Source organism: Dendropsophus ebraccatus, chromosome 6, assembly GCF_027789765.1.
Source record: "Dendropsophus ebraccatus isolate aDenEbr1 chromosome 6, aDenEbr1.pat, whole genome shotgun sequence".
Classification (NCBI taxonomy): Eukaryota; Metazoa; Chordata; class Amphibia; order Anura; family Hylidae; genus Dendropsophus; species Dendropsophus ebraccatus.
Window position 1 is genome coordinate 66,704,080 of NC_091459.1, and position 268,961 is coordinate 66,973,040.

Here is a 268,961-nt window from a genome sequence, read left to right on the forward strand (position 1 = left end):
TTTCTTCCCAGAATTCTCAGTGGAGCAGCAATGGTCTGTAAGTCTCCACACGTCCTTAAGGAGAGTAACTACCCCTTTGACCCACATCGATAGACCTCTAACTAGCCAGCCAACACCCTGCTCTGCACTGATGAGGGGCAAAAACCCCGAAATAGGCCCTAGTGTTGTCGGGGGATGAAGTGAGTCTGGCATACAGGGTTTGGTAGAATTTCTGCAAGAGAGAGACGATTTTTCGGGGTGGTTATGTGTTGTGCCCTTAGTGTCCTGTAATGCACTAATTTTCTGTGAAGAAAAGGGGCCCTTAGCAAACCTAGATATAATGTGCCCTGCTTTATTGCCATGTCTGAAAAGAAGTGCATCAAAATAAGATCTGTTAAGCGCCTCTTTCCTTTCCATCCACTGTTCATAATTGGTTCGCGCCTGTTGCCACTCTTTCCTACTCTGATTGGATGGGGCTGCAAGAAAATCAGTGTATGCTTGCCTACGTGAGAGGCTAAATTTGGTTATGTTAGCTGTAAGTTTCTTCTGAAGGGAGTATTTATATGCCATAATTCGCAGAGTTATTTGCAGAGTACTCCAGCCACCATCCCCCCATCGATTCTGGACCAAGAATCATGGGGAGCAGAATAAAAGGTATATTCCTGTGAGTCTAGGTGCAGATGTCTACACGTGTCATACAGTCTCACATTCTGAGTCAGTAGTTCTAACGTAGTAGGTCGATGAGGTGGCGGGGGCAAATCTGACCTTTTGCATGACCTGTCCTCCGCAACAGACATCACCTCATTGAAGTCTCCTGACACCAATTTGTTGGGGGTAGAGTCAGCTAAGAGTCTAGAGGCAAGCATGGTGAAGAAAGCAGTGTTATTCCCATTAGGGCTATATACATTACTAGAAAATGTACCCGGCGCTGCCCGGGTATAAAGTGTCAGTGTGTTAATTAGATTTGTTCTAAGGTGCCCAGGAGGCCAAGCTAAAGGTATTGTTTCATCTGAGTTAATCAGTGGAATTAGTGTATACCTGTAGTGCATAGTTGGAGGGGTTCTGTATACCCACAATGTATAGTTTTTAGGGGTCTCGCATATCTGTAGTGCATAGTTGGGGGGCTGTATACCTATAGTGTATAGTTGAGGGAGGTCCTGTATACCTGCAGTGTACAGTTGGTGAAGGTCCTGTATACCTGTACTGTATAGTTCGGGGGTCCTGTATACCTGTAGTATATAGTTGGTGCTGTATACCTGTAATGTATAGTTGGTGGAGGTCTTGTATACCTGTAGTTTATAGTTGGAGGGTCCTGGATACCTGTAGTGTATAATTGGTGGAGGTCTTGTATACCTGTAGCATATAGTTCGGGGGTCCTGTATACCTGTAGTAAATAGTTTGAGGGTCCTGTATAACTATAGTATAGAGTTGGTGGAGGTCCTGTATACCTGTAGTGTATAGTTTGGGGTCCTATATACCTGTAGTATATAGTTGGTGGAGTTCCTGTATACCTGTAGTGTATAGTTTTGGGGTCCTGTATACCTGTAGTGTATAGTTTGGGGTCCTGTATACCTGTAGTATATAGTTGGTGGAGGTCCTGTATACCTGAAGTATATAGTTTTGGGGTCCTGTATACCTGTGCTGTAAAGTTTGGGGTCCTGTATACCTGTAGTATATAGTTTTGTGGAGGTCCCGTGCACTTGTAGTGTATAGCTTTGGGGTCCTGTATACCTGTAGTGTCCTGTATACCTGCAGGGTTGTATTTACCCGTATGGAAGTGTTATTCAGTCACAGTGTGTCGGTATTGGTCATGTCTGGTATGGGGGTGTTATCCAGTCACAGTATGGCGGTATTGGTCAGGTCTGGTGTGGCGGTGTTATCCAGTCACGGTATGGTGGTATTGGTCAGGTCTGGTATTGCAGTGTTATCCAGTCACAGTATGGCAGTATTGGTCAGGTCTGATATGATGGTGTTATCCAGTCACAGTATGGTGGTATTGGTCAGGACTGGTGTGGCGGTGTTACCCAGTCACAGTTTGCCGGTATTGGTCAGGTCTGGTATGGCAGTGTTATCCAGTCACAGTATGGCGGTATTGGTCAGGTCCGGTATGACAGTGTTATCCAGTCACAGTATGGCGGTATTGGTCAGGTCTGGTATGGCAGTGTTATCCAGTCACAGTATGGCGGAATTGGTCAGGTCTGGTGTGGCAGTGTTATCCAGTCAGAGTACGGCGGTATTGGTCAGGTCTGGTGTGGCAGTGTTATCCAGTCACAGTATGGCGGTATTGGTCAGGTCTGGTGTGGCGGTGTTACCCAGTCACAGTATGGCGGTATTGGTCAGGTCTGGTATGGAGGTGTTATCCAGTCACAGTATGGCGGTATTGGTCAGGTCTGGTATGGAGGTGTTATCCAGTCACAGTATGGCGGTATTGGTCAGGTCTGGTATGACAGTGTTATCCAGCACAGTATGGCGGTATTGGTCAGGTCTGGTATGGCAGTGTTATCCAGTCACAGTATGGCGGTATTGGTCAGGTCTGGTATGACAGTGTTATCCAGCACAGTATGGCGGTATTGGTCAGGTCTCGTGTAGCAGTGTTACCCAGTCACAGTTTGGTATACCTGTTGTGCCCTGTATATACATGTACTGTATGGATGGGGTAGGGGGTTCTGTATATACATGTACTGTATGGATGGAGTAGGGGGCCCTGTATATACATGTACTGTTTAGATGGAGTAGGAGGTCCTGTATACATGTACTGTATAGATGGAGTAGGGGGTCCTGTATATACATGTACTGTATAGATGGAGTAGGGGGTCCTGTATATACATGTACTGTATAGATGGAGTAGAGGGCCCTGTATACATGTACTGTATAGATGGAGTAGGGGGTCCTATATATACATGTACTGTATAGATGGAGTAGGGGGCCCTGTATATATATGTACTGTATAGATGGAGTAGGAGGTCCTGTATATACATGTACTGTATAGATGGAGTAGGGGGCCCTGTATATACATGTACTGTATAGATGGAGTAGGGGGTCTACCAGTTATTACTGTGGATGTTGTGAGGCAGCTTCCCTAGCAACCATTGCTCCCTGTGAAAATGAAAGCAGTAATCCTATTGGTTGCTAAGGCTCCAACTGCTGTGTCTGCTGCAACTAATTATATCACCTGTGTTTGCAGTGAGGAGATTTTCCCATTCATCTCTATGGGGAGCTTCTCTTTCCCCTCCCCCTCCCCTCCTGTACATCTGGCGGGGACGGGACCTTCGCAATAACCTTCCCGGGCACCCAATGTATCTGTGTGCCAAATTTGGGGTCAAACGGTTCAGGCGTTTGGAAGTCTATAGAGGACAGACAGACAGACAGAAGGACAGACAGACAGACAGACTTTGATTTTTATGATATAGACTAGAAAATGTACCCGGCGCTGCCCGGGTATAAAGTGTCAGTGTGTTAATTAGATTTGTTCTAAGGTGCCTAGGAGGCCAAGCTAAAGGTATTGTTTCATCTGAGTTAATCAGTGGAATTAGTGTATACCTGTAGTGCATAGTTGGAGGGGTTCTGTATACCCACAATGTATAGTTTTTAGGGGTCTCGCATACCTATAGTGCATAGTTGGGGGGGGGGGTCCTGTATACCTGTAGTGTGTATTTGGGGGGGGCTGTATACCTGTAGTGTATAGTTGAGGGAGGTCCTGTATACCTGCAGTGTACAGTTGGTGAAGGTCCTGTATACCTGTACTGTATAGTTCGTGGGTCCTGTATACCTGTAGTATATAGTTGGTGCTGTATACCTGTAATGTATAGTTGGTGGAGGTCTTGTATACCTGTAGTTTATAGTTTGAGGGTCCTGGATACCTGTAGTGTATAATTGGTGGAGGTCTTGTATACCTGTAGTATATAGTTCGGGGGTCCTGTATACCTGTAGTAAATAGTTTGAGGGTCCTGTATAACTATAGTAAAGAGTTGGTGGAGGTCCTGTATACCTGTAGTGTATAGTTTGGGGTCCTATATACCTGTAGTATATAGCTGGTGGAGTTCCTGTATACCTGTAGTATATTTGGGGTCCTGTATACTTGTAGTATAGAGTTGGTGAAGGTGCTGTATACCTGTATTATAGAGTTGGTGTAGGTCCTGTAAACCTGTAGTGTATAGTTTTGAGGTCCTGTATACCTGTAGTTTATAGTTTGGGGTCCTATATACCTGTAGTATATAGTTGGTGGAGTTCCTGTATACCTGTAGTGCATAGTTTTGAGGTCCTGTATACCTGTAGTGTATAGTTTGGGATCCTGTATACCTGTAGTATATAGTTGGTGGAGTTCCTGTGCACCTGTAGTGTATAGTTTTGGGGTCCTGTATACCTGTAGTGTCCTGTATATTTGCAGGGTTGTATTTACCCGTATGGCAGTGTTATTTAGTCACAGTGTGTCGGTATTGGTCATGTCTGGTATGGCGGTGTTATCCAGTCACAGTATGGCGGTATTGGTCAGGTCTGGTATAGCGGTGTTATCCAGTCACAGTATGGCAGTATTGGTCAGGTCTGATATGATGGTGTTATCCAGTCACAGTATGGCGGTATTGGTCAGGTCTGGTATGACAGTGTTATCCAGCACAGTATGGCGGTATTGGTCAGGACTGGTATGGCAGTGTTATCCAGTCACAGTATGGCGGTATTGGTCAGGTCTGGTATGACAGTGTTATCCAGCACAGTATGGCGGTATTGGTCAGGACTGGTATGGCGGTGTTATCCAGTCACAGTATGGCGGTATTGGTCAGGTCTGGTATGACAGTGTTATCCAGCACAGTATAGCGGTATTGGTCAGGTCTGGTGTGGCGGTGTTATCCATTCACAGTATGGCGGTATTGGTCAGGTCTGGTGTGGCAGTGTTATCCAGTCACAGTATGGCGGTATTGGTCAGGTCTGGTGTGGCGGTGTTACCAAGTCACAGTATGGCGGTATTGGTCAGGTCTGGTATGGAGGTGTTATCCAGTCACAGTATGGCGGTATTGGTCAGGTCTGGAGGTGTTATCCAGTCACAGTATGGCGGTATTGGTCAGGTCTGGTGTGGCAGTGTTACCCAGTCACAGTATGGCGGTATTGGTCAGGTCTGGTATGGCGGTGTTATCCAGTCACAGTATGGCGGTATTGGTCAGGTGTGGTGTGGCGGTGTTATCCAGTCACAGTATGGCGGTATTGGTCAGGTCTGGTGTGGCAATGTTACCCAGTAAGTTTGGTATACCTGTTGTGCCCTTTATATATATATGTACTGTATAGATGGAGTAGGGGGCCCTGTATATACATGTACTGTATAGATGGAGTAGGGGGCCCTGTATATACATGTACTGTATAGATGGAGTAGGGGGCCCTGTATATACATGTACTGTATGGATGGAGTAGGGGGTCCTGTATATACATGTACTGTATAGATGGAGTAGTGGGTCCTGTATATACATGTACTGTATAGATGGAGTAGGGGGTCTACCAGTTATTACTGTGGATGTTGTGAGGCAGCTTCCCTAGCAATCATTGCTCCCTGTGAAAATGAAAGCAGTAATCCTATTGGTTGCTAAGGCTCCAACTGCCGTGTCTGCTGCAGCTAATTATATCACCTGTGTTTGCAGTGAGGAGATTTTCCCATTCATCTCTATGGGGCGCCGCTCTTTCCCCTCCCCCTCCCCTCCTGTACATCTGGCGGGGACGGGACCTTCGCAATAACCTTCCTGGGCACCCAATGTATCTGTGTGCCAAATTTGGGGTCAAACGGTTCAGGCGTTTGGAAGTCTATAGAGGACAGACAGACAGAAGGACAGACAGACAGACTTTGATTTTTATGATATAGATATATCATAACATCATCTGACTGTAATTTCACATGTAGGGAGCATAGGCAACCCACATCATCATGGTCAGAACCCAGCACTTCGCCCCGGAAAGCTCTGCTAATCAGGATCATTACTTCTCGTTCTACTGCAGGTGATCCGTATACCTCCTTTACCCAGAAATCTTCCTCTCCTAGATGGGTCTCCTGCAGTAGAACTATATCAGGTTTTAGCTTTTTCAGGTGTCTGAGGATCATGACCCTTTTTTGGGGAGACCGGAGCCCCTTTATATTCCATGAAATCAGGCACAACATTGGCACCAGTCAATAAATATCTGAGACCTGTAGGAACTTCAAGAGAGCCTCCTGCTTGCGAGCATCCCTATCCTCCCTCCCCCCAATCACACCCAACTCCCAACAGAAATAACTTGACAGGCTGCTCCGACGGCTGTGCCACAAGCACAGCGGTCAGAGAGCATCGTCCACTGACTTCACTTTTTTCCATGCCGTGAGGCATCGTTTTGCACATTTCACAAATTTCAAGCTCACAGCCGCTGCCCACCATGCTCGTCAGCCAACACAGAAAATGGAGCGTGGTATATAGTACCTATGCATAACTATATAGAAACTCAGGGGAAGAAATTAAACGATTAACCAGGAACTCAGGCATTCAGTGCCATATAATGCTGTTCATGTGACTCTAACTTGAGAAAAACAGGGGATCAGGGTGGTAGAGAGGATCTCCTGCGTCGCTATTCTTTAGGGGGGCAGAACTTGGAATCTCCTGGAGAAACCGAGTCTCCGACCGCGGCACAGTTTCTAGGCGAGAGTGACTTGCGACGACTGGAACGTCCCATCCCTTCATTTGGCAAAGGGTCATCAAAAAGTTGTAAGTCCTCCCTCGGAGTGTTGCTGGGTGCAGCAGGGCAAATTTGATCCTTTCTTTTGTACAGGGCAGAGCAAACAGGGGAAAACAATTTATGTTGTCTGGTAGTTTCAGCAGAGTAATCCACAAAGATGAGTAGCTTGATGTTCTCATACAGTATGCCTTCACGTTGGCGGCAAAATGCTCAGAGGATTTCTGCCTTGTCTGAATAATCTAAGTACTTGACAATGACCTGGCGAGGTCGTGAACTTGGCTGGAGAGCCGGGTGGGAGACCCCCTGGTCAGGGCTTCTCCAATCTGGGCCGAGTCTGTTCGCCCGCTCAACTTTGAAGTCATGTGGCAGGCCCAGGAGAGAAGGTATGGTGCTTTCACATAGCGACAGTAAATCTTGTTGGGCCACAGTTTCCAGGACCCCTATAACCCGCAGGTTGTTCCGCCGTGAGCGGTCTTCAAGGTCCTGAATCTTTTGCCATAGCTTGCGGTTTTCCGCTATCAGATCTCTAGAGGTAGGAACCAGAGAGTCCATACCTTCCTCTAGCTGCAGGATGCGGGTCTCCGCCTCCTCCAGGCGGTCGCCATGTTGTGTGACTTCAGCCTGCAGTTGTTTCAAGGCGGCATTCACCGGGCAGTGAGCGTGGACTGGATTGTTGGTGAGAGGCATTTGGCCACCGCAACGGCCAGGCGTTCATAGTCTATGTTCAGGGGATCTTCCCCGTCAGAGGCGTTGCTACCTGAACGGGCCAGGGAGCCGTCTCTGGGCTCTGTAGCTAGAAGCCTATCCGCCATCTTGGCACTCTGCGTCCTCTCCTTCACGGACTTCCACAGTGGCTTGCCGCGCTTTTTAGGGCCCATCGCCTGCACGAAGCGGTCCATATAGCTTCCCTGAGGCATCGTTGAAGCAATTCACTGAGCTATAAGCTGTTGTGCGGGTATGAGGCGACTTAACAGATGCAGCGGGCACGGAGCTGTGTCTCCGCGCATCTTCACCAATTGGCGCCGAAACCGGAAGTCCTTACTCACTTTTAATGGTTCTCTGTGTCCTCACTGCCATGCTCTGACGTCAATAATCTGCGGAGGAGCGGGACTGGTTTCCGGGGGCCCGCTGATCACATCCCCGGCAACCAGCCAGCTGTGTTATCTTTTTTTTTGTGTAGCCACGGCCAGGGCCTCACCACTCCCAGTCGATCGGCATCAGGTGTACCCTTGATGGTGACTGACAGCTGGCCTAGCCAGTTAGCTGCCAGCACCTAGGTTCCACTATAAATTTCTAGCCCCTGGCCTCACTCCAATTTTTGGGAGGCTCACTTGCTTCCTCACTCACTTTTAACCCTTTGAGGACCAGGCCCAAAATGACCCAGTGGACCGCGCAAATTTTGATCTTAGTGTTTCCATTTTTCCCTCCTCCCCTTCTAAGAGCTCTAGCACTTTCAGTTTTTTATCTACAAGGCCATGTAAGGGCTTATTTGTTACAGGAATAGTTGTACTTTGTAATGGCGTCATTCATTTTACCATAACATGTATGATGGAATTCCAAATATATTATTTATGAAGATATAAATTGGTGAAATCGCAAAAAAGAATGCATTATGGTAATGTTTGGGGGGTTCCTGTGTCTACGTAATGCACTATATGGTAAAAGTGACATGATACCATTATTCTATAGGTCAGCCCGAACACAACCACATGCAGGTTTACACAGATTCTCTAATTTTATATATTTTTTATAGTGCTTGAAAAGCACTATATTGTAATCCGTATTCTTCTTCTTCTTCTTCTTCCAGCCATTTTTCTGCGCGTAATACAGCCCGAACCGCTTTGTGCACACACTCCGTTCAAACTGCGTTTCGAAGCCCTCGGCGGTGTGTGGTGTGCTATCTATTTTTCGTTTTGATCGGATTTGTCGTTTTTAAGAAATTTACGTTAAACGACCCCAAATTTCCCATAGAAAATAATGGCCCATTGCAAATAATGGCCACACTCTAACCGCTGACAGCCAATCACAGCACATATGCAAATAGCTGAAATATAGCAGCCAATAGGAACTCTAAGGTCTCGTCATGCAATGTATCACACCATCCACAGTCACATGTCCACTATTGGCCAATAGAAGATGTAATATATGGAAGGTCCTTAACGATTTTGTCTCCCCGACATGAGTAAGATTGTCATGGTAACCGAGCAATGATCTTTACCATTATAAGTACTCAGATCGCTCTTAAAGGGACCCAGGTCACCCTTAAAGGAACGCAAGTCGCTCTTAAAGGGACCCAAGTCTCTCTTAAAGGGACGGGAGCCATGTCGCTCTTAAAGGGACCCAAGTTGCTCTTAAAGGGACGGGAGCCATGTCGCTCTTAAAGGGACCCAAGTCGTTCTTAAAGGTACCCAAGTAGCTGTTAAAGTGGCGGGACCCAAGTCGCTCTTAAAGGGACGAGACCCAAGTCGCTCTTAAAGGGTCCTATGTAGCTCTTAACCTCTTAAGGACATAGGACGTACCGGTACGTCCTATGTCCTCACTTGCACTTCAAAGCGGGGCCGCGCGGCGGCCCCGCTTTGAAGTGCCGCGATCCCGGGTGCCGCGTGTAGCCCGGGACCGCCGCTATTAGCGGGCACGGTCTGATCGCCGTGCCCGCTAATTAGCTAATCGGAGGCAGCTGTCAAAGTTGACAGCTGCCTCCGATTACCGGAGGCAACGTTTCCCTGGTGTCTAGTGGGGGAGATCGCTCCTCCGGGACCTTGTCCCGGAGGAGCGATCTCCGTTACTGATGCCGGCCGGGGACGCGTCCAAGATGGCGCCGTCCTCGGCTCGGCACTCGTTCGTTTTCGGCTGCAGCAGCCGAAAGCAAACGAGTGCCGATCTCATGGATCTCTGCAGCATATCTATGCTGCAGAGATCTCAATGAGAGATCACAGTGTATATACTAGAAGTCCCCCATGGGGGCTTCTAGTATATGTGTAAAAAAAAAAAAAAAAAGTGTTGTTAATAGTAAAAAGCCCCCTCCCCTAATAAAAGTCTGAATCACCCCCCTTTTCCCAGGTTTTAAATAAAAGTAAACAAATAAATAAATAAATAAACATGTTTGCTATCGCCGCGTGCGTAATCGCCCGAACTATTAATTAATCACATTCCTGATCTCGTACGGTAAACGGCGTCAGCGCAAAAAAATCCCAAAGTGCAAAATTGCGCATTTTTGGTCGCATCAAATCCAGAAAAAATGTAATAAAAAGCGATCAAAAAGACGTATATGTGCAATCAAGGTACCGATAGAAAGATCAAATCATGGCGCAAAAAATGACACCTCGCACAGCCCCATAGACCAAAGGATAAAAGCGCTATAAGCCTGGGAATGGAGCGATTTTAAGGAACGTATATTGGTTAACAACGGTTTGAATTTTTTACAGGCCATCAGATACAATATAAGTTATACATGTTATATATCGTTTTAATCGTAACGACTTGAGGAACATGCATAACAAGTCAGTTTTACCCCAGGGTGAATGGCGTAAAAACACATTTCCCCCAAATAAAAGAAATGCGTTTTTTTTTTCAATTTCACCACACTTCGAATTTTTTTCTGGTTTCGCAGTGTACTTTATGCAAAAATTCAGCCTGTAATTGCAAAGTACAATTAGTGACGCAAAAAATAAGGGGTCATGTGGGTTTCTAGGTGGAAAAAATGCAAGTGCTATGACCTTTTAAACACAAGGAGGAAAAACCGAAAACGTAAAAACGAAAATGGGCCATGTCCTTAAAGGGTTAAAGGGATCCAAGTCGCTCTTAAAGGGACGGGACCCAAGTTGCTCTTAAACGGACGGGACACTCCAAAAGGTATGGGACCCATGTCGCTCTTAAAGAGACCCATGTCGCTAGAGCGACCTGGGTCCCTTTAAGAGCGGCCCGGGTCCCTTTTAAGAGCGACCTGGGTCCTTTTAAGAGCGAAATATATCCCTTCAAGAGCGACCAAGGTCCCTTTAAGAGCGGCCCGGGTCCCTTTTAAGAGCGACCTGGGTCCTTTTAAGAGTGAAATATGTCCCTTCAAGAGCGACCAAGGTCCTTTTAAGAGCGAAATTGGTCCCTTTAAGAGCAACCTGGGTCCCTTCTAGAGCAAAATATGTCCCTTTAAGAGCGACCTGGGTCACTTTAAGAGCAAAATATGTTCCTTTAAGAGCGACCTGGGTCCCTTTAAGAGCGAAATATGTCCCTTTAGGAGCGAAATATGTCCCTTTAAGAGCGACCTGGGTCCCTTTAAGAGCGAAATGTCGCTTTAAGAGCAAAATGGGTCCCTTTAAGAGCGATCTGGGTCCCTTTAAGAGCAAAATGGGTCCCTTTAAGAGCGAAATGGGTCCCTTTAAGAACGAAATGGGTCCCTTCAACAGCGACCTGGGTCCCTTTAAGAGCAAAATGGGTCCCTTTAAGAGCGACCTGGGTCCCTTTAAGAGTGACCTGGGTCCCTTTAAGAGCGACCTGGGTCCGTTTAAGAACAAAATGGGTCCCTTTAAGAGCGATCTGGGTCCCTTTAAGAGCCAAATGGGTCCCTTTAAGAGCGACCTGGGTCCGTTTAAGAGCAAAATATGTCCCTTTAAGAGTGAAATATGTCCCTTTAAGAGCAAAATGGGTCCTTTTAAGAGCAACCTGGGTCCCTTTAAGAGTGAAATGGGTCCCTTTAAGCGCGAAATGGGTCCCTTTAAGAGCGAAATGGGTCCCTTTAAGAGCGACCTGGGTCCCTTTAAGAGCATAATATGTCCCTTTAAGAGCGAAATATGTCCCTTTAAGAGCAAAATATGTCCCTTTAAGAGCAAAATGGGTCCCTTTAAGAGCGACCTGGGTCCCTTTAAGAGCGAAATTGGTCCCTTTAAGCGTGAAAATGGTCCCTTTAAGAGCGAAATGGGTCCCTTTAAGAGCAAAATGGGTCCCTTTAAGCGCGAAATGGGTCCCTTTAAGAGCGAAATGGGTCCCTTTAAGAGCGACCTGGGTCCCTTTAAGAGCATAATATGTCCCTTTAAGAGCGAAATATGTCCCTTTAAGAGCAAAATATGTCCCTTTAAGAGCAAAATGGGTCCTTTTAAGAGCAACCTGGGTCCCTTTAAGAGTGAAATGGGTCCCTTTAAGAGCAAAATGGGTCCCTTTAAGAGCGATCTGGGTCCCTTTAAGAGCAAAATGGGTCCCTTTAAGAGCGAAATGGGTCCCTTTAAGAACGAAATGGGTCCCTTCAACAGCGACCTGGGTCCCTTTAAGAGCAAAATATGTCCCTTTAAGAGCAAAATTTGTCCCTTTAAGAGCAAAATTGGTCCCTTTAAGAGCGACCTGGGTCCCTTTAAGAGCAAAATGGGTCCCTTTAAGAGCGACCTGGGTCCCTTTAAGAGTGACCTGGGTCCCTTTAAGAGCGACCTGGGTCCGTTTAAGAGCAAAATGGGTCCCTTTAAGAGCGATCTGGGTCCCTTTAAGAGCCAAATGGGTCCCTTTAAGAGCAAAATGGGTCCCTTTAAGAGCGACCTGGGTCCGTTTAAGAGCAAAATATGTCCCTTTAAGAGTGAAATATGTCCCTTTAAGAGCAAAATGGGTCCTTTTAAGAGCAACCTGGGTCCCTTTAAGAGTGAAATGGGTCCCTTTAAGCGCGAAATGGGTCCCTTTAAGAGCGAAATGGGTCCCTTTAAGAGCGACCTGGGTCCCTTTAAGAGCATAATATGTCCCTTTAAGAGCGAAATATGTCCCTTTAAGAGCAAAATATGTCCCTTTAAGAGCAAAATGGGTCCCTTTAAGAGCGACCTGGGTCCCTTTAAGAGCGAAATTGGTCCCTTTAAGCGTGAAAATGGTCCCTTTAAGAGCGAAATGGGTCCCTTTAAGAGCAAAATGGGTCCCTTTAAGAGTGACCTGGGTCCCTTTAAGAGCAAAATATGTCCCTTTAAGAGCGAAATATGTCCCTTTAAGAGCAAAATATGTCCCTTTAAGAGCAAAATATGTCCCTTTAAGAGCAAAATGGGTCCTTTTAAGAGCGACCTGGGTCCCTTTAACCCCTTAAGGACAGAGCCTGAAATGGCCTTAATGACAGAGACAAATTTTATGAATATGACCTTAGTCATTAATAACTTCGGGATGCTTTTACCTATCCGGCTGATTCTGAGACTGTTTTCTTGTGACATATTGTACTTTACATTTCTGGTAAATTGGAGTCGATACTCATAACAAATCTTTATGAAAAAAACCCAAATAATGTGAAAAAATTTGAAAAAAAATGCATTTTTCCAACTTTGAAACTTTTTTGCGTATACAGAAAGTGGTTATACCACATAAATTATATATTAAATAGCATTAGCAACATGTCTACTTTATGTTGGCGGCATTTATTAAACGATCTTTCATTTTTTTTAGACAATAGGGAGCTTAAAACATTAGCAGCAAATTTCCAAATTTTCAGTAAAATTTCAAAATCAGATATTTTTAGGGACCTGTTCAGGTTTAAAGTGTATTTGAGGGGCCTGTATGTTAGAAAGCCCCACAAAGCACCCCATTTCAGAAACTGCACCCCCCAAACTCTGCAAAAGCATATCCAGAAAGTGTTTTAACCCTTTAGGGGAGTCACAGAAATTAAAGCTAAGTGTGTAAGGAATTTGAAAATTTTAATTTTCTGTGCAGAGATTTTATTGTAATCCAATATTTTTCATAATTATAAACCTATTACCAGAGAAATGCACCCCAATAATTATTGTCCAGTTTCTGCAGTTTATAGAAATACCCCATATGTGACCCTATTGCGCTATTTGACGCAACCACAAGCCTCAGATATAAGGAGCGCCTAGTGATTTTTAACGCCTCCGTTATATTTGGTCATTTTTGACTGTACCACTTCAGGTTGGCAGAGGCTCTGGGGTGCCAAAACCTAAAAAACACCCCTAAAGGGACACCATTTAGAAAACTACACCCCTCAAGGAATGTAACAAGGGGTGCGGTGAGCATCTGGACCCCATAGGTGCTTCACAGATTTTCCGAACAATATGGCGTGAAAAAAGAAAAATTTATTTTTTACACTAAAACGTTGTTCTAGCCTTCAATTTTTCATTTTCTTAAAGGGATAAGAGGCAAAAAAAGACACAAAATGTGTAGCGCAGTTTCTCCCGAGTACGGAAATACCCCACATGTGGCGATAAAGTGCCAAGGGGGCGCAGGACGAGCCTCCAAAGGGAAGGAGCGCCAATTGGCTTTTGGAAGCTGAATTTCACTGAAAAGGATTTCAAGGGCCATGTCGCATTTACAGAGCCCTCGTGCTGCCAAGACACTGGAAACCCCCCACAAGTGACCCCATTCTGGAAACTACACCCCTCAAGGAATCTAACAAGGGGGGCAATGAGCATATGGACCCCACTGGTGACGGGCACAAATGTGGAACAATGTGACGTAAAAGTAAAAAATTTCATTTTTTCACTTTCATGGCACAAATGTGCCCGTCATCAAGGGGTCCATATCCTCACTGCACCCCTTGTTAGATTCCTTGAGGGGTGCAGTTTCCAGAATGGGGTCACTTGTGGGGGGTTTCCAGTGTTTTGGCAGCACGAGGGCTCTGTAAATGCGACATGGCGTTCATCATCCATTCTAGCCAAATCCAACCTCCAAAATCCAAATGGCGCTCCTTCCCTTGGGAGGCTTGCCCTGCGCCCACATGGCGCTTTATGTCCACATGTGGGGTATTTACGGACTCGGGGGAAATTGCTCTACACATTTTGTTTTTTTTTCCTCTTTTAACCCCTTGTGAAAATGATAAATTCAAGGCTAAACCAACATTATAGTGTAAAAAATGTAATATTTCATTTTCACGCCACATTGTTCCACATTTGTGCCCGTCACCAGTGGGGTCCATATGCTCACTACACCCCTTGTTACATTCCATGAGGGGTGCAGTTTCCATAATGGGGTCACTTGTGGGGGGTTTCAACTGTCTTGGCAACACAGGGGCCTTTTGAATGCAACATGGCCCCTCGAAATCCATTCCATCCAAATCCAGCCTTCAAAAACCAAATGGCGCTCCTTCCCTTTGGAGGCTTACCCTGCACCGAATGGCGCTTTATGTACACATGTGGGGTATTTCCGTACTCAGGGGAAATTGCGCTACACATTAAATGTTTTTTTTTATCTTTTAACCCCTTGTGAAAATGAAAAAATCATGACAAGATTAATGATTTAGAGTAAAAATTTTACAAAAATTACACTAAATGTTGGTCTAGCCTTGATTTTTTTCCATTTCCACAAGAGGTTAAAAAAGAAAATGAACACAAAACGTGTAGGGTAGTTTCCCCTGAGTACGAAAATACCCCACATGTGGACATAATGTGCCATATGGGCACAGGGCAAGTCACCAAAGGGACAGAGCGCCATTTAGAGGCTGGAATGGAGGATAGAGGCCATGTCGCAATTACAAAGCTCCTGTGCTGCCAGGACAGTAGAAACCCCCGACAAGTGACTCCATTCTGGGAACTACACCCCATAAGGAATCTAACAAGGGGTGCAGTGAGGATATGGACCCCACTGGTGACGGGCACTTACGTAGAACATGTGCCGAGAAAATAAAAAATACAATTTTTTTCATTTTCACGTCCCAAATGTGGCCGTCACTTGGGGGCTATATCCCCGCTGCCCCCCTTGTTAGATTCCTTGTCGGGTGTAGTTTCCAGAATGGGGTCACTTGTGGGGGGTTTCTACTGTCCTGGCCGCACAGAGGCTTTGTAATTGCATCATGGCATCCTCTAATGGGAATGGTGGCCATACCTACTTAGCTGGGGAAAAGGGACAATTCTAATTTATTTGGGGGTATTAGGCCAATTATTAGTTTATAAGGTTGGAAATGACAGGTGTCCATCAAATTCAACCTGTGTTGATCCAGAGGAAGGCAAAAACCCCTCGTGAGGCAGACGACAGTAGCCTCATCACTGGGAAAAATTCCTTCCCGACTCCATAATGGCGATCAGAATAATCCCCGGATCAACGTGACCCCTGAAATAGGAATAAGGGACAGAATTTAGATAATGTAGAACCCCAATGACGTGTGGTGCGCCTTGAAGCGATCCAGTATGCAGAGGCCGGGGGGATCAGGACAGGTGTCACACTGGTAAATGGTGTCCTTCCTGATCCCCCTGTTACTCCACACTCTGCACTTCTTCTGGGGTCTCCCGTTCTCCAGTGTGGGGGACGTCACCTGGAAAATGTTGTCCTGGTGTGATACGGGGTCCTTCATATCCAGAAGCGCTGGGTCAGCTCCATGGCTGCTAAATATTAGGGCTCTATTACTACTTCTGATATTTTCGGATCGTGCCGCAAGCTACAGTAGCTCGGGCAGCGAGGGACCGGAAGAGGGGGTGCTGGTATAAAGGTTATCCCCGTACAGGTGGTAACCTTTATCCAGCAGTGGGAAGATCAGTTCCCGGACGATATTCCCACTTGTTCCAAGGATGGGGGGGGGGAGGGGGCATCTGGGGGCATCTGGGGCTGGATTCGGGTGTCCCTTCCTACATACACTCTAAGGGTACGTGCACACTGCGGAATCGCGACAGATAACCCTTCGTGCATTCCGCAGCTGGCACCCGCCGGCTGACTGATGCAGGCGCACGTCTCCGTCCGTGTCATAGACTCCATTCTATGCACGGGCAGATTCCGCTCTCCGTCCAACGTGTTCATTCTTTGGACGGACGATGGAATCCGCCCATGCATAACATGGAGTCTATGACACGGGTGGAGACATGCGCCCGCATCAGTCCGCCGGCGGGTGCCAGCTGCGGAATGCACAAAGAGTTATCCTTTGCCATTCCGCAGTGTGCACGTACCCTAAATCTGTAAGTGTACCCTGAGGTACTGTCACAGAGTTTGTAGAATTTCACGCCATACCGTCATCTCTTATTGGGACGGTACTGGCGGAAAAGACGTGTCTGGGAGGCAGTGTACGCTACGCTACCCCCAGACACGTCACAGGATGATGAGGAGGATGAGGATGAATGGAGGAAAGAAGGATCCCCCCCATTCATCCTCACTGGCTGTTTCGGTGTCGGAGGCAATAATAACGTATCCCTCTGACGCCGAAAACACCCTGGGGGCCATCTTTATACGGGGACTAGTATATGGGGTATGTAGTGGTGTAGTGTCAAACTTTATTCAATGTAGTGTGGTGTAATGTAGTGTTTTTTTACGTGTTTTTTTACAGTAAGTATAAAAAAAAAACCCTACGCCAACAAAGGAGTTGCTGATAAATGCCGCACTTATAAGCAGACCGTGGCAGTAGAATATAGAAAAAAAAACCTACGCCAAAAAGGAGGAGTTGCTGATTAGCAGCGCACTTTCGTGCGATGCTGATCAACACTCAGCGGCGATAGGGTGCGGAAAATAGAAAAAAAAAAATTTGAAAAAAAAAACAAAAAACTTTTTCTACATTCTGAACATCCCTGTAGCTGCTGATAAGTGTATTACACATATCAGCCGCTAGAGGGCAGCAGAGCGCAAAATACGGAAAAAGCCGACGCTGGAGCCGAAAATAGCCGAGAGAAGCCAAACGTGACGTCACGGAGGAAGCCGAAGACCCGAACGAAGACGAGGACGCCGCGAACCCGGAAGACGCCGATCAGGAGCCCGGGACAGGTGAGTAATGTACAAATACCTGCTCTGGACCCCTCGGCTACCTAGCTGAGGGGTCCAGGGCAGGTATTTACTATTTGTGGAACTCTGATCGCCGTGCCACCAGCCCGATCGCCGTGAACGGTGACCACCATTACTTTTTACAGTAATGGCGGTCGGTGCCGTCCTCGGACAGCACCGACCGCCTTTTTTTTCCGGGTCATCGGGTCACCGATGACCCGGAAAGGTTCCGATCGCCGCTATTGGCTGATCTGAATTGATCAGCCTATAGCGGCGATCGTAAGCACGGGGGGTGTTAACCACCCCCCGTGCCGTGAAGCTAAGATGGCCTGCTATGATTTATAGCAGGCCATCTTCCCCGACCGCTGTGTGTGAACACACAGCGATCGGGGAAACATCGGGCGTACCTATACGCCCGTTTGCGTTAAAGCCCACGCTGCGGGGGCGTATGGGTACGCCCGATGTCGTTAAGGGGTTAAGAGCGAAATGGGTCCCTTTAAGCGTGAAATTGGTCCCTTTAAGAGCAACCTGGGTCCCTTTAAGAGCGACCTGGGTCACTTTAAGAGCGAAATATGTCCCTTTAAGAGCAAAATGGGTCCTTTTAAGAGCGACCTGGGTCCCTTTAAGAGTGAAATGGGTCCCTTTAAGCGCGAAATGGGTCCCTTTAAGAGCGAAATGGGTCCCTTTAAGAGCGACCTGGGCCCCTTTAAGAGCAAAATATGTCCCTTTAAGAGCGAAATATGTCCCTTTAAGAGCAAAATATGTCCCTTTAAGAGCAAAATGGGTCCCTTTAAGAGCGACCTGGGTGCCTTTAAGAGTGAAATTGGTCCCTTTAAGAGCAACCTGGGTCCCTTTAAGAGCAAAATGGGTCCCTTTAAGAGCGACCTGGGTCCCTTTAAGAGCAAAATGGGTCCCTTTAAGAGCGAAATGGATCCCTTTAAGAGCAAAATGGGTCCCTTTAAGAGCGACCTGGGTCCCTTTAAGAGCAAAATATGTCCCTATAAGAGCGAAATATGTCCCTTTAAGAGCAAAATATGTCCCTTTAAGAGCAAAATGGGTCCCTTTAAGAGCGACCTAGGTCCCTTTAAGAGTGAAATTGGTCCCTTTAAGCGTGAAATTGGTCCCTTTAAGAGTGAAATTGGTCACTTTAAGAGCGACCTGGGTCCCTTTAAGAGCAAAATGGGTCCCTTTAAGAGCGACCTGGGTCCCTTTAAGAGCAATCTGGGTCCCTTTAAGAGCAATCTGGGTCCCTTTAAGAGCGATCTGGGTCCCTTTAAGAGCGAAATGGGTCCCTTTAAGAGCAAAATGGGTCCCTTTAAGAGCGACCTGGGTCCCTTTAAGAGCGAAATATGTCCCTTTAAGAGCAAAATATGTCCCTTTAAGAGCGAAATATGTCCCTTTAAGAGCAATCTGGGTCCCTTTAAGAGCGACCTGGGTCCCTTTAAGAGCGAAATTGGTCCCTTTAAGCGTGACATTGGTCCCTTTAAGAGGGAAATTGGTCCCTTTAAGAGCGACCTGGGTCCCTTTAAGAGCGAAATATGTCCCTTTAAGAGCAAGATATGTCCTTTTAAGAGCGACCTGGGTCCCTTTAAGAGCGAAATTGGTCCCGTTAAGAGCGAAATTGGTCCCTTTAAGCGTGAAATTGGTCCATTTAAGAGCGACCTGGGTCCCTTTAAGAGCAAAATATTTCCCTTTAAGAGCGAAATATGTCCCTTTAAGAGCAACCTGGGTCCCTTTAAGAGCGAAATATGTCGCTTTAAGAGCGAAATGGGTCCTTTTAAGAGCGACCTGGGTCTCTTTAATAGCGACCTGGGTCCCTTTAAGAGCGATCTGGGTCCCTTTAAGAGCGAAATATGTCCCTTTTAAGAGCAAAATGGGTCCTTTTAAGAGCGACCTGGGTCCCTTTAAGAGCGACCTGGGTCCCTTTAAGAGCGAAATATGTCCCTTTTACAGCGAAATATGTCCCTTTAAGAGCAAAATGGGTCCTTTTAAGAGCGAACTGGGTCCCTTTAAGAGTGAAATGGGTCCCTTTAAGCGTGAATTTGGTCCCTTTAGGAGCGATCTGGGTCCCTTTAAGAGCGAAATGGGTCCCTTTAAGTGCAAGGGGGGCCCTTTAAGAGCGACCTGGGGCCCTTTTAGAGTGAAATTGGTCCCTTTAAGAGTGATCTGGGTCCCTTTAAGAGTGAAATGGGTTCCATTAAGAGAGACCTGGGTCCCTTTAAGAGCGACCTGGGTACCTTTAAGAGCGACCTGGGACCCTTTAAGAGTGACCTAGGTACCTTTAAGAGCGACCTGGGTCCCTTTAAGAGCTACCTGGGTTCCGTTAAGAGTGACCTAGGTCCCTTCAAGAGCGAAGGGACCCACGTCGCTCTTAAAGTGACCCAGGTCGCTCCTAAAGGGACCCATGTCGCTCTTAAAGGGACGGGAGCCAAGTTGCTCTTAAAGGGATGGGACCCAAGTCGCTCTTAAAGTGACGGCACCCAGGATTAAAGTTAAATGGAAGTCACTGGTAAAGGGGCGCTCTTTTCAAGCACTATGTATTTTCCTGGAAATGCAAATCTAGTTTTAAATGAAATCCTTTTTTTTGGCAATTAATTATAAATAAAATGGGCCTATTGTGACGCTTATAACGGTTTTATTTTTTCACCTATGGGGCTGTTTGGGGTGTCATTTTTTCCGCCATGATCTCTAGTTTTTATTAATACCATATTTGTAAAGATCAGACGTTTTGATCACTTTTTATTAATTTTTTTTTATATATAATGTAACATAAAATCGGTAATCCGCGCACTTTTTTCCCTCTTTTCGTGTACGCCATTTACCGTTCGCAATGACGCTTGTTATATTTTAATAGATTGGACAATTACGCACGCTACGGTATATTATATGTTTATTTGTTTATTTTTATATGTTTTATTTATATTATGGGAAAGGGGGGTGATTTCAACTTTTATTGGGGGAGCGGTTTTGGGGTTTTGTGTTAGTGTTTTTAACTTTTTTTTTTTACATATTTGAAGTCCCTTTGGGGGACTTTTACATCCAGTACTTGGATTTGTACACTGATGATTGCTATGCCATAGGCATAGCATTGATCAGTGTTATCGGCGATCTGCTCATTGAGCCTGCCTGTGCAGGCTTAGTGCAGCAGATCGCCGATCGGACCGCACGGAGGCAGGTAAGAGACCTCCGGCAGTTCGTTTTATCAATCTGAACCCCTGCAGTCACACTGCGGGGGTCCCGATCGGTAAGTGACAGGGTACTCCCCCTGTCACTTACACTTAAACGCCGCAGTTGCGCCGCAGCGTTTAAGGAGTTAATGACACGCGGCAGCGCGATCGCTGCAGAGTGTCATTGCCGGTGAGGTCCCGGCTGCTGATTGCAGCAGGCTCCCACCTGCTATGAAGCGCGCTCCGCTCCGGAGCACGCTTCATAGCGGGAGAAACACCCAGGGCGTACAGTTACGCCCTAGGTCATCTGGGGACAGACTTCCATGGCGTAACTATACGCCCTGGGTCGTCTAAGGGTTAATGGTTCTCTGTGTCCTCACTGCCATGCTGTGCCTGGTTTAATTTTTGGGAGGCTCACTGGCTACCGATTCTACCTTGGTCACTCTTTCCTCACCGCCATGCTGTGTCAGGCTAAATTTTGGGGTGGTTCATATGATACCTCTGTTTTAATGGTTCCCTGTGATCTCACCGCCATGCTGTGTCAGGCTATGTTTTTGGGTGGTTCATATGCCTACCTCTGTTTTAACCAGGCTGTTGACAAGAATTCGGCATAATGGTGCCATTAGGCAGCCTCAGAGGCATCCATACATGCTGCCCCTGCTGTTTGCTGTCCATTTCCGTTGTGTTTCCATCATTTTCTGAGGTTGACAGGTTTTCACACGACCTTCCCTCTACCGAACTTGGGTCCCCTGCAAAAATGCCCCTTCAATGGGGTTTGTTACTCGAAACTAGCACTTGAGTATTGGGAGATATTTGTCTCAAGTAACGAGCACCCAAGCATTTTAGTACTCGCTCATCACTAGTTATTATAAAATGTTGATAAAAATATTTTGAACCATATTTGACATGTTACAAGGACATGTCAAAAGTTATGCTGAGACCTGTACCGATGAAGAGAATGAGCGGTGTGCAGTGCTCGGCACTTCCCTGCTGTCAATCATCTCTGTCTAGGCAGCACCATAGAGTTAATGGGACTACTCTAGACTCATTCTCCTGATCAGTGGTGATCTCAGCAATGAGTCACTGACTAATTACATTTTTGACATGTTCCTGTGACATATATATTGTCATATAAGTCCATCAGCACCATAGGAGAATGTCCAATATTCCATGTTAGCGTAAAAAGGATGCACGCCAACAATCCCAAATGTAGGCTAAGATCAACTTACAGCTATGAGAGAGTTCAACATCATCCAAAAGTAGTATCAAATCTTAAAACTTTATTGCATGTTCAAAGTACATGCAAAGTTTCAACGTAAGCAAAGTTTCGAAACAACCCGCCCACTTGGTATGAATTGTGTTTCTCCTGACCAAACTGCAGAGCGTGTAGGACTGCATAACTGGAGGCACACAAAATAATAAGTTCACTTTCAACAGTAGTACAAGGGAAAGTAAGAAACTTTGTACTATAGCATCTTATTAGGGGAAATTGTTATACACTGCCTATAATAGTCAAAAGTAATCAAAATTGTATAATAATCCAAATAATCTTTTCTTTTAAACGTAAATAAGATTTTTTGCTGGACCACATTGTGGCATTTGGCAGCTTTTCAGCCATTTTTATTTAGGTAAGAATAATTGTTAGGGGTTTACTGATCTTAAAATGTACATGCTATAAAGCAGGAAAGATACATACATGCATATCATTTACTTATATGACACAACTTATTTAAACAGCTTACTTAATGTAATTTCTGTGGTTTGTCGTCGTAGATATATACATTTTTATAAAATATGTGTATTATTGGTTGATAAATTACATGAAGCTTGAAAATAACTTGTGTCCTGCTTATACATTGACTACAAACACTTTATTGAGTGAGTTACGAAATTGCTGCTTCATGTATGAATGACTGTGATGACTTCAGACATTTTTCCCTGGTGTTTTCCATCTGCCAGCCCCTCTTTGCCCTTTAGTCAAACATTCCTGGATGTGGAACCTAGCCAGCAGGGATCAGGCGTGATCACCAAACACCTTTTCATATGAGTACATGCCTGCAATATAACAGTCTCTTTCTTGGAAGCAACTTGAAGAGGAGTCTGGAGTTCAAGGAGAAATGATCTGGAAAAGTTTATTTTTCATCTTTTACTTCCAGACAAGTGAGTGTTTTCTTGAGAAATATGTTCTATTATTAGTATTATTGTTATTATTATTATTACATTTTATGCATTTAAAGATATATAAAAAAAAAAAAAAACACGACAAACCCTGGGAATAGGTGACTGATGTAAGCAGTCTTCATGTTACATTTGTTACGTGAAGACTCTTGAGCACAAGATAGATGCTCTTTCACCTGAAAAAGTTAATCTATTTGCATTATAATAGGAGATCAGATAAGTTATTCAAAATGCTGAGTAACCATTTTTATATAGCATTTCCTATATTGTATTACCCATGAACCTGGTCCCTTTGTCTTTGTCTTTATATTAAAATGTCATACATTTGCCTATTCTTTAATGTAAACTAGATGAATGACGAGCATAGAATATTCAAATAAAAGCAATCCACGAAATATTTTTATACTACCTTATTGATGGTATACTTTACTTCTTGTGCCAAAAACCAGCACCCACTGTTAATGTATTTGGTTTCTTATGATGACTTTTATCAACATCATATTTTTTGTAGACCCTTTTTAAAAGTGTCAAATAAAGTTTAAAAAGTGACACACATGTATTCTACTTTTATTTATTATTATAACTTATGTAAATTTTTTTGTCAATTTTTTTTTCCTATTGGGATTATCTTTATCTATAATTTTCAGGTTTTTTACCACATTATTTGTGGATAGTATACTCATATAGTATACTCAGATTGTATGCTGTACAACAGCTTGTTGCCTGTTCTATACAGGCAGTCTGTATAGAACAGGTAGTTCTAGGGCAAGTTATTATTAAAATGCTCATATTACAGAACTATTATTTATCCAATCATCAACATATATCTTTAAAAGTAACTCCAAAGATGAAGCCTGGCCAACATAAAAAATACGCTGCAGGCAGCGGCTACAGGAACATACCCGAGTCACTGCTCCCAGACCCCCACCAGCCTCCTGGATCTCCCTCTCAAGCAATGTCACAACCCAGCTCAGGATACCGCTGCAGTCATTGACTGGCTAAGAGGGCCTTTCCCATTTGGTCATGACAACAATGAAGCTCATGAGAAACTGGAGCATGGCGCCTTTCAATCTACCATAAAATGAATGACAAAACCCCAAAATAGTATTTATGGGGGGAAATTGGGAAAGAAAGTACAATTCCGTAAATTTTATAACAGTATTCTTTAGGTCACTCTGAATAATTAAAAAAAAAAAAATAGGTGTGATTAAAATGGCCTTGTTGTGACTCCTGTAATGATTTAATTTTTTCACCTATGGGGCTGTATGGGGTGTCATTTTTTGTGCCATGATCTCTAGCTTTTATTAGTGCCATATTTGTGTAGATCGGATGTATTGATCACTTCTTTTTTTTTTTTTTTTTTTTTATATATAAAATGTAATAAAAAAAAAACAGCAATCCTGGCCTTTTTTTAGTGCTTTTTGTTCACGCAGTTCACCCTGCGGGAACAATATTGTTTTATTTTAATAGATCGGACAACTGCGCATGTTATGGTAACTAATTATTTATTTCTTTTAAATGTTTTATTTATAAAATGGGAAAAGGGGGTTATTTAAACTTATTGGGGGAGGGGCTATGGCATGTTTTTTTTTTTTTACATTGGCATGAAGCACTAGGGGCAGGCCCGTCGGTCCCCAGTGTAACGATCTTTCCTCCCCTCTGTGACGTGGCTCCATTACATTGTTCATGTAAAAGACACAAAACAATGTACCTAGTTGTACATTTGCTTCAAGTGCAGATTATCTGCTTAGTAAATATATGATAAACAATCAAATGCATTAATGCAGGAAGTATGGGAACCCTTATATTTATTATTTAATTGTCAGATCTACTGCCATCATGCCACAGAGGTAGAGAAGCTGAGCAGATTGATATAGTTGTTTGTCAGACTCAGTATATTGTAACATATTGATTGACATTTCAGCTTTTTCTGTGTTTAAGAATCTAGTTTGTGCTGCCACAGTTATTAACAGCTGTAGCTGTAGTACAAAGGGATACATTAAATGGTGTACAGCCATCCAGGACACTTATGCATATCCACAGAAAACTACAGAATCCAGCAAGTTATGCAATTTTGCAGAACTTCTATTGGCTTTATTAGTAGTTGTGCAAACGGCATAACTCGCAGGGGTACGCAATCAAGTCAATGGAAATTAATTATGGCCTATCCAGATAGGTATATCCTTTTATGTTGTGTACAATGTTGTAGAATACAGCTGTCACTCATGAGTTAAAAATGAGTCACCAGTGCAACTAGGCAGTAGGGAAAGCAAATCGTATGCTGGTCTGTATAGCTAGAGGTATAACCAGTAGGAAAAGGGAAAATATGATCCTGCTGTATAGAGGTCTAGTGAGACCCCAAATGGAATACTGTGTCCAAATCTGGAGAACTCAAAAAGTAAAAAGATTAAATAAAATAGAACAGGGTCATAGACAGGGCAGACTTAAGGATCATGAAAGACTTAAATCGGGTAAATGTTTTAAAGAATAAATGTGCAAAATATATGGGCCAAATGTATTAAGAGGTTAGTGTCTCTTAAAGGAAAACTCTTAGGGCCCTATTACACCAACAGATATCCATTCCTGACTTTGGCTTAAAAAAATCTGTCAGATAATCTGTGCGATATCTGTTGGTGTAATAGGGCCCTTAAAGTATTGAAAGTATCTAACCTGCTGATATGTCTCTATAGCACAGGGGGTGCTGAGGATAGAGATAAGTTTCTTTCCCATTTTTGGGAACTTTGTAGTTAAATTAATATGGTAATAAGGCAGTTTGGTGCATTGGGGGAGGGACTACCATCCTCAGTGCATCAATCTGCTCCAGCCAGCCCGCCCCTTTTAATGAATATTGGGGCGGCACTTAAAACTACAGAGTGCTGGTCTGTAATAACACAGCCTGTTATTCCCATTTAGCAGGAATAAACTGCATCCAGACTCCTCTGGCAGGTGGCAAGAAACACCAGGCATAGACTGTACATTAGGAATCTGTCCTGTTATGTAATTACATAATATTTCCCTTATTCCTCCCTGTAAACAGTGTACGCAATAGTTTTCTATTCAAGAAGCAATAGTTGTTACTGTGAGCCACTCTAAACCTTTATAGAAAAACTAATCTCACACCAGGCTTATAGCGCAGGCAGCGCAGGCTTGAGGTTTGTTTCCAAGAATGAAAAGATTTACCCGTAAGACTATACATCCTTCTATTACTGACATTTGTATAAAAACATGATGCAAATCATGATGCACATATTTGTTCTTTAAAAGGCTGTGTTTAGACATTTACATTTGGAAAGTATTCCAAACACTAGCCGAAACCACGTCCCAATTTCTTATCCAATAGGCGAATTATGTTGCTGATAAGACCAGCAACATTGTGTGGCTATTGGTTTAGAAAAGGGATTGGGGGGGGGGGGTTCTGTCGTGTTAGGAAAGTATTACAAACACTAGCCGAAACCACATCCCAATTACTTATCCAATAGCAGAATTATGTTGCTGATAAGACCAGCAACATTGTGTATTGTGTGGCTATTGGTTTAGAAATTGGGGGGGGGGGGGGGGTTCTGTTGTGTTAGGAAAGTATTCTGACTGCACATGTAGAAACACAGCTTAAAGGGGTTGTCTCACGGTGGACAGCCATTTATTTTAAATATGGGTATATAATAATTGACCCCTGCAGGGTCATCAGAGTGTGAACCATTCCATGTTAGCAGCTCTAGCTCTAGTTCTAATGTTATCAAAGAACAACCTGTATTTTTTCAATAAAATCCTGAACTTAAAGGGGTTGTGCCATGATTCAAAGTTGGTAAAAATCAGGTGTGTGTGTAAAGGAATACAAATATGCTTTTTTTTATTAAAATAACTCACATCACTATACTGTTTTTCTTTCCAATTGATCTAATCACCTTCTGGTTTCCTCTCTAAACTATAAAGGCCCTATTACACCCATACATATTTTACAGCAACCTTTCAAGTTCGCTTCTCCCCTGTTCTGCGCTCGCCGCAGACAGCGAGAAGGAAGCAGCAGGAGGGGCCATCTAAACAATTTAAGAATTGTTCAGGCGGTCTGTTGCTGTCTGCTGCTGTCGCTCCTATTACACAGAGTCAGTGGCGTAGCTACTATGAAGGCAGGGAAGGCGACTGCTATGGGGCCCCTGCATGAAGGGGGCCCGAGGAAGCCTGCCCTGCCTTCATGGTAGGTACCCCGCTCCCCCAGGGGTCCAGAGAGGAAAAGGGACCCCCACTGCACTGTTCAGCCCCCTCACTGTAGTGCCGGGTGAGCGGGCTAAACAGAGGAGCAGGACCTGCCAGACGGCACAGGAGAGGGATTAAGGACCTTTGGGTCACATGACCCAAAGGTCCTCAATACCTATGTGAAGAGCAGCCCGGACTACAGGAGGAGGAGGGGGAAGCCTGGGAGCTGTAAGTGCTGTGTATATGTGTCAGTGTGTGTATATATGTATCTGTGGGTATATGTATATGTCAGTGTGTGTATATATGTATCTGTGGGTATATGTCAGTGAGTGTATATATGTATCTGTGGGTATATATGTATATGTCAGTGAGTGTATATATGTATCTGTGGGTATATGTATATGTCAGTGAGTGTATATATGTATCTGTGGGTATATATGTATATGTCAGTGAGTGTATTTATATGTATCTGTGGGTATATGTATATGTCAGTGTGTGTATATATGTATCTGTGGGTATATGTATATGTCAGTGTGTGTATGTATCTGTGGGTATATGTATATGTCAGTGTGTGTATATATGTATCTGTATATATGTATATGTCAGTATGTGTATGTATCTGTGGCTATATATATGTGTTTGTGTATGTCAGCAATGTCTGTAGCACTGGTGTATATGTGTGTGTTTGTGTATGTCAGCAATGTCTGTAGCACTGGTGTATATGTGTGTGTTTGTGTATGTCAGCAATGTCTGTAGCACTGGTGTATATGTCTGTGTTTGTGTATGTCAGCAATGTCTGTAGCACTGGTGTATATGTGTGTGTTTGCTCCCAAAGATGTTCTGCAGCAGCTTCTATTAATGTTGGGCTCTAATAAAAGAACCCACCACTAATATCTGCTGCATTTTCTTTTATTTCTGCTTGAGTATTTCGTATTACACTGAGATGATTTCCCTGTGTACAGTCTACTCATGGTGTATACATCAGCACTAATGTAATCACATTACAGCGTATATATGTGTGTATGTCAGTGGCGTATCTGTATATATGTTAATGGTGCCTCTGTGTGTGTATATGTGCGTCAATGTCTGTGTTTGGCGGGGGGGGGGGGGGGGGGGGGGGCGTACAGGATTTATGGGGCCCCATACAGTTTTTTGCTATGGGGCCCCATGAATCCTAGCTACGCCCCTGCACGGAGTGATGTGTAATTGCTTACCTTTCAACATGTTGAAAGACCACGATGATCGAACATCGTGCATCTTGGCTGATTGTTGCCTCTCAACTTGTGTTGTTATACTAAATGATTATCATCCTGAACGGTCGGTAACCAGCAGAAGTGAGGTCGATAATCGTTCAGTGTAATAGGGCCTTAAAGGGGTTATCCAGCACTACAAAAACATGGCCACTTTTCCCCCTATTCTAGTCTCCAGTTCAGATGTGGTTTGCAATTAAGCTCCATTTACTTCAATGTAACTGAGTTTCAAAACCCCACCCAAACTGGAGACAACAGTAGGGGGGAAGTGGACATGTTTTTGTAGCGCTGGATAACCCCTTTAACCATGCTGTTGCCATTCACATACGTTCCCACAATCCACCTTGCTTGCAGGCCATGTGGACACCAACTGCCAGTACTTCCTGGAGATTGCAGTTGAACTTAGATGTTAGAGGAGAGATGTTGTGGGTATATTGGATTTTGATTCCTGATACTTTTGTTCTCAGGGAGCTAAGCTGCCACTAGAGGCATCTGACAGTAGCTTTCTCCCCTCTTTCCATTTAAATTACCTGCAAGCTCAGCTTGGCTGGTCGTGCATGTGTATGCGGGGATATGGAGCCGTAAGCCCAATAAGTATTTAGCTTATATCTAGCTGAAATGTATAGCCTGCTTAAGAGTTTTCGAATCACCATGTCATTAACTATTCTAAGTTTATGGTCATTTCATCATGTGGGAAGTCAATAAAAACTGCTGATTGAGTATGGAGGCACAAAGTTCTTGGTTTGTCCATCATTCTTGCCATGTTAATTTACAGCACCTTCAGATAGATAGTGTTTTAACAGGTTTAGCAATGATTAACAGCAACAGCCACCATACAAGTATGTGTTACCTAATTATTAACAATGGTTGTCCGATCTCAGCAGCCTTTACCCATATGTATAATTCAGATATAATATATAGAGAGGAGGTTCCCTTTTATTTGTCACAGCAGAGAGTCCCTGTAAAGAGTGTCTCTTATTTTGGAGGACCCAAAGGTGGCATGTGTCATTACATTTCATTACATTTCCCCTGTAGCTGCCAGAGGTTACACAAGACAGGCCAATGATGATCAGACAATGGCCAATTTCATCTTGAGTCGGTGATCCCTCAATGGTGCAACCATATTTATAAGGATTGATCACGTACAATAGGATACTCACTGATCCTAACATGCAAGAAAATATCAGTTCATTATATATATACAGTATATCACAGTTATGTTCTTTATCTTTAGACTATACTTTGTATCACGTTTCTTTTCTTTTTTATATAAATGATCAATTCATTCTTTATGTGCTAAGGATTTCATGAAATGTCCACATGGCTATTAATCAGTAAAATTTTGGAATGAAAAATGCAAACAAAAGATGAATCTATGACTGAAAACAATGCAGAAAAGGGTTAGACAAGGAATCAAGATTAGGTATCAGCAGGTTTATGTTTCTAGTGACCTGTTTGATTCCTAGAGAACCTAATGAAAGCTGAATGCAGATTGTTGCCATGGTTACAACGCCACCTTCCTTTGAGATATTTGTGATGCATGAGATCTAGCCTTCCCCAACCTGCATAGAAATTCTCCTTTAGGGTACAAACCCACTTGACGTTTTTGCTGCGTGAATCAGTCTTAAAAATAAGCAGGCAAAACGCAGGTTGGCTTTATACAATTGTTCTGCGTTAAAATACGCAATTGCGTATTTTTGAAGCGTGAAGCTTGTTGTTAGCAAAGCATCAGTTGTTAACAACCTGTGCGAAAAACGCATGTAGCTTCATGCTTCAAAAATACGCAATTGCGTATTTTAACACAGAACAATTGTATAAAGCCAACCTGCGTTTTGCCTGCTTATTTTTAAGACTGATTCACGCAGCAAATACGTCAAGTGGGTTTGTACCCTTATGGTGCGTTCACACCTACAGGATCTGCAGCTGATTTTCTGCAGCAGATTTCAGTTAAATAACTGAACACAGCATCAAATCTGATGCTGTGTTCAGTTATTTAACTGAAATCTGCTGCAGAAAATCAGCTGCAGATCTGTAGGTGTGAACGCACCCTTAGGGTACAAACCCACTTGGCGGGTCTGCAGCGAGTCTCCATGCTGCGTTTTTGCAGCGAGACTTGCTGCAGATCCCGGCCCTATACTTTTAATGGCAGACAAACACGCAGCAGGGATGTACATTGTCTGCAGCCCACCCCATTAACCCCCCGGCCGCCGGAGCTGATACTTCACCTGATCCCGGCTCCGGCGGTTCCCGATGTCTTCAGCAAGCCGGAGCGGGGACCAGGTGAAGTATATGCTCCAGCCAGCCGCCCGCAGCCCCGGCCGCCCGATCGCCCCCCCGCAGCCCCGATCGCACACACGACCCCCCGCAGCCCCAATCGCACACACGCCCCCCCGCAGCCCCGATCGCACACACGCCCCCCGCAGCCCCGGCCGCTCGATCGGGGGGGCGTGCGATCGGTGCTGCGGGGGGGGGGGCGTGCGATCGGGCGGCCGGGGCTGCGGGTGGGCGATCGAGCGGCCGGGGCTGCGGGGGAGCGATCGGGCGGCCGGGGCTGCGGGGGGGCGATCGGGCGGACGGGGCTGCGGGGGGGGGGGGGGGCGATCGAGCGGCCGGGGCTGCGGGGGAGCGATCGGGCGGCCGGGGCTGCGGGGGAGCGATCGGGCGGCCGGGGCGGCGGGGGGGTGGGGGCGATAGGGCGGCCGGGGCTGCGGGCGGCTGGCTGGAGCATATACTTCACCTGGTCCCCGCTCCGGCTTGCTGAAGACATCGGGAACCGCCGGAGCCGGGATCAGGTGAAGTATCAGCTCCGGTGGCCGGGGGGTTAATGGGGTGGGCTGCAGACAAACTCGCAGCAGGGATGTACATCCCTGCTGCGTGTTTGTCTGCCATTAAAAGTATAGGGCCGGGATCTGCAGCGAGTCTCGCTGCAAAAACGCAGCATGGAGACTCGCTGCAGATCCGGCAAGTGGGTTTGTAACCTAAGGGTACAAACACACACGGCTTATACGCTGCGTATTTACTGCTGCGATACGCAGCAGATACGCAGCAGATTAGATCTAAATAACTGAACACAGCATCAAATCTGCTGCGTATCTGCTGTGTGTGTTTGTACCCTTACAGAGGAATGTCTTATAGCCCAGTGTAGAAAATAACTGTGTTTCAAGCATATTTCATGACCAAACCCACACTTGGGGATATACAATATTTTAAGTTCCAAGTTAAGCAGGAGAACTGGTAGCAAAGGAGAGGCAATCATTAAGTGTATGTAGTGCTGTGAGACATGGATCTGCCCAGGTTATAAGTACTTCTGGATGTTCTGCATGGTGCAGTGCACTTTGTACATGTAGCTGATAGTGTTCTCAGTGTAATGCAACTTTCCCTAACAAAGTTCTTGTTCAAAGTCCAAAAGTTGCCAATTAGTACTTAACAGCTGTGATTGCAATTAGCTACTCTCATGCTGCGTTTACATTTAACAATTATCGTGCGAATTTGCGCGATAATCGTACGTGTAAACGCAGCAAACGATCAAACGACGAGCGAGAAATCGTTCATTTTGATCTTTGAACTTGTTCTTAAATCGTCGTTGATCGTCCGCAAAAAAATCGCAGATCGTTCCGTGTGAACAGTCATTTGCTGATTTAACCAATGTGTGAGATAGGCTTAAGCGATCGCAAAATGATCGTAAAACAAATTTTCCGTACGATATATCGTTCCGTGTAAACGCTGATCGTTATGAAAAAAAATCGTTACTCTGACATCGTTAATCGTACGATCAGGCCAATTATCATTTCGTGTAAACGCAGCATCATACCTCTAAATGATGTTCATGTGCACATGATGTGAGCAAAATGTGCAGAAACATGTTAACCTTTAAAAAAAAAACAACTAAATGTTATTAAAATTGCTCTATGACCATTCTTATAAAGCATTTATTTTTTGGTCTATGGGGCTGTGCGGTGTCATTTTTTGCACCATGATCTGTACTTTCTATCGGCACGTTGCTTGCGTATATGCATCTTTTTGATTCCTTTTTCTGGATTTGATGTGAAAAATCAGCAATTTTGCACTTTGGCGGGTTTTTACGATTACACTGTTTACTGTGTGAGATCAGGAATGCCTTCATTTAACCCTTAGAGCAGTGCTTCTCAAACTTTTTCTACGGGAGCCTCACCCAACAGACCAAGAGGGTGTTTGGGCCTCACCATCTGTGGTGAAAGTCATTTTGAAAGCTGAAAATTCTAGGGCTACCTTTCACCCATCCCACAAGCACTAGGTACTAATAAATTAAGTACAAAATAAATTAATAATGTTGCTAAAATGGAGATTTTTGCAATCTGCAAAAGGACTGTGCAGATCATAGTTACTTTGTGCAAACTGCCTCCCCATCTGGGCCTCACCAGCAACTAGGGGGCGCCTCACTGGTGAGGCCCGCCTCACAGTTTGAGAAGCACTGCCTTAGTGCAGTGCTTCCCAACCTTTTCCACCTCGGGGCACACCTCGGGAAAAAAAATTTCCTCGGGGCACCCCTACTAAATAATGTTATACAAAATAAGAAAACCGTCATACAGTGACTCACAGGTGACGTCTTCTTTGATCTGAGGAGTCACTTTCCCTTTTCCTCGCCATTCCCAATGATGATTTCTTCCAGCTACTTTTCATCTCTTCAGAACCTGCGAGACAAACAATTTAGGCTCCGCACATTTCTAGCAACTTCCTATCCTTTCTCCCTGCTGTCAGCTCCCAAAGTAACTGCGCTGTTTGGTGTTATGTGCAGTAAAGCGAGTAGGAATGTGGGATGCCCCTTGTATGTAGGATCCCCTGCTGTGATGAACTAATAATGCCCCAGAGGTGCCCCCTATGAACTAATAATGCCCCCAGAGGTGCCCCCTATGAACTAATAATGCCCCCAGAGGTGCCCCCTATGAATTAATTATGCCCCCAGAGGTGCCCCCATGAACTAATAATGCCCCCAGAGGTGCCCCCATGAACTAATAATGCCCCCAGAGGTGCCCCCATGAGCTAATAATGCCCCCAGATGTGCCCCCATGAACTAATAATGCCCCCAGATGTGCCCCCATGAACTAATAATGCCCCAGAGGTGCCTCCATGAACTAATAATGCCCCCAGAGGTGCCCCATGAACTATAATGCCCCCAGAGGTGCTCCCATGAACTAATAATGCCCCCAGAGGTGCCCCCATGAACTAATAATGCCCCCAGAGGTGCCCCCATATACTAATAATGCCCCAGCGGTGGCCTCCATATACTAATAATGCCCCCAGAGGTGCCCCCATGAGCTAATAATGCCCCCAGAGGTGCCCCCATGAACTAATAATGCCCCCAGAGGTGCCCCCATATACTAATAATGCCTCCAGAGGTGCCCCCATGAACTAATAATGCCCCCAGAGATGCCCCCATATACTAATAATGCCCCCAGAGGTGCCCCCATATACTAATAATGCCCCCAGAGGTGCCCCCATATACGAATAATGCCCCCAGAGTTGCTTCCATATACTAATAATGCCCCCAGAGGTGCCCCCATGAACTAATTATTCCCCCAGAGGTGCCCCCATATACTAATAATGCCCCCAGAGGTACCCCCATATACTAATAATGCCCCCAGAGGTGCCCCCATATACTAATAATGCCCCCAGAGGTGCCCCCATGAGCTAATAATGCCCCCAGAGGTGCCCCCATGAGCTAATAATACCCCCAGAGGTGCCCCATGAACTAATAATGCCCCCAGAGGTGCCCCCATGAACTAATAATGCCCCCACAGGTGCCCCCATGAACTAATAATGCCCCCAGAGATGCCCCCATATACTAATAATGCCCTCAGAGGAGCCCCCATATGCTAATAATGCCCCCAGAGGTGCTCACCATATACTAATAATGCCCCCAGAGGTGCCCCCCATGAACTAATAATGCCCCCTGCTCTGCCCCTTAAATAAAAAAAAACCATCCTACTCACCTAATCCGCGCTGTGTGGCTGCAGGAAGCAGCTCTTCTCCTCTTCGGGCTACATCTTGCGAGCCGCGGGGACGGGACTTCCGGCAGGCGTGATGACGTCACATCATCACGCCTGCCGGAGAGGTCACATCCCGGCCTCCCATAGGCTGCTGGCATGAAGTGCCGGCGGCCTATGGGAGTGAATATAGGAGCAGGACGCTGACACTTCCTGCTCCTATATTCTGCTTACTTTAATGTTCCGGCCGCTCATAGTGCGGGCGGAACATGAAAGTGATCCGTGCATCCCGAGAAGCTGCGCGGCCGCAGCTTCTCGGGATGCTTAAAGAGACAGCACACATTTCCCACCGGGATCCCGCGGCACCCCTGGCTGGTTCTCCCGGCACACCAGTGTGCCGCGGCACCCCGGTTGGGAAACGCTGCCTTAGAGGACTGGGCCAATTTAAATTTTTGTTTTTTTCTTGTGCTTAAAAGGCCATAGCACTTGCATTTTTTCACCTACAAACCCACATGAGCCCTTATTTTTTTGTGCCACTAATTTTACTTTGCAATGACAGGCAAAATTTTTTCATAAAGGACACTGCAAAACCAGAAAAAAATTCAATGTGTGGTGAAATAGAAAAAAAAAAACGCATTTCTTTTATTTGTTTTTTTTTTTGTTTTGTTTTTACGCCTCTCGCCCTGGGGTAAAACTGACTTGTTTTATATATATATATATATATATATATATATATATATATATATGTTCCTCATGTCGTTACGATTACAACGATATGTAACATGTATAACTTTTATTGTATCTGATGGCCTGTAAAAAATTCAAACCATTGTTAACAAATATATGTTCCTTAAAATCGCTCCATTCCCATACTTATAGCGCTTTTATCCTTTTGTCTATCGGGCTATGTTAGGTGTCATTTTTTGCGCCATGATGTGTTCTTTCTATCGGTACATTGATTGCACATATGTGAATTTTTGATCACTTTTTATTACAATTTTTCTGGATTTGATGCAACCAAAAATGCGCAATTTCCATTTTTTTTACGCTTATGCCATTTACCGTGCAAGATCAGGACTATGATAAATTAATAGTTCGGGCAATTACGTATGCGGCAATAACAAACATATTTATTTATTTATTATTATTTATAACATGGGAAAAGGGGGGTGATTCAAACTTTTATTAGGGGAGGGGGCTTTTTATTAATGGAAACACTTTTTTTTTACTTTTACTTTTATACTAGAAGCCCCCCTGGGGGACTTCTAGTATAAGCACTCTGATCTCTCATTGAGCTGAGCCCGGCAGGAGTAGGATGTGTGGATCGCTCCTTCAGGACAACGTCCCGGAGGTGCGATCCACCCCACTAGACACCGGGGAAGTGCTGCATTCAAGTAATCAGATGCAGCTGTAAACTTTGACAGCTGCATCCGATTACTTTATTAGCGGGCACGGCGATCGGACCGTACCCACTAATAGCCGTGGTCCCGGGCTGCATGCCGCACCTGGGACCGCGGTGGTTCAGAGCGCGGCCACTACGCTGCCCCTGCTCTGAACGCACGTCGGCGGCCCTGGCCGTACAGGTACGTCGAGGGTTGCCTGGGTTAATAGTTTGGGCGATTACACACTGACTGTCTACACATGCGTCATTCTCTTTTGGAGGAAAGAGTGGTTTGGTTAATACAAGATATTAATAGAAGGGTGTGGGCTCAACCTTAAAGGAGAAGTTTTTATTTTTTTTAAAGTTTTTTAATTTTAATTTAAGTATTGTCTTGCCCTCCAAAAGTTATACAAATTACCAATATACACTTATTAAGGAAAATGCTTATAAAGTGCTTTTTTTCCCCTGCACTTACTACTGCACCAAGGCTTCACTTCCTGAATAAAATGGTGATGTCACAACCCGACTCCCAGAGCTGTGCGGGCTGTGGCTGCTGGAGAGGATGATGGCAGGGGGACACTGAGGGACACAGGGCACTGGAGGGACACTGAGCATCCCTCTGCCATCATCCTCTCCAGCAGCCACAGCCCGCATAGCTCTGGGAGTCGGGTCATGACATTACCATGTTATCCAGGAAGAGAAGCCTTGATGCAGTAGCAACTACAGGGAAAAAAGCACTTTATAAGCATTTCCTTTAATAAGTGTATATTGGAGATTTGTATAACTTTTGGGGGGGCAATACAATACTTTAATAAAAATTTTCACCGGACTTCTCCTTTAAGTCCTGGATGTGGATCAGATTAGGTGTATTAAAACCCTTTCAGGACCAAGGCAAATTTTATGAATATGACCTGTGTCACTTTAATTATCAATAACTTGGGAATGCTTTTACCAATCCTTCTGATTCCAAGATTGTTTTTTTGTTACATATTCTACTTTATGTTAGTGGTAAATTTGAGTTGATAGCTTTAGAATTTTTTTGTGAATAACTCCAAAATGTTGGTAAAAATGTAAAAAAAAAGCGCATTCTCTACATTTGAAAGTCTCTGCCAATAAGGAAAATAGTAATACTACATTCATTATTTATTAATTCATATCTATAACATGTCTACTTTATTTTAAAAGCATTTGGTGAACATGCTTTTACTTATTTGGGATGTTAGAGGCCGTAAATGTTTAGTAGCAATTTTCAAAATGTTCGTGAAAATTTCAAACTCAGAAATTCTTTAGGCACCAGCTCAGTTTTGGAGTATATTTTAGAGGCCTGTATACTAAAACCCCCCACAATTCAACCCATTTTGAAATCTTCACTCTTTCAAGTATTTAAATTTACATTCATTCAGTTATTTAACCCTTTCTGCATTTTACAGGAATAATTGCAAAGTAAGAGTGAAAAGTTAACATTTGCATTTTCTTTCCAGAGATTCCAATGTAATCCTATGTGTTTTTTACAAAACCAATTACCGTTACTGATCCACCAAAGCCAGCAATCGCCGATGCTGGACCCGATGTGGCAGTTACACTAAACTGTCAGCTATCAGCTGAAAGTTTAGTTGCAGCTTCCGGTCACTGTTTGTCTAAACAGTGAGCATCTGAAGCAGGTCAGTAAATTTACTGACTTTTGCTTGAAAGGGTTAAAAGTGAGATTTTTGTGCACTAACTGGTTTTGCACCTTAATAACCGATAAATTAAAGGAGAACTCCAGGCAAAAACTATTTTTTAATATGTTATTACAAAAGCAAATATAGACCAATTCCTAAACAGGACGACACCAACTTGTCGATATGCCTGGAAGTTTCAGCAGGGAGGGGCAGTATATGTAGAAGTATAGAAGTAGAAGTCTATGTATAAGTCTATGTAGAACATATGCATAATATATGCATATTTAGCAAAATATATGCATATTTTGCGTGGAGTTCTCCTTAACCCCTAGACGACCCAGGACTTAGAGTTATGTCATGGAAGTCTGTCCCCAGACGACCCTGGACGTAACTCTACGTCCTGGGTGTTTCTCCCGCTATGAAGCGTGCTCCGGAGCGGAGCGCGCTTCATAGGAGGTGGGGGCCGGCTGCAGTGAGCAGCCGGGACCTCACCGGTAATGACACGCTGCAGCGATCGCGCTGCCGCGTGTCATTAACCCCTTAAACGACCGCGGCGTTTAAGTGTAAGTGACAGGGGGAGTCCCCTGTCACTTACCGATCGGGACCCCCGCAGTGTGACTGCGGGGGTCCCGATCGTTGAAACGGACCGCCGGAGGTCTCTCACCTGCCTCCGTGCGGTCCGATCGGCGATCTGCTACACTGAGCCTGCACAGGCAGGCTCAATGAGCAGATCGCCGATAACACTGATCAATGCTATGCCTATGGCATAGCAATAATCAGTGTAGAAATCAAACTAGTGTATGTAAAAGTCCCCCAAAGGGACTTCAAATGTGTAAAAAAAAAAAAAAAAAAGTTCAAGACACTATTACAGTACCCCAAAACCCCTCCCCCAATAAAAGTTGAAATAACCCCCCTTTCCCATTATATAAATAAAACATATAAAAATAAATAAATAGATAAACATATAATATACCGTAGCGTGCGTAATTGTCCGATCTATTAAAATATAACAAGCGTCATTGTGATCGGTGAACGGCGTACACGAAAATAGGGGAAAAAGAGCTTGGATTACCGATTTTATGTTACATTATATATAAAAAAAAAATCAATAAAAAGTGATCAAAACGGCCGATCTTCACAAATATGGTATTAATAAAAACTAGAGATCATGGCGGAAAAAATGACACCCCATACAGCCCCATAGGTGAAAAAATAAAACTGTTATAAGTGTCACAATAGGCCCATTTTATTAATATTTAGTTGCCAAAAAAAAGGATTTCATAAAAAAATATATAAATAACATTAGAAAATCTGTGTAACCTGCATATGGTTGTGTTCGGACTGACCTATAGAGTAATAGTATCATGTTACTTTTACCATATAGTGCATTACGTAGACACAGGAACCCCCCAAACAATACCATATTGCATTCTTTTTTACGATTTCACCTATTTATATCTTCATAAATAATATATTTGGGTGTTTCATCATACATGTTATGGTAAAATGAAAGACACCAATACAAAGTACAACTATTCCTGTAACAAATAAGCCATTACATGGCTTGTAGATAGAAAACTGAGAGTGCTAGAGCTCTTAGAAGGGGAGGAGGGAAAAACAAAAACACTAAGATCAAAATTTGCGCGGTCCTCAAAGGGTTAATGTAAAGAAAGTAGTGGTAGACTCTAGAAAAATTGGAAAATTAAAAAATAATAGTTAAAAACAACAATGATGCAAAAATGACACCTTCATACATACAAATATTAAATGAAAGAGACAAAGAAAAACTATATAAAAAATATTATACAAGATAATATCCCCTGTGGTATACATAAAGTTTGTTATATAATCATATATTTACAGTGTTATTTAGTTAAGTTATTTAACTTATTTAGAATAGCTCAACATGTTTCATGTTTTCATGTAGTTTCTGTTTGTAGCGTTTTTTGTTTTTTTTATGTTGCTGCTGTTGTTTTTTTTGTAGAGAGGTTACTCAGTGTTAGTCCATTATGAAAAGATTTCGGTGGCTACTTGAATGATTTGTTATATTATCCATTAGGTGCATAGTTGTTACTTGTAGTCTGTTAGTAAATGGCAGATGCTTTGGCAACAAATCAAATGTATGGTGGATACCTCCTTTTACCACTCCTGTAGCTCCTTGGGATTGGCTTGGTCACTCGGAACTGGCTTAGTTGCACTCTGGAGCCGGCAGGGATCCCCACATCTTGAGGCCGCATGTTAATCTCTCACTGAACCAGGAAAAGTAGGAACGCCCGTGTGCAAGAACCTACATATGATCACTGCACACCATCAGAGAGAGAGAGCGGTGGAGCTACAGGAGTGGTGAGAGGTGGTATCCACCATACATTTGATTTGTTGCCAAAGCATCTGCCATTTACTAAGACTACAAGTAACATCTATGCACCTAACGGAATATGTAACAAAACATTCAAGTAGCCACCAAAATCTTTACATAATGGACTAACACTGAGCAACCTCTCAACAAAAAATGCAGCAACATAGAAAAGCACTACAAACATCAGAAGCATGAAAAACATATTGGGGGAGATTTATCAAACTGGTGTAAAGTATAATTGTCTTAGTTGCCCCTAGCAACCAATCAGATTCCACTTTTCATTTCTCACAATGTCTTTAAAAAATGAAAGGTGGAATCTGATTGGTTGTTAGGGGCAACTAAGACAATTCTTAAACCAGAATCTTTCTTAAACCAGTTGATTTGAAAGAAAAATATTTTCACTGGATAACCCGTTTAAATATTTTTTGGCAGTCCAATAGTAATTGGATGGACTGACAAGTACATACTTAGGCTATGTTCACACTACGTAAAAGTGGCAACAACGGGCGTACTTTTTTAGCGCGGTGGAACAATGCCTTACTTTCCGCTCCGACCGGGATCCCATACAGGGCCGCAAATAACTGACATGTCAGTTTTCTGCGGCCGGAATTAAGTGAATTCCGTCCGCAGAAAGATCTGTCAGTTCAAACAGTGAAGCGAGCAGCTCCGGCCGCTCGCTTCACTGTGTGCTATGGGAAGCTCTGATGCGGGCGCACGCTGATGCACCCGCATCAGAGCTCTGCAGCCGGAAAGATCATCCGGCCAGTACTTAAGTACCGGCCCAGATGATCCGGCCAGAGACCGGCCGTTCCGTGACCTTGCCGGGGTCACGGAATGGCCGGTCTCATGCGACGTGTGAACATAGCCTTAAAGGAAATGTGTGATTGAAAATGACATGTTGTTTAGCTTAAGATTTATGTTAAACATTTTTTTAAAAAAATTGTGATTTTTCTAGTTTTCCATTTTACTGTCTTTATTATAAGATAATGTGTGCTCCAAAAATAAATGCAATCTGTTTTTTTTTTTCATGAAACAATGGTGTGCTGTCTACTTAGTGCTTTATAATCTTCAGCTGGAATCCCTCTCCCAAATCTGTCATCAACAAACCATTACACTAGTTGTGTCATGAAATACCTCTGATCTGACTGAGTCCTTTAATATAATGTAATGTATGTACATCTATTAGTCTGTTGTCTGTAAACTATATCCCTTTGTTGAATTAATACATGGAAAAAAAACTGTATAGAAGCACTGAAGATTTTTTTTTCTTCTTACTAAATTTTATCTAGAGAGTAAACAATCTGTAGACAAATTAAAATTCATTTTGCTGTTGACTGCCAGAATAATACAAGAATTATAAATGTGCTACTGGTATGTAATAATATTCAGGCTGGAGATATTCTGGGATATAGTGGAGGATAGAAAGGACTTGATAAAGAGCATCTAGACTGCATTACAGGGGGGTATGGATTGGGGGATTTGTTGCAACAATTGGTTTGAAATCTATATAATAAAAATGAAAGTCTGTCTGTCTGTCCTTCTGTCTGTCTGTCCTCTATAGACTTCCAAATGCCTGAACCGTTAGACCCCAAATTTGGCACACAGATACATTGGAGGGGAGGGGGAGGGGAAAGAGAGGAGCCCCATAGAGATGAATGGGAAAATCTCCTCACTGCAAACACAGGTGATATAATTAGCTGCAGCAGACACGGCAGTTGGAGCCTTAGCAACCAATAGGATTACTGCTTTCATCTTAACAGGGAGCAATGGTTGCTAGGGCAGCTGCCTCACAACATCCACAGTAATAACTGGTAGACCCCCTACTCTATCTATACAGTATATGTATACAGGGCCCCCTACTCCATCTATACAGTACATGTATATACAGAGCCCCCTACTCCATCTATACAGTACATGTATATACAGGGCACTACAGGTATACCAAACTGTGACTGGGTAACACTGCCACACCAGACCTGACCAATACCGCAATACTGTGACTGGATAACACTGTCATACCAGACCTGACCAATACCGCCATACTGTGACTGGATAACACTGCCACACCACACCTGACCAATACCGCCATATTGTGACTGGATAACACTGTCATACCAGACCTGACCAATACCGCCATACTGTGACTGGATAACACTGCCATACCAGACCTGACCAATAGCGCAATACTGTGACTGGATAACACTGTCATACCAGACCTGACCAATACCGCCATACTGTGCTGGATAACACCGCTATACCACACCTGACCAATACCGCCATACTGTGACTGGATAACACTGTCATATCAGACCTGACCAATACCGCCATACTGTGAATGGATAACACCGCCACACCAGACCTGACCAATACCGCTATACTGTGCTGGATAACACTGTCATACCAGACCTGACCAATACCGCCATACTGTGACTGGATAACACTGCCATACCAGACCTGACCAATACCGCCATACTGTGCAGGATAACACTGTCATACCAGACCTAACCAATACCGCCATAATGTGACTGGATAACACTGCCATACCAGACCTGACCAATACCGTCAAACTGTGACTGGGTAACACCGCCACACCAGACCTGACCAATACCGCCATACTGTCACTGGATAACACCATCATATCAGACCTGACCAATACTGCCATACTGTGACTGGATAACACAGCTATACCAGACCTGACCAATACCACCATACCGTGACTGGATAACACTGCCACACCAGACCTGACCAATACCGCCATACTGTGACTGGATAACACTGCCACACCAGACCTGACCAATACCGCCATACTGTGACTGGATAACACCTCCATACCAGACATGACCAATGCCGACACACTGTGACTGAATAACACTGCCATACGGGTAAATACAACCCTGCAGGTATACAGAACACTACAGGTATACAGGACCCCAAAACTATACACTACAGGTGCACGGGACCTCCACAAAATTATATACTACAGGTATACAGGACCCCAAACATTACACTACAGGTATAAAGGACCCCAAAACTATACACTACAGGTATACAGGACCTCCACCAACTATATACTTCAGGTATACAGGGCCTCCACCAACTATATACTACGGGTATACAGGACCCCAAACTATACTTTACAGGTATACAGGACCCCAAAACTATACACTACAGGTATACAGGAACTCCACCAACTATATACTACAGGTATACAGGACCTACACCAACTCTATAATACAGGTATACAGCACCTTCACCAACTCTATACTACAAGTATACAGGACCCCAAAGCTATATACTACCGGTATACAGGAACTCCACCAGCTATATACTACAGGTATATAGGACCCCAAACTATACACTACAGTTATACAGGACCCCCGAACTATATACTACAGGTATAGAAGACCTCCACCAATTATACACTACAGGTATCCAGGACCCTCAAACTATAAACTACAGGTATACAAGACCTCCACCAACTATACATTACAGGTATACAGCACCAACTATATACTACAGGTATACAGGACCCCCGAACTATACAGTACAGGTATACAGGATCTTCACCAACTGTACACTGCAGGTATACAGGACCTCCCTCAACTATACACTACAGGTATACAGCCCCCCCCCCCCAACTACACACTACAGGTATACAGGACCCCTCAACTATACACTATAGGTATATAGCCCCCCCAACTATGCACTACAGATATGCGAGACCCCTAAAAACTATACATTGTGGGTATACAGAACCCCTCTAACTATGCACTACAGGTATACACTAATTCCACTGATTAACTCAGATGAAACAATACCTTTAGCTTGGCCTCCTGGGCACCTTAGAACAAATCTAATTAACACACTGACACTTTATACCCAGGCAGCGCCGGGTACATTTTCTAGTCTATATCATAAAAATGAAAGTCTGTCTGTCTGTCCGTCTGTCCCGTATAGACTTCCAAACGCCTGAACCGTTTGACCCCAAATTTGGCACACAGATACATCGGGTGCCCGGGAAGGTTATAGCGAAGGTCCCGTCCCCGCAAGATGTACAGGAGGGGAGGGGGAGGGGGAAGAGTGCCCCATAGAGATGAATGGGAAAATCTCCACACTGCACACACAGGTGATATAATTAGCTGCAGCTGCCCAGAGGAAACGGCAGTTGGAGCCTTAGCAACCAATAGGATTAATGCTTTCATTTTCACAGGAAGCTGTGGTTGCTAGAGCAGCTGCCTCACAACATCCACATCCACATCTACAGTAAGGCTGCCTTCACACCTACCGGATCCGCAGCGGATTTCACGCTGCGAATTCACAGCGAAATCTGCTGCGGATCCAGTGTTATTCAACCCTATGACCCTATTGACATCCCGCTGTAAGTATGTAAATTAATCCCCTAGGCAGCCGGAGCGTAACTTACACTGACAGAGGCCGCCATCATCCCGCCCGCACAGACCGCTGTTAGATCGTGCACGCTCGCCTCCAGTGTGTTCAGCGCTGTGCTTCTGCTGCCGGGCACATCTCTCTCCTCACGGCTCTGGACGCTGCACACATCGCTCCAGCTTGCTTCGGTGGGGACATAAAGAGCCGTGAGGAGAGAGCTGTGCCCGAACACACTGGAGGGGAGCCTGCATGATCTAACAGCGGTCTGTGCGGGCGGGATGATGGGTGCCTCTGTCAGTGTAAGTTACGCTCCGGCCACCGAGGAGGTTAATCTACATACTCGCAGTGGGATGTCAATGTCACTGCAAGTATGTAGTATCATAGGGTATAATGACACTGGATTTGCAGCGGATTTTGCTGCGAATTCGCAGCGTGAAATCCGCTGCGGATCCAGTAGGTGTGAAGGCACCCTAACAGTGTACAGCGTATATACAGTGTATACAGTAAGGGGCTTACCTGCCGGGTGATGGTGTTGGGGAATGTATACAGTAAGGGGGTGTTAGGGAATGTATACAGCATGGGGGGCTACCTGAAGTGGGGAGTGTATACAGTATGGGGGATACCTGCAGGGGGGAGTGTATACAGTATGGGGGCAACCTGCGGGGGTGGAGTGTATACAGTATGAGGGCTACGTGCAGGGGGGATGTATACAGTATGAGGGCTACCTGCAAGGGGAGGTGGGGTGGAGTGTATACCGTATAGGGACTACCTGCAAGGGGGGGAGGTGTATAGAGTATGGGGGGCTACCTGCAAGGGGTGTGTATACAGTATGGGGGTAACCGGCAAGGGGGGGTGTATAGAGTATGGGGGCTACCTGCAAGTGGGGGAAGCATATAGAGTATGGGGGCTACCCGCAGGGGTGGGGGGTGCATACAGTATGGGGGCTACCTGTGGAGTGGAGTGTATACAGTATGGGGGCAACCTGCAAGAAGGGGGGCAGTGTAAAGAGTATGGGGGCTACCTACGGGGGTGGGGGGGTAAAGTGTATAGAGTATAGGGACTATCTGCAAGGGGGGTGTATAGAGTATAGGGGCTACCTGCAAGTGGGGGGAGTGTATAGAGTATAGGGGCTACCTGCAGGGGTGGGGGTGTATACAGTATGGTGGCTACCTGCGGGGGAGTGTATACAATATGGGGGCTACGTGCAGGGAGGGAGTGTATACAGTATAGGAGCACCTGCAAGGGGGGGGAGTGTATACAGTACGGGGCTACCTGCAAAGGGGGGGGGAGTGTATACAGTATTAGAAACTTTGAAACCTCGTCTGTGTTGTCCTCACCAAGGATGAAAGGTAGTGCCTAAGAGGGCCAGATTTTGATGATGCAAAATTGTATATGCACTTATTTTTATAAGCTGTAGGTTTTCTGCACACACACACACACACACACACACTGAAGTCGCGAGGGGAGGACCCCAAACTACACACTACAGGTATACAGGACCCCAGAACTATACACTACAGGTCTACAGGACCTCCACCAACTATATACTACAGGTATATAGGACCTCCACTAACACTGTCAATGTTGTATATAACCAGGCTCAGCATAACACTACCAATGATGTACATAACCAGGCTGTATATAACACTGCTAATGTTGTATATAACCAGGCTGTATATAACTGCCAATGTTGTATATAACCAGGCTCAGTATAACACTGTTAATGTTGTATACCAGGCTGTATACTGTATAACACTGCCAATGTTGCATATAACCAGGCTCAGTATAACACTGTTAATGTTGTATACCAGGCTGTGTATAACACTGCCAATGTTGCATATAACCCGGCTGTATATAACACTGAAAATGTTGTATATAACCAGGGTCTCTATATAAAACTGCCAATGTTGTATATAACCAGGCTCTGTATACAGTCTGATCACATGACATCTCAGTTTGGCTATTAGGTATTTAGGATGTTTAATGTTTTTAGTTTATTTCTAACCTACAATTTACATAAACAGTGCAGAACTGTAGGGGTATATAGCGTATAAAGGGATATATAGGGCTCCTGGCGATTTCCCCTTAAACAAAAAAAACAAGGGTATAGATTGGCCTCCTGGACGACCTTGGAACAAATCTAATTAACACACTGACACTTTATACCCGGGCAGTGCCGGGTACATTTTCTAGTGTTTCTAAATTAACACTCAACTTTTTCTGTGGATTTTATGTAGTTTTCCCACCTAGCTTTAACGAAAAATATTGATGGACAATACAAATTTAATAAGTGGAATAGTTTTAATAAAAATAAATGAAAATATGTCAGTTTGTCATAAACTAATAAAATTTGAGGAAATGGAAGTGAATCTGACTCCATGCACAATGCTTTTTTTCTTCAGTTTTTTGTCTGAATGAAATCCGATGGTGTACAGTGTCTGAGGGGGAAAAGAAAAAATGCAATGTAATGAAAGAGAATTTTGCTGAAGCGAAAATTGTTCCTTCTTTGTCCTGTGTTGAAGGAACTTCACCATTGAACTGTATCAAAATTGTGCAGGTGAGTGGATGTCGCGTCTACAAAGAGTCAATTAATATACATGAAAATAGTCAGGTACATTACACATTGAGGCATTTAAAGGGGGTTACCTATGTCATCAAATTGATGTTAAAATATTTTCCTGGACAAAATAATATATATATTTTTTTTTTTACTTAGGTTATTACCTTTCTGTTAATTTACCTTATACTGTTTGGGAGATATGACTGCCAGCTGAGTTTAATAGTGTGCCTGGTGTTTTTCTTACATACCATCTGTGCAGCACTTTAGTAGCACAGGCCATGCATGATCATTGTCCTCTGGCTATTACAATATAGGGGACGGCAGAGACCTGACAACACTAATAACTTGTGGGTCCAGCCAGCTCCGGGCAGGCACTCAAGCCCTAGCAGTCTCAATATCAGACATGTTGCTGCTTAGCCTGTCTCAGAGCTATTACAATTTCTTCTCTCTGAGTCTATGTTATCGGCAGTATCGACCGGGAGCCGTACTTTACACTGTGAGCACAGCCTATATTGTACAAAATAGACCTGTCAAAACAACAGTCATAGTGTATATTGGGTGTTTACACTATGGCCGTTGTTCCATACACTTTAATGTGATCGATAGCTGTCAATAAACAACGGCCATTGTTGCAACCTACAACAACGGCCGTTGTTTAATGCTAAAATACAGTGTGTGAACGTGGCCTTAGGCTATGTTTACACTATCTAAAAACAACAGCTATTTTTGATGGCCTCATGCAATGCTCTAACACAGTATTTTTGCTCAGTATTTTGGAACCAAAACCAGGAGTGAATTGAAAACACAGAAAGGCTATGTTCACACATTGGTAAAATTGAGTGGATTGCCACCATTTGATGGCAAATAATGGCTTTTATTTCAAAACAACGGCTGTTGTTTTGGGAAACCCTGTCATTAGGATGGGAGTCTGGGCTCTTGTACAGTAAGGATGTGAGTCTGGGCTTGTGTACAGTAGACAGAGTTGTGCTATGCACTGCTATTTAGTGTATAGTGGAGGAAGGTGAGCCGCTATACAATGTCCAACCACTTAATCCCTTACACTGTGTGGCCTGGTCATTCTGCATTTGACCCCTGGAGTGTAATACCAAGGGCCGGTGTGTGTGTGTGGGGGGGGGTACAAACTGGGTAGTATATACACAATTGTGTGTGTCTAGGTTATATGTCATGGGTTTAGTGCTTGAGAACCGTAATAACACCCATGGCACGCCACTCCACGGCATGAGTGTGAAGGTGTTTCTGGTACAATATTTCAGCATATGGGGAGCTTCACTTCGCTTCATTTTGCCTAGGGCCACACTTTGCCTAAAATCGTCCCTGGCCTTAAAGGGGTTATCCAGCGCTACAAAAACATGGCCACTTTCCCCATATTGTTGTCTCCAGTTTGGGTGGGGTTTTGAAGCTCCCTTCCATTGAAGTAAATGGAGCTTAATTGCAAACTGCACCTGAACTGGAGACAAAAGTAGGGGGAAAAGTGGCCATGTTTTTGTAGCGCTGGATAACCCCTTTAACATTCCCCCACCCCACCACCACCGCTCAGCTACTACACAAGGACTATGCTGTGTAAATAAATGTAAATACATACTAACCACTGTAACAAGTCCACAGAAAACATACATTTATATTACGATTTGCTCATATGTGAGAAGCCATAATCATATTTGACTGTTTACTAAATTCATTTTGTGGCCGTTCACCAAAAATTATTAGGGGTTGGAAGGGTACATAGGCGGATTATAATGAGGGCACTGGGCTACTGCCCAGGGTCCAGGTTTTAGGGGGGCCATTGGCCCTTCACTCAGCCAGTCACTCTTGTTACCGGAGGAAGCTTTACACCTCCGGCCACAAGAGGCTGCTCCCTCCCCCAGAATACCTGTGACGTGTTAGCAGAGCAGGGAGAGGAAGGGGAAGAAGAGGAGGCGTTCAGCTGGCCCGAGAGCAAGGTTAGTATGTATGGTTTTTTTTTTCTATCTGCTTTGCAAGGTGATTGGGACTGAGGTGGGGGAGGCTTACTGCATGGGTGAAACTACTTATAGAAGGAGAGAGATATATACATGACAGGGATTGCCTAAAGGGAAGGGGAGATTTCCTACAGGGGGCATCACAGAGGGATTAGCTACAGAGGGGTCATTGCCTACAGGGGGTTCATTGCCTACAGTGAGCATCACCTATTTGGGGGGGGGGGGGGGGCTGCATTGCTTACAGGAAAGGGAGCTTGCTACAGAGGCATTGCCCACAGTGGGGCTATACTGTAGATAGATAGATAGATAGAGAGAGAGATACAGTGGTTTGCAATAAATTAGAATATCAACCCCAAATTTTTTTCCAGTAATTCAATTCAAAAAGTGTCCTCATATATTCTATTACATACAGAGTGAATTCTATTACATACAGAGTGAACTTTTTTAAGCGTTTATTTCTGTTAAAGTTAATGATTACGGATTACAGCCAAGAAAAACCCAAAAGTCAGTATTTCAGAAAATTAGAATATTATATAAGGGGGGGCGTGGCCTGACTGTTGGAGAGAGCAGACGCATGTAAGCTCAGCTCTGTGAGGCGATCGCTGCCGACATCATCCTGAGCTGATCCTGAGCCCTCAAACCAGCTGCAAACTTATCATATAGTGACCCCAGCTGCTGACCGCACGATGAGCCCTAACAGAGCGCAGCAAGCCGCCGCAGAACGGCTAGCGGAGTTCACCCGCCACGAGGGCCAAGATGGCGCCCGCACCTCCTCACAGCAACACCAGCAGAGAGGGGAATCTAGCAGGACGACACCCGAGCCTTAGCCAGACTCAGAGGAAGACCCCGAACCCACGTTGAAGGAGGTATCGGATCAGCTCACCTCGGTCCTGGCAGCAATAGCGGCAAGTACCACTTCCCTGACCGGGAAAATTGAAGAAGTCAAAATTGACGTGGGCCTCATCAGACAGGACATGCAAGTCCTGAGGGAGCGTGTGCGACATATGGAGGACAGGGTGTCTGGTCTAGAGGATCGGGTACAACCGATACCGGAGGCGATAGTCTCGCTGGAAAAACAAGCTGAGAATTGGCGCCAGAAAGCCGACGATCTGGAAAATCGCCTTAGGCGAAATAATCTACGCATTCTGGGCCTACCATTGCGCTTTCACTGCGCAATGGCTTACAGATCTCCTGCCTGATGTTACCTTCTCGGCGGCGTTCGCTGGGGAACAAGCCCACCGTGTTCCAGCTAGACCACCGGCCCATGGGGCCCCTCTGCGACCGTTTTTGGCAAGACTACTTAACAGCACCGATAGGGATCTAGTCCTACGCCATGCCAGACGTCTGCCCGAAATCAAGTATAATGGTGCCCCGATATCGATCTTTCCCGATTTTGCAGCTGAATTGCAAAAGCGACGTGCCACCTACATCTCTGTGAAGAGACGGCTGAAGGAGTTACACATTCCGTATTCTATGGCGTATCCAGCACGCCTCCGGGTGGTAGATGGGGATAGAGCACTATTCTTTGGGACTCCACGAGAAGCGTAGGAATGGCTATACCGCCAGAATAGGCGCTCTCCCCGACCCTGAGGCCATCCGGAGGCACGGCTACACCGCACGAGTCGCCGTGTGTGATTTACGAACACATAACTCTGTTGCTGGGTGGTAATGTATGCCTAGAGTGTCTATTATGTTGCTACAGAGAGGTTCTGAATGTTTTACTTCTTCCTAGGAGTCATGTTACGCATTTTTTTGAGCTATCATATATTGTTGTGTTCAATTTCGCTTATATCTAATGAAGCTCTCTATGTGTTCAATTGCTGCTGTTCTCTTTGGATCCAGCAGGGGGCAACATAGTTGGTCTACTTTTACTTTCTGTTTCCACCAACATTGTATTGCTGCCTACATAGATCTTAATGGTATATACCCATGTGTTAGAGGGTCTCTTTCTTGGTGGCCTAAGCACTCATAGAAATGGGCAGCCGGGTAGGGGGGGATGCTTGACATTGGTTATGTATGTTGCAGCGGGAGTCTTCCCCCGTACCATAACTTTGGCTACTTCTGTATGTGCAGAAGAGAGTCATTTCTCTCTTTTCCTTTCACTGTTTCAAGTTACCTTTGTTACGCCGCCACGGTTGGGCGGTTTGGTTATTCAGCACGGGTACAAGAGGACACCACCTACTTTTTCCACGTGGGTCTATATGCTAGTGAACACGAACCGACATGTATACTCAGCACGACAGTGGGTTGGAGGTATGGCTACTGCACATTATTACGAATATAATGAATAATGGCTTCTATCACAATATTGTCGTGGAACATAAGAGGCCTGGGCACCCCTAGGAAAAGGGTAATGGTATTCTCACAAATACGTAGATCTAACCCCCACATAATATGCCTGCAGGAAACGCACCTCACCTCAGACACTTCCCACAGATTGAAGAGACAATGGGTGCAATGGGCTGAACACTCCTGTCATACGTCGTACTCCAGAGGTGTATCTATCCTAGTGAATAAATCCCTGAAGTGGGACCCTGTAGCAGTGAGAAGAGACAAGGAGGGCCGATATATTTTTGTCTTTGCGTACATTGATGGTACCCCGTATGTTATCCTGGGGATACACAACCCGCCCCCGGCATCCATGTATGTATTGCACCAAGCGGCTATCTTTGCTGCCACATACCCCCAAGCCAGAACACTGTGCATTGGTGACTTAAATATGACCATTAACCCACTCCTAGATAAGCATACTCCGACTCCCCCACCGGCAAACACACAAACCTCTCCACTAGGTTCACTGCTGTTAGAACTTGGGTGGGTAGATATTTACAGACACTATCACCCGGCGGGGATAGATAGAATAGATCATGCTATAGGCAACCCTCCCATGGTATCCGTTGTCAGCGGCATAACTTACCTACACTCAGCCCTTGTCCTGCACATTAGATCTTCCTTGTCTCTTAGACGCAGAAACCATAGAATCCACCCCTTCTGGCTTTCCTTGATAGGACCACATGACAGGATTCCGGACCAACTGTCCCAGTTTGCCCAAGCGAATGACCCCCACGCAGATAAAAAGTTACTATGGGAAACATTTAAGGCATACTTTAGGGGCTGTGTACAATCCACAATATCGTACCTGAAAAGGGAGTCTACTCGGATAGAGATAGAGCTAGCCACACTGTGCACCCAGTTGGAATCCCAGTATATACGGGAACCTACGGACTCCCACAAGCAAGCTTGGTTAGCCGCAGGTCGCCAATATATGTTACACCTGAAGGAAAAAGCTAACAGGAAACTATTCTTCACCAAACAAACTTTCTTTGAGTTGGGCAACCAATCTAGCAAGTTGCTGGCCCACCTCATCCACCAAAATTCAGCTTCACCAGCAATCCTACGGATTCGCGACCCTATGGGTGTAGTGCACACATCAGATCAAGATATAGCGACACATTTCACTAATTTCTACATGGATCTATATGCCTCCAGAGTAAATTATAGCCCGCAAGAACTAAGTAGTTATTTGCAAGACATTTCCTTCCCCCAATTATCTTTAGACAGTAGAGCAAGTCTGGACGCTGCTTTTACTGAGGAGGAATTTAGAGATGCGGTGTCAGATATAAAATAGGGAAGGCATCCGGTCCTGACGGAATCCCGATAGAGGCCTTTAAAACATACTTGGACCAGGTATCCCCACTTATGATGGAAATGTTTAAGTATGCGTTTGAAATTGGTAGCCTACCCGAGTCCATGAATGACGCAACCATTATAGTCTTATTGAAACCAGACAAAGATCCCCTGGAGTGTGGTTCTTATAGGCCCATATCCTTGTTAAACTTTGACTATAAAATTTTAACAAAGATGCTGGCAAATAGATTAAATAGCTATATTACAGAAATCATTCATAGTGACCAATCAGGATTCATTCCCGGCCGATCCACCTCTGATAATATTAGAAGGGTGCAGGCAGTTGTACAGGTGGGGGGGCTGCGAAGGGGGAGGAGTGGGCCTTGGCCTCGCTAGACGCGGCCAAGGCTTTCGACTCTGTGGAATGGAACTACTTGCTAGAAGTCCTCCGTAGGTTCGGGTTCGGTCCAAACTTTATTAAATGGGTATCCATCATATATCAATCACCTAAAGCCCGGATAATGGTAAATGGCATTTTCTCCGATTATTTCCCATTGTCTCGGGGCACAAGGCAGGGCTGCCCTCTGTCGCCCTTACTATTTGCTCTGGCTCTGGAACCCATGGCTCTCAAGCTCAGGCGTCACCCACTGTATAGGGGAGTAGTGGTTGGAGATAGAGAGGACAGAGTAGGCTTATATGCAGACGACACTATCCTCTTCATGTCATCACCTAGAGAGACTCTGCCGCTGGCCATTTCACTTATCAATACCTTCGGCAGATTCTCTGGCCTACACATCAACTGGTCAAAATCGGTTTTCATGCCCCTGTGTCCAGCAGGTTGGTCAGATAATGAACAGGGTTTGCCGGTGGTGGACTGTTTTAAATACTTGGGGATAGTGATATGCAGACGTTATTCACAGGACTTGCAGAGGAATGTTCTACCCTTACTGGATCATGTGAAACAGAAATTTAAAATCTGGGCGACTCTGCCTTTGGCAGTCCCTGGTCGTATAAATCTAATTAAAATGGTAATCCTACCTAAATTTCTCTACATTCTGGAGCATTCCTCTGCACCAGTCCCCATGAGTTTTTTTCGGCAACTCCACTCACTATTCCCTTCTTTTGTTTGGGGGGCATCCAGATCCAAGCTTAGTCTACAGACGTTACAAAGACCCAAACAGTATGGAGGTATGTCCCTTCCGGATGTGTACCTGTATTATCTAGCAGGCCAGGTGCGTTACCTTAGTAAATGGGTAGAAGCTGGAATTCTCCCGAATAGAGAACACCATTTGGCACATTTTCTGGATCTGAAACATCTATGGCCTGTCCTTGAGGGAGGTCTTATCAGACTGGCTAAACTGTTACCATTGCATAAGCTAGCCCACCAGGTCTGGGAAGCTATCAGAAAACTGACACAATATAGTGACACAATGTTGGAGACCCCTATTTGGTACCACCCCCGTCTTTCCCACTTCTCTGAAAACCTAGAACCGCGGTTCTTGAAAGGGAAAGGGGTATGTAAACTAGGGGATGTGTGTGATACCCGAGCATTCTTCTCATTCCAGCAATTCCAAGACAAATATGACCTTCCTAGGGGCTCTATGTTCCGTTACCTGCAACTTAGACATGCCTTCCATGCCCAGTTCCCAGGCCCTCACATGCCCTTCTCCAATTACCCATTGATAGGTGTGTTTAAGTCCCAGGGACCTAGAGGTTTAATCTCGGCACTATACTCATTCCTGATACAAACGAGAATAGAACTAAACCCTGTACAGGCAGAAAATAAATGGAAACAATGTATAAGTGATCTGGATGACGAGGAGTGGTCTGATGCTCTGTCCTCTCACCTCTATATATCACCGGCCGTTAATAATAAGTTAATTCAGTTATTTATCCTACATCAAAGCTACTTGACACCAGTTCGGATGTTTAGGATGGGTAGATACCCCTCAACAGAATGCCACAGATGCAGATTTGCTAGGTCTGATTTCTGGCATATGATATGGGAATGTCCGTCTGTTTTAGATTTTTGGCGTGCAGTAGTGAACTACCTGACACAGATGATAGGTATAACTGTACCCTGCACACCTAAAATTTGCATTCTTGGCCTCCTAGACGAAGAATCCTGGCCACATTACCATAGAATATTTTTGAGAGAATCCTTATTTATGGCGCGGAAAGTCATAGCTATGAGGTGGATGGACATCAGACCCCCCACGTTAGGAAAATGGATTAAACTCACTAACTCTACTGTTTCATATGAATACATAGGGTGACATTTATCATTTGCACCTTTTTTTGCGAATATTTTTAGCACTGTGCACTGGCTTATATGTTTGCAGCCTAGTAAGGTATTTATGAACATTCACATGTTGGTTCATAAATCACCTGCTATAGCTTCCCTGGCGCTGTGCATTTTACTGCAGGTATTCATGAATTGACCCTGGTTAAAAAAGTTCCGCTACCCTGGGACTGGAGTACAGATGCGAACGAAAATGCAAAAATTTCAAAATTCTCACATGATAAATCCCGGCTGAGAATATTCTTACGGATAACCACGCCCACAAATGTCAAGAAGGCAAAAAACTGGAGTAAGCTGTCATATTCACACATACACCGAGCTACACTGTTTAGTAAATCTGACGAAGGGCTGTGCACATCACACTTACGCCAAAAAATACTAAGGAGCACAAGGTACACTGCTTGATACATGTCCCCCATAGTGTTTAAACACAGAGGTTGTGCCGGCAAATTTAAGAAGGTATGGGGCTGGTGGTGTGATTCCCCGTTGACAGCTTTCCGACCAAATAGGTTCGCAGGGATGGACAACAACAACCTACCCTCACCGAGAGGAATTGACTGATGTGCCCACGGTGTGTGCACTTGTGGAGTAGACCTGAACTTGTTCTTATAGATCTGTGATGGCGCCCGCGGACCCAGTGCTGATAGTTCGCAACCTGTTGTACCCTTTTATGTTTCGCTTTCCATCCGTCTCAGTTCACATAAGAATGCCTTATCCTGATGTATGATTACGTATCGCAGATGTTGTATTACATGTTTTCACCTCTAAATGTCATCATGTTCTATATTCTGGAACTGTTTGCGTTAACATTATGCATTACTTATGTGACATGTGTACACCCTTCAATAAAAAGAGTTTCGAATATTATATAAAACCAACTGAAAAAAAAAATGTTTTTAACACAGAAATGTCGACTAAAGAAAAGTCTGTACAGTAAATGCCCTCAATACTTGGTCGGGGCACCTTTTGCATAAATGACGGCATCAATACGTCAATGTGGCATGAAGGCGATCAGCTGATGGCACTGCAGAGGTGTTATTGAAGCCCAGGTTGCTTTGATAGTGGCCTTCCAACTCGTCTGCATTGTTGGGTCTGGTGTCTTTCATCTTCCTCTTGACAATACCCCATAAATTCTCTATGGGGTTAAGGTCGGCGAGTTTGCTGGCCAATCAAACACAGTGATGCTGTGGTTAGTAAACCAGGTATTGGTACTTTTGGCCATGTGGACAGGTGCCAAATCCTGCTGGAAGATGAAAATTCCATCTCCAAAAATCTTTTCAGCACAGGAAAGCATGAACTGCTCTAAAATTTCCTGGTAGACGGCAGCGTTGACTTTGGTGTTGATGAAACACAGTGATCCTACACCAGCAGATGACATGGCTCCCCAAACCATCACTGATTGTAAAAAAAACTTCACACTAGACCTCAATCAGCTTGGATTGTGTGCCTCTCCATTCTTCCTCCAGACTCTGGGACCTGGATTTCCAAATGAAATGCAAAATTAACTTAAATCTGAAAACAGCAACTCACATCTGTATGTGGTGGCTTTTGAAGCACTGACTTAAGCAGCAGTCCACTCTTTGTGACTCTCTCCCAAATTTTTGAATGGCATTTTCGTTACAATCCTGTTAAGACTGCGGTTCTCTCGGTTGCTTGTGCACCTTTTTCTACCACACTTTTTCCTTCCACTCAACTTTCCATTAATATGCTTTGATACAGCACTATGAGAACAGCCAGCTTCTTTAGCAATGAACTTTTGTGGCTTACCATCCTTGTGGAGTGTGTGAATGATTGCCTTCTGAACATCTGTCAAGTCAGCAGTCAGAGTAAATAGGAACGTAGTATTTTATATGATATGCAGATAATTGTTTCAATATTCAATTGACAAATTACAATTTAGGAAGTTCAACATAACTGCTGTGCATATAAGCCATGCCTCACATTATGTTATATTTCCACGCAGGATAATATGGCAGATGCTGTAACGCTCAGTGGTATCCTCACATATAAAGCTGGTAAATGGTACAACCTAAAGCCTGTGGTTGGAGAAGTATATGATCAAGGTTAGTTACACAACATACTTTGCAATTTATATTGTATATATTTTAGCTTGGTATTTACACCAAGCAAAAGTTCATGACAGCCAGGCAATCTCACCAATAAGCAGAGGTCAGCAGTGGACTTAGAGCTTATCCCGCCAATACAACACTACACGGCAGGGTTGGTGTTCCTTTTCCGGCTTCTGTGCAGTTACTTAGCCATTCCGTTTGCTTCCATTCTAAAAACAAACAAACAAAAAAACCTTAGCTACACACTTATTAGGGTGACCTTCCCGCTTCCTTCCAGCTATGTCCCTTCTAATACCCTCTTCCTCCTCTCTAAACGACTTTCTAGCGATTATAATCTGTTTAAGGAGCACCCCTCTCAGGAAAGCCTTAAAGGTGTCCCAAACCACCAGAGGAGAAGCAGTTCCTCTGTTAACTTGCCAAAAGGTAGATATTCCTTGTTTAACCTCTTAAGGACATATGACGTACCTGTACGTCATATGTCCTCATTAGCACTTCAAAGCAGGCCGCGCGGCGACCCCGCTTTGAAGCACCGCGGTCCCGGGTGCCGCGTGTAGCCCGGGACCGCCGCTATTAGCGGGCACGGTCTGATCGCCGTGCCCGCTAATTAGCTAATTGGAGGCAGCTGTCAAAGTTGACAGCTGCCTCCGATTACCGGAGGCAACTGTTCCCTGGTGTCTAGTGGGGGAGATTGTCCAAGATGGCGCCGTCCCCGGCTCGGCACTCGTTTACTTCCGGCTGCAGCAGCCGGAAGTAAACGAGTGCCTATCTCATTGATCTCTGCAGCATATCTATGCTGCAGAGATCTCAATGAGAGATCAAAGTATATATACTAGAAGTCCCCTAGGGGGGCTTCTAGTATATGTGTAAAAAAAAAAAAAAAAAAAGTGTTGTTTATAGTAAAAAGCCCCCTCCCCTAATAAAAGTCTGAATCACCCCCCTTTTCCCAGGTTTTAAATAAAAGTAAACAAATAAATAAATAAACAAACATGTTTGGTATCGCCGCGTGCGTAATCGCCCGAACTATTAATTTATCACATTCCTGATCTCGCATGGTATACGGCGTCAGCGCAAAAAAATCCCAAAGTGCAAAATTGCGCATTTTTGGTCGCATCAAATCCAGAAAAAATGTAATAAAAAGCGATCAAAAAGTCGTATATGCACAATCAAGGTACCGATAGAAAGAACACATCATGGCGCAAAAAATGACACCTGACACAGCCCCATAGACTCAAGAATAAAAGCGTTATAAGCCTGGGAATGGAGCGATTTTAAGGAACGTATATTTGTTAACAATGGTTTGAATTTTTATAGGCCATCAGATACAATATAAGTTATACATGTTACATATCGTTTTAATCGTAACGACTTGTGGAACATGCATAACAAGACAGTTTTACCCCAGGGTGAATGGCGTAAAAACACAGTTCCCCCAAATAAAAGAAATGCGTTTTTTTTTTCAATTTCAACACACTTTGAATTTTTTTCAGGTTTCGTAGTGTACCAAATGCAAAAATTCAGCCTGTCATTGCAAAGTACAATTAGTGACGCAAAAAATAAGGGCTCATATGGGTTTCTAGGTGGAAAAATGCAAGTGCTATGGCCTTTTAAACACAAGGAGGAAAAACCGAAAACGCAAAAACGAAAATGGGCCCCGTCCTTAAGGGGTTAATTAGCTCCTTTTTTTTTTTTTAAACCAAATTTTATTGGCACAAGTCTGCAGGAAAAAATAGCAATACAAGATGAACAATGGCACAGAAGATATCGAGAAGTTCTAAACAGTTCGAATTGTTCGCCCTATATTGTCCAGGTTGCATAGTCCTTGTATTTTCCAATTTTTTGTGTAGCGTTCGCCAATCTAGCGTTGTTGCATCTGCATATTGTGTTGCCAAAACCAGATAGATTTTCATAAAATTTAACCATTAACAACTATAACCAGCCGTTAACACAAACAGAAACACAAAAACGCAAAAGCCAACGAGATCCCCCCTCCACCATTTTCCATGTCAGGTGAGCTTCAGTGGACCCAGTGTGCCCTTCAAATCTTCTGTATAGTACCATTTGGTATGTCTAAAGGGACTCATGAGGTGTTTGATCTCTTCCCTCGAGAAGGTTTGGACTATAAAGGCCCTCCATTTTGCGAAGTAATTTTTTGTGGACTGTTCCTTGTTGATAAGTGTATCTGTTTTATCCATGTTTATTAAGTGTTTTAGAGTGTCGCTAATGTCCTGTATCGATGGGACCTTGTCTGTCAGCCAGTTCCGCAATAAACATTTAACCACAACCAGTAGTACATTGTGAATGGCTTTGTTAGCTACGAGAGGTGGTTCGGGATCATCCGACAGTTCACAGGTATAATGAAGCAAACAGCTAACAGGATCAATCTTAACAGGCCGCTGCCATATTTGTCTAATAAAATTCCCGACTGTATTCCATTACGGGGCCACGTGAGAACATGTCCATAGGGCGTGAAATAAGTCAGCCTTGGGGCTGCATTTGGGAACGTGTCGCAAATATTGTGCGGGGGTCTCTTGTAGGTGAAATTGAAGGCTTAGATGGCCTTGTGAATGAGCCGGATGTGCATCTCTCTCCACCTCTCGCTTACAATGGATTAGCGAACAAGCCTTATACCCTGGCAAATTTTATGTAAGTCTGCGTCTTCTATATGTGTCGACCAGGCATTAAAGAGAGTGTGGCCCAACGTATCTAAGGCGTGTGAGGCTAGGTATTGATATGAGTCGGACAAGGACATTTTGTCCGCGTTCCCCATCAGCTGATCGAACCTGTTAGTCCGCTCAGCTTTAGCAAAATCCAGCACTAAGCTCCTACAATAACTTATGAGTCTGTGGTTTTGCGGAAGGTCAAATTTCGCTGACACATAATCCCAAGAATGGAGAGTACCTTTCTCTGCATCCATCAGGTCATTTACACATAGAACCCCTTTGGATCTCCATGTGCTCAATAATTTATTTTGTCTCCCTAAAGGGAAGGAAGGTGAGTTCCAGAAAGGCATGTACTTGGATATACAGTAGGGTGTAGAATAAAGTTTCCTAATCGCTTTCCATGCAGCTATGGTATCGCTCATCATCAAACTATTCCTGATGGGGCGAGGTAAATCTGCTCGTTTAGTATGTAAGAGCGCTCCCAGATTCCATGGGTGTGCAAAGCTACGTTCTAGGGGTAGATTGGAATACCACAATGTGCCCCAGACCCAGTCCCGTACGTGTCTAGATAGTGATGCCAAGTTATACAGTCGGATGTCAGGAAGCTGCAGGCCACCGCTACTCTTTGGAAGGCAAAGTTTCCTGTACACTATGTGTGGACGTTTGCCCTGCCACAGAAATGCAACAAAGGCGGATTGCAGCTGCCTGACATCCAAGTGGCATAGCAGGAGAGGTAATGTCTGCATGGGGTAGAGAAGTCTCGCAAAGCTCACCATTTTGAGCAAGCTCCTTATTTTTAATAATAGTCACCCAGTGGGGATTAATTCTCATACTCCGAAGTGGAGCAGAGGAGCACCCCCCACCAATCTCCACTAAGAGGTGGGCATAGTCAGACACTGTCCTGGGTTCGTATTTCACTTTCGAGATTGACCGTATAGCAAGATCATTGCATAGTAATAGGTCAATCTGCGAGGCTGCATCATAGGATGTACTAAAGCACGAGAATTCTACCCTATCCGGGTGTAACAGACGCCAAGCTTCCGACTATCCCACCTCCCCACAAAAGTCGCGAAGAGGTGACCGTCCCAGCCAGAACTACCATCCCTCCTCCTCCTATCTATAGAAGGGTCCATGGCACAATTAAAGTCGCCCAGGATATATAATTGGTCATATATTTTGTCTTTGGTATATTTCAAGAGCTTGAGCAGGCTATGTGTTTTAAACGGTGGGGAAATGTAGATGAATGCTAGCATTACTTTGCTCCCTTCCAATTCTCCGTACAAAAACACAAAGCCACCCCGCTCATCTCTCTTGGAGTTAATCACCTGAAAATTAACCTTCTTATGGACAAACACCGAAACCCCCGCGGCATATGAGGATAAAGTAGAATGGAATTTATAGCTGGCCCAATATTTTTTAAGTTTACCCAGATTATCTCTATCCGCATGTGTCTCTACTAATCCGACTATAGCAGGTAGATGCCTGTTCAGGATATCAGTAATAGCGCTTCTCTTTAGTCGGTCCGCCATTCCGCGGACATTCCACATTAGTATACTAGTCATAATGCTTTAACTTGGAATACTGCAGAGGACCCCGAGGAGTAGGCCAGCCAGACACGACGCAAAAAAAAAAAAAAAAAAAAAAAGCAAACTCCTAACTCCACTGCTGCTCCCAGGTCCCGCCCTTCCCCCTCCCCAACCAACCCCACCCCCTCTTCCCTCCCCTCCCCCCTCCCCACTTGTTGCGCATACACTTATGCACAACCCTGACCTAGGCTTCACATCCCCCCCTCCCATCATCCCCCATAGCCATACATCTCAGGGTTATCTTAAAGGGGTATTCCCCCCAAGAGCAAAAAAAATGAAATGCTCCCTAGCTGGTCTTACTCACCAAGCCCCCCCTGAGTATTTTGAGCCGTCCCCCATCTTTCTAGCTGCTGCCGTTCCAGAGTTACAAGTTTTTCTAAAAGATGGTCTATTATCAAAATAGGAAACTACATTTCCCATCATGCAATGCTTATGTCTGATGATTGTGTAGCAGAGCTGAGATGGTGATGGGGATATAGCAGAAACAAACTAACAAGGGCCAAGAGCCCAAATCTCATCCAGTAGTACCTTCCACTAAAGTAAAACGTAGCTTTTATTGGCTCTCTTATTAAAATGTAACCAAAGTAGTTGTTGTGACACATAAAAACCCACTGCTACTAGTAGTCATCAAAGTATTCACTTCATGATACACATAGTGTTCGTAGCTGCAGACTACTCACTATCTCAACGTAATTACTATCTAACTAAACTAATAGTGCAGTGAAATTAAAATACAGCCGCAAGCCCCTCAACTAGTTTCACCCATACATGGGCTTCATCAGGAGGAGGGCTTATAAGCAGGGGGAGCGATCAGGGCGGACAGACATACACAGCACGACACTGTCACATAATGCATGTTGTGTATGTCTGTCTGCCCCGATCGCTCCCCCAGCTGGCCGCCCGGCACCCTGCTCCTATAGTGGTTTCTACCGGCGCTCTTGCAGGACATACAGCGTACCGTTCCTTTCTACACCAAAGATAAGTATACAGAGCTGCCTTTCTGCCCGTGCGCCTCTATGGCTGATCGCCAGCGTCTTGTGCGTCCCGACGGACGAGTGACGTCACTGGAGCGACGCCCGCCGAGCTGAGGAGAGGAGACGCGTGGCGGGGAGCCAGGTGAGTTAAAGTGTCTGTTTTTTTTTTGTATGTGTGTTTGTTAGTGCCTACATGGGGAGGGGGTGGCAACTCCCTACCTACAGCTACCCACAAGTACCTACCTACAGTTACCTATAACTAACTACAGCTACCCACAACTACCTATAACTAACTACCTACAACTACCTACCTACAACTACCTACCTACAACTACCTATAACTAACTACCTACAACTACCTACCTATAACTATCCACCTACAGCTACCTATAACTACCTACCTGCAGCTACCCACATCTACCTACAGCTACTTATAACTACCTACCTGCAGCTACCCACAACTACCTACAGCTACTTATAACTACCTACCTGCAGATACCCACAACTACCTACAGCTACCTATCTATAACTATCTACCTACAGCTACCGATAACTACCTACCTGCAGCTACATACAGCTGCCTACCTACAGCTACCTATAACTACCTTCCTACAGCTACCTACAGCTATCTTCTTACTGCTACCTATAACTACTTACAGCTACCTATAACTACCTACAGCTACCCACAACTACCTACAGCTACCTACCTATACCTATCTACCTACAGCTACCTATCTACAGCTACCCCCCATCTCCTCTCTGTACAGCTCCCTGCCCACCCTCCTCATCCCCCTCCTCTCATCTCTCTCCTATTGTTTTTAATGGCTAACCGCCATTTTACATCTTTCCCCAAATTTCCTCTTATTTCCATCTTTTCCCTGCCCTTCTTTCCTTCTCCGATACTGCCAATTCCCTCTCTCTATGATCTATCTCAGGAGATCGCTCTTGCTCTGACATTCTGGTGCTCAAGTGACAAATAAGTGCGCTTGTGCATTATAAGGGGGCACAGAGGGGGCCTGACTACTGTTTGGTGGCATGTATCGGGCATAATGCTTATTTGGGGGCACAGAGCAGCCTGACTACTATTTGGAGGCATGTATTGGACATACTGCTTATATGGGGGCACAGAGCAGCCTAACTACTATTTGGAGGCATGTATTGGGCATACTGCTTATATGGGGGCACAGAGCAGCCTGACTACTATCTGGAGGCATGTATTGGGCATACTGCTTATATGGGGGCACAGAGCAGCCTGACTACTATTTGGAGGCATGTATTGGGCATACTGCTTATATGAGGGCACAGCGCAGCCTGACTACTATTTGGGGACATGTATTGGGCATACTGCTTATATGGAGGCACAGAGGGGGACCGACTACTATTTGGGGGCATGTATTGGACACACTGCTTATATGGAGGCACAGAGGGGGGCCGACTACTATTTGGGGGCATGTATTGGACACACTGCTTATATGGGGGCACAGAGTGGTCTCTGTTACTGTGTGAAGCGATACAGATAAGGATTTGTATGGCGATGAGGATGGTGCTGCATTAGAGAGGAGCCTAATATGTTTCTCTGGCAGATTCTGCGGAGTCGAGGTGTCACCAGGAAAAGTCTCCATGATGGTCTAAACAAGAAGAAAAGAAAAAGGGCCTGCAAAAACATCTCCTGCCATTCATACAGAGAAAACGCCCCCTGTGAGTCTAGTGTTGAGTATTGTAGTATGTTAATGTATTATTTTTTAGTTGTATGTGGTATTACAGTTTGTCTCTATTCACACCAATGGAACTGGGTTGTAATACCACACACAACCTGAGGACTGGGATGGAGCAGTTTATGAAAGATAGTAGCCATGGTTTTTTTAATCCTGGATAACTCCTTTAATAGGGTTGTCTAAAATTGGAAAAGGACAGCTACTTTGTTGCAGAAACAGTACAGCCACAGGGCCAGCAGCAGCTCCGTCCCTGTGTGTGTGTATATATATTTTATTATGGTGTCCTGGGGGGGGGGGCAGAAGACGGTTTCGCACAGGGCGCCATCTACTCTAAGGCCGGCCCTGACTGCTACAAACAGACCTCGCCATTCTATTCCAACTGTAAGATCCCACAGTCCGTCTATAGGCCATATAGCAAGTATTGGATATACATATATGAACTTAGCACATCAGCATCATACAGTTTATTTAACTCTTTACGATTTAGAGAGGAGGAAAGACAGATTCATTTCAGTTCATGATTCACTTGCTCTTAGATGGACATGTGTCGGTAGAGGGGAATCTAGGAGACCTGCTCTTCTGATGCTGTCCTCATAAGTCCAAGGTTCTGAGCTGCTTTTGCTTAAAAAAGAAAACAGAGAAAAAAAGGGGACAATAGCAAGGTGCACAGATATTGAAAAGTTCTTCCCATAGGAAAACTGTCTGTTCCCCAATGCAGAAACATTCCCCACTCTCTGAACAAATATATAACTTGGCTCCTGTGTGAGTTCTCTGATGTCTAATGAGGTGCGGTTTTAAAGTCCAGCCTTACTCCCGCTCTGAGAGGTACAAGGACCAGCATTACTTTCCTCATACCCACATTCCCCTCCCTGTGGCAGAGGCAGGGCAATAGAACACCAAAGACAAACAGTCACCTGTTGCTCTTGCCCTTACAGGGTGCAGAGTGACCCAGACGCTCCTTGCAGCGGGGTTTAAACACTAATAAAGGAGAATCTATGTCTGATATCCACACTTCTGTAGACTGTGACACAAATCTGCCGGGAGAAGGAGCTATAGTGAGCATGTGCCAGACCATTCCCCCCGGAATCGATCCTCATATCTTGCAAACAATAAAGTACCTTTAGGCTGCTGACGCTTGCTTAAAAGTCTGCTCCGGTCATTGCGTTGCCCGAGATGGTATGTGCCATAAAGGAGGGGGAGTGCGTCACAATAGAGGAATCACCAGCTCTCTGATGGCGGATAGGGAAGAAAAAGAAAACAAAGGCATATTGTTTCCACACCCTTGCTTACCCCCTTGCGCCTACTACACACCAGGGCTGGCCATAGGCTCTTACCACCTATTTGCTGTGGGTTAGCTCATCAGAGATGGTGCCAGCAGCTCCAGCGCGCTGCCCGCTAAGTCCCGTGTTCCACAGCGTGCCACGTGACGCACGCCACCCTCCTCCGTCTGTTATTCCTCCGGGGTAGGCGGTCTTTAATACCGCTTCCCGCTTCTCCACCAATCGCAGGCGTCGCATAGAGCATGTGACGGGCCTGCCTCCTGCTTCCTGACGTGCTTTTCGTTCTGAGGTCGAACCTTCCCCACGAGGACATCCTGCCCCGGCTACAACGTGAGGCTGATATGCCCCAGCATCAGCCTTCCTCTCCGGCCGCCGCAAACCCCATCTCGGCATCTAATATCCCGGCCCGCTTCAGGTATCAGATTCATGGCATGGGGTCGAGGTGGGAGGGACCGGATGTGTGTGGCTCCTACGTCATGCGGCTAGCCTCCTCACCCTCAGAGACCGGGTACAGGAGTCTTATCTTAGTTGTACACTTGCCTAATAAACTTACCTTCTTGTTAATGATGCAATCACATGCATCTTCATTAAATGCACAAAGTTTCATTCAATTTCTAACATCCCCTTCTTGGTGTGTCATGTTTTTGTCAATAAATGCACATGTATATACCTATAATGACCTATATCTACTCTGCTTCTATATATAGAATTGCCCTTTTTCTCTAACAAAAAGGTTTTTTTTTCAACAAAACCCTAAAGAATCAGACAAGGGCTACATGGCAACTATGATCTCACGACATCCAATCACTTTCACTGTAGTCACATTGTGATATAACCATTGTTACAAAAATATAAATGTGCTGGTTCTTTGTGGTCATGGGCTACAAACTGCATGTGACCTTGCCGTTAGAGCCTCGAAATAAGCTTCATGTGACTGCAACTTGCTTACAGCTAAATTACAAATGCAAAAAGCCGAGTACCCAGGGCCATATTTACAGCTCATGCTAGGGACTTGGACTAAATTGACCACATTAGGGTGATTCCACAGGCATCAGAATTTTTTCATGCGGACCTGTCACAAATACACAACAAAACCAAATGTGTTACGTTCATCCCTTTACAGAAAGTAGTGAAATCAATCAGAAATCCACAACATAATGAAAGGCTGGATTAGGGCACATTCACACTGAGGAAAAGTGGTGAAATTTCAAATGGACCCCATGGACAGTGCTTAAAATTCTGCCTGTCCCATTAATTCAATAAGATTTCTCGCGCGCTTCCACTCTCTGCCCAAAGAATTTACATGTCAATTCTTTGGATGGGGAGCGGAGGCATGTGAGAAATCCTATTAAATGGGACAGGTGGAATTCTGCTCAGTGTGAATGGGCCCTTACAGGGGAAAACAGCTACATCAGAAGTATTTATTTATTTGTTTTTCTTTTGTTTTTTTACTTTTTTATTTTGTGCACAGCACCATGAGTTCAAATACAGCCCTGAGAGTAACCCTAGCCTTGTATGTGGATAATGTAATTTACAGGTGCAGGGACCTCCTATTATGCTGTGGCTGTAGTCAGAAAGAATTCTACTATCACAATAAATAGTCTGAAAGGAACAAAGTCTTGTCACACTGGCTATGAGAAGACTTCAGGATGGAACGTACCAATTGGGTTTCTCATCGATAGTGGACGCATGTCTGCTGTAGCCTGTAACATACCAAAAGGTAAGAATAAAAACTTAACAAATGATCTGTAAATACCCATTTATATTGGCCAATAAATCATGCCAACTGCTTGTCTCACAATTTAGAGGGGCAATGATCATGGAGGCACTTGAGTGGGTACTTCATTGGATTTTTTTTTTTTTTCTGATCTCCCTAAGCTCAGCGATTGTTGTCAATACCCCCAAACAGCTGTCTGTGGGTGGATGGATGAGTGCCTTGGTAGCCCCTTGTCATTACTCAATACTCGCAAATGAGTTAGACTTTGACGCAAAAGGGGCCACCCTGGCACGTCCCTACTTGTATCTTTATACTAGAGTAACAAATCATCCGTAAATAAGAATTCATGTTGGTCACTAAATCATGCCAACTGCTTTTCTCATAATTTACTTATTATACATATTCTAAAAGTCACGCAATTCGAAAAAAAGGAGAAAGGCAAAGTAAACGTTAGCGGTGAGCGAACCGGCCGAGGTTCGGGTTCGGATGAACCTGAACTCTCGGCTTCTGATTCCCGCCCTCTGCCTGCTCCGTGGAGAGGGTGGATACAGCCGGAGGACCGCCTGGAAAACTGGGATACAGACATAGCCATAGGCTGTATCCCAGTTTTCCAGGCGGTCCTCAGGCTGTATCCACCCTCTCCACGGAGCGGGCAGACAGCGGGAATCAGAAGCCGAGAGTTCAGGTTCATACGAACCCGAACCTCAGCTAGTTCGCTCATCTCTAGTAAACGTCCCCGTATAACAGCTCTCGAGTCCAGCTGATGGCCTTGAGTGTCCTGCAGCTCTTCCAGCTGCAACGTCACATACCAGGGTGAGTGATTGACAGCTCAGCCAGTCAGTGACTAGGGTGGGACACTGCCCCAATCACTAACCAGCTGAGCAGGCTGATAATGACTCCTGTCGGCTGTTATCAGGACCTGGGAGCAGCTCTACGGAGGCAGGGGAACAGGTGAGTTTGATAAGACTTCTCCTTTAAACATTTGTTATTGCTATCACCACTGATATATTTAATCTTTTAAGTGTCACCGTCGTTATAAAAAAAAACGTTTGACTGTTCAGCGAGAACAAGATGGGAGAAGCTCTTGATGAGTCAGACTCATAATGTAGGTCTATGCCACAGTGTGGTCCTCTCCCTGCTTGCTCTCACAATCGGTCAGGGTCTGAACACGAAACTGCCCCCAGTACCTTACAGAACTATGGGGGCTGCTTATATCACTCTGGGGTCGTAACTGGCCTCTTTTGGGTTAGCATAATCTGAGTTTTTATTCTTACTGGTTCTAATACATATATTGGGATATTTCCACTTATAGGAGTAAGTGATTTCTTTTCTGAAAGTTGTGTACCTGGAGCTGAAATATCGTCACTCCCCTCTCTCTGTGATCTATGCAAGGGAGACAACAGCAATCCAAGTCAATGTGGGACAGATAAGTACCAGGACTATGATGGAGCCTTTAGGTATACACACAGTGATTATTTTATATGCTGAGAGAATGCGTAATATGTAATTCCAAATGGCTAGGAGACATATTATAATTAAACTGTAACACTTGAAGCCACTAAAGGAGAGTATAAAAATAGTATGAGGATCAATTTTATAGTAATATGTGGCTACAGGACTCTATCTAGACTACTTAGATCTCCAAAAGGAAGGAAGCTGACTCTCTACTGCCACCTATTGGACATAGCTACTCTGTAAGCAATGGCATACATACCACAATGCAGCTGTAGCTCTAACTTGTCCCATACCCTTTGCTTCTCATAGGAAACTGTGCAGTACTCCTCTCCTCAGGAAACTGCGCTGTCAGCAAATAAAGGGATGATGGAGTTGTCCCATTGGTAATGGAAAGCAGGTGGGAAAACTGGGGGCCTGGGGGCAAAATCAGATGCCATAATAGGAAGCCCTTTTAATATTTACTGTCAGGCCCTCTTTCTTCTGTGGTAGTCACTGTCTGTATGATAGATCTGTTGGACAATTAAAGAACCTTTAAACACGACTATGAATCAGGCTATTTGACAGGGTAGCTACATCCAGTAGGTGGCACTGGATAGGAGGAGTAGGAGCCAACGTTCTTCATTTAGAGGAGAGCTAATTTGCATACTTTTTACCAGGGAACATTGCCTGGCCTGTAGGACTGCCTTAGGTTAGCTTGCAGATACATTACCCCCTCAGAATGTTACGTTCAATGAGGTAATTCCAGTTATGATAGGCTAAGCTGGAGAGTAACACACAAAGACCCGATCTGTACTTGTCCTACAGACCTATCAGCAGGTTTAGGCCTCAGTAGCAGATTTACAGACTACTACTTAAAATATGCCTTGGTCGTGTGACAGACACACGGTTGCATGGCTCGGTACACTACAGATTGTAACGCTGTGTCTTGGTTTTGTAACATTCAAAGCTGAAGAACAATTGTCTAGGACAAATTTTCATCCACTGGAAGTAAACAATGAAGATAAATAATAATTATCATTACTTCACAATCTAAATTTTAAATGAACGTATTAGAATGTTTTTGGGATGCGGGAGGTAACATGAGTATCCAGAGGATACACCATGCAGTTGTTGACCCTAATGGGATTTGAAGCCAGGACCCAGTGCTGCAACATTAAATGACTGCAAACAGATATCGTAACTAGTCTATTAAAAAGTAGTATAATTTTTTGTCGAAACGTTATGTTTCAATGAGAAGCAAGGTTAGAATTGTGAAGCTTAGCATTCTGATGTTACTTATATAATTAAATAATTGTCCTAATGATCTCCTAGTGATAAGCTAGCCATACACATTGAATATGTGCTGACCTGCTCTCACATAGGTGCTTTGGGCCTCCTGACCCACCTGATTTTATGATGTTGAGGGAAAGAAGGATTTGCCATGTTGGATTTAAACAGCTTGATCCTTTGGTCTCTTTGAGATAAGCCACAACAGAGGAGTCTAGTAGCAACTTTCTCCTCTTTTCCCCTTTAAGAACACATGCTCGCCGCTGTTTGTTGAATGAGCTATGAGTTATATTATATGTATTATATTTTGGGATATGTGTGCAAATTTGGCACCTTAGATATAGTTGCCACAACACTGAAGGACAAAATTCCATCTAAAAGGAAGATAACTGATTTGTAATATTTATCGATGACAATAGATTCTTTCTATCTCATTTGCTTCTCCAGGTGTCTGGTGGATGGAGGGGATGTGGCTTTTGTAAAACACAGTACAGTGCTGGACAATTCGGATGGTGAGTTTATTTTTAGTTCAGAGCCTTTAGGGCAAAGTATCATCACTTTAATGCTACCTGAACCAAGTCATCAGGGCCATCCACTGCAGCTTCTCTCTGCTTCACCAGCCTTGAGTGACAGTTCTTTCCCTGTGTTGCAATCAAGGCTGTTCGGGAAGCCACCAGGAACCAGTCTGATGACTTGTGGTTAGTGCAAGCACCATGAAAGTGATGACATGTTCCCTTTAACGCTTTAACGTCCATGTACATGGTTGTGTTATTAAGGGTGCCTTCACACCTACCGTATCGCAGTAGAAAATCCGCTGCGGATCCGCAGCAGATCCGCAGCGGATTTAACTAAATGAATGAACACAGCATTAAATACGCACTGTCAAATCCTCTGCGGATCCACAGCAGATTTGTAAGTGCGGATTTAGTGCTGTGTTCATTCATTTAGTTAAATCCGCTGCGGATCTGCTGCGGATCCTCAGCGGATTTTCTACTGCGATACGGTAGGTGTGAAGGCACCCTAAGGGTGTATAAAGTGGGCTTGGGCTTTCCACAGCTGATGCCTGCCTCTTACAGCCTCCATTGGTTTTGGTGGCTATTTAACCAATTAAAGGGAATGTGTCACCTAAATTTTCTTTAACTGATTAGAATCACACACTAAAACTTGTTCTTTGATCCTAATCTGTTTATATTTTCTGACTCATTTTTATTTCACTATTTGTACATTGTTATGGGGCTGCCATATTGCCTGGGCTGTTTTTAAAAGCATTTAGTCACATGCTTTACAGCAAGACTCATGGACATAGATGACAATAGACAGACTCTGTCCCCTTGCGATGAATGTAAAACATCATTGAGCGTGCTCTGTGACCTTCCAAAAGGTCATTCCACAGGGAGCTGCTATTGTCTTGTATTAATGATATTTAACTACAGCAGCCTCCTATTATCACTACAGACAGAATAGGAAGTCTCAGCTTAGTTTTAGCCCCAGTGGTGAGAGTGAAAACTGCAAGGTTTCCAGATTATAATATAATATAGATAGAAAATTATAAAAAAAAAAAGTTACCAAAAATTCTTAAAAAATATGTTTAACATAAAACATTACTTAAACAATAAATCATTTTCTGAAGACACATTCCCTTAAAATGCTGTTGTCAAAGCTGACCGCAGTATTTAAATGGCCTTATTATTTCATATACAATTTCTATAAATAGATAAAAGCACATTTTATGATGAAAACAATTGATTTGTAGACTTGTGCATAGATAAATTAATCCTATTTGTTCCCACAATCTAGGAAAAAAATCAGACTCTTGGGCAAAGGATGTCCTGTCCTCAGATTATCAGCTGCTGTGCCGGGATGGTACCCGAGCAGAGGTCACTGAATGGAAAAGGTGTCACCTGGCCAGGGTACCAGCTCATGCTGTTGCAGTCAGGTCAGATGTGGATGGCTCTCTTATTTACCAGATGCTACATGAAGGCCAGGTGGGTCAGGATAGTCAAGAACAGCTATTTTAAAATGAACTTGCCAGTTGGAAAACAGGGATGTAAATAAGCCCATGACTAGATAGGGCTTTTCATTAGGATTCTAGGCATTCCTTTATGTTAATATGTGCAGTAAATACTCTTTGTTATTTTTTTGTTACAGTATGTTCTATATATTAATATAAAATTAATGAAATATTTGGAATATATGTAATATGTAAATGAAGCTTAAAAGCAAAGCATAGTAATGGCCATTGTAAGTCCAGCCTATGTCCTCATATTAAACATCTCTGTTCCCCCCTTACATCCACCTACCCTATTAGACTGACAGTTACTAGATACAGAAGACATGTGCTATGGGCTCTGGTTATGTTTGGGATCGGCCCTGGGCTTTTCAGCCTCATTTACACATTAACAAAAAGGCTTATATCGGTGCTGGAAAGGACTACGGAGAAATTAAAGATATGATAAAAGGTATGATGATTATGATAAGCCCGAGCTAGCCATTTACACCCCTGTTTTCCCACTGACAGGTGTGCTTTAAAGTGAACCTGTATCCACCCACCACCCCCTCCAAACCACTGGTATCCTTGCTGACATCAAATCCTTCCCTGTCATCTGTTTCAAATTGCTCCTGGTGCTGAAGCACTGTCAACGAGGCGGAACCTAAAGTGCCTGTGCCCTAGACCTGCAACATCTCAGGTTTTCCTCTCCACCCTCTTTGTCTTTAGCGATGCCCCCAGGAGGGATATATCCTCTTTAGCACTGTTTAAGCTATGCGCATGTGCTGTAGCAATCAAAAGTGGCACAAGCGCACTGACAAAGTTGGGCTCCTTGTTGTAGGCTACCTTGTCATTGCACCTGTGCCGTCTTTTTCACCAGCATTAGGCCATGTTCCCATGCAGTAAGATACCGGCCATTCCTGGACCCGCCTGGGTCACGGAACGGCCGGTATCAGAGAAGATCATCCTGGACGGATGATCTTCACTGCCGCTGAATTTGGATGTGGGCTCACCTGTGTGCGCCCGCATCCAAATTCCCTACTGATCACAACGGAGCTGGGGCCGCACGCTCCATTGTGTGCGCTGTCATTTTTTTTGCAGCGCCACTAGGGATCCCGGCTGGAGTGTATACTATATGTGTCACTATGTAAGTTACGTAGTAATCACAGTCGTTGTTGCAAATTGGCTTCAACACCTGTGATTATTACGTAACTTATGTAGTGTAAAAAAAGACTTATACTGCACAAATGACAGGTCTCGAATGCTGGTAAAGAAGATGGCACAGGCACAATGACAAGGAGCCCAGCTGCGTCAGTGCACCTGTGCCGATTCGGAATGCAATGGGGCATGTGCAGAATTTAAACAGCGCAGAAGTGGGAAAGGGCAGAGGAGGGGCAGGGAGGAAGACCGAGAGGCATTGCAGGCCTAGGGCAAGGACACTCTAGGTCCCCCCTCTTTGACACTGCTCCAGCTCAATAAAAGAGCATTTTTAACCCTAAAGGTGGTATCAAGAGCAATTTGAAACAGATGACAGGAAAGCACTTGATGTCAGCAAACAGTAGCAGTGGTTTGGAGGGAGTGGTAGGTGGATACAGATTCCCTTTAGGCTTGTTCTCAGTCTGTGTTTTATTAGTATGTCCTTAGTTGATTTGGTAAAAGTAGCAAAACAAAATATAGGATGAAAGCGGGTGACTGGTGAGCCATTATACGGCTTGCATTTGCAGCATGGATCCCCAATCTTGAATGCAGGGGAACATTCCCTGAAAAAAGCCTTAGAACCTAAACATATGGACATAGGTAACATACATCATACTTTGCATTAAACTTGTAATTCCTGAAATGCTGATTTTTTCTAATAGCAATTAATGATGATTTGCATAAAAGTGATCTAATAGTTGTACGATAGTAATTTTATAATGTTAATGCTTACATGTTTCTTAGTTCTGTACATTCTGTAGATTCTGATGACTTATACATGAGCCCGTGTCCAGAGGCATATAAATCAAATTTCACATAGTAGGATCAATTTATTGGTGGCAAATGTATGAGAATGTGGAAGGAAACCAATAATCTCCATACAGATATAGTCTTTATGGGATTTGAATGTAGACCCACAGTTTTACCACCACACTATAGTACTGTCAATGTGAGGAAGGTTAAGCCCTGCAAGTAGAGATCAGCGAACTTTTCAAAAGTTCGTTCCGACCGGACTTCCTGATTTTTTCGGAAAGTTCGGTTCGACCAAATTTCGAATTTCTTCGGATTTCATAGTTTAAAGCATCTATATGATACAGGGGTAGTGTATTTGGTTGAATTTAGGGCTCTACATGTCAGTAACATCATTTTTTTTTTAGACTTCAATATTCACCATTACAGGGTCTATGCAGGAAATTCACCATTACAGGGTCTATGCAGGAAATTCACCATTACAGGGTCAATGCAGAAAAAAGGTCACAAATGCAGTAAAGGAGCAGCAGTAGTCATTGGAGGTCAGTGAAGGTCCAGCAAGTCATTTGAGGCCAGTACAGGAGCAGCAGTAGTCAACATGGAGGCCAGGCAGGAGCAGCAGTAGCCAACATGGAGGCCAGGCAGGAGCAGCAGTAGCCAACATGGAGGGCAGGCAGGAGCAGCAGTAGCCAACATGGAGGACAGGCAGGAGTAACAATAGCCAACATGGAGGCCAGGCAGGAGCAGCAGTAGCCAACATGGATGACAGGCAGGAGCAACAGTAGTCAACATGGATGCTAGTTAAGGCCCAGCAGTAGTCAACATGGATGCCAGTGAAGGCCCAGCAGTAGCCAACAAGGAGGCAAGGGCAGGCACACCAGTAGTCAACCTGGATGCCAGTTAAGGCACAGCAGTAGCCAATAAGGAGGCAAGGGCAGGCACACCAGTAGTCAACCTAGATGCCAGTGAATGGCTGAAATGGTTGCACAGCTTTCGAGCCATTGACAGCACAGTCTGTAAATGGGATGAAGACTTTAGTGTGTAACTATTAGGGATGGGATGAAGACTTAAGTGTGTAACTATTAGGTTTAAAACATGTGCCATACACGGGGCGTGCCTCATACCTCCTCGACGCAGCGCGGAGAAAATGTTGCTCACTCACCACCATCTCAAATTTAACATGGTGTGGAGTCAGCCATGAGAGGATTTCCGTCTCGAGCAGGCGGCGCAGCTCTTCCCCTGTGTGTCTCCTTTCACCCAGGCAGGCTAGATGCAGCACAGCGTGACACCTCCGTGCTACACCCAAGTGGTACAAGGGAGGAGCACTGGAGGTTGAGGAGGTTTGGACCTACTGGAGGAGGTGGAGAAGGACCGCGACACAGGAACCCTGCTGTGACAACGGGGTGGTGTCATCGCCCTTCCCTGGCCAAGTTGCCGGGGGTCCGCCGGCCATATTACATTTACCCACTGAGCAGTAATGGATATATACTGCCCTTGCCCGTAATTACAGCTCCAGATGTCTGTGGTAATGTACATGTCTGCTCACTGAATGGCTCAGCGAGTCAGCAACCTTTTCACGAACATAGCTATACATGGCTGGGATAGCTGTGTTGGAAAAGTAGTGTCGACAACTTTAAACGGCAGAGCCTGGAGCACCAGCAACTTGGCCAGATGGGTGTTCAGCTTGACTGCTGCGGGATTGCTGGGTGCATATGTCTGCCTCTGGTATAGGGACTCCATGATGCCAGGCTGCCTACTGCTAGCAACACAGGGGCCACCAGCCGAAGAAGGGAGTGAAGCCACACTCCCTTCCACAGAGGAGGTCTGACTCTGTGAAAGGCCCCCCTGACTACTGCTGCTTCCTGTTGCTGTTGACCGCGGGTCTGCCTGGGCCCGCTGTGACCCACTATCACCCCGTTTCTCCCAGGCGGAAAGGTGGTGGCGCTTCATATGGGCAGCCATGGTGCTGGTGCCAGGATGGCAACTCTTGCCTCTTTTAATGCGCCTGTCGCACAGGTGACAGATGACCACATAGGTATCATCTAGGCACTTTTTAAAAAACTGCCACACAGGTGAGGTGTAGAGTCTAGTACCGACAGGCTGCGAGGATTGGCAGGCGCTGCCGATACTAGGACCTGAAGTGGAGGAGGTTTCCCCAGTGGTCATCTGCTTGTCCTGGCTATGCTTACGACTTGTTAGTTGACTACTGCTTTTTAGTTGTGGCGGGCCTGCTGGCGGACGGTTGACAAATCCATTGAATAAGCCAAATCCTGCCGTGGATCCCATGTAACATCCGATGTAGCATCATCCTGTTCCAGAATGATGCTATCATCCTCATCAGGCTCCTGCCCAGCCCTCTCTCGTCTACTGCCTACTGCTCTCCTGCCAGGCCTAACATGGGCCTGCTCTGATATCGCCTCTGACACAGCTATGCCCTGCACTTGATTGTCCCCTGTCTCTTCCCCCACGTGCTCATCATCATCAAAGAGCAGTTGGCTGCTCATAGACGCCAACAGTTCCCTTGCGTCCTGAGCGTAAAGTACGCCGGAGAAAAGTAGGCAGCAGCAGTAGTAGCCAGAGACGACTGAGGGTGTCTTGTGCTTATCGCTCGGTCGTTAAGTATCGTCAAGTCGATAGAACCACAGAGTTCACTTGTTAGTACCAACGGCCGTGGTGCTTATGTCTGACCGCTACAGCTGCCTATGTCCCAACAATTCTCCCGAGTAGAAGACATTAATTACCCTGCACTCTATTTTAGATTCACAATTTCACTATGTTTGTCCTCACATTGTTGTTTTATGTTGATGTAAACAAATAAAAGTTAAGTTTTAAGCCTCCGGGCTATACAAAGGCATAAGGGGCTTGTCCCCACAAATAGCCAAATAAACGTGCCTCCCGGATCAGGCTGGGATCACCCCACTCTGTCTGAACAGTTCCCTTGCAGGCAGCGGGTCAAAAGTAAGCGGGATGTTGCTGAGGATGTCAGATGGAGGACGTGGGGGAATTGCTGCGTGCCTGTGCCAAGTCAGGGTCGTGTCCGAGGTACCCACAGATACCTGGCTGGCTGTCTCACTACTGATCCTTGTGGACGTCGAAGTGTGAGCCAGCCACTCCAGGACTGTGGAATTAGACGTATGGACACGACCCTGGTGTGACAAAGGAAGCTCAGGCCTGCCACGGGACCCTCTTCCTGCGCTACTTCCTCTTCTGCCCCTTGAGCCAGACTCTGCCCTCTGCCTGAAACACTTTGTGAGGTTTCCTGCTGCCGCTGTGCCATGACTTTATATTCAAATTCTGATTTCTACACTTGGTAGATGAGAACAGTATTTTCTGTAATATATATATATATATATATATATATATATATATATATACAGTATATAGGACTTGTAATATATAGGACAAGTATAGAAATTGTCTATATATGTAGCACTTTTTTAAAGACTTTTGTGCTATACACCTGCACCAGGTATTTTTGTCTCTCAGGATAAGACGGATGTGATATACACACTATCAGAAGGGTCCAAGTATAAAAAATTGTCTATATATTGTGGAGAATGGCTCTGGTCGACCCTAGGTAGTAGTGCAGTAAGCAGGGACACAGACAGGATGACGTCTAATTTAAGTGTTTTTATTTCACACTTAAGCTTAAGCAAAAGCACAAAGCAAAACCTTAACAAAGGCTTAAACAAAAATAAACCCTGCTCAGCTGAGCTCTTACTAGTACATATCCAATCCCTAACTATACGTGAGACCAGCTACCCAGCCCCCCGGGTACAAATAAAGTATTGTATGGCCCATGCAATACCTTCAGTATTCTAGCAGTCAGCTCTCCAGGTATGGCCACACCTTAGCTCTGCAGTGAGCGTTTTTTAAGGCCCCGATGACCCCCAGCTGTGGGCTATGGAAGCCCATGACCAAAGCCCGGTGGAGTGAGCGTCCCACTGCCAACCTCACTCACTCCAGAAAAAGCAGGTCCCAGTACGTATTTTACAACCTGTCTATGTTAGCTATGGCTAACACAGACAAAACAGGCTATCAGTCCTGCTTTACCTGTGTCTGGGTTAACCCCTTGGTTACCAGAGACACACCCAGGGCTTACCAGCCACAGTTTAACCACTTCAGTGGCAGATATCTGTGCTCCCAAACCATGTCTCTCTTACAACATATATATAGCACTTTTTTAAGGATATTATGCTATACACCTGCACCAGGTATTTTTGTCTCTCAGGATAAGACGGATGTGATATAGACACATCAGAAGTATAGGACTTGTATATCTGTACAGCATGTTTTTGTTCCGTGCAGCCTTTGCTGTCCTATGCCTAATCTATCTTTCATCCCTTCTATATTTCTCTCTCAATCACTAGATGTTTCTCCTCTCCGCTTTCCGAATCTTTCCTTTCCTACAATATCTTCTCAGTAGTCTGTAGTACACAACAGCAGCAGTAGCAGCAGCAGCACCACCAGCAGCGTTTTGTCAATGACGAGCTCTGTGCACCGCTAACAGTATGCTTTCTCTCTCTCTCCCTCTCTCTCTCTCTACACACTGCGTGGTGCGGTCATGTGACCACTCCTCTTAAAGCAATACCGACGTCACACAGGGGGTGGGCTAGTGCAAGATCCCTGTTGATTGGATGTGTTCCGGGCATCATGGGAAAGCGATTTTCCCACCCGGAACACTTCCTGCTTTCTAGAATGGCGGCTGCGGAGCGGATTTCCAAAAATCCAAATCCGATTGTACTCGGATTTTTGGAAAAATCCGAACCGGATCCCATACCGGCCGAACAGGTTCGCTCATCTCTACCTGCAAGCTGACCAACAATTCTTAGAAATCATATAGAAGTCATAACTTTTATAAATTTTTCACACTAAGTAGACAACATGATCCCCACGTAGGCAGAGATTGGCATAAAGTGGACATAGCAAAAAGCATGAATTCTGAAATATACCAGCAAATTCTAAAGTTGATATAGGACCATAAAATATCTGTCCATGAGCTGAGGAGAATGTGGGAGAATGTGTATAGGCCCTATTACACAGAATGATTATCTGCCTTACTTGGCCGATAACTGGACGTTCCGACCAATAATTGTTTTGTGTAACAGCACATGTTAAAAGGCAAGTATCAGCCAACATGTATGATGTCGGCTGATGTAGTCTTTTAACATGCCAGAACATCAAGATGATGTCATCGATGGTCTGCTGCTTGTCGCTCCATGTAATAAGAACGGTGGCAGCAGACTGCCGCTGTCTTCATTGGGTAGCCTGAATGATCTAAAGACCGTTCGGCAGGGCCGGGACAAGGAGTTTTGGTGCCCTAGGCAGGGAAGGCAAACGGTGTTATGAGACTCGGTGCACCACAGTATAAAGCCCTGAAAGTGCCCCCTCATTGTATTACGATCCCTAGTACATTCAGTAGTTATCTTATAACATTCTTACCACCATACAGTGATTACATATTGCCTCTGAACAAAACCGAAAGATATCAGCAATGATACAATTGAATAATACCGCCACATCATGACCACTATCGCTACAGAGTGCAGTTACATTCAGTTGCTCATAAGGGCCGTCTTCTCTGATCAGAGTCTTTCACATTTTCTCTTTTTCTCCATCCAGCGTTCGTCACCTTGAAGTCTTCTCCTGGGATGTGAATCCTCTCTCCAGAATCTGCCAGAGAAACACTTTAGGCTCCAGCAGCACATAGAGTAGTTAGGTCCCCTGTACCCCTTTATAGTAATTTCACCCCTCTGTGCCCCCATAGTTTTAAGGTCTCCCTGTGCCCCCACTTAATAATTAGGTATGCTCTGCACCCCAGTATAGTAGTAAGGCCCCTCTGTGCAGTCCCAATGTGGTATAGACCTCTGTGTGCTGGCCCCAATAGTATATACACTACCGTTCAAAAGTTTGGGGTCACCCAAAAAATTTAGTGTTTTCCATGAAAAGTCACACTTATTTACCACCATACGTTGTGAAATGAATAGAAAATAGAGTCAAGACATTGACAAGGTTAGAAATAATGATTTGCATTTGAAATAACATTGTTTTTACATCAAACTTTGCTTTCGTCAAAGAATCCACCTTTTGCAGCAATTACAGCATTGCACACCTTTGGCATTCTAGCTATTAATCTGCTGAGGTAAGCTGGAGAAATTGCACCCCACTCTTCTAGAAGCAGCTCCCACAAGTTGGATTGGTTGGATGGGCACTTCTGGCGTACCATACGGTCAAGCTGCTCCCACAACAGCTCAATGGGGTTCAGATCTGGTGACTGCGCTGGCCACTCCATTACCGATAGAATACCAGCTGCCTGCTTCTGCTGTAAATAGTTCTTGCACAATTTGGAGGTGTGTTTAGGGTCATTGTCCTGTTGTAGGATGAAATTGGCTCCAATCAAACGCTGTCCACTGGGTATGGCATGGCGTTGCAAAATTGAGTGATAGCCTTCCTTATTCAGAATCCCTTTTACCCTGTACAAATCTCCCACCTTACCAGCACCAAAGCAACCCCAGACCATCACATTACCTCCACCATGCTTAACAGATGGCATCAGGCATTCTTCCAGCATCTTTTCATTTGTTCTGCGTCTCACAAACATTCTTCTTTGTGATCCAAACACCTCAAACTTGGATTCATCCGTCTACAACACTTTTTTCCAGTCTTCCTCTGTCCAATGTCTGTGTTCTTTTGCCCATCTTAATCTTTCTTTTATTGGCCAGTCTCAGATATGGCTTTTTCTTTGCCACTCTGCCCTGAAGGCCAAAATCCTGCAGCCGCCTCTTCACTGTAGATGTTGACACTGGTGTTTTGCGGGTACTATTTAATGAAGATGCCAGTTGGGGACCTGTGAGGCGTCTGTTTCTCAAACTAGAGACTCTAATGTTCTTATCTTCTTGCTTAGTTGTGCAACGCGGCCTCCCACTTCTTTTTCTACTCTGGTTAGAGCCTGTTTTTGCTGTCCTCTGAAGGGAGTAGTACACACCGTTGTAGGAAATCTTTGATCTAAACAATTTCTCGCATTGAATTGCCTTCATTTCTAAGAACAAGAATAGACTGTCGAGTTTCAGATGAAAATTCTCTTTTTCTGGCCATTTTGAGCGTTTAACCCCTTAAGGTCAAAGCCAATTTTCGTTTTTGCGCTTTTGCTTTTTCCATTTTATGTTTAAAAGTCCATAGCGCTTGCATTTTTTCACCTAGAGACTTATATGAGTGCTTATTTTTTGCGAAACCAATTGTACTTTGCAATTACAGGCATAATTTTTCCATAAAATATGTTGTGAAACCGGAAAAAAATCATTTGCGCTGTCAAATTGAAAAAAAAAACGAATTTGTTTTGATTTCGGGGAGTTTTGCATTTACGCCGCTCACCCTATGGTAAAACTGACTTGTTATGCATGTTCCTCAAGTCGTTACGATTACAACGATATATAACTTATATTGTATCTGATGGCCTGTAAAAAATTCAAACCATTGTTAACAAATATATGTCACTTAAAATCGCTCCATTCCCAGGCTTATAGCGCTTTTATGCTTTGGTCTATGGGGCTGTGTGAGGTGTCAGTTTTTGCGCCATGATGCGTTCTTTCAACCGGTAGCTTGATTGCGCATATACGACTTTTTGATCGCTTTTTATTACATTTTTTCTGGATTTGATGCGACCAAAAATGCGCAATTTTGCACTTTGGGATTTTTTTGCGCTTACGTCGTTTACCGTGCGAGATCAGGAATGTGATTAATTAATAGTTCGGGCGATTACGTGTGCGGTGATACTAAATATGTTTATTAATTTATTTATTTATTAATTTATATTTATAAAATGGGAAAAGGGGGGTGATTTGGACTTTTATTAGGGGAGGGGATTTTTTATTAATAAAAACTTTTTTACTTTTTTTTTTACATACACTAGAAGCCCCCCTGGGGGGCTTGTATATACATAGCACTGATCTCTCATAGAGATCAATGCTGTGTATATACACAGCAAAGATCCATTAGATCGGTCATAGATTGCTATGGCCTGCTGCAGGCCACAGCAATCTATTGCCGAGGCGGGATCAGCGTCATTCCGACGCTGAGGCCCGACACGGGCAGAAGAACGGCTATCCCCCCCGTGATCGCATCGCGGGGGGGAGATCCGTGCCACTACACACCAGGGATGCACGGAGGAAAGCACTTCAATGCAGCTGTCAGGTTTGACAGCTGCATTGAAGGGCTTAATTAGCCGGCGCGGCAATGGGACCCGAGCCGGCTAATAGAGGCACTGCCCGGCTGCAGATTGCAGCCGGGATCGGTGCCGTTCAGAGCGGGGTCCCGGCGGGACCCCGCTCTGAACACCCCCTGCGGCACCATGACGTATCAGATACGTCATGGGTCGCTAAGGGGTTAATTGACCCCACAAATGTGATGCTCCAGAAACACAATCTGCTCAAAGGAAGGTCAGTTTTGTAGCTTCTGTAACGAGCTAGACTGTTTTCAGATGTGTGAACATGATTGCACAAGGGTTTTCTAATCATCAATTAGCCTTCTGAGCCAATGAGCAAACACATTGTACCATTAGAACACTGGAGTGATAGTTGCTGGAAATGGGCCTCTATACACCTATGTAGATATTGCACCAAAAACCAGACATTTGCAGCTAGAATAGTCATTTACCACATTAGCAATGTATGGAGTGTATTTCTTTAAAGTTAGGACTAGTTTAAAGTTATCTTCATTGAAAAGTACAGTGCTTTTCCTTCAAAAATAAGGACATTTCAATGTAACCCCAAACCCCGAACGGTAGTGTATGTCCCCTGTGTGCTGCCCCCAGTTGTATATATGTCCCCTGTGTGCAGCCCCCGGTTGTATATATGTCCCCTGTGTGATGCCCCCGGTTGTATATATGTCCCCTGTGTGCAGCCCCCAGTTGTATATATGTCCCCTGTGTGCTGCCCCCGGTTGTATATATATCCCCTGTGTGCTGCCCCCGGCTGTATATCTGTCCCCTGTGTGCTGCCCCCCCCCCACCCACACACACACACACACTTATGTATACAGATACACACACACACACACAGGCCCACACTTATGTATACACACACACACACACACACACATTTATATACAGTATATACACCCAGGCACACTCTTATGTATACACACAGATACACACATTTATGTACAATATATACAGACAGACACTTATCTATACACACACAGATACACACATTTATTTGCAATATATACACACACAAGCACACACTTATGTATGTATACACACAAAGACTTATGTATACACACACAGACACAAGACACCTACCTCTCAGTTAGGTGTGTGGAGCTTGCACTTTCTCTCTTCACCATCCTGGGACTGTCATTGAGGGGTCTGATGATGATGATGATGATGATGTAGATAAGCGACTGACAGGAGAGGCCCAGAACACAAGGCACAGGTAGACACTTCCTGGTCACCATGTGTGGTCTCTGTAGGCTGCCATTCTGCACCACCTCCTCCTCTCTGGCCCGACAGCTCAGCAGCTCCCAGAGGCTGGAGGATGTGCAGCAGGGGATGGGAGTAACGCTGCACATTCCTCCAGTCTTGGGTCCTTGAGCAGGTCAGAAGGCCTCCTGGCAGTGGGAGTTCAGCTAGAGCAGTGTCCCCGGCAGCGGGCTGCCCCTCCCCCTCCTATGTACAGCAGCATTGAGAACTCACAGGCCTGTGAATCGCCGGGCATGATGCTGATGCAATCAGCTCCTGTATGCTGCTTCCAGGTTCGGCCTTTCATTTGGCGCCCTAGGCCATTGCCTACCCCTATCTACTCTTTGGCCCAGCCCTGCCGTTCGGGCTATCCCTTCCGCTGCTCCTGCTTGCTATCTGTGAGTGTATTAACCCTTTGAGGACCAGGCCCAAAATTACCAAGTGGGCCGCGCAAATTTTGACCTTTGTGCTTTTGTTTTTCCCTCCTCCCCTTCTAAGAGCTCTAGCACTTTCAGTTTTCTATCTACAAGGCCATGTAATGGCTTAATTGTTACAGGAATAGTTGTACTTTGTAATGGCGTCTTTCATTTTACCATAACATGTATGACGGAATCCCAAATATATTATTTATGAAGATATAAATAGGTGAAATCGTAAAAAAGAATGCAATATGGTAACGTTTGGGGGGTTCCTGTGTCTGCATAATGCACTGTATGGTAAAAGCGACATGATACTATTATTCTATAGGTCAGTCCGAACACAACCATATGCAGGTTTACACAGATTCTCTAATGTTATATATTTTTTTTAATGAAATCCTTTTTTTGGCAATTAATTATTAATAAAATGGGCCTATTGTGACGCTTATAACAGTTTTATTTTTTCACCTATGGGGCTGTATGGGGTGTCATTTTTTTCTGCCATGATCTCTTGTTTTTAATTAATACCATATTTGTGAAGTTTGGACGTTTTGATCACTTTTTATTAATTTTTTCTTATATATAATGTAACATAAAATCGAGAATCTGTGCACATTTTTCCCTCTTTTTGTGTACGCTGTTCGCCGTTCGCAATGACGCTTGTAATATTTTAATAGATCGGACAATTACGCACGCTACGGTATATTATATGTTTATTTATTTACTTTTTATATGTTTTATTTATATAATGGAAAAGGAGGGTGATTTAAACTTTTATTGGGAGAGGGGTTTTGGGGTAGTGTGCAGGCTTAGTGACCAGAGTGCCGATCGGACCCCACGGAGGCAGGTGAGAGACCTCCGGCGGTCCGTTTTAACGATCGGGACCGGGATCGCGATCGGTAAGTGACAGGGATCAGGACCGGGACCGGGATCGGTAAGTGACAGGGGACTCCCCCTGTCACTTACACTTAAACGCTGCAGTCGCGGCATTTAAGGAGTTAATGTCACACTGCAGCGGGATCGCTGCAGCGTGTCATTAACAGTGAGGTTGTCGGCTGCTGATTGCAGCCGGCCCCCACCTGCTATGAAGCGCGCTCCGTCGTCTAGGGGTTAAAGGGGTTGTCCAACAAAAATTGTTTTCTTTCAAATCAACTGGTGTCAGAAAATTATATAGATTTGTAATTTACTTCTATTTAAAAATCTCAAGTCTTCCCATACTTATAAACTGTTGTATGTCCTGCAGGAAGTGTTGTTTTATTTACATTCAGAAACAGTGCCCTCTGCTGACATCTCTGACCGAGTCAGGAACTGTCCAGAGCAGTAGCAAATCCCCATAGAAAACCTCTCCTGCTCAGGACAGTTCCTGTCTCGGCCAGAGATGTCAGCAGAGAGCACTGTTTCTGAATGTAAATAAACAACACTTCCTGCAGGACATATAGTAGCTTATAAGTATAGGAAAACTTCAGATTTTTAAATAGAAGTAAATTACAAATCTATATAACTTTCTAACACCAGTTGATTTAAAAGAAAATAATTTTCGCTGGACAACCCCTTTAACACAGGCAGCGAGCAGGGAACGTTAGGGAAGCGAGCTGATAGGTCAGCGTTGCTTCCCCTGGCAAAATGTGCCCTGTAATATGGCCTTAAGGTTTAGAAAGGCTAAGTTCTGCCCTTAGTCCAACAGAGATGTAGTGGAAGCACCTAAAGTAAACTGTTCACGGATGAAACCCACAACATAACAGAAAGCTGTTTTGTATGGCAGAAGGTGTTAAAATTTCTTCAAGCCAATATACAGGACTAATCAACAATTGCTGGAAATGTTTAGGTGCAGTTACTGCAGCACAAGGGGGTCACACCAGATACAAAGGTTGACATATTTTTGCCACTTACAGATATGTAATATCGGATAATTTTCCTTAATAAATAAATTATCAAGTTTAATATTTTGTTATTTTAGGTCAAATTTGTGCAGAATTAAGGAAAAATTCAAAAGTTTCACAAACTGCCAAGTACCACTGTATCTTCTAATAAGGCATTTGGAAAGGGGTTGCCTTAAAGTTACCCAACTGGTCCCAGCAAGATTTGTAATTTACGTCTATTAAAAAACATCAAGTCTTCCAGTACTTATCAGCTGCTGTATGTCCTGCAGGAAGTGGTATTCTTTCCAGTCTGGAGAGGAGGGAGATGTTTTCTATGGGGATTTGCTACTTCTCTGGACAGTTCCTGTCACTGACAGAGGCGGCAGCAGAGAGCACTGTGTCAGACTGGAAAAAATACACCACTTCCTGCAGGGCATACAGCAACTGATAAGTACTAGAAGACTTGAGATTTTTTTTTAATAGAAGTAAATTACAAATCTCTGGCACTTGCTGGGACCAGTTGATTTAAAAGAAATTTTTTGGTGAACTACCCCTTTTATGAAATAAACTCAGTATTTCCAATACTGCAAATGGAAAATAAATGCTAGACTACATGAAAGAAGCCTAGCATAGCTAGTGACCTCATAGATATTTAATATATGCACAGTAAAGCATCTTTGAATGGCTTGCTAGATCAATAGAAATTTAGCCCAAATCCCTTGGGAGTATACAAAGAAACCGGAACTGGTACGTTAATAGAGATGGACCTTTGTTCTTCAAAGGTTACTAGATTAGACTAGATAGTGCATGCCATTTTCTTCTTTTACATCATTGCATTTGTAGTGGGATTGTATTGATCTTTGACTGGCCTCCAATGGATAAACCAGCAAAGTACTGTTTTACTCACCAGCATTCGTGCTATTCAGTGACACATGAAAACATATCAGTATGCAGTGACCCGGGAAAACTAAGATACCAATTTCCTATATATGTGATAAAATATGTAATCTGCTTCTATGTTATATAGCAAAAATACAACAGCCCCAGCTCCAGCTTCAAGATGTTCGACTCTGCTCCCTACAATGGCACTAACTTACTGTTTAGAGATGCCACAATAGAACTCAGGATGATTTCTAACCAGACGTATCAGTCCTGGCTCGGAGATGAGTTTCTGCAAGCAATGACAGGAATAGACTGTGACCTTGACAGTAAGGACAATGTCATTTATAATTCATATTTGGACAAAATCTGCAACTCTATTACTCTAAACAGTGTTTTTATGGCTTGTAATATTTTCTTACTTTAAAGATGCAGTGACTCAAATTATTTATTGTATCATTGGGGCATTGGGAGGGTATAGTCAAGGTATAGTATATGTGACTGGCAGATGTGTATGCTTGCATGTGCCGTGTATGTGCAAGTGTCTATGTCTGTTTATTGTTTACTGAAGTCCTGGCACTCTAAAACAGGTAGACTGGCACTGGAGGAAAGCTTGGCTTGTACTCAGAGGAGGACAATGTGTCAAGCATTCTTATTTAGGTGTTGAGTCTGGCACTTACATTATTTATTTGGCTGGCACTTTCTTCCTAGTCCGAGCCGCACGAAAAACTGACAGCTTACACATTTTGAAAGTGAGGCTATACTATAATGTAGAAATCATCCAGCAATAAGTGATCTGTCAATGCTTTTATGTTCCTATGTATTTAAGAGTTACCAAAATCCCTGCGTTGGTGCAGCCTTAGCACACAAGAAGTCTGGAAGTGTGCAGATATGGCCATTGCATTTAAAAACCAAACATTGGATCCCCCAATTCAATGTGTCTCTGCTGAGAGCTATGAAGACTGCATGAAACTGATTAAGGTTAGTATACACTGTGTGTGTGTATATATATATATATATATATATATATTACACTAGACTATACTGATGAAGCAAGAGTGTTGTCCTGTGCTAGGGCATATGGAGGTTATATAACTGGTGCAATATCATATATTAAGTAACAGTATCGGACAACAAAGTTTTAATTCCTATGTGCATATTTATTATTACATTACCCTCATCAATAACTTAATACTTTGTAATTCACCAGCACTCTCTGTTTTATCCATTCAGCAAAAAGAAGTTGATGCAGTAACACTGGATGGAGGAGACATTTATACAGCTGGGAAAACATATGGACTTGTGCCAGCAGCTGCAGAGAGTTATTCTGGTAAGTGTTTAATGCAGACAATGAGGATGTACATATGCATATTGTAGTCTATTGTCTACCTAACAGTGGGTTCATGTGTAAACAGTCAATATGAAATACAAATGTTTGTATGTATAGTAAATATGTCACAATCATCTAAGTCTTAGTCTTTCTAGGAGTAATAAATGGAAGCTCTATCTGAAGTGGAGTCCCTATGGCTTTACACAACTGAGACATGGATGCTTTATGTGTTACCATTTGGTGCTCTGTACAACCCAGATGAATAAATTCAGTAGGCCTCAAAGGTATATGAACATACAGCAGGGTCCTATAGACTCCTTGAGGCACTATTTTACAGCTCTGTTGAACTCCAGGGTTGTACTCCATGCACCCATCTATTTCACAAGTTTAACCCTTAGAGCAGTGCTTCCCAACCTTTTCCACCTCGGGGCACACCTTGGAAAAAAAAATTTCCTCGGGGCACCCCTACTAAATAATGTTCTACAAAATAAGAAAAGTGTCATACAGTGACTCACCGGTGACGTCTTCTTTGATCTGAGCAGTCACTTTCCCTTTTCCTCTCCATCCGCCATGATGATTTCTTCCAGCTACTTTTTATCTCTTCAGAACCTGCGAGACAAACAATTTAGGCTCCGCACATTTCTGGCAACTTCCTTTCCTTTCTCCCTCCTGTCGGCTCCCAAAGGAACTGCGCTGTTTGGTGTTATGTGCAGTAACGCGAGTAGGAATGTGGGATGCCCCCTGGATGTAGGATCCCCTGCTGTGATAAACTAATAATGTCCCCAGAGGTGCCCCTATGAACTAATAATGCCCCCAGAGGTGCCCCCATGAACTAATAATGCCCCCAGAGGTGCCCCCATGAACTAATAATGCCCCCAGAGGTGCCCCCATGAACTAATAATGCCCACAGAAGTGCCCCCATGAACTAATAATGCCCCCAGAGGTGCCCCCATGAACTAATAATGCCCCCAGAGGTGCCCCCATGAACTAATAATGCCCCCAGAGGTGCCCCCATATACTAATAGTGCCCCCAGAGGTGCCACCATATACTAATAGTGCCCCCAGAGGTGCCCCCATATACTAATAATGCCCCCAGAGGTGCCCCCCATGAACTAATAATGCCCCCAGAGGTGCCCCTATGAACTAATAATGCCCCCAGAGGTGCCCCCATGAACTAATAATGCCCTCAGAGGTGCCCCCATATACTAATAATGCCCCCAGAGGTTCCCCCATATACTAATAATGCCCCCATATACTAATAATGCCCCCAGAGGTGCCCACCATGAACTAATAATGCCCCCAGGGGTGCCCCCATATACTCATAATGCCCCCAGAGGTGCCCCCATATACTAATAATGCCCCCATATACTAATAATGCCCCCAGAGGTGCCCCCCATGAACTAATAATGCCCCCTGCTCTGCCCCTAAAAAAAACAAACATCCTACTCACCTAACCCGCGCTGTGGCTGCAGGCAGCAGCTCTTCCTCCTCTTCTGGCTCCATCTTGCGAGCCGCAGGGACGGGACTTCCGGCAGGCATGATGACGTCACATGATCACGCCCACCGGAGAGGTCACGTCCCGGCCTCCCATAGGCTGCTGGTATGAAGTGCCGGCGGCCTATGGGAGTGAATATAGGAGCAAGACGCTGACACTTCCTGCTCCTATATTCTGCTTACTTTAATGTTCCGCCCGCTCATAGCGCTCATAGTGCGGGTGGAACATGAAAGTGATTGGTGCATCCCGAGAAGCTGCGCGGGATGCTTAAAGAGACAGCGCACATTTCCCACCGGGATCCCGCGGCACCCCTGGCGGGTTCTCCCGGCACACCAGTGTGCCGCGGCACCCCGGTTGGGAAACGCTGCCTTAGAGGACTGGGCCAATTAAAATTTTTGCAATTTTGTTTTTTCCTCCTTGTGCTTAAAAGGCTATAGCACTTGCATTTTTTTTTACCTAGAAACCCACATGAGCCCTTATTTTTGCGCCACTAATTGTACTTTGCAATGACGGGCTGAATTTGTTTATAAAGTACACTGTAAAAGCAGGAAAAAATTAAATGTGTGGTAAACTGCATTTTTTTCATTTGGAGGGTTTTTGTTTTTACGCCGTTCGCCCTGGGGTAAAAATGTCTTGTTATATATATTCCTCGAATCATTACGATTACAACAATATGTCACATGTATAATTTTTATTTTATCTGATGGCTTGTAAAAATTCAAACCATTGTTAGCAAATATATGTTCCTTAAAATCGCTCTATTCCGATGCTTATAGCGCTTTTATCCTTTGGTCTATGGGGCTGTGTCAGGTGTCATTTTTTGCGCCATGATGTGTACTTTCTCCCGGTACCTTGATTGTACATATGCGACTTTTTGAATGCTTTTTATTACAATTTTTCTGGATTTGATGCGACCAAAAATACGCAATTTTGCACTTTGGGATTTTTTTGCACTTACGCAATTTACCGTGTGAGATCAGGAATGTGATAAATTAATATTTTGGGCGATTACGCATGCAGTGATACCAAGCATGTTTATTTATTTATTTTATTTATAACATGGGAAAAGCGGGGTGATTCAAACTTTTATTAGGGGAGGGGGCTTTTTATTAATAATAACCCTTTTTTTTTTACTAGAAACCCCCCTGGGAGACTTTTACTATAAGTGCACTGATCTCTCATTGAGTTCTATGCAGTATAGTTATACTGCATAAATCAATGAGATCGGCACTCGATTGCTTTTGGCTCCTGCAGCCGAAAACAACCGAATGCCGAGCCGAGATCAGCGCCATTACGGCGCAGACCCCTGCCAGGTAAGGACACAGGGATCGCCCGCTAGACACCAGGGAATCGGCTATATGTAGTAATCAGATGCGGGCACGGCGATTGGACCATGCTCGCTAATAGCCGTGGCCCCGGGCTACAATCGGCACCTGGGACCGCGGCGCTCTGAACACCCCTAGGCTGCCCAGGACGTACCTGTACGCCCAGGGTCATCTAGGACAGTGCTTCTCAAACTTTTTCTACTGGAGCCTCACCTGACATACAAAATGCTGCCTGGGCCTCACCAGACTGACCAAGAGGATGCTAAGGCTTCACCATGGTGGAAGTCCATGCAGATATAAGAACTACTGATTAGTCTACCCTTCATTTGTCTCCTAGTCTCTGTATAATATTAAATAAGTGCAGAATCAGCCAACAATGTTCTATAACCAGAAATTGTTGAAGTCGGGGAAAGGGTTGTGCAGCTTACAGTCACTTTTATGAAAACTCCCTCCTCAGCTGGGCCTTACCAACAACTAGGGGGCGCCTCACTGGTGAGGCCAGCCTCACAGTTTGAGAAGCACTGGTCTAGGGGTTAAAGGGGTAGTTTGGCAAAAAAATATCTTTCAAATCAACTGATGCCAGAAAGTGCCATAGATTTGTAATTTACCTTTATTAAAAAAATCTCAAGTCCTCCAGTACAGTAGTGCCATAATTTGTTCCATGACTGTGCTTGTGATCCAAATCACTCTTATACGAAAGCAAATTCTCCCATATGAAATCATTAAAATGTACACAATTGTTTCCACACCCCCAAAAATTTATTTTTTTTAATTCTAAATAACATGTAAAAGAAATGAAGCAAACATTTAGAAACAGCAAAATATGTGATATGATAAGTTACTGTACAGTATAGCAATCAGCATGTGGAGTATAATGTATAGTAAGAGCATAAACCTGAAAAAACAGCAGCAGTTTGCAGATACAGGATGGAATTGCAGATCCCCATAAAGCAGTAGCATAGTACAACTGGTCACATGACAGCAATGGGGAAGGGGTTATGTTCAGCATGGGCCAATCAGGAAGTGAGAATCACAGAGCTGTGCAGGAGGACAGTGACAGAAAGTTTTCTATACAGCAGTGTGAATGGCTGAGTGTAAGTGCTGGCACATTATAGCAGGATTGTAGAGGACACTCTCTGTCCAAGGAGAGAGGGGTAACAGCTATGAAGAGATTACCTCCACAGTCTTGTTGTCCCCTGATGTAAGCCCCAGCCTGAAGTGGATCTGCCATGATTTGGAAGGTGAGGAAGACTTCCTGGGTGAGAGTACAGGGCTGTAGACCAGGCTATGTAGACCATGCCGCTCCCCCACTCCCCCTCCAACCCAGTACAGGGAGATCTTAAACCAAAGCAATGCTCTTAAACCAAGTCTCAATTACAGTTACAAAACTGTGAGCTCTTCTTGCAAAGTGCTCTCAATCTAAGTTACTCTGAAACTGAGGTACCACTGTACTTATCAGTTGCTATATGTCCTGCAGGAACTGGTGTATTTTTTCTATTGTGACACAGTGCTCTCTGCTGCCACCTCCGTTCCTGACAGGAACTGTCCAGAGCAGTAGCAAGTCCCCATAGAAAACCTCTCCTGCGCTGCAGACTGGAAAGAATACACCACTTCCTGCAGGACATACAGCAGCTGATCTCGGATTTCATGTAATTATTCAAAGTATATGATGGACCTTTTCATCAGTACACTCATTGTATTGTTTCATGTAAATGTGGGTATGTGAGCACTACCTCTGGGACTTGTCACGTGGGCTGTTTTGCGTAGTCTAAGTAACTCCCATAGACGTTAATGGAAAATAGGTAAACAGAGCATACCACCATGAGCTGCACTGTTTCTTTAAGCTATGGAATTGGTATATCTTACAGTGCAAAGCTATTTGTGCAGCTTCCATTAATATCAATAGGAGTTGTAAACTACATAAAACAGTCTGCTCTACTGTTTCTGGATTTTCCGCCACCTCCAGCTGCCATAAGCATCCCAAATGGACCCAATGGTTATAGAGACACATGTAGGTCCCATTGGTGGCTTGGCCTTCATCATTACCAACCTTATCTTGTTTTACCTTTATTCATCTAGACAATCTGTCTGATAACTACTATGCAGTGGCTGTGGTGAAAAGAACACCTCAGGATTCCTTTACCGTTCATGAACTTAAGGGCAGAAAGTCTTGTCACACAGGGTATATGCAATCAGATGGATGGAATATCCCAATTGGTCTGCTTACTAGAAGGGGTCTCATCAGACCAGACGGCTGTAATATTGTCAAAGGTAAGTGCATGACAGAACTCCAAGGCATAATTATGTATATGCTTACAAATAAAGTTTCTTTTCAACAAGTCAGACTTTAGGATTAAAGAAGTTCAAAAATGTAATTTACACTATAGAGGCAACAATTTCTTCCACATACCTTCAGTGGCAAAATTTTCTGCCGTGGATTCCGCTTTCCACCCAAAGAATTGAATCGTCCGCTGGAGAAATCCTATAGAATTTAATATGGCTTAAATTCTGGTTGAATTTGCTTAAATTCCTCTTGAATGTCCATTCTTTTGGCGGGCGGTGGAATCTGCCTGTGCATAAAATGGAGTCTATGGCACAGGCGGAGATGCAAGCGGGGACGACCGACTGAACTTCTCTGCATGGACTCCTCAGTGTGAACCCACCCTAGGCGAGGAATTTCAAGCAGAAAACTTTCCTCTTCAATTCCTCCCCTATTCCTCAGTGTGCACACACCTAAGGGAATCTGTCAGCTGCAATTCACGTTTCAAACTGCTGACACTGTTAGATAGCTGATAGGACAAGAATACACATAGCACCTTTTCATATATCTGTCTGTGCTCCCAGAAAAATGTAGAAAAATGCTTTTATTCCATAATATAAAGAGTGAAAGAGGCTTTACCTGACCCTGCTTGGGACTCAGCTTTCAAGTTTCAATCAACCACAAGGAAGGGGGGGGGTGAGGAGACATTCCAGCTGACATCAGATCCAGAGCTTGGAAAAGCCTCTTTGACTCCTTGTACCAGAGAATAACAATTAGTAAACTGCATGTCTAAAATATTGTACTCACTTTCATCTCACCTTTTTATTAAAGCTGTTAGTGATTTTTTCTCTGAGAGTTGTGTGCCGGGAGCAAACCAAAAAGGTTTCTCATCCAAACTTTGCCAACTTTGCAATGGTGATGGAAAAGGAAATAATAGATGTGAAAACAGCAACAAGGAACAGTATTATGACAATTCAGGGGCTTTTAGGTAAAAAAAAAATCTATTTAATTTATTTTTCTATTTATTTATTTCTCATGTATCACAACTATTTTAACCTGGCAGTAGTTAAAATAGTATATGGCGGGAACTTTACTGCCTGTCAGGTCATTGCTGTAATAGATTCATAGCTATAAAATGTCATATTCTGCATCATGCTGGAGGCTTGGGCACTATGGGCATACAAACATACTGAAAACATACCAAAGAATCATACAAATGAATAGTTTACAAAACTACAGGTACGCTCCATACCCAACCCTTAAACTACCGCCCTTTCATTTCCAACCAACTGGCATGCAGTAGCAAGCGGTATGCTGCAGCAGACTCCTACCACACATGTACACCTTGCCACCCAGAGCCTGCTTGGCATGTGTTTTTCCACCAGCTGTGACTTCTTCTGCACTAAGCAACTTGTGAACTGCTGAACCAAAGGGTGGGTGGGGGGGGACAACTGGCTAAGCTGAGATTTGTGGACTGAAGGCAGATGGAAATCAGCTAACATATATAGCAGTCTGGAACTCATGCCTTGAGATGCCACATACAGCCACTGGGCATCCTCCATAGACAATTGGGTACCCTCCATATACATTATATACATATCCCCCCCCCCAATAAATAAATACAAATTTTGAAAATATAATCAAGTTGTCTTTTTTTTTATATATAGCAACCTGAATTAAGACCTGCATACATATGGTACATTTGTGTTCTCTTCTTGAGTTGTACTAATTTTAAATTATTTTCTATGTTTATGACTGCAGGTGTTTGATTGAAAAAGGAGATGTGGCCTTTGTGAAGCATAGCACAGTTTTTGGAATTTGTGATGGTATTTATTCAAGCCTTTCTATGTCTTAGAAAAAATCAAATGTTCATTATAGTTATATATTTTTGGAGTAATGAAAAATACAGCAAACTCAGCAAGAAGCTGTCCTTTCACAGAACATAATAAAGATACTATTTTACCTAAATACGTTCCTCTGGGGTCTTCCTGCAGTGTCTTTAGGTCCCCTGCTAAACAATCTCGCCACCACTTCCAAGATGGACCTGTCTCCGCAGTGACAGCCTGCTTAGCCAATCAGTGGCCGCTATGCTGTCCTGTCTCAGTCAATGATTAAATGAGCTATCACTGCCGAGATGAGTAAGTTTTAGAGGTACCAGCATTATCGTTCAGCAGGGGACCCAAAAGTAAGACTAGCGTGGTGAGATAAGAAGCATGTTTATTATGTTCTACAGCAGGGCAGCAGTTAATAAAAAGTTTTCCATGGCCTGAGTACCTTATTAATTGACAGGTGGATGCTGCTTTTAGGTTGGTAGCAGTCCCTTTTATTTACTGGGCTGGCAGTGTCAGCAGAATGTAGGAACTACTTATGGTAGCATATGTTCTTTCCATGAGGCTGTAAAGTTGGCCATCATCAGCTGTAGTTCTCTCAGGTTATTTTCACAAATTTCTAGATGTTTTCCTGCTACTATTTTCATACAGACTTTTACTATTTAGTGTAACTAAAGTAAAGGCAATATATGAAAGAGGTTCTTACCCCGGTTTAATCGCTGTGCCCACTAATTAGCATTTTAAATGCAGCTGTCAAAGCTGACAGCTGAATTTGAAAAGCTGCTTGGCCACTTCCCTGGTGTCTAGTGGGGGGGGGATCATCCTCCCCCCCCCCATGCGGCGTTGTCGCGGAGGAGCGATCCCCACATCTGAGTCCGGCTGGGGTCTGCGCCGTAATGGCGCTGATCCTGGTTTGGCATTCTATTGCTTTTGGCTGCAGCAGCCGAAAGCAATAGAGTGCCTATCTCATGGATCTATGCAGTATTACTATACTGCATAGATCTCTATGAGAGATCAGAGCAGGCATGCTAGAAGTCCCCCAGGGTAGCTTCTAGTATGTGTGTAAAAAAGTCAATAATTTTTTTTTATTATTAATAAATATTCCCCTCCCCTAATAAAAGTTTGAATCACCCTCCTTTCCCCATTTTATAAATAAAAATAAAAAAATAAACAAACATGTTTGGTATCGAATCACATTCCCGATCTCTTACAGTAAATGGCGTAAGCGTAAAAAATTAAATGGTACAAAATTGCGCATTTTTGGTCGCATCAAATCCAAAATAATTGTAATTGTAATTGTACCGATAGAAAGTACACATTATGGCACAAAAAATGACACCTCACACAGCCCCATAGGCCAAATGATAAAAGCGATATAAGCCTGGGAATAGAGCGATTTTAAACATTAATGCGGGTTTTTTTCCAATTTCATCACACATTTAATTTTTTTCTGGTTTTGCAGCGTACTTTATGCAAAAGTTAAGCCTGACATTGCAAAGTACAATTAGTGGCGCAAAAAATAAGGGCTCATGTGGGTCTGTGGGTAAAAAAATGTTAATGCTATGGCCTTTTTAACACGAGGAGGAAAAAACAAAAGCGCAAAAAAAAAATTGGTCCAGTCCTGAAGGGGTTAACACTGAGGAATGGGCGAGGAACTTGAAGTGGACTCCAGTCCAGTACACAGATAGAAGTCTCTTTGAATATTACAGTTTGTATAGGAATGACTTGCAGCACTCACCTGCCACCTACTCTTTATGAGCAATATTTTTACAATGACTAAATTAAGCAAAGGTATATTGGTGGCTTTTAATCTTATAATTGCTTTGGGGAACAGAGCAATGTCCCATTGTGTTCACTGGGATTTCTGCTCTGTTGTTCACACGGTGAAATTTCCTCGCAGAAATTTCCGCTGCGGATTTGCTTTCCGTCGAAAGAATTGACATGTCGATTCTTTGGGCAGATTCCTATGAAAGTCAATGGGGCATGAATTCTGCTTGAATTCTGCCAGAGCTGAATAGGCGAGGAATTTTAAGCTTCCCTTTTAAAACTTTTCTTGCCTATTCCTTAATGTGAAGATATTCTTATTAAGTCAACAGGAAGCTGCTGTCCACTTTTAATTTACAGCTTTTAGGTAGCAAAATAAAATTTCTTACAAACACTTCATCGCACGAAAATCAACTGCAAATACCACAAAATAAATAATTAAACATACTTAGAAAAAACATAGATATTTTATAAATTTAGTACATTTTGCATTTATATAATTAGTGTTCTGCAAAGGTAGAACCAGTGCCGTTTTAATACATTGGTGGGCCCAGTGCAGAGGCCTCAAGAGTGCCCCCCCCAACCCAGCGTTATCAGAATCGGAGCTCCACACACAGTATAATCCCCTGAAAATGTCCCCACACTTTATTAAGAGCCCCAATACATACGGTAGTTACCTCATAACGATATCACCAATGATACCATTATATAATACCGCTACACACCATGACCACTATCACTACAGCCCTATAACAGTTACATCCATTTACTCACAGGGGGCGTCTTCTCTCATCAGTCTTTCACCTTTTCTTTCACTCCATCCAGCCTGGGCCACCTTGAAGTCTTCCCCAGCTGTGAATCTTCTCTCCAGAATCTGCCAGAGAAACATTTTAGGCTCCAACACATACAGTAGTAAGGTCCCCTGTACCCCTATACAGTATTTACCCCCCTATGTACCCCTATATAGAAGTTACCCCCGACCTGTCAGTGCCGCTGCTGCTGCCTATACCTATGAGCGCTCTTTACCAGCGCTCATAGCTACAGTGCAGAGCGCAGCAGCAGGCGGGGGGGGGGCCTGCAGGGGGCGCCATGGATGGGTAACTTACCCATCCCGATGGCGCCCCCCTGGCAGGCTGGTGGCCGGAGTCCTGTGCGACCCCACTGGTCGCACAGAGCAAAAGTCGGCCCTGCGCAGGGTGGGCCCCTTTAACCAGTGGGCCCGGTGCACGTGCACCATGTGCCCTCTTGTTAAAGCGGCCCTGGGTAGAACTCATAGACTGTCATATAAAATACAAAGATTTGACATCCTAAATAATTTTATTTTCTCTCTAGGAAACAGTACAGAAGATTGGGCAAAGAATTTAAAATCCTCTGACTTCCAGTTGCTTTGTCCGAATGGTGCCAGGGCAGAGGTGACACAGTATGCAGATTGTAACTGGGCCCAAGTCCCTGCACGTGCAGTTATGGTTCACCCAGATACAAATATATATGCATTGTTTGGCCTTCTGGATAAAGCTCAGGTAAGGGTTATAAGCAGAAACATTCCTACACAATAGAACATTATGGGGTAATAAATTCTGTAATTCTGCCATGTATCATTACTTCCTATACACAGGGTGACATTTTTTGACAGTCATTACAGTCAAGTCACTGACTGATCATACTTGTTTCAGCTTTGGCACAGTACCTGTGTGTATATTACATTTGGCGGTATTCTGATCATGCCATATTATACACTATTAAAGAATATATCATTAGCCATCTTCATACTACATTATTAGCCTTTCGCTTGAGGTATACATTGGGAAGACTCCTGACTTATAAATTGGATGGAAGGCTGCTGCGTATCCCACTCCTACATTGTGAGATGTTAACAGCTCTATATAGAAGAGAGTCTCCCAAATCTGTTATCTGTTTGATACATTGTAACTTTATATATTTGGGCAATTATACAGTTTGAATAGGAATAACTTGTGGCACACACCAAAATTCAACTTTGCCAACGTTTATTGCACATAAGAGGTTATAAGACGCAGACACAGACACTGCTTGTGTATGTGTCTTATGACCTTGTGCAATAAATGTTGGCAAGGTTGGTATGGGAGTTGTTGAGCTCGGAGTGCTGTTGGTGATTCTGATTTGGTAGTGCTATCCAGATTTTCACTTTGTACACATGTTATTTGGGCACTTATTTCATTAGAATCCCACAGAGGCAGTGTACTACCTTCCTTTCCTTGCAGTGAAGGACCCTCTGCCCCCTGGCCTAACCTGACTGCAGCAGTAACACCCCATGCAGTGCTTTAAACAAGGACCCCTGTTGCAGCTCTGTCACAATGGCTCAAAATAACTGTGCTGATTTCCAGTGATAATCCCTCATACAGACATTCTTACTTTTACATGTGCAAAAAAGTCTGTGGAGCCTCAATTAAGAATCTTAAAATAGGGGACTAGCCAGATATCCCTCCAGGGAAAGACCCAGCCAAGGGGTTGGCTCTGGTAAGGAGACCACCAAAACCACCATAATTTGTGGCTCTTTCAGTAAACATCCAACTCAATTTCGAGTCTAAGTACATGACAAGGGAAATATCAAAGCCAGGTATCCACCCACAGACAGCTGTTTCAGGACATTTCCCTTCATCAGTGTGGAGTAGGATTCTGGCTAGGTGGGAGCAATGCCTAGTAGACCACTATGGCAAAATGATCACTGATCTTAGGAAGACCAAATACAGAAGACAATGTCGGGTGCTAGTTAAAGTGCTCAAAGGAACAGGGACAATCTTATTTTTACATGCACATTTAGGATTTCGATATTGTCCAACTTCAATATTACACTATTTATTACTTATTCAAAGTGTCCCTGTCATTTTGAAAAACGTCCAAAAACTTGTGCATGTTTAGACCCTGACTGATCTCTATATATTGCTGGGAGAAGCACACAGCAGCACGTTTCACTTCCCAGCTGGGAGAAATCCCCATCCACCTGCACCGGATGAGCTCCGTACAATTATAATGGAGCTTGTTTAGTACAGCTTTTGGAGAATACAGACTTTTCGGTAAAGAAGCAAATTATCACACTCTCTCTTCTCAGCGATATCTACAGATCATACGGGGTTCTAAGCACTTAGACCCCGAATGATTAAAACTTTTCACATGACATCTGAGATGTCAAAGGTTTTCCTAAATGACAGGGATGGTTTAACTGCTTGATGAGAGATTTCAGCTTCAAATGAGAGACTCTACATAATTATTCGGCAGACTTTATAAAATCTCAAAATCCCTTTCTAAAATGTCTAAATGTATAAGGCAGTGCTTCCCAACCTTTTCCAACTCGGGGCACCCCTTAGAAAAAAAAATTAGCTCGGGGCACCCCTACCAAATAATGTTCTACACAATATAAAAACCGCTATTCAGGGACTCACAGGTGACGTCTTCTTTGATTCGAGATGTTCCTCTCAGTTTCCTCTCCATCTGGTCCAGACCTCCGTGACGACTTCTTCCAGCTACGTTTCATCTCTTCAGAACCTGCCAGACAAACATATTAGGTTCTGCACATTTCTAGCAACTTGCTTCCCTTTCTCCCTCCTATAGGCTCCCAAACTGCCCATGCTGTGTCCTCAATATAGTAATCATGCCTCCTGCTGTACCCCCATATAGTAATCATGCCTCCTGCTGTACCCCCATATAGTGATAATGCCCATGCTGTACCCCCCCATATAGTAATAATGCCCATGCTGTACCCCCATATAGTAATAATGCCCATGCTTTACCCCCCATATAGTAATAATGCCCATGCTGTACCCCCCTATATAGTAATAATGCCCATGCTGTACCCCTCCATATAGTAATATTGCCCATGCTGTACCCCCCATATAGTAATTATGCCCATGCTGTGCCCCCCATATAGTAATAATGCCCATGCTGTACCCCTCATATAGTAATAATGCCCATGCTGTACCCCCCCTCATATAGTAATAATGCCCATGCTGTGCCCCCCCATATAGTAATAATGCCCACGCTGTACCCCCCATATAGTAATAATGCCCTTGCTGTACCCCCCCATATAGTAATAATGCCCATTCTGTGCCCTCTCCCTGCTCTGCCTCTCCCCCATGCTGCCCCCTCAGTATAAATAGCCCCTGCATGTTGTGCCCCCACCTATACATAAAAAAACAAACATACTACTCACCTAATCCTGGCTGTGTGGCTGCTCTTCTTCTCTTCGGGCTCCATCTTGTGAGCCCCGGGGACGGGACCTCTGGCAGGTGTGATGACGTCACATCATCACGCCTACCGCAGAGGTCATGTCCCGGAGTCCCATAGGCTGCAGGCATGAAGTGCTGGCGGCCTATGGGAGTGAATGTCGGAGCAGGAGCTGACACTTCCTGCTTCTACATTCTGCTCAATTGAATGTTCCGCCTGCTCAATGTGTGAGCGGAACATCAAAGCAATCGGTATATCCCTAGAAGCTGCGCGGCCACAAAGGGACAGTGTCGCATTTCCCACCAGGATCCCGCGGCACCCCTGGCAGGTTCTCCCGGCACCCCGAGGTGCCGCGGCACCCCGGTTGGGAATCGCTGGTATAAGGTGTCAAGTTCTCAGAGTTTTTAAAGTCAAGAAGGTTATATTATGATCACTATTCCAGAAGAATAATGAGAAAAAGATTTTACAGACAAAGTAATATAGAGAAAGGGCCCAATTACATGGAAGGATTGTTTAGCAAAAAATCGTTAAATCGTTCATATTTAACCTCTTAAGGACCCATGACGTACCGGTACGTCATGGATCACTGTCACTTAAGGACCCATGACATACCGGTACGCGGGTCCTTTAAGAGGCGCCGCGGACCGGCCGCATGTGATCGGGAGAGATGGCCTGCAGAAATACACTGCATGCCATCTCTCCCTGTCGGCATGGGGGGTTGTTAACCCCCCCCCCCCATGCCGACGATCGCCGCTATTGGCTCATCAGTTCAGATCAGCCAATAGTGGCGATCGGAACCTTTCCGGGCCAAAAAATGGCGGTCGGTGCTGTCCGAGGACAGCACCGACTGCCATTACTGTAAAAAGTAATGGTAGTCACAGTGCCACCGGCCCGATAGTGAACGGCGATCAAAGTCCCCAAAAGTTATAAATACCTGATCCGGACCCCTCAGCTAGGTAGCTGAGGGGTCCAGAGCAGGTATTTGTACATTACTCACCTGTCCCGTGGTCCTGATCGGCGTCTTCCGGGTTCGCGGCGTTCTCGTCTTCTGGTCGGGTCTTCGACATCCCGTTCGGCTTTTTTCGGCTCCATCGTCGTCTTTTTTCGGATCTTGTGCTCTGCTGCCCCCTAGCGGCTGATAAGTGTAATATTGTTCAGTATGTAATAAAGTTTTTTTTTTTTTTCTTCCAAATTTTTTTTTTCTATTTTCCGCACCCTATCGCCGCCGAGTGTTGATCAGCATCGCACGAAAGTGCGCTGCTAATCAGCAACTCCTCCTTTTTGGCGTAGGGTTTTTTTTTCTATATCCTACTGCCACGGCGTAGGTTTTTTTTTTATACTTACTGTAAAAAAAACACGTAAAAAACACTACATTACACCACACTACACTACATTGAATAAAGTTTGACACTACACCACTACAAACCCCATATACCAATCCCCGTATAAAGATGGCCCCCAGGGTGTTTTCGGTGTCGGACGCATATGCCTCCGACACCGAAACAGCCAGTGAGGATGAATGGGGGCGATCCTTCGTTCCTCCATTCATCCTCCAATCACGTATCTCGGGGTAGCGTAGCGTACGCTGCCTCCCAGACACGTCTTTTCCGCCAGTACCGTCCCAATAAGAGATGACGGTATGGCATGAAATTCTACTAACTCTGTGAGAGTACCTCAGGGTACACTTACAGATTTAGCGTACGTGCACACTGCGGAATGGCGAAGGATAACCCTTTGTGCATTCCGCAGCTGGCACCCGCCGGCGGACTGATGCAGGCGTGCGTCTCTACCCATGTCATAGACTCCATGTTATGCACGGGCGGATTCCATCGTCTGTCCAAAGAATGAATACATTGGACGGAGAGCGGAATCCGCCCGTGCATAGAATGGAGTCTATGACATGGACGGAGACGCACGCCCGCATCAGTCCGCCGGTGGGTGCCAGCTGCGGAATGCACAAAGGGTTATCCTTCGCCATTCCGCAGTGTGCACGTACCCTTAGAGTGTATGAAGGAAGGGACACCCAAATCCACCCCCAGATGCCCCCCCCATCCTCGGAGTTAGTGGGGAGATCATTCGGGAACTAATCTTCCCACTGCTGTATAAAGGTTACCACCCATACGGGGATAACTTTTATACCAGCACCCCCTCTTCCGGTCCCTCTCTGCCCGAGCTACTGTAGCTTGCAGAACGATCCAAAAATATCAGAAGCAGTAATAGAGCCCTAATATTTAGCAGCCATGGAGCGGACCCAGCGCTTCTGGATATGAAGGACCCCGTATCGCACCAGGACAACATTTTCCAGGTAACGTCCCCCACACACAGGAGAACGGGAGACCCCAGAAGAAGTGCAGAATGTGGCGTAACAGGGGGATCAGGAAGGACACCATTTTCCAGTGTGACACCTGTCCTGATCACCCCGGCCTCTGCATACTGGATCACTTTAAGGCGTTCCACATTATCTAAATTCCTTCCCTTATTCCTATTTCAGGGGTCACGTTGATCCAGGGATTATTTTGATCGCCATTATGGAGTCGTGAACAATTTTTTTCCCTGTGATAAGGCTACTGTCGTCTGCCTTACGAGGGTTTTTTGCCTTCCTCTGGATCAACACAGGTTGAATTTGATGGACACCTGTCATTTTCAACCTTATAAACTAATAATTGGCCTAATACCCCCAAATAAATTAGAATTGTCCCTTTTCCCCAGCTAAATAGGTATGGCCGCCATTCCCATTAGAGGATGCCATGATGCAATTACAAAGCCTCTGTGCGGCCAGGACAGTAGAAACCCCCCACAAGTGACCCCATTCTGGAAACTACACCCCATAAGGAATCTAACAAGGGGGGCAGCGGGTATTTGGCCCCCTGGTGACAGCCACATTTGGGACGTGAAAATGAAAAAAATTGTATTTTTTATTTTCACGGCACATGTTCTACACATGTGCCCTTCACCAGTGGGGTCCATATGCTCACTGTACCCCTCGTTAGATTCCTTATGGGGTGTAATTTCCAGAATGGGGTCACTTGTGGGGGGTTTCTACTGTCCTGGCAGCACAGGAGCTTTGTAATTGCGACATGGCCTCCATTCTCCATTCAAGCCTCTAAATGGCGCTCTGTCCCTTTGGTGGCTTGCCCTGTGCCCATATGGCACATTATGTCTACATGTGGGGTATTTTCGTACTCAGGGAGAATTACCCTACACGTTTTGTGTTTATTTTCTTTTTTAACCCCTTGTGGAAATGGAAAAAAATCAAGGCTAGACCAACATTTAGTGTAATTTTTTTTTTATTTTTACTCTAAATCATTGATCTTGTCATGACTTTTTCATTTTCACAAGGGGCTAAAAGATAAAAAAAAAAACACAAAATGTGTAGAGCAATTTCCCCTGAGTACGGAAATACCCCACATGTGGACATAAAGCGCCATGCGGGTGCAGGGTAAGCCTCCAAAGGGAAGGAGCGCCATTTGTTTTTTTGAGGCTGGATTTGGCTGGAATGGATTTCGAGGGGCCATGTTGCATTTAAAAGGCCCCTGTGTTGCCAAGACAGTTGAAACCCCCCACAAGTGACCCCATTATGGAAACTACACCCCTCAAGGAATGTAACAAGGGGTGTAGTGAGCATATGGACCCCACTGGTGATGGGCACAAATGTGGAACAATGTGGCGTGAAAATGAAATATTACATTTTTTACACTATAATGTTGGTTTAGCCTTGAATTTATCATTTTCACAAGGGGTTAAAAGAGAAAAAAAACACAAAATGTGTAGAGCAATTTCCCCCAAGTCCGTAAATACCCCACATGTGGACATAAAGCGCCATGTGGGCGCAGGGCAAGCCTCCAAAGGGAAGGAGCGCCATTTGGATTTTGGAGGTTGGATTTGGCCAGAATGGATGATGAATGCCATGTCACATTTACAGAGCCCTCGTGCTGCCAAGACAGTGGAAACCCCCCACAAGTGACCCCATTCTGGAAACTACACCCCTCAAGGAACCTAACAAGGGGTGCAATGAGGATATGGACCCCTTAATGACGGGCACATTTGTGCCGTGAAAGTGAAAAAATGAAATTTTTCACTTTCACGTCACATTGTTCCACATTTGTGCCCGTCACCAGTGGGGTCCATATGCTCACTGCACCCCTTGTTAGATTCCTTGAGGGGTGTCGTTTCCAGAATGGGGTCCCTTGTGGGGGGGTTCCAGCGTTTTGGCAGCACGAGGGCTCTGTAAATGCGACGTGGCCCTTGAAATCCGTTCCAGTGAAATCCAGCTTCCAAAAGCCAATCGGCGCTCATTCCCTTTGGAGGATCGTCCTGCGCCCGCTTGGCACTTTATGTCCACATGTGGGGTATTTCCGTACTCGGGAGAAACTGCGCTACATTTTTTGTGTTTTTTTTTTCCTTTTATCCCTTTGTGAAAATGAAAAATTGAAGGCTAGAACAACGTTTTAGTTTAAAAAATACTTTTGTCTTTTTTCACGCCACATTGTTCGGAAAATCTGTGAAGCACCTGAGGGGTCCAAATGCTCACCGCACCCCTTGTTACATTCCTTGAGGGGTGTAGTTTTCTAAATGGTGTCCCTTTAGGGGTGTTTTTTAGGTTTTGGCACCCCAGAGCCTCTGCCAACCTGAAGTGATACAGTCAGAAATGACCAAATATAACAGAGCCATTGAAATTCACTAGGCGCTATAGGGCCACATATGGGGTATTTCTATAAACTGCAGAAACGGGGCAATAAATATTGGGGTGCATTTCTCTAGTAATAGGTTCATAATTATGAAAAATATTGGATTACAATAAAATCTCTGCACAGAAAATTTAAATTTTCAAATTTCTTACACACTTAGCTTTTATTTCTGTGACTCCCCTAAAGGATTAAAAAACTTTCTGGATGTGCATTTGCAGAGTTTGGGGGGTGCAGTTTCTGAAATGGGGTGCTTTGTGGGGCTTTCTAACACACAGTCCCCTCAAATACACTTTAAACCTGAACAGGTCCCTAAAAATATCTGATTTTGAAATTTTACTGAAAATTTGGAAATTTGCTGCTAATGTTTTACGCTTTCTATTGTCTAAAAATGAAAGATAGTTTAATAAATGCCGCCAACATAAAGTAGACATATTGCTAATGCTATTTAATATATAATTTATGTGGTATAACCATTTTCTGTATAAGCAGAAAAGTTTTAAAGTTGGAAAAATGCATTTTTTCACAATTTTTCACGCTATTTTGGTTTTTTTCATAAAGATTCGTTATAAGTATCGACTCCAATTTACTAGAAATGTGAAGTACAATATGTCACGAGAAAACAATCTCAGAATCGGCTGGATAGGTAAAAGCATCCCGAAGTTATTAATGAATAAAGTGACAGAGGTCATATTCATAAAATTAGCTCCGGTCCTTAAGGCCATTTTAGGCCCGGTCCTTAAGGGGTTAAGCAATAATCGTTTCGTGTGTATGCAGGCAACAATCAAAAGGCTAACAAAAATTTTTTTGTGTGTCCTTTGCAGCTTTTGAGATGACCACAAAATCATTGTTAATCGTTCGCCAATCGTTCACAAACCTTTTGGTGTATGTATACATCGTTTGTTCGTAATTATGAACATTTATAGACTAGAGCAGTGCTTTTCAATTCCAGTCCTCAGGCCTCACCCACAGGTCATATTTTGAGCATTTCCTTAGTATTTCACAGGTGATATAATTATACTTGGGACATCAGGTATTATCACAGGTTTTCTTTGTATGGGATATCCTGAAAACATGACCTGTTGGTGAAGCCTGAGGACTGGAATTGAGAAGCACTAGACGAGAGTATATGAACAACTGTAATTGTGAACGTAATTGAGATCGTAACTAACGACTTGTTCTGACTATCCAGGACAGTGAACTATAGCAATTGACTAAGCAGGGGCACATGCAGGATTTTTCAACACAGGGATTTAAAAAATTTAAAATAATACCTCCACACCAGGACCACATTTTACCACCACATAGTGAATGGATAATACTGCCATACTATTGCTATTTAAAAAATCTCTATACAATGGTAAACATTAACCTCACAGAGTACCAGATATAAGTGCAATATATAAGCGATTACACTGAAATTACATCCATTATTGGAGTCATTCACTTTCCCTTGTTTTCCCCATCTGGCCTGATGACTATTCCAGACACAATTTGCCTCTGCAGAAGTTGAAGGCAGGATGTCTTTAGCTCCTTGTTTTTTTTTTTTTTACATTCCCTATCTATTTTCCACCCAGTACACAGGGTCTCATAAAGTAAAGGTGCTCTCATAAAGTAAAAGTGACCTTTATGTGCCCTAACACAGTAAAAGTGTCTTCTCAGTGTCTTCATACACTAAATGTGCCCCATGATTGCACTCATATACTAAAGGTAGCCCCATTAAAAAATAAAATGAATACTCACTAGAGATGAGCGAACCGGGTTCGGGTTCGAGTCCATCCGAACCCAAACGGTCGGCATTTGATTACCGGTGGCTGCTGAAAATGGATAAAGCTCTAAGGTTGTCTGGGAAACATGGATACAGCCAATGACTATATCCATGTTTTCCACATAGCCTTAGGGCTTTATCCAACTTCAGCAGCCACCGCTAATCAAATGCCGAAAGTTCGGGTTCGGATGGACTTGAGCATGCTCGAGGTTCACTCATCTCTAATACTCACCTAAACTCATTCTCACAATGAACGGAGAATCTTCAGCTACAGACCACTTCAGGGCTGTCACATGTGCTGTCAGTGGCAATATGCTGATGAGTGCAATAACTATCACATCGGACTGCATCTATTCCCATAGGCAAATATCAGGAAAACACAAATAAAAAACAAGAAATACCTAAAAAACTTAAAACACGGACAAGAACCATAGAATTAGATATACACATGGACCGACTGACAATAGCATATGCTATAGTCCACAGATAATTGCACAGGCCATTGATCTTTTAAAAAGATTCCACCCAAAACTATCCAGCCTGATCCATTGCTGTGGAACAGGCTATGAGACAACTGAACATCAACTGCCTCAATAAGACTAAGGGTGGTATTACACGGAACGATTATCGTTCGAAAAATCGTTAAATCATTCGGATTTGAACGATAATCATTTCGTGTAATAGCAGGCAACGATTAAACGACCAACAAGAAATCCTTGATTGTTTAATAGGATCCGGACTTATTTTTATTGTTTGATCGTTCGCTCATCGTTCGCACATTGTTCGCACATCGTTCAGTGGAATAGGAATTCACAGCTGAAACGTACGCAATAGCGACGACTAAACGACTGCAAGAACGTTCATAAATAACGATCATCGTTTCGTGTACTTGGGCGAATGATTTCGGGTTGTTTGTCTTAGTGGTCGTTTAAGATCGTTTATCATTAATCGTTAGTCGTCGGAAAATTGCTTGGTGTAATAGTACCCTAAGAGAAGAATGAATAGCAGAAAGACTGCGGGTATTCATAGCATTATCCATTCACTCACCTACCCTTCATATAGTTCACTAGATTACTATGAAATATTTAACCCTAATTTATAAGGCCATGTTCATACAACGTAAGTTAAGTATTAATCACGGCTGTTGTTGCCGATTTGCAACACAGCCGTGATTAATACTTAACTTACATTGTGCTGCAGCTAGAGGGAATCCCGGACAGAGTGCATACACATAGAATACACTCCAGCCGGGACGCTAGTGGCAACACAAAAAACTGACATGTCAATGAATAGCAGCCGCAGAGAACCTGTCAGTTCACACAATGGAGCGTGCGGCTCCGGCTGCACACTCCATTGTGTGCATCGGGGAATACGGATGCGGGCACGGGGTGTGCCCGCATCCGAATTCAGAAGAAGTGGAGATCATCCGGCTGGTACTCTTTAATTGACATATAATGGTGTTGTCAGCGCAATCTATCGTTCTGTTTAATTATTATATTTTCATTACAGGAATATTATGGGAGTGACAATAACACGGAATTTAAAATGTTTGACTCTTCACATTATTATAAACATGATCTGATCTTTAAGGACTCTACTAGTAAGATTGTCCCAGTCGAAGAGAAAAAATCATATGAACAGTGGTTAGGTAGAAATTTTATTGAAACTATCGAGGGTTTCCAATGTTCATCATCTAGTAAAGGTAAGAAATTTGCGTAATATAAACTTGACTATATGGTCCAGCTCTATTAATATGTGTAAAACCGACTGGTGTAAATTACCCATAGTAACCAATCATAGCTCAGCTTCCATATAATTTATTTTACACACATGTATCTGGGCCTATGTGTTTAAACATAATGTACATTCTAACATTGTTGTTTGCAGCAAGCAAACAATTTACACCCAGCTACAATGGCCGGACTATTTACTAGTAAAATAATGCTATATATATATAAATAGATCACTGATCTTCAGGAGACCTGCCAAAGATAACACTGCTGGCTGCTGGTTAAAGCAATCAATGCAGTGAAGGTGCATTGCTCCCTGGGAGTCTTGAAACACAGGAATTAGCCAGATATCCCACTGGGAAGGACCCAGCCAAGGGATGGCTCCTGTAGGGAAACCACCAAAACCATCATATTAAGTGGCCCTATGATTCAATGTAATGACAAGGGAAAAACCAAAGCCAGGTATCCATTAACAGACAGCTGTTTCGGGGTGTTGCCCCTCATCAGTGTGGAGCAGTGTGACTAGGTGGGAGCAATGCCTAGTAGAGCCATAAGAGAAACAGATCCCTGATCTCAAGGAGACCAGTCAAAGATAACACTGCCGACTGCTGGTTAAAGCACTCAATGCAGTGAAATCCTAGGTGCATTGCTCCCCTGGGAAATATGAATATGCAAAAGAAATAGCCCTTCCCGGAGGGATATCTGGCTAGTTCCTGTGTTTCGAGACTCTTAAATGAGGCTCCACGGGCTCTTTCCTTTGCATATTCATGTTTCTAGGGAGCAATGCACCTAGGATTTCACTACATTCAGCGTATAAACCAGCAGCCGGCAGTGTTATCTTTAGCTAGTCTTGAGATCAGTGATCTGTTTCTCTTATGGCTTTACTAGGCATTGCTCCCACCTAGCCAGAATCCTGCTCCACACTGATAAGGGGCAACACCCAGAAACAGCTGTCTGTCGATGGATATCTGGCCTTGGTTTTTCCCTTGTCATTACATTGACTTATAGGGCCACTTAGTATGGTGGTTTTGGTGGTTTCCCTACAGGAGCCACCCCTTGGCTGGGTCCTTTCCGGAGGGATATCTGGCTAGCTCTTTCTTTTGCATATTCTTTGCTTTAAAGGCAATGACCAACTGGTGTATATATAGCTATAATGTGATGTACAGACACTGAGTTAGTATGCAGCAATACAAAACATTTATTAGGGTGGGATCCCTGTGCTGCCTACGGACTCTAGCTAATGAAAATTACAGGTGGGACAAATTTTTTTCTTCCCTGGACATCCTTCGGCAGCACTGAATGGGATCTAAACAGCAGTGCAAACACATAGGGAGGGGTCATTTAGCAACAGCAGCACATAGCACTTTTTTGCCTAAGGCTGAGGATTCTGACATACTGAGTCGGTAATGCTTGATGAATGTTGAGGGCGAAGACCAGGTTGCAGCACAACATATTTCCTCCAATGGTATTCTAGAGAATTTATGTTTACCGAAAAACTGTGTAAACGGGTTTTCAGAGACTCTAAAGGGCCTGATTTGATCCAGATAACATAGCACCGCCCTTCTGACATCCAGCAGATGTGTAGATGGATCTTCATCTGACGATAAGGAAGGAAGGATTATTTCCTGGTGCATATTGAATGATGATGCCACTTTGGGTACAAAGCCTGGAAGCCTACAAGAATGCTTGTAACTCGCTCACCCTTCTCGCAGATGTTATTGCGACCAGAAAACAGGTTTTCCAAGAGAGATGTTTCAATGTTGCAGAAGCCAGAGGTTCGAAGGGTGGCAAGACTAGGTGTTTCAGCACAACCTGAAAGTCCCAGGAAGGTAATGGTTGATTTACAGATGGTTGTAAATTATTTATTGCTCTAAAGAACTTCTTCACTAGAGGGTGTTTGGTGAATTTTTCTTGAAGGAAGTGATTGATTGCAGTAAAACGCACTTTCAAGGTATTCAATTTTAGGCCTTTTTTCAGACCATTTTGGAGGAACTGTAGAATTAATGGAAGATCTATTTCTGAGGAAGAGGCGAAAGATTTAAAGATTTTCCAAATCCTATTGTATTTCCGTATTTGCATTAGACAGGGTAGTAATCACAATTTCCGAAAAGCCTTCTTGCCTCAATTCATTTTCCAAGCAAACAAGTTGAGCCTCTTGAGGTTTGGGTGATGTAAGCCCTTCTGAGAGAAGCTCCCACAGCTGGTTGTTGGCCATTGATATCGCCAGGGTGAACCAGGACCTGCGTGGCCAGAATGGCAGAATCACAATGGCTGACACTTTCTCCCTCCTGATTTTCCCTAAGGTCTTCTGAATCAAGGCTGGAGGAGGAAAGGCATAAATGAACTTGTTCCCCCAGGAGATCGACAAGCCGTCCACTGCCCATGGAAGGTGATTGGGACAGAGGGAGCAAAAGTTCTTCAGTCTGGCATTCTCCTTCGTGGCGAAGACATCCAATTCGGGAAGGCCAAACTTCACAGTGATATGATTGAAAAAGGCCATGTCCAGACACCATTCTCCGGGTAGAAGGGTTTGTCTGCTCAGAATGTCCGCCTTGTGGTGCACCCTTTGATGTGCACAGCCATCAGAGATCTTACATTGGCCTCTGCCCACTGACATATCTCCTTGCATTCCTTGATGAGGGAAGGAGATATTAGATCTTGTAGCCCCTGTTGAGATAGTAAACAGTTGGCATATTGTCTGACTGCATCAGGATCTTTCTTGTAGAGAAGATCTCTGAAGTGAAACATGGCCAGTTTGACCGCTCTGAGCTTCCTGAGATTGGAAGGCATCCATTTCTTTGAAGGTGACCACTTCCTTTGTACCGACTTGCTCAAGGCATGGGCACCCCAACCGAAGGAAGATGCATCCGTAGTGAGTACAACTTTCGGAGTCTGAAGCAGAGATACTCCCTTGGTCAGATAGAAAGGTTTCAGCCACCAATGGAGACCCAGACAGGTCTGGGGAGAAATTGTAAGAGGTTTGTCCAGCGAGGATGGATTTCTGTTCCACACCTGCAGAATTTCGTGCTGGAGTGCCCTGAAGTGTGATCTTGCCCACAGAACTGCATCTATCGTTGATGTTAGAGAACCCAATATTTTCATGGCAGAGCGGATAGTGAGTTGAGGATTGGCAATTAGATGGGATACCTCTTTCTTGATCTTCCTTATTCTCTCTCGAGACAAAGTAGTGGTCATTGTTGAGGAATTGACCACAAATCCCAAGAACTGAATAGTCTGAGATGGGAGCAAATGCGACTTCTGAAAATTTATTAGGAACCCGTGTGATTGTAGGAGATTGGTTGTGATCTGGAGGTGCCGCAACAGCTCTTCCCTGGAGGAAGCTTTCAAGAGCCAATCGTCGAGGTACGGTATTATATAAATGCCCTGCATGAGTACGATGGCAATCTTTGTAAAAACTCTCGGAGCAGAACTGAGGCCGAAAGGAAGACAAGTGAACTGAAGTCTCCAGGTCTCACATCCAACTTGTAAAGCCAATCTGAGGTACTTCCTGTGGGCAGGGAGTATGGGGACATGGAGATAGGCATCTGTTAAGTCTAGAGTCACCATATAATCAAAGTAGGACAAGATGGGTATTACAGACTTGATGTTTTAGATCTTGAATTTCTTGTTTACTAGATGTCTGTTCAGATACGTCAGATCGATCACCAATCTCCTTTTGTTGTTTGGTTTTGGTACTGAAAATATTCTTGAGTACACTGCGCCGGAGGGGTGAAGGTGAGTGACCCACTCCAATGCCCCTTTCTGAATGAAGTCGTTTACCAGCGAAAGAAGGTGAGCATCTTCTAATGGTATTGAGGAAAAACTTGTCTTCCGGAATGGTGTCTAGTTCTATGGCGTAACCGTGTTGAATTGTAAAAAGAACCCGTTCACTGAGCTTGCCCATGCTGGAAAAAATATCTGTAATTTTTCCCCAACACCTGGGACTGACCTGGCGTCAAGCCTCTGATTTTTTGGTGTTGGACTTGCTTTTGGAGGAGCTGAAATTTTGCTTTTGGTTTGGCTTGTAACTACGAAATTTACTACTGATTGGTGACGAACGACGTTTCTGCTGAAAGGACTTTGCTGGTTCTTTCTTGCCCAGAAAGACAGAGCCTTTATTTTCATTGAGATCTTTCCAAATCTCTTTGAGCTGAGACCCAAACAAACTATCAGGTTGAAAGGGAAGACTGCAAAAGTTCTGTTTAGAGGCTAAGTCCCCAGCGGACCACTGTTTGATTCATAACGACTTCTAATAGACTTCTCAGAGATCTGGCTACTGGAACCGATGATAGAGCAACCTTGAAAATGGCAGCTGAGGCTGTATAAGACTTTTTAGCCAGAGCATCCGCTTTTTTGTCTAATGGATCAACTAAAAGTGTAGAAGCACGGGATAGGAATAATGACTTTTTGGCCAGTTTGGCCAGAGCCAGATCTACTTTTGGAGGAAATTCCCACTGGCTAGTCATCTTATCGGCCAATTTGTATATGGATTTGAAGCGAGCCCCTGTATCAAACCGTTTATCGGGTTTTTCCCAGTCCTTTTGGAGCCATTATTTCAGCAGTGGATGATCTGGGAAGACTTTTTTTCTCCGACGCTGGGAAGTAATATAATTCATCTTTAGGCATTCTACCTTTAATACTCTTATCTGACTCCATAGTGCGTTTAACTGCTTTAAGCAGGCTTGACAAGTCCTCTTTATGAAATAAGAATATATCTTCTGGAGTGTCCAAATCTGAATCAGAAGAACTTGAGGAGGCTTGGCCACCAGAGGTAGAGGATCTAGCAGTAGAGTTCTCTCTGGCATTCTTTTTTCTCTTTTTCTTAGGAGGCTGAGCATTAGACATCATTGCAGACAGCTGCCCCTTAAACCAAGAGAAGAAAGACTGTGCTTGTGCTTTGAATGGATCAGCTGACTCTTCCAGCGCATAGTTCTCCTTCCAGGTCATCTGGCAATGGCTGAGAGCAAGAATTACACAGTCTATGTTTGGACTTGTGTCTCCTCTTTCCTACTGATGCTGAAGACTCTTTGCTTAAGTGATACTCACTGTGATCAACAGAAACCCGGTTTAAATTTCCGCGTGTTGATTGACGTCTGACGCTGCATCCGGGATCCCTTCCGGGATTGGCGCCATCTTGCTACACCCCCGCAACCCTTTTGGACTTACCAGCGCAGCACCATGGCAGAGAAGCAACTCCTTGCACGCCCCGACATCCGTTCCTCAAGCCAACGTCACAACCGGTTGTCCGAGGCTTGCGCAACGTCACATCTGGTCAGGTGGTACGGACCGTCTGGGTCACTTCCGGTCTGGCACGCGCGGCGTGTATGAGGCAGCACACACAGCGGGAAGGTAATCTGATACAAGATCAAGCCTCACTGTAAAAATCCCTTGACTACCACACTGTTAGGCTACTGGGGAATACTCATACCCACCAGGTTCCGTACTAGCAACACTGCTTAGTATAGAACCGATGCTGTACAGATGGCTACTAGATATTGCTAGAGGCATCTTGTAATAAATTTACAGTTCAAAAAAAAAAAAAAAAGAAAGAAAGAAAAAGCAAAGAGGAGATAACAAAGTAATTGTCTCTTCATCCAAATGCAGAAGAAAAAAACTCAGTGCCTATCTGTCTCTATGGGGGTTTTATAGAGGAGGTTCTACACTTAATTGATTCATTACTGCTGATTATGTCTCTTCTGCCTCATTGTAGGTATATATATATATATATATATATATATATATATATATATATATACTATAGCTATTTATATACCAGCCAGACCACTGCATTTAGAGTGGTTTTTGGTAATCTAAACCAGTTTTTCTCAACATTTAAAGCCAGTTGAGTAAGGATGTGAAGGGTTATAAACTTTGACTAAATAGGGCCGAGATCACAATGCCACCATAGGCTCTGTATAAAGCCTATTTCAGCTATTGATTCCCAGATCAGATCTACAGTATAACAATGTGACTGACCTGTACATCCTAGTAATAATGCTCAAGTAATGGCAAATAATAATGCCCCCTGTAGCCAGATATAGTGCCCTTTGTAGCCTAATACAGAACCCCCTCTAGCCATTAAAAATGCCCCTTCCATAATAATAATAATGCCCCCTGTAGCCAAATATGCCCCCTGTAGCTAGAGGCAATGCTTCTTGTAGCAAGATATGCCCCCTTTACACAGAAATGCTTCATGCAGCCAAGCATGCACCTGTAGTAAGATACAATGTCCCCTGTAGTCAGATACAATGCCCCTTGTAGCCAGGTATGTCACCTGCAGCTGGATATTCCCCTTATAGTCAGTTATACCCCATACAGCTAGATATACCCCTTGTAGGCAGGCATGTCCACTGCAGTCAGATATGCCCAATGCATGCAGACTTCCCCCCTGTAGCTAGATATGCCCCTGCAGCCAGGTTTGCCCCATGTAGATATGCCCCCTGCAGAAAAACGATGCCCCCTGCAGCAAGATATGCCACTTGTAGTCAAATATAATGTCTGTAGACCTTTATAGTCGGGTATGTCCCTCTGCATCCAGATTTCCCCTTTGGTATTAGGTATGCCCCCTGCAGGCAGTTATACCCCTTGTACAAGTTTACCTATATTAGTTGAGGAGGAAATACTTTGGTAATTTAGTAGTCAAAATACACAGGAAATAGCATACAGTGCACATAGGCATTAGAAGCTCTATATAGGGCTTCTGGGTACTGGTGGGTGCAGGAATGCCAACATATTTTTAAAGGGGTCTTTCTTCATGGAGAAGTTTTTACTGTTTATCTAATAACCATTTTAAACCAGTCTGCCTACCTATACATCTTCTATGGAGCTCACATTTATATCCTACATTAACAAGTTAATAATAAAGCTATTTCTAAACCTCATCAAAATTAATTGGCTTCATGATAAAAATGGCATCATTTCATTATGTTCTTTCTCTCTCCTACAGCTATAACTCCAGTGAACGCCGTCTTATTGCTAATTAGCAACATCCTACTAATTAAGTTTTGTGCATAATTACCAACTACTGAGTCTTCAAGATGCCTTTGGAAATTGCAGTGCTGTAAACACGGTGATTCTTTTTTCTGCTGAAGACACAAAAGTCTAGAAATGATGAATGGACTTCTGTTCCATGTGTACCTGTCTTAGAACAACCCTACCCCTCAGTCATCACACATGATGTCTGTCAACTTGTTTCTAAATTAAAAACTGGAAATTCACTATTTATTTCACTAGCATTACAATTTGACAGCTATGTTTACATATATGAATGCGTGATATGATATGTACTGTATATCTTCATTGCCTTCAGAAGACCATAGAAATAACTTTATTGTTGTTTGTAGATGTTCTTTAAGCGACTATTGAAGTATAAAATTATTGGGTTACATCATTGGGGGTCTGGAAGCTGTGAATCCCACCAATACAAGAACAGAAATTCACGTCAACGGGAATTACCGAAATAGGACATCACTGAGTTAAATTGGATGCTTGTCATGCTTTTGGTTTTCTCAGTTTTAATGTCACATTTGAACACATTTCTTCTGAAAACAGGTGGGATCCTTGTCGACTGGCATTTAAGTCTTTTATAGGAAAATCTCTTTAGCAGCTGGACTAGAAGAATATAATTTAGTCGCACATAATAATGACATAAAGCTACTTTAAGATCTTTACTTTACTTCACTAAAAATAATACCTCCATTTTTCCTCTTATTCTGGCAGCTGCCTGCTTCAAGATGTTGTGGAGACATATACTCTCCAGCCTCATCTGATAGCTGATGGCTAGAGAATAGGGATGGTCCGAACCCTCCGAGGTTCGGGTTTGTATGAACCCGAACGCTCGGCATCTGATTCCCGCTGTCTGCCCGCTCCGTGGAGCAGGTGGTTACAGCGGGAGGACCGCCTGGAAAACTGGGATACAGCCTATGGCTATGGCTGTATCCCAGTTTTCAAGGCGGTCCTCCCGCTGGATCCGCCCGCTGCGCGGAGCAGGCAGACAGCAGGAATCATTACCGAGAGTTCAGGTTCGTACGACCCTGAACCGAACTCAGTTCGGACCATCCCTACTAGAGAATATTATGCACTGGTCCTATTCTAATAGGACTTGTGTAAGATCACAGTCACTGGCTATCATATGGCTGCCTCAGCAATACACCTGCCCAGCGTGCAGCTGCCTCTATCCAGGTGTGATGTCAGATCAGGCAGGAGAGTATACCAGTACAACTTTTTAATGCAATGTGCAGCCTAAAGTTGGACAGTAAAGTGCACAGTGAAAGGTATTATATTTCCTGTCCCCCCAGTGCTCCATGATGACATGGCTCATAGTTTCCCCTGGCCTGAAGGAGGTGGGTCACATCCCAGGAACAGGTGCTAAATTATGACTAAATTATTCTGAATGAGGGCAAAACCACTCTTGTACAGTATCGCTTCACAGTGTTGCTGATGTTGCCACAACATTGCCTGTGATTGGCCACTGCATGCAAGTGTGGTTTCACCCCCATGCGACTGTGACAATTTAGTACCTGCCTACCTCAGCACAGCGTACAAAGTGAAGGGCCAGGGTCCAAAGAAAGGTAATACCCTTTTCAATTTTCAGGAACCCCTTTAGACTACATGCAATTTGCAATATCTTGTACTCCAGTTTGTTTAGGAATTTTACTTCCCATGTTCCATTATTGTAGGTAAAATGTTGCCAATGTGTTGATTTTCTTATGATGATGATTAGCAAAAGTAAAGCATTTTGCTCCCATTTCATAAACAATGCAGCAAATAACCAGGTCAGCTAGATTGTCAGTTATCCCAATACTGAACAATGGTACCAATGAGTACAACAGCATCCAATGCACAATCAGTTTTCTTCAAGCTTTATTGCATATCTGAAAGCATAACCGCATGCTTGCATGGACATGCATGCATGGAGTCAAATGTTGCAGTTATGTTCTCGGAAATGTAATAAAGCTTGAACAAAATGAATTAAATATTGCATCTGCATAACATGGCACAAGTTGTGTTTAATGTCATTTTAAAGAAGATACCAAATCCTGAATATATTCATAATATCACAGATGATCACAGTTTCTATTTTGTTGTGTGTTTGGTGACCACTGGCAGTACTGCATAAATCACTCTAAGGCTATGTTCCCGCAAGGGCTTTTCTAGGCATTGATAATTATTCATGGCCGTGATTATAACAAGATGGCTCCCTTTCCCTGCTATATTCCCAAAGTGGGAACAAAGTCTTGAGCTAAATTTCCAATTATTTCTTCAAAATATCTTGTTCCTCAGGGTATACTATTAAAATGCTATATTTTTGTTTAAAATGTTATGTCTTACTATGTTATCATAGCTATTTGATAACCTTCCCAGTGAAATGAGTTGAAACTTTGTTGAGTGTTTTGCTGCTACTGAAGTTCCTACATTGCGTACTGTACATTGTTTGGATATTTCTACAATAAAACTAGGTGTGCTTTACCACTGTGTATTCTGCCAAGTGCAGAAAAGCGATCAGGCGACCAAAAAGAGGAAACATTGAAATAGAAGCACGTGTAGGCTGGTTTTATGCAGATGAGCAGGTTTATGTGTAAACGTACAATATAATGACATGGGTTTTCCATAAGGGTGTTTTAAGGCATGATGAAAGGGAAGATTTTATAACATCACATATGGCCTCAAAATGCATTGTTCTTAAAGAACACTGGGATTTTTTTTTACCCATCAATCAAATAGCTGTACAGATCATTTTCCTGTCACCAAAAAACATTGACATGTCAGAGAGACATTTTTATCAGTCAGAGACCTAATGTTCACAGACGCTAACCCTTCAGTAGAATGAGAAGACAGCGCTGTCATGCAGACTGCATCCCTCTTTGTGAAAAATTATTATTATTGTTATTATGAGGCCGTCTTGGAGAGGAATGCCCCGAGTGCAGCTTCTCCTGGCCAGGGTATGTGCACACTGAAGAAAACACGCGGAAAGGGTACATTCTTCAGGCAGGCGGCGGAATCTGCCTGATCCTAGAATGGAGTCTATGGCACAGGCAGAGAGTAAAGCGGGAGCGCGCGGGGACGAGCGGCGGATCTGGTCCTCTGTGTGTTTTCCTAAGTATGCACATACCCTCATTCTCATGATTGGTCAGGGTCTGAACAATCTTGTGGTTGGTGACAGCACATGAGTTTTCTGATGATTTTAATGTCAGGTGAGTTATATAGTCATATATAGTCATCAGTCTACTTGGGTAATCAGCGCAAACTTCTGTCCGTCAGCTAATGTTAGTACATGTAGCTACATATCACCATTAGTTATTGTTACTTATTACGCAAAAATAATTAAAGCCTTCTAGCCAGAGTTATTCAGAAAATTGTATTATATTAAAAACATGTAAAACCATGCTACATACCAATATTACTGTACACTAAATATGAATGCTCAGGCACTTTACATATATTGGGTGGGGGGGGGGGATGAGCGCAGTACTCCTACACATGGAAATAATGTGTCATTAGTGACTAATGACCTTTGCCCTGGAAGACAAGCAATAAAGTTTATTGGATGCCAAGAAGTTTGTCAACACCATGAAACACAGTCCTGACAGCAGTGCCATCAAGTACATATTTTTATTGGGACCAGATCAAGCTCTTTTGAGGCCCTTCTTCTATAGTACAGTATATGTAAGCTCCGATGACAACAGGCTACAGGATCAGCGAAAATATGTCAAAACATTATAAACAGTGCTTGGAAAGTGTATGATATAGTGCTACGCAGTATGCACCTTGCTCCTCTAATAATTAGTGATAAGCGAACTTGTCCGTAAATGTTTGTATGTTCGTACGAACATAAGGCTAATTGTCTTATGTTTGCCGATCATGAACAATTTGTTTAATGATCAGAATGGTTATAACAATCATATTCGAACTTCGAACGTACGCCACTGTGTAATTTACGCATTTAGGTCATGTAAACATGGTGTGAGACACCGGCTGTTCCGTGATCAAGACAAGATCATCCCAGCCGGTACTGCAGATGATCTTCCCCACTGCTCACAATGGAGCATATGACCAGAGCCGCACGCTCCATTGTGTGAACTGACAGGGTTTTCTGCAGGCGCTATTCATTGGATAGCGGCCGCAGAAAACTGACATGTCAGTTTCTTGCAGTGCGGCTAGGGATCCCGGCCGGAGTGTATACTATGTGTATACATTCCGTCAGGGATTCCCTCAGCCTTTAGCACAACGTAAGTTCCGTAGGAATCATGGCTGTTGTTGCAATGGCTGTGATTAGTACGGAACTTACGTTGTGTGAACATAGCCTAAATGTTCATGTTTGGGATCCGCACTGAACATCGAGATGTTCACTCATCACTACAAGTTTCAGTACTTGTAAAATAAATCTCGGATCTCATGTTCTGAGCTGAGAAATGAGCATTTCCAGGAGTTTTCCCTGTTTTGAGTTCCGGAAAAAGCCTGTCATGTTGCATGTGATGGTTATAAATGACCGTGGACTGTTGAGAAATACACTCTTCAAGTAAGAAAAATAATTAAAGAGTCACTGTCGTATTTATTTATTTTTTTGCAGAAATCAATAGTCCAGCCGATTTTAAGAAACTTTGTAATTGGGGTTATTAGCCAAATATGCCATTATCTGCATTTAAAAAGCCTTTTCCCAGGTCCCCCCCTCGCTTCTCCTTTCCATCCACTGCAAAAAATCTGGAAATTGTGACTTGTTGCATCAGACGTACCCTGTCTGTTCTAGGGAGAGGGGAGGGGGAGGAGGAAGGAGGGAGTTAGCTGACAGCAGAAAGCAGATAACAGAGGATTACAGGCACTGAGCTGGGTGACAGCTGTAATCAGAGCTCAGAGAGGCCAGTGCTGATTGTCAGAGGAGATAAAGGGTGAGGTATTTGTAGATTAACTCTTTGTTGTCCTGTTTTGGTGTTTTATTTAGCGCCCTCCATAGGAGAACAATAAAGACAGGGGGGAGAGCTTCAAGCTGCTTTTTTATGATAAAAATGCATTTTTCAGCTAATAAATCCAATTACAAAGTTTCTTAAAATCGCCTGGACTATTGATTTCTGCAAAAAAAAAAAAAAAATATTCACAACAAGACTTATAAATGTCCCCGCATCTCCGGCGCTACGGAGATTTATGTAGAGGCGGACCGCCTCTACATAAATCCAGTGCCCGTCGGTGCGCACAGCCGAAAACCTACGCCACCTCAAAGGTGGAGTAGGTTTTCGGCGTATCATTGCGCCGAAAAAATAATAAGTCCGCGCCCCCCGTAATGCCCCCTCCACACCCCCTCCCCGCCCCCCCCCCCCCCCCGGCGTACTCGGCAGAAAGTGCCGATATGCGAATATTTTATTCGCAAATCGGCCATTTGCGCATAAAAAAATACGCAAATCGGCACTTTCCGCCGAAAATCATCCGTACACCGGATGATGCATGTCGCACATAGTGTTTATTTTATCATAGTTTGTTACAATCAAGGCACCACAAAGCCCAGCTTTCCTTATGTTATTATATCCAGAGAGGTCCAAAAGACGGGATAGATGTGCTTTCTTTTTTGTGTGCTTACTGTTTTGTACATTTCAAATGTTTTATATGCCTATTCTTATACATATTGCTGAAGATGTCCTTTTTTGATGTATGCTTCTATGCGGGGGGAAAATAAGAATCTGATCCAAAAAAACAATACATTTATCTTTAGAATGTTTAGTTTAATGATCACAATTGATCATATTCAGTATACAGTGGTGCCTTGGATTACAAGCATAATTCGTTTCGGAACCATGCTTGTAATCCAAATCACTCTTAAACCAAAGCAACTTTCCAATGAGAAATAATTGAAATGCAGACAATTGGGTCCCCATCCCAAAAATAATGATTTTTTATTCTGAATAACACGTAAAACAAATGAAACTAACATAGAAATAGCTGAATATGTCATATTATAAGTTACTGTACAGTATAGCAATCAGCATGTGGCGTATAATGTATAGTAACTGCATAAACCTGAAAAACAGCAGCAGTTTGTAGATACAGGGTGGGACTGCAGATCCCCATAATGCATCAGCATAGTACAACAAGCTAGAATAGAGAAACAGGGCTATTGGCAGAGGTCTCTGTGGTCACATGACAGCAATACAGAAGGGGTGTGTTCATCTTGGACCAATCAGGAAGTAAGAAGCATGAGAGCTGTGCAGGAGGACAGTGACAGAAACTTTCCTATACAGCAGTGTGATTGGCTGAATGTGAGTGCAGGCACATGATAGCAGCAGTGTGTATAGCTGAGTGTAAGTTCAGGCACATTATAGCAGCAGTGTGTACAGCTGAGTGTTAGTGCAGACACTTTATAGCAGAAATGGAGGAAATATGAGGGTTGAGAGAGACTTTAGGGAGCATAAAGGAATGAGCAGGGTTTATGTGGGCACATAAATACAGCTATGAAGAGATTACCTCCACAGTCCTGTCCCTTGATGTAAGCCCCAGCCTGAAGTGGATCTGCTATCATTTGGAAGGTTATGGAGACTTTCTGTGTCAGAGTACAGGGCTGTAGACCACACTATGCAGACCATGCCCCTCCCCCATTTGCCCTCCCACCCAGTACAGAGAGATCTTAAAAAGGGTTGATCGAACCTCAGGAAATCCTAGGTTCGATTGAACTCAAACATTCACAAACCTGCCGCATTTGATTGCTGATGCCTACCTGTATTCACAGGTAGAAAGGACAACTACAGCACTTGAAATAAAGGAGCATGGTTTTATTGAAGATGAAGCGCTGTAGTCCTTTCTATTTGTGAATATACTGGATTTACTGTTGTTATTTACCCATTGAGGGCCATCAAAGGAGGATCAGCAAGGGTTAATGAGAGACTCTTGAACACATTCCATGTGAGTAGTGCCGGTGTTTCTTCCTTCCACTATGCGGATCATATTCTACCACTTATCCTTCTTCTGCTAATACTCCTCCTCAGCCATCACACTGAAGCATGTGTAATAATCAGCAGAGGGAGCATCATCGCTCTGGCTACAGGCCAGCTCCAGTTCTGCTTTTTACATACTCCCATCATAAAATCCTGGCCATGTAAGTATAACCCTTCCATCAGGGGTGGATTCTCCATTGTCTCAGCACAGAACAGGGACAGTCTGTGGCTCAGCTGCTCATTGGATTGGCTTTGCTGCTGATGCAGACAAGGATGGGGATAAACGTGAGTGGATTGTCATCCTCTACGGATCTTAGTGGTGGTCAATAACACACTATATATGTACTTTCCCATTATTTTTGCTGTCATTTATAGGGTCACCCCTGTAGCCCCAGCCCTAGCTTTAGAAGCCCTATGGCATGGAACTCATGATTGGCAATGTAGAACAATGGAAAGCATTCATTTCAAGGACAAAGCCTGAGGGCTTAGCACGGACGGTATAACCGAAATACCGAAGATAATGGTCTGTTCTCAAGAGCATTTACATACTGGAGGAGGTAGGCTAATAGATTGTTTGAGGTGTGTGTGTGTGTGGGGGGGGGGGGGTGCATCAAAAATATAGAGATGTAAGTATTTGTACTGGCTTCCATAGCAATAGACCTATGTGCATGGGATCTCATTGATAGCTAAATAATAAATGCATCTGCTGTACATTACACATGCATCAAATGCATGGCACGATTGCTGAGAGGCTCAGCATGCATGTGGTTAAAAGCATCCATCTGCACCTGCTGTGAAATCTTCAATGACCTCTAGTGGTTAAAGTGTGGAATAATCTCATATAATCTGGTTATCCTGTAACACCCCCACTCAGACTGATTATTTTATGCTTATTTGCCTATTGTAGAGATTAGATTATAATAGATTAGCTTTGATAAAACAGATAGATAGATAGATAGATAGATAGATAGATAGATAGATAGATAGATAGATAGATAGATGGATAGAGTGATATGATACACATAATTGGTTTTAGTGTATTAACAATTATTCTTTAATCCTATTATAAATCAGAAGCTGCAACCTTTGTGACCTGATTTATAGAAGGACATATGGCTGCTAATATGATTTGCCGCTGTTGATGATTTACTCCTTACAAGAAGAATGCTTAAAGAATGATTCAAATAGCCATGTTGGTATTTAGACCCTGGGTCTTATGTTCCTCTTCCCTGTGTAAACAAGCAGCAATTCTGACATCTCATATCAAGTCTACAAGAAATAAGAGAAATAAACAGTGTTTATATGTGCCACAGACTGGATGTGCAGAGTGGTTTACAGAATGATCTTTCCTCCACTTATCTATAGGGGTCCCAGCAATCAGATTAAAACCAGGCTACCAATGACTGTGGTGCAAAACCAGGTGAATTTGCTGTAAAAATCTGTGCAATTTGTCAGTGTGTAGACTGAAAAAAAGCCCACTGTGTGAATCCAACCATATTATCAAGTTGAAGGAAGCCCACTAGTTGGAACCTGTGGGTAATACTGTATACTTATGAATGATTGTAGAATGAATTGTTGGTAACGGTAATCACTAAAAGTATTGCTCACTGTCTGTGGTTATCTTATGTTCTGTGGAGCTTGAATGTTTCTGAACCTTTCATAACTTTCTATATTTCTGCATAAACTTTACCTAAAATACATCAATACATTTTCATGTCTTAAAAGTAGATAGATCCAAAATGAACAACCAAGTAAAAAAATATTAAGCTTGGTCTAATTTTAATGCTGCCTAAACCAGGGGCTTAGTGGGGTAAGGGGGGGGGGGGGGTAGGGTTTAGTCAGCTATATACTATCAACGCTGCTTGTAATCCAGTATATGACTCTCCGGTCCTCCCATTGGCTGTATCTTCAGGCCCTGCCTCCTTCAGCTGCCAATTATTCCAGAGAAGGTGGCAGCCTGTTGTTAAAGCAGCTGCCGGCAGATTGGAGAACCAGATGCCGGATCACAAGCAGTGTGGCTGGTGAGTATAGACTGCTTGTGATCTGGAAACTGACAGCACGGGTACATCGGCTGCACAAACCTGTTTACACAGCATGATGTAAAGCCGATAAAAATACATTTGAAAGGCTATGTTCACACTAAGTAAAAGTACAGCCATTGTTGCCATCAGCAACAACGGCTGTACTTTTTGCGGGGTGGAACAATACCTTATTTTCAATGGGATCCCGGGCGGAGTGTATACACATCGTATATGCTCCGGCCGGGATCCGTGTGGCACCGCAAATAACTGCCATGTCAGTTTTCTGCGGCCGCAATTCAATGAATTGCAGCCGTAGAAAACCCTGTCAGTTCACACAGTGAAGCGAGCGGCTCCGGCCGCTCGCTTCACTGTGTGCTATGGGAAGCTCTGTTGCGGGCACGTGCTGATGCGCCCGCATCAGAGCTCTGCGGCCGAAAAGATCATCTGGCCGGTCTCATACGTTGCCGGTCTCATACATTGTGTGAACATAGCCTAAAGCAGGTTCCAAACAGATGATCAGCTAATAATTGTCTGTCACTTTTACACAGGAGCATTTTTAGTGACGCTTCTGGCTGATAATCAGTCCATGTAAAAGGCCCTTTAGGGTGGTTTCTGTACAATTGGGAAGAAACTGTTGTCTCCCTGTCTGCAACCTCATTTATTAAAGCTTTTGGAACAACTACTTGAGATGATTTGATGATTTAAAGGAGAAGTCTTACAAACACTAAAATTGCCAGGCAGGTCGGGGGGCACACCTCCCCAGTCACTGACTAGCTGAGCGGGCAAACGCTCAGCCGGGCGGTGACACTGCTGCTCGAAGTACCCAATTTCCAGCAGAAGATGACAGCCGGCTGCTGTGAACCAAACCCAGGAGCAACACAATGAAGGCATAGGGACGGGTGAGTTAGCTTGTGTATTTTGTCTCACCCTCCCCCCTCCTGCTGATTTTAGTGTTCGTGCGACTTCCTCTTTAGGGGTATGTTCACACTGAGGAATCAGCAAGGAATTTAAAGGGTCCCGGGTGCCGCGTGTAGCCCGGGACCGTAGGTATTAGCGGGCACGGTCCGATCGCCGTGCCCGCTAATACAGTAATCAGATGCAGCTGTCAAACATGACAGCTGCATCCGATTACCGGACGCAGCGTCATCCCTGGTGTCTAGTCGGGAGATCGCTCCTCCGGGATGTTTTCCCGGAGGAGCGATCTCCGTAAATGAAGCCGGCCGGGGACCGCTCCAAGATGGCGCCGTCCCCGGCTCAGCACTCGTTTACTTCCGGCTGCAGCAGCCGGAAGTAAACGAGTGCCTATCTCATGGATCTCTGCAGCATATCTATGCTGCAGAGATCTCAATGAGAGATCAGTGTACTTATACTAGAAGTCCCCTAGGGGGGCTTCTAGTATAAGTGTAAAAGTGAAAAAAAAAATGTCATTATTAGTAAAAAGCCGGCTCCCCTAATAAAAGTCTGAATCACCCCCCTTTTCCCAGGTTATAAATAAAAGTAAATAAATAAATAAATAAATAAACATGTTTGCTATCGCCGCGTGCGTAATCGCCCGAACTATTAATTAATCACATTCCTGATCTCGCACGGTAAATGGCGTCAGCGCAAAAAAATCCCAAAGTGCAAAATTGCGCATTTTTGGTCGCATCAAATCCAGAAAAATTGAAATAAAAAGCGATCAAAAAGTCGTATATGCGCAATCAAGGTACCGATAGGAAGATCACATCATGGCCCAAAAAATGACACCTCACACAGCCCCATACAACAAAGGATAAAAGCGCTATAAGCCTGGAAATGGAGCGGTTTTAAGTGTCGTATATTTGTTGACAATGGTTTAAATTTTTTACAGGCCATCAGATACAATATAAGTTATACATGTTACATATCGTTTTAATCGTAACGACTTGAGGAACATATATAACAAGTCAGTTTTACCCCAGGGTGAATGGCGTAAAAACACATTTCCTCCAAATAAACAAAATGCGTTTTTTTTTTTTTTTCAATTTCACCACACTTTGAATTTTTTTCTGGTTTCGCAGTGTACTTTATGCAAAAATTCAGCATGTCATTGCAAAGTACAATTAGTGACGCAAAAAATAAGGGCTGATGTGGGTCTCTAGGTGGAAAAATGCAAGTGCTATGACCTTTTAAGCACAAGGAGGAAAAACCGAAAACGCAAAAATCGAAATTGGCTCTGTCCTTAAGGGGTTAAGGGTATATTCACACGAACGGACTTGCAGTGAGATTCTCGCTGCGAGTCCGGCAGGTCCTGGCAGTCCCCACACACTACATACTGGCTGCGGCAGGGCAACACACTGATTGGCCGGGCGGGAGAGCAGGACGCCAGACCCGTGCAGCGAGGAGAGGTAATGTATGCTTACAGCGGGGGAGCCGGCCAGGAGCAGACGGGGTTAAGGGCGGTAGAATTACATACTCGATGCGGTCGTTCAGACCGCAGCGAGTATGTAGTGTGTGGGAACTGCCAGGACCTGCCGGACTTGCAGCGAGAATCTCGCTGCAAGTCCGTTCGTGTGAATATACCCTTAAGAAACTTTGCCTTTCATTGATTCTCTTAATAAAACATAGCTTTTAAACATTCAGGTCGTTTTCAGTGAGAAGAGTATCCAGAGTGAGTAGATCATCCTGTGTTAGAAGCAGCAAGATCCATGTTAGATAACAGTTAAAATCCTTGAAAATGGCAAAAAGGGTCATAAAATATTCATTGGAATTAACCTTTTTATCGCAACATTTTTCTTGTTTAAAATAAAGTGTATTGTGCTATTTACTATTTTAATTGGCCAAAACAACATGCAGGGTATTTTTCTTCAGCCAGTTTCACCTTACCTTTCTCTTGAGCAAATCACTTTGAAGTCTATCAAATGTGTACTGAGCTGGGCGAGTCGACCCTGGCAAAAAAAGAGAAACCCTTTCTGCAAATACGGTATCTGAAGCTCATATTAAGTCTCAGACACAGGTTATGATAGTAGTATAGAGAAAGACCCGGCACTCACCAATGTTTGTAGATGCTTATTTATTCATTCAGTGGAGCATACACGCAACAGATACATAGGGGGAGATTTATCAAGCTGGTGTAAAGGAGAATTGTCTTAGTTGCCTCTAGCAACCAATCAGATTCCACCTTTCATTCCTCACAGTGATTTTCACAGGAAAAATGAAAGGTGGAAGCTGGTTGCTAGGGGCAACTAAGACTATTCTACTTTAAACCAGTTTGATAAATCTCCCCCATAGAGTATGTGCAGTGGCGGAACTACCGCCATAGCAACCGTAGCGGTTGCTATGGGGCCCGCCGCATCAGGGGGCCCGCTACCCGATCCTGAAATGGATTGGGCCCCCTGACACTAGCAGCACCCGGCCGCCGAGCGGGCCTCCCGGGTGCTGCAAATGCCCAGCTGCAATGTGCCCGGCGTCTCCCGTCCGGAGGCTCCTCCCTGTCAGCGTCCCCTGCGTCCGTCCGGCGTCCCCTGCGTCCCCCTGTCCAGCATAACATGCAGCCCCCGCCCCCATCCAGCATACCTTGCGGCCCCGCCCCCGTTCGGTATCTCCTGTGTCCCCCGACCAGCGGTCCAGCGCCCTCTGTGACTCCCATCCTGCAACCCCACCCTCATCCAGCGGCCCCAGCCCCCCTCCCCCTCACATAGTGTGTCCCCAGCAGCCCCAACCCCCCTCCTACACAGTGTGGCCCCAGCCCCCCCACACACACATATAGTATGTCCCCAGCAGCCCCAGCGCCCCCCCCCACACACACACATAGTATGTCCCCAGGAGCACCCACCCTCCATACAGTGTCCCCAAAGTCCCCCTCCCCCGCAGTGTCCCAGGGACAACTCCCCCCCCCCCCAGTGTCCCAGCATCACCCCCACCCTTCCCCACAGTGTCCCAGGGACAACTCCCCACCACCCCTGCATTGTCCTGAAGCCAATCCCCACCCACACCCCCATAGTGTCCCAGGGCCAATCCTCCCAGCCTGTATCACCCCCCCCCCCCCCCCAAACTCAGACCATCACCCCCCCCCAGACCAGAGAGAAGAGGAAGGCGGGTAGAGCATACACACAGGACGGAGCAGGAACCAGGACAGGTGAGATTACCCCCAGAAAATTACAACTCCCACTATGTCCTGCTAACAGTGCATGGTGGGAGTTGTAGTTTTGCAGCCTGTGGACATTCAAGTTGCAGAACTACAACCCCCATCATGCCCTATTGGCAGTTCATAGTATCATAGTAGGGGATTTACAGGACTACATCTTCCAGCATGGTGTGTGGTAATATACAGGACTACATCTCCCAGCATGGTGTGGGGTAATATACAGGACTACATCCCCCAGCATGGTGTGTGGTAATATACAGGACTACATCTCCCAGCATGGTGTGTGGTAATATATAGGACTACATCCCCCAGCATAGTGTGGGGTAATATACAGGACTACATCTCCCAGCATGGTGTGTGTGGTAATATACAGGACTACATCTCCCAGCATGGTGTGTGTGGTAATATACAGGACTACATCCCCCAGCATGGTGTGTGGTAATATACAGGACTACATCTCCCAGCATGGTGTGTGGTAATATATAGGACTACATCCCCCAGCATAGTGTGGGGTAATATACAGGACTACATCCCCCAGCATGGTGTGTGGGGTAATATACAGGACTACATCTCCCAGCATGGTGTGTGGTAATATACAGGACTACATCCCCCAGCATGGTGTGTGGTAATATACAGGACTACATCTCCCAGCATGGTGTGTCGTAATATACAGGACTACATCTCCCAGCATGGTGTGTAGGGTAATATACTGGACTACATCTCCCAGCATGGTTTGTGGGGTAATATACAGGACTACATCTCCCAGCATGGTGTGTGGTAATATACAGGACTACATCTCCCAGCATGGTGTGTGGTAATATGTGGGACTACATCTCCCAGCATGCTGTGTGTGGTAATATACGGGACTACATCTCCCAGCATGGTGTGTGTGGTGATATACAGGACTACATCTCCCAGCATGGTGTGTGGTAATATACAGGACTACATCTCCCAGCATGGTTTGTGGTAATATACAGGACTACATCTCCCAGCATGGTGTGTGGTAATATACAGGACTACATCTCCCAGCATGGTGTGTGGTAATATACAGGACTACATCTCCCAGCATGGTCTGTGGGATAATATGACTACATCACATAATAGGAGTTGTAGTTCTGCAACAGATGATGACAGGGTACACAAGGGGGAGGCGGTTGCACAGTACACTAGTGGCCATATGGGTACATGTAGGGCTCACAACACGTTGCTGGAGGCAGCTGTGTACCTCCAGCCATAAGAGCCTCCACACATACAGTAATTATCTTGCCCGACGCAGCGTTTCTTCGTTCTTACAGCTGGGTGGGCCAGGTGAGGATGTTGGGCAAGGGGGGGCCCCATTCAGTTTTTTGCTATGGGGCCCCATGAATCCTAGTTACGCCCCTGAGTATGTGTTTCGGCTAAAAAGCCTTCATCAACTCATTCACTATGCCAAACGCATACTCCATGTATTTACTGCATTTATGCTCCACTGAATGAATAAATAAGCATTTATGAACATTGGTAAGTGCTGGCTCTCACTATATTACTATTTGGATTTCTCTACCTTGTGCACCACACCTCCACAGAGTGCCAGCCCTCTTATGGTGCGTTTACACAGAAAGATTTATCTGACTTTTAGATTTTGGAAGCCAAAGCCAGGAATGGATTTAAAAAGAGAATAGATCCCAGTCTTTCCTTTATGACCTGATCCCTGTTTATAGTCTGCTCCTGGTTTTGGCTTCAAAGATCTGTCAGATAAATCTGTCTGTGTAAATGCACCATTATACATAGATCAGATCAATGATGTTATAATTGGTGTCATCAGATCACTTGGATCACTGATATCGTCAGTGGTGTCATCAGATCAATGATGTAATCAGAGATGTTATAAAATCAATCATGTTATCAGTGATGCCGTAGATTATGTTATCAGATCAATGATGTCATCAGCGATCTAATCGATGCTGTCAACAAATCAATTATGTCTTCAGATTGATTATGTCATTGTTTATGTCGTCAGATTGATGGTCATCAATGATGTCTTTGGTGATGTCAAAAAACCAATGATGGCATTGATGATGTCATCAGATTGATGATATTGTCAATGATGTCATGAGATCGATGATGTCAACAATATCATTGATGATGTCATAAGATCAATGTCATCAGTAATGTCATCTGTGATGTCATCGATGATACCATCAGAACGATGATGTCATTGATGATGTCATCAGTGAGGCCATTGATTATGTCATTGATAGTGTCATCAGATCGATGATAGTAGTATAGAGAAAGACTTGGCACTCACCAACGTTTGTGGATGCTCATTTATTCATTCAGTGAAGCATAAATGCAGCTGATACATATGTGCATGTCATAAGAGAAACAGATCGCTGATCCCAGGGAGACCAGCCAAACGACAACACTGCCGGTTGCTAGTGAAAGCGCTCAATGCAGTGAAGACCTAGGTGCATTGCCCCCTGGGAAACATGAATGTGCAAAAAAAAGCCTGTGGAGCCTCATTTAAGAGTCTCGAAACACAGGACTAGCCAGATATCCCTCCGGGAAGGAGCCAGCCAGGGGGTGGCTCTTGTAAGGAAACAACCAAAAACACCATATTAAGTGGCCCTATAAGTCAATGTAATGACAAGGCCAAGGCCAAGTATCTATCCACATACAGCTGTTTCAGGGTGTTTTCCCTCATCAGTGTACGATATGTATAAATACATATCAAAATATTAAATTATGTGAGAATTCTCACAACTTTAAGGGTACGTTCACACGTACCAGATCCGCAGCGGGTTTCTCGCTGCGGATCCTGTACTGCGAATGTGGATGGGTCCCATACACGCAGCGGATCCGCTGCGTGTATGGGACCCGTCCCCTTTAACCCCTGCCGCCTTGGCTCCTTTAACCCCCCTGGCCGCCCACCCGCAGCCCCGGTCACGAGCATACATTACCTGCTCGGCGCCGCGGCTGTGTGTGATGCTCCCAGCTCCCAGCCGGGAGCGATGCGCACAGTCGCGGCGCCGAGAAGGTAATGTATCCTTGGGGCCAGGGCTGCGGGTGGGCAGCTGGGGGGTTAAAGGGGCTGCGGGCGGCCAGGGCTGAGGCTGCCGGCGGCGGGGGGGGGGGTTAAAAGGAGCCAGGTCCCATACACGCAGCGGATCCGCTGCATGTATGGGACCCATTCACCTTCACAGTACAGGATCCGCAGCGGGTCTTGCTGCGAATTTGCAGCGAGAAATCCGCTGCGGATCCGGTACATGTGAACGTTCCGGATAAGGAGTAGTTTACCAAGAAAACTTTTCTTTCAAATCAACTAGTGCCAGAAAATGCCAGAGATTTGTGATTTAATTCCATTACAAAACCTCAAGTCTTCCAGTAATTATAAGCTGCTGTATGTCCTGCAGGAAGTGGTGTATTTTCTTCAGACTGACACAGTCCTCTCTGCTGCCACCTCTGTCCATGTCAGGAACTGTCCAGAGCAATAGTAAATTCCCATAGAAAACCTGTCCTGCTCTTCAGCCTGGAAAGAATACAACGCTTCCTGCAGGACATACAGCAACTGATACGTACTGGATACTAAATTACAAATCCCTGGCACTTTCTGGTACCAGTTGAGTTTAATATTCTTTCTTGTACAACTGAAAAGATTCAAAAAACACCGGGAGCGCACATAGTGTGTTACTGCAAATCAGGAATTCAGATTTAAATAGTGGCTTCAGAGCCGCTCACCTGGGGTGGTCGTGCTACGAGCCCCACACTGCCGATCGCATAATCAATATATTGCCTCTAGCAGTCAGTCCGCGGGGCTGGGGGATCCCAGTGGAGAATCAGAAGAAGGTTCTGCAGGCTGGAGGTACAGCCAAGCAAAAGGTCCGGGACTTTGGTGGCGCCGACGGCATCCGATGGATTTTTACTCCTTGAATGATGGGAGCAGTAGTGGTGGATGTAAAATGAAAACTTTATTGCAAGAATTACGCGTTTCAAGGCACAGCCTCTTCATTCAGATTCATAAGACACAAATCTGAATGAAGAGGCTGTGCCTTGAAACGCATAATTCTTGCAATAAAGTTTTGATTTTACATTCACCACTACTACTCCCATCATTCAAGTAGTAAAAATCCATCTGATGCCGTCAGCACCACCAAAGTCCCGGACCTTTTGCTCGGCTGTACCTCCAGCCTGCAGAACCTTCTTCTGATTTTTTTTTTGTGAACTACCCCTTTAATGACGCTGATGACGACTGGAGGAAGAGTAATTGAATCTATCATTGTCTCTGAAATTATTTGTAGGGTGATCACAATTGGGAACTTTCTGCATAGATGTAATTCTGTAATAGAAATTAATATTACTCAAGTATCACTTTTAAGAAAAAAAAACAAAATATGGCTGCATTGAGTAAATTACGTAAATATTCATTACTTTTATTGCAATTATTTATCTCCTCACACAATAGTGCAATGACTGTGTTAACTGTGCTGATTGATCTAAATCATGAAAATGGATAGTTCCTAATGGCCAATGCATTTACAAAATGGTCTGGGTATGAGTTATGTGTGGTCACTTTGTGTACTGGGTCCCCTTTACTTACAGGCTGCATACCCTTCTTCTATGGTAGATATTCCTTTGACTTCATCTACCAGTCAGGGCTGTATTAAAAGCTGCTGCTGCCCTAGGCACTAAACCTGAAGATGCCCTCATCTTAGGGAGCGTGTACATGTAGAATCATTATCTGAATCAAATTTTTCATGTTTTTTTTACTGCTTAAGGCTAAGTTCACACTACGTATATTTCAGTCAGTATTGTGGTCCTCATATTGCAACCAAAACCAGGAGTGGATTAAAAACACAGAAAGGATCTGTTCACACAATGTTGAAATTGAGTGGATGGCCGCCATATAACTGCCATTAACTGCCAAGTAAATAACTGCCATTATTTCAATATAATAGCCGTTGTTTTAAGATAACAGTTAATATTTACCATTATATGGCGACCATCCACTCAATTTCAACATTGTGTGGACATAGCCTTTCTGTGTTTTCAATCCACTCCTGGTTTTGGTTGCAATATGAGGACCACAATACTGACTGAAATATACGTAGAGTGAACCCAGCCTAAAGGGGTAGTGCGGCGCTAAACAATTATTCACTAAATAAAACACATTACAAAGTTATACAACTGGAATTGTAGTGTTCTATACAAACCTGCCTCTAGCCGACCCCATTCCGCCATCTTGTGCCATGACGTCATCTTCGGATGGCCGGCCGAACCACTCCGACCGTCCCTAGTGCCGGCCGCCCTCTGCCGCATCATCAGCTGCTCAGCCGTGATTGGCTGAGCATACTGAGGGTGTGGTAATGTTTCAGCAGCATATGTCCTATAATGTAATGTTTTGGAGAGTGAAGAAAATGGAGGAGTTTAAAAGATGCACAAAAAGAGTTTCTGAGCAAGGAGGCCATGAGAAGAACTATGGTAAGAATGATTTTAGAGTAAAATCAAAAGCTCAAACCATCTTGAATTCTGCATTGTTACGCTAGCTGTGCATGGCGCTTGACAGCATTTATCTAAATGTTTTAAGTCAGCCTGTTGGATCCTACATTCTGGATTATTCAGGATGTGTCTTCTACTGAGTATACTCAGACCCCTAGGGTAGTGATAATTCTGCTAGGAATGCATGGTGGAAGCATCCTTGGGACTCTCATAATAAATCACTATAAACTGTGTGTGTGTGGTCCTTGACCACAGTAGACCAAAACAAGCATCATAACAAACTTTATCTATTCAGTTTGAAACTCTCCTTAAGGGTACAAACACACACACCGTATACACAGCAGATACGCAGCAGATCTGCAGCAGATTTGATGCTGTGTTAAGTTATTTAGATCTAATCTGCTGCGTATCTGCTGCGTATCGCAGCAGTAAATACGATGCGAATACTGTGTGTGTGTTTGTACCTTAGGCTGGGTTCACACTATGTATATTTGAGGCTGTATTTGGTCCTCATGTCAGGTCCTCATAGCAACCAAAACCAGGAGTGGATTGAAAACACAGAAAGGATCTGTTCACATAATGTTGTAATTGAGTGGATGGCCGCCATATAACAGTAAATAACTTCCATTATTTCAATACAATGGCTGTTGTTTTAAAATAACAGCACATATTTGCCATTAAATAGCGGCCATCCACTCAATTACAACATTATGTGGACAGAGCCTTTCTGTGTTTTCAATCCACTCCTTGTTTTGGTGGCTATACAGCCTCAAATATACAGCCTCAAATATACGTAGTGTGAACATATAAGGGTGCGTTCACACCTACAGGATCCGCAGCAGATCTGCAGCAGATTTGATGGTGCAGATTTGATGCTGTGTTCAGTTATTTAACCCTTTCCCGCACAAGGACGTAACTGTACGTCCTCGCGCGGGTGCGGGCGTTCAGAGCGGGTGCCTCATGTAGCCCGCGGCCGCGGCTATTAGCGGGCACGGTCCGATCGCCGTGCCCGCTAATAAGGTAATCAGATGCAGCTGTCAAAGATGACAGCTGCATCCGATTACCGGATGCAGCACTTCCCTTGTGTCTAGTGGCGATCTCTGTTACTGCTGCCGGCCGGGGACCACTCCAATATGGCGCCGTCCCTGGCTCGGCACTCTTTTGTTTTCTGCTGCAGCAGCCGAAAGCAAACCAGTGCCTATCTCATCGATCTATGCTGTATAACTATATACAGCATGGATCAATGAGAGATCAGAGTGCATATACTAGAAGTCCCCCAGGGGGGCTTCTAGTATATGTGTAAAAGTTTTTAAAAAAAGTGATGTTATTAATAAAAAGCCCCCTCCCCTAATAAAAGTTTGAATCACCCCCCTTTTCCCATGTTATGAATAAAAATAAATAAACAAACATGTTTGCTATCGCCGCGCACGTAATCACCCAAATTATTAATTAATCACATTCCTGATCTCGCACGGTAAACGGCGTAAGCGCAAAAAAATCCCAAAGTGCAAAATTGTGCATTTTTGGTTGCATCAAATCCAGAAAAATTGTAATAAAAAGTGATCAAAAAGTCGTATATGCGCAATCAAGGTACTGATAGAAAGAACACATCATGGCGAAAAAATGACACCTGACACAGCCCCATAGACCAAAGGATAAAAGCGCTATAACCCTGGGAATGGAGCGATTTTAAGGAACATATATTCGGTAACAATGGTTTGAATTTTTTACAGGCCATCAGATAATATAAAAGTTATACATGTTACATATTGTTGTAATCGTAACGACTTGAGGAACATATATAACATGTCAGTTTTTCCATAGGATACACGGCATAAAAAAACGACCCCCCCCCCCCCCCCCCCTAAAGAAAAAGAATTGTGGTTTTTTTTTCAATTTCACTGCGCATATAATTTTTTTCTGGTTTTGCAAAAAATTCAGCATGTCATTGCAAAGTACAATTAGTGACGCAAAAAATAAGGGCTCATGCGGGTCTGTAGGTGTAAAAATGCAAGTGCCATGGCCTTTTAAGCACAAGGAGGAAAAAATTAAAACGCAAAAACGAAAATTAGCCTGGTCCTGAAGGGGTTAAATGAAATCTGCTGCGTATCCGAAGCAGAAAATGAGCTGCGGATCCAGTAAGTGTGAACGGACTAAGCATGAATGCTACTGTCTGAATGAGGTTAAAGGGGTTAAACCAGACAACAAAGTAGCAGATCAAGTTAATAAAGGTACTGTTCTTTATAGAGTGAAGTGCCCTATTCAGCCATCCTAGTGGTTTATGAGAGTTAAACCTGGTGATAGAATCCCTTTAACATTTGCTTGTGAATGTAGTAAGCAGCAATACATACTCACCTCACCTACAACAATCTGGTGTACTGTAGTACTATGATGTTGCATCACAGCACCCATGTTGGTGGGGGCTTGCTCTGTACCTGCTTGTAATCTGAAGGCCCCTATATTTCTGTAATAACCAGATTACAGATAACTGTCCTGCTCTACGCATACATTTTCATTTCGTAGGAAGGCATTTGATTCAGGCTTATTTCAACCAACCCATACATGCAAAGAGATTTTTTTTATGTAATGAGAAAAAAAGAATTATTTTGATGATAGAAAATTATGACTTTTGCATTGTCCTCTCCTGGGCCAGCCTTGCATGAATAACCATAGTCAATGTGATTGGAACTATTTATTTATTTTTTTTTTCATTTTTACAGGTACACTAAATTCAGTAGACCCAGAAGTAAAGTGATATTGTCACTCTCCCCCTTCTACATGTGCGGTTCTCCACACCATCAACAAGCTCAGATGTTGCATATTTAAAATACATTTTTAAATAAAACTGGTCTGTGGCTTTTTTTTTTTCTTAAAAAACACTTTACACATACAGCAACTGATACGTACAGGAAGAGTTGATATTTTTTTAATAGAAGTAAATTACAAATCCCTGGCACTTTCTGGCATCAGTTGAGTTTAATTTTCTTTTTTGTACAACTGAAAAGATTTAAAAAAAACACACAGTGTGTTACTGCAAATCAGGAATTCAGATTAAAATAGTGGCTTCAGAGCCGCTTTTTACTCCTTGAATGATGGGAGTATGTTATACAGAGTATGTAAACTCAATGCCGAAGTGCCCAGAGTATAGCATAAGGAACTATGGTATAAAGATGGGAAACTAAGTATTCAGGGTACAAAAGTATATATATGGGTATAGCTATAACTGGTCGTTTGAACTGATTGTGTACAAGTACAGGATAGAGATAACTGTCTACTAGCTGCTGTAGTGGGTAGAGGACCCTTGTCTGCATTAGGTAGATTAGTGCAATTTGAACTCCACTTGTAAAAGAAGATGCCAGCCCAGAGTTAAGTCTGTGCATTGATATCCCATGAGAACGTCATTTGTTCAATGGGTTTTTAAGTGAAAGCCACGGAGCGGTAGGGGTGTCCACTGTAAGTCTGTTTCCTATGCCAAGGTGAATTGTATATTTCTGTAAGTGCTTTGGGGTGCACAGATTATAAGTCACATAGGATTGCTTAAGCTATGGTGGATTTACATTAAAGTGTTTAATGCAGTTTTAGGACAAAAATACAAAGTGTACACAAAGCAAAAATATTCTAGAAACCTGGTGAAATAAATTGTCATGTGTCTGATTATTGAGTTGTTTCATCTGTCTAGACATCACACAATATGATATATGAAATAATTTGCAATATTTCATGTTTTCCCTAAAAGAAGTTAAAAAGTTAATGAAATGTGATTGGATACTAGTCTGTAAGGGTGGTCCATTGGCAGCCCATGGAGAGAACTAAAGTTTTTTGTTTTATAAAGGCATACTTCAAATATGCAGTATCTAGGCTTGTTGATGGTGCTGAGAACCACACATATAGAAATGGGGTGACAGTATTACTTTAGTTAGTCTGAGACATTGTATTTTTACCACAGACAGTCATTAAGTCTTTGTGGAAAAGACTACTACTTCTGTTTTTATTTGGCTATAGCAATGAAGGAGAAGCTGCTGTGGGGAGCGCTAAGCATTCTTCGTGTCATGTGGTGCCTAGCTCCGCAGAAGGGCTACCTACATCCTGATGAATTCTTTCAGTCTCCTGAGGTTATAGCAGGTATTTATTGCTTCCAAGCTCTATGGACGAGATTTATCAAACATGGTGTAACGTGAAACTGGCTCAGTTGCCCCTAGCAACCAATCAGATTCCACCATTTAGGTCCCTTTTACACAGAAAGATTATCTGACAGATTATCTGCCAAAGATTTAAAGCCAAAAACAGGTACAGACTATAAACAGAGATCAGGTCATACAGGAAAGCCTGAGATTTATCCTCTTTTTCAAATCCAGTCCTGGCTTTGGCTTCAAATCTTTGGCAGATAATCTGTCAGATAATCTTTCTGTGTAAAAGGGCCCTTATTTTCCAAAGAGTCTGTGAGGAATGAAAGGTTGAATCTGATTGGTTGGTAGGGGCAACTGAGCCAGTTTCACGTTACACCATGTTTGTAAAATCTCCTCCTATGTATTTAATTGTAACGTCCATCTTCACAACCATTCTTCTATTCATCCACTGCGGTTTAAATTAAAAATAAACTTTCCTAAGGGTACAAACCCACTTGCCGGATCTGCAGCGAGTCCCCTCACTGCGTTTTTGCAGCGAGACTCGCTGCAGATCCCGGCTCTATACTTTCAATAGCAGAGAAACTCGCCGAAGGGATTTTGTCTGCAGCCCGCCCCATTAACCCCCCAGCCGCCGGAGATTATAAAGTACCGGGTCCCTGCTCCTGCTTGCTTCGAGGCAGGAGCGGGGACCCGGTAATGTACAGCCTGGCCGCCCCCCTGCTGCCCCCGATCGCCCCCTCAGCAGCACTGATCGCCCCCGCAGCCCCTGGCCGGACGATATGCCCCGGCCGCACGATCGCCCCCCCCTTCCCCCCCCCGCAGCACTGATCGCTCCCCTGCAGCTCCGATCGTGCGGCCTGGGGGGGGGGTGCGATCGTGCGGCCGGGGCTTGGGGATATCGTGCGGTCGGGGGCTGCGGGGGATCGTGCGGCCGGGGGCTGCGGGGGATCGTGCGGCCGGGGGCTGCGGGTGGCGTTCGAGGCAGCAGGGGGCGGCCAGGCTATACATTACCAGGTCCCCGCTCCTGCCCCGAAGCAAGCAGGAGCGGGGACCCGGTAATGTATAATCTCCGGTGGCCGGGAGGTTAATGGGGCGGGCTGCAGACAAAATCTGCTATTGAAAGTATAGGGCCGGGATCTGCAGCGAGTGTCGCTGCAAAAAAGCAGCGAGGGGACTCGCTGCAGATCCGGCAAGTGGGTTTATACCCTTAATCAACATTTCATTTCAAGAACTTTACACAAGTCTGTCATTCCACAGTAGCAAAATAAAAGCAAACTCTAGATAGTCTAACCCTTCAACCATAATCTTTTCTATCTGTCCCCTAGTAATTATTCAGATATACTGTACATTATTTGGAATGAAGCTAAGATGCTTCTGCTCCTACAAAATGTAGAGATAAGCGAACCTGGAGCATGCTCGAGTCCATCCAAACCTGAACGTTCAGCTTTTAAATAGCGGTGACTGCTGAAGTTGGATAAAGCCCTAAGGCTATGTGGAAAACATGGATATAGTCATTGGCTGTATCCATGTTTTCCAGACAACCTTAGAGCTTTATCTAACTTCAGCAGCCCCCGCTAATCAAATGCTGAACGTTTGGGTTCAGATGGACTCGAACCTGGTTCGCTCATCTCTATTCCTAACAACAGGTAGATAACAAGTAAGACACCTAGTGGACTTATTATCACATTACATGGACCTTACATTACAGATTATCTGTTAGCTTTGTAATGTATGTTTCATTTCAAGCTGTGTGCTGTGTGTTTCAATGCTTACTCCATAAATCTAGTACTATTTTTACTAAAGTTCTCAACTTTTTGGCAAAACACAGGAAAAGACAAAGAAATTTTCCCCAAAAACTTGCAAAAACTTTTTGCCAAAACCTACACAAAAAGCATCAATAGATTGCCCCTTTGTGGAAAACTATGGCTGTACATTTGTGCACAATTCACATTAGAATGTGGTTACAATCTTCATATAATCATAGTTTGTTAGCCCAACCTTAGGATTTCAGTTTTATAGTCTTAATAAATGTATAATATTTTTTTTAATGTTTTGCTAGGTGACATTTTAGATCTGAATATTAACCGCCCTTGGGAATTTCACCCGACCTCCCCATGTAGAACGGTGCTCATACCTCTTCTTACATCTGGCACAGCCTTCGGGATTATTAACATATTACATAGCTTCTTGTCTGAGTCAGCTTTTAATTACAGCTACATTCTCCTGGTCCTTCCTCGTCTCATCATAACAATCCTCTCCTTTCTGCTGGACTATACAGTGCTTCAAGTAGCTGCGGCTTGGGGCTCTAATCCATGGAAGGCTTTGGTTCTCCTGGCAATGTCTCCAGTGACTCTGGTTTTTTACACTAGAACATTCAGCAATGCTGTAGAGGGGGTACTCTTTGCTCTTCTCCTGCTCCTTATATCACCTGGTGAAAGGAACCCTGTGACCAAGAATTGTAAAGCAAAGTCTCATCATCTTATTGGCCTGGTATTGACGGTCGGTTTTTTTAACAGACCCACTTTCCTCTGTTTTGCTTTTGTGCCATTGATATACTGGGCAGTCCAAAGGGGCAGCCGCAGGTCCCAGTTCTCACACACGTCCACTATTCTTACCATCATGAGGACAGTGCCTAGTGCAGTTCTCTGCTCAGTCCTATTTATAATGGCTGACACCATATACTACACAGGACATTGGCCACTTTCTCTGAACAAGAAAGAAGGCTTCATTGAGCAGCTAGTGAAAAACTCAATTATAACGCCTATAAACTTCCTGCTTTATAACATTAACCCTGAAAATCTTGCCCAGCATGGAGTTCACCCCCGAATAACTCATATTGCAGTTAATGGCTTCATGCTCTTTGGACTGTTTCATCTGTCTGCTCTGTGCTCTGGGATGAACATGTTAAAAACCAGGATGCGGCATAGATCTAATGATGAGAAGCCTTCTCCCCAGCTATCTGGTAACAGCTTACTGCTAATGATTTACTTTGTGCCGCTCATGCTTCTGTCGCTTTTTAACCACCAAGAACCTCGCTTCCTCATCCCCCTGGTAGTACCATTGGTATTATTAGTTTCCAATTATAAGAGAACAATGAAAACAAAATGCATTATTGTCTTGTTTAATGTCACTGGAGCCCTTTTCTTTGGCTGTCTCCATCAAGCTGGATTAATTCCTGGCTTGTTCCACCTCCAGCAAATTGTGCAGTCTAAATCCACTGCTGGCAACATGTCACACCATCACACTGTCGTCTTCACGCACACATACATGCCTCCCATGTACTTGCTGAACCTAAAAAAAAGGCAAACATCCGTGGATATTATCGATCTTGCTGGCTGTACTGAAGAGCTCTTGTGCCAAAAACTTCGAGAAATACAAGGAGAACTTTCAGTGAGAAATGCACAGGCGTCGGGGAAGACAGTGCATCATTTCATAGCTGTATTTCCTGGCACTATTACAGAAGTTGTGGAAAGTTGCAGATTAGTCCACAAGTATGAAGCCTTGTTCACACCACATCTGTCAATGGAGGACCCTCCCAAAATATCTCATTTGCTTACAGGCAGCTTAAAGAGTCAATTATCACTGTATATAATTGAGGTTGTTGTGGGGTAACGGGGATAACCTCAGAGTGGTGCACTTGCCTCCTTGGTTACAAAGAAAATATATACAGAAAGTGGATTACACATGGAAAACGGTTGGTTATTTTTTCCTTTAGCATTTGATAATGATATCAATGTAGTCTTCTGTAAAAGGGGTTATCCACCGCTACAAAAACACGGCCACTTTCCCCCTACTGTTGTCTCCAGATTGGGTGGGGTTTCAAACTCACTTCCATTAAAGTAAAAACCAGAAATGGATTTAAAAAGAGGAGAAATCTCAGGCTTTCCTTTATTACCTGATCTCTGTTTATAGTCCATTCCTGGCTTTGGCTTCAAATCTTTGGCAGATAATCTGTCAGATAATCTTTCCGTGTAAAAGGGCCCTTAGTATAACAATCAATATGCATATGTATGTACCAGCATGGGGCTGTGACAGCAGTCTCTCCCCTGATGGATGGCATATTTCAAGGATCAGCTATGTTGGGTTTCAACATGCTCCATCATTTGCTTGTGTGGGATATAAGCCCCCACTTTATTTCTCCTCATCTAGGTATTCCAGGATTTTTGAAAATATAAATTGCTAAAGGTCTGATGGGGATTGTCACTATTGTGTGTACAGCGCCCATCAGAGGATTATCATTATTGGTATCAAATTATTAACTTAAAAAAATGCCAAAAAAAGGGATTATTCCAAGTTAACCTAGACTTCACTTGTAAAAAAAACATGTTTTAAATTGCAAAACATCATAAAAGTACAGGAAATGTTTTGGTGCAATTAGAAAAAACATTTTGGGGGAGATTTATCAAACAGGTGTAAAGTAAAATTGACTTAGTTGCCCCTAGCAACCAATCAGATTCCACCTTTCAATCCTCACAGATTGTTTAACCCCTTAAGGACAGATCCTGAAATGGCCTTAAAGGACAACTCCGGCGGGACCCCCCCCCAAAAAAAAAACAGACACACACAGACACCATACTCACCATCCCTCCGGTGACGATCGCCACTCCATTCGCCCGCCGTCCGCCTCACCGTCACCTGCCTTCGCCGTCCAGCGATGTCTCTTGCTTCCGGGTCCATGAGAGAGAAGAGGCTGCCAGTGCGCTTGCGCACCGGCAGCCTTTTCATTGGCTGGAGCGCATCACATGGCTTCCAGCAAGCTCAGCCAATCAGGGCTGAGCAAGCTGGAAGCCATGTGATGCGCTCCAGCCAATGAAAAGGCTGCTGGTGCGCATGTGCACCAGCAGCCTTTTCTCTCCCATTCACTCTCAATGAAGACGCCGAGGAGGAAGAAGACCCGGACCGCCCCCCAGCTCTGACGTCACTCGACACCAGAGAAGAGGACCGTGACGACCGCAATAGGTAATGTATATATTCTTTAACTTCCGGGGTGGGGGGTCGGAAAGTGGGGGAAGGGGGCCAGACTGGGTATTTAACCACATTACAAAGTAACTTTGTAATGTGTGTTAAATAAGCCAAAAAAAAATTTCGCCGGAGTTGTCCTTTAAGGACAGAGACAAATTTTATGAATATGACCAGTGTCACTTTATTCATTAATAACTTCGGGATGCTTTTACCTATCCGGCTGATTCTGAGATTGTTTTCTCATGACATATTGTAGTTTACATTTCTGGTAAGATGGAGTCGATACTCATAACAAATCTTTATAAAAAACACCAAAATAATGTGAAAATTTTTTAAAAAATGCATTTTTCCAACTTTGAAACCTTTCTGCTTATACAGAAAATGGTTATGCCACATAAATTATATATTAAATAGCATTAGCAACATGTCTACTTTATGTTGGCGGCATTTATTAAACTATATTTCATTTTTTTTAGACAATAGAAAGCTTAAAACATTAGCAGCAATTATCCAAATTTTCTGTAAAATTTCAAAATCAGATATTTTTAGGGACCTGTTTAGGTTCAGGCTCGGTTCACACGTTGTAACAGTGCGGCTGTATTTGCGGCTGTAATTGTGCGGCGGTATTTTTGGTGGTTCGTGTGTATGCTTGGAAGTATAGGATATGCGGCTGCACAGTGCACACTATGTCTGAATCTACGGCCCTATCGTAAACGGACCCGTAAAAAAATGAACAAGACCATTGTTTGCGGCTGGAGGTGCGGCCGAGGATTGACAGGCGGTCCGTACGGAGTACTTCAAAAATAGCCGGCAATGATGCCGAATGCCGATGCCTCTAATAGTTAATATATTAAATTACTAAAACACATTTTCTTTGTAATCAAGACACTTTCGTTGTTCAATAATTTATTTCTAACGAATCCATCATTTTGCAATTAAATATACTGTTAAAATAAATAGATATATAAATAAATGTATATTTATCTATATATTTATTTTTTGACAGTATATTGAATTGCACAATGATGGATTCGTTAGAATTAAAATACTGAACACCGAAACTGAATTTATTTCAACGAAAATGTGTTTTATTAATTAAATATTAATTAGTACAGGAAGCTCTATAAGCCGTTAATTCATATTCCCGGCAATAGAGCATTCTATACTAATCATCACTTTACTTTAATGAAAACATCAAATGTTTCTTCTTATTATGTTATGACAATAGCATTATTAGAAGAAACATTTAGAATTATATGTGCGCTCAGCTGATTGGCTGTTCGGCTGAGCGCACATATAATGAGCCGGTCCGCAGTACAGTCACTTCATTGTGCTGCGGACCAGCGAAGAGGACACATCGGGGTGAGTATAGAGCTCTCCCCACCCCCTCCCCGGCACTGCACCCCTCCCAGCAAGGAAGGGGGGTCACTTAACCCCTTCCTTGCTGGGATGGGTGCAGTCTGACATCAGTCTGGCCCCCAGGGGGTTAAGGGGGATGCAATACATCCTCCCTTAACCCCTTGGGGGCCAGACTGTAAGCAGCGATCTGTAAAGATGCTGCATACTGTAAGGAGCACAACACCGCTCACAATGATGGGTGTTGTGCTCCTGTTTGTGTGTTTTTTGTGTGTTTCTCCCTTTTTGTTTTTCAGATATCGGTATCCTGGGGATTACGTCGGATTCCATGGACTACGTCGATGACCAGCGGTTGTTGTTTGAATTTTTTTAATAAAATGGTCAATGAGGGGTGTGGGGGTGTTTTTATTTGAAGACTTTATAGACTTAGTAGTGGAAGCCGTCTAATAGACGGAATCCATTACTAAGTTGGGGCCTAGTGTTAGCCGGTATAAAATGGCTAACACTAACCCCCTATTATTACCCCAGTACCCAATGCCACCAGGGGTACTGGGAAGAGTCGGGTGCCAGTGGTCCCAGAGCGTCAAAATTGGCGCTCCTGGACCGGGCGGCAGCAGGGTGGTAAGATTTAGGCTGGGGAGGGCCTAAAACAATGGCTCTTCCCACCCTGGTGTTACCAGGCTGCTGTCGTTTGGTTTTTAACCCGGCTGGTTATAAAAATAGGGGGGACCCTATGCGTTTTTTTTTAAATAAATAAATAATTAAAAAAAAAAAGCATAGGGTCCCCCTATTTTTATAACCAGCCGGGTTAAAAACCAAACGACAGCAGCCTGGTAACACCAGGGAGGGAAGAGCCATTGGTTTAGGCCCTCCCCAGCCTAAATCTTACCAGCCTGCTGCCGCCCGGTCCAGGAGCACCAATTTTGACGCTCCGGGACCACTGGCATCCGGCTCTTCCCAGTACCCCTGGTGGCATTGGGTACTGGGGTAATAATAGGGGGTTAGTGTTAGCCATTTTATACCGGCTAACACTAGGCCCCAACTTAGTAATGGATTCCGTCTATTAGACGGCTTCCACTACTAAGTCTATAAAGTAAAGAAATAAAGACAAGACACAAGTTTAAAAATTTTTTTATTCAAATAAAAACACCCCCACACCCCTCATTGACCATTTTATTAAAAAAATTCAAACAACAACCGCTGGTCATCGACGTAGTCTATGGAATCCGACGTAATCCCCAGGATACCGATATCTGAAAAACAAAAAGGGAGAAACACACAAAAAACACACAAACAGGAGCACAACACCCATCATTGTGAGCGGTGTTGTGCTCCTTACAGTATGCAGCATCTTTACAGATCGCTGCTTACAGTCTGGCCCCCAAGGGGTTAAGGGAGGATGTATTGCATTCCCCTTAACCCCCTGGGGGCCAGACTGATGTCAGACTGCACCCATCCCAGCAAGGAAGGGGTTAAGTGACCCCCCTTCCTTGCTGGGAGGGGTGCAGTGCCAGGGAGGGGGTGGGGAGAGCTCTATACTCACCCCGATGTGTCCTCTTCGCTGGTCCGCAGCACAATGAAGTCACTGTACTGCGGACCGGCTCATTATATGTGCGCTCAGCCGAACAGCCGATCAGCTGAGCGCACATATAATTCTAAATGTTTCTTCTAATAATGCTATTGTGATAACATAATTTGAAGAAACATTTGATGTTTTAATTAAAGTAAAGTGATGATTAGTACAGAATGCTCTATTGCCGGGAATATGAATTAACGGCTTATGGAGCTTCTTGTACTAATTAATATTTAATTAATAAAACACATTTTCGTTGAAATAAATACAGTTTCTTTGTTCAATAATTTAATTCTAACGAATCCATCATTGTGCAATTAAATATACTGTCAAAAAATAAATATATATATAAATATACATTTATTTATATATATATTTATTTTAACAGTATATTTAATTGCAAAATGATGGAATCGTTTACATTTAATTATTGAACAATAAAAGGGACTTTATTAGACAGAAAATGTGTTTTATTAACCCCTTGCCGCAAAATGACGTTCCTGGAACGTCATGTAAAGCAGGTAGTTCCCGCAACATGACGTTCCAGGAACGTCATGGCTTCCCTGCCTCCCCCCGCTGTCCCTATAGAAGATCGGGCAGCAGGAGGATGCTATGTCACACAGCATCCCCCTGCTGCCTCTGCCCGGAGGGGAGCCGCGCTCCCCCCGGGCAGTTAACCCCATAAACGCCGCGGTCAATGCGACCGCAGCGTCTATGGGGAGATCGGGCGATCGGGCGGCGGGGGGAGGCTGCAGCACGTTGCCTCCCCCCACCGCCACAACTAGTGTGTCCCCCGGCCCCCTCCCCTTGTCCCCCGATACCGGAGATCACCGCTATAACGGTAATAGCGGTGATCTCCGGTACCGGGAATTACCGGCGCCGCCGAGAGCTTTCATCTCCCCCCACCGTGAATCCACGGTGGGGGGAGATGAAAAATATCCCCTCAGACCCCAGATCAGCCCCCCGATCAGACCCCAGATCCCCGTACCCGGGCGGCCATCAGATCCAAGATGGCCGCCCCCATCCCTGCGATGTTTGTTCGCAGGGATGGATATAAAATAATGATCAAAGCCCCATGCTCTCCGCCACCGGAGGTAGCGGAGAGCATGGGGCAGTGATCGGGGACCCCCCCGTGTGGTCCCGGAGCAGGCGATCGGCGGTATATACTATATACCGCCGATCGCCTGTTCCCAGTGCGGCCCGGCACTTTTTATCCCCTGTCACCATAAATCATTGGTGACAGGGGATAAAAACTGTCACTGTGCCCCCCCCCAAGTTGCCCCCCACCCCCCCAGTCACCCCCCGTCCCCCAGTCACCCCCCCTTCCCCATATACTCACCGGATCCTGGAGCTCCGTCCTCCTCGACGTCCTGACTGCTTCTGATGTGCGCATGCGCGTCAGAAGCAGTTAGCTCTGAAAATTTAAAGTGACAGAGACCAATTTGGTCTCTGTCACTAAACTATGATTACTGTGATAGAAAATATCACAGTAATCATAGTAATACAGTGAAAATGAAAGTGAAAAAAGAACAAGTGAAAAAGTGTAAATGTGAAAAAGTGAAAAACATACAAACAAAATAAAACACACTTTTTATTATAGTAATAATTGCAGTTTACTCCCAGATTACCCGTAACCACCGCAGGTTGCCCGTATCCGCCCCAGTTTGCCCGTAACCGCCGCAGGTAGCCCGTAAACACGCCAGATTACATGTAACCACCGCACGTTGCCCATAACCACCACATCTTGACCGTAACCACCCCAAATTGCCAGTGACCCCCTCCAGATTGCCCGTAACTACCGCACGCTGCCTCTGACCACCGCACGTTGCCCCTGACCACCGCACGCTGCCTCTGACCACCGCACGTTGCCATTGACCACCACACGCTGCCTCTGACCACCGCACGTTGCCTCTAACCACGGCACGCTGCCTCTAACCACCGCACGCTGCCTCTAACCACCGCACGTTGCCCCTAACCACCGCACGTTGCCCCTGACCACCGCACGTTGCCCCTGACCACCGCACGTTGCCCCTGACCACCGCAGGTTGCCCCTGACCACCGCACGTTGCCCCTGACCACAGCACGTTGCCCCTGACCACCGCACGTTGCCTCTAATCACCGCACGTTGCCTCTGACCACCGCACGTTGCCCCTGACCACCGCACGTTGCCCCTGACCACCGCACGTTGCCCCTGACCACCGCACGTTGCCCCTGACCACCGCAGGTTGCCCCTGACCACCGCACGTTGCCCCTGACCACAGCACGTTGCCCCTGACCACCGCACGTTGCCTCTAATCACCGCACGCTGCCTCTGACCACCGCACGCTGCCTCTAACCACCGCACGTTGCCCCTAACCACCGCACGTTGCCTCTAACCACCGCAGGTTGCCCCTGACCACCGCAGGTTGCCCCTGACCACCGCACGTTGCCCCTGACCACCGCACGTTGCCCCTGACCACAGCACGTTGCCCCTGACCACCGCACGTTGCCTCTAACCACCGCACGCTGCCTCTGACCACCGCACGCTGCCTCTAACCACCGCACGTTGCCCCTAACCACCGCACGTTGCCTCTAACCACCGCAGGTTGCCCCTGACCACCGCACGTTGCCCCTGACCACCGCACGTTGCCCCTGACCACAGCACGTTGCCCCTGACCACCGCACGTTGCCTCTAACCACCGCACGTTGCCCCTAACCACCGCACGTTGCCTATAACCACCGCACGTTGCCTCTAACCACCCCAAATTGCCAGTGACCCTCTCCAGATTGCCCGTAACCACGCCAGATTGCCTGTAACGACCCCAAATTACAGGTATCCATCCCAGATTACCTATAAGCACTTCAGTTTATCCGTTACCACCCCACGTTGCCCGTAACCACCCCGCGTTGCCCGTAACCACCCCGCGTTGCCCGTAACCACCCCACGTTGCCCGTAACCACCCCAGATTCTCTGTAACCACCCCAGGTTGCCCATAACCACCCCAGGTTGCCCGTGACCACCCCACATTACCTGTAATCTCATTTTTTATTGTATTTTAGTAACTGCGCTATTCTTATAACTATTACTAGCTGCGGTATTGCTCCAGCAAATTGGCGCTCCCTTCCTTCTGAGCCCTGCTGTGTGCCCATACAGTGGTTTATGCCCACATATGGGGTACCGTTGTACTCAGGAGAACCTGCGTTACAGATTTTGGGGTACGTTTTCTCTCCTGTTCCTCGTGAAATTAAGAAATTTTTAACTAAACAAACATATTATTGGAAAAATTCGAGTTTTTCATTTTTACTGTCTTATTTTGAATACTTTCCTCTAATACCTGTGGGGTCAAACCGCTCACTGCACCCCAAGATGAATTCTTTCAGGGGTGTACTTTCCTAAATGGGGTGACTTTTGCTGGGGTTCTATTCTTCTGACACTACAGGGGCTCTGCAAACGCACCTGGCACTCAGAAACTTCTTCGTAAAAATCTGCACTGAAAATGCTAATTGGCGCTCCTTCCCCTCTGAGCCCGGCTGGGTGCCCATACAGTGGTTTATGCACACATATGGGGTATCGTTCTACTCAGGAGAACCTGCGTTACAGATTTGGGCATGCAGCTTCTCCCCTGTTCCTAGTGAAATTGAGAAATTTCAAACTAAACGAACATATTATTGGAAAAATTCTAGTTTTTCAATTTTACTGTCTTATTTTGAATACTTTCCTCTAATACCTTTGGGGTCAAAATGGTCACCACACCCCAAGATGAATTATTTGAGGGGTGTACTTTCCAAAATGGGTGGACTTTTGGGGGGGTTCTCTTCTGCTGACACTACAGGGGCTCTGCAAACACACCTGGCGCTCAGAAACTTCTTCAGCAAAATCTGAACTGAAAATGCTAATTTGCGCTCCCTTCTTTCTGAGCCCTCCTGTGTGGCGATACAGTGGTTTATGCCCACATATGGGGTACCGTTGTATTCAGGAGAACCTTCTTTACAAATTTTGGGGTACTTTTTTTCTCTTGTTCCTCGTGAAATTGAGAAATTTCAAACTAAACAAACATATTATAGGAAAAATTCAAGTTTTTCATTTTTACTGTCTAATTTTAAATACTTTCCTCTAATACCTGTGGGGTCAAAATGGTCACCACACACCAAGACGAATTCTTTGAGGGGTGCACTTTCCAAAATGGGGTGACTTTTGGGGGGTTTCTCTTCTGCGGACACTACAGGGGCGCTGCAAATGCACCTGGCGCTCAGAAACTTCTTCAGCAAAATCTGCATTGAAAAAGCTAATTGGCGCTCCTTTACTTCTGAGCCCTGCTGTGTGCCCATACAGTGGTTTACGCCCACATATGGGGTACCGTTGTATTCAGGAGAACCTTCTTTACAAATTTTGGGGTACTTTTTTTCTCTTGTTCCTCGTGAAATTGAAAAAATTCAAACTAAACAAACATATTATTGGAAAAATTAGTGTTTTTCATTTTTACTGTGTAATTTTGGATACTTTCCTCTAATGCATGTGGGGTCAAAATGCTCATCCTACCCAAAGATGATTTCTTTGAGGGGTGTACTTTCGAAAATGGGGTGACTTTTGGGGGGATTCTATTCTGCGGACACTACAGGGGCTCTGCAAATGCACCTGGCGCTCAGAAACTTCTTCAGCAAAATCTGCATTAAAAAAGCTAATTGGCGCTCCTTTACTTCTGAGCCCGGCTGTGTGCCCATACAGTGGTTTACGCCCACATATGGGGTACCGTTGTACTCAAGAGAACCTGCGTTACAAATTTTGGCATGCTTTTTTTCTCATGTTCCTTTTGAAAATGAGAAACTTTAATCTAAACGTATATATTATTTGAAAATTTAAATTTTCGATTTTTTTACTGCCTAATTGTGAATACTTTCCTCCAGCCCCTGTAGGGTTAAAATGCTCATTATACCCCTAGATTAATTCTTTAAGGTGTCTAGTTTCCAAAATGGGGTCACTTATGGGGGTTTCCAGTATACAAGCCTTCTAAATCCATTTAAAAAAAGAACTGGTCCCTAAAAAAAATCAGTTTTGGAAATTTTCACAAAATGTGATAATTTGCTCATAAATTTCTAAGCCCCGTAACACCCTAAAAAAGTAAAATATGTTTCCCAAATTATGCAAGAATAAAGAGGACATATTGGTAATGTGATTTAGTAACTAATTTATGTGCTATGACTTCCTTTTTTAGAAGCAGAGAATTTCAGAAGTTCATAAAATGCAAAATTTTCAAATTTTTCTTGATATTTTGATGTTTTTCACAAAAAATACACAAAGTAGTGACCAAATTTTGCTACTAATATAAAGTGTCATATGTGACGAAAAAACAATCTCAGAATCGCTAGCATGCGTTAAAGCATCACTGAGCTATAAGAGCATAAAGTGAGACAGGTCAGATTTTGAAAAATGAGCCTGGTCATTAAGGCCAAAACAGGCTTTAGAGGCAAGGGGTTAATTCAATAGATTAACCATGAGAGACATCGGCTATAGTGCAGAGGATCGCAAACCCCGGTAATAGCGATTCATGTAAACTGTGTTCCCTGCTTTCCCAGATGCATCCAGAGGTGTTTGCATCACTTTCTTAACATTTTATTTGTTATTTTTAGTTGAACCAGATTTCCAAGTAAATGACCGTATGTTTTGAGCCGCATGTCTATTTTTTCCCACGGCCGGAGTTTCACCCGCACATTTACAGGCGCATAAAAAATACAGCCGCACAGTTACAGCGTGTGAACCCAGCCTCAAAGTGTATTTGAGGGGACTGTATGTTATAAAGCCCCACAAAGCACCCCATTTCAGAAACTGCACCCCCCAAACTCTGCAAAAGCACATCCAGAAAGTTTTTTAACCCTTTAGGGGGGTCACAGAAATAAAAGCGAAGTGTGTAAGAAATTTGAAAATTTTTATTTTCTGTGCAGAGATTTTATTGTAATCCAATATCTTTCATAATGATAAACCTATATGCACCCCAATATTTATTGCCCAGTTTCTGCAGTTTATAGAAACACCCCATATGTGGCCCTATTGCGCTATTTGACGCAACCACAAGCCTCAGATATAAGGGAGCGCCCAGTGAATTTCAACGCCTCCGTTATATTTGGTAATTTTTGACCGTACCACTTCAGGTTGGCAGAGGCTCTGGGGTGCCAAAACCTAAAAAACACCCCTAAAGTGACACCATTTAGAAAACTGCACCCCTCAAGGAATGTAACAAGGGGTGCGGTGAGCATTTGGACCCCACAGGTGCTTCGCAGATTTTCAGAACAATGTGGTGTAAAAAAGGAAAAATTCAATTTTTTACACTAAAATGTTGTTCTAGCCTTCATTTTTCAGTTTTACAAGGGGATAAAAGAAAAAAAAGCATCAAACATGTAGCGCAGTTTCTCCCGAATACAGAAATACCTCACATGTGGACATAAAGTGCCAAGCGGGCGCAGGACGATCCTCCAAAGGGAAGGAGCGCCAATTGGCCTTTGCAAGCTGGATTTTACTGGAATGGATTTCAAGGGTCATGTCGCATTTACAGAGCCCTCGTGCTGCCAAAACACTGGAAACCCCCCACAAGTGACCCCATTCTGGAAACTACACCCCTCAAGGAATCTAACAAGGGGTTCAGTAAGCATATGGACCCCACTGGTGACGGGTACAAATGTGGAACAATGTGACGTGAAAGGGAAAAATTTCATTTTTTAACTTTCACGGCACAAATGTGCCCGTCATCAAGGGGTCCATATCCTCATTGCACCCCTTGTTAGGTTCCTTGAGGGGTGTAGTTTTCAGAATGGGGTCACTTGTGGGGGGTTTCCAGTGTTTTGGCAGCACGAGGGCTCTGTAAATGCGACATGGCGTTCATCATCCATTCTGGCCACATCCAGCCTGCAAAATCCAAATGGCGCTCTTTCCCTTCGGAGGCTTGCCCTGCACCCCCATGGGGCTTTATGTCCACATGTGGGGTATTTACGGACTCAGGGGGAATTGCTCTACACATTTTGTGTGTTTTTTTTCTCTTTTAACCCCTTGTGAAAATAAAAAATTTAAGGCTAAACCAACATTATAGTGTAAAAAAATGTAATATTTCATCTTCACGCCATATTGTTCCACATTTGTGCCCGTCACCAGTGGGGTCCATATACTCACTACACCCCTTGTTACATTCCCTGAGGGGTGCAGTTTCCATAATGGGGTCACTTGTGGGGGGGTTCAACTGTCTTGGCAACACAGGGGCCTTTTAAATGCAACATGGCCCCTCGAAATCCATTCCAGCCAAATCCAGCCTCAAAAAGCCAAATGGCGCTCCTTCCACTTGGAGGCTTACCCTGCAAAAGCATGGCGCTTTATGTCCACATGTGGGGTATTTCCGTACTCAGGGGAAATTGCTCTACACATTTAGTGTTTTTTTAAATCTTTTAACCCCTTGTGAAAATGAAAAAATCAAGACAAGATCAATGATTTAGTGTAAAAATTTAACATTTTTTACACTAAATGTTGGTCTAGCCTTGATTTTTTTCCTTTTCCACAAGGCGTTAAAAAAGAAAGTGAACACAAAACGTGTAGGGTAATTTGCCCTGAATACGAAAATAACCCACATGGAGATATAATGTGCCATATGCCCAGAGGGCAAGCCACCAAAGAGACAGAGCGCCATTTAGAGGCTGGAATGGAGGATGGATGCCATGTCGCAATTAAAAAGCTCCTGTGCTGGCAGGACAGTAGAAACCCCCCACAAGTGACCCCATTATGGAAACTACACCCCATAAGGAATCCAACAAGGGGTACAGTGAGCATATGGACCCCACTGGTGACAGGCACATAAGTGGAACATGTGCCATGAAAATAAAAAATACAATTTTTTCATTTTCACAGCCCAAGTGTGGCCGTCACCAAAGGGCCATATCCCCACTGCCCCCCTTGTTAGATTCCTTATCGGGTGAAGTTTCCAGAATGGGGTCACTTGTGGGGGGTTTCTACTGTCCTGGCCGCACAGAGGCTTTGTAATTGCATCATGGTATCCTCTAATGGAAATGGCGGCCATACCTATTTAGCTGGGGAAAAGGGACAATTATTAATTTATTTGGGGGTGTTAGGCCAATTATTAGTTTATAAGGTTGAAAACGACAGGTGTCCATCAAACTCAACCTGTGTTGATCCAAAAGAAGGCAAAAAACCCTCGTGAGGCAGACGACAGTAGCCTCATCACTGGGGAAAAATTCCTTCCTGACTCCATAATGGCAATTAGAATAGTCCCTGGATCAACGTGACCCCTGAAATAGGAATAAGGGACAGAATTTAGAAAATGTAGAACTCCAATGACGTGTGGTATGCCTTGAAGCGATCCAGTATGCAAAGGCCGGGGCGATCAGGACAGGTGTCACACTGGAAAATGGTGTCCTTCCTGATCCCCCTGTTACCCCACACTCTGCACTTCTTCTGGGGTCTCCCTTTCTCCAGTGTGGGGGACGCCACCTGGAAAATGTTGTCCTGGTGCGATACGGGGTCCTTCATATCCAGAAGCGCTGGGTCCGCTCCATGGCTGCTAAATATTAGGGTTTTATTACTGCTTCTGATATTTTCGGATCGTGCCGCAAGCTACAGTAAACGTAATAGACAATATAAACTTTATTAATAATTCATGTGAAGTTCATAAAAACACACATAAAACTTACAAGATAACAACACAGACAGATTTGACAGGTGATATAGGTAGAGAGAGTTTATATTTAATATTTCCATAGCATTTTGCACCTTAATATGTACTCTCATTGCTGCTATATATATTTATTGGATATTGTATCCGTTGCACTGGGCACTTTGTAATTATTCTATCCTTTGGTTGGGCCCCAGATTAAATGTACCGTGCTTCCCCGTACTACCTATCCCTGTCCGGGTGATCTCTGTGGCCTACCTATATCACCTGTCAAATCTGTCTGTGTTGTTATCTTGTAAGTTTTATGTGTGTTTTTATGAACTTCACATGAATTATTAATAAAGTTTATATTGTCTATTACATTTTTTGTGAGCTATCAAGTTTCTAGGAATTTATTGCTGTTGAAGATAGCCCTATGCATATAGTTTGGTCTATGTAGGAGAGGCGCAAGCTACAGTAGCTCGGGCAGCGAGGGACCGGAAGAGGGGGGGTGCTGGTATAAAAGTTATCCCAGTACAGGTGGTAACCTTTATCCAGCAGTGGGAAGATCAGTTCCCGAACGATCTCCCCACTAACTCGTAGGATGGGTGGGGCATCTGGGGGCTGGATTTGGGTGTCCCTTCCTTCATACACTCTAAGGGTACGTGCTCACTGCGGAATGGCGAAGGATAACCCTTTGTGCATTACGCCGCTGGCACCCGCCGGCGGACTCGTGTCCCACTCGTGTCACACTCCATTATATGCACGGGCGGATTCCGCCCTCTGTCCAAAGAATGAACGTGTTCATTCTTTGGACGGACGACGGAATCTGCCCGTGCATAGAATGGAGTCTATGACACGGGTGGAGACGCGCGCCTCCATCAGTCCGCCGGCGGGTGCCAGCTGCGGAATGCACAAAGGGTTATCCTTCGCTATTCCGCAGTGTGCACGTACCCTGGATCTGTAAGTGTACCCTGAGGTACGCTCACAGAGTTTGGAGAATTTCAAACCATACCATGATCTCTTATTGGGATGGTACTGGCGGAAAAGACGTATCTGGGGGGCAGCGTACGCTACGCTACCCCCCAGACACGTCACTGGATGATGAGGATGAATGGAGGAAAGAAGGATCCCCCCATTCATCCTCACTGGCTGTTTCGGTGTCGGAGGCAATAATAACGTATGCGTCCGACGCCGAAAACACCCTGGTGGCCATCTTTATACGAGGATTGGTATATGGGGTATGTAAATGTGTAGTGGTGTAGTGTAAAACTTTATTCCATGTAGTGTAGTGTAGTGTAGTGTAGTGTAGTGTAGTGTAGTGTAGTGTAGTGTAGTGTAGTGTAGTGTAGTGTAGTGTAGTGTAGTGTAGTGTGTTTACGTGTTTTTTTTACAGTAAGAAAAAAATATATATAAAAATAAAATATATATAAAATATATATAAAAAATACTTAGCAGACAGTGGCGTTAGCATATAGGGGGAAAAAACGCCCCTACGCCAAAAAGGAGGAGTTGCTGACCAGCGGCACACTTACGTGCGATGCCAGCACTCAGCGGCGTTAGGGCGCAAAAAAAGAAAAAAAAAAAAAAATTGGGAAAAGAAAAAAAAAAATCTTTTTAACCCAAAGCAACTGATTAGTGAATGATATTCACTGATCAGCCGCTAGGGGTCAGTAGAGCGACGCTGCCGGAGATTGCCGAGACCCGCCGAACCCGAACATTTCCGACGCTGGACGACCGAACCCAGAAGTGAAGCGAAGACGCGAGGACGCAGATCTTCGCTCTGGACGCCCAGATCAGGTGAGTATGGTACACCTGCACCACACACACCTGTTCTGCACCCCTCAGCTACCTAGCTGAGGGGTGCAGAATCCGACAAAACTGTTTTTTTACAGTTTGATCGCCATGATGGGCCGGCCGGTACTGGCCGGACTATCACGGCAATCGTGGGGGTGGCATCGGCGCCATCTTTCCCCAGTACACTAATGGCGATTGGTGCTATCTCGGACAGCACCAATCGCCATTGCTTTCCGGGTCACCGATGACCCGGAAAGCTGTTTTTAGCTGCTATATGCTGATCTGTATTGATCATATAGCAGCGATCGTCGGCACGGGAGGGGTTAATCACCCCCCGTGCCGACGAGCAGAGATGGCCTGCTATACATTATAGCAGGCCATTTTCCCCGACCGCTGTGTGTGAACACACAGCGATCGGAGAAACATCGGGCGTAGGTATACGCCCGTTTGCGTTAAAGCCCACCCTGGGGGGGGGGGGGCGTATGCTTACGCCCAATGTCGTCAAGGGGTTAAAAAAATGAAAGGTGGAATCCTATTGGTTGCCAGGGGCAACTAAGACAAATCTCCCCCTATGTGTAAGAATTTATTTTAACTGACTAGTGTCAATGAATGTAAACAAATCACTAAATATAAAGTATACAAAATCTCTATGTTGTAAGAGGCCATGACCTTTGTATTAAATTATAAGTAACCTATTGAGAAATTGGTCTCCTTTGCTCGTATTTTTTAAACACACTCTCTGTAACTCTTTCTTATAACCTGAAAGGACAATATACACCCATACAGATGTCAGGACAGGCATACATGAAGTCTATCAAATGCACCATTTCCATTAGTTCAAACGGGCATGGTCATAAGTCTTGATCAGTCTAGGTCTGAGTGTTTATACCCGTACCATATCGGGAGAAGGAGTGGGAGAGTCCCATGGTGCAGCGTGTTCTCTCCCTGCTCTGTGTAAGAACAAAACAGTCAGGCCCAGAATGAAAGTTTATGGAGCCCAACTTTTTCTTCTTACACAGAGCTGAGGGAGGACGAGCTGCAGTGTGGTCCTCTCTCGATCGGTACGGGTCTGAAAACTCAGACCTAAACCGATCGAAACTTTTGACATGTATCTATGACATCAATAGTAAAATATTCAACAGCATCCGATGGGAGTAGTAGTCTTCAGTAGAGCTTTATTGCATATTCCAGACAAGTAGCAATGTTTCAACCATCAGTTGGCCTTTGTCTAGCATACCTTGGGGGCTGTTGGACTTTACATTTCTTTGTTATGTCTCTATGACACATCAAAAGTTTTTACAAATGACAAGTACACTTTAATTTTTTTTTATATGTCAGAGGGACAAAATGTAATCATAGGTTGAGGTTTGATTGTTCAGACCTCAACCTATCAAAGTAAGCCAGGATAAGTTTTTGCAGAGCACCCTAGGGGTCCGTCTAGGTCACAGACACAACAGAGAGAGAAGCATGTGGCAGTGCAGTTGTCTCCCTACTAATTCTACTGATCAGTCTCTGCTGACACTCTTAGATAGCTGTTAGGTCAAGGAGACACTTGGCACCTTTTATATATCTAATTGTGCTACCAGAATGTACAAAAATGCTTTGATTCTCTGGTACAAGGAGTCAGAGGCTTTTTCAAGCTCCTGATCTGCTGCAAGCTAAATGCCTCCTCCCCCACCCTGCTTGATTGACATCTGGAAGCAAAGACCCAAGCAGGGTCAGGTATGGAAGGGGGAGTAAGGAGATATCACAGCTTGCTGCACTTAGGAGCTTGGGAAGGCATCTTTTTACTATAGAAGAGCATTTTTTATGTTCTTGAGGCACAGGTAAACTTGTGTCTCCTTATCTTAACAGCAGATCCCCTTTAAATACCTAACATGCAGGGGAATGTGAAAGCACAATTTATTCCAGTTATATAAGCCCAGGCTGATATTAAAAAACAAAACAAAACCACACACACAACACAGAAGCAACAGCCTGGATATAGGGAATCTGACACTAACTTTTAGGACAAGGACAAGGAGAGATATTGTATCTTCCATATATCCAGCTGTGCTTCCTGCAAAGTTTCAAATAAGCTGAACAGCTGATGACGCGGCACAGGGGGCGGCGGCAGGAGCGGTTCGGCCAGCCTCCCGAAGATGTCGTCATTGTCCCAAGATGGCGGCCGGGGGCCGACAGTAATGCGGTGAGTATAATACACCACACTTCTGGGGTGGGGGGGGAACACGGGGAAGGGGGCCATTCACTTACATAACACACATTACAAAGTTGTATAACTTTGTAATGTGTGTTATTTTGTGAATAAATGTTTAGCTCCACACTCCCCCTTTAGGTTGCTCCCTTCAGCGTGTGTGTTTTTCTGCTGGACAGAATGGCGCAGACCTCTGAACTTTTTCATAGAGAGAGATAAATTTGTTGCACTTACACTATACAGTTTAAGGGTCCTATTAGATGGGCCAATGGTGGCCTGATCAATAATGTAAAGGAAAGTAGATCTGCTACATAGATGCTCGTTTACTGAGCCTATTAAAAAGCTCAATAATCATTTAGCAAGGGCTGCATGGCCATCGTTAGTAATGTCTGTGCAGCCCCTGCCCTAAACCGTATACCTTACCCCCACCATGATCCCGATGTTCTTCTGTTCTCTGCTCACTTCCTGGCACTACCGCTGTAACCTCGAAGCCGGTCTTGCACTGACAGCCAGTTACTAGCCTTTCAATTCAGAGGGTTCAGGGAAGAAAAAGAGTGCTGCACCTCCCACCTATGGCTGATACTAGTACCTCTCGGCTGTATAAAAAACATCAGAATTCTGTATGTGAATTGATCAAGCCACACTGCCCCATGTACCGCGTGCAGGTATCTGATACACATGGGTCCCTACACTAAGTCCACACTATGCCAGTCAGCGACCACCACCCCCGCAGGCATGCACAGTCAGGGAAGGGAGGCCAAGGAACGGCCCTTTAGGGCCTGGTCCTGTGACAATGGGGTTGCAGGGCCATTCCGTGGCCCCCCTTCTCTGCTTGCGCACGCTTTGCGGGGATTGTGGTCGCCGACCGGCACAATGATGTTTTTTGGTTAGGGACTCATGTGTATCAGAAGACCTGCACGTGGTACATGAGGCAATATGGTTTGGCCAAATTATATACTAACTTCTGAAGTTGGTTTTAAATGTAGCTGAATAAGCTTTCGTGTCAGCCATGGGTGTGATGTGCAGCCTTTTCTGTCTTTTTGGCTTGTGCATACTTTCAATTCAGAGACCTGCCCTGGCTTCAGGAAGCAATCAGACAACAGAAGAATATCGGGAGCATAGGGAGGTCATTTATACAGTTTACACAATCATCAGCGACCAACAATTTAGATGAGGACCAAAAGACATGAACAGCCAATGATTACTGTCCTCCTGATGGTCTGTGCAGCCAAGAAAAACACACACACTTGTCTGGACTACCCCTTAAAGGTCTATTATGAAATATTGCATTCAGGATTGGATATCATTTTGCTGGATGGAGACCTTATTCGCACGTTCTGCAATCATGGATCAACTTGATTTCAAATTGTACATTGAACATTCCGCTTTTTCACTGATCCACAATCTGTTCCATGAGAAAATAGCACACGTCCTAGTGCGTATCATATTAGCCAATAGTAAGCTACAGGATCCTTGGTATTTACAGGCAATAAAATCTAAGCAAACAAGTTGTTTTTTTTTTTTACAGATGCAATTACAGAAATTTTTTCAAGAACCAGAGTAAAAAAAAAAAAAAAAAAAGTGACCCTCATCTTATAAGGCCAATGGGAGCCACATATATAAGGAATACCCCTTTAACTTTATGTGTGTTGTACCATTATGTGGTGATCCTTCCTTCATGAATACAATCAGGGCCGGCGTTAGGGGGGGGGCAAACAGGGCAAATGCCCAGGGCCCCGGTCCCAGGGGGGCCCTGCACGCAGAGTGAGTAAGAGTGGCCACCCAGCAGCATGAGGAGATGCGCAGCTTCCCCTCTGATCGATCAGACATCAGACCTACAGGGGCACACACACAGCATTGCATTGCCTCGATCGCGCCGCCCCCCTCTGACAACACAGCATCTCCCTGTCACCTGCTGATCGCTATGTACAGGCTGTGACAGGGATCCTCGGATGATGCTGCGACCCCCTGAGCCCGGCTGCTAATGATCGGTGGCTCCTGATGCTAGTCCTGTCACATGCCGATCAGCAGAGGGCTGCTGTGGTCCTGGAAAAGCTCTGTGCTGTTTGTCCCTGGGGGGAGGGGGGGTGTTATACTACACACAGTCTGTGCTGCCAGCGCCACCTTAAGAAACATCCGACCCACCTCCTCTCCCCTCATGTGATGCTCTGCAGCTTCCTGCTAAGTTATCAGCAGCAGTCCGAACGACAGAAAGAAGGGAGGGACAATATTATGCAAACCTCTGCACATAAGTGAGACAGACAGCCCTCAACCACCTTACCTCAGCCTGGTGATTAACCCCTTGTAGACTGCACCCAGCTGGATAAGTATGCTGTGTTTATGTGTACACTGTGCAGTGCTGTGTGTGATGGTTTGGTGATGTTGTCTATCTGTATTGTTCTATGTATGTGTGATGTGCATACTGTGTGCTGTAATACTGTGTTTATATATGTGTAGGAGCATATGTCTGACTATTTATCTGACTGACTATCAATCATCTATCTATCTGTCTCCTGTCTATCACCTATCTATCTAGTAGAAATACAACGGCACTCACCGATGTCAGCGAAATCAATGCTTTATTACAGGAAGAGATATACAACAATAGCGCTCCACACCTCCTTTCTGTGTAACGCACCTGCTATTGTTGTATATCTCTTCCTGTAATAAAGCATCAATTTCGCTGACACTGGTGAGTGCCGTTGTATTTTTACTGGATATTATTATGATTGCTGGACTTACTGCTGTCTCAACGAACAACACGTGATCGAGTACCTTGCACACGGTACGCTTTGTTTACGGAGCCCAGGAAGCCGTAGTGCCTGCTCTGTCTTCTTGTGGCTTATCAATCCATATATACATGTGGGTGGGGGGGGGGGGAGCAATGGGTCATTGTCTTAATAAGTTGCATGCACTCACTTAATTGCACAGGAATGAGCAAATTTAGTTTTCTCCTTTGCCTTTTGAGTGAAAATTGCATAAGGCAGGCAAACTTAATTTAACGTGCAATTTTTTGCATAAAAACTTGCGCCTGGGGATATGCTGCTGCACAATACCTGCTGGATGTATATATGTATTTTTGGGGCCCCACTTTAGTTTTGCCCAGGGCCACATTTTGTCTAAAACCGGCCCTGAATACAGTCACCACAAGCCTTTATTTCCTCCAAGGTTTGTGGACATGTCAGACGCTCTTCCTGCAGGTAATTCTTGTCCCATCCCCGGGCTGTAACTCGCCCCATGGCCACTAGAGGGCCCCAGTGTGCCAGGAAACAAGTGCGCGGCGGATGAGCAGAGGCTGTAGAGCTCCGGGCAGGAGAAGGTCACGCCGCTTCACTTGCCGCTTCCTTTCTTCATTTGCCCCCTCACCTCCTCCATTCCAGTCTTGAGCTCCTTGACGAATGTGTCTTTGATCCTCCCCACCTTGCGTCCCACCTCCCCCAGATCCCGGGGAGCCCCAGACACCTCCCGCTTCAGCTCCTGGACCGTGCTGGAGCGGAGCATGCGCTGTGCAGCGTCCCTGCCGGTCAGCTGCGCTTTAGTGATGGCGAAGGCGGTGATCTGCGCGGCTCTGCGGATGGGCCGGGACTCGGAAAGCTTCTCGATCAGCTGAGGGTTGTTGAGTAACGAGAACAAGAGCCTCCTGAGCACCATCTTAGGAGGACGTGTGACCTGAAGCACATAGACACAGCTGGTTACACCGGCGACTCTACAGCTCAACGGCCGCCGCATTATCCGGACCTACCTGCGTCTCTGGCCGCTAACCTACACACGCTGTCAGCCCGCATCAGAGATGGCGGAGGCTGCTTCCGTTTTTTAAACCCGGAAGTGCTTCTTTACAGTGTCTTTTCTGATTGGCCCATCAGTGTCGTTAAACCAGTGTCGCTTTGCGGCTTCAGCGCTTTGTTACGTTTTCCGTGGAGGGTGCGAGTCGGAAGCTGTAAGGATGCTGAACGCATTGAAGAGTGACTCGTATGTGGAGCTGAGCCGGTACCGGGACCAGAAATTCATGGTAACACCCGTCTGCTGTGTCCTGCTGACTGCGGCGCTTCCTTCTGTAGGGCGCTCGCCCGTGGTTTCTCTGAACCGATCACAATCCTCTCATTTCCTGTGCTGTACGCGCAGTGCTCTGCTATCAGGCGCCCCCTGCAGGAGAAGGCGCGCCATGGAGCCCATAGCCAGCTCTGCGGCTGACACCTATATGTGTGTGATGGAGCAGGCAGCCACCCTGACTAGCAGGGACATAGGTAACATGGCAAGGGGTCAGGCCCCCAGTGACGCATGCCACTCCAAACCCGCATATCCCCCCCCCCAACCACCTCACTCCACATTGCATAATACCACTGTACTATTACTCCATCACATCTACTATACAAAGACCAATATTCTCCCTCAGCAGTGACAATATAGAGGTAGATTTGGCTGGATTCTGCAGACTTTGTAAGTGATACATCCAGTAACTCACAGGGGGCAGCTTCTCCTCTTCTGACGTTTTTGTTAATCAAAGTTTTTCACTCTTCCTTTTCTTCTCCATCTGGCCATCATGAAAACGTCTTCAGCCATTGCTCGTCTCCACAGGATCTGGCAGACAGACGTTTTAGGCTTCTCTTTCCAACATCATTCTCATCTCTACACAAACTCCCCATCTGTATTGCTTTACACAGTATCGGTGCCCATCTGTGCCCCCATATAAGCAGTTACGCTCATTATGTCCCTCCAAATAGTAGACAATCCCCCTCGGTGCTTCTTCATATCACTGGGCTTCTCTGTGCACCTGTATAATATAGGCCTGGCCTCTATGCCCCCATGTAGTAGTTAGGTCCCGTCTGTGCATCCATCCAGGAGACTTAAAGGGGGTATTCCCCCCAAGAGCTAAAAAAATAAAATGCTCCCAAACCTAGCTGGTCTTACTCACCAAGTCCCCCTGAGAATGTTGAGCCGTCTCCTGTCTTTCTAGCTGCTTCCGTTCCTGAGTTACAAGTTTTTTAGAAAGCCGAACTATATCCAACATGGCTCCAGCCAGAAAACTACATCTCCCATCATGCAATGCTTACGTCTGATTGGTCCATGATGTAGCAGAGCTGATATCCACAAGATATTACAGAGTTGAGAGCGTAGCATAGCAGAGTTGAGAGCGTAGCATAGCAGAGTTGAGTGCGTTGCATAGCAGAGTTGAGTGCGTTGCATAGCAGAGTTGTGTGCGTTGCATAGCAGAGTTGTGTGCGTTGCATAGCAGAGTTGTGTGCGTTGCATAGCAGAGTTGTGTGCGTTGCATAGCAGAGTTGTGTGCGTTGCATAGCAGAGTTGTGTGCGTTGCATAGCAGAGTTGTGTGCGTTGCATAGCAGAGTTGTGTGCGTTGCATAGCAGAGTTGTGTGCGTTGCATAGCAGAGTTGTGTTATTTGAGTGAGGGGGGCCGCAGGTCAGCCGGTGAGCCGTGCGTGGGGGGGTTGGGTGCCGTGGGTTGAGTTGCGAAGTACAATGACCCTATATATCTATATGGAGGAGGGAGGGAGGGAGGGAGGTGAAGATGGAGGAGAGAGGAGGTGAAGGTGGGGGGGAGAGATGTGAAGGTGGGGGGGAGAGATGTGAAGGTGGGTGAGAGAGATGTGAAGGGGGGGGGGAGAGAGATGTGAAGGGGGGGGAGAGAGATGTAAAGGGGGGGGGGGAGAGAGATGTGAAGGGGGGGAGAGAGATGTGAAGGGGGGGGGGGAGAGAGATGTGAAGGGGGGAGAGAGGAGGTGAAGGGGAGAGAGAGATGTGAAGGGGGGGGGGAGAGGAGGTGAAGGCTTGGGGGGGAGATACCACCACCCCCGTTCCCACCCACAGCACCTCGCCCCCCGTCTCACCCGTGGCACAGCTGGCAGCGGCGCTACCAACACCCCCGGACCCCACACAGCTCAGTACAGTACCCCCCGCCGCCGGCTACTTTGCTTGGTTGCCGGGATGCGGGGGGATGCTATGGGGCGCTCACTAATCGTCCGATCCCCCCCCCCCTCCTCCTATACCAAGTACATCCCTCCCCTTCCGATACCGAATACATCACCCCCTCATCAGATCTGCAGCGCCGGCCCGTCTCAGCTTCCATCACAGCAGCTGCAGCAGCTCACCGTGCTTTGTCCTGCACAGAACACTGTGAGCTCCTGCTGTGCTGGAAGCTGAGAGGCGGCCCGGTGCTGCAGATCCGATGAGGGGGTGATGTATTCGGTATCGGAAGGGGGGGGGGGATGTACTTGGTATAGGAGGAGGGGGGGGGATCGGACGATTAGTGAGCGCCCCATAGCACCCCATAACCCCCCCCCGCGCCTCGGAAACCAAGCAAAGTAGCCGGCGGCGGGGGGTGCTGTACTGAGCTGTGTGGGGTCCGGGGGTGTTGGTACCGCCGCTGCCAGCTGTGCCACGAGTGAGACGGGGGGGGGGGGGAGTTCGTGGGCCGAGGTGCTGCAGGTGGGAACGGGGGTGGTCGTGCCGCGGGTGAGACGGGGGGGGGGGGGGGGGGGAGTTCGTGGGCCGAGGTGCTGCAGGTGAGAACGGGGGTGGTCGTGCCGCGGGTGAGACGGGGGTCTTGGGCCGAGGTGCTGCGGGTGAGAACGGGGGTGGTCGTGCCGCGGGTGAGAACGGGGGTTGTGGTGCCGGCGAGTCCCGGAGGGGGGGCGGGGGGCGCCAAGGTGAGCTGCAAGGGGGGGGCACAGGTGTGTTCAGGGGCGAGGGGGGACACAGGTGACCTGGGGGGAGGCAGTCGGGAGACAGCAGCAGCAGCTGTCAGTGTCCTCCCTCACTTCAATAGGCAGGGTTAGAAGCCAGCCCATTGAAGAGAGGGAGGACACGTGATGCCGTCTCGGAGGGTCGGGGCCAGGAGCAGGGAGCGTGTCGGAGTGGACTGAGAGCTGATGATTCTATGCAAACGGTGGGGGTGAGTGCTTCTAGATAATAGCAAAACTGTGCAGAATCCGTAATAACTTTATATTGGAAAGATGGAAAGCTACGGGTGGGCAACGTATTAATGCAAAAAAATTTTTTGGGGGAATACCCCTTTAACTATGTCCCATACAGTGGTTAGGTGCCTCTGTGTCCCCATATAGTGTGTAGGTCACCTCTGTGCATCCCCCTGTTAGTTATCCCCTGCTGGTAAATTGATATACACCGTGTAGGCAATCCCTCTTACCTCCTTGTCTCATAGACAATTCTTCCTGTTATTCCCACTGTAGTAAGACCCCTCCCCTGTAGTATTCCACCCCCATCATGCTAGCCCTATGAATAAAAACACTATCCTGGCTCTGCAGTCCTCAGACATTCCTTTCTAGTGAGCTGAAGGTGCGTGGAACGCGGCATAGGTAGGTGGAACGTCCACAAACTAAGGGGGCAGGCCCGGCAGAGGATGGCACTAGCACACAGCCACAGACTAACTGGCCACCACACATATACACAGATACACCCAGCACTACACACAGGCATCGTCCCACCACACACAGAAACACGGATAGACATGTGATGAATGGGCAGAACACAGCCGGGGCTCCGACTTTTGCTGTTCAGCAGCTGCCTGCATCCATCGGTCTGTGTGACCCATGAATGCAAGCAGCTCGCTAAACTTTGGGACAGAGTGAGGTGGCAAGGGGGGCCCTGCCACAACCGTGACCGCTGTAGCTGCGCCACTGCTCACAAGGGGTTTTTACTTTTGACATGTCATTGAGATGGAGTTTGAGTGTTAATATTCCTGCAGCTAGTTAGAGCTAATAGAAGCCCATGGTTGAGCACTTCACTCCCTGGCTTGCTACGATCTCCATCTTGCTGTAGAAGATGACCACCCCATAGTCTAACAATGAAGCTTGTTTCCTGTGGTGACCTGAGGAGAGAAGAGCCTGGCCATCTTAACACCCAGACTCTGACTGAGTTTCTAGGACGTCAAAAGATTTTTTGATTGATGGTGCCCATGTAAGGTGTGGCAACGGCAGAGGAAGGATACGGTCTGCCACTTTCTCCCACTATGCACATGCATCATCCTGTTTCAGCTATGTATTAATAGAGTGCAAGGTGTATACAAATCTAGCAAAAAAACAATGTGTAATTCACTGAATTAATTTTTTTCATTCAGTCCTTGAAATATGTAATAAGGTAGGCTTCTTTCTTTAATAAGGTAATATGTCTGTCACCACCTTTTTTTGGGAGATTAACCTTCTCTAGGCTGGTGAACCCCATTTAAGGAGTAGTGGCCCTTTAATATAACGGGCTCTATGCTTCTCCTCCATCCTTCACAGATAGGATGTGTTGTTCAGAGGTCTGGAAGTGTTGTTTGCCATGTACAATGGCACAGTGTTTGGGATTGCAGAGCTCACCTTATATCTTTTCCCCCCTTCCCTTTAGGGTAACATAGACGATCAAGAGAAGCTCCTGAAGCAAAGCTGCACTCTGTATGTTGGAAACCTGTCATTTTATACTACAGAAGAGCAAATCCATGAATTATTCAGTAAAAGTGGGGATGTGAAGAAAATAGTTATGGGCCTTGATAAGGTGAAGAAGACGGCATGTGGCTTCTGCTTTGTAGAGTATCCTTTAAGTGATAAATTTGACATTTGAAATTTAGCATTTTCTTATTGTTGGGCTTCTGAAAATAATAAAACAAATCTGGCTATTCTTGTAGTTACAGCCCATACTTCCATTACCTCCAGATGGCACTTGGTATTGCAAGGAGGAGCACCTGTCCCTTCTTTGTAGGTCTCCCAGAAGGAAATAGGCAGCACTTTGGGAAGCAAGTAAACAATGATTCCTTTATCAATCCATGTTGTAAAGTTTTAGCTCTTACGGTGCGTTTACACAGAGATTTATCCAACAGATATTTGAAGCCAAAGCCAAGAACAGAATATAAACAGGGAATGGGTTGTAAAGGAAAGACTGAGATTCCTGGCTTTGGATTAAAAAAAAATTGTCGGATAAATCTCAGTGTAAACAAGGATACTTGTGGATAAGGGCAAAAATACAAATTTTACTAGCAAAATGATCCTTAAAGTGAACCTGTCACAGATAAAAATCTTTGCCATGTCACAGAGACATTTTAAAGGGGTTATTCAGAATTAGAATAACATAGCTGTTTTTTTTTTCATCTAAGAACAGTGCCACACAACTTGGCTCCATTAACTTCAATGGAACTGAGCTGTGATACCACACACAGAGAGGATGTGAGTGGAGCTGCTTCTGTAAGAAAACGGCTATATTTCTCTCCTCACCTTTACGACGGCACCATAGGAGGATGGGTTGTACCCTAGGGACAGGAAAAAGCACGAGAGGTTAAAAGCCCCTCCCCTCCAGCACCAGTGCTTTTTCCTGTCCTGCTAGGGCAGACACGAGAGGGGGGGGATCCGCGTGAAGATGAGGAGAGATCCCCCAAGAAGAAAGAATAAAGGCGAGGGGTCTATCGGGGCCTATGGTCTTTTTCTCCTCCGCCCCTTACCTGAGAAGGTCCGGCGTCTCCAGAGACCTCGCTCCAGAACCCAGGTATGGTGCGCATACGGCCGCATTCGGCAGTGCGAGAGGTCCTCCGGGCTGCTCTCCTACTGCTACGGGGGTCCAGCGACTTCCGGATGTAGGCCGCAGTCTCGGCCTTCAAACCGGAAATACGTCAGCCGGACCACATTCTAAGCGCACACCGGAAGCCGCGTCACTGCATCTTTAAAAAGACAGCGCGAGCGGAACGAATCGTCTGCATGAAGATGGATTCCTCCGCTTCAGAGAAGACTACCTCGGCGGTAACCGTGAGTAAACCCCATTCAGTCACGCTTCCGTGTGCCGATCTCTGCATAACTCTGTGCGCTTCCAATGCCAACTCTGCATCTGGGGCCTGCTGGGATTCCGGCATACACCAACCTGGTTCACTCTCGTTATACATAGTCACCAGGGGATAACGTTATGTACTTATGCACATATATCTGGGTGTATAGAGGGATTCAAATTACTATACTCAATAGATTCTTGGCTCTTATTTATTTTAGGAGACTAAAGAATCTACTGCAACTACTTCTGCAGGGAAAAAGGAAAAAATTAAAAGCAAAACACCTGCGAAGTTATGTGTATCCTGCAATTGCAGGATCCCATCCAATTACAAAAAGAACATTTGTGCAGGATGTATTGGGGACATTATTAAAAAAGATAGATCTTCCTTCCTGGAAGACATCAGGAAGATGATGAAGGACGAAATAGCGGCGTCCTTGGCCAAAGATCCAACTATGCCTGCCCAGGAGATCCCTTCTATTGCACCTCATCCCATTGCTTCCCCTGCATCTCTGCTGGTGGAACTTATTATCAGGGATACCACCCCTGCTATTCCTCAGCCCAGGGAATCTGAATCCCTAGCACCAGCTTCCATTGAATCAGAGTCAGCTATGTCCGTAGCTTCCTCTTCTAAAAGAAAGAGACACTCTTCAGACTCATCTTGTGAATCTGGCCAGATCCCTGAGTCCCTGGATCTGATGTCAGACGAGACCGAGTATAAAGAGGAGCATAAAAAATATATGTTTTCCTCTGATCACACCCTGCCACTTCTTAGAGCAGTTAGGAGTGCCCTTGGATTTGAAGAAATTCAAGAGGAGATACCGGCAAAGGACCAAATGTTTCAGGGGCTTAGACCAAAGAAAAAATTGGTCTTTCCCGTACATGACACACTCCAGGCCCTAATTATGGACGAATGGTCCGACCCAGAGAAAAGGTTACAGATCCCGGGCGAGATCAAAAGACGTCTCCCATTTGGTGAGGAAGATACGGATAGCTGGGGAGAAATCCCGTTAATCGATGCCCAAATGGCCAAGGTGACAAAAAAGACCCTTCTAGCATTTGAGGATTCTTCACAGCTTAAAGACCCAATGGATCGCAAAGCTGAGAGCTTACTCAGGAGATCCTGGGAGACAGCTGCATATTCTATTAAAAATATTATCGCATCCACCTGTGTAGCAAGAGCTCTGCACCTATGGATTGGGCAACTAGAGGAACACCTGAACAGTGACTGTTCTAGGGAGAGAATCATTAACTCTATACCTCTATTGAAAGACGCAACAGCTTTCCTTTCAGACGCTACTGCAGAATCTGTAAGATTCGCTGCAAAAGACGGGGCCTTGACAAACGCCGCACGTAGAGCCCTTTGGCTAAAAAACTGGACGGGAGACTCCACATCTAAAGCTAAACTCTGTGGAATCCCCTTTAAAGGAAAATATGTGTTCGGTTCTGCCTTGGATACAATTATTGAGAAAAGCGCAGATAAAAAGAAGGCCATTCCAGAGAGAAACTCCACAGAGGAAAGAACAATTTAAAAAGCCCAGATACCAAGACTCCTATAGGGGCAAAGGTAAAGGGGGTCGCTGGAGCTATCCAAAAGGGGGCAAAGGGAAAAATATTTTTTACAGCCCCAAGGCCTCCCAGGATAAGCAATGACGCTTGTCCCGTAGGGGGGAGACTGTCGGAATATTCAAAAGCCTGGAACAGTATCACAGACAACAGCTGGATCTTAAATATTATCAAAAGAAGGGTACCAAATAGAATTAACTTACCCTCCTCCAGAAAGATTTGTCATCTCCCGACAGTCTCCAGGTCCCCTACAAACAGAGATGGTGACGAGCGTACTCAATCTCCATCGCATGAATGTCATTTCCCCTGTTCCCCGAGAAGAAAGGGGATTAGGCCATTACTCAAGCCTTTTTCTAGTAAAAATGCCAAATGGAACATACCGGTTGATAATAAATCTGAAGCCGCTAAACAAATATGTAAAATATATAAAGTTCAAAATGGAGTCAATAAAATCTACTACTCCCCTTATAGCCAAGAACGCCTGGATAATCTCTCTGGATCTCCAAGACGCATACTATCATGTGCCAATTCACCCACAATCTCAGAAGCTTCTGAGATTCGCACTGACAATAAACAAAAAGGTATGCCACTTTCAATTCAGGGCCCTTCCCTTCGGGATATCATCGGCGCCCAGGATTTTCAGCAACATCATGTCAGAGGTAGTGTCACACCTACACATACGAGGAATAAACATGGTGGCATATCTAGATGATCTGCTGATAATAGCAGAGTCACAAGGAAAGATCCTACAGGATTTGGAGACCACCCAAAATCTACTCCAGTCTCTAGGGTGGATTATAAATATAAAAAAGTCGGATTTAATACTATGCCCCAGAAAAAAATTTCTGGGGATCCTCTTGGATTCCGACCTCCAAATGTCGTTCCTCCCGGAAGAAAAGATAGTAAAATTAATGGAAAAAATTTGGAAATTCAAAGCAAAGTCACTTCCTTCTGTCAGAGAAGCAATGTCCGTACTGGGTTCTATGACAGCTTGCATCTCGGCAGTACCCTGGAGTCAAGCTCACTCCAGATCCCTACAGGCTCAAATATTAAAAATATGGGACAAGAGACCCACGGGCCTCGAAAGGACCTTTGTCCTTACTCCTCAGGTCAGGTCTTCGCTGAGCTGGTGGCTTACAAGACGAAACCTGGAGAAGGGAACAGAGTGGAACCCCCAAATGAAACAAGTAGTGAAGACAGACGCAAGTCAGTCGGGTTGGGGTGCCCAGGTAGGGACGAAGATCTTTCAGGGTGTATGGGACCAAGAAACCCTGAAACAGTCTTCAAATGTGAAGGAATTAAAAGCAGTTCAGATATCCTTGATATCTGCTCTAAATATCCTGAAGGGGGCTCACGTGCATATCCTTTCAGACAACGTTACAACCGTAGCCCACCTTCGACATCAAGGCAGTGCAAAAAACAACAGATTATGGAAAATCTCTCAACAAATATTCTCCTGGGCCGAGATTCATCTGTTATCTCTTTCAGCAACACACCTGAGAGGAACAGAGAACATACATGCAGATTTTCAGCAGGAACAAAATCCACCCGGGCGAATGGTGCCCAACTTTTCCTTCAACTAGTGGAACGCTGGGGCAAACCGCAGATAGATCTGTTTGCCACCAGACAGAATCGCAAAGTAGAAAAATTCTTTTCTCTAAATCCTGCAGATCACCCTACCGGAGTAGACGCGCTAACACAGAGATGGCGCTTCAAGATGGCATATGGGTTTCCACCAATCCCACTAATTCCCAGGGTGCTCCAGAAGATACAGGAAGAAAACCTAAAAATAATACTGATTGTCCCGTATTGGCCGAGGAGAGGTTGGTTTGGCCTTCTAAAGTCTCTGGCCTTGGAAGAACCGATCCTTCTCCCTCAGTCTCCAGACTTACTGTTCCAGGGCCCAATAGTACACCCGGAACCTCAGAAATTCCATCTATCTGCTTGGATCCTGAAGAGTCAATGTTAAGGAGTAGAGGATTATCAGAGACAGTAATCTCTACTCTGATGAAAAGCAGGAAAAGGGTAACAGCAGCTATCTTCCTTAAGGTGTGGAAAGTCTTTTCCTCCTGGTGTCAAACTCCTCCTCCTCTTCCAGCAGAACCCAATGTTTCCCAAATATTAGACTTTTTGCAATCAGGGCTATCAAAAGGTCTTAAACCAGTCCAGGTTTCTGCACTCTCAGCGATCTACGATACAGACTTAGCGAATCACCGATGGATTAAAAGGTTCATTCGCGCTGCCTCGAGGATAAATCCAACAGTCCAAAACATACATCCACCCTGGGATCTAAATGTTGTATTAGAAGGACTTACAGGAACTCCGTTTGAACCCATAGATGAGACAAATCTGAAGTTCCTCTCCTACAAAACCGTCTTCCTGGTGGCTATCTGCTCAGCTAGAAGAATAGGTGAAATACAGGCCTTAACTATACGACAACCCTATTGTACGATCTCAGAGGATCGTATAGTTCTGAAGACGGATCCCTCATTTCTACCTAAAGTGGTTTCCAACTTCCACAAGTCACAGGATGTCATACTCCCCTCTTTTTGTCCAAACCCCAAAAATCACTTAGAGAGGAAATTTCAGACCTTAGACGTCCGAAGACTAGTCCTGAAATATATTGAGACAACCGCCCCATGGCGGATAGATGAAAATCTCTTCCTACAATTTCAGGGGAAAAATAAGGGGAAGAAATCATCAAAAAGTACTATTGCAAGATGGATAAGGAACGCCATTTCACAGGCATACCAATCACAGAATCTTCCATCTCCTATTAATATACGAGCCCATTCTACAAGATCAGTATCGACCACCTGGGCTGAAAGAGCATCTGTATCTATAGAACAGATCTGCAGAGCAGCGACATGGTCGTCTCCCCACACATTTGAGACACTACCGGCTACAACTACAAAGTAACGAAGACCGGTCCTTCGGACGCAGGGTTCTTCAGGCTGTAGTCCCTCCCTAAGGTAATTGTTGGTATTACTCCTATGGTGCCGTCGTGAAGGTGAGGAGAGAAAATAGGATTAGTCCTTACCGGTAAGCCTGTTTCTTCGAACCTTCACGACGGCACCAGTTACCCTCCCTAGTATTATATATATAATGTATGATACTCACGTGGTGCTAAGGTACTGTTACAAAGACACTGGTGCTGGAGGGAAGGGGAGGGGCTTTTAACCTCTCGTGCTTTTTCCTGTCCCTAGGGTACAACCCATCCTCCTATGGTGCCGTCGTGAAGGTTCGAAGAAACCGGCTTACCGGTAAGGACTTATCCTATTTTTTTCTAATCCCGCATAACCTACCCTTTAACCTTCCACACTAGCCCTGTCAGATTAACCTTTGTGACCTTAAAACCAGTCTGTTCCTCAAATCTTCTGCTCAGGCGGACTGGCTGCTAAACTTTATGGGTTTAAAGCAGGGGTCTCAAACTCATGGCCCTCCAGCTGTTGCAAAACTACAATTCCCATCATGCCTGGAGTGTAAGAGCTAAAGCTTTGGCTGTCCCAGGCATGATGGGAATGGTAGTTTTGCAACAGCTGGAGGGCCGCGAGTTTGACACCCATGGTTTAAAGTATGCCCTGCTGATTTTTATTACATACAGTATAACATCTCCCAGAATGCAAAGCCATGAACCATAACTACATACAACAAATCTGCTCTTTGTCAAAGGCCATGGCCTAAATAAGCCTGCTCTTTCCCCCCCCCCCCCCCCTTATTTTTTCTTATGCAGAAACTGTTCAGTTTTATGTCGGCAACCATGTTTCATTGATTTTAATATACCAAACCTCTGGTTTTCAAAAGCCGCACTGCGTTTTGTTTTTTGTTCCCCTGTGCAGAAGAAGAAATGGCATGTTACTACTTCCTTACAGTTGACTTTGAACTGGCATTGAAATCAATAGGAGCTTTACACATCTTGTGGGACATTTTTGAAGCTTGCATCCTTAGCGTACACCGTAGAGAAAACACAGAGTCTTCTCTGTGGCATAAAGCATGGACAGAATTTCAATCTGCTCAGGAGCAGGTTTAGGTATTGCCGGATTAACTAAGGTGTGCACCTCTAAGGGTGTGTTTACACAGACAGGTTTATTTGACAGAATATTAAAGCCAGGAATAGATTTGTAAAGAGAAATCTTAACCTTTTTTCTCTGAGTCTGTTCCTGGCTTTGGCTTCAGTCGACTGTCAAATAAATCTAGATCCAAATGTGCAAAATAGCAAATGTAAACCCAGCTCGAGCCAGTGCACTGGCTGGAGCTGGATTTACATTTGCTATTTTGCACATTTGGATCTACATTCTTGGATGGGATTCAGCCCATTTTCATCAGTGCTCCACCAAGGGTTGCTATATACAGGCTAAGGCCTTATTCACACGTCCCGTAATTTACGGATCCGTAATTACGGATCCGAGTTAGTGCACATTGATGTCCATTGTCCTATTCACACTATCGGTAGCAGAAATGGATGAAAATCAATCCTAAAAAAAAAAAGGACATGTCCTAGTACGGACCCGGTGCGGACCCTGATTTATTTACGGATGCTCTCATTGACATCAGTTGTCTACGGATTGTTTGCGGATTGCAACATGTTTGGCATCCGTATTTCCGTAAAAAAATATGGATAACTCATGCTCCTATTTGCACAGCAGTTTATAGAAGTGCTGGGATCTTTAGTTCTCCGGATCTCTGTTGCTGCACATCGTGTGCCGATTGTAGCAGAATCCTAGTTACAGTATGGTGTGCCGATTGTAGCAGAATCCTAGGCAGTGTTGGTGATTATATAATCAGAGAGCTGGGATCTGTAGTACTCCACAAGGTGAAGACCAGGGTGCCTGCTCTAAGATCTGGGGAGAGATAGTTGGAAAAAACACTGCCGGTGGCACCTCTCACCCTCTTAATGATGACACAGTTCCAGGAACGATCTTCTTGATAGTGAGCTGCACCTCCCTAACTTTTGTAACTTCTGCCATAAACTACTCCACTGTATTGCCACATTGTGTAGGAAAAGATGCAGAGATTTGCTACTTACACAGCCCTATGGCTCTCTGATGCGATCTCCTTCTTGTCCTGTGCCGATCTCTCTCTCTCTGCCATTCCTTCACTGCTCAGTAACTCTTAATTGATTCATTCATACTTTTCCTAACCACATTGTAAACACCAATTTATTATGCTAATTGGTAATGATGAGTGACAGCTGGGCTACAAACGTACAATAGCTGTCCTGTCAGTGTAGACAACTATGGCAGGGCAGCATTAACATTAAAGACTGAACCCCATAGAAAACCATTAGGACAGATAGAGTAGCCCAGCTGTCACTCATCATTACCAATTAGCACAATAAATTGGTGTTTACAATGTGGTTAGGAAAAGTATGAATGAATCAATTAAGAGTTACTGAGCAGTGAAGGAATGGCAGAGAGAGAGAGATCGGCACAGGACAAGAAGGAGATCGCATCAGAGAGCCATAGGGCTGTGTAAGTAGGAAATCTCTGCATCTTTTCCTACACAATGTTAGGACAAGGCTCTGTGGTAAGATAAGACAATAGTTTGGGAGAAAAATTAACATTACTCATCAGGTGATCGTCAGAAGTGGCAAATAGCAATGATGACCTGTATATGTCTAGATCTGTTCCCACACACACCTTAATTTTTCTCCCAAACTATTGTCTTATCTTACCACAGAGCCTTGTCCTAACATTGTGTAGGAAAAGATGCAGAGATTTGCTACTTACACAGCCCTATGGCTCTCTGCTGCGATCTCCTTCTTGTCCTGTGCCGATCTCTCTCTCTCTCTGCCATTCCTTCACTGCTCAGTAACTCTTATTGATTCATTCATACTTTTCCTAACCACATTGTAAACACCAATTTATTGTGCTAATTGGTAATGATGAGTGACAGCTGGGCTACTCTATCTGTCCTAATGGTTTTCTATGGGGTTCAGTCTTTAATGTTAATGCTGCCCTGCCATAGTTGTCTACACTGACAGGACAGCTTTTGTACGTTTGTAGCCCAGCTGTCACTCCTCATTACCAATTAGCATAATAAATTGGTGTTTACAATGTTATAAGGAAAAGTATGAATGAATCAATTAAGAGTTACTGAGCAGTGAAGGAATGGCAGAGAGAGAGAGATCGGCACAGGACAAGAAGGAGATCGCATCAGAGAGCCATAGGGCTGTGTAAGTAGCAAATCTCTGCATCTTTTCCTACACACGCTGTAGCTCTCTGTGCTGTGAGATCGGCGATTTCCACAGGGATTCACTAAGCAGCATGCATATTAGATACCTCTCACCCTTCTGAAGTCTGGTCCAGCAACGGATGGAATATGGATGTCCAATCCACAATTTCTCACGGGTTGTTTCAGGACCAGAAAAAAATACTGAACGTGTGCATGAGGCCTAAGGACTTGGGTGAGCAGATTTTTTCACCCTTGGTGAGTCTGGTGGAGCCTAATTCAAGACTGGTGTACAAGTACACCAGTCGTAATAAATGTTCTCCTTGTGCTTAGTTGGCTATACTTCCTCTTCTGCCCGATCCTTTGATCAGACATGGATAAACGCACCTTTGCACTGGGAAGGTAGGTTGCCCTTGCAGCTGTTATGACATAATTCACTTAGTTAGGCCGCATGCACAAGTCCCATGTTCGCTCAGTGAAAACTGGACAAATGATCGTGGCTCTGTCATTGCAGTGGTGCGACCATTCAAACAGTTTCCCCATTCCCGTCATATTAATAAATCATGCCGTTTGGGGAACACTCCAGTATAGGCATTCCACGTCTGTGCTTCACGGAGTGGACATGGGATGTGTGAATGCAGCCCCTTTAGGCTGTGTACACACAGTATTTTTCCTCAGTATTTTTCAACCCAAAACAGGAGTGGATTGAAAACACAGGTTAAAATAACTGTTGCTGTTTTAAAAAAACAGCAATTAATTGCCATTAAATGACGGCCATCCACTAAGTTTCAACAGTGTGTAAATATAGCCTTTCTGTGTTTTCAATCCACTCCTGGTTTTGGTTGAAAAATACTGAACAAAATACTGTGTGGGAACATGGCTTATTTGTTATGCATCAAAAACATAGTGGGATACCACAACACAGTGTTCACCATTATTTACATGTGTTAGTTGTCATTGGTTGCCATATAGTGTATCAGTATGTTCTTTATGCAGACACTGCCGTTCCTTGTATTTAGGAGTTAGTTTGGAACAGTGAACATAGGTTTTTAGAAGCCCGTGCACACAATCCTAATCTCACTCACACCATCATTTGTGCCTCCACTGATAGGTCTTTGCCATCAGACAGTACTCCAGCGTTTTACCTTCTGGATTTCAGTCCGTGTTAAAACTGACCCTTCTACGCGCGAAACAGCTGTAATCACCCTGCTTCATCAGTGCTTGGCGTCTACTATGCGGCCTCAGATGTCCGGATAATTGTTCATGCACGTTTAACAATAAAGAAAAGATCACAAACCGGGTGAGTGCCCTCTAACTTTCTTCTTAAAACAGTGGAATCGCATGTTTGTACATTTTCTTCTGAGTGAGCACCAACCAGTGATCCCCGAATTTTTATAAATAAAAATACAAGTACTAAGTCTAGCGACTCCCCAAAAAATAAGCTCCCATAAAATAAGTTCCTAAAGCCTCAAACAAGAGCCTCAAACAGCAGCAGTGCCGGTTAACTACATCCTCGATTGTGGGTTATTAAAAATACCCACGCAAGATACTCGCTGGGAACTAAATGGTGGCATTGGCTTGTTGTTGCATATCTTTGTGCCCTGTGTGCATTGTGTTGGAGAGGTACTCGAAATAGTGATAATTTCTGTAAACATATTAAAGCCTTAACATTGTACTCAGATACTACACCAGAGCAGACACTGAACATGCAATGAGATTTATTAATGGAACTCGGTTAGATGATAGAATCATCCGAACAGACTGGGATGCAGGATTTAAAGAAGGCAGACAGTATGGACGTGGAAAATCAGGTGGTCAGGTAAGATCAAAATCCATTTATTTGAAATCATAACTCTTTAACCCCTTAAAGACCTGACAAATTTCCAAATTTATATTTCCATGTTTACGCTTTTTCCTCCTTGTGTTTAAAAGACCATAGCACTTGCATTTTTTCACCTAGAAACCCACATGAGCCCTCATTTTTTGCGTCACTAATTGTACTTTGCAGTGACAGGCTGAATTTTTGCATAAAGCACACTGCGAAACCAGAAAAAAATTAAATGTGTGGTGAAATTGAAAAAAAAAACATGGGGGGGTTTAGTTTTTACGCCTTTCGTCCTGGGGTAAAACTGTCTTGTTATATATATTCCTCAAGTCTGTACGATTACAACGATATGTAACTTGTATAACTTTTATTTTATTTAATGGCTTTTAAAAAATTAAAACTTTTTTTAAAAAAATATATGTTCCTTAAAATCTCTCTATTCCCATGCTTATAGTGCTTTTATCCTTTAGTCTATGGGGCTGTGTGAGGTGTCATTTTTTGCACCATGATCTGTACTTTCTATCGGTACCTTAAGTGCGCATATGTGACTTGATCGCTTTTTATTACAATTTTTCTGGATTTGATGTGACCAAAAATGCGCAATTTTGCACTTTGGAATTTTTTGGCGCTTACGCAGTAAACCGTGCGGGATCAGGAATGAAATAAATTGTTTGGGCGATTACGCACGCAATAATACCAAACATATTTATTCTTTTATTGTTATTTATAAAATGGGAAAAGGGGGGGTGATTAAAACTTTTATTAGGGGAGGGGGATTATTTATTAATAATAACATTTTTATTTTATTTTTTTACACTTATACTAGAAGTCTGTCGGGGGGGAGAGGGGCATTTTAAATGCAACTTTTGACAGCTGTATTTAAAAAGCTAATTAGCGGGGATGGCAATCGGACCGTGCCTACTAGTAGCCGCGGTCCTGGGCTGCATAAAGCACCCGGGATCGCGGTGGTTCAGAGCGGGGTTGCTGCGCGGCCCCCTCTTAACGACCGCAGAGTGTAAATATACGCCCTTGGTCGTTAAGGGGTTAAATAGTACACACTAATTACATTACCTTCACAGACATCTGATCCGCAGCAGATTTAATCTATATAAGTGAACACCGCATGAGATCTGCTGCAGATCCTGTACGTGTGAATGCACCTTTAGGAACATTATTGACTTATTTTGTACTTATTTAATGTTATGCAGAAATTAGGAGACAAATGGAGGGTAGATTAGGCAATAGTTTTTATATTTGCATGGATGTCTATCATAGATGGTGAGGCCCCAGCTTCCTCTTGGTCAGTTTGGTGAGGCCCAGGCATCATTTTGTCTGTTGGCTGAGGCTCCATTAGTAAAGGTTTGAGAAGCACTGATGTACAATGTATACATATGTTACACTGTAATGTAAAGTATATAATTTCTTTTCCTAATAGGTCAGAGACGAATATCGCCAAGATTATGATGCAGGAAGAGGTGGTTATGGTAAAGTCGTACAGACATTCTGAAGGCATGCGGACCTTTCCAACGCATACAATAGAAGTTTGGCGTTTTGGATCTTACCAGCTATTTCTATGAGAATGTTTTAAGCTGGTCTTTATGTAAAGGACAATACAGATGCTTACAGTGCTATTTGTTCTTACCTTTTTGTTTCTCTTGTCATATGGGTCGTATATTACTACTCACATTTTTGAATAAACTGTAAAAAGCTGTTTAACAATTTTACTTCCAGCTGAGGTTATCCTTTATTTCATGGGCTTTTTAGTACTGAGGTTTTTTTAGTGATATTAAACCAGCTTGTGACTAGTAATGAGCGCAGCTCTAGCGTGGTCGGTGCTGATTGTTCAGCACGTGATTACCGATGTCTGAAGAAGTTGGATGCAGCTCTAGGGAGTCTGGAAAAACATGGATACAGCCGAATAGTAGACTGCAGAGAGCATTCAGGCCATAGTCTTGAACTCAAAATGTGGAGTTTATGTTGGTTTAACCCCTAAGGACAGAGCCTGAAATGGCCTTAAGGACAGAGACAAATTTTATGAATATGACCAGTGTCACTTTATTCATTAATAACTTCGGGATGCTTTTACCTATCTGGGCGATTCTGAGATTGTTTTCTTGTGACATATGGTATTTTACATTTCTGGTAAAATGGAGTCAATACTCAAAACAAATCTTTATGAAAAACACCAAAATAATGTGAAAAATTGTGAAAAAATGCATTTTTCCAACTTTGAAACCTTTCTGCTTATACAGAAAATTGTTATGCCACATAAATTATATATTAAATAGCATTAGCAACATGTCCACTTTATGTTGGTAGCTTTTATTAAACTATATTTCATTTTTTTTAGACAATAGGAAGCTTAAAACATTAGCAGCAATTTTCCAAATTTTCTGTAAAATTTCTAAATCAGATGTTTTTAGGGACCTGTTCAGGTTTAAAGTGTATTTGAGGGGACTGTATTAGCCCCACAAAGCACCCCATTTCAGAAACTGCACCCCCCCAAACTCTGCAAAAGCACATCCAGAAAGTTTTTTAACGCTTTAGGGGAGTCACAGAAATAAAAGCTAAATGTGTAAGAAATTAGAAAATTTAAATTTTCTGTGCAGAGATTTTATTGTAATCCAATCTCTTTCATAATGATAAACCTATTAGCAGAGAAATGCACCCCAATATTGATTGCTCCGTTTCTGCAGTTTATAGAAATACCCCATATGTGGCCCTATTGCGCTGTTTGACGCAACCACAAGCCTCAGATATAAGGGAGCGCCTAGTGAATTTCAATGCCTCCGTTATATTTGGTCATTTCTGACTGTGCCACTTCAGGTTGGCAGAGGCTCTGGGGTGCCAAAACATAAAAAACACCCCTAAAGTGACACCATTTAGAAAACTGCACCCCTCAAGGAATGTAACAAGGGGTGCGGTAAGCATTTGGACCCCACAGGTGCTTCACAGATTTTCAGAACAATGTGGTGTAAAAAAGGAAAAATTCTATTTTTCACACTAAAATGTTGTTCTAGCTTTCATTTTTACAAGGGGATAAAAGAAAAAAAAAAAACACCAAACGTGTAGCGCAGTTTCTCCCGAGTACAGAAATACCCCACATGTGGACATGAAGTGCCAAGCAGGCGCAGGACGAGCCTCCAAAGGGAAGGAGCGCCAATTGGCTTTTGGAAGCTGAATTTCAATGGAATGTATTTCAAGGGCCATGTCGCATTTACAGAGCGCTCGTGCTACCAAAACACTGGAAAACCCCCACAAGGGACCCCATTCTGGAAACTACACCCCTCAAGGAATCTAACAAGGGGTGCAGTGAGCATATGGACCCCACTGGTGACGGGCACAAATGTGGAACAATGTGACGTGAAAGGGAAAAATTTCACTTTCACGGCACAAATGTGGCCGTCATCAAGGGGTCCATATCCTCACTGTACCCCTTGTTTGATTCCTTGAGGGGTGTAGTTTCCAGAATGGGGTCACTTGTGGGGGGTTTCCAGTGTTTTGGCAGCACGAGGGCTCTGTAAATGCGATATGGCATTCATCATCCATTCTGGCCACATCCAGCCTCCAAAATCCAAATGGCGTTCCTTCCCTTCGGAGGCTTGCTCTGCGCCTACATGGCGCTTTATGTCCACATGTGGGGTATTTACGGACTCAGGGGGAATTGCTCTACACATTTTTGTGTGTTTTTTTTTTTTTTTTCTTGTAACCTCTTGTGAAAATGAAAAATTTAAGGCTAAACCAACATTAGGGTGCATTCACACCCTCAGGATCCGCAGCAGATTTGATGCTGTGTTCAGTTATTTAAATGAAATCTGCTGCGGATCCGGTAAGTGTGAACAAACCCTTATAGTGTAAAAAATTTAATATTTCATTTTCAGGCCATATTGTTCCACATTTGTGCCCGTCACCAGTGAGGTCCATATGCTCAATACACCCTTGTTACATTCCCTGAGGGGTGTAGGTTCCATAATGGGGTCACTTGTGGGGGGGGGGCTCAACTGTCTTGGCAACACAGAGACCTTTTAAATGCAACAAGGCCCTCGAAATCCATTCCAGCCAAGTCCAGCCTCCAAAAGCCAAATGGCGCTCCTTCCGTTTGGAGGCTTACCCTGCACCCGCATGGCGCTTTATGTCCACATGTGGGGTATTTCCGTACTCAGGGGAAATTGCTGTACACATTTAGTGTTTTTTTTTTTATCTTTTAACCCCTTGTGAAAATGAAAAAATCCAGACAAGATCAATGATTTAGTGTAAAAATTTAACATTTTTTTACACTAAATGTTGGTCTAGCCTTGATTTTTTCCTTTTCCACAAGGGGTTAAAAAAGAAAGTGAACACAAAATGTGTAGGGTAATTTCCCCTGAGTACGAAAATACCCCACATGTGGACATAATGTGCCATATGGGCACAGGGCAAGCCACCAAAGGGACAGAGCGCCATTTAGAGGCTGGAATGGAGGATGGAGGCCATGTTGCAATTACAAAGCTCCTGTGCTGCCACGACAGTAGAAACCCCCCACAAGTGACCCCATTCTGAAATAGGAATAAAAGAAAGGATTTAGACAATGTAGAACTCCAATGACGTGTGGTACGCCTTGAAGCGATCCAGTATGCAGAGGCCGGGGTGATCAGGACAGGTGGCACACTGAAAAATGGTGTCCTTCCTGATCCCCCTGTTACGCCACACTCTGCATTTTTTTCTGGGGTCTCCTGTTTTCCAGTGTGGGGGACGTCACCTGGAAAATGTTGCCCTGGTGCGATACGGGGTCCTTCATATCCAAAAGCGCTGGGTCTGCTCCATGGCTGCAAAATATTAGGGCTTTATTACTACTTCTGATATTTTTGGATCGTGCCACAAGCTACAGTAGCTCGGACAGCGAGGGACCAGAAGAGGGGGTGCTGGTATAAAAGTTATCCCCGTACAGGTGGTGACCTTTATCCAGCAGTGGGAAGATCAGTTCCCGAACGATCTTCCCACTAACTCGGAGGATGAGGGGGGGGGGGACATCTGGGGGCTGAAATCGGGTGTCCCTTCCTTCATACACTCTAAGGGTACGTGCACACTGCGGAATGGCGAAGGATAACCCGCCGGCGGACTGATGCAGGCACGCGTCTCCTCTCGTGTCGCACCCCATTCTATGCACGGGCAGATTCCGCCCTCTGTCCAAAGAATGAACGTGTTCATTCTTTGGACGGACAACGAAATCCGCCCGTGCATAGAATGGAGTCTATGACACGGGTGGAGACGCGCGCCTGCATCAGTCCGCTGGCGGGTGCCAGCTGCGGAATGAACAAAGGGTTATGCTTCGCCATTCCGCAGTGTGCACATACCCTAAATCTGTAAGTTTACCCTGAGGTACTCTCACAGAGTTTGGAGAATTTCACGCCATACCGTCATCTCTTATTGGGAAGGTACTGGCGGAAAAGACTTGTCTGGGGGGCAGCATACGCTACGCTACCCCCAGACACGTCACTGGATGATGAGGATGATGATGATGAATCGAGGAAAGAAGGATCCCCCCATTCATCCTCACTGGCTGTTTCGGTGTCGGAGGCAATAATAACGTATGCTTCTGACGCCGAAAACACCCTGGGGGCCATCTTTATAAGGGGATTGGTATATGGGGTATGTAAATGTGTAGTGAAGTAGTGTAAAACTTTGTTCCATGTAGTGTGGTGTAGTGTAGTGTTTTTTACGTGTTTTTTTGACAGTAAGAAAATATATCCCAACGCCAAGAAAGGAGCTGCTGATAAATGCCGCACTTATGTGCGGCACTTATCAGCAGACAGTGGCGGTAGGATATAGGGGGGAAAAAACGCCACTGCCCCAAAAAGGAGGAGTTGCTGATCAGTGGCGCACTTACGTGCGATGCTGATCAGCACTCAGCGGTGCAAAAAAAGAAAAAAAAAACTGGGAAAAAAAAAAAAAATCTTTTTAACCCAAAGCAACTGATCAGTGAATGATATTCACTGATCAGCTGCTAGCGGGCAGTAGAGAGACGCTGCCGGAGATTGCCGATGCCCGCCGAACCCGAGGAACCGAGTGTTTCCGAAGATTTCCGACGCTGGACGACAGAACCCGGAAGTGACCCGAAGAAGATGCGTGGACCGCAGATCTTCGCTCCGGACGCCCAGATCAGGTGAGTATGGTACACCTGCACCACACACACCTGTTCTGCACCCGGCAAAACTGTTTTTTTACAGTATGATCTCCGTGATGGGCCAGCCGGTACGGCGATCGCGGGGGTGGCATCGGCGCCATCTTTGGTGGGGACACTAATGGCGATTGGTGCTATCTCGGACAGCACCAATCGCCATTGCTTTCCGGGTCACCGATGACCCGGAAAGCTGTTTTCAGCTGCTATATGCTGACCTGTATTGATCAGCCTATAGCAGCGATCGTCGGCACGGGAGGGGTTAATCACCCCCGTGCCGACGAGCAAAGATGCTATACATTATAGCAGGCCATCTTCCCCGACCGCTGTGTGTGAACACACAGCGATCGGCGAAACATCAGGTGTAAGTATACGTTTGCGTTAAAGCCCACCCTGCGGTGGCGTATACTTACGCCCGATGTCGTTAAGGGGTTAAAGTAACAGTGATTTCTACAATCTCTGTGCAAATACATGAGATTATTCAGTAATGAGCAGCATATGAGTGAATTTACAGTATAAACAAAGCAGTTCATTAGCTTGGCAGTCAGCTTATTAGCCAGCTGCCTTTGAACTCTGTGCCGCTCCTCTCCAGGTGCCTGGAAAAGCTGGATCCAGCCTTGAGAAACTGGGAGAAATTCCCTAGGACCTGGATCCAGCTTTTCCAGGCACCTGGAGTGGCACCGTGTACTAAGGCATCCAGCTGATGAGCTTCATTTATACCGTAATCTCTAGTCAGCAGTCAGCAGGTACAAACTGTTTTCCGCAGATAATTTGCACCTTAATGGAAGGGGGTCCGCTGTGCTGGGAGAGAGAATCCTAGAAGGGGTGGAGAGGTTTTAAAACTAGGGATGTGGAGGGAGGACAATGTAGTATGTAATGTAGTGGCAGATAGGTTAGAGAGGGGACAGATCATTGAGGAGGGAGGAGAAGGGTCCTGCAGGGGGGAGGATAAGAGCAGTGCATAGGGAGATCCATATGTTGCGGATGAACAGTGAGGATGATTGTAGCCACAGCACAGTAATAAATCCTATTTCTTATAATGAAGCGGTTAAACTCGATGGTAATATAAAGTGTATGGTTACTAATGCCAGAAGTCTAGCCAGCAAGATGGGGGAGCTGGAGGCCTTGGTTCTGGAGGTTGATGTGGTTGGTGTGACTGAGACATGGCTGGACTCCTCACATGACTGGGCTGTCAATATTCAGCGATTTGCGTTGTTCAGAAGGGACTGGGTGGGCAGAAGGGGAGGAGGAGTATGTATGTATGTCAGAAGGGATATTAAAGTGAGTGTAAAAGATGCAATAGTGGGAGATGACTGTGATGATGTGGAAGCATTATGGGTAGAACTACAGAAGGAGGTAAAAAGTGAAAAAATTATTCTTGGTGTAATCTATAGACCCCCCAACATTACTGAGGGGATAGATGGTCAGTTGAATAGACAAATAGAGCGGGCTGCCTGGGAGGGGACAGTAGTGGTAATGGGGGACCTCCACTGGCGGAACTACCGCCGTAGCAGCCGTAGCGGCCGCTGCGGGCCCCCGGAGCTCACATAGCCTGTAGCACCTGGCGGCCGAGCAGGCCTCCCGGGTGCTACAGCTGCTTGGGGTCCAGGCAGTGGCCACGAAGGGGGGCCCGCGGGGCCCTCCGATCAATCACTCTTGTGACCGCAAGCATTGTTTTGCTTGCGGTCACAAGAGTCGGGCTCCGTCTTCCCCCGGCTGCTGCGCGGCTGCCGGGGGTGTCGCGTCTTATCCCCGGCAGCCGCGCATCCCAGAACTCCCTGCGCGCCTTGGGCCCTGACTTCCGGTTTCCGGCGCGCAGGGAGTTCTGGGATGCGAGCGCTGCCGGGGATAAGACGCGACACCCCCGGCAGCCGCGCAGCAGCCGAGGACAGACCAGGAGAAGTGAGGATCGACGTGGGAGCGTGTTGTCAGGTGAGTTAAGTTTTGTTTTTTTATTAGCCTGCGGGGTGGGGGGGAAGGATGGGGGCATCTATGAGGGTGGGGGAAAAGAGGGGGGCATCTATGAGGGTGGGGGGAAAGAGGGGGGCATCTATGAGGGTGGGGGGAAAGAGGGGGCATCTATGAGGGTGGGGGGAAAGGGGGCCATCTATGAGGGTGGGGGAAAGAGGGGGGCATCTATGAGGGGGGGGGGAAGAGGGGGGCATCTATGAGGGGGGGGGAAGAGGGGGGCATCTATGAGGGTGGGGGGGGAAAGGGGGTCATCTTTGAGGGTGGGGGGAAGCAGGGGGCATCTATGAGGGTGGGGGGGGGGAAAGAGGGGGGCATCTATGAGGGTGGGGGGAAAGGGGGTCATCTATGAGGGTGGGGGGAAGCAGGGGGCATCTATGAGGGTAGGGGGAAAGAGGGGGCATCTATGAGGGTGGGGGGGGGGAAAGAGGGGGGCATCTATGAGGGTGGGGGGGAAAGGGGGTCATCTATGAGGGTGGGGGGGAAAGGGGGTCATCTATGAGGGTGGGGGGAAGCAGGGGGCATCTATGAGGGTGGGGGGAAGGAGGGGGCCATCTATGAGGGGGGGGGGGAAGAGGGGGCATCTATGAGGGTGGGGGGAAGGAGGGGGGCATCTATGAGGGTAGGGGGAAAGAGTGGGCATCTATGAGGGTGGGGGGAAGGAGGGGGCATCTATGAGGGTGGGGGGAAAGAGGGGGGCATCTGTGAGGGAGGGGGGAAGGGGACCATCTATAAGGGAGGGGGAAGGGGGCCATCTATAAGGGAGGGTGGGGGGAGAGGGGGCCATCTATAAGGGAGGGTGGGGGGAGAGGGGACCATCCATAAGGGAGGGTGGGGGGAAATGGGGCCATCTATAAGGAGGGGGGAGAGGAGGCCATCTATAAGGGAGGGTGGGGGGAGAGGGGGCCATCTATAAGGAGGACAACATGGGGGGAGAGGGGCCATCTATTTGGGGGGGGCAACATAGGGGGAGAGGGAATACACAGAGGGGGGCATATATTATTAGGGGGTCACATAGAGTCAGGGCTACCCACTAAATGAGGGTGTAAAGGGGACAGTACAGATGTGCAGTGTGTATAGAGATGAGGATGGTGCCAGAGTGAGGAGTCTAATATGTCTGTCTGGCAGATTCTGTGGATTCGTGGCTCGGAGAAGTTCTCATAATGGCCCAGGACGGATGGAGAAGATGAAAAGGAAAGAACTCCGATCAGAGAAGACGTCCCCTGTGAGTCACTTAATATAACTGTACTGTAATTTATATGGTGTACAGAACCTGTGTAGAGCTGAGTGTGTTTATGGCGTAGTGGTCGATTGAGGGGGTTGGGGCCCCAATCAAAAGTTTGCTATGGGGCCCAGCCATTTCTAGTTACGCCCCTGGGGACCTCAACTACCCAGATATAGATTGGGGTAACGGTTCAGCTAAAACCACAAAGGGGAGGGAATTTCTTAACCTCCTGCAGGATAAATTTTCTGGGCCAGTTTGTGGAGGAGCCAACTAGAAGTGATGCCTTGTTGGATCTGGTTATTTCTAACAACGCTGAGATGGTTGGGGATGTCACTGTCCGTGAACACCTGGGTAATAGTGACCACAATATAGTGACTTTTAGCTTAAAGTGTACAAAAGAAAAACATGTTGGGAGGGCAAAAACTCTTAATTTTAAAAGGGCCAATTTTCCTGGGTTAAGGGCAGAACTTCAGGGCATAGACTGGGAGCGGCTTCTGGCACATACTGATGCAGCTAATAAATGGGAAATCCAAATTCAAATCCACATTAAATAACTGTACTGCCAAATATATTCCTATGGGTAACAAATATAAACGGTTAAAATCAAATCCCACATGGCTTACAACCGAGGTTAGAAGGGCTATAAATGAGAAAAAAGGGGCATTCAAAAAATATAAGTCAGCTGTAGCATTTAACCCTTTAAGGACAGAGCCAATTTCGATTTTTGCGTTTTAGTTTTTTCCTCCTTGTGCTTAAAAGGCCATAGCACTTGCATTTTTCCACCTAGAAACCCACATGAACCCTTATTTTTTGCGTCACTAATTGTACTTTGCAATGACAGGCTGAATTTTTGCATAAAGTACACTGCGAAACCAGAAAAAAATTCAAAGTGTGGTGAAATTGAAAAAAAAAAAAGCATTTTGTTTATTTGGGGGAAATGTGTTTTTACGCCATTCGCCCTGGGGTAAAACTGACTTGTTATATATGTTCCTCAAGTCGTTACGATTAAAACGATATGTAACATGTATAACTTATATTGTATCTGATGGCCTGTAAAAAATTTAAACCATTGTCAACAAATATACGTCACTTAAAATCGCTCCATTCCCAGGGTTATAGCGCTTTTATCCTTTGGTCTATGGGGCTGTGTGAGGTGTCATTTTTTGCGCCATGATGTGATCTTTCTATCGGTACCTTGATTGCGCATATACGACTTTTTGATCGCTTTTTATTACAATTTTTCTGGATTTGATGCGACCAAAAATGCGCAATTTTGCATTTTGGGATTTTTTTGCGCTGACGCCGTTTACCGTGCGAGATCAGGAATGTGATTAATTAATAGTTTGTGCGATTACGCACGCGGCGATAGCAAACATGTTTGTTTATTTATTTATTTACTTTTATTTATAACCTGGGAAAAGGGGGGTGATTCAGACTTTTATTAGGGGAGGGGGCTTTTTACTATTAACAACACTTTTTTTTTTACTTTAACACTTATACTAGAAGCCCCCCTGGGGGACTTCTAGTATAAGTGCTTTGATCTCTCATAGAGATCTCTGCAGCATAGATATGCTGCAGAGATCCATGAGATCGGCACTCGTTTGCTTTCGGCTGCTGCAGCCGGAAGTAAACGAGTGCCGAGCCGGGGACGGCGCCATCTTGGAGCGGTCCCCGGCTGGCTTCAGAAACGGAGATTGCTCCTCCGGGATAACATCCCGGAGGAGCGATCTCCTCCACTAGACACCAGGGAACGGTTGAATCTGGTAATCGGATGCAGCTGTCATGTTTGACAGCTGCATCTGATTACTGTATTAGCGGGCACGGCGATCGGACCGTGCCCGCTAATACCTACGGTCCCGGGCTACACGCGGCACCCGGGACCGCCGCGGTTCAGAGCGGGGTCGCCGCGCGGCCCCGCTCTGAACTTCCTTACCGGCATCAGAGCGTAAATTTACGCCCGATGTCGTTAAGGGGTTAAACATTACAAAGAAGTCAATAAAACCTGTAAAAATGTAATAAAAGCATCAAAAATTCACAATAAAAGGCAGGTAGCTATAGATAGCAAAAGAAACCCCCAAAAATTCTTCAAATATATTAATGCAAAAAAAACAAGGTCAGAGCATGTAGGACCCCTAAATAATGGCGAAGGGGAATTAATAACTGGAGATCAGGAGAAAGCTGAGTTATTTAATGGGTTCTTCAGCTCTGTATATACAAAAGAAGAGGATGGGGCTGTTGTGGGTGGGGCCAGTACTGAGGTGGGTGGGGCCAGTGCTGCTAACACATGTAATGTACTGAACTGGTTTACTATAGATATGGTCCACGATAAATTAAACAAACTCAATGTAACCAAAGCTCCAGGGCCTGATTGATTGCACCCCAGAGTTCTTAGGGAACTCAGTTCTGTAATTTCTCTACCCTTGTATGAAATATTCAGTGATTCTTTGCTTACTGGTATTGTGCCGATGGACTGGCGTAAGGCAAATGTAGTGCCGATCTTCAAAAAGGGCTCTCGAACTTCCCCAGGTAACTATAGACCTGTAAGCTTAACGTCCATTGTGGGGAAACTATTTGAGGGGCTTATAAGGGACTACATCCAGGAATATGTAGTGGCTAATAGTATTATAGGTGATAACCAGCATGGTTTTACTAAGGACAGAAGCTGTCAAACCAACCTAATATGTTTCTATGAAGAGGTAAGTAGAAGCCTGGATGGGGGCGCAGCTGTGGATATCGTGTACCTGGATTTTGCTAAAGCGTTTGACACAGTTCCTCATGGACGTATGATGGGTAAGTTAAAGTCTATCGGTTTGGAAAATTTAATGTGTAACTGGATTGAAAACTGGCTTAATAATCGTACCCAGAGAGTGGTGGTCAATGATTCCTACTCCGAATGGTCCCCGGTAATAAGTGGTGTACCCCAAGGGTCAGTACTGGGCCCTCTTCTGTTTAACTTGTTTATTAATGATATTGAGAATGGAATTAACAGCAATGTTTCTATCTTTGCAGATGACACCAAGCTTTGTAGTACAGTACAGTCTATGGAAGATGTGCAGATGTTACAGGATGACTTAGACACACTGAGTGTTTGGGCGTCCACTTGGCAAATGAGGTTCAATGTGGATAAATGTAAAGTTATGCACCTGGGTACTAATAACCCACATGCATCATATGTCCTGGGGGGAGTTACTCTGGGAGAGTCGCTGATGGAGAAGGATCTGGGTGTACTTGTAGGTAATAGACTACAGAACAGCACACAATGTCAGTCAGCTGCTTCTAAGGACAGCAGGATAATGTCATGCATTAAAACAGGCATGGACTCTCGGGACAGGGATATAATATTACCGCTTTATAAAGCTTTGGTGCGGCCTCATCTGGAGTATGCTGTCCAGTTTTGGAACCCGATTCATAAAAAGGATGTTCTAGAGCTGGAGAGGGTACAAAGACGGGCAACTAAACTAATAAGGGGAATAGAGCATCTTAGATATGAGGAGAGATTAAAAGAATTACATTTGTTTAGTCTGGAGAAGAGACGAAGTGGAGATATGATTAACTTATTTAAATATATAAATGGCCCCTACAAGAAATATGGGGAAAAGATGTTCCAGGTAAAACCCCCTCAAAGGACAAGAGGGCACTGCCTCCGCCTGGAGAAAAAAAGGTTCAATCTCCGGAGGCGACAAGCCTTCTTTACCATGAGAACTGTGAATCTGTGGAACAGTCTACCACAGGATCTGGTCACAGCAACAACAGTAGAGGGCTTCAAAACAGGGCTAGACAAGTTCTTAGAGCAAAATAATATAAATGCATATGTATAGAACTTATCACCCCTTCCCTGCATCCATCCCCTCCTTGGTTGAATTTGATGGACATGTGTCTTTTTTCAACTGTATTAACTATGTAACTGGTGTTTCTCCAGCTGTTATGAATCTTCTATTCCCATCACAGCTGCAGCCCATGAAGAAAGTTGTAGTTTCATCATAGTTGGAAGGCTACAGATTACTGAACCTTGATCTATGTAAAACTAATGTGGCAGAACACTCTTCATTTAATTCAAGAAATCTTTAAAGGCTGTTCGGGGGGGGGGGGGGGGGTGACTTACAATCGTTGTACGTATGTCTTTTCATATAGAAAAGTCATACATTTTTGTGCAATCACTTCATTGTGTAAAAATTTGCAACTTTTCTAAACCATTACATCTATTCTCAGAAAAGAACTAAATGAAAGGAAGGTGTTAAGAGTGTACCTGTCTGCACACCCGCTCACCTGATTGGTGGTAAATTCCACTTTGTGCCCAGAAGTTCCATGGCTATGAATAGAGATGAGCAAATCTACAGTAGGAAGCAAAGCATTTCCTTCCTATCTGCATTCTGCTTATCAGGCTGTGGGCTTTAAAGTCTTCTTTGCTCTGTGCCGCTCCTCCCCAGGTGCTGGAAAAGAATGGATCCAGTCCTGGGAAACTTTTTCAATTTCTCAGGACTGTATCAATCCTTTTCCAGTACCCAGGGAGGAGAGCAGGGCAGACAGCAAAGCCCTGCAGCCCAATGAGCAGAATCCTGATAGGAGTGAAGCACTTCAATTTACTACTATAGATTCGCTCGTCTCTAGCTATGAACATGCTGAGACTTTAATGTGCTGATTCTGATTTAATTGCACTTTAGAATATCCGAGTCTATGGGACAGGCCATGTGGTCTTCCCTTAAAATTTCGGCACATGTTCTGTAGTGGGAACATACCCTAAAGCCGCATGTCAGGTCCTGGGACTGTAGGATGAGCACACATTTAATCGTTTGTACAGTTGAATAGAATGAAAATAAATTCAAGTAAAGCAAAAGGTATTCATAATTCCATATTTTTTAAATCATGTGTTAAAGCGGATTTTATCTTTTAGGATATGTATATATGCTGCAGGTGGCATTAACCCAAAATATCCCCCCAGACAATATCCCCCCAGTGTGTTACTGCAAATAAGGAATTCAGATTAAAATAGTGGCTTCAGAGCCGCTCACCTGGGGTGGTTGTGCTACTAGCCCAACACTGCCGATCGCATAATCAATATATAGTCTCTTGCAGCCAGTCCGCAGGATCCCAGTCGAGAATCAGAAGAAGGTTCTGCAGGCTGGAGGTACAGCCGAGAAAAAGGTCCAGGACTTTGGTGGCGCTGAAGGTATCCAATGCATTTTTACTCCTTGAATGATGGGAGTATGTTATACAGAGTATGTAGACTCAATGCCGGAGTATAGCATAAGGAACTATGGTATAAAGATGAGAAACTAAGTATTCAGGGTACAAAAGTATATATATGGGTATAGGTATAACTGGTCGTTTGAACTGATTGTGTACTAGTACAGGATAGAGATAACTGTCTACTAGCTGCTGTAGTGGGTAGAGGACCCTTGTCTGTATTAGGGCGGGTTCACACTACGGAATTCTCGCAGACAATGTCCGCGGAATTCCGTCAGCTGTCTGCCCGCACGGGTACGCGCTTTTCCGCCGGCTCCATAGACACCATTATATGGGCCGGCGTATTCCGCAATCCGCTAAAAGAAGTGACATGACACTTCTTTCAGCGCATAGCGGAATACGCCGGCCCATAGAATGGTGTCTATGGGGCCGGCGGAAAGGCGCCCAGATGTGCGGGCGGACAGCTGACGGAATTCCGCGGACATTGTCCGCGAGAATTCCGTAGTGTGAACCCGCCCTTAGAGAGATTAGTGCAATTTGAACTCCACTTGTAAAAGAAGATGCCAGCCCAGAGTTAAGTCTGTGCATTGATATCCCATGAGAACGTCATTTGTTCAATGGGTTTTTAAGTGAAAGCCACGGAGCGGTAGGGGTGTCCACTGTAAGTCTGTTTCCTATGCCAAGGTGAATTGTATATTTCTGTAAGTGCTTTGGGGTGCACAGATTATAAGTCACATAGGATTGCTTAAGCTATGGTGGATTTACATTAACGTGTTTAATGCAGTTTTAGGACAAAAATACAAAGTGTACACAAAGCAAAAATATTCTAGAAACCTGGTGAAATAAATTGTCATGTGTCTGATTATTGAGTTGTTTCATCTGTCTAGACATCACACAATATGATATATGAAATAATTTGCAATATTTCATGTTTTCCCTAAAAGAAGTTAAAAAGTTAATGAAATGTGATTGGATACTAGTCTGTAAGGGTGGTCCATTGGCAGCCCATGGAGAGAACTAAAGTTTTTTGTTTTATAAAGGCATACTTCAAATATGCAGTATCTAGGCTTGTTGATGGTGCTGAGAACCACACATATAGAAATGGGGTGACAGTATTACTTTAGTTAGTCTGAGACATTGTATTTTTACCACAGACAGTCATTAAGTCTTTGTGGAAAAGACTACTACTTCTGTTTTTATTTGGCTATAGCAATGAAGGAGAAGCTGCTGTGGGGAGCGCTAAGCATTCTTCGTGTCATGTGGTGCCTAGCTCCGCAGAAGGGCTACCTACATCCTGATGAATTCTTTCAGTCTCCTGAGGTTATAGCAGGTATTTATTGCTTCCAAGCTCTATGGACGAGATTTATCAAACATGGTGTAACGTGAAACTGGCTCAGTTGCCCCTAGCAACCAATCAGATTCCACCATTTATTTTCCAAAGAGTCTGTGAGGAATGAAAGGTGGAATCTGATTGGTTGCTAGGGGCAACTGAGCCAGTTTCACGTTACACCATGTTTGTAAAATCTCCTATGTGTTTAATTGTAACGTCCATCTTCACAACCATTCTTCTATTCATCCACTGCGGTTTAAATAAAAAATAAACTTTCCTAAGGGTACAAACCCACTTGCCGGATCTGCAGCGAGACTCGCTGCAGATCCCGGCTCTATACTTTCAATAGCAGAGAAACTCGCAGCAGGGATTTTGTCTGCAGCCCGCCCCATTAACCCCCCCGGCTGCCGGAGATTATACATTACCGGGTCCCCGCTCCTGCTTGCTTCGGGGCAGGAGCGGGGACCCGCTAATGTACAGCCTGGCCGCCCCCTGCTGCCCCCGATCGCCCCCTCAGCAGCACTAATCGCCCCCCCGCAGCCCCCGGCCGCACGATATCCCCCAGCCCCGGCCGCACGATATCCCCCAGCCCCGGCCGCACGATCCCCCGCAGCCCCGATCGCTCCCCTGCAGCTCCGATCGTGACGGTGGTGGTGCGGTCGGGGGCTGCGGGGGATCATGCGGCGGGGGGCGATCGAGGCAGCAGGGGGCGGCCAGGCTATACATTACCGGGTCCCCGCTCCTGCCCCGAAGCAAGCAGGAGCGGGGACCCGGTAATGTATAATCTCCGGTGGCCGGGGGGTTAATGGGGCGGGCTGCAGACAAAATCGCAACAGGGATGTACATCCCTGCTGCCAGTTTCTCTGCTATTGAAAGTATAGGGCCGGGATCTGCAGCGAGTCTCGCTGCAAAAACGCAGCGAGGGGACTCGCTGCAGATCCAGCAAGTGGGTTTGTACCCTTAATCAACATTTCATTTCAAGAAGTTTACACAAGTCTGTCATTCCACGGTAGCAAAATAAAAGCAAACTCTAGATAGTCTAACCCTTCAACCATAATCTTTTCTATCTGTCCCCTAGTAATTATTCAGATATACTGTACATTATTTGGAATGAAGCTAAGATGCTTCTGCTCCTACAAAATAACTTTGAACAACTTCTATACTTTTTCCATGGGACATGTTCACGTGACTGCATGTGAACTTTTTACACCTCTAGTTTCGGGCCACAGTGTTTGGTTATTTTCAATTCATGTCCATTAAAAAGCACATCCTTTGCCATGCCTTGACATAGGGATAGAAAAAGGCTTGTCATCTCTCTCCTATACATGCCACATGGTAAACCCTGCCCCCACTTCCTGTAATTTGCCCTGACCTAAGTTACTAGAGACAAATATTTCCTGAGTAGAGATGAGCGAACCTGGAGCATGCTCGAGTCCATCCAAACCCGAACGTTCGGCTTTTAAATAGCGGTGGCTGCTGAAGTTGGATAAAGCACTAAGGCTATGTGGAAAACATATAGTCATTGGCTGCATCCATGTTTTCCAGACAACCTTAGAGCTTTATGCAACTTCAGCAGCCCCAGCTAATCAAATGCTGAACGTTTGGGTTCAGATGGACTCGAACCTGGTTCGCTCATCTCTATTCCTAACAACAGGTAGATAACAAGTAAGACACCTCGTGGACTTATTATCACATTACATGGACCTTACATTACAGATTATCTGTTAGCTTTGTAATGTATGTTTGATTTCAAGCTGTGTCAAGATGTGTGCAAAGAAGGGTAAGATGAAGAGAAAGGGAATTTTTCAATGCTTACTCCATAAATCTAGTACTATTTATTTTTACTAAAGTTCTCAACTTGGCAAAACACAGGAAAAGACAAAGAAATTTCCCCCAAAAACTTGCAAAAACTTTTTGCCAAAACCTACACAAAAAGCATCAATAGATTGCCCCTTTGTGGAAAACTATGGCTGTACATTTGTGCACAATTCACATTAGAATGTGGTTACAATCTAAATATAATCATAGTTTGTTAGCCCAACCTTAGGATTTCAGTTTTATAGTCTTAATAAATGTATAATATTTTTTTAATGTTTTGCTAGGTGACATTTTAGATATGAATATTAACCGCCCTTGGGAATTTTACTCGACCTCCCCATGTAGAACGGTGCTCATACCTCTTCTTACATCTGGCACAGCCTTCGGGATTATTAACATATTACATAGCTTCTTGTCTGAGTCAGCTTTTAATTACAGCTACATTCTCCTGGTCCTTCCTCGTCTCATCATAACAATCCTCTCCTTTCTGCTGGACTATACAGTGCTTCAAGTAGCTGCGGCTTGGGGCTCTAATCCATGGAAGGCTTTGGTTCTCCTGGCAATGTCTCCAGTGACTCTGTTTTTTTACACCAGAACATTCAGCAATGCTGTAGAGGGGGTACTCTTTGCTCTTCTCCTGCTCCTTATATCACCTGGTGAAAGGAACCCTGTGACCAAGAATTGTAAAGCAAAGTCTCATCATCTTATTGGCCTGGTATTGACGGTCGGTTTTTTTAACAGACCCACTTTCCTCTGTTTTGCTTTTGTGCCATTGATATACCGGGCTGTCCAAAGGGGCAGCCGCAGGTCCCAGTTCTCACACACGTCCACTATTCTTACCATCATGAGGACAGTGCCTAGTGCAGTTCTCTGCTCAGTCCTATTTATAATGGCTGACACCATATACTACACAGGACATTGGCCACTTTCTCTGAACAAGAAAGAAGGCTTCATTGAGCAGCTAGTGAAAAACTCAATTATAACGCCTATAAACTTCCTGCTTTATAACATTAACCCTGAAAATCTTGCCCAGCATGGAGTTCACCCCCGAATAACTCATATTGCAGTTAATGGCTTCATGCTCTTTGGACTGTTTCATCTGTCTGCTCTGTGCTCTGGGATGAACATGTTAAAAACCAGGATGCGGCATAGATCTAATGATGAGAAGCCTTCTCCCCAGCTATCTGGTAACAGCTTACTGCTAATGATTTACTTTGTGCCGCTCATGCTTCTGTCGCTTTTTAACCACCAAGAACCTCGCTTCCTCATCCCCCTGGTAGTACCATTGGTATTATTAGTTTCCAATTATAAGAGAACAATGAAAACAAAATGCATTATTGTCTTGTTTAATGTCACTGGAGCCCTTTTCTTTGGCTGTCTCCATCAAGCTGGATTAATTCCTGGCTTGTTCCACCTCCAGCAAATTGTGCAGTCTAAATCCACTGCTGGCAACATGTCACACCATCACACTGTCGTCTTCACGCACACATACATGCCTCCCATGTACTTGCTGAACCTAAAAAAAAGGCAAACATCCGTGGATATTATCGATCTTGCTGGCTGTACTGAAGAGCTCTTGTGCCAAAAACTTCGAGAAATACAAGGAGAACTTTCAGTGAGAAATGCACAGGCGTCGGGGAAGACAGTGCATCATTTCATAGCTGTATTTCCTGGCACTATTACAGAAGTTGTGGAAAGTTGCAGATTAGTCCACAAGTATGAAGCCTTGTTCACACCACATCTGTCAATGGAGGACCCTCCCAAAATATCTCATTTGCTTACAGGCAGCTTAAAGAGTCAATTATCACTGTATATAATTGAGGTTGTTGTGATGTAACGGGGATAACCTCAGAGTGGTGCACTTGCCTCCTTGGTTACAAAGAAAATATATACAGAAAGTGGATTACACATGGAAAACGGTTGGTTATTTTTTCCTTTAGCATTTGATAATGATATCAATGTAGTCTTCTGTAAAAGGGGTTATCCACCGCTACAAAAACACGGCCACTTTCCCCCTACTGTTGTCTCCAGATTGGGTGGGGTTTCAAACTCACTTCCATTAAAGTAAATGGAGCTTAATTGCAAACTGCACCTGAACTGGAGACAAGAGAGGGGGAAAAGTGGGCATGTTTTTGTAGCGCTGGATAACCCCTTTAAAGGGGTACTCCAGAGACTTTTTTAAACCAACTGGTGTCAGAAAGGGTACTCCGGAGAAAAAAAAATATCTTTTGAAATCGAGGAACTTTCTGGTGTCAGAAATTTATACAGATTTGTAATTAACTTCTATTAAAAAAAATCTCAAGTCTTAAATTACTTATGAGCTGCTGTATGTCCTGCAGGTAGAGGAGTTTTATTTCTTGTCTGACACAGTGTTCTCTGCTGCCACCTCTGTCTGTGACAGGAACTGTCCAGAGCAGCAGCAAATTTCCATACAAAACCCCTACTGCTCTGGACAGTTCCTGCCATGGACAGAGGTGGCAGCAAGGAGCACTGTGTCAGGCTGGAAAAAATACATGACTTCCTGCAGCTGATAAGTACTGGAGAACTTGAGATTTTTCAATAGAAAAAAAATTACAGCTCTGCATAACTTTTAGACATCAGTTTCAAAACATTTTTTCCTTCTGGTGTCCCCCTTTAATCCAGACCAATAAAACTAAACAGGTTTTTCTGACAGTTTTGTAAGTTATGCTATGTGAAATATTCATTACTGGTGTATAGTATTAAACAGACTTATCTCGTATGTATTGAGCAGAGCACTAAACCTTGACTACAGCACTTAGTAAAACAATCAATATGCATATGTACGTACCAGCATGGGGCTGTGACGGCAGTCTCTCCCCTGATGGATGGCATATTTCAAGGATCAGCTATGTTGGGTTTCAACATGCTCCATCATTTGCTTGTGTGGGATATAAGCCCCCACTTTATTTCTCCTCATCTAGGTATTCCAGGATTTTTGAAAATATAAATTGCTAAAGGTCTGATGGGGATTGTCACTATTGTGTGTACAGCGCCCATCAGAGGATTATCATTATTGGTATCAAATTATTAACTTTAGAAAATGCCAAAAAAAGGGATTATTCCAAGTTAACCTAGACTTCACTCGTAAAAAAAACATGTTTTAAATTGCAAAACATCATAAAAGTACAGGAAATGTTTTGGTGCAATTAGAAAAAACATTTTGGGGGAGATTTATCAAACAGGTGTAAGGTAAAATTGACTTAGTTGCCCCTAGCAACCAATCAGATTCCACCTTTCATTCCTCACAGATTGTTTAAAAAAGTGAAAGGTGGAATCCTATTGGTTGCCAGGGGCAACTAAGACAAATCTCCCCCTATGTGTAAGAATTTATTTTAACTGACTAGTGTCAATGAATGTAAACAAATCACTAAATATAAAGTATACAAAATCTCTATGTTGTAAGAGGCCATGACCTTTGTATTAAATTATAAGTAACCTATTGAGAAATTGGTCTCCTTTGCTCGTATTTTTTAAACACACTCTCTGTAACTCTTTCTTATAACCTGAAAGGACAATATACACCCATACAGATGTCAGGACAGGCATACATGAAGTCTATCAAATGCACCATTTCCATTAGTTCAAACGGGCATGGTCATAAGTCTTGATCAGTCTAGGTCTGAGTGTTCATACCCGTACCATATCGGGAGAAGGAGTGGGAGAGTCCCATGGTGCAGCGTGTTCTCTCCCTGCTCTGTGTAAGAACAAAACAGTCAGGCCCAGAATGAAAGTTTATGGAGCCCAACTTTTTCTTCTTACACAGAGCTGAGGGAGGACGAGCTGCAGTGTGGTCCTCTCTCGATCGGTACGGGTCTGAAAACTCAGACCTAAACCGATCGAAACTTTTGACATGTATCTATGACATCAATAGTAAAATATTCAACAGCATCCGATGGGAGTAGTAGTCTTCAGTAGAGCTTTATTGCATATTCCAGACAAGTAGCAATGTTTCGACCATCAGTTGGCCTTTGTCTAGCATACCTTGGGGGCTGTTGGACTTTACATTTCTTTGTTATGTCTCTATGACACATCAAAAGTTTTTACAAATGACAAGTACACTTTAATTTTTTTTTATATGTCAGAGGGACAAAATGTAATCATAGGCTGAGGTTTGATTGTTCAGACCTCAACCTATCAAAGTAAGCCAGGATAAGTTTTTGCAGAGCACCCTAGGGGTCCGTCTAGGTCACAGACACATAACAGAGAGAGAAGCATGTGGCAGTGCAGTTGTCTCCCTACTAATTCTACTGATCAGTCTCTGCTGACACTCTAAAGGCCCTATTCCACGGAACGATTATCGTTCGTATTCGGCCGATATCGACCGCTACGGACGATAATCGTCCGGTGGAATAGAGTGCAACGATCAGCCGACATCGTTCATGTCGGCTGATCGTTGCAGTCGCTTGTTTTTCAACATGTTGAAAAACAAGCGACTGATATAGCAGCGATCTGCTGCCGTCGCTCCGTTGAATAGGAGCATCGGCAGCAGACGCTGCTATATCCTATGGGCTGCCCGGACGATCAGCGATCCCCCGGGCAGCCCCCCCGCAGCTCCCCGCCGCCCCCTCCCGCACTCACCCGTTCGCTGCTGCCGCGTTGAATAGCGGCGGCAGCGAGCAGGGAACGAGGAGCAAACGAGCGCTAATAGCGCTTGTTTGCTCCTCTAAACGACCTGTGGAATAGGGGCATTAGATAGCTGTTAGGTCAAGGAGACACTTGGCACCTTTTATATATCTAATTGTGCTACCAGAATGTACAAAATTGCTTTGATTCTCTGGTACAAGGAGTCAAAGGCTTTTCCAAGCTCCTGATCTGCTGCAAGCTAAATGCCTCCTCCCCCACCCTGCTTGATTGACATCTGGAAGCAAAGACCCAAGCAGGGTCAGGTATGGAAGGGGGAGTAAGGAGATATCACAGCTTGCTGCACTTAGGAGCTTGGGAAGGCATCTTTTTACTATAGAAGAGCATTTTATATGTTCTTGAGGCACAGGTAAACTTGTGTAACTTGTGTCTCCTTATCTTAACAGCAGATCCCCTTTAAATACCTAACATGCAGGGGAATGTGAAAGCACAATTTATTCCAGTTATATAAGCCCAGGCTGATATTAAAAAACAAAACCACACACACAACACAGAAGCAACAGGAGAAATGTAAAGTGAATATGAACAGATGGGACAGATTTGGTGGAGATGTCACTGAATCAGATAGTTCAATTCAGGAAGCAGAGCTGTAATAATTGGAAGGTGTAGGCAGCCTGGATATAGGGAATCTGACACTGTAACCGTTAGGTCAAGGAGAGATATTGTATCTTCCATATATCCAGCTGTGCTTCCAACATGGAAAAACACTTTTATTCTTCTATGCAAAGTTTCAAATAGGCTGAGCAGCTGATGACGCGGCACAGGGGGCGGCGGCAGGAGCGGTTTGGCCAGCCTCCCGAAGATGTCGTCATTGTCCCAAGATGGCGGCCGGGGGCCGACAGTAATGCGGTGAGTATAATACACCACACTTCTGGGGTGGGGGGGGACACACGGGGAAGGGGGCCGTTCACAGACATAACACAGATTACAAGGTTGTATAACTTGTATAATGTGTGTTATTTTGTGAATAAATGTTTAGCTCCAAACTCCCCCTTTAGGTTGCTCCCTTCAGCGTGTGTGTTTTTCTGCTGGACAGAATAGCGCAGACCTCTGAACTTTTTCCTAGAGAGAGATAAATTTGTTGCATTTACACTATACAGTTTAAGGGTCCTATTAGATGAGCCAATGGTGGCCTGATCAATAATGTAAAGGAACGTAGATCTGCTACATAGATGCTCGTTTACTGAGCCTATTAAAAAGCTCAATAATCTGTAATAGTAATGTCTGTGCAGCCCCTGCCCTAAACCGTATACCTTACCCCCACCATGATCCCGATGTTCTTCTGTTCTCTCCTCACTTCCTGACACTACCGCTGTAACCTTGAAGCCGGTCGTTGCACTGACAGGTAAAGGCCCTATTCCACCAACAGATCTGACGACAGATTCTCTGCCAAAGATTTGAAGCCAAACCCAGGAACAGACTATAATCAGAGATCAGGTCATAAAGGAAAGACTGGATTTCTCCTCTTTTCAAATCTACTCCTGGGTTTGGCTTCAAATCTTTGGCAGATAATCTGTCGTCAGATCTGTTGGTGGAATAGGGCCTTAACTCAGCCAGTCACTAGCCTTTCAATTCAGAGACCTGCCCTGGCTCCAGGAAGCAATCAGACAACAGAAGAATATCGGGAGCATAGAGAGGTCATTTATACAGTTTACACAATCATCAGCGACCAACCATTTTAGATGAGGACCAAAAGACATGAACAGCCAATGATTACTGTCCTCCTGATGGTCTGTGCAGCCAAGAAATAAAAAAAAAACAAAAAAAAAAACAAAAAAAAACACATTTGTCTGGACTACCCCTTAAAGGTCTATTATGAAATATTGCATTCAGGATTGGATATCATTTTGCTGGATGGAGACCTTATTCGCACGTTCTGCAATCATGGATCAACTTGATTTCAATTATACTACTGAACATTCCGCTTTTTCACTGATCTACAATCTGTTCCATGAGAAAATAGCACACGTCCTAGTGCGTATCATATGAGCCAATAGTAAGCTACAGGATCCTTGGTATTTACAGGCAATAAAATCCAAGCAAACAAGTTTTTTTTTTTTTTACAGATGCACTACATATGCAATTACAGAAATTTTTTCAAGAACCAGAGTAAAAAAAAAAATAAAAATGTGACCCTCATCTTATAAGGCCAATGGGAGCCACATATATAAGGAATACCCCTTTAACTTCATGTGTGTGTGTGTTGTACCATTATGTGGTGATCCTTCCTTCATTAATACAATTATCATACAGCAGCCATCTCATAAGTCACAACAAGCCTTTATTTCCTCCAAGGTTTGTGGACATGTCAGACGCTCTTCCTGCAGGTAATTCTTGTCCCATCCCCGGGCTGTAACTCGCCCCATGGCCACTAGAGGGCACCAGTGAGTCAGGAAACAAGTGCGCGGCGGATGAGCAGTCGCTTTGCGGCTGCAGCGCTTTGTTACGTTTTCCGTGGAGGGTGCGAGTCGGAAGCTGTAAGGATGCTGAACGCATTGAAGAGTGACTCGTATGTGGAGCTGAGCCGGTACCGGGACCAGCACTTCAAGGTAACACCCGTCTGCTGTGTCCTGCTGACTGCGGCGCTTCCTTCTGTAGGGCGCTCGCCCGTGGTTTCTCTGAACCGATCACAATCCTCTCATTTCCTGTGCTGTACGCGCAGTGCTCTGCTATCAGGCGCCCCCTGCAGGAGAAGGCGCGCCATGGAGCCCATAGCCAGCTCTGCGGCTGACACCTACATGTGTGTGATGGAGCAGGCAGCCACCCTGACTAGCAGTGACATAGGTAACATGGCAAGGGGTCAGGCCCCCAGTGACGCATGCCACTCCAAACCCGCATATCCTCCCCCCAACCACCTCACTCCACATTGCATAATACCACTGTACTATTACTCCATCACATCTACTATACAAAGACCAATATTCTCCCTCAGCAGTGACAATATAGAGGTAGATTTGGCTGGATTCTGCAGACTTTGTAAGTGATACATCCAGTAACTCACAGGGGGCAGCTTCTCTTCTTCTGACGTTTTTGTTAATCAAAGTTTTTCACTCTTCCTTTTCTTCTCCATCTGGCCATCATGAAAACGTCTTCAGCCATTGCTCGTCTCCACAGGATCTGGCAGACAGACGTTTTAGGCTTCTCTTTCCAACATCATTCTCATCTCTACACAAACTCCCCATCTGTATTGCTTCTAGGGCTGGGCGATAATGGCCTAAATCAATATCGCGGTTTATCGTACATGTAGCGGCGGTAACGATAAATTGAACAATAATTATGACACGCCCCTTTTAAAAGCCACACCCCTTTTGAAAACCCCATTTTCCGATGGTAATACAAACGTGGATTTATTCCATATAACAATGTGCAGCAAACTTCACAAGTAGTACACAACGTTTTGGCATCTCCTACACCATTTAAAAGTGCCACTTGAAAATGGTGTAGGAGATGCCAAAACGTTGTATATTACTTGTGAAGTTTGCTGCACATTGTTATATGGAATAAATCCACGTTTTCACGTTTGTATTACCATCAGAATATTTTTACTAGCTGACTTGATCCAAGGTCTGGGATTCATCTGCTGCCACCCACAGTTTGTTTATTGTGCTGCCTATATTTTTTGCTATATCTATCTATATACTGTGGGGTAGATTTCTCAAACATGGTGTAAAGTGAAACTGGCTCAGTTGCCCCTAGCAACCAATCAGATTCCACCTTTTATTTTCCAAAGAGTCTGTGAGGGATGAAAAGTGGAATCTGATTGGTTGCTAGGGGCAACTGAGCCAGTTTCACTTTGCACCATGTTTGAGAAATCTACCCCAGTGTGTGTGTGTGTGTGTGTATATATTATATATACATATACATACACACACACATAGGAGATGGATAGATAGATAGATACAAAAAAAGAGAAAAAGCAGCACTGCTCAATTGGCGTTGGGTTGGTGCCAGCGGACCTAGGTCTTGACTCTTGACCGTATTCAAATAGTAAGTAGATAGCCCACTGCACTCAAAGGGTTAACGGTGCAAAACGCAGATTTATAAAAAAAAAAAAACGATGTGCTGCACTGTTTTTTTGAATAAATCTACAGTACATTACGCACCATTAACCCTTTGAGTGCCGTGGGCTATCTACTTACTAGATAGATAGATAGATAGATAGATAGGGGATAGATAGGAGATAGATAGGTAGACAGTAGATATCTCCTATCTATCATTTATCTATCTCTCTAGCTCCTATACCTTTCTATCTAATATCTGCCCCCAGTCACTGTCACATGCTGCCCAGCCCCCCAGCCCCCCCCCTCTCCCCCCCCTCTCCCCCCCCTCTCCCCCCCCTCTCCCCCCCCCCTCTCCCCCCCCTCTCCCCCCCCCCTCTCCCCCCCCTCTCCCCCCTCTCCCCCCTCTCCCGCACATACAGTTGGGGTCAGCTATAGGTCAGCACCTCCATGCTCCCCCGGCCTCTCTCTCCCGCACAGGAAGGAATCCTCTGCACCCTGTCACTCAGTGCTGTAGCACATATATCTGCTGGCAGCGTCCCGGGCAGATCGTCACACACGGCTGCTTCACCACTGCCAAAAGATGAGGCAAGGAGGATTCCTGTGCGGGACAGAGTGCGGTGCCCGGTGGGGGGAGGATGTGCTGACCCATACCTGACCCCAGCAGCCACTTTATGTACGGGAGAGGGGAGGCAGGGTACGCCGTGCAGCTTCCAGAGCCGCCCGGAAGCAGCAGCAGCACTGAGCACACAGCACGCCTGTGCGCAGCCTGTCACATCTCCAGTCTTCCTCCTCAGGAAGATTAACAGAGGGAAGCAGAGCATGCGGCCGCAGGGTGAGGAGGAGGAGGAGGGAGGGGAGAAATACCGCAGATACCGTCCTGGCAGAGTTGAGGTCGGTTAACCGACGCCAGAGACGGTATCAGTATTTTGACGGTATACCGCCCAGCCCTAATTGCTTCACACAGTATCGGTGCCCATCTGTGCCCCCATATAAGCAGTTACGCTCATTATGTCCCTCCAAATAGTAGACAATCTCCCTCAGTGCTTCTTCATAGCACTGGTCTTCTCTGTGCACCTGTATAATATAGGCCTGGCCTCTATGCCCCCATGTAGTAGTTAGGTCCCGTCTGTGCATCCATCCAGCAGACTTAACTATGTCCCATACAGTGGTTAGGTGCCTCTGTGTCCCCATATAGTCTGTAGGCCACCTCTGTGCATCCCCCTGTTAGTTATCCCCTGCTGGTAAATTGATATACACCATGTAGGCAATCCCTCTTACCCCCTTGTCTCATAGACAATACTTCCTGTTATTTCCACTGTAGTAAGACCCCTCCCCTGTAGTATTCTACCCCCATCATGCTAGCCCCATGGATAAAAACACTTTCCTGGCTCTGCAGTCCTCAGACCAGGGCCGTTTCTACCACCGTGCGCGCCGGCCGGGGCGCAGTAACCCGCACTGACATCTGATCACCGCCCCCCCGGCACATATGATCGCTGCAGCGCCACCCCCCGGCACATGTGATCGCCGCCCCTCCAGGGACACCTGATCGACGCAGCGTCGCCCTCAGGAACTTGTGATCGCCGACAACCCGGCACACCTGTCGTCGCAGCGCCGCCTCCCGGCACATGTGATATCCGCCCCTCCTGGGACACCTGATTGCCGCAGCGCCGCCCCCCGCCACATGTGATCGAAAGCACTAATGGGGGGGGGGGTGTTACGGCGATCAGGTGTGCCGCGGAGGGTACTGTGAGGTGAAGTTGCTGGCCTCCTGGGCCGGTCCCGGCCCCCTCTATGCCTGGCTACATCCCCCGCCCACTGTGACATGCCTACGTCACCTCCACGGTTCCCGGCTCACATCCCTAGCGCTGCCCTTACTACTCAGACGCCGCCCTCACGTTCCCAGGGCCCCCCTCTTCTCTCCAGCGCCGCCCTCGCCCCTGATCTTGTTCTTGCCCGCCATTTGCAGATTCCCGCCTGGCCTGTAGTGAGGAGCAGAGAAAGGCTGCACAGGAGCAGCAGCAGGTAGTAAAAATAAGTATAAATGAAGAAAACTGTAACGTAAGCTTAAGCGTGGAAGCTGGGCCCCTAGAATTAAAAAAAATTGATTATAATGAAAAATTGTGAACTACACCTCCCAGCATGCCCTGACACTGTCATTTATAAACCTTCAGGAACTGCTGGGAGTGGTAGTTCTCCCAACAAAATAAAAATAGATGTATTTTGTAGGGAGAACTATAACTCCCAGCAGTTTCTGAAGGTATATAGCTGTCAGTGCATGCTAGGAGTTGCAGTTCCCAATCTATGGGGTTGGGTGTTACATTTTTTAATCATGTAAATGAATTTTCCAGAACTATGTAACGCCCAACCCCATAGATTGGGAACTACAACTCCCTTCATGCCCTAGCAGCTAGAAACCTTTAGGAACTGCTGGGAGTTGTAGTTCTCCCAATTAAATGAAAATAAAAAAGGATGTTGTAGGGAGATCTATAACTCCCAGAAGTTACTGAAGGTATATAGCTGTCAGGGCATGCTAGGAGTTGTAGTTCACAATCTATGGCAGGGGTATTCAACAACTTTTAGCGAGGAGCCACTTACTGGGGTCTATTGTCACGTGAAGGTCTGAGCTGAACATCAGTAGTAAACGTGTTGCGCTTCCTAAGTAGTATATAGCCCCCCTGTTACTCCCCCAGTAGTATATAGACCCCTGTGCGCTCCCCCAGTAGTATATAGACCCCTGTGCGCTCCCCCAGTAGTATATAGACCCCTGTGCGCTCCCCCAGTAGTATATAGCCCCGTTACTCCCTCAGTTGTATATAGACCCCTGTTACTCCCCCAGTAGTATATAGACCCCTGTGCGCTCCCCCAGTAGTATATAGTCCCCCTGTTACTCCCCCGGTAGTATATAGCCCCCCTGTTACTCCCCCAGTAGTAAATAGACCCCTGTTACTCCCCCAGTAGTATATAGACCTCTGTGCGCTCCCCCAGTAGTATATAGTCCCCCTGTTACTCCCCCGGTAGTATATAGACCCCCTGTTACTCCCCCGGTAGTATATAGACCCCCTGTTACTCCCCCAGTACTATATAGACCCCCTGTTACTCCCCCAGTAGTATATAGACCCCCTGTCACTCCCCCAGTAGTATATAGACGCCTGTGCGCTCCCCAAGTAGTATATAGACCCCTGTTTGCTCCTGAATTACTACTGTTTGAAGCCTGTGTGCTCCTGTATTGCTGCTGTTTGAAGCCTGTGTGCTCCGGTATTGCTGCTGTTTGAAGCCTGTGTGCTCCTGTATTGCTGCTGTTTGAAGCCTGTGTGCTCCGGTATTGCTGCTGTTTGAAGCCTGTGTGCTCCGGTATTGCTGCTGTTTGAAGCCTGTGTGCTCCGGTATTGCTGCTGTTTGAAGCCTGTGTGCTCCGGTATTGCTGCTGTTTGAAGCCTGTGTGCTCCGGTATTGCTGCTGTTTGAAGCCTGTGTGCTCCGGTATTGCTGCTGTTTGAAGCCTGTGTGCTCCGGTATTGCTGCTGTTTGAAGCCTGTGTGCTCCGGTATTGCTGCTGTTTGAAGCCTAAGTGCTCCTGTATTGCTGCTGTTTGAAGCCTAAGTGCTCCTGTATTGTTCCTGTATGGGGCCTGTGTGTCAGTATTTATTTTATTTATAATTTATCTTATTGGCACATTATTTGCCTTTCAGAGTATTATTTGCTAAATTGTATTATTTGGAAATAGAGACGTTTAAAAAATGTATATGTATCCGAACCTTTTTTTTTTGGGGGGGGGGCGCTTTTTTTCACATTCGCCCTGTAGCTAAAATGACCTAGAAACTGCCCTGCCTCAGACATTCCTTTCTAGTGAGCTGAAGGTGTGTGGAACGCGGCATAGGTAGGTAGAACGTCCACAAACTAAGGGGGCAGGCCCCGCAGAGGATGGCACTAGCACACAGCCACAGACTAACGGCCCACCACACATATACACAGATACACCCAGCACTACACACAGGCATCGTCTCACCACACACAGAAACACGGATAGACATGTGATGAATGGGCAGAACACAGCCGGGGCTCCGACTCTTGCTGTTCAGCAGCTGCCTGCATCCATTGGTCTGTGTGACCCATGAATGCAAGCAGCTCGCTAAACTTTGGGACAGAGTGAGGTGGCAAGGGGGGCCCTGCCACAACCGTGACCGCTGTAGCTGCGCCACTGCTCACAAGGGGTTTTTCCTTTTACTTTTGACATGTCATTGAGATGGAGTTTGAGTGTTAATATTCCTGCAGCTAGTTAGAGCTAATAGAAGCACATGGTTGAGCACTTCACTCCCTGGCTTGCTACGATCAAAAGACGTCAAAAGATTTTTTTGAGTGATGGTTGAGTTTCAGCTATGTATTAATAGAGTGCAAGGTGTATACAAATCTAGCAAAAAACAATGTATAATTCACTGAATTCATTTTTGTCATTCAGTCCTTGAAATATGTAATAAGGTATGCTTCTTTCTTTAATAAGGTAATATGTCTGTCACCACCTTCTTTTGGGAGATTAACCTTCTCTAGGCTGGTGAACCCCATTTAAGGAGTAGTGGCCCTTTAATATAATGGGCTCTATGCTTCTCCTCCATCCTTCACAGGTAGGATGTGTTGTTCAGAGGTCTGGAAGTGTTGTTTGCCATGTACAATGGCACAGTGTTTGGGATTGCAGAGCTCACCTTATCATATCTTTTCCCCCCTTCCCTTTAGGGTAACAGAGACGATCAAGAGAAGCTCCTGAAGCAAAGCTGCACTCTGTATGTTGGAAACCTGTCATTTTATACTACAGAAGAGCAAATCCATGAATTATTCAGTAAAAGTGGAGATGTGAAGAAAATAGTTATGGGCCTTGATGAGGTGAAGAAGACGGCATGTGGCTTCTGCTTTGTAGAGTATCCTTTAAGTGATAAATTTGACATTTGAAATTTAGCATTTTCTTATTGTTGGGCTTCTGAAAATAATAAAACAAATCTGGCTATTCTTGTAGTTACAGCCCATACTTCCATTACCTCCAGATGGCACTTGGTATTGCAAGGAGGAGCACCTGTCCCTTATTTGTAGGTCTCCCAGAAGGAAATAGGCAGCACTTTGGGAAGCAAGTAAACAATGATTCCTTTATCAATCCATGTTGTAAAGTTTTAGCTCTTATGGTGCGTTTACACAGAGATTTATCCAACAGATATTTGAAGCCAAAGCCAGGAACAAAATATAAACAGGGAATAGGTTGTAAAGGAAAGACTGAGATTTCTCCTCTTCACAAATCCATTCCTGGCTTTGGCTTAAAAAAAATAATCTGTCAGATAAATCTCAGTGTAAACAAGGATACTTGTGGATAAGGCCAAAAATACTAATTTTACTAGCAAAATGATCCTTAAAGTGAACCTGTCACAGATAAAAATCTTTGCCATGTCACAGAGATATTTTAAAGGGGTTATTCAGAATTAGAATAACATAGCTGTTTTTTTTTTCATCTAAGAACAGTGCCACACAACTTGGCTCCATTGGAATGGAACTGAGCTGTGATACCACACACAGAGAGGATGTGAGTGGAGCTGCTTCTGTAAGAAAACAGCTATATTTTTCTAATCCAGCATAACCTACCCTTTAACCTTCCACACTAGCCATGTCAGATTAACCTTTGTGACCTTAAAACCAGTCTGTTCCTCAAATCTTCTGCTCAGGCGGACTGGCTGCTAAACTTTATGGGTTTAAAGTATGCCCTGCTGATTTTTATTACATACAGTATAAAATCTCCCAGAATGCAAAGCCATGAACCATAACTACATACAACAAATCTGCTCTTTGTCAAAGGCCATGGCCTAAAAAAGCCTGCTCTGTTTTTTTTTCCCCTTATTTTTTCTTATGCAGAAACGGTTCAGTTTTATGTCAGCAACCATGTTTCATTGATTTTAATATACCAAACCTCTGGTTTTCAAAAGCCGCACTGCGTTTTGTTTTTTGTTCCCCTATGCAGAAGAAGAAATGGCATGTTACTACTTCCTTACAGTTGACTTTGAACTGGCATTGAAATCAATAGGAGCTTTACACATCTTGGGGGACATTTTTGAAGCTTGCATTCCTTGGCATACACCGTAGAGAAAACACAGAGTCTTAACTTCTCTGTGGCATAAATCATGGACAAAATTTCAATCTGCTCAGGAGCAGGTTTAGGTATTGCCGGATTAACTAATGTGTGCGCCTCTAAGGGTGTGTTTACACAGACAGGTTTATTTGACAGATTATTAAAGCCAAAGCCAGGAATAGATTTGTAAAGAGAAATCTTAACCTTTTTTCTCTGAGTCTGTTCCTGGCTTTGGCTTCAGTCGACTGTCAAATAAATCTAGATCCAAATGTGCAAAATAGCAAATGTAAACCCAGCTCCAGCCAGTGCACTGGCTGGAGCTGGATTTACATTTGCTATTTTGCACATTTGGATCTACATTCTTGGATGGGATTCGGCCCATTTTCATCCGTGCTCCACCGAGGGTTGCTATATACAGACTAAGGACTTGGGGGAGCTGATTTTTTCCTGTTTTTTGCCATTTGTCAAATAAATCTGTCTGTGTAAAAACACCCTTAGTGAGTCTGGTGGAGCCTAATTCAAGACTGGTGTACAAGTACACCAGTCGTAATAAATGTTCTCCTTGTGCTTAGTTGGCTATACTTCCTCTTCTGCCCGATCCTTTGATCAGACATGGATAAACGCACCTTTGCACTGGGAAGGTAGATTGCGCTTGCAACTGTTATAACATAATTTCCTTAGTTAGGCCGCATGCACAAGTCCCGTGTTCGCTCTGTGAACACTGGACAAATGATCGTGGCTCTGTCATTGCAGTGGTGCGACCATTCAAACAGTTTCCCCATTCCCGTCATATTAATAAATCATGCCGTTTGGGGAACACTCCAGTATAGGAATTCCACGTCTGTGCTTCACGGAGTGGACATGGGATGTGTGAATGCAGCCCCTTTAGGCTGTGTACACACAGTATTTCCCTCTCGCCCTATGAAGGCACCCATGGAGAGGTCCACCTCCCGCTCCTCTGGACAGGAGACAGTTCACTGGATCCATAAAAGAAGAGACCGCCCCTTCATCGCCAGTTCTGTTTCCTGTCCTTTGGAGCAGGAGGCAGGAGGTGGTTCTCCCACCTCTCCAAAGGATCTGTCATAGGAAGAGGGGAATGGGGCAACTGGCTTTACTTACCTACTCCCGGCATCCCAGCGGCGTAAGGCCTCTCCTGGAGCAGCTGCCAAGCCTGGCTTCCTCCTCCAGCACCTGTCGGATGATGTCCTCCAGATCTTCCCTGGCTCCCCGGATTGCTGGCGCGCGGTCCACGTGCAGGTACTTCTGGGTTGGATGCGCGCGTCGGCGTGCACGTAATGGTGTCACGTGCGTCTGACGTCGGACGACGTAGCGGCGTTTCCGGGGAGGGGTTTCGGGCTCAGGCTTTGGCCTGTTAGGTGAGAGCTCCTAGGGGCTTCCGGTCTTGGAGGGGGTGTGCTGTGCGCACGGCGGAGGGGGAGGAGCCAGACATTTCTTGGCGCCGAATTCAAAAGAGCCCAGCAGTTCACCGAGGATGGCGTCCACGCTGAGCAGGTATTTCAGCAGGCTTCTAGCTGTGCACTCTGCATTTCTCAGCACGTTCTCCGGCTGCCAATCTCTGCATACAGCACGCTCTGGCTGCAGACTCTGCAGATAGATCTATTTCCATTATGGAAGAGCGCGCAGATAATCCTGGGACCCCTTCTGAGACTCAAACGGTATGACAGGGGCTAACTTGGTACCTTCATATATTTATTATGGGTATATAGGTGTGTACACAAAGTATGTATGTTTTTTCTTGTAGACACCAAAGACATCCCGTACTAAGACCAGAGAGTGTCCTGTGTGTGACAGAAAGCTGAGTAGTCACAATAAGACATTATGCAGCTCCTGTCGTAATAGATTCCTGGAGGAAGAAACACCATCCTTCATGAAGGACATAAAGGAACTTATTAGAGGGGAAATTAAATCATCCCTTCCCTAGAGTAAAGTTATTTTGTTCAACACTGCTGATTCTGCCAAAAAACCCAATCCCCAATGACGCCAGGCCCCGGTGGGTGGTCGCCTTTCTCTATATCGTCAGGAGTGGGATAAGATATCGGCCAGCAAGAATATTTTGAATACAATAAAATATGGTTTGAAAATTTCTTTTGTGTCCCCTCCGGGCAATATATTTGTCACCACTCAATTCCGGGATCCAGAGCGTCAACAGGCCATGGAACTTGAGGTGCAATCTCTTTTGGATAAGCAGGTATTGGTCGCTGTACCTGTGGAGGAGAGGGGAGCAGGCTTTTACTCCACTCTCTTCCTGGTCAGGAAACTAAATGGTACGTTTCGTACCATAATTAATTTAAAGCCCCTCAACAAATTCCTTACCTATGAAAAATTCAGAATGGAATCTATATCTTCAGCCATTCTGAATCTTTCTAGAGATTGCTCCATGGTGACCTTTGACCTCAGGGATGCGTACTATCACATCCCAGTTCACCCAGAACACCAGAGATTCCTCAGGGTTGCAGTTTGGTTCAAGGGCGCCTTCCTACACTTACAGTTCAGGGCCATGCCTTTTGGTATTTCACAGGCCCCCAGAATATTCACAAAGATTATGGCAGAGGTGATGGCACATGTAAGGGAACAGGATATCATCATTGTTCCATACTTAGATGATTTTCTCCTGGTGGCTGATTCTCCTGAGAATCTTACAATCTCAAGTTGCACAGGTGGAAATCATCTTTAAAAAATTAGGATGGGAAATAAATGAAGATAAATCAGTCAAGACTCCTCACACCTTCCAATTTCTAGGGATTCTCCTAGATAACACAAAAGTAATCTAATCCACAGGAAATTCATGAATACAATAATAAATAGTCTAAAACGCAAAAACGTAAAAAAACGCATCAAAAACGCATATTGTGTGAATATAGTTCAAAAGCATAATTCACTGAAATTCACTAAAATCATTAATCTTTGTGCAAATTAATACTCATAAAGCAGATAATCCAACAGAGGACACATCATGGTGCTGATAATCAGCCTGACACATGATGTGTCATCTAATCTGGAATAAATATATACATATTTTAAAGAAAACCAAAAATCTCAAGGTCTGAGTTGAGACCATGAGGAACCAATGACTGAAATTCATAGATAGTCTTAGATTCTGATTGGGACATTTTCGTGATGTGATTGCCACCATGCCAGTTCCTTTTAACTGTGAATAGAGCAGAGAATGACAGGCCTGTTGGGTCTTGGTTATGACATTTCTTGAAGTGTGCAGATAGTGAGTGATTCTCAAAACCAATTCTAATATTTCTAACGTGTTCTGCTATTCTTGTTTTGAGAGGCCTGATCGTCCTTCCAATATATTGCTTGCCACACGGACAGGTTATAATATAAACTAGATTTGCATTTCCAGGGAAATACATAGTGCTTGAAAAGACCGCCCCTTTACCAGTGACTTCCAGAGCGCTCCTTTAACAGTGACTTCCCTTTAAGAGAAACTTTAACCCTTGATACCCTCCCTTTAGAAGCGACTTTGGTAGAGTCCCTTTAAGAGCAACTTTGGTACAGTCCCTTAAGGAGGGACTTTGGTGACAATGCTTTAAGTGACCTACTGTATATACTGTCCCTTTAAGACCAGCTTAAGTACTCTCCCTTTAAAAGCGACTTAGGTTCCACCCTTTGAAGACCAGCTTAAGTACTGACCCTTTAAGAGCGGCTTGGGTACCATCCCTTTAAGAGCGTCTTGGGTACCATCCCTTTAAGAGCGTCTTGGGTACCGTCCCTTTAAGAGCAACTCATTTAATGAATTGGGTACTGTCCCTTTAAGAGCGACTTGGGTACCGTCCCTTTAAGAGCGACTTATTTAATGCCCCTTAAGAGTGACTTGGGTACCGTCCCTTTAAGAGCTACTTTGGTACCGTCTCTTTAAGAGCGACTTTGGTACCGTCCCTTTAAGAGCGACTCGGGTACCGTCTCTTTAATAGTGGCTTGCGTACTGTCCCCTTAGTTCTGCTACTTTACTGACTGACTTCTGCTACTTATAATGGTAAAGATCATTGTTCGGTTACCATGACAATCTTACTCATGTCAGTGAGACAAAATCGTTAAGGACCTTCCATCTTCTACATCTTTTATTGGCCAATAGTGGACATGTGACTGTGTGGATGTTGTGATACATTGACTGACACGACCTTAGAGTTCCTATTGGCTGCTATATTTCAGCTATTTGCATATGTGCTGTGATTGGTTGTTAGCGTTTAGAGTGTGGCCATTATTTCCAATGGGCCATTATTTTCTATGGGAAATTAGGCGTCTTTAAACCTAAATTTCTTAAAAACGACAAATCCGATCGAAATTGAAAATAGCACACCACACACCGCCGCGGGCTTCGAAACGCAGTTTGAAAGGAGTCTGTGCGCAAAGCTGTTCGGGCTGTATTAATCGCAGAAGAATGGCTGGAAGAAGAAGAATAGGGATTACAATATAATACTAGATTTGCATTTCCAGGGAAATACATAGTGCTTGAAAAGAGCGCCCCTTTACCAGTGACTTCCATTTAACTTTAATCCTGGGTGCCGTCCCTTTAAGAGCGACTTGGGTCCCATCCCTTTAAGAGCAACTTGGCTCCTGTCCCTTTAAGAGCGACATGGGTCCCTTTAGGAGCGACCTGGGTCACTTTAAGAGCGACGTGGGTCCCTTCGCTCTTGAAGGGACCCAGGTCACTCTTAACGGAACCCAGGTCGCTCTTAAAGGGACCCAGGTCGCTCTTAAAGGTACCTAGATCACTCTTAAAGGGTCCCAGGTCACTCTTAAAGGGACCCAGGTCTCTCTTAATGGAACCCATTTTGCTCTTAAAGGGACCCAGATCACTCTTAAAGGGACCAATTTCACTCTAAAAGGGCCCCAGGTCGCTCTTAAAGGGCCCCCGTTGCACTTAAAGGGACCCAAATGGCTTTTAAAGGGACCCAGGTCGCTCTTAAAGGAACCCATTTCGCTCTTAAAGGGACCCATTTCGCTCTTAAAGGGACCAATTTCATGCTTAAAGGGACCCATTTCACTCTTAAAGGGACCCAGTTCGCTCTTAAAAGGACCCATTTTGCTCTTAAAGGGACATATTTCGCTCTTAAAGGGACATATTTTGCTCTAAAAGGGACATATTTCGCTCTTAAAGGGACCCAGGTCGCTCTTAAAGGGATATATTTCGCTCTTAAAGGGACCCAGGTCGCTCTTAAAGGGACATATTTCGCTCTTAAAGGGACCCAGGTCGCTCTTAAAGGGACCCAGGTCGCTCTTAAAGGGACCCAGGTCGCTCTTAAAGGGACCCAAGTCGCTCTTAAAGGGACCCAGGTCGCTCTTAAAGGGACCCAGGTCGCTCTTAAAGGGACCAATTTCACGCTTAAAGGGACCCATTTCGCTCTTAAAGGGACCCAGGTCGCTCTTAAAGGGACCCAGGTTGCTCTTAAAGGGACCCAGGTCGCTCTTAAAGGGACATATTTCGCTCTTAAAGGGACATATTTCGCTCTTAAAGGGACCCAGGTCGCTCTTAAAGGGACCCAGGTCGCTCTTAAAGGGACCCAGGTCGCTCTTAAAGGGACCCAGGTCGCTCTTAAAGGGACCCAGGTCGCTCTTAAAGGGACCCAGGTCGCTCTTAAAGGGACCCAGGTCGCTCTTAAAGGGACCCAGGTCGCTCTTAAAGGGACCCAGGTCGCTCTTAAAGGGACCCAGGTCGCTCTTAAAGGGACCAATTTCACGCTTAAAGGGACCCATTTCGCTCTTAAAGGGACCCATTTCGCTCTTAAAGGGACCCAGGTCGCTCTTAAAGGGACCCATGTCGCTCTTAAAGGGACCCATTTTGCTCTTAAAGGGACCCAGGTCACTCCTAAAGGGACCAATTTCATGCTTAAAGGGACCAATTTCGCTCTTAAAGGGACCCAGGTCGCTCTTAAAGGGACCCATTTTGCTCTTAACCCCTAGACGACCCTGGACGTAGGGTTACGTCATGGAAGTCTGTCCCCAGACGACCCATGACGTAACCTTACGTCATGGGTGTTATTCCCGCTATGAAGCGCGCTCCGGAGCGGAGCGCGCTTCATAGGAGGTGGGGGCCGGCTGCAGTGAGCAGCCGCGACCTCACCGGTAATGACACGCTGCAGCCGCGTGTCATTAACCCCTTAAGCGCCGCGGTCGCGACGCGACCGCGGCGTTTAAGTGTAAGTGACAGGAGGAGTCCCCTGTCACTTACCGATCGGGACCCCCGCAGTGTGACTGCGGGGGTCCCGATCGTTGAAACGGACTGCCGGAGGTCTCTTACCTGCCTCCGTGCGGTCCGATCGGCGATCTGCTACACTGAGCCTGCACAGGCAGGCTCAATGAGCAGATCGCCGATAACACTGATCAATGCTATGCCTATAGCATAGCATTCATCAGTGTATAAATCAAAGTATTGTATGTACAAGTCCCCCAAAGGGACTTCAAAAGTGTAAAAAAAAAAAAAGTTCAAAACACTAACACACTACCCCAAAGCCCCTCCCCCAATAAAAGTCTAAATCACCCCCCTTTCCCATTATATAAATAAAACATATAAAAATGAATAAATAGATAAACATATAATATACCATAGTGTGCGTAATTGTCCGATCTATTAAAATATAACAAGCGTCATTGCGACCGGTAAACGGCGTACACGAAAAGAGGGGAAAAAGTGCGCAGATTACCGATTTTATGTTACATTATATATTAAAAAAAATCAATAAAAAGTGATCAAAACGTCCGATCTTCACAAATATGGTATTAATAAAAACTAGAGATCATGGCGGAAAAAATGACACCCCATACAGCTCGATAGGTGAAAAAATAAAACCGTTATAAGCATCACAATAGGCCCATTTTATTAATATTTAATTGCCAAAAAAAAGGATTTCATAAAAAAAAAATATAACATTAGAGAATCTGTGTAACCTGCATATGGTTGTGTTCGGACTGACCTATAGAATAATAGTGTCATGTCGCTGTTACCATATAGTGTATTACGTAGACACAGGAACCCCCCAAACGTTACCATATTGCATTCTTTTTTACGATTTCACCTATTTATAGCTTCATAAATAATATATTTGGAATTCCATCATACATGTTATGGTAAAATGAATGACGCCATTACACAGTACAACTATTCCTGTAAAAAACAAGCACTTACATGGCTTGTAGATAAAAAACTGAAAGTGCTGGAGCTCTTAGAAGGGGAGCAGGGAAAAACGGAAACACTAAGATCAAAATTTGCGCGGTCCACTGGGTCATTTTGGGCCTGGTCCTCAAAGGGTTAAAGGGACATATTTTGCTCTTAAAGGGACCCAGATCGCTCTTAAAGGGACCCAGATCGCTCTTAAAGGGACCCAGATCGCTCTTAAAGGGACCCAGATCGCTCTTAAAGGGACCCAGATCGCTCTTAAAGGGACCCAGATCGCTCTTAAAGGGACCCAGATCGCTCTTAAAGGGACCCAGACCGCTCTTAAAGGGACCCAGATCGCTCTTAAAGGGACCCAGATCGCTCTTAAAGGGACCCAGATCGCTCTTAAAGGGACCCAGATCGCTCTTAAAGGGACCCAGGTCGCTCTTAAAGGGACCCAGGTCGCTCTTAAAAAGACCCATTTTGCTCTTAAAGGGACCCATTTCACTCTTAAAGGGACCCAGGTCGCTCTTAAAGGGACCAATTTCCCTCTTAAAGGGACCAATTTCGCTCTTAAAGGGACCCAGGTCGCTCTTAAAAGGACATATTTTGCTCTTAAAGGGACATATTTCGCTCTTAAAGTGACCCAGGTCGCTCTTAAAGGGACCAATTTTGCTCTTAAAGGGACCAATTTTGCTCTTAAAGGGACCAATTTTGCTCTTAAAGGGACATATTTTGCTCTTAAAGGGACATATTTCGCTCTTAAAGGGACATATTTTGCTCTTAAAGGGACCCAGGTCGCTCTTAAAGGGACCCATTTCGCTCTTAAAGGGACCCATTTTGCTCTTAAAGGGACCCAGATCGCTCTTAAAGGGACCCATTTTGCTCTTAAAGGGACCCATTCACTCTTAAAGGGACCCAGGTTGCTCTTAAAAGGACCCATTTTGCTCTTAAAGCGACATATTTCGCTCTTAAAGGGACCCAGGTCGCTCTTAAAGGGATATATTTCGCTCTTAAAGGGACATATTTCGCTCTTAAAGGGACCCAAGTCGCTCTTAAATGGACCAATTTCGCTCTTAAAGGGACCAATTTCGCTCTTAAAGGGACCAATTTCGCTCTTAAAGGGACCCATTTCGCTCTTAAAGGGACCCAGGTCGCTCTTAAAGGGACCAATTTCCCTCTTAAAGGGACCAATTTCGCTCTTAAAGGGACCCAGGTCGCTCTTAAAAGGACCCAGGTCGCTCTTAAAGGGACCCAGGTCGCTCTTAAAGGGACCCAGGTCGCTCTTAAAGGGACCCAGGTCGCTCTTAAAGGGACCCAGGTCGCTCTTAAAGGGACCCAGGTCGCTCTTAAAGGGACCCAGGTCGCTCTTAAAGGGACCCAGGTCGCTCTTAAAGGGACCAATTTTGCTCTTAAAGGGACCAATTTTGCTCTTAAAGGGACCAATTTTGCTCTTAAAGGGACCAATTTTGCTCTTAAAGGGACCAATTCCGCTCTTAAAGGTACCTTGGTCGCTCTTGAAGGGACATATTTCACTCTTAAAAGGACCCAGGTCGCTCTTTAAAGGGACCCGGGCCGCTCTTAAAGGGACCCAGGTCGCTCTAGCGACATGGGTCCCATACCTTTTGGAGTGTCCTGTCCGTTTCAGAGCAACTTGGGTCCCGTCCCTTTAAGAGCGACTTGGATCCCTTTAAGAGCTACATGGGACCCTTTAAGAGCGACTTGGGTGCCTTCCCTTTAAGAGTGACTTGGTTCCCGCCACTTTAAGAGCGACTTGGGTACCTTTAAGAAAGACTTGGGTCCCTTTAAGAGCGACATGGCTCCCGTCCCTTTAAGAGAGACTTGCGTTCCTTTAAGGGTGACCTGGGTCCCTTTAAGAGCGATCTGAGTACTTATAATGGTAAAGATCATTGCTCGGTTACCATGACAATCTTACTCATGTCGGGGAGACAAAATCGTTAAGGACCTTCCATATATTACATCTTCTATTGGCCAATAGTGGACATGTGACTGTGGATGGTGTGATACATTGCATGACGAGACCTTAGAGTTCCTATTGGCTGCTATATTTCAGCTATTTGCATATGTGCTGTGATTGGCTGTCAGCGGTTAGAGTGTGGCCATTATTTGCAATGGGCCATTATTTTCTATGGGAAATTTGGGGTCGTTTAACGTAAATTTCATAAAAACGACAAATCCGATCGAAACGAAAAATAGATCACACACCGCCGAGGGCTTCGAAACGCAGTTTGAACGGAGTGTGTGCACAAAGCGGTTCGGGCTGTATTACGCGCAGAAAAATGGCTGGAAGAAGAATACGGATTACAATATAGTGCTTTTCAAGCACTATAACTAGATTTGCATTTCCAGGGAAATACATAGTGCTTGAAAAGAGCGCCCCTTTACCAGTGACTTCCATTTAACTTTAATCCTGGGTGCCATCCCTTTAAGAGCAACTTGGCTCCCGTCCCTTTAAGAGCGACATGGGTCCCTTTAGCAGCGACCTGGGTCACTTTAAGAGCGACGTGGGTCCCTTCGCTCTTGAAGGGACCCAGGTCACTCTTAACGGAACCCAGGTCGCTCTTAACGGGACCCAGGTCGCTCTTAAAGGTACCTAGATCACTCTTAAAGGGTCCCAGGTAGCTCTTAAAGGTACCCAGGTCGCTCTTAAAGGGACCCAGGTCTCTCTTAATGGAACCCATTTCGCTCTTAAAGGGACCCAGATCACTCTTAAAGGGACCAATTTCACTCTAAAAGGGCCCCAGGTCGCTCTTAAAGAGCCCCCGTTGCACTTAAAGGGACCCAAATGGCTTTTAAAGGGACCCAGGTCGCTCTTAAAGGGACCCATTTCGCTCATAAAAGGGACCCATTTCGCTCTTAAAGGGACCCAGATCGCTCTTAAAGGGACCAATTTCACGCTTAAAGGGACCCATTTCACTCTTAAAGGGACCCAGTTCGCTCTTAAAAGGACCCATTTTGCTCTTAAAGGGACATATTTCGCTCTAAAAGGGACCCAGGTCGCTCTTAAAGGGACCCAGGTCGCTCTTAAAGGGACCCAGGTCGCTCTTAAAGGGACCCAGGTCGCTCTTAAAGGGACCCAGGTCGCTCTTAAAGGGACCAATTTCACTCTTAAAGGGACCAATTTCACGCTTAAAGGGACCAATATCGCTCTTAAAGGGACCCAGGTCGCTCTTAAAGGGGCCCATGTTGCTCTTAAAGGGACATATTTTGCTCTTAAAGGGACATATTTTGCTCTTAAAGGGACCCAGGTCGCTCTTAAAGGGACCCATTTTGCTCTTAAAGGGACCCATTTCGCTCTTAAAGGGACCCATTTCGCTCTTAAAGGGACCCATTTCGCTCTTAAAGGGACCCATTTCGCTCTTAAAGGGACATATTTCGCTCTTAAAGGGACCCAGGTCGCTCTTAAAGGGACCCAGGTCGCTCTTAAAGGGACCCAGGTCGCTCTTAAAGGGACCAATTTCACGCTTAAAGGGACCAATTTCACGCTTAAAGGGACAAATTTCGCTCTTAAAGGGACCCAGGTCGCTCTTAAAGGGACATATTTTGCTCTTAAAGGGACATATTTTGCTCTTAAAGGGACATATTTTGCTCTTAAAGGGACATATTTTGCTCTTAAAGGGACCCATTTCGCTCTTAAAGGGACCCATTTCGCTCTTAAAGGGACCCAGGTCGCTCTTAAAGGGACCCAGGTCACTCTTAAAGGGACCAATTTCACGCTTAAAGGGACCAATTTCGCTCTTAAAGGGACCCAGGTCACTCTTAAAGGGACCCATTTTGTTTTTAAAGGGACATTTTTCGCTCTTAACCTCTTAAGGACATACGACGTATGCGTACGTCATATGTCCTCACTTGCACTTTGAAGTGCCGCGATCCCGGGTGCCGCGAGTAGCCCGGGACCGCTGCTATTAGCGGGCACGGTCTGATCGCCGTGCCCGCTAATTAGCTAATCGGAGGCAGCTGTCAAAGTTGACAGCTGCCTCCGATTACCGGAGGCAACGTTTCCCTGGGGTCTAGTGGGGGAGATCGCTCCTCCGGGACCTTGTCCCGGAGGAGCGATCTCCGTTACTGATGCCGGCCGGGGACGCGTCCAAGATGGCGCCGTCCTCGGCTCGGCACTCGTTCGTTTTCGGCTGCAGCAGCCGAAAGCAAACGAGTGCCGATCTCATGGATCTCTGCAGCATATCTATGCTGCAGAGATCTCAATGAGAGATCCAAGTGTATATACTAGAAGTCCCCCAGGGGGGCTTCTAGTATATGTGTAAAAAAAAAAAAAAGTGTTGTTAATAGTAAAAAGCCTCCTCCCCTAATAAAAGTCTGAATCACCCCCCTTTTCCCAGGTTTTAAATAAAAGTAAACAAATAAATAAATAAATAAACATGTTTGCTATCGCCGCGTGCGTAATCGCCCGAACTATTAATTAATCACATTCCTTATCTCGTACGGTAAACGGCGTCAGCGCAAAAAAATCCCAAAGTGCAAAATTGCGCATTTTTGGTCGCATCAAATCCAGAAAAAATGTAATATAAAGCGATCAAAAAGTCGTATATGCGCAATCAAAGTACCGATAGAAAGATCACATCATGGCGCAAAAAATGACACCTGACACAGCCCCATAGACCAAAGGATAAAAGTGCTATAAGCCTGGGAATGGAGCGATTTTAAGGAACGTATATTGGTTAACAACGGTTTGAATTTTTTACAGGCCATCAGATACAATATAAGTTATACATGTTATATATCGTTTTAATCGTAACGACTTGAGGAACATGCATAACAAGTCAGTTTTACCCCAGGGCGAATGGCGTAAAAACACATTTCCCCCAAATTAAAGAAATGCGTTTTTTTTTTTCAATTTCACCACACTTTGAATTTTTTTCTGGTTTCGCAGTGTACTTTATGCAAAAATTCAGCCTGTAATTGCAAAGTACAATTAGTGACGCAAAAAATAAGGGGTCATGTGGGTTTCTAGGTGGAAAAATGCAAGTGCTATGACCTTTTAAACACAAGGAGGAAAAACCGAAAACGTAAAAACGAAAATGGGCCATGTCCTTAAAGGGTTAAAGGGACATATTTCGCTCTTAAAGGGACCCATTTCGCTCTTAAAGGGACCCATTTCGCTCTTAAAGGGACCCAGATCGCTCTTAAAGGGACCCAGATCGCTCTTAATGGGACCCAGATCGCTCTTAAAGGGACCCAGATCGCTCTTAAAGGGACCCAGATCGCTCTTAAAGGGACCCAGATCGCTCTTAAAATGACCCAGATCGCTCTTAAAGGGACCCAGATCGCTCTTAAAGGGACCCAGATCGCTCTTAAAGGGACCCAGATCGCTCTTAAAGGGACCCAGATCGCTCTTAAAGGGACCCAGATCGCTCTTAAAGGGACCCAGATCGCTCTTAAAGGGACCCAGGTCGCTCTTAAAGGGACCCAGGTCGCTCTTAAAGGGACCCAGGTCGCTCTTAAAGGGACCCAGGTCGCTCTTAAAGGGACCCAGGTCGCTCTTAAAGGGACCCAGGTCGCTCTTAAAGGGACCCATTTCACTCTTAAAGGGACCCAGGTCGCTCTTAAAGGGACCAATTTCCCTCTTAAAGGGACCAATTTCCCTCTTAAAGGGACCCAGGTCGCTCTTAAAGGGACCCAGGTCGCTCTTAAAGGGACCCAGGTCGCTCTTAAAGGGACATATTTCGCTCTTAAAGGGACATATTTCGCTCTTAAAGGGACATATTTTGCTCTTAAAGGGACCCAGGTCGCTCTTAAAGGGACCCATTTTGCTCTTAAAGGGATCCAGGTCACTGTTAAAGGGACATATTTTGCTCTTAAAGGGACATATTTTGCTCTTAAAGGGACCCATTTTGCTCTTAAAGGGACCCATTTCGCTCTTAAAGGGACCCATTTCCCTCTTAAAGGGACCCATTTCCCTCTTAAAGGGACCCATTTTGCTCTTAAAGGGACCCATTTCACTCTTAAAGGGACCCAGGTTGCTCTTAAAAGCACCCATTTTGCTCTTAAAGCGACATATTTCGCTCTTAAAGGGACCCAGGTCGCTCTTAAAGGGGTATATTTCGTATTTCGCTCTTAAAGGGACATATTTCGCTCTTAAAGGGACCCAGGTCGCTCTTAAATGGACCAATTTCACTCTTAAAGGGACCAATTTCGCTCTTAAAGGGACCAATTTCGCTCTTAAAGGGACCAATTTCGCTCTTAAAGGGACCCACGTCGCTCTTAAAGGAACATATTTTGCTCTTAAAGGGACCCAGGTCGCTCTTAAAGGAACATATTTTGCTCTAGAAGGGACCCAGGTTGCTCTTAAAGGGACCAATTTCGCTCTTAAAGGGACCTTGGTCGCTCTTGAAGGGACATATTTCGCTCTTAAAAGGACCCAGGTCGCTCTTAAAAGGGACCCGGGCCGCTCTTAAAGGGACCCAGTTCGCTCTAGCGACATGGGTCTCTTTAAGAGCGACATGGGTCCCATACCTTTTGGAGTGTCCTGTCCGTTTAAGAGCAACTTGGGTCCCGTCCCTTTAAGAGCGACTTGGATCCCTTTAAGAGCTACATGGGACCCTTTAAGAGCGACTTGGGTCCCGTCCCTTTAAGAGTGACTTGGGTCCCGCCACTTTAAGAGCGACTTGGGTACCTTTAAGAACGACTTGGGTCCCTTTAAGAGCGACATGGCTCCCGTCCCTTTAATAGCAACTTGGGTCCCTTTAAGAGCGACATGGCTCCCGTCCCTTTAAGAGAGACTTGGGTCCCTTTAAGAGCGACTTGCGTTCCTTTAAGGGTGACCTGGGTCCCTTTAAGAGCGATCTGAGTACTTATAATGGTAAAGATCATTGCTCGGTTACCATGACAATCTTACTCATGTCGGGGAGACAAAATCGTTAAGGACCTTCCATATATTACATCTTCTATTGGCCAATAGTGGACATGTGACTGTGGATGGTGTGATACATTGCATGACGAGACCTTAGAGTTCCTATTGGCTGCTATATTTCAGCTATTTGCATATGTGCTGTGATTGGCTGTCAGCGGTTAGAGTGTGGCCATTTGCAATGGGCCATTATTTTCTATGGGAAATTTGGGGTCGTTTAACGTAAATTTCTTAAAAACGACAAATCCGATCGAAACGAAAAATAGCACACCACACACCACCGAGGGCTTCGAAACGCAGTTTGAACGGAGTGTGTGCACAAAGCGGTTCGGGCTGTATTACGCGCAGAAAAATGGCTGGAAGAAGAAGAAGAAGAATACGGATTACAATATAGTGCTTTTAAAGCACTATAATGACTGATTGGCTGTTACAGGTTAATAGTTCTTTTATAGGTAATTGGAAGTCATTTATGGCTGATTTCACTATCTTAGTACACTTCGGGAAGCTAGTAGTTCTACAGCTACTGCATCTACCGCATCTAAAGTAACCCTTCAGTGCTAGCCATGATTCCGATCGTATAATCGGTTGACTCATTCTCTTAGTGGTTGGGGCGACTTTTAGGCCAATGTTAGGGGCTCTTGTATATACTATTGGAGCCTTGGCTGGAAGAAAATCTGCCAAGATTTTATCCTCCTTCAACAATGGCCAATATTTTTGTACAATCTTCTCTACCTGTTTATATTGGGCATTAAATGGCAGAACAAGTTTGGCTGAACTCGTTGTTGTCGGTGGTGTCACTTCTTTTTCTAAGAAAAAAGTCTTTCTATCCATCTGTCTTGCTATATCTAAAGACTTAGTGAGTAGTTTGTCTGGATATGATTTTTCTTTAAAATCTTTAGTAAGTTGTATTGCTTCATTTTCAAACTCACTGAGTCTAGTACAATTGCGTCTAATTCTTTTGTACTGGCCCAATGGTACATTTAATAACCATCTTGGCAGATGGCAGCTTGAGTGAAGAATATATGAATTTCTTGCCATTTGGCTTTTTAAAAGTAGTACATTCTAGTTTATCATTCACCACCGACACTTGCAGATCTAGGAATTCTATTGAGATGTCACTAATTGTTGGAGTGAATGTTAAATTAAATATATTCTCATTCAATTCCAAAATAAAGACATCTAGATCTTCTCTGCTGCCCCTCCACACGACCACTATGTCGTCAATATAACGTTTTCATAGGACCAGGTTCCCCCCCAGTTTGGGTCGTATGATGTTGTGTTCCCAAAATGCCATAAATAAATTGGCATAACTGGGGGCGAACCTGGTCCCCATGGCCGTTCCAACAATCTGAAGATAAAAATTATTATAATAATTATAATAAATTTATATAAAAAATTATATAAAATAAAATAATTATGTTTTAATATAAATTGTATACTTTCTAGTAAAAAACCAATTTGAGTACCACATAATTGTTTCTCTTCCATTAGTGCAAAACATACTGCTAGGAGACCCAAATCATGTTCTATCACTGTATACAGTGAACTGACGTCAAGTGTGCATAATATCCATCCTTTCTGCCACTCAATGTTTTCAATGATCTTAATTGTGTCCGTCGTATCCTTCAGGTATGAGGGGACTTTTTTAACGTAAGGTTGTAAAAATTCATCCACATATTGTGACAGATTGGTGGTAAGTGAACCAATCCCCGAAATAATGGGGCGGCCCGGAGGTTCTGTAGGGTGCTTATGAATTTTTGGGAGTATATAAAATAAAGGGATCTTTTTATCTGTACCTATGATAAAATCATATTCTGATTTGGATAAAATCTTCTCATCTAGTGCTCTAGAACAAAGTATTTGTAATTCTTTAGTAAAAATGTGTGTAGCATCTGTGGCGAGTTTCTTATATGTAGTATTATCGTTTAGTTGGCGATTACATTCATTTAGATATTTTTCTTGTTCTAAAATAACAATAGCTCCCCCCTTGTCCGCTGGCCGAATTACTATATTGTTGTTACTTTGTAATTCTTTCATGGCTTTAAATTCTTGTTTATTCAAATTAGGTAAGTGTTTATTTGGTTTAAGTTTTCTAATGTCATGTTCAACAGCATGTCTAAATGCACTTATTTCACCTCCAATTTCTTGTCTGGGAAAGAACATAGATTTATGTCTTAGGGCTCGTTCCCACTGAGCAAAAGCAGCTGAATTTCTGCGCTGAATCAGCGCTGAAATTTCAGCCGTTAAAATAGGTGCAGAGCTAATTTCCATTGTGTTGAATGGAAATTCTGCTCTGCAGTTCACACAGTGGAATTTCCGCACTGAACTAATCCGCTTTCCGCCAGAAGAATGAACATGTTCATTCTTCCGCTAGCGGAAGCCTATACAAATCAATGGGGCTCTGATTTTCTGTTTCAGCGCGGATTCAGCGCGGATTCAGCGCGGAATACAAGCGTAATACAAGCGGAAATTACTCGCTGAATCAGCGCGGAAATGGGGAAAAGGGGGGGGAGGAGGATTCTAGTATATGTTCTGGTATAGTCTAGTTTACTCACCAAATACTCGCTGAATTTCAGCGCTGAATGCATGCGGATTCAGCGCGGATTCCTCGAGTATTCCGCGCTGAATTTGTCAAGAGCTGATTACGAGCTGAACACTTTCCTAGCAGAATACGCAGGGATTCTGCTTACATTCTGCTTATATTCTGCTCGGAATTCAGCGTCAGTTGATTTCAGGCGGAAATATTTCCTTGCGTAATCCGCTCCTTTTGCTCTGTGTGAACGTAGCCTTATATTTGAGTGTTTATATTTATGTCTTATATTTGAGTTGTCATCTTCAGTTCTAATGGGTACTGATTCTTTTTTAGTAAAATATTTTTGTAGGCACAATTTTCTTATATATTTTTCAATGCCTACATATGTATCAAATTTATTTAGGCCTTGACTAGGTGCAAACTTAAGTCCCTTATCCAGCAATGACATTTGTTCTTTAGTAAGAATAGTAGTGGATAAATTAATGATTGCTGGTTCTGTATCTTTCGATTCTGTCATTAATATTCCCTCTTGTTTGTTTTCTTCCTCTGTGACTGTGGATCCTCTAACTGTATTAATTCTCCGTTGTCTTCTACCTCTTCTATTTCTAGTCCTCTTTTTTTTTTGGTCTCACAGAGATTTGAATTGGGCTGGTGTATCCTTGGTATGTCTGTGGTCTTCTCTCCGGTACTGGTGGTGATTCTCTCAATCTCGGTATTGGTTGTGTCTGTTGGTGTGTCTTTGAATATGGATAATTCTTGGTCTGTACTGGTTGCCGTGTGTATATTCCTTTCGTAGAGTTGTAGTTCTGATTGCTGTATTGTTGCGCTGTTGCGTACTGACTTTTGTACTGTGGTCTGGTATGATGGTAATGAGGTTTTATGTGATTGGTGGGGTAATATTTGGTCTTCTGCGGACTGGGGGATAATGGTCGTCTTTCTAAAAAATGTTTGTTATTGTGATTATTTCTAAAATTATTCCTATTATATTCTTCTTTATGTAATGAAGGATAATCGGATTTATAGTTTTTCTGTTGATTACTATGTTGATCTTGATATAATGAATTTTGAAACTTTTTACTTTGAACGTGGTCCTATGGAAACGTTATATTGACGACATAGTGATCGTGTGGAGGGGCAGCAGAGAAGATCTAGATGTCTTTATTTTGGAATTGAATGAGAATATATTTAATTTAACATTCACTCCAACAATTAGTGACATCTCAATAGAATTCCTAGATCTGCAAGTGTCGGTGGTGAATGATAAACTAGAATGTACTACTTTTAAAAAGCCAATGGCAAGAAATTCATATATTCTTCACTCAAGCTGCCATCTGCCAAGATGGTTATTAAATGTACCATTGGGCCAGTACAAAAGAATTAGACGCAATTGTACTAGACTCAGTGAGTTTGAAAATGAAGCAATACAACTTACTAAAGATTTGAAAGAAAAATCATATCCAGACAAACTACTCACTAAGTCTTTAGATATAGCAAGACAGATGGATAGAAAGACTTTTTTCTTAGAAAAAAAAGTGACACCACCGACGACAACGAGTTCAGCCAAACTTGTTCTGCCATTTAATGCCCAATATAAACAGGTAGAGAAGATTGTACAAAAATATTGGCCATTGTTGAAGGAGGATAAAATCTTGGCAGATTTTCTTCCAGCCAAGGCTCCAATAGTATATACAAGAGCCCCTAACATTGGCCTAAAAGTCGCCCCAACCACTAAGAGAATGAGTCAACCGATTATACGATTGGAATCATGGCTAGCACTGAAGGGTTACTTTAGATGCGGTAGATGCAGTAGCTGTAGAACTACTAGCTTCCCGAAGTGTACTAAGATAGTGAAATCAGCCATAAATGACTTCCAATTACCTATAAAAGAACTATTAACCTGTAACAGCCAATCAGTCATTTATATTATAACCTGTCCGTGTGGCAAGCAATATATTGGAAGGACGATCAGGCCTCTCAAAACAAGAATAGCAGAACACGTTAGAAATATTAGAATTGGTTTTGAGAATCACTCACTATCTGCACACTTCAAGAAATGTCATAACCAAGACCCAACAGGCCTGTCATTCTCTGCTCTATTCACAGTTAAAAGGAACTGGCGAGGTGGCAATCACATCACGAAAATGTCCCAATCAGAATCTAAGACTATCTATGAATTTCAGTCATTGGTTCCTCATGGTCTCAACTCAGACCTTGAGATTTTTGGTTTTCTTTAAAATATGTATATATTTATTCCAGATTAGATGACACATCATGTGTCAGGCTGATTATCAGCACCATGATGTGTCCTCTGTTGGATTATCTGCTTTATGAGTATTAATTTGCACAAAGATTAATGATTTTAGTGAATTTTAGTGAATTATGCTTTTGAACTATATTCACACAATATGCGTTTTTGATGCGTTTTTTACGTTTTTGCGTTTTAGACTATTTATTATTGCATTCATGAATTTCCTGTGGATTAGATTATTTTTGTGTTACATTGATTGAATTGTCTCTCTATTTATTTGACTATATGGATTAATTAATTTTTAGATGTGAGCTCCAGTTGAACAGACAGGATCCGGGCTTTAGAACATACCAAAAGACCCAGGCCAAAATCATCCATCTACTTTTTTACATTTTTCCTTCTCTCTCCTTTTTTGTTACTATAAATTGTCTCCTGTAATAATGAATTACCATTTCGCTACTGAGGATGGAAAGAGTTTCCGAAACGCGTCTAGCACAGTATAATTCGGTGGACAACTATCCCCATCATACATCCATCTAATCTACTTTGACTGCGATCCTAGTACGACTCTGCTGGGAGTCTTTCTTGCGTTCAAGACAACCAATCATATCACGTGCGGATATCACGTGCTGTGGCCACGACACGGCGTCTGAAAGAATACACGCTGAGGATTACACCATCTGGTTGCTTCATTCTCATGGACAAGACTCTGTGAACATTAGCTGTTTATCCGGCCGGATAGCGCAATGAACTGTGAGTAAGATTGGCATTCACAACACCAGCCTATGATCGCAGCTATTCACCTTGGGACATTTATGCTCTTTTTTAGAAAGTTTATTATATATAGTATTATATATCTATTGCTTGTGATTTTATCAATTGTTTATAAATTGTTTATCTAGTACCTACAATCATTGTAGTCTTCTCGATGCTCTTTTTCTTTTTTGGAGAGCATTTTGTAGGTTTGTAAATAAACCCATTAATGTATTAGTTCCACCAGATATCCCAGTAGTACTAGATTTCCTACAGGAAGGTCTAAATAAGAGGTTAAGGCCTAGTACTATTAGGGTCCAGATTTCAGCTCTCGGTTCCCTCTTTGACTTTAAGCTGGCGGAACATCCCTGGGTTAGAAGGTTCATGAGGGCGACAGATAGAATCTTCACTTCCATCAAGCCTAAACTCCCACCGTGGGATTTAAATCTAGTTCTCTCCCAGCTAACAGAAGCTCCATTTGAACCCTTAGCAGATCTCTCCATCAAGACTCTCTCTCAAAAGTTAGCCTTCCTTCTAGCTATTACCTCTGCCAGGAGAGTAGGTGAAATATCAGCCTTCTCCATTCAGCAACCCTATATGTCCATTAGAGAGGATAGGGTGATACTATCTCCAGACCCAGCCTTCCTTCCCAAGGTGGTTTCTGATTTCCACAGATCCCAGGAAGTGGTACTCCCCTCATTCTGTCCCAACCCCTCTAATGATAGAGGGAAGGCTGCATCTGCCCAGGTGATAGCTAAGTGGATTAAGAACACCATCTCTTCTGCATATCTAGCCGCAGGTATCGAAGTTCCATCAGGGTTCGGGGCTCACTCTACCCGTTCAGTAGCCACATCCTGGGCGGAGAGAGCCTCGGTATCTATTGAGCAAATATGCAGGGCTGCTACATGGAGCTCCCCCCATACCTTTTTTTAAGCACTATAGGCTCCAGTTATCCTCTCAAGAAGACTTAATTTTTGGGAGAAGGGTATTGCAGGCAGTGGTCCCACCTTAGGCGTAATTCCTATTCTAGTCTCCATGGGTGCCGTCATAGGGCGAGAGGGAAAACATTAATTACTAACCGGTAATTGCTTTTCCTCGAAGCCCATGACGGCACCTGCCTAATACCCTCCCTAATATTGTATATATTGGTCTTACACTGTTAGTGAGACTTTGTATTGATATAGTCATATAAGAAGTATTATATGATATTAAATTAGTAATAGTTAAAAAAAAAAAAAATGTGTGTTTTGATAAACTAGGAAAATATACTTATTTTCCAAAGAAGATTTAGATATGCTCCTGAGATTCCTTGATGACGAACTGGCGATGAAAGGGCGGTCTCTTCTTTTATGGATCCAGTGAACTGTTTCCTGTCCAGAGGAGCCGGAGGTGGACCTCTCCATGGGTGCCGTCATGGGCTTTGAGGAAAAGCAATTAGCGGTTAGTAATTCATGTTTTTTCCTCAGTATTTTTAAACCTAAAACAGGAGTGGATTGAACACACAGGTTAACCCCTTCACGTCAGCAGTCTGTATATATACGTTCCTATTGCACATGCCCCGTGCAGTAGGAATTTACATATAAAGCCCCCCTCAGTCAGGAACGTATGATGATAGTGGGATCGCTGCAGGGACAGCGATCCCGCTCTCATCTGACTGCAGCCCCGGAAGTAATGAGAGTCAGCTGCGATCCCGCAGCTGACCCCCATTAACCCCTTAGTGACCGCCGAAACGGCGGTCACTAACAGGCCGGTGCTGCCGCTGTATTTCATCTCCCCCCACCGTGAATCCACGGTGGGGGGAGATGAAATAAGTAAAATCAGACCCCAGACCAGCCCCCCTAGTGCCCCAGTCACTATCCCCCCTCCCCGCGGCGGCCATCGGATCCAAGATGGCCGCCGCCATCACTGTGAACAGAGTAATGTCTGTTCACAGTGATCGTGTTGTAAAAATGAATGAAAGCCCCATGCTCTCCGCCACCGGAGGTAGCGGAGAGCATGGGGCAGTCATCGGGACCCCCCCTGTGGGGTCCCGGTACAAGCGATCAGCGGTATATACTATATACCGCTGATCGCTTGTGCCATGTGCTCCAGGCACTTTTTATCCCCTGTCGCCATGAATGTCGCCCCCCCCACCCCCCAAGTCGCCCCCCACCCCTTCTGTCACCCCCGTCCCCCAGTCACCCCCCTACCCCTTGTACATTACCTGATCCTGGAGCTCCTTCCTCTTCGGTGTCCAGGCTGGTTATGAAGTGCGCATGCGCTCCACAACCAGCCAGCTCTGAAAATTTGGTCTCTGTCACTGAACTATGATTACTGTGATAGAAAATATCACAGTAATCATAGTAATACAGTGAAAATGAATGTATAAAGTACAAAAAGTGACAAACATACAAAAAAATAAAACACACACTTTTTATTATAGTAATAATTGCAGTTTACTCCCAAATTACCCCTAACCCCCCCCAGATTACCCGTAACCACCCCAGGTTGTCCGTAATCACATCAAATTGCACGTAACCCCCCAGATTACCTGTAACCACCGCATGTTGCCCGTAACCACCGCACGTTGCCAGTGACCCCCTCCAGACTATCCGTAATCACCCCAGATTGCCTGTAACCACCCCAAATTACATGTACCCACCCCAGATTACCTATAAGCACTTCAGTCTATCCGTAACAATTTTAGATTGTCTGTAACCCCCCAGGTTGCCCGTAACAACCGCAGGTTGCGCATAACCACCCCAGGTTGCCTCTAATCATGCCAGATTACATGTAACCCCCCAGATTGCCTCTGACCACCGCACGTCGCCTCTGACCACCGCACGTCGCCTCTGACCACCGCATGTCGCCTCTAACCACCCCAAATTGCCAGTGACCCCCTCCAGATGGCCCGTAACCACGCCAGATTACCTATTAGCACTTCAGTTTATCCGTAACCACAGCAGGTTGCCTGTAAGCACCCCAGATTGTCCGTAACCACCCCACGTTGCCCGTTACCACCCCACGTTGCCCGTAACCACAGCAGGTAGTCTGTAACCACCCAAGATTGTCTGAAACCACAGCAGGTTGTCCGTAACCACCCCAGGTTGCCTGTAACCACAGCAGGTTGCCCGTGACCACCCCATGTTGACCGTATCCACCCCAGATTTCCCGTAACCACCTCAGACTGCCCGTAACCACCTCTAGATTACCCGTAACTACCTCAGACTGTCCGTAACCACCCCACGTTGCCTGTAACCACAGCAGGTTGCCTGTAACCACAGCAAGTTGCCTCTAACCATCCCAGGTTGCCCGTAACCACAGCAGGTTGCCCGTGACCACCCCATGTTGACCGTATCCACCCCAGATTACCCGTAACCACCCCATGTTGACCGTAACCACCTCTAGATTACCCGGAACCACCCCAGACTGTCCGTAACCACCCCACATTACCTGTAATCTAATTTTTTATTTTATTTTAGTAACTGCGCTATTCTAATAACTATTACTAGCTGCGGTTTTGCTCCAGCAAATTGGCGCTCCTTCCCTTATGAGCCACCCTGCTGTGTTCCCATACAGTGGTTTATGCCCACATATGGGGTACCGTTGTACTCAGGAGAACCTGCGTTACAGATTTTGGGGTACATTTTTTTCTCCTGTTCCTTGTGAAATTTAGAAATTTCAAACTAAACAAACATATTATTGGAAAAATTCAAGTTTTTCATTTTTACTGGCCAATTTTGAATACTTTCCTCTAATACCTGTGGGGCCAAAATGCTCATCCTACCCCAAGATGAATTCTTTGAGGGGTGTACTTTGCGAAATGGGGTGACTTTTGGGGGGGTTCTATTCTGTAGACATTACAGGGGCTCTGCAAACGCACCTGGTGCTCAGAAACTTCTTCAGAAAAATCTGCACAGAAAATGATAATTGGCGCTCCTTCCCTTCTGAGCCCTGCTGTGTGCCCATACAGTGGTTTATACCGACATATGAGGTACCGTTCTACTCAGGAGAACCGGCGTTACAGATTTTGGGGTGAATGTTCTCTCCTGTTCCTCCTGAAATTGAGAAATTTCAAACTAAAGGAACATATTATTGGAAAAATTCGAGTTTTTTATTTTTACTGTCTACTTTTGAATACTTTCCTCTAATACCTGTGGGGTCAAAATGCTCACCACACACAAAGATGAATTCTTTGAGGGGTGCACTTTCTAAAATGGAGTGACTTATGGGGAGATTTTACTCCGCTGGCACTACAGGGGCTCTGCAAACGCACCTGGCGCTCAGAAACTTCTTCAGCAAAATCTGCATTGAAAAAGCTAATTGGCGCTCCTTCCCTTCTGAGCCCGGCTGTGTGTCCATACAGTGGTTAATACCGACATATGAGGTACCTTTTTACTCAGGAGAACCTGCGTTACAAATTATGGGGTTTTTTTCTCTTGTTCCTCGTGAAATTGAGAAATTTCAAACTAAAGGAACATATTATTGGAAAAATTCAAGTTTTTCATTTTTACTGTCTACTTTTGAATACTTTCCTCTAATACCTGTGGGGTCAAAATGCTCACCACACACAAAGATGAATTCTTTAAGTGGTGTAATTTTCTAAAATGGGGTGACTTATGGGTTTTTTTTTCTCTCTGCTGACACTACAGGTGCTCTGCAAATGCATCTTCTTCAGCAAAATCTGCATTGGAAAAGCTAATTGCCGCTCCCTTCCTTCTGAGCCCCGCTGTGTGCCCATACAGTGGTTTATGCCCACATATAGGGTACCGTAGTACTCAAGAGAACCTGCGTTACAAATTTTGGGGTGCTTTTTCTCTCATGTTCCTTTTAAAAATGAAAAACTTTAATCTAAACGTATATATCATTGGAAAATTTTAATTTTTCATTTTTTTTACGGCCTAATGGTGAATACTTTCCTCCAGCCCCTGTAGGGTTAAAATGCTCATTATACCCCTAGATTAATTCTTTAAGGTGTCTAGTTTCCAAAATGGGGTCACTTATGGGGGTTTTCAGTATACAAACCTCCTAAATCAACTTAAAAAAAGAACTGGTCCCTAAAAAAAATCAGTTTTAGAAACTTTCACGAAAATGTGGTAATTTGCTGATAAATTTCTAAGCCCCGTAACACCGTAAAATAGTAAAATATGTTTATGAAATGAAGCCAGAATAAAGAGGACATATCGGTAATGTGACTTAGTAACTAATTTATGTGATACGACTTTCTTTTTTTAGAAGCAGAGAATTTCAAAGTTTATAAAATGCTAATTTTTTCAATTTTTCATGATATTTTGATGTTTTTCACAAAAAACACACAAAGTAGTGACCAAATTTTGCCACTAATATAAAGTGCCATATGTGAAGAAAAAACAATCTCAGAATCGCTAGCATACATTAAAGCATCACTGAGCTATAAGAGCATAAAGTGAGACAGGTCAGATTTTGAAAAATGAGCCTGGTCTTTTAGGTGAAATTAGGCTTGGTCTTGAAGGGGTTAAAATAACTGTTGCTGTTTTAAAAAAACAGCAATTAATTGCCATTAAATGACGGCCATCCACTAAGTTTCAACAGTGTGTAAATATAGCCTTTCTGTGTTTTCAATCCACTCCTGATTTTGGTTGAAACATACTGAACAAAATACTGTGTGGGAACATGGCTTATTTGTTATGCATCAAAAACATAGTGGGATACCACAACACAGTGTTCACCTTTATTTACATGTGTTAGTTGTCATTGGTTGCCATATAGTGTATCAGTATGTTCTTTATGCAGACACTGCCGTTCCTTGTATTTAGGAGTTAGTTTGGAACAGTGAACATAGGTTTTTAGAAGCCCGTGCACACAATCCTAATCTCACTCACACCATCATTTGTGCCTCCACTGATAGGTCTTTGCCATCAGACAGTACTCCAGCGTTTTACCTTCTGGATTTCAGTCCGTGTTAAAACTGACCCTTTGCATCTTTTTTGTCTGATAAGTCACCAAGGATCATGATTAACAACCTTATGTATTTGGACCTTGACTTGGACTGTGGTACGCATAGCATTAAATGCATCTGTATACAACTGTATGGCACCTAGTGATTATTGTGGTTATTAAAAATACCCACGCAAGATACTCGCTGGGAACTAAATGGTGGCATTGGCTTGTTGTTGCATATCTTTGTGCCCTGTGTGCATTGTGTTGGAGAGGTACTCGAAATAGTGATAATTTCTGTAAGCCTATTAAAGCCTTAACATTGTACTCAGATACTACACCAGAGCAGACACTGAACATGCAATGAGATTTATTAATGGAACTCGGTTAGATGATAGAATCATCCGAACAGACTGGGATGCAGGATTTAAAGAAGGCAGACAGTATGGACGTGGAAAATCAGGTGGTCAGGTAATATTAAAATCCATTTATTTAAAATCATAACTCTTTAACCCCTTAAAGACCTGACAAATTTCCAAATTTTCATTTCCATGTTTACGCTTTTTCCTCCTTGTGTTTAAAAGACCATAGCACTTGCATTTTTTCACCTAGAAACCCACATAAGCCCTTATTTTTTGCGTCACTAATTGTACTTTGCAGTGACAGGCTGAATTTTTGCATAAAGCATACTGCGAAACCAGAAAAAAATGAAATGTGCGGTGAAATTGAAAAAAAAACATGGGGGGGTTTAGTTTTTACGCCTTTCGCCCTGGGGTAAAACTGTCTTGTTATATATATTCCTCAAGTCTGTACGATTACAACGATATGTAACTTGTATAACTTTTATTTTATTTAATGGCTTTTAAAAAATTAAAACTTTTTTAAAAAAAATATATGTTCCTTAAAATCTCTCTATTCCCATGCTTATAGTGCTTTTATCCTTTAGTCTATGGGGCTGTGTGAGGTGTCATTTTTTGCACCATGATCTGTACTTTCTATCGGTACCTTAATTGCGCATATGCGACTTGATCGCTTTTTATAAAAAAATTTCTGGATTTGATGTGACCAAAAATGCGCAATTTTGCACTTTGGAATTTTTTTGCGCTTAAGCAGTTAACCGTGCGGGATCAGGAATGAAATAAATTGTTTGGGCGATTACGCACGCGATGATACCAAACATATTTATTCGTTTATTTTTATTTATAAAATGGGAAAAGGGGGGGTGATTCAAACTTTTATTAGGGGAGGGGGATTATTTATTAATAATAACATTTTTATTTTATTTTTTTACACTTATACTAGAAGTCCGTCAGGGGGGGGAGAGGGGCATTTTAAATGCAACTTTTGACAGCTGTATTTAAAAAGCTAATTAGCGGGCATGGCGATCGGACCGTGCCTACTAGTAGCCGCGGTCCTGGGCTGCATAAAGCACCCGGGATCGCGGTGGTTCAGAGCGGGGTTGCTGCGCAGGGTGTAAATATACGGTCGTTAAGGGGTTAAATAGTACACACTTTAATTATATTTTTCCTCAGGTCCTTAGCCGTAAGTAAACTTGCTCACCTATAGGACTCTAATCTCTCATGTGGTGATGTGTCCCTAAGAAAATCATAGGGATGCACTCGAGATTTTTTTTTTTTTTTACCAAGCTTGGACTGTATAGGGAGTCATTTCATTATAGGTGCTTTCCAGTTTCTGTTTACTTCTGTACATATAATGTACCGCAGTGCTTCTCGAACTGTGAGGCGGGCCTCACCAATGAGGTGCCCTTTAGTTGCTGGTAAAACACAGCTTGGGAGGAAGTTCTCACAAAAGTGACCACAAATTGCACTGTCTTTTCCCTGACTGCAAAAATCTCTGCTTTAGGGTGCCTTCACACACATCTGATCCGCAGCAGATTTTCTGCTGCAGATCCGCAGCATATTTAATCTATATAAGTGAACACCGCATGAGATCTGCTGCAGATCCTGTACGTGTGAATGCACCTTTAGGAACATTATTGACTTATTTTGTACTTATTTAATGTTATGCAGAAATTAGGAGACAAATGGAGGGTAGATTAGGCAATAGTTTTTATATTTGCATGGATGTCTATCATAGATGGTGAGGCCCCAGCTTCCTCTTGGTCAGTTTGGTGAGGCCCAGGCATCATTTTGTCTGTTGGCTGAGGCTCCATTAGTAAAGGTTTGAGAAGCACTGATGTACAATGTATACATACGTTACACTGTAATGTAAAGTATATAATTTCTTTTCCTAATAGGTCAGAGACGAATATCGCCAAGATTATGATGCAGGAAGAGGTGGTTATGGTAAAGTCGTACAAGACACTCTGAAGGAGTGCGCACCTTTCCAACGCATACAATAGAAATTTGGCGTTTTGGATCTTACCAGCTATTTCTATGAGAATGTTTTAAGCTGGTCTTTATGTAAAGGACAATACAGATGCTTACAGTGCTATTTGTTCTTACCTTTTTGTTTCTCTTGTCCTATGGGTCGTATATTACTACTCACATTTTTGAATAAACTGTAAAAAGCTGTTTAACAATTTTACTTCCAGCTGAGGTTATCCTTTATTTCATGGGCTTTTTAGTACTGAGGTTTTTTTAGTGATATTAAACCAGCTTGTGACTAGTAATGAGCGCAGCTCTAGTGTGGTCGGTGCTGATTGTTCGGCACGTGATTACCGATGTCTGAAGAAGTTGGATGCAGCCCTAGGGAGTCTGGAAAAACATGGATACAGCCGAATAGTAGACTGCAGAGAGCATTCAAGCCATAGTCTTGAACTCAAAATGTGGAGTTTGTTGGTTTAAAGTACCAGTGATTACTACAATCTCTGTGCAAATACATGAGATTATTCAGTAATGAGCAGCAGATGAGTGAATTTACAGTATAAACAAAGCAGTTCATTAGCTTGGCAGTCAGCTTATCAGCCAGCTGCCTTTGAACTCCGCTCCGCTTCGAACTGCCGCTCCTCTCCAGGTGCCTGGAAAAGCTGGATTCAGCCCTGAGAAACTGGGAGAAATTCCCTAGGACCTGGATCCAGCTTTTCCAGGCACCTGGAGTGGCACCGTGTACTAAGGCATCCAGCTGATGAGCTTCATTTATACTGTAATCTCTAGTCAGCAGTCAACTGCTGTTTCTCCAGCTGTTCTTCTATTCCCATCACAGCTGCAGCTCATGAAGAAAGTTGTAGTTTCATTATAGTTGGAAGGCTACAGATTACTGAACCTTGATCTATGTGAAACTAATGTGGCAGAACACTTCATTTAATTCAAGAAATCTTTAAAGGGCTGTTTGGGGGGGGGGGTGACTTACAATCATTGTACGTATCTCTTTTCATATAGAAAAGTCATACATTTTTGTGCAATCACTTCATTGTGTAAAAATTTGCAACTTTTCTAAACCATTACATCTATTCTCAGAAAAGAACTAAATGAAAGGAAGGTGTTAAGAGTGTACCTTTCTGCACACCCGCTCACCTGATTGGTGGTAAATTCCACTCTGTGCCCAGAAGTTCCATGGCTATGAATAGAGATGAGCAAATCTACAGTAGGAAGCAAAGCATTTCCTTCCTATCTGCATTCTGCTTATCAGGCTGTGGGCTTTAAAGTCTTCTTTGCTCTGTGCCGCTCCTCCCCAGGTGCTGGAAAAGAATGGATCCAGTCCTGGGAAACTTTTTCAATTTCTCAGGACTGTATCCATCCTTTTCCAGTACCCAGGGAGGAGAGCAGGGCAGACAGCAAAGCCCTGCAGGCCAATGAGCAGAATCCTGATAGGAGTGAAGCACTTCACTTTACTACTGTAGATTCGCTCGTCTCTAGCTATAAACATGCTGAGACTTTAATGTGCTGATTCTGATTTAATTGCACTTTAGAATATCCGAGTCTATGGGACAGGCCATGTGGTCTTCCCTTAAAATTTCAGCACACTTCCGGTTCCGGCGCCACCATGTAAGGACGTGTGAAGAGAGAGCTCCGCATCTTCACCCCACAATCCGGCAGCATCTTCCCCTTCAACGCCCATCCTTGCAGGAACGGATACCTGTGACACAGGGTAACTCGGCGACACCCGATTTCACCGGGACTGAGCACCAAGACAGCCGACAGGGCTCGTACGGCGCCCCGCCAGGAACGAGGCACCATAGTAGGCCACAATAGCGCCCGGACACCACGCGGGATAGCAGGCGCTTCCAGCCACACGCACCTCCCTGCTAAAGCCTGCGGACCTGAGCGGGGTAAGGGCTTCGGAACGGCGGGTTGGGAGGCAGAGGGACCGGACGCGGACATCCCAGAGAGGCTCCGGTGGGGGCCGCCATCTTAGAGACAAACGGCCGGAAGCTGGGTCGCGCCATCTTGCCGCTCGGTTCCACGCGGCTCCACAGTGCAATCTCGCAGCCAGGCTTCATACCGGGGCGCCCATATCTTACAGCTTGAAACCGTCGGCAGACAGGTGATCAGAACTGCAGCCTGTTCGGGGGAGAGCTTCAATGCTGACAGCAGACGGGGTGGCTGCCATCTTTGCCATGTGACTGCCGCTAGCCATGACCAAATAGAGACTTAACATTAACCTACAGGTACCACGGTGTGCACGGGCTCTAGGGGTAGAGCTGCTATTTACTGGGCTCCCTCTCCTGAGCTGTTTTACCTTGGGGAAGATAGAGGCTGCCTAAAGACCCTGTTGTGTGTGTGACAAGATCTCCATCTATAGCAGCCCGCTTGCTCCCATCCATATCATATCTGGACACTTAATTGTACCTCAGCCTGCATCGGATATATCTGTATCCCTGACCTTGATGGACCAATACCTGGTCAAAATGGGCACTAAAAGTAAAGGAAAAGGGACCAAGGCGGCTAAACAGGTCACCCCACTACAAGATCTTCAGGAGCTACAACATGAAAACAAAAAACTGTGGGATAGGGTAGAGGACCTGGAGAACAGGTCTCGCAGAAATAACCTGCGTATAGTAGGGGTTCCGGAGACAGTGGCCCAGAAAGACCTACGCAGCCTGTGTGAGTCTGGAATTCCGGATCTTTTGGACATTACGGAATTGTGCAAAGTCGAAAGGGCTCATCGTATTGGTCCTGATTTACGCCCTGCTGGTGACGTATCTCCCTCCCGCAGTACTGCCAACCCTCGTCCACGCCAGGTGATAGTGAGATATTTGGACTATACAGATAAAGCCGCTATCTTACGTGCCTTTAAACAACAGAATCAGCCAATACAATATAAAGGACACAAACTGCTAATTTTTGCAGATTTCTCAGCGGAAGTCTCCAGGAAAAGGAAGGCTTTCTCCCCATTGTGCTCCCTTCTGCATAGCAAACAATTGAAATTTGCCCTAGTCTATCCAGCGACGCTGAAGGTCTTCCATCCGGATGGTATTACCATGACCTTTCAAGACCCTCAGGTGGCCGCAAAAACTCTAGGCTTTGGCCCTCCTTCTCCTGACTAGTGATGTCACGATACCAGAATTTTGAGTTCGATACCGATACCAACTTTTTTTTTTCAACGCTCGATACCAATTCGATACTTAAAAAATTATATTTAAGAAAAAAAAAAAAACAACAACATAAGAATAGAAATGACCCCCCCCCCTCCCCCAGGTTCAGGTCAGTACGAACCAATTTATGTTCCCTAATTTTATTACTTTAAAAATAAAGTACCCATTATTTAAAACAAATAAAAACTTGCCCAACTCTGACTCACTTTTTTTTATCTCTCCGCCTGTCTGGCTGGGGGGTGAGGGGCATTTTTTGCGCTGTGATCTGTAGTTTTATTTAGTACCATCTTTTTATGGGGTACTGAATTGGGTGGTTTCTGCACTTGCTCGGTTTACCGTGCGTGATCAGGAAAGTGACAGGTAGTATGGACAATAACACTTCAGCTGCCAGGGATGGGGATTGTAGTCATGTAACACACAACTGCTATCAGGTGGGAGGATGGGGGTTGTAGTCATGTAACACTTTAACAATCAGAGGGTGATGGGGGTTGTAGCCATATAACACACACCAGCCAGCAGGGGGGATGATGGGGGTTGTAGCCATATAACACACACCAGCCAGCAGGGGGGATGATGGGGGTTGTAGCCATATAACACACACCAGCCAGCAGGGGGGATGATGGGGGTTGTAGCCATATAACACACACCAGCCAGCAGGGGGATGATGGGGGCTATAGCCATATAACACACCAGCCAGCAGGGGGATGATGGGGGTTGTAGCCATATAACACACACCAGCCAGCAGGGGGGATGATGGGGGCTGTAGCCATATAACACACCAGCCAGCAGGGGGGATGATGGGGGTTGTAGCCATATAACACACACCAGCCAGCAGGGGGATGATGGGGGCTATAGCCATATAACACACCAGCCAGCAGGGGGATGATGGGGGTTGTAGCCATATAACACACACCAGCCAGCAGGGGGGATGATGGGGGCTGTAGCCATATAACACACACCAGCCAGCAGGGGGATGATGGGGGCTATAGCCATATAACACACCAGCCAGCAGGGGGATGATGGGGGTTGTAGCCATATAACACACACCAGCCAGCAGGGGGGATGATGGGGGCTGTAGCCATATAACACACCAGCCAGCAGGGGGGATGATGGGGGTTGTAGCCATATAACACACACCAGCCAGCAGGGGGGGATGATGGGGGTTGTAGCCATATAACACACAAGCCAGCAGGAGGGATGATGGGGGTTGTAGCCATATAACACACCAGCCAGCAGGGGGGATGATGGGGGCTGTAGCCATATAACACACACCAGCCAGCAGGGGGGATGATGGGGGCTGTAGCCATATAACACACACCAGCCAGCAGGGGGGATGATGGGGGCTGTAGCCATATAACACACACCAGCCAGCAGGGGGGATGATGGGGGCTGTAGCCATATAACACACACCAGCCAGCAGGGGGGATGATGGGGGCTGTAGCCATAAAACACACCAGCCAGCAGGGGGGATGATGGGGGTTGTAGCCATATAACACACCAGCCAGCAGGGGGGATGATGGGGGTTGTAGCCATATAACATACCAGCCAGCAGGGGGGATGATGGGGGCTGTAGCGATATAACACACCAGCCAGCAGGGGGGATGATGGGGGTTGTAGCCATATAACACACCAGCCAGCAGGGGGGATGGTGGGGGCTGTAGCCATATAACACACACCAGCCAGCAGGGGGGATGATGAGGGCTGTAGCCATATAACACACCAGCCAGCAGGGGGGATGATGGGGGCTGTAGTTTTACTATTCCTGGTGTCAGGGCATGCTTACCGGTGACCTGGATTTGTCCGTATTCTGCAGGTTACAGCCCCCCTCCCAGTCAGAGTCAGGCCGACTGTAAACCCCCCACATTGTGTCTGCTCCGGAGTCTTCTGCCGGCCCCGGCCTCCCGCCTCCTCACACTCCTGCCGCCCCCACCACCTCATAGTCCGGTGCAGATGTAGTGGCTGCATCTCCTGCCTACCCCTGCTCCAGCCTTCTCCTCTCCCGGACACCGCTCTCCCTCTCCAGCCCGTGACCCTGCTCTGCCCGCAGTCATTAGCAGCGGGGGTCTGCTACACACAGTAGCCAACCCCCGCTGTATATGGAGCAGGCTCAGGAGGGGGGTAATTTCTGCGGTCAGTGTGACAGCGGCATCTATATAGTTACATAGCCGGCACTAGCAATAGCTATGTGCCGGCTATTTGAATTTGGCACCGACGGGGGAAGAGGGTGCGCGCTGAGGAGGTGACAGGTGGGAGCAGGGGGCGGCACACAGAGAACACGGCCGGCGCTCATATAGCTGTCGGCCGTGTTCTCTGCGCTATACTTTGTTAAACTGCATAATAGCGCAGTTTAACATAAAGTTTCGATACCAGGAAATCCTGGTATCGAACTGTTTTTCGGCCCGGAATATCGATAGTAGTATCGATATTTCGGTGCATCGTGCAACACTACTCCTGACCAAGCGGATGCGACTTCTACGAATCGTTGGGATGCACTCCGTAGAGGCCCATCTCAGGATCAATGTGATTCCTCTCCTCATACAGACCCTTCGTGTACGACTGTCCTCACTGAACAACAAAGGAGAAGGCCGAGGAGGGCAGATTCGCCTTTTGACCCTTCCACTGAGGCGGGATAGTGAGGCACCTTAATGGCTATTACTACTGGGTAGCCCGGGCCTCGGAAACCACTACCAGAGCTTCTATGGTGTGCATGGTAACAGTAACGGGGAGTGTTGTTTGTCTACCCTAAAACGTTATAGAGTTGTGGTCTGCTGACCTGCCACCATAGGTACTCTGACTATCCCTGGTATCATAACTCACTTAACAAAAGTTGCAGGGGGAGGACCCTGCTTAACCATATGTTTAACAGAGTTGTATTATAATAATGTGCTGCCATAACCCTTTATTACTTTACAGTGAAGCATTTCATCGGGGTGAAGTATGTTGTTCCTTTTACTTTTCTGTTTGTGCATATCCGCGTCTGGTTGAGCAGATGTGGCAATTTTTGTACACGTTGAGTTACCTTCATGGGTTCTGTGTGGGTCGTATGCCCACCATGGTGGAAAAAAGGGAGTCACCTACAGAATGTTTGACTTTGAGTTTGTTTTTTAGTTGGCTATGGTTGAAGGGGGGGAGGGAGGGCAGGGCGGGAATCCACAGATGCAGGAAGTCACGTGAGCTAGAGAGGTGCTCTGTTATATGCGTGTCACAACATGGAATGTTAAAGGGTTAAAATCCCCACAGAAGCGTTTAATGATATTGAGACACCTGAAACGCCTAAAAACTGACATTGCTTTATTACAGAGTCGTGCAAATGGAGTAGTGTATCGCAAGGAGTATACACTTACTTAACCAGGAAACGGAGTCTTCGTTGGCGCAGGGAGATCTCAGAACACGTAGGTATTGGGAAAAGTTGTTTTATTGCATAACGGCAACGCGTTTCTAGGCTACAATGCCTCTTTATCAAGCCAAAATGATATGCATCATTTTGGCTTGATAAAGAGGCATTGTAGCCTAGAAACGCGTTGCCGTTATGCAATAAAACAACTTTTCCAATACCTACGTGTCCTGAGATCTTCCTGCGCCAACGAAGACTCCGTTTCCTGGTTAAGTAAGTGTATACTCCTTGCGATACACTACTCCATTTGCACGACTCTACATTTCCTGATACCTTTGACGTGAGGCACCCCGTCTTGGTTCCCCGGAGCGGCAGCATCTAGATCTCCATCATTACTATGCGCATAAAGGTGTTGTGCTCTTAGTACAACCCGTCCAGGTGAGCACATCCATCACCCCTTATACCTTATATTTACTGCTACTGATTCACCCAGGGAGCGCCTATTCTTTGTGTTTCCAGCCTTTTTCCATTGCTTTATTACAGGAAACCCATCTCGAGGAGGCAGATTTCATCCGCATGCAACGACTATGGGTAGGCAAGTTGGTGGGCTCTCCGGCGCTTCGAGGTAAAGCAGGCACGCTCATGCTAATACACAGACGTTTGGCCACACAAATCACTAATGTTTCCCATGATGATGAGGGCAGATGGGTTCATATAACGCTCCAGGGTCAATCCTCCCTAATTAGTATCTATAGTGTCTACGCCCCAAATAGTGGACAAAAAAAGTTTCTTGATATGTTAGGGGATGTTATCTTGTTAGATAACACCCCACTGAAAAAAATAGGGGGAGACTTAAATGTGGTAGGGAACCTGGCAGAAGACAAGAGATCCATGATAGGAGCCCCTCCCCCCACAGGGGGGAAACCCTCGCCCCTGCCTACCTTTTTGGCGGCTTTAGATCTTTCTGACCTGTGGAGGGACCGAAACCCGGAGGGAAGAGAGTACACTCACTTTTCCTAGGCACACCAGTCTTGGTCACGTATCGACTTTCTGTTAGTGTCCAAATCTTTGCTGTCTAGTATTCCTTCCGTTGACATTGGAGACTTGGTCATATCAGACCACTCGCCGGTGACAATGGAGGTGAGGGACACCCAATTGAGGGGCTCGGATTTCCTTTGGCGTTTCCCAACGCAGCTGGCATTAGACTAAACCTTCCAAGAACTTGTGAGAGGTTGGTGGCTTCAATATAGGGCCAACAACCATATGCACGTCGACAATGCGCAGGTGTTTTGGAGTGCGGCAAAGGCGGTCCTGAGAGGGCAGATCATATCATACATGACAAAAAAGAAAAAGGAAATTAATTCCTAATTAGAGACAAGGGGACAGGCCTTGAGAAGGGCCTATACCACTTTCCAAACGACACCCTCCGAAGTACATAAACGGGAGTGGCGGCAGGCCAAAACTGAATATGACTTTTGGGTCGAGAGCCAAGAAAAACTTTTCTTATCTAGACAAGAAGCAAGACTGTTTCGTTTCGGAAACAAGTCTGGCAAGTTACTAGCTAATCTAGCTAAGGGGAAAAGGCCTATTACCACCATAACCCATCTCCGTGATTCCACTGGGTCCCTGACGTCCCATCCCGCCCAGATAAATAGCATCCTACGCGACTTCTACACCCAGCTATATGCTAAAAGAGATAACGAAAGGCCAGCCGAATTGTTCCCTTTGCACTTGATTAAACTCCCCTGCCTATCATCTGAAGACAGGACCGTACTTAACTCCCCTTTCACTGAACAGGAAGTGGCTGCGGCCATTAAAAAACTGCCGAGTGGGAAAGCGCCGGTTACTCGGGTGAATTTTTTTAAACTGCTCCGAGAGCAAATCACTCCCCACCTTACGATATTGCTCAATGAATACCTAACTGGGGATGGGGTAATCCCAACAGAGGTCAACACAGCTCATATTAAAGTACTGCCAAAACATGGGACCCAACCTCGCCGGCGGCATACCGCCCGATCTCCCTGATTAACGTTGATCTGAAACTAGTATCTAAGCTAGTGGCGGATAGGCTATCTTCCTTCCTGCCCAAACTTATGTTTCAATACTTTTTATTGACAAGTTTTCACAAAGAATTTTTCATATACAACACACAAATATCAAGAATTGTAACTGGATACAATACTAAAACAGGTTATAATGCATAATAGCTGTTACATGCAATATCAAGAGTTTTGCAAACTAACATAAGCTGGTAGGTACATAAGTAAACATGCTGATAAGAGTATGAAATAAACAAAGGAAATTCCAAGCAGATCTATAAAGCTGGTATGTGATGCGTAACTCAACAAACGAACAGACAAACATACACACAAGCAAACAGGCAACTGCAGGATAGGGTGTGAAATGTATCTGACAGCTGTGGGAATGGAAAAGTAGGTGGAGAACGCCAAATCATTAACCCCTTAAGGACAGAGCCTGAAATGGCCTTAATGACAGAGACAAATTTTATGAATATGACCAGTGTCACTTTAGTCATTAATACCTTCGGGATGCTTTTACCTATCCGGCTGATTCTGAGATTGTTTTCTCGGGACATATTGTACTTTACATTTCTGGTAAATTGGAGTCGATACTCATAACAAATCTTTATGAAAAAAACCCAAATAATGTGAAAAAATGTGAAAAACTGCATTTTTCCAACTTTTAAACTTTTTTGCGTATACAGAAAGTGGTTATACCACAAATTATATATTAAATAGCATTAGCAACATGTCTACTTTATGTTGGCGGCATTTATTAAACTATCTTTCATTTTTTTTAGACGATAGGAAGCTTAAAACATTAGCAGCAAATTTCCAAATTTTCAGTAAAATTTCAAAATCAGATATTTTTAGGGACCTGTTCAGGTTTAAAGTGTATTTGAGGGGCCTGTATGTTAGAAAGCCCCACAAAGCACCCCATTTCAGAAACTGCACCCCCCAAACTCTGCAAAAGCACATCCAGAAAGTGTTTTAACCCTTTAGGGGAGTCACAGAAATAAAAGCTAAGTGTGTAAGGAATTTGAAAATTTTAATTTTCTGTGCAGAGATTTTATTGTAATCCAATATTTTTCATAATTATAAACCTATTACCAGAGAAATGCACCCCAATAATTATTGCCCCGTTTCTGCAGTTTATAGAAATACCCAATATGTGGCCCTATTGCGCTATTTGACGCAACCACAAGCCTCAGATATAAGGGAGCGCCTAGTGAATTTCAACGCCTCCGTTATATTTGGTCATTTTTGACTGTACCACTTCAGGTTGGCAGAGGCTCTGGGGTGTCAAAACCTAAAAAACACCCCTAAAGGGACACCATTTAGAAAACTACACCCCTCAAGGAATGTAACAAGGGGTGCGGTGAGCATCTGGACCCCACAGGTGCTTCACAGATTTTCCCAACAATATGGCGTGAAAAAAGAAAAATTTATTTTTTACACTAAAACGTTGTTCTAGCCTTCAATTTTTCATTTTCTTAAAGGGATAAGAGGCAAAAAAAGACAAAAAATGTGTAGCGCAGTTTCTCCCGAGTACAGAAATACCCCACATGTGGCGATAGAGTGCCAAGGAGGCGCAGGACGAGCCTCCAAAGGGAAGGAGCGCCAATTGGCTTTTGGAAGCTGAATTTCACTGAAAAGGATTTCAAGCGCCATGTCGCATTTACAGAGCCCTCGTGCTGCCAAGACACTGGAAACCCCCCACAAGTGATTCCATTCTGGAAACTACACCCCTCAAGGAATCTAACAAGGGGTGCAGTGAGCATATGGACCCCACTGGTGACGGGCACAAATGTGGAACAATGTGACGTGAAAGGGAAAAATTTCATTTTTTCACTTTCATGGCACAAATGTGCCCGTCATCAAGGGGTCCATATCCTCACTGCACCCCTTGTTAGATTCCTTGAGGGGTGTAGTTTCCAGAATGGGGTCACTTGTGGGGGGTTTCCAGTGTTTTGGCAGCACGAGGGCTCTGTAAATGCGACATGGAGTTCATCATCCATTCTAGCCAAATCCAACCTCCAAAATCCAAATGGCGCTCCTTCCCTTTGGAGGCTTGCCCTGCGCCCACATGGCGCTTTATGTCCACATGTGGGGTATTTACGGACTCGGGGGAAATTGCTCTACACATATTGTGTGTTTTTTTCTCTTTTAACCCCTTGTGAAAATGATAAATTCAAGGCTAAACCAACATTATAGTGTAAAAAATGTAATATTTCATTTTCACGCCACATTGTTCCACATTTGTGCCCGTCACCAGTGGGGTCCATATGCTCACTACACCCCTTGTTACATTCCTTGAGGGGTGTAGTTTCCATAATGGGGTCACTTGTGGGGGGTTTCAACTGTCTTGGCAACACAATGGCCTTTTGAATGCAACATGGCCCCTCAAAATCCATTCCATCCAAATCCAGCCTTCAAAAACGAAATGGTGCTCCTTCCCTTCGGAGGCTTACCCTGCACCCGCATGGTGCTTTATGTCCACATGTGGGGTATTTACGGACTCGGGGGAAATTGCGCTACACATTTTGTTTTTTTTCTCCTCTTTTAACCCCTTGTGAAAATGATATAATCAAGGCTAAACCAACATTATAGTGTAAAAAATGTAATATTTCATTTTCACGCCACATTGTTCCACATTTGTGTCCGTCACCAGTGGGGTCCATATGCTCACTACACCCCTTGTTACATTCCTTGAGGGGTGCAGTTTCCATAATGGGGTCACTTGTGGGGGGTTTCAACTGTCTTGGCAACACAGGGGCCTTTTGAATGCAACATGGCCCCTTGAAATCCATTCCATCCAAATCCAGCCTTCAAAAACCAAATGGCGCTTCTTCCCTTCGGAGGCTTACCCTGCACCCGCATGGCGCTTTATGTCCACATGTGGGGTATTTCCGTACTCAGGGGAAATTTCTCTACACATTAAATGTTTTTTTTTATCTTTTAACCCCTTGTGAAAATGAAAAAACATGACAAGATTAATAATTTAGAGTAAAAATTTTACAAAAATTACACTAAATGTTGGTCTAGCCTTGATTTTTTTCCATTTCCACAAGGGGTTAAAAAAGAAAATGAACACAAAACGTGTAGGGTAGTGTCCCCTGAGTACGAAAATACCCCACATGTGGGCATAATGTGCCATATGGGCACAGGGCAAGTCACCAAAGGGACAGAGCGCCATTTAGAGGCTGGAATGGAGGATGGAGGCCATGTCGCAATTACAAAGCTCCTGTGCTGCCAGGACAGTAGAAACCCCCGACAAGTGACCCCATTCTGGAAACTACACCCCATAAGGAATCTAACAAGGGGTGCAGTGAGCATATGGACCCCACTGGTGACGGGCACTTACGTAGGACATGTGCCGAGAAAATAAAAAATACAATTTTTTTCATTTTCACGTCCCAAATGTGGCCGTCACCAGGGGGCCATATCCCCGCTGCCCCCCTTCTTAGATTCCTTATGGGGTGTAGTTTCCAGAATGGGGTCACTTGTGGGGGGTTTCTACTGTCCTGGCCGCACAGAGGCTTTGTAATTGCATCATGGCATCCTCTAATGGGAATGGCGGCCATACCTACTTAGCTGGAGAAAAGGGACAATTCTAATTTTTTGGGGGGTATTAGGCCAATTATTAGTTTATAAGGTTGGAAATGACAGGTGTCCATCAAACTCAACCTGTGTTGATCCAGAGGAAGGCAAAAAAAAACCCTCGTAAGGCAGACGACAGTAGCCTCATCACAGGGGAAAAATTCCTTCCTGACTCCATAATGGCGATCAGAATAATCCCCGGATCAACGTGACCCCTGAAATAGGAATAAGAGACAGAATTTAGATAATGTAGAACTCCGATGACGTGTGGTGCGCCTTGAAGCGATCCAGTATGCAGAGGTCGGGGCGATCAGGACAGGCGTCACACGGGAAAATGGTGTCCTTCCTGATCCCCCTGTTACACCACACTCTGCACTTTTTCTGGGGTCTCCTGTTCTCCAGCGTGGGGGACGTCACCTGGAAAATGTTGCCCTGGTGCGATACGGGGTCCTTCATATCCAGAAGCGCTGGGTCCGCTCCATGGCTGCTAAATATTAGGGCGCTATTACTGCTTCTGATATTTTCGGATCGTGCCGCAAGCTACAGGGCAGCGAGAGACCAGAGGAGGGGGTGCTGGTATAAAAGTTATCCCCGTACAGGTGGTAACCTTTATCCAGCAGTGGGAAGATCAGTTCCCGGACGATCTTCCCACTAACTCCGAGGATGGGGGGGGGGGGCATCTGGGGGCTGGATTCGGGTGTCCCTTCCTAGATAGACTCTAAGGGTACGTGCACACTGCGGAATCGCGACAGATAACCCTTCGTGCATTCCGCAGTTGGCACCCACCGGCGGAGTGATGCAGGCCGCCGTCTCCACACGTGTCATAGACTCCATTCTATGCCCGGGCGGATTCTGCTCTCCGTCCAACGTGTTCATTCTTTGGATGGACGACGGATTCCGCCCGTGCATAGAATGGAGTCTATGACACGGGTAGAGACATGCGCCCGCATCAGTCCGCCGGTGGGTGCCAGCTGCGGAATGCACAAAGGGTTATCCTTCGCCATTCCGCAGTGTGCACGTACCAGAAAATCTGTAAGTGTACCCAGAGGTACGCTCACAGAGTGTGTAGAATTTCACACCATACCGTGATCTCTTATTGGGACGGTACTGGCGGAAAAGACGTGTCTGGGGGGCAGCGTACGCTACGCTACCCCCAGACACGTCACTGGATGATGAGGATGAATGGAGGAAAGAAGGATCCCCCATTCATCCTCACTGGCTGTTTCGGTGTCGGAGGTAATAATAACGTATCCCTCTGACGCCGAAAACACCCTGGGGGCCATCTTTATACGGGGATTAGTATATGGGGTATATAGTGGTGTAGTGTCAAACTTTATTCAATGTAGTGTGGTGTAATGTAGTGTTTTTTACGTGTTTTTTTTACAGTAAGTATAAAAAAAAAACCTACGCCAACAAAGGAGTTGCTGATAAATGCCGCACTTATGTGCGGCACTTATTAGCAGACTGTGGCAGTAGAATATAGAAAAAAAACACCCTACGCCAAAAAGGAGGAGTTGCTGATTAGCAGCGCACTTTCGTGCGATGCTGATCAACACTCAGCGGCGATAGGGTGCGGAAAATAGAAAAAAAAAATTTGAAAAAAAAAAAAACAAAACTTTTTCTACATTCTGAACATCCCTGTAGCTGCTGATAAGTGTATTACACATATCAGCCGCTAGAGGGCAGCAGAGCGCAAAATACGGAAGAAGCCGACGCTGGAGCCGAAAATAGCCGAGAGAAGCCGAACGTGACGTCACGGAGGAAGCCGAAGACCCGAACGAAGACGAGGATGCCGCGAACCCGGAAGACGCCGATCAGGAGCCCGGGACAGGTGAGTAATGTACAAATACCTGCTCTGGACCCCTCGGCTACCTAGCTGAGGGGTCCAGGGCAGGTATTTACTATATTGTGGGACTCTGATCGCCGTGGCACAGGCCCGATCGCCGTGAACGGCCGTCCGGCCGTTCACGGCGATCGGGCCGGTGGCACGGTGACCACCATTACTTTTTACAGTAATGGCGGTCGGTGCCGTCCTCGGACAGCACCGACCGCCATTTTTTTCCGGGTCATCGGGTCACCGATGACCCGGAAAGGTTCCGATCGCCGCTATTGGCTGATCTGAATTGATCAGCCTATAGCGGCGATCGTAAGCACGGGGGGTGTTAACCACCCCCCGTGCCGTGAAGCTACGATGGCCTGCTATGATTTATAGCAGGCCATCTTCCCCGACCGCTGTGTGTGAACACGCAGCGATCGGGGAAACATCGGGCGTACCCATACGCCCGTTTGCGTTAAAGCCCAGGCAACGGGGGCGTATGGGTACGCCCGATGTCGTTAAGGGGTTAAGCGTTTATATCTTTTAGAAACTGGTGTCAGAGGCAAGTAAGAGGCTTACGCTATGAAGGCATGCGAAGTTTGGGATATTGGTCTGCTGGTGTATAAAGTGTGAAACTACAAATGGTGCCGTGGGGTATTCTGGTGATCGGGTAGAAAACTGTGAGTCTAACTATTAGCACCAGCCTGCAATGTGTGGTAATAATGCAGTTGACAGGACATACAAAACATAAATACACGTTCACGAGTCCTGTACAACATAACAGGACATAACCGCACAATTATAAAGATATTAAACGTTGCTCTAGGTCCTTGCGGCATATAAGCATATAGCTAACCGCAACAAAGGTGAGGGGAAAAAAGTCCAGCCCATGCCGGGGGGAGAAGAAGAAGAATAAAATAGTATGCGGAGGCCGTGCTACGCTAATCCTGCGCAGGGTTAATTATGGCTAATAAGCTCTGGGTACCAAGATCTCAAAAGAGTGAGTCCTTCATCAGCATTAGTAGCCGCGAATGTCTGGTTGTCCTTAAAAATAAGCAAGCGAGAAGGGTGTATCCATTTATAAGCAAGTTTTTTCTCACGAAGCACTTGGGTGACTGGCGCAAGGGATCGGCGCCACTGCATCGTGGCAGGTGAAAAGTCAGAGTATACGGAGACCATCCTATATTGGGCTGGTGTACCATTCGGCTTTCTAGTAGTAGCAAGGAGGGCATTTTTAATATGTAGGAAGTGAATCCTCGCAACAACGTCTCTAGGCGTGTGAGACGGCTGATTCTTTGACTTCGGAATTCTCCGAACCCAGTCCAGAACTAGTTCTCTATGTGAACAATCAACAAGAGTAGCTTTAAGAAAACGTTGAGTGTAGTGGTACAGATCGGGTTCAGCAACCGTTTCGGGTATGCCCCTTAGTTTCACATTCTTGCGTCTCATGTGATCCTCCAATACAGACAGCCTGTGTCGTAGACGCTGAGAGTCCTCCTCTATTTCTTTGCACGCTGTTGTAAGCGAATTGCAAGACACTGCCAGCCCGTCCACAACGCTAGCAATCTGTGAGAGTTTGTCCTCCACTCCTCGTACGGGGGAAAAAGCTGATTGTATGATACAGTTCAAATCATAGAGTAAAGAATCTCTAAACATGGCTAGCGTCTTCACAAGGGAGGAGGTTGTAAGCGGCATATTCTCTGACCCCAATTTTTCAAGCAATTTGTCCGTCCTCCTAAGTCCACAATCTGGCAATGTATAGTCCGGTGTTTGATGTGGAGCAGGAAAAGGAGAGGAAGAGGGTGCATATGATGGTAGCTTACTATGAAAAACAGGGGCAGTTGGAGAGAGGGTGGTACGAAGACTTCTGGTGTCTGCCGGCACAGACACAGACACAGACTGTATGTTAGGTTGTTCAGTCACAACCGGTTGTGGTCCGGTAGCTGGGGCAGTGGGATGACTATGCAAACCGGGTGGTTGTACCTTTTGTAAGGCGCACTGCCGTGATTCATAAGAGGCATCAGTGGTGTATGAAGTAGCAGGCAATAAAACATCACACATAGAAGGAGAGGAAGCAGCACCCGAACTCCCTCCCCCAGCGGCGGCCCCTCCGCACTGTTCTTTTTGCCCGGCTTTGTTAGTGTGCACCGAACCCGAGGCATAATCCCGTTCCCTCCGGTAGTCGGGAGAAGCAGAGTGTGGGGAGATTCTATACGCGGCAACTTTGAGTGTCGCTGCAGCAGGCTGTTCACTCCGATGTGTCCCCTGCCATGTTATTCGAGAGTGAGCGCCATCTTGGATTCGGGGAAGCGGGACATACGGAGTTACTTTAAGAGGCTTACGTGTCAAAACCGGGTGATCCCGCATGGTGAGGCAGTCCCAGAGTAGTTCGGCAGTGTTCTGGAGGAATAGTAGTACCAAGTGAGGTGTAGTCCCAGAGTAAATTGCTAATTGTCGCTGGGTTGAGCAGGAGCACAGCGGGCACACGTCTTCTCCCTCCGGCAGCAGCCTCCTCCCCCTGCCCAAACTTATAACCCCCCTTCAGGTTGGCTTTGTTCAAGGAAGATCGGCGGTGGCCAACCTATGTAAGGTTGTGACGGTGCTGGACGTTGTGAGGCGCAATCCTGGATCCCACCCATCCCCAGACCACCTCTCTAGACGCAGAGAAAGCGTTTGACAGTGTGGGCTGGGGATGGTTGGGAGCGGTCCTCGATAAAATGAAATTTGAGGGATCTTTCAGAAGATTTCTGGCAGGACTTTATGCTGATCCAAGAGCGAGGATCCATACTACGGGGTTTTTGTTGGCTCCCTTCCATCTCCGGAGAGGCACTCGTCAAGGGTGCCCCTTGTCGCCCCTATTATTTAACATTGCACTAGAGCCTTTCCTGAGATGGTTGCTGTGTAGCACAGTGGGCCAGAGGGAAATCAAAGTAACGGCATTTGCTGATGACATCATGCTGTTTTTGTCCTCACCGACCCAAGACCTGCCGACCATCTACCAGATGTTAGAGACGTTTGGCTCTATCTCTGGGTTTAAAATAAACCTGTCTAAGAGTGAACTGTTGGGTCTGTCTAACTCCCAATCTTTGCGCGCCCAGCTGCCACGCGACACACCGATTAAAGTAACTTCTAAACCAATAAAATATCTAGGGGTCTTCATTGGGCGCACCCCGGAGTCGTTGTACCATTTAAACTATCCCCCACTGTTCACGAAAATTCTCACTGTACTCAGAGCTTGGGAGAGACTTCCACTTTCCACATAGCCTTAGTGCTTTATCCAACTTCAGCAGCCACAGCTATTTAAAAGCCGAACGTTTGGGTTTGGACGGACTCGAGCTTGCTCGAGGTTCGCTCATCTGTACTCAGAAAATATTTGTCTCTAGTAACTTAGGTCAGGGCAAATTACAGGAAGTGGGGGCAGGGTTTACCATGTGGCATGTATAGGAGAGAGATGACAAGCCTTTTTCTATCCCTATGTCAAGGCATGGCAAAGGATGTGCTTTTTAATGGACATGAATTGAAAATAACCAAACACTGTGGCCCGAAACTAGAGGTGTAAAAAGTTCACATGCAGTCACGTTAACATGTCCCATGGAAAAAGTATAGAAGTTGTTCAAAGTTATTTTGTAGGAGCAGAAGCATCTTAGCTTCATTCCAAATAATGTACAGTATATCTGAATAATTACTAGGGGACAGATAGAAAAGATTATGGTTGAAGGGTTAGACTATCTAGAGTTTGCTTTTATTTTGCTACCGTGGAATGACAGACTTGTGTAAACTTCTTGAAATGAAATGTTGATTAATGGTGCGTTCACACCTACAGGATCTGCAGCTGATTTTCTGCAGAAGATTTCATTTAAATAACTGAACACAGCATCAAATCTGCTGCAGATCTGCTGCAGATCCTGTAGGTGTGAACGCACCCTTAAGCTGGGTTCACACACTGTATACTTCAGGCAGTATTTGGTCCTCAAGTCAGGTCCTCATAGCAACCAAAACCAGGAGTGGATTGAAAACACAGAAAGGCTCTGTTCACACAATGTTGAAATTGAGTGGATGGCCGTCATATAACGGTAAATAACTGCCATCATTTCAATATAACAGCCGTTGTTTTAAAATAACAGCAAAAATTTGCCATTAAATGACGGCCATCCACTCAATTACAACATTATGTGAACATAGCCTTTCTGTGTTTTCAATCCACTCCTGGTTTTGGTTGCTATACAGCCTCACAAATACAGCCTCAAATATACATAGTGTGAACCCAGCCTTAGGGTACAAACCCACTTGCCGGATCTGCAACGAGTCCCCTCCCCTGCAGAGAAACTCGCAGCAGGGATGTACATCGGGGGCAGCAGGGGGGCGGCCAGGCTGTACATTACCAGGTCCCCGCTCCTGCCCCGAAGCAAGCAGGAGCGGGGACCCGGTAATGTATAATCTCCAGCGGCCAGGGGGTTAATGGGGCGGGCTGCAGACAAAATCGCAGCAGTGATGTACTCGCTGCAAGAACGCAGCGAGGGGACTCGCTGCAGATCTGGCAAGTGGGTTTGTACCCTTAGGAAAGTTTATTTTTATAGTTTATTTAGAAGAATGGTTGTGAAGGTGGACGTTACAATTAAACACATAGGAGGAGATTTTACAAACATGGTGTAACGTATAACTGGCTTAGTTGCCCCTAGCAACCAATCAGATACCACCTTTCATTCCTCACAGACTCTTTGGAAAATAAATGGTGGAATCTGATTGGTTGCTAGGGGCAACTGAGCCAGTTTCACGTTACACCATGTTTGTAAAATCTCCTCCTATGTGTTTAATTGTAACGTCCACCTTCACAACCATTCTTCTAAATAAACTATAAACAATAAAAATAAACTTTCCTAAGGGTACAAACCCACTTGCCAGATCTGCAGCGAGTCCCCTCGCTGCGTTTTTGCAGCGAGACTCGCTGCAGATCCCGGCCCTATACTTTCAATAGCAGAGAAACTGGCAGCAGGGATGTACATCCCTGTTGCGATTTTGTCTGCAGCCCGCCCCATTAACCCCCCTGGCCACTGGAGATTATACATTACCGGGTCCCCGCTCCTGCTTGCTTCGGGGCAGGAGCGGGGACCCGGTAATGTATAGCCTGGCCGCCCCCCTGCTGCCCCCGATGTACATCCCTGCTGCGAGTTTCTCTGCTATTGAAAGTATAGGGCCGGGATCTGCAGCGAGGGGACTCGCTGCAGATCCGGCAAGTGGGTTTGTACCCTTAATCAACATTTCAAGTTTACACAAGTCTGTCATTCCACGGTAGCAAAATAAAAGCAAACTCTAGATAGTCTAACCCTTCAACCATAATCTTTTCTATCTGTCCCCTAGTAATTATTCAGATATACTGTACATTATTTGGAATGAAGCTAAGATGCTTCTGCTCCTACAAAATAACTTTGAACAACTTCTATACTTTTTCCATGGGACATGTTCACGTGACTGCATGTGAACTTTTTACCTCTAGTTTCGGGCCACAGTGTGGGATAGAAAAAGGCTTGTCATCTCTCTCCTATACATGCCACATGGTAAACCCTGCCCCCACTTCCTGTAATTTGCCCTGACCTAAGTTACTAAAGACAAATATTTCCTGATTAGAGATGAGCGAACCTCGAGCAAGCTCGAGTCCATCCAAATCCGAACGTTCGGCTTTTAAATAGCGGTGGCTGCTGAAGTTGGATAAAGCACTAAGGCTATGTGGAAAACATGGATTAGTCATTGGCTGTATCCATGTTTTCCAGACAACCTTAGAGCTTTATGCAACTTCAGCAGCCCCAGCTAATCAAATGCTGAACGTTCGGGTTCAGATGGACTCGAACCTTGTTCGCTCATCTCTATTCCTAACAACAGGTAGATAACAAGTAAGACACCTCGTGGACTTATTATCACATTACATGGACCTTACATTACAGATTCCCTTACGTCCCATTGGCATCACAACATATGGGGGGTAAATTCACCCCTGCGAGCCCCTGGGACGAAGGAATATTTAATGAAAAAATAACAATTAAATTTTTATTCCCTCCTCCATGAGGTATAAATAGGCTCCACCTCCCCCTAGACCTGTCTTTTTTTACTTCGTTGCTGTTAGCCCTAGGGGACTTTGTCCCTCCTCCGTTTTTATGCTTTGTTTACCTGTTGCATTCAGGTTTTCTCTCCAGGTAATGATTGCTGGGATGCCGCTGGAGCCGGTGTCCAGGTAGTATCCTGATATTTGCTTCTGCAGGTCTTAGCTTTTAAGTTTTTCTTACCTAGTGCGTCTTGGAACGCACTCTGCGTGTCACCCGAGCCGCTGGCTTTTCTTCCAGTCGCGTTCGACTGTGGAACACATCGGCGCTTCGTGCGTCTCAGCACTGCGGCGTCGGCGTGATGTCACTCCGGGGGCCGGCAGCGGCGCGCGCTCTCTGCACGCCGGATTAGCTGTGTGTTCAAGGCAGAAGGTAAGCTGTTGCTACCTCTAGGTCTGGCTGTCTTCCTCTGGAAGGATTTTCTGTGGCTCATTTGGATCTAATAGAAAACATCTGAGTGCAAAGTGCTGTGATCTCTCTTCTATATACTTAAAAGTAAGTGTTGCTGCCACCTAGTGTCTCTTTCCGATATCACTCTAGCCAGGCTAGTGGTTTATATGTATTGTAATACATTGATTATTTGCAGATGTCTGAAATGGAGACCAGTCCTGCTGCTGGCAAAAGACCTTCTAAGGAAGCACTTCATGTGCCGAGTGTGAGACTCCTTTACCTGACGGCTATGGATACCGTAGGAGGATCATTTTTTCCAGATAAGATTCATCCTTTCTTTCATAAAAATATTTATGAATGCCTATGTGTTTCAGTACGCTGTCCTTCATGCAGACCTAAACCTATGAGGAGCCTGATGTTCAGGATGTAGTTGTATGAGTCAAGGACTATGTGCAAAAGACTTTAGCGGCTAATGAGAATCGCCACCTGTGTCCTAAGATAAAGACCAAATGGAGTATATCTCTCTCTACTCCCAGCCTTTGAGTATATTACTTTATGGCTGTAGGATTATGGTCATTTTCAGTTTTACTGTGATTGATGAAGTTAAGTCATCATCTTCTTCTGAAACCTCTTCTATTTCTGAAGATGAGAGAATTATTCAAGGGGTATTTCACAGCTGATAGAATTCACAAGCTCTGCTAAGCTGTGCAAGCTGAAATACACCCTGAGGAAATAGAAGAGGATAAGGATTCGTCCTCCTCAAAAAAGCCTAGGGCTTCTGTCAGACTAACACAGACACAACCAGACAGTGGGCCCTATCTGAACCACCCACTGTCCCTGCCTAATTGCCTCAGCCGACCCTAGGCGGTCGCGGACAACCACGGAGACGTTCCCTGCGCTATATACGTGATACACAAAACAATACGGACAGACGAACACAATAAGGAATAGTAAACCAGGCCGGGTCAAACCACACGGGCAACGTAGTACAAAATCAGTACTCCAAAAGAGTAGTCACAAGTCAGGCAGGAGGTCAGAAAAACGAGTCGAGCAGTAGGAGGGATAGGACGGGGAGCGCAGGAATATACAAGGGAGAGCTGGGACCAGGAATACACCTAATTAGCCAGCGCTGGGACTCAGTCTGTGCTTAGCTTTTATGCTGACCAAGAGCCCGGTCTGGATCCTTATTGGACCGGCGCTCTGATCTTCCAGGTACAGACAGGCAGAGAAACCTGTCAATCACAGCAACAACACAGGTGTAAAATCAAGACCAGGAGCTTCTCAGCTTAACTGCTGCATAGCCAGAAGCTGAGAAGCAATCGGGTGTGGCACACAAAGGCAAAACACCAGGTCTAGTTCACACAGGCTACTGCAGATTCCTGACAGTACCCCTCCTCTTATGAGGGGCCTCAGGACCCTTATTGAACGGACCTGGCTTAGACGGATTACGTGCATGAAATTGTCGAACCAGACGTGGGGCATGCGTGTCTTTCCCAGAAACCCACGTCCGTTCTTCTGGGCCAAAACCCTTCCAGTGGACCAAGTACTGCAAAGACCCTTGTACCCAGCGAGAATTTAGAATTTTTTCTACCTCATACTCCAACTCCCCCTGGATGACCAGGGGAGCAGGAGGAGAAGACGGCGCAACCGGAGGAACATACTTTTTCAGAAGTGCTTTATGGAACACATTATGTATGCGAAATGATGCAGGCAGTTTTAATCTAAAGGTAACAGGGTTAATCACTTCCACAATAGTGTATGGTCCAACATATTTAGGTGCCAGTTTACCGGATTGTACCTTTAACCTCAGATTTCTCGTAGACAACCAGACCTTTTCCCCTACTATGTATTGATGGCCAGGTATGCGTCTTTTATTAGCATGTTTTTTGTATTGCTCTTGGGCTTTAACCAAGCTCTGATGAGCTTGGGCCCAAACTGTGCACAGTTTAGAGAATATGGCTTCAGCTGAAGGGTTAACTGATTCAGCAGCATGAGTAGAGGAATACCTAGGATTAAAACCAAAATTACAAAAGAATGGCGACATACCAAGTGAGCGCTGTTCATGATTATTTAAGGCAAATTCAGCTAGAGATATAAAGTCTCTCCATTTGTCCTGGGCATCAGTCACGAAACACCTCAGAAATTGCTCTAGGGACTGGTTAATTCTCTCGGTCTGACCATTCGTCTGCGGATGGAAGGCAGACGAGAAAGATAACGAGATACCCAACTTTTCACAGAATTCTCTCCAAAACTTTGCCACAAACTGAACACCCCTATCGGAAACAACATTCTCAGGGATGCCATGCAAACGTAGAATATGATTAATAAATAGCGTAGCTAAAGTACGAGCATTTGGTAGCTTAGACAGAGGAATAAGATGGCACATCTTGGAAAATCTATCCACAACTACCCAAATGACAGTTTTTCCCCTGGACAGGGGCAGGTCAGTAATGAAATCCATTGATATATGTGTCCATGGTCTCGTAGGCACCGGTAGCGGATGTAATAATCCTTCAGGTGGCCTTCGAGGGACCTTGGACCTAGCACAAGTCTCACATGCCTCAACAAAAGCTTTCACATCTCGGGCCCAGGAAGGCCACCAGTAGTGGCGCGAGAGCAAAAACCTGGTTCCTGCCACCCCTGGGTGTCCAGCCAACACAGAGCTATGAATCTCCTCCAAGACCCGGAGACGAAGATCCGGAGGTACAAACAAGCAGGAGTCCGGAGTATTTCGGGGTGCCAAGGACTGAGACTCAGCGATTTGGGTCACCAGGTCCTGTTGTAGGACAGACACCACCACACCGGGTTTTAAAATCGTATCGGGCTGGTTCATGGGAGAATTTTCTATGTCAAAACTACGAGACAGGGCGTCAGCCTTGATATTTTTGGAACCAGGCCGGTACGTGATCTCAAAGTTAAACCTTGAGAAAAACAGGGCCCACCTGGCTTGACGTGGGGTGAGACGTTTAGCACTGTCTAAGTGCACCAGGTTCTTATGGTCAGTAAGCACGACCACCTTATTTTTGGCACCCTCCAGGAAGAGCCTCCACTCATCAAACGCCAACTTGATAGCCAATAATTCTCTATTGCCAATATCATAATTACATTCGGCCTGGGAGAACTTCCTGGAGAAGTAGGCAACAGGACGAAGGTTGGTAAAAGTGCTAGATCCCTGGGATAACACTGCTCCCACACCCACCTCAGATGCGTCCACCTCCACTATGAAGGGGGCTCAAAATCAGGCTGAGCCAGCACTGGAGCTTCTGTAAAACATCGCCGAAGTTTATTGAATGCCATGATTGCTTCTGGGGACCAGTTAACTAAGTCCGCCCCCTTCCTAGTCAAATCCGTAAGGGGTTTGGCTACCAGTGAGAGAAGTTTTTAATAAATTTTCGATAGTAATTTGCAAATCCCAAGAACCTTTGCAGGGCCTTCAGGTTATTGGGTCGCTCCCAGTTTTCAATGGCAGTAAGGGGGTCCATACCAAACGAATTAGGGGTAATGTAGTAACCAAGAAACGAGACTTCCTGGATACCAAACTGGCATTTTGATAACTTGGCATACAGATTATTCTGCCTCAGAAGCTCCATTACTGTACGTACATGTAATATGTGAGAAGCCCAATCAGGTGAAAAAATCAGAATATCATCCAAATAGACAACAAGGAATCGTCCCAAATGTTCACGAAATACATCGTTCACAAAGTGTTGGAAGACCGCCGGAGCATTACATAACCCAAAGGGCATAACAAGATACTCGAAATGGCCCTCTGGGGTATTAAAGGCGGTCTTCCACTCATCCCCCTCCCGGATCCTTATAAGATTATAAGCTCCACGTAGATCCACCTTAGAAAACCATTTGGCACCAACAATTTGGTTAAACAAATCCGGAATGAGGGGTAACGGGTGTTGATTTTTAACCGTAATTTTGTTCAACTCCTGGTAGTCAATGCAAGGCCGAAGCCCACCATCTTTTTTGCCGACAAAAAAGAAGCCCGCCTCCAAAGGAGAAGAGGAAGGACGAATATGGCCTTTACGTAAACTATCCCTTATGTACTCTCGCATGGCCTCCCTCTCAGGACATGATAAATTAAAAATACGACCTCTAGGATATTTTACACCAGGAATTAAATCGATAGGACAATCATACGGTCTATGAGGAGGCAATACTTCTACTGCCTTTTCATCGAACACATCCGCGTAGTCAAACAGGAATTCTGGAATCTCTCCCTCCCCAGGGGAACATTCTGCCAGCGACATCGGGATACAATGGGAACTACATTCAGGACCCCACCGAATAAGTTCCCTACTAGACCAATCAAAAACAGGGTTATGCAGTTTCAGCCAAGGCAATCCCAGAATCACATCTGATGACAAATTATGCATAAGGAGAAAATCAAGATGTTCCACATGAACAGATCCCACCTTGACTTCCAAGCGTGGTGTTATGTATCGTACGTCCCCCTGGGCAAAAGGAGCCGAGTCAGCCCCAGTAACATTCACTGGGCACCTGAGCCGGAGGGGACATACCTCTAAACCGGAAAAAAACATGGGGTTAACAAAGTTCGCTGACGACCCAGAATCGATCTGGGCGTAACCTGAAACACTCCTATTCCCTATTACCAAAGAAATAGGTAACAACAATTTATTCTTGAAGGTTACCTGTGCGCCTGAGAGACCCCCTCAATAGTCTCTCAGGCGCTTAAGTTTTCCGGCGGTGATCCGGGCCTGGACGGACAATGCCGCACCCGATGTCCTGCCTTCCCACAATACAGACATAGGTTGTTCTGTAACCGATGTGTTCGTCTGGCCTTGGCGTCAGTAGAGTCCACCTGCATCGGTTCTTCTGGTGTGGGCGTAACAGGAGGGGAAGGTTTAGGGTAGGAGCTAGGAGTCACTGGGGTTCTGGGAAGGTCTGGGGTACCTCTCTCTCTCTGCCTGTCTCTCAGACGTCGGTCAACGCTGATGGCTAACGTCATACTCTCCTCGAGTGAGTCAGGAGTGGGGTAAGCTACCACTCTTGGGGTGCCCCTTGGAGAAGGGATATGATAATGCCGACCCTCTGAGACTCGTCTCCCGATGAGCGGGGGCATAATCTAAAGAACAGCTTGCACCCCTCCTTGAACACACGGAACCGCCTCCTGTCCCCCGAGAACTTATCCGGGAGCTGAACGGGTGGCTCAGGAGGTGGCGGAGGGGTCACCGTGATTTGTCGGGGTGTCGTCTCCTGATCCTGAACCCTTACAGCAAGCTCCTGCACCATGGTGTTGAGCCGCTGCATTTGGTCCACGATGTTCGACATGGCGGTCCTATTGTCCATGGGGCAATGGCAGTATATATGTCAGACTAACACAGACACAACCAGACAGTGGGACCTATCTGAACCACCCACTGTCCCTGCCTAATTGCCTCAGCCGACCCTAGGCGGTCGCGGACAACCACGGAGACGTTCCCTGCGCTATATACGTGATACACAAAACAATACGGACAGACGAACACAATAAGGAATAGTATACCAGGCCGGGTCAAACCACACGGTCAACGTAGTACAAAATCAGTAATCCAAAAGAGTAGTCACAAGTCAGGCAGGAGGTCAGAAAAACGAGTCGAGCAGTAGGAGGGATAGGACGGGGAGCGCAGGAATATACAAGGGAGAGCTGGGACCAGGAATACACCTAATTAGCCAGCGCTGGGACTCAGTCTGTGCTTAGCTTTTATGCTGACCAAGAGCCCGGTCTGGATCCTTATTGGACCGGCGCTCTGATCTTCCAGGTACAGACAGGCAGAGAAACCTGTCAATCACAGCAACAACACAGGTGTAAAATCAAGACCAGGAGCTTCTCAGCTTAACTCCTGCATAGCCAGAAGCTGAGAAGCAATCGGATGTGGCACACAAAGGCAAAACACCAGGTCCAGTTCACACAGGCTACTGCAGATTCCTGACAGCTTCATTGTCTATGTTACAGGCGGAATGGAAGGAATCGGAAAAGGCTCTGGGTTTGAGCAAGAGGTTTAAGACCTTATATGTTCTCAAGAAAGAACAATGTAAGGACTGGATTGAGCCTGCAAAGGTGGACCCGGCCATAGCCAAACTGTCGAAATGTATTGTGCTGCCTGCGGAGGACAGATCCAATCTTAAAGGACAACTCCGGCGAAATTTTTTTTGAGCTTATTTAACACACATTACAAAGTTATATAACTTTGTAATGTGGTTAAATACCTGGTCTGGCCCCCTTCCCCCACTTTCGGACCCCCGACCCCCCTGCCCGGAAGTTAAAGAATGTATACATTACCTATTACGGTCGTCACGGTCCTCTTCTCCCGGGCGGCATCTGGTGACGAAGACGTCAGAGCCGGGGGGCGGTCCGGATCTTCTTCCTCCTCGGCGTCTTCATGGAGAGTGAATGGGACGGAAAAGGCTGCTGGTGCACATGCGCACCAGCAGCCTTTTCATTGGCTGGAGCGCATCACATGGCTTCCAGCTTGCTCAGCCCTGATAGGCTGAGGTTGCTGGAAGCCATGTGATGCGCTCCAGCCAATGAAAAGGCTGCCGGTGCGCAAGCGCACTGGCAGCCTTTTCCATCCCCAGGAGCTGGAAGTCAGAGACATTGCTGGACGGCGGTGACGGTGAGGCGGACGGCGGGCGAATGGAGTGGCGATCGTCACCGGAGGGATGGTGAGTATGGTGTCTGTGTGTGTCTGTGTTTTTTTTTTGGGGGGGGGGGTCCCGCCGGAGTTGTCCTTTAAGGATCCGATGGATAGAAGGGTGGAGGTAGCCCTCAAGAGATCATATACGGCAGCGGCAGCCCAAGGGGCAGTCTCCATTTCTTCTTTTGAGGTTTCTAGAAGCCTAAGAAGATGGCTGGCCAAGGTCCAGGAAAATTCGGAAGGTAGAGCTAGCAGGGACAAGGTCCTTTGCTCCTTAAAAAAGGTCATTATGGCCATTGACTTCCTCTGCGATGATGCATCTCAGGGAACCAGGTTAGCGTAAAAAAAACTAGTACGCTCTCGACCGCTGCCAAAGGGCGCTATGGTTAAAACCCTGGGTTGGAGATACTAACTCCAAAATTCATGTCTGTAATTTGGAGTTCCAGCCAGGTAGGCTGTTTGGCTCTGAGCTGGATAAATTAATGGAGGAATTGTCTGACAAGGAGGGGAAGTCCCTACCATTGTCCTATAAGAGCCGTGATTCCTTTCTCCTCAGCGAGGCAAAGGGAGATACCAGTACAGAGGTCGAGGAAGAAACTATTCCAGAAGAGGTTCAGGGAAGCAGCAGAATAAGGACACCAACAAGAAACCAGACTTCTGACGCCAGAAGCAGTCCAGTGGAGGGACGTCTGAGTTTGTTTCTCCCTGCCTGGGAAGAATTAAGAAAAGATCACTGGATGTTAAATATTATTCAAAATGGTTATGTCCTTCATTTATCATGTCTTCCTCCTCCAAGATTTCTTCTGACAAGAAATCTTAAGCCAGAAAGACACTTAGTCCTAGAGACAGAAATTCTTCACCTCCTTTCCATAGAGGCTCTAGAGGATGTTCCTCTATCCGAGATCGGTCAGGTAGTTTACTCCCCAGTGTTTCTAGTGCTGAAGCCATCCGGAAAGTGGAGGCTTATTATAGATTTGCGATATCTCAACAGGTGCATCGTAAAGAAGACGTTCCACATGGAGAACATAAGATCGGTAAAATCTATCCTCCAGGAGGGAGATTTTATGGTCACCATAGATCTACAGGATGCATATCTTCATGTACCGATTCTGAAGGCTCACAGGAGATTTTTAAGAATCGCCATCCAAATCCAGGGGAAGGTAAGACACTTACAATTCAAAGTCCTTCTATCCAGAATACCTCCGCACCCTTTGTTTTCACAAAGGTAGTGTCACCATGATGGTTTGCTTCCGTCTACAGGGGATAAAGTTATCCCTTACCTGGATGATTGGTTGATTATGACTCAGACTCAGGATCTTCTGAAAGTTCAGTTGAACTATGTCCAGGACATACTTCAACAATTAGGTTGGCTTATCAACATAGAGAAATCAGACTTAATTCCTAATTCCTCCTCGTCAGGTATCCATAAGAACATAAATGCGCTTTTTAGGGCTCCTTGCCTCAGCTGCGGACGCGGTGCCATCAGCGTTATGGCACATGAGATTTCTTCAGAGAAAAGCACTAACAGTATGGAACCGAGGACTGAAGGACTTGAATGCGAGGCATGTTCTATCGACTCAAACAAGACATTCTCTAATGTGGTAGAGACAAGTCAAACATGGAGTTTTAATTTCAGAACCACACTGGATGACCATCACAACAGATGCTTCAGGAACAGGTGGGGGAGCTCATCTGACAGTCATCACGACTGCAGGATCTTGGAGTCAACAGGAATCCGCTCTGCCCTCCAACGTGAGGGAGCTCAGAGCGATTTACCTAGCTCTTCTTCATTTTTCTCCTCTTATTTTACAGAGAGCAATCAAAATCCGGATGAACGACATGGCCTGCGTGGCGTACCTAAACAGGGAGGTACCAGATCCCCTTCTCTCCTCAGGGAAGTAGAGAAGATTTTCTGTTGAGCAGAAACCAGAATAACTAGACTCTCTGAGATTCATATCAGGGGTGTCTACAATACATTGGCGGATCGACTGAGTCGAGGCCTGACATTACCGGGGGAATGGTCTCTCTCAAGGAGAGTGTTCATTCAGTTAACCCAGAGAAGGAGGCTTCCTCAGAGAGACCTCATGGCATCAGCAAGCAATGCCAAACTGAGGAATTTCTGTTCCCTTTACAGGGCAGACAATCCCATGGTAGTGGACTCAATGACAATACCATGGACATACCAGCTGGCGTATATCTTTCCTCCCATAGCCATGATTCCCAGAGTTTGATGAAGATCAGTCTAGATCAGTCGTCAGTAATAATAATAACTCCCTTCTGGCCGAAGAGGTCATGGTTCACCCTGCCCATGAATATGAGCAGAGGGGAATTTTGGAGATTACCTCTGCATCCGGATGTAATATTCCAGGGTCAACATCTGTGCAGGAATCTTTCCAGCCTCAGCTTGACAGCTTGGAGACTGAGAGGACCGTATTAGACTTTAGTTTTTCTCACGCTCGTAGTAGCACTACAAATAAATCTTATGCACGTATTTGGAAGATTTTCAAGATTGGTGTGCGAGCAGGAGTATTGATGGACTTAAACCTTCTACTCCACAGTCATTGGTGTTTTTACAGGAAGGCTTCTATAAAGGATTAAAACCTAGTTCCATCAAGGTGCAGATAGCAGCCCTCTCTGCACACCTAAACTCACGTTTTTTTCAGATTTTGGAGGTAAAGAATATTGTTAAGGCTAGACTAGGCCTAACCTGGTAAAGCAGGTAGACCCATGAGACTTATCCTTTGTGTTGAGACGCCTGTGTCTTCCTCCCTTTAATCCTTGGGAGGAAGTAGACTTCGAGTTAACATTGAAAGTTTCTCTTTTACTAGCCATTACCGCTGCTAAGAGAGTTGGAGAACTTCAAGCCCTTGGCTCCGCACCTCCATACGTGATTTTTTTCCCAAGACAAGGTTATCCTTGGGTTCCTTCCAGGATTCCTGCCTATGATGGCTTAATTTGCCAACATCAACCAGCCTATAGTATTGCCTGTATTTTCTCCTACTGGATCATTTGAAGAAGACTTGGATCTTTCTTTATTGGACGTATCCAGAGCTATCAAGATCTATCTACATAGAGTAGGTGATTTTCATAAAGACGAGAATTTCTTTATCCCTTTCGCAGGAAAGAACAAGGGGAGAAAGGCTTCAAAACCTTCAATATCCAGATGGATCTGTGACTCCATTGCCTTATGTTACTCCTCTGCAGATCCACCAGAATTTACCAGGGCCACTCTACTAGAGCTGTGGCCTCCACTTGGGCAGAGCGTGCCGCTGTGCCACTTGAGGACATATGCCAGGCAGCTACCTGGTCATCTTTGACTACCTTTGTGAGATATTTCAGGCTGGATACTTCTTTCTTGTCAAGAACAACCTTTGCAAGATCTGTTCTTAATGCGGACGTAATAAATAACCCGCCCATTGGGGATAATGCTTGCTAATTCCCCATATGATGTGATGCCAATGGGACGTAAGGGAAGCTAAAATTATTATGTTAATTTGTTTTCCCTGAGACCCATTGGCATCACAAGACACCCTCCCTGTGTTTTATGTTTCTTTATAATTAGACTGAGGTCTAGGGGGAGGTGGAGCCTATTTATACCTCATGGAGGAGGGGATTAAAATGTAATTGTTATTTTTTCATTAAATATTCCTTTGTCCCAGGGGCTCGCAGGGGCGAATTTACCCCCCATATGTTGTGATGCCAATGGGTCTCAGTGAAAACAAATTAACATAAGCTAAAATTATTATCTGTTAGCTTTGTATTGTATGTTTGATTTCAAGCTGTGTCAAGATGTGTGCAAAGAAGGGTAAGATGAAGAGAAAGGGAATTTTTCAATGCTTACTCCATAAATCTAGTACTATTTTTACTAAAGTTCTCAACTTGGCAAAACACAGGAAAAGACAAAGAAATTTTCCCCCAAAACTTGCAAAAACTTTTTGCCAAAACCTACACAAAAAGCATCAATAGATTGCCCCTTTGTGGAAAACTATGGCTGTACATTTGTGCACAATTCACATTAGAATGTGGTTACAATCTAAATATAATCATAGTTTGTTAGCCCAACCTTAGAATTTCAGTTTTATAGTCTTAATAAATGTATAATATTTTTTTAATGTTTTGCTAGGTGACATTTTAGATCTGAATATTAACCGCCCTTGGGAATTTTACTCGACCTCCCCATGTAGAAGGGTGCTCATACCTCTTCTTACATCTGGCACAGCCTTTGGGATTATTAACATATTACATAGCTTC

At 44.8% G+C, this 268,961-nt stretch overlaps 5 protein-coding genes across 7 annotated transcripts; 4 read left to right on the forward strand and 1 right to left on the reverse strand.

Annotated features, from left to right (window-relative positions):
* Positions 1–22,514: 22,514 nt before the first annotated feature.
* On the forward strand, positions 22,515–115,282 carry MELTF (melanotransferrin). 3 transcript variants are annotated; one of them, XM_069975093.1, is made up of 16 exons: positions 22,515–22,622; positions 46,231–46,385; positions 56,260–56,359; positions 66,118–66,300; positions 67,610–67,754; positions 69,466–69,530; positions 70,816–71,003; positions 85,715–85,895; positions 86,396–86,547; positions 86,800–86,896; positions 91,796–91,987; positions 92,808–92,964; positions 93,738–93,802; positions 96,902–97,089; positions 107,732–107,924; positions 114,899–115,282. In XM_069975093.1, the coding sequence occupies exons 1-16, from the start codon at positions 22,580–22,582 to the stop codon at positions 114,964–114,966; spliced, it is 2,172 nt and encodes a 723-aa protein (XP_069831194.1). In that variant the 5' UTR covers positions 22,515–22,579; the 3' UTR covers positions 114,967–115,282. The 3 variants fall into 3 exon arrangements, with proteins under 3 accessions (XP_069831194.1, XP_069831196.1, XP_069831195.1); XM_069975094.1 differs by lacking the exon at positions 22,515–22,622 and adding an exon at positions 40,594–40,611; XM_069975095.1 differs by lacking the exon at positions 46,231–46,385 and having other exon boundaries at positions 22,538–22,622.
* Positions 115,283–140,683: 25,401 nt separating this feature from the next.
* LOC138795685 (protein NCBP2AS2-like) lies at positions 140,684–161,847 on the reverse strand. The gene is made up of 2 exons (XM_069975097.1): positions 161,469–161,847; positions 140,684–140,887 (listed from the first exon to the last, which is right to left on the reverse strand). The coding sequence occupies exons 1-2, from the start codon at positions 161,829–161,831 to the stop codon at positions 140,828–140,830; spliced, it is 423 nt and encodes a 140-aa protein (XP_069831198.1). The 5' UTR covers positions 161,832–161,847; the 3' UTR covers positions 140,684–140,827.
* A 46-nt stretch (positions 161,848–161,893) lies between these two features.
* On the forward strand, positions 161,894–179,149 carry LOC138795684 (nuclear cap-binding protein subunit 2-like). Its single transcript, XM_069975096.1, has 4 exons — positions 161,894–162,111; positions 166,463–166,644; positions 177,281–177,419; positions 178,861–179,149. The coding sequence occupies exons 1-4, from the start codon at positions 162,046–162,048 to the stop codon at positions 178,930–178,932; spliced, it is 459 nt and encodes a 152-aa protein (XP_069831197.1). The 5' UTR covers positions 161,894–162,045; the 3' UTR covers positions 178,933–179,149.
* A 14,022-nt stretch (positions 179,150–193,171) lies between these two features.
* Positions 193,172–196,944, forward strand: PIGZ (phosphatidylinositol glycan anchor biosynthesis class Z). The gene is made up of 2 exons (XM_069974208.1): positions 193,172–193,289; positions 195,392–196,944. The coding sequence occupies exons 1-2, from the start codon at positions 193,172–193,174 to the stop codon at positions 196,942–196,944; spliced, it is 1,671 nt and encodes a 556-aa protein (XP_069830309.1).
* A 5,213-nt stretch (positions 196,945–202,157) lies between these two features.
* On the forward strand, positions 202,158–238,053 carry LOC138794868 (nuclear cap-binding protein subunit 2). The gene is made up of 4 exons (XM_069973791.1): positions 202,158–202,318; positions 208,498–208,679; positions 235,643–235,781; positions 237,568–238,053. Exons 1-4 carry the CDS (start codon positions 202,181–202,183, stop codon positions 237,670–237,672), a joined length of 564 nt encoding a protein of 187 aa, XP_069829892.1. The 5' UTR covers positions 202,158–202,180; the 3' UTR covers positions 237,673–238,053.
* Positions 238,054–268,961: the final 30,908 nt, after the last annotated feature.

Coding starts and splice junctions, on each gene's coding strand:
- LOC138795684 (XM_069975096.1), top strand. CDS start 162,046: ATGCTGAACGCATTGAAGAGTGACTCGTATGTGGAGCTGAGCCGGTAC. Junction 166,645..177,280: donor TGTGGCTTCTGCTTTGTAGA/GTATCCTTTAAG, acceptor CATTGTACTCAG/ATACTACACCAGAGCAGACA. Junction 177,420..178,860: donor GTGGAAAATCAGGTGGTCAG/GTAAGATCAAAA, acceptor TTTTCCTAATAG/GTCAGAGACGAATATCGCCA.
- LOC138794868 (XM_069973791.1), top strand. CDS start 202,181: ATGAGCAGTCGCTTTGCGGCTGCAGCGCTTTGTTACGTTTTCCGTGGA. Junction 202,319..208,497: donor ACCGGGACCAGCACTTCAAG/GTAACACCCGTC, acceptor CCTTCCCTTTAG/GGTAACAGAGACGATCAAGA. Junction 235,782..237,567: donor GTGGAAAATCAGGTGGTCAG/GTAATATTAAAA, acceptor TTTTCCTAATAG/GTCAGAGACGAATATCGCCA.
- LOC138795685 (XM_069975097.1), bottom strand. CDS start 161,831: ATGCGGCGGCCGTTGAGCTGTAGAGTCGCCGGTGTAACCAGCTGTGTC. Junction 140,888..161,468: donor TCAAGACTGGAATGGAGGAG/GTGAGGGGGCAA, acceptor CCTTTTTTTTAG/GTTCAGCAAGTACATGGGAG.
- MELTF (XM_069975093.1), top strand. CDS start 22,580: ATGATCTGGAAAAGTTTATTTTTCATCTTTTACTTCCAGACAA. Junction 91,988..92,807: donor CGGCTGTAATATTGTCAAAG/GTAAGTGCATGA, acceptor TTTTTATTAAAG/CTGTTAGTGATTTTTTCTCT. Junction 93,803..96,901: donor AGTTTTTGGAATTTGTGATG/GTATTTATTCAA, acceptor TTTTCTCTCTAG/GAAACAGTACAGAAGATTGG.
- PIGZ (XM_069974208.1), top strand. CDS start 193,172: ATGAAGGAGAAGCTGCTGTGGGGAGCGCTAAGCATTCTTCGTGTCATG. Junction 193,290..195,391: donor GTCTCCTGAGGTTATAGCAG/GTATTTATTGCT, acceptor ATGTTTTGCTAG/GTGACATTTTAGATATGAAT.